This window comes from Balaenoptera borealis (genome assembly GCF_965194805.1).
Source record: "Balaenoptera borealis genome assembly, chromosome: 18".
Taxonomy (NCBI): Eukaryota; Metazoa; Chordata; class Mammalia; order Artiodactyla; family Balaenopteridae; genus Balaenoptera; species Balaenoptera borealis.
The window spans coordinates 11,160,546-11,448,903 of NC_138877.1; the positions used below are offsets into that span (position 1 = coordinate 11,160,546).

General features: G+C 38.2%; 1 protein-coding gene across 6 annotated transcripts; it reads left to right on the forward strand.

The window, feature by feature from the left end:
- The first annotated feature begins 55,920 nt into the window (after positions 1 to 55,920).
- RFC3 (replication factor C subunit 3) lies at positions 55,921 to 217,497 on the forward strand. 6 transcript variants are annotated; one of them, XR_014236946.1, is made up of 13 exons: positions 55,921 to 56,124; positions 58,709 to 58,846; positions 61,599 to 61,666; positions 63,897 to 63,994; positions 66,045 to 66,226; positions 67,267 to 67,403; positions 67,494 to 67,592; positions 69,655 to 69,724; positions 70,917 to 71,181; positions 77,769 to 78,516; positions 87,591 to 87,767; positions 89,664 to 89,746; positions 168,194 to 168,304. XR_014236946.1 is itself a non-coding variant. In XM_082365622.1 (9 exons), the coding sequence occupies exons 1-9, from the start codon at positions 56,038 to 56,040 to the stop codon at positions 71,106 to 71,108; spliced, it is 1,071 nt and encodes a 356-aa protein (XP_082221748.1). In that variant the 5' UTR covers positions 55,921 to 56,037; the 3' UTR covers positions 71,109 to 71,205. The 6 variants fall into 6 exon arrangements, 1 of the variants encoding a protein (XP_082221748.1); XR_014236945.1 differs by lacking the exons at positions 77,769 to 78,516; positions 168,194 to 168,304 and adding an exon at positions 217,307 to 217,497; XR_014236948.1 differs by lacking the exons at positions 87,591 to 87,767; positions 89,664 to 89,746 and having other exon boundaries at positions 77,769 to 77,906; positions 78,466 to 78,516.
- Positions 217,498 to 288,358: the final 70,861 nt, after the last annotated feature.

Consider the following 288,358-nt stretch of genomic DNA (forward strand, 5'->3'; position numbering starts at 1 on the left):
CCTTTGCACGTTTGTCTCCACCCATGATGTTCCATGTCTCTGTTCTTGTGTACATATTGTTCTAGCTGCACAGGGTGATACCTTCCTTCTCCTTCTCCACTGTTCACTCATTAATCACCTACTACTCTCCCTTGAAACCTCAGCTAAGATGTCACCTCTCTCAGGAAGCCTTTTGGACTTATCTGAGCAGACTTGATCCACCCTCCTCTATGTTAAGTATGTATTTTATACATACATCATTACTCTTGTCATACTATAATTAGTTATATGCATGTCTAAAGTTTGAGGATAGAAATGGTGTCTAATTCATCATGTTTTCTTAGTGAAAAGCATGGGAACTTGAACAGAGTCAGAACTCAACAAAGTTAATTAAGTTGAATTAATGTTAATAAAGAGTTTGGAATTCCTTAAAAATAAGTACAAATATACTTGGCTTAAAAAAAGAAGAAAAAGTCTACCCAACAGGAAGACTCTCAGATCAAAATTTTACAAGATAATTTTAAGTACATCTGATATATGTACTATCAAGGAATTTGTGAAGTTAATTGAGCCCCTATTTTGCTTTTGTAGAAACCCAAGTTATTAACTGAAAGAATATTTATTGAGTTCATTTTATGTTCTATGACACTGTTGCCGTCCTCAGGGAGCTCAGTGAGACACACAGACAGGTCCAAAAGCAGTTACAATTATAGAATGATGAAATGCTATGACAGAGGTACGTACAGACTTACCTCCAGGGTCAATTAACCTTGTCTCCGGGACATTCCCAGTATAATGGCTGAAAATTTACCTCTTTCTGTCCCACTCAAGAAAGCAATAGTCAAATGCAAATTAATAAAAGGATAGTATTATAGGGACAATCTTGCATACACTCAAGACTTTGAGTTTTGATACACTCAAAAACAAGAGGGTTTTTTTTTTAAGTAAATGATTCACAAACGTTGATACTTTAGCTACTATAGTAACAAATTCCTTGTGACATATCCTAGAACTAATTGCAACATACAAGCCTATCATACTACATATCCTAGAACTAATTGCAACATACAAGCCTATCAATACTACCTATTTGGGGGGTGGGGGGGAACCATTTCCTTAGTGTATTTTAATGTGTTTAGTTTTGTACAAATTTAAATTTAAATATATAGTCTTTTAGGAATATATCCATGCATACTGTAACCAAGAGAAAATTTGGTCCTTTAGGGAACTGGCAAGAACTCAGATTTAACTGGTATCACCAATGTAAGATGACTGAATAGGTACAATTTTACTTCTTTGATGCCAATTCTATCTCCTCCCTTCCGTTCTTTTGGTCAGTCTGACTTTCCGAGACAGAAATCTATCTACCATTAAATTTATAAGACCCCTAATTTCAGACTAATTTCCTTTATCAACTTTGAACCTTAACACATTTCCTTTTATTTCCCTAAAATAGCATTAGTGATTGATGGGCTAAGATGTGGTGATAATATATATACTAAAATATAAACGAAAGTAACTACATTACTCAGAACACAGCAGATAGGAATAAGCTAATAAGGTCATTGCATGGAGGTGATTTCACTTAATCTGTAAGGTACATCTGTTGTGTCCTTAGTACCATTTATCTCAGAGGGAAGATTGGATGTACATTCAGCTTAGCAAACACTTTTTACAAGTCCTAGATCCTAGCTCTATCTAAAAAGTCATCACATTATAAAGATAAAAAACTAGTTTTTAAAAAAAAGAAATAATATGCATACTATTGAGATGGCATAATAATCTCAGAACTCAAATGTAAGATGTGAGACTCATAGAATGCTAGAACCTCAGTTAACATATTGTGATATTTGTGAACTCTCATTTTTGTGTTTATTCACAAGAGAACATGCTGAAGAAGAGTGTAAGTGTTACAAGGATCTAATCTTTTAGAAATCATCATATAACAGGGCTCAGTGTAGAATATGGTCCTGCCTTGATTACTGAACTAGATTTCTTTTCTGAAATCCCTAAGACTATACAGCTCATATTTTCTGGAGCCCATTTGAAACTGTTTTGGATGTTAGTCATCAGATCTGGCTACCAAAGAGTTTAAAGCAAATTTCTATCCACTAGATGATGACTACCAGACTATCACTGTAATATTTAAATCAAGCGAAACTTATAAAAAACTATTGCTGTCAGATGTTTAACTGCCCTCTTAATTCAATCTGACCCTATTGTAAGTATTTCATTAGGCTGAAGGCAGTAACTCTACTTCATATTCTGTAACCCTCTGTAGCCCTAAAAAACACACTATGGTACACCACTAATTCTTTCTGCAACATTGAATGTTAAAAAGAACATATATATTTATATATATATATATATTTTTTTCCCATGCCTCTCTTGACCCACCTATAAAAGCAGATTAAATTGTTCTCTTAACCAAAACGATTCTGAAATAAAATGTTATTTTTATAAGGTAAAAAACCAGTTTTCTTTTTTTCAGTAACAAATGTAACATGTTCCTCATGGAAATAGAAAATAATCTCCTTGAGAAAAAGGACCATTTCTTTTATTCCTCAACCCCATGTGTTATCTTTTTAAACATATTTGGTGACTTTTTGGCAACATAGATAAGAATAGCAAAGGCCCAACATTATTGTTGTGAATCTAAAGGATAAGACTATGATTAGAATTCTGTAGGATATAATCTTGAGACAGATATTTTGTTGAAGTTTATTTTTTGAGATTCTCCGTTACTTTTTATGGTTTTTTGTGCCTCATTTTCTCATTTTCCTTCCTTCAGTGGTTTGAGCCCTGATTTGCACATATGTTGGGTGCCAACCTGAAAGCAGTGTTCTACATGAACCATCTTGGTATCAGACCTATAAAGCAGTATTTAACTACCTTTTGGGGGAAAATGGATATGTCAACTTACTTCACACCACCAATATAAAATTGAATTTTAATACTTTAAACCCAATTCAAAATCTACTTTTTGAGGAGAATTAAGTCATTGCCCCTGATATAAACCTTAAACCGGGTTCTGGGAGAGAAAAAAAAAGTGAGCTATTACTTTCCCATTTCTGACCAAATGAATTTTGTCCCTTTTCTGGCACTCTAGTCTCAGTTTTTCTCCCTGAGAACCCTGATCTTCCTCTCACAGCCATTTTTAAATAGCATGCAGGATGGACAGTGAATGAGTCCAAAGATCTTTTACCACAGGCCATATACATCTCTGTTCAGCGCAGATTTAGCTCTGGGGATCATTCATTGCTTGATTTCCCCCTTTCCTCACTTATATAGCTCTTGCATTGTACCAGGCCTGTGCTGAGTGTGGGCATGTAATGTTAGGCAAAAGCAGACAGGGCCCCTGCTTTCAGGAAGCTTATAGTCAGGTAGGAAAAAGAGACGTTAATCAAGCAATCAGACATATAAATGTAATGCACTGTGATATGCACTAAGAAAGTGGGTACTTGGTTCGATGAGAACATTGCAGTAAAATTTGACCTCATTAAGGAGGACAGCTGAGGCTTCTTAAAGAAGTGAGGATGGTACCAAGATCTGGATACCAGGGTCCCTAACCACAAGGTCAGACAGAAAGCAGAAATAGAAACCTAGGCAATTGAGGCCAGACCTCCTTCATTATCTCCACTCAGAAATTTTACTTTTTATTATCAAGGTATTTGAAACAAAAATTCTGAAGGATCATTATTAAGTTGAAAACTTTCCTCAATATTTAGAGCCTGAGCAATTCTTTACCTACAAAAAGCAGCAAGACTATGAAAATATAACAGATGACATTCAGTCATATGATGCAGAGGTCACCTTAGTTATCGCATTTTTGTGTTTGCTCTTTAGATGAGGTCCAACCTGCCCAGTTTGTTTTAGGGCAATTTCTGTTCTAGTCCATGAACACACAAATGCCACTGATGCCACTGGGAGCCAGTGGGCTCTTTAGGACCCAAGTGCGCTTCTGCTCAGCTGAAATAATCCTTAGTTCACTGACCTCCAGTCACATGTGACCTTTTAAATCACCTTCTACCCCAAAGTGACCTGACAATACTCCACTGTGGCATTGTGGAGTGATGCCATAGCCAGTTCTGTGTTTTGCTGTTTTGTTGATTTTTCATTAATATTCAGGTTAGGTTTGCTTAAGGAAACACTGTGTCCATGGTTGAGTCCACACAAACAGGGGAGAAGCAAATAGACTTTTAGAACCTGAGTACACAGAGGGCTAATGTTACCAGTGTGTTTTCCTTTCTTTTGTACCTCTGGGGCAGGCAGCAGAGGCCAGCAGTAACCAACCTTTTCAAAGCACACCTGAAAGAGTTGAGCAGAGCCTATTGCATCAACAAGCCAAAAATAATAAAAGACATAGAACCAGAGCTTCTAGAAGAGGGAACATTGCAGGTTTAGATGTATCACTAGATGGCAGTGTTTCTGAAGTTCATTCTGAAGAGGCCATATTTGGTATTATAATTGCCATTTTGTTGAAAAGTCAGAGTAATAAATAATAGCTAGTATTTATCAAGGTCTTATGTACCAAGTAATGCGGTAAATGTTATTTTCACATGAATGTGGTAAGATAGGCAAAATAATTATCTCTTTTTACAAATGAGAGAATGGAGATTTAAAATAGCTAAATAATAACAGCACAAACCAGGAACCTAGCTAAGTATTTTTCAGATGATACATAGTATAGCTCCCAGCTGCCCTATACTGTAGGTGTTCATGTAGCTCTTAGTTTGAAGATGAGGAAACTGAGGGGAAAAGGTGTTAGGTTTCTTGCTCAAGGTTGCACAGCTAGGAAGCTGAGGAACCAGGATCTGAACCAGGTCAGTCTAACTCCAGAACTTATACTCTTAAGCACTCCCTCCTTCCTTTTGGCTGCAATAGAAAAGGTTTAAATTTACACATTATTTTGCCTGCCCTGCCTGGGCATTAGATACTCCTAGAGTATGAATAACTTGTGAATCTCAAGTTATTTTTGTGATGGTAGTGGAAAGGGGGGAAAATCATCAAAAGAAGAATGCTCTTATCCAAAAATTAACCTGTAATATTTCTTGAGTATTCAAGTCAATTTCCCCAGAATTTGAAAATAAAACCCTTCATACTTTAATAGAATGGATTTTTAAAACTCATCTCCTCTATGAAAGATGAAAGTACTGATCTCCCTTTCATTTCAAACATGAAATTGATAAGAAATCTATGCCCTCTGTTCTTGTGCAAGTTTGTAGCCCAAATCGAATTTCCCAGAATTGGACAATGAAGAACTGCTGCTGCGTCTTGATGACGCCTTAAAGACATCTGATCCTCTTATAACACATTGTTGGCCAGTGTTTAAAATTATTCATCATAATTGAATAATGTTGAAGCCACAGACCCCATGGATTTTGTTTTTATTTTTGTGTTTTGAGTTTACTGATGCAAGGTAGTTCGCTGACGTTTTGTTCAGTCATGGTGAACACGTACAATGTGTACAATGTGTGCAATGCATTTATGGTAAGACAAATTGTCCCAAGAATACAGTGGTAAAAATGTAATTTATTGTTTAAGATCTTGGAGAAAGGATTGGGAAGGATGGTAAGGCAATAAAAGAAATTCACTCACTTTGACCCAGTAAGTGTTGACTTTAATAGAAATACTCATACTCATATTCCAAATTTTACTCTTCTCAGATATTTCTTATTTAATTAAGGTTTTTTCTGGAACTTTGCTTCTTCGCAGCGCTTGGCTGCAGTCACCACTCTGTTCTAGAGGACTGTTAAAAGAAGCAAAGAAACTAAAGTCCAAGAAATTACTTTAAAAGCTAGCCTCTACCAGTACCTAATCGAAGATATCTAGCGACTTCCAGATTATATAACAAATTAGCTCTCACCACCTGCCAGGTAAGAATGATGATCAACATATCTAGTCAACCAGATGACGAAGGGGAGGAGTGACACAGAATTTCTTGCCATTTCTTTAAAATGTCACTTCCTAACTGAGCCTTCTGCCAGTCTTTGAACCAAAGAAGAATGGTTTAGTAAAGATTCAAGGTCATTAGAATTTCTTACTTCTTGGATTCCTTATGTGTGACACTGTCTCATTAAAACAATTCTGTAAATCTAATTCATTAATTTTCATCCAGTGTAAAAATAAACTTAGAAGGGATGCTTCATTTAAAAGAATTTTTATTTCTTACCAGCTGAAATGATGGAGGTGAGGTATTGGAAATTCTGAGAGGAAGGAGAACACTTTCCTTTCACTAACGATAGTTTCTTGAAGAACTCACTGGTTGCCTCTGAATACCTATTAGAAATAGCAGAGGAGCTGATAACTCTACTTATGTTTTTCTCTTCTACCAGGATAGGCCCTGTATTTTTTTTCTTTTTAACATAAGTTTAAAGTTTTTTTAAACTTTATTTATATCACTTAATAAGATTGTCACAGCAAAGAAGGGAGCTCCAGTCAAGGGCAAGATAATACATTTCCAAAGTATGCTTAATATATGTGTAATTTTGTGTTCAATGGCAGTCGCAATGTAGTTTCCTTCTCAGTTACTTTGGACATTGAGGCTCTGGGTCATTACTTCTAATATGGATAACCATAAAAAATACATAACAGAAAGTGTTCCTATGTGTGTGATTCCTGTAAATTAAGCTACTGACAGAATAGCTTTGTGTGGGCAGGCAACAGATGTTTGTTGCAGGCAAAGATTTTTCTTACTGCAGAGGGACAACTTACAGGGTATACATGTGTATATATGTGTATTTTATGGGCCATAACACCTTAGAAAAAAGAATGATTTTTTTTTTTGGTCATCAGAAGGCCATGGCAAATAAATAATGTTGGAGAGCCAGAATACTTTTTTTTTTTTTAAGTATCTCATTTGTTGAATTTGGCTTCTAGTTCTCTTCAAGAATGTTTGACAAGTGAGCCTGTGGCTTAAATCTTTACTTTCTTTTCATCTTCAAGATCCTTCACCAACTAGTTCTGGCCTAACCGGCTGCTCTGTTACCTGCTCTTCCTTCCTATTGTCCCTTCCAACTAACTCCCCCAAATGCAAATGCAGATTTTCTCTGTCCCCTTCTCCAAACATATGCTCCCTAACTGCAAGTCCTACCTGTTTACATCCCTGGAATACACCATGGAGAAGCCTCACACTCAAGGCCAGCCCCCACCTTTCTTTCCACTTACCGCCTCTTAAAACTACACCCAATCTGCTAGGTGTAAGTGTACATTTGCATGTTTGAAAAAGCTTAGTGAGTCATCTTGTCTTGGCAATATGTAATTTTAATTTTTACAAAATAATTTTATGAAATTATTTTTCATAATGAAAAAATTTCAACACTATAGATGACTATAACTTGGAGAAGTACAAATTGACAAGTAATACTTTTAAACTGAAGTTGACAATTTTAGTTTGTAGCATTTCTGGTGAATACCTCTATATTACCAATTATATGCAAACACCTTTAATTCTTGTTTAAAAAATTATCAGCAGCATCTCTTGTCTCACTGATATGAAAGAAGAAGAATTCATTTTACAGTACTACCCCATCTCCTGTATTTACCCAGGTTTCAATGGTTACCAATAGCTTTGATTCTTCTGGTGTTTACCTTTCTAAGGAATACATGTAAACCTCTCTTCCTTGATTGTATAACTTTCTTTACTTGCTGATTTAAGGTGGGGATGTTTTTGATCCTTGTACTTTCCTCCACCTTCTCATTACTTCTCTCCCACTCCAGTTTCTTAAAGCTATATTGTTATTTTCTGTGTTAAGACAGGCCAGATCAGATAGCTAGTCCCTCAGATTATCTACCTTTTTTCTCTTGCTCTAGATTTTGGGAGATTTCTGCAAGGGCATCTCTCAGTGCTTCTACTGAATTTTTCATTTTGGAAATCATATTCTTTAATTATCAAAAAATATCTTTTTCTATGATTGCTCCTTTCTCATGGCAACCTATGGTTTGTTTTATGGTTTCAATATCTTCTCATATTTCTCTGAGGACATGAACAAGGCATTTTAAAACCCTCTTCTATCCTTGAATTATAAGTTTTCTCTGAAGTTAGTTGTTGTAATTATTCATCTTGGTGCTTTTCATTTGTGCAAATTTATTCTCTCAAATTTATCTGCTGATTCTTTTTTTTCCTGAGCTTATTTGTGAATGAAGGTCAGGATGGCTGATAACAGCAGTGGTTGATAATACTCAGTGTTGGGAAGAGCAGTGAGGCAGAGTTCTCACACATTATTATGGACTTTCTGAGGGAAATTGAACAATATGTATCAAGATTCAAAGTTGTTCATATCCACAGCAAATAGCCCTAGTTTGTAGAAATCCACGTTCGGGAAATGACCAGATTAGGCACAAAGGTATATATGTAAATGTGAATGAATTGGGGACTACTTAAATACATTTGGTGGAATATTATACAGTGTTAAAGTTGTTGCTTAAGATTAATTTTTTAATAATATGGGAATGTTATATATACATATATATGTACCTATATATGTGCATTGTTTGTTTTCTTGTTTATCTTTTCAAAATTGTCTACATGCAAATAATACAACAATTTAAACTATACAAGTCACTTAAAAACAAGTAAGACCAGATGGACAAGAGCAGGTGAAGCAGGTCAACTAGCCATTTATTTTTCTCTTCTCTGAGTCTAGCTCCTGACTTCTGCATGAGCTGCCCTGGTTTCTGCCTTTGGTTTTATTCTGGGAGGATTGGCTAACTAAGATGGATGTGGGTTCATTCTCAATGTCCAGTCCAGTGACTCTCAGTTTTGTCATTGTGTGTGTGTGTGTGTGTGTGTGTGTAACTCTGTCTCCTCCTGATTTGGCTTAATTTTTACCCCAAATGTGTCTCACTGGCTTTGTTCTGGGGACCTCAAATCTTGGCTGTAGTCCTATGGCATCTTTCTTGAGGGTGTGGCTCTCCCTTTTCTCCAGGTCCTTCCCTCTGCCACCTCTGTGCCATCACCCTGCTTGGTGGAAGTCTGGCAGCTGGCAAAACCTAGACGAGGGGAAATAGCTGATAAAGTTCAAAGAGAGGAGGACCATGTAAGTCAGGCCCCACCTCCTGTAGACAGGGAAAATTCACTGAAGCTTTGCACATGGGATTAATGTGGCACTTTTAGGAAAGTTGATTGGATGGCAGTATATAAAACGACTAAGTAGGAAGAGGGGAAAAATAATAAAGGCACTGTTCTGGAAATCCAGGTGTGAAGCAATAAAGTCTGAACAAAATGGAAAGAAATGCCAATTAAAAAGAAAGAGATGGAAGAAAGATTAAGAAAAGCTATGAGGATTTGGTAACATATGAGTCAAAGATAATCCCAAGGTTTTTTGAAAACCATATCCTGACACACTCCTGTTCATTGCAGCATTATTCACAAGAGCCGAGAGGTGGACGCATCCACTGGTAGATGAATGTGTAGAGAAAATGTGGTTTATACATATAATGGAATATTAGCCTTAAAAAAGAAGGAAATACTATCATATGCTACACATGGATAAAACTTGAGGTCATTATGCTAAGTGAAATAAGTCAGTCACAAAAAGACAAATACTGCATGATTCTTCTTATAAGAGGTATCTAAAATAGTCAAACACTTGGAAACAGAAAATAGAATCATGATTGCCAGGAGCTGGGGAAGGAAAAAGGGGAGTTGTTCATTGGATATAGAGTTTCAGCTTTGCAGGATTGAAAAGTTCTAGATATCTGTTGCCCAACAAGGTTTGTATAGTAAACACTACTGTACTATACACTTTAAAATGTTTGGGATAAGACCATATAAATCTTTTGCCTTTTATTAAAAAATGGTTAAAATGGTAAATTTTATGTTATGTTAATCACAATTAAAAAACTATATTTTGAGGTATTTTAGACTTACAAAAAAAGCATCAAAGTAATATTGCAAACATCAGGTACTCATCATATGTAAAAGTAAATGGCACCAATACAGTTCAAGTCTTTGAGTAATTCCCCAAAGTTTTAAAAATTTCTTTTATTCAAGAATTATTTTTTGAGCGCCTAATATTTGCAGAGCCCTGTGCTAGGCATTGGAGATGCAGCAGTACCTCTGACCTCCCCTTAAGGAGACTTGGATGGCATGGAGAAGGATCACTATCTTGACAGACATAGAGAATTGAATGGGAAAATTGTTTTGGAAGGTGATGATGCATTTTGCAATTCACGTTCTTGGACTGGAGGTGACAACTGAATTGTCCTTATTTAGCTGCCCCTCTAGAAATAATTTCAGGAAATCTATAAAATATAGAACTTCTATTAATAATTCCACGTAAAAAGTTTATTTAGTAATTACTATGTGTAAGTCACTTTGCTAGTAACAAATATTTAATGAGCTTCTTCTACATGCCATACAGTGTGGGGAATGTTCTCTAATGGGTGGGGTGGACAAGAGGTGAGACAATTACATAGTTTGACAAAGCTTATGATGAGCCTGGTGCTAGTGCTGCAGTAACACCCCTCATTGTACCAACACTTACCCTGTACTACAGGAAGGTTTCCTGAAGAAAGTAACATGTAACCTGAGATGGGATAAAATATATACAAAATAGTAAGATTCAGTTCTTGCCCTTGGGGATCTTCTGTTATTCTAGGGAAATGCACATAAACAAAACCCATCTGTAGGTGCAATAATGTTTTCATGTATAAAGTACAAATGAGATGAATATGGAAAATCAATTAATTAGACTTGATAGAGCGGAAATCAGTGAAATAAGCCTTTCATAAATTATAAATAGAAAAGGTCATTTTAGACAGAAAAGCAAGGTACACCAGTTAAAATCTACGATTGCTGAGGAATCCCGTGACTTTCACTTTATGCCAAGGTGTACTTAACTTAATTCTACCCATTGTATCCTGTAATTTCTTATTAGGAAACAAGTTTTGATATCACTTCAAACATAGGGTAGTTATCAAATAATATATGTAACTATTATAATAATATAAACATGTAATTATATTGATATATGAAATAATATATGTAAAATTACTTTTAAGTGACCCAGTGCTCAAGTAGTTCTTTGTAGTCGTTGCTCAAGTACTCACTGCTGTAAAAATGATAGTGACACAATTATTTAAATGGTCTTTGGCATCAAATTTTGTCAGAAGTTTTCTGAAATCCTGAGTAACTCCTTTGATATCTTTTTGTCTGCTTTTTGTCCTTCAAGACATGGGTTCTTTTTTCAAACATTGGTTGTCTCTGCTCTCATGCTGTGCTTGTCTAAATATCCATTGATCTGACACTGATTTGTTAGTATGTTCTGGAAGTAATACTAGTATTCACACTGGTACTATGGATAAAAGTTCTAGAGAGGTCTATTTTGGCTCCATGTGTGGGAGAACTTCTTAATTTGCCCACAACAGACTGAGAAAAACATGTTTATGTAAACTTTGTTTACATAGTTTTACATAAAACTAAATTCATTTGATTTATGTTAGTGCTTTAGTCTGAGATCATGTCCTTTGTTTTTCCTTGGTACTAGAATCTCCTTCCTTTTATGAATTATGACGTTGGTGAGTAACAGTCATTTGTTAAATGTCCTTACTTGGCAAAATAAAGGCAGGAAACACATTATTTGAAGTTTTATAGGCTTAGACGTCCATATAACCTGGAACTCCAGTTTCCCTAACTTCTAAACTCTGTTCCAACTGTCAAATTATGTCAGATTTTCAAGTTGTTTATCTTGTTAAAAGATAAGAAGGAAAAGTTCATTTGAATTAAATCAAATAATTATTTACATGTGTAGATTTTAACTTTCTGCCTTATTTTGGGTATTTTATCTTTTGTAAGAGGACACTGAGGGAATGAACTGACATGATAGAATAAATTAGGAGACCTAGAATCAAATTCCCAGCTGTGCAACTAACTAGAGGCATTTGCTTATTCTGGTTCTTAATTTTTATAGTCTGAAAAACAGGTAATGAACAAATTGTAAGACTCATTTCAGTAATAAAATTCAATTTAAAAATACATATACTATGTATAACTGAATCACTTTGCTGTACACCCAAAACTAATACAATATTGTAAATCAACTATATTTCAATTAAAAAAAACAGGAAAAAATATTTTAAAAAATACATATAGATGGATAGATAGATAGAGTGTATGTACATGTACATACAGATGTGTGTGTATATATGTGTACACACATACATGGAAGATTTAAAAATCCAGGAATGAGTTTTTTTTGGGAAAAGCCCCAAAACCTTGGAAATTGAATGAACGTACAAAAATATTGCCAATATTTGAAAGGTGAAAAGAAATTGAACTACAAGCTATGATTGGAAATTTTTTATGAGCACCAATTTGCTGATGGGCTAATAAGCATTTACTTTGCTGATCTTGTAGTTAGCTGCCTAATTACTCAATCTGTGCATGCAAATGCAATCATTTGTGTATAAATGCATGCAGGTGCAAATCTGCATTACTATTAGGGCCTCACTTGAAACTTGTTCATGATTCTTCATTTCTCTATACTTGAAAAATCAAGATCCCAGTTTTCAAAAACAGTTCCTGAAACAAAAAGTAAAATCCATATGGGCAAGATCCTGTTTTTAATGTGATTGTCCTCCCTAGGTGTCTGTATCCAGATCTTCTAAAGCTATTGTCTTGCAACAAGGTTCCTAACTAATTAATAATAGTTTAAAAAACTGATGTGCTACGTTTTATTGTCAACGTGAATTCTTAAGACTTTTTGGGTTCTTAGAGACCCAAAATCAAAGACATAAGAATATGACTAAATGCAGTGAGGAATGCAATTTGGTAATGCAGTTATACACAATTATATGCATATAATATAATTATATGCAAATTGGATTTCTTAGATACTTGCTGTTGTTGTGGTATGCTATATTGTTAAGCTACATATTACAACTCAGTAGGCACTGTTTTAGAAAAACTTAAAGGGGAAAGTCAAGTGTATGCTTTAGGATTCAGTAGTTTTAATAATATCTAACGGTTGTATGGGGCTTTGAAACTTACAGAACACTTTCCCACATATATTATCTTGCTTGATCCTACAACACTCCCACAGGCTAACACCCATTTTAGAATTAAGAAAACTGAGGCTAACAAAATAAACTTAATGTCATGATTTCACAAGTACTAATTTACATAGCAAGATTTTAAACCTAAAATACTCTTTTAAATTCTGGGCTATTTCCAACATCATACTCAATAATGAAAAGCTGAAAGCATTTCCTCTAAGACCAGGAATAAGACAAGGATGCCCACCCTCACCACTTTTATTTAATATAATCCTGGGAGTTCTAACCATAGCGGTCAGACAAGAAAAAGAAAAAAAGTCTAAATTGGAAAGGAAGAAGTAAAACTGCAGTGTTTGCAGATGACATGATACTATATATAGAAAATTCTTAAGACACCACCAAAAAAAAAAAAAAATAGAACTAATAAATGAATTCAGTAAAGTGGCAGTATATAATATTAATATACAGAAATCTGTTACATTTCTATATACTAACAAAGAACTATCAGAAAGAGAAATTAAGAAAACAATTCCATTTACAATTGCATCAAAAAGAACAAAATACCTAGGAATAAATCTAACCAAGGAGGTAAAAGACCTGTACTCTGAAAACTATAAGACATTGAAAGAAATTGAAGACAACATAAACAAATGGAAAGACATACTGTGCTCATGGATTGGTAAATTTAATATTGTTAAAATGACCATTCTTCCTAAGGCAATCAACTGAGTCAGTGCAACCCCTGTCAAAACACCAATGGCACTTTTCTTTCTTATTTTTTTTTAAATTTATTTATTTAATTTATTTATTCTTGGCTGTGTTGGGTCTTCGTTGCTGCCCGCGGGCTTTCTCTAGCTGCAGCAAGCGGGGGCTACTCTTTGTTGCGGTGCACGGGCTTCTCATGTGGTGTCTTCTCTTGTTGCAGAGCACGGGCTCTAGGCACGCGGGCTTCAGTAGTTGTGGCTCACAGGCTCTAGAGTGCAGTCTCAGTAGCTATGATGCATGGGCTTAGTTGCTCTGCGGCACGTGGGATCTTCCTGGACCAGGTCTCGAACCCGTATCCCCTGCATTGGCAGGTGGATTCTTAACCACTGCACAACCAGGGGAGCCCCACCAATGGCACTTTTCATGGAACTAGAATAAATAATTCTAAAATTTGTATGGAAACAGAAAAGACCCCATATAGCCAAAACAATCTTGAAAAAGAAGAACAAAGTTGGAAATATCACACTCCCTGGTTTCAAATTATACTACAGAGTTACAGCAATCAAAATAGTATGGTACTGGCACAAAAACAGGCACATAGATCAATGGAACTGAATAGAGAGCCCACAAATAAACCCACACACTTATGGTCAACTAATCTATAACAAAGGAGGCAAAAATATACAGTGGGGAAAAGACAGCCTCTTCTATAAATGGTGTTGAGAAAACGGGACAGCTACATGCAAAAGAACTAAACTGGACTACTTTCTTACACCACATACAAAAGTAAACTCAAAATAAATGAATGACTTAAATGGGAAACTTGAAACCACGTAACTACTAGAAGAAGACATAGGCAGAACGCTCTTTGACATCAGTCTTAGCAGTATTTTTCTAGATATGTCTCCTCAAGAAGGGAAACAAAGGCAAAAATAAACAAATGGGACCACATCAAATTAAAAAGCTTTTGCACAGAGAAGGAAACTATCAGAAAAATGAAAAGGCAGCCTACTGAATGGGAGAAAATGTTTGCAAACAATATATCCGATAAAGGGTTAATATCCCAAAATACAAAGAACTCATACAACTCAACATCAAAAAAAAAAAAAAGTACCTGATTATAAAATGGACAGAAGACTGAATAGATTTTTCCAAAGAAGGCATACGGATGGCCAACAGACACAAAAAAGATGCTCAGCATCACTAATCATCAGGGATAGTAATTCTTTTTTTTTTTTTTTTACATCTTTATTGAAGTATAATTGCTTTACAATGTTTTGTTAGTTTCTGCTGTATAACAAAGTGAACCAGCTATATGTACACATATATCCCCATATCCCCTTCCTTCTGAGCCTCCTTCCCACCCTCCCTATCCTACCCTTCTAGGTAGTCACAAAGCACCGAGCTGATCTCTCTGTGCTATGCAGCAGCTTCCCACTAGCTATCTATTTTACATTTGTTAGTGTATATATGTCCATGCCACTCTCTCACTTCATCCCAGCTTACCCTTCCCCCACTGTGTCCTAAAGTCCGTTCTCTATGTCTGCATCTTTATTCCTGCCCTGCCATTAGGTTCATCAGTACCATTTTTCTAGATTCCATATATATGGGTTAGCATATAGTATTGGTTTTTCTCTTTCTGACTTACTTCACTCTGTATGACAGACTCTAGGTCCATCCACCTCACTACAAATAACTCAATTTCATTTCTTTTTATGGCTGAGTAATATTCCATTGTATATATGTACCACATCTTCTTTATCCATTCCTCTGTCGATGGACATTTAGGTTGCTTCCATGTCCTGGCTATTGTAAATAGTGCAACACCCCAACGAGTTACCACCTCACACCTGTCAGAAAGGCTACTATCAAAAAGACAACAAATAACAAGTGTTAGTGAGGATGTGGAGAAAAGAGAACGCTTGTGCACTGTTGGTGGGAATATAAATTGGTGCAGCCACTATGAAAAATAGTATGCAATTTCCTAAAAAAATTAAAGATAGAATGATCAAGCAATTCCACTTCTGGGTATTTTTCGGAAGAAAACAGAAACACTAATTTGAAACGATATATGCACCCCTATGTTCATTGCAGCATTATTCACAATAGCCAAGGTATAGAAGGAACCTAAGTGTTCATCAGTAGATAAGTGGATAAAGAAGTTGCAATGTATATACAATGGAAGATTACTCAGCCATAAAAAAGAAGGAAATCTTGTCATTTACAACAACATGGATGGACCTAGATGGTATTATGCTAAGTGAAATAAGTCAGACAGAGAAAGACAAATATCATATGGTTTCACTTATATGTGGAATCTAAAAATCAAAACCAATGAATGAACATAAAACAGAAACAGACTCATAGATATAGAGAACAAAATGGTGGTTGCCAGAGGGGGATGGGGTAAGGAATGAATGAAATAGGTGAGGAAGGTTAAGAGGTACAAAATTCCAGTTATATAATAAATGTCATGGGGATGTAATGTACAGCATAGGGAATATAGTCAATATTTTAATAACTTTGTATGTTGGCAGATTGTTACTAGATGTATTGTGGTGATCATTTTGTAATGTATAAAAATATCTAATCACTATGTTGTTAATCACTTAATATTGTAAGTCAATTATACTTCAATGATAAATAAGAAATAAATGAATAAATAAGTTAATTAATTAATTCCAGGCTCCTTCAGTAACTTTACATTGCTTTGATTCTGTTGTTTGCTCTTGGTTTTGCACGTTCATTTCTGCAACCCCCTCCCTCCCTTAACGTTACAAAATTCTTAATCTCGAAAAGCATAATTTACTCTTCAGCATTCTGCACAGTACTTAGCACAGTTTTGTACCTAAAACTAGATGCCCCCAGAATACTTGTTGCTTGCTTATGGCTGGGGAGTTAGGGAGCTGGTGGCCAAGCAACGACGTTTAATTCATAAATTGACCTTAGTGAAGTTTGGTGTTGGAGCTCCACTTTTACCAGCGGCCTCATGCGCCCAGCCTTTGCATGGGAAGACAGTGTGAAAACCCTGCCCCAGAATGTGGTGAGGAAGAGCTGGCAGTGATGGCACAAGATAAGCATTTTGGCATTGCAGAATATACTCAAGACATAAGTCACTTTCATTTCTGTGACACATATCCAGATACTCTCTAGTTAATAAGAGTGGCATGTTTTTCAAAGTAGAAATTATGGAAGTTATTACAGCAAAAACTCCAGAATAATCTCACATATAACAGATTCTCATTCACAAATGAACATACGATTCTATTGGAGCAGGGGCCTGAGGCAGTTTCATTTCTCTACTCTAAAGAAATTCTTCATTCTTTGGAGATCAGCTCTGATATTCCCATTGGGGCACTCTTACCTCAACATCTAATTTTCTTCTAAGATGCAAGATAGAATAAATAGCTCGGGTTGTTTAAGAAACTATTTTTGGAAGGAATAAACATTCTTAGATCTTGCTAATAAAGCTATTTTCATTGTACTCTGTGGATTTAACACTTAAGGCTTTACCAAATGCATCTGCAGAGGGCAGTATGAGGGAGCAGCCTAACAACTCTGGCCCAGAATTCTCAATGCAAGCATGCCTCTGGGATGGGGGAGACCGCAATTTCCATATACACACAACCAGGATTTTATGAGAACACCTGTCTTACCTCTGGGCTGCTTCACTTAATCATTTGGGGATCTGAGAGAGCTCCCACTGAAGGCAGGTGACAGGGTACATTGAGAGTAGGGTCCTATCTTCAGGAGCCTTGTGCTTTCTCTCCTTAGTACATCTCAAGGCTTCCAGGGGTGCTCCTTGCTCCTCGATATCCAATCCACTTGCCATAGAGCTTAGTTGGAAGGATTTATAATGAGGCAGTTTATTTATCCAATTGACTCTAAAGCAATATTATGCTTAGGGGACTGTCAATAAAAAAGTAATAATAGCTGCAGTTATTGTGTTCTCACACTTACTACACTCCAGACACTGTAGTAAGTTCTTGTTATTTAATTCTCATAGCAACCATAATACAGGCAGGAAAACAGAAACTTAAAGGTTTAAGTAACTTGGAACTCTTTAAGAACTCTTGTTAATGAATGTGGTAGAACTGACTTGAAAACTCGTCTATATTAGAGCCATGAGCTACTTCAATAGCAGTTCAAGATGAATGAGGTTAGTATCTTGAAAGCAGTGCATTGTGCTTTTTTTGTCTTCAGCTGTAAGTGTATTAAGGATGAAAGATGTGTGTGTACTACTGCAAATGTTTCTGGAAGTAGCCCAGAAAAGAGGAATGAGACATCTAGCCCACAGCTCACCATTACAGAGGCCTTTGGGTTGGGAACTGTTTCTAAGAAAAACAGCAGTGTCAGACTGATGCAGAAATCACCCGTTTCCTTCTGTGTTGTCATTAAAAATTGTGGGTGTGTGGCTTTTTATTTTTTATGTATTTAACTTTTTTTTTGCAACAGGCAAAGGATTTAATGCTACAAAATGATGTATGGTTTGTAGTTGGTTCAGCTGGGTAAGCGTTTGCCTCAACCACTGTGAAATTATTTGTTCATCAGTCATTTTAACACTGTGCTACAAACCAGAAAATAGGAGGTTTAAAAAGAATAATATCTTGACAGAATCTGCTCAGAGACCTCTGATGTTTGTAAACCTCTGACTGCTTAGTTGGTATATTGTCTTAAAGAGAAAGTGCACAGAATTTGATCATTTAATTTAAGACAAGGGCTAGATATTTCTAAATCTGAGGAAATTCTCACGTATAATTGAGAAATTTTTACCTATAATCTTTCTCTAATAGCCCTTATCCTTGCAACCCTTTCTCCTAGGAGAGGCAAGAGGAACCACAGGAAACCAGTTTGCATTTACAAATATAGAGAAAACAGTGAACTTGACCAGCAAGTCTAGGTAGAGTTTGGGCACTTTACCTCTCTCAGTGACTTTGGGCAATTACCGTCACCTCTTGGAACCTCTGTCCACAGCTGTAATTTTGGGATAATATGTGTCCTGATTATATCTCAAAGAAAAATGAGTTTCTGAAGATTGTGACTTTGAGGCCCTTGAGATTGCAAACTTAACTTTTGACACTTCAAATCTGAGACCTCTGCTGTCAGGCCATTTGGAATGAATCAGAAGAACCTGGGGACAGTGTCTGTCTCCTGCTGAGTGGAAGTGGAGAGGTGTGTGGAAAGCCACTTGCAATTGACACATATTTAAAAAGCATGGTACTGAAACCCGTGGCAGAGTGATTACAGAAAAAAAGCCTGATTCAAAACTATCCCCAAGTTAAATGGTTTTCTTTGGCTCAGTATTTCTGGCGTGGCAAGTCCTTGATTACCCCTATTACTGGACATCTCGAAATCAAAGGCTGACAGAGGCCACAGATGTAGGTCATGTGTGTTGAGGTGTGTAGCTATCAGTTTACATTTGCCCAGATAGGACCCATGACTTGGGTACAACATTCATCACTGCAGACAATAGCAGGTCAGTATCCTGGGCTGACTCTTTGACCCTTATGTTATTGGGGTCTATTTCCCTGCTGACCCACACGCTGCACAGGTTGTTGGTCAGTTACCTGCGCAGCCAGATCATGTTCAGTGCTATAGAAACTGCCTTTTGAGATGGTTTTCGGATATCTCTTTCTCCTGCCCTCTGCTCCATTCATTTATGGACAGCATCTCTCCCGACTTTCTTCCAAATCTTTAGAGGATGAAAAAGGAAGAAAGAAAACCAAAAGTGATGAGGATAAGCTAGGTATGAAAGTAACACTAGAATCATATACTGTGATCATATTTCCTAAAACAAGAATTGTAATTTGTGATCCGACAATAGACTAAGATATTTAAAATCCAAAGTTGCTTAGAAGACTAGGACACATGGTTTTCTTGTTGACCACAATTACAGTAAGATGTCGATATATTTTCTAAGATAGTAAAAACTAGGATGGTTTAAAGAGTTGGATAACTCATTGTCAGAGAGGATTAATGGAATAGGTAGAAAGTTGGTCTTGTTGACCTGTAGTTTTGTTCTAACAAATTAATTTATTCCTTCATGTACTCCTTCATACATACACTCATTCAACAAACAGTTATTGAGTATCTACCACATGCCAGGGACTGATGGAAAGAGGGTTAAAATTAAGGTGAATTGTAGAAAACAAAAGGTTACATCTTTTGCACCCTGATTTTATGGACTGGGTTGTATATTTATTACCTTCTATGTCTGGTAAGAACCACTTATATTCTGCTTCTAAAGAAGATTGTGTCCAGTTTGGTTTCCAAATTTTAAATCAGATATTTTGGAAATGATAACAAATATTTTTAGACTAGGACAAGAATGATAATTGAAGGTAAGTAGGATCCTTGAGGTTCCGGGACGACATCGGAAATGCCTTACCAAGGCATTAGCGATAGAAGTAATGGTGAAAGGAACTTCTGCTTACCAAGCGCCTCCTATATGCCTCTCACATACTAGGCACATGGATATGATGTCTAGCTCCTATTTCAATGGCCTCCAGAGAGGGCAAGACAAACACAATATTAACCATGCCACGCTTCCTTAAAACCTCTCAAAGGCCTATAGCAAGTCATGAGAAAGGAATCTTTCTGATTTGTTAAAGCTATGTACCTACAATCAGTAGATCCAGCTGAAAACTGGTAGTTCGACAAGTAGAATGCTATAGGAAGTCCCGTGCCTGTCTAGTGTACTATGCACACACCACCTGTGCATCAGAGTAGACACTGGAGACGAAACTTATTTGTCTCCTAGTTCTGTATCAACAAACTGCTTTTCCAAACTTGACTTTCCACATCTCCTCATCACTGACCCTAAGATTTAGCAAAGCTGAATTACCAGCTACTCAAAGTCTATAATTTCACGCCTCTCTGACTTACTTGCTCATCTTACTCCCCCGGCTATGAATTCCTTTGATGACCTAGTTCAGTGTTATCTCCTTGAGTTGTCTCCTTGGCTTCTTCAACTATATGAAGTCGCTTTCCTTGGAGTTCCATAGCATTTTACTTGTCCTTCTCTTATGACAGGGACCTCATTCCCCTTTGAATTTTAATTATGTTGTACCTGGCTTCTCCTCCATTCTCAGGACAATTGTTAGCCACCATTAAGCAATTAAATTCCTTCTTTGTACACCAAGGAGTCCAAATGGGAAGCAGCTCTGTCACAAACCAATATCTGCAATTTGGAATGTCTGCCCTGATGACTTATACTTTGAGACTCATATTTGAAATCCCTTTGTGTAGGTGATTTTGGTATTTCTCTTCCCTTTAGCAGCCATGTGGGCCTCTAGCTGCCCTTGGGAGATGTCTGTGGTATCAGTTAGGGTTCTTTGGTTGAAAGCAGCAGAAATGGATATTGGATAAATGTTTTTTGTTTTTTTTTTAAATAATGTGAGGTTTTTTGTTTTGTTTTTTTTTAAATTTATTTTTGGCTGTGTTGGGTCTTCGTTTCTGTGTGAGGGCTTTCTCCAGTTGCGGCAAGCGGGGGCCACTCTTCATCCCGGTGCGCGGGCCTCTCACTATCGTGGCCTCTCTTGTTGCGGAGCACAGGCTCCAGATGCGCAGGCTCAGTAGTTGTGGCTCATGGGCCTAGTTGCTCCACGGCATGTGGGATCTTCCCAGACCAGGGCTCGAACCCGTGTCCCCTGCATTGGCAGGCAGATTCTCAACCACTGCGCCACCAGGGAAGCCCTGGATAAATGTTTTTTAAAAGTCTTTATTAAAAGACTATACAGAAGCTTACAGAATCCCAAAGAAGGCAGAAGAACCAGGCATAAAGCAGAGACCAGGGACCTACTGCAGGTATTACTGCCAGGAGAGGAAGGGCATCGTCACTCAGAATCTACTCCTGGGAGGAGCCAAGTCTAGTCATTTATTATTATTATTTTTGGATTGTTCTGATTAAGATTCAAATTCCTGGGAGAGAGAGGCTGATTAGGCAAGCTTGGTTTACTTGCCTGCCTCTGGATGTTCTCAGAGGTTGGGGGGGTTGTACTCAGAGGAGGCCCTTCAGCATCTGTTGTGAGAGGGCTGGATCCCTTGATTTACCATCTTGCTGAGACTGCACACAAAGGAGGAGAGGTAATGTCTCTCCAGTTCTGACACCAATTCCAGTGTGTGTGTGTGTGTGTTTTGTTCACACCACCAAGAAATTAACTCAATTCTAACACTATCTACCTGGAGATAGCATAAGATCCTAGAGGTTAAGGCTCAGTTCCACAAGATTGCCCCCACTTCAGGTGCCAGTCCAAAGTCCAGGTTGTTACCTTCAGTTAGCTTCTAACTGACAGGCTATAAATTGGAGGTTCCAAAGATCTCCTCCTTGGGTTCAATTAATTTGCTAGAGGAGCTCACAGAACTCAGAGAAACATTTTACTTACTAGATTACTGGTTTATTATAAAAGTATATAACTTAGGAACAGCCAGGTGGAAGAGATGGGAAGGGCAAGGTATGGGGAAAGGGATGCAAAGCTTTCATGCCCTCTTTGGGTGCACGACCCTCCCAGCACCTCCATGTGTTCACCAACTCAGAAGCTCTCTGAGCCCTGTCCTTTAGGGTTTTTATGGGGGCTCATTACATGGGTACGATTGATTAAATCATTGGCCATTGGCAATCAATTCCACCTCCAGTCCCTCTCCCCTCCCCAGAGGTCAGCAAGGGTGAGACTGAAAGTTCCAGACCTCCAATCATATAGTGAGTTCCCCTAGCAAACAGCCCCCACCCTTAGGTGCTTTCCAGTAGTTACCTCATTAACATAAACCCAGGTGTGGTTGAAAAGGGTTTGTTAGGAATACCAAGATACCTCTGTCGCTCTTATAACTTAGGAAATTCCAAGGGTTTTAAGAGCTCTGTACCAGAAACAGGGAAGAAGGCCAAATATGTATTTCTTAATATAAATCACAATATCACATCCTTCTCCAAAAGACAAGGTACTGTTAGATGCCAGGTGGCCCCAAATAACTGATATCTGTAAAGACAGCCTATCTGATTGAGGGATTCTCCAAGGTTCTCTTAACTGAATTTCCAGTATGCCCACATAACCTGTATTTTAAGTCTATACATCCCAAATATGCCTTCCAAATTTGGTGAAAACTGTCCAAAAAAGTTAATATTAATTATTTAGATATACAGGCTTACCTCCCTTTTTATACTGAAAACTTTTTAAAAGAGGTGTTTTTTAATGTCTGATTCATCTTTGAATCTCTCTCCATCTTTGCACAGAATCAAGGCTCAACAAATATTTGTTGAATAAGTGAAATGTAGACATGATACACTTAAGTTTCAGAGTTGAACATACCTAGAGGCATGATTATTATATGAATAAATAAAATATGTTCACATGTGTTAAATATTTATGTATACAATCATGCAAATAGAATTTGGTTTATAATCACCAGAACCCCTGTCAACCATAATAGGGGAAAGATTACATCATTAGCTGTTGTTTATTTCCAGGCTTTTATTATATCATGAAAGAAGTAATGGAAAGATTTTGTCCATCTCTCAAGCTTACCCTCTAAGCACTTTAGCCTTTAGTTCTCAGAGAATATTTTGCTGATGTTTTCCTTTCCTCTATTCTTTGTTGAAGGGATCATGTCTTATTCATTTTGAATAAGGCCTAACAGGTACTCAGTAAATGTCTCATGAATAAATTATAGCAATTTAATATTTGCCCTGATAATAAGGGCTGAAACCCCTTGTCAAGATGTTGGGCCAGAGCAATTATATATTCGTGAGAACCCAGTTGTGGATCATGGGGAGCGGGGCAGCCTGGGCATGTTTTGCGGTGGGTCCCAAAACAAGCCCTTCATCTGGATTGTTCTTGTTAACCGATGAGAAGGCAGGAGATGGAATGTAGAGCAAGAGGATCAGGCGGGATCCAAGACAGGCAGAGAAGGACCTGGCCTCCATAAAAGACAAGCGATCGTTCCCAGCCTACTTAGTGGGAAGTTTGACTAGTGGGTAGGTGACTAAACAGTTGGCAAGTTCTGCTCTTACGGATGATGTTTCAAAGAACTGAATGATTATGCAGGTAACCAATATATATTAGCAATGTTACACTTGAGAAGCAATATATTAGCAATGTTACACCTGACAAGCAGTGAGCAGCAGAAGTAGGAAATATGTGCAGAAGAGTGCCAAAGGATATTTCTCCACTTTTATTAAAATCTTTACTTACCAACAGCTTGCTATCTGGCTGGCTCTGGTTTATTCCAGGTTGTGATTGCTCCTTTGCATGACTGTTGCATGGCATTTTCTTGACAAACATAACTATGCTAGCATTATTGTGCTCTGCGCATCTGGAGGACAAAGGATGTGCTTTATTTATCTCTGCATCTTCAAGCTCTAGGACAGCTACCTGGGACGATAAACTCTCAATAAATATTTATTGTTTAATATACAGAAAAAAGATAGAAGAGGAAAAAAGACAAAGGAACATTAACATTGTGATAGCCCCATGAGAGTACTCCTATTGACGCCTTCCAAGGAGCCTGCCCTTCTACTGAGGGCTGCTGCTATATTTAATACTTGTGAGAGTCCTGAAAACAAGTCAGTCTCCTTGTCGTTCACCTGAGATACAAATCCCTTGAAACACCCTCACTCAAGCAACGTTAACTCTTTCCATAGTGGTCTATGCCTTTTTAAGCCTGGGCCTGCTAGGACAAGTTGTTTCGACAACCTTGAGATTGAAAAATCCCACCAGGCCTCACATTTCCATCCAAGGTGTTAGAAGCCCCATTGAGCATCCCCCCTTTCCTGTAATCTCACACCACGGGCTGCTGTGTACGTATTTCACCCGGGTTAAACTTACATTGCTCATTGCCCTTCCCTTCTGTTCCCTCCTCTTCTCTTCCATTTCCTCCCCCTCCTTTCCCCTCACAAGCTTTCCTGTTGGGCTTTAGAACATTTAATATAATAAACGAGGTTTTGGCATCCTTAACTTCTTTATTGGAAACCACATGCACCTCTTTCCTTAACTGAAACCTGACCTTCCCTTGAAGACATGCCTTGGCCCTTTTAAGTACGTTTGGCCTGTTCTTCCAATCCCATGTAGATCTGGGCTAAGATAGTCTCAGCAGCTTTTTGCTACTGCATGACACTTTTGGACCGTTAGTCCTTCAGCCTCATGTAAAAACTATGGCTTCTTAAAGCCTATACCTCTTCGGGGAGCTGTAAACTCTTGACAGCCATCTACACTTGGTGGTCCTTATTTTACTTGTGATTTTTAAATAGCACTTCACACTGTTGACCACTCCCTCCTTTTTCCTCTGGCTTCCAACACTTTCCAACACAGCAGGAGCTGTTTATTGTTTTAGTGCTTTTCTACCCGACCTTTCAAACTTCTGATTTTAGACTTCTCTTTATCTGCTCACCCCGTACATGTCTGCATTTCTCAGTGTGGTGGACATGGAAACCTGCTGCTCAGATCCCCCAGGGGAGGGACCTGCTGTCATAGCTGCTGGGAGGACAGACAAGAGAGCTTTCAGCTCAGCCTGGTGTGGCTTCAGCTGCAAAGAGAGCTCTCAGAGCTCTCAGTAGGGTCCATACCCTTCCGGGACGCATATCCAATGACTGACTGACTAAGGCAGGATATAAAGGCCTGGTTATTTTGACCGCATATAGGACAGCTCTGATAGGTCATTCCACCTGGAGAGACCTTCTTGGAGCGGCACTGCAGCTCAGCTTCTCCCTTTGCCTAACCCCGCCTCCTCCACACCCCTTTTGCAGGTGTGGATTCCAAGTGCACTCCTCAATGAACATCTTGAGCACAAAACTCTGTTTCAGAGGCTGCTCCCTGGAAAACTCAAACTCCAGCATGTGGGCTTTATTCTTTGCCTCTTCTCTTTTCACACTGCATAGTTTTCCTTGGTCATCTCATCCACTGTGGCAACATCAGTTACCTTTGTTATACTGAAGCCTGTATCTCCTGTCTAGATCTTTGTGAATGCTGGATGTGCATATTCAAGCTCTTCCTTTACATTTCCACTTGGATGGCCCATAAACATCTTCGGCTCAAGGCAACCAAGACCAAACTCATTTTAAATGACCCCAGTGCACACTTCAAGCCTGCTAGGTACTGATTCCTACTGTTACTGAGAGAGTCTATCCAGTAAATTCATTCTCACTTGGGCTGTAGGGAATTGTTTGAGCACAACAAGCAGGGGAGCAATATTTATTAACAAGGAATTGTACTTTCTTATTGTGCCTGCCTGGTCTTCCTTACAATTACCACGGAGTATTTGACCTACGAGTAACATTTATCCTATGCTGGTGCTAAAGTAAATAGATTTTCTATCTACTATTATTAGCATGAAACCAGGGAGCTATTAATTATCCTTCTTGTGTTCATGAAATGTAAGTATCACATTTTTGACTTATTATAGATAGACTCCCAGTAACAAACAAAAAGAATAAGACACGGGGGGCTTCCCTGGTGGTGCAGTGGTTGAGAGTCTGCCTGCCAATGCAGGGGACACGGGTTCGAGCCCTGGTCTGGGAAGATCCCCCATGCCGCGGAGCAGCTGGGCCCGTGAGCCACAACTACTGAGCCTGCGCATCTGGAGGCTGTGCTCCGCAACAAGAGAGGATGTGATAGTGAGAGGCCAGCACACTGCGATGAAGAGTGGCCCCCGCTTGCCACAACTAGAGAAAGACCTCGCACAGAAACGAAGACCCAACACAGCCATAAATAAATAAATAAATAAACAAATACTTAAAAAAAAAAAAAAAAGGATAAGACAGGCACCTAATGTGGAATAATGTATTCTTTCTTTGAATCTTCATGTTACTTTTTCTCTGATTCCTTGGGCAAATATTGCTCTCTGTGGATGACGGGACTTTGGATCACTCAGGTGGTAGCATGATGCTTCACAGGGAGGTTGGCAGAGCATGCTCTTTGGTGATGTTGTAGTCTCCTCATTGGCTAATCCCAAGGAATTGCTTTCTCATCCACCAAATAACAATTATAGCAATTTAGGTAAAGTCTTCTGTGCTTTGATTCCATGTAAACAAGCTTAAACTCATTACAACACTTTTTCCTTTTCTAAATACAATTTTTAAATGTTGCTTGCCCCTATTACAGCATTTTTGGAGAAATGTATAACCACCATAGTTTGGTAAAATGTTTAGTCACTATGCCATTGATCTGGATGTCACTGTCATCTCTGGCCAAAGATGCATGTTTTGGGAAGGTTCTGTCTTTATACAAGATTCACCCACAGTTTTCAACTCTTCTCCCTTATGACGTTTGTACCTGGCAGGACTTGTGTTATGAAAGAGAATACAAATAAACACATGCACAACAAACTAGAATCTGTTAGCAAGACCTCAACAACCGCAGGTAGTGGTACTTCATTGAAAAAAACAGCAGTAGCAGCCCTCTGTGATGCTGGTAAAATCATGAGTTGCTCCAGAACCTGGTATTGAGAACAATTTCCTGAACAACTGTGAAGAGGAGTGGGAATATAAGACTTAGCTGAGAGAACTGCCCAAATCTGTAGCTATATGGGTTCTTTTTCTCCTGGAACCCTCCTATGTAGCAGGTCCTCCAAAATGACCATAAGTGTCCTTTCCCAGCCCAGCCTTTGAAGAGAGCGCCTGTTTATCTCATGGCTTTCCTCTGTCATCCACACAGTATAAATCCTGTCAAATTCTTCCCTTTGGTAAGTGTCCAATTCTGAAAAGTTTTACATTTTGGTGGCCCTTAAAGCTGTTCTATGGGCATAAATAATTATAATTCTTAACTCTTAGTAGCTAAAGAAATATTGATAGACAAATGCCCTTTATTTTAATCTCACTACTCTCAGACACTTGCTATCTTGAAGTGTCTTGAAGACACTTGCAGTCTTGAAAACTCTAATTAAACTTTCATCATCTTTTGTACTTAAAGGAAAAGTCCTGTTTCTAATGTAGGCGGTTTGCCTTTATAAGTTTGACCAGCTGCTTGGTACCAGACAGCCAAAAGTGATAAACAGTCTCAGCAGATTTGATTGAAGAAAACAACCTACAAAAATGTATGCTTCTGTATAATCTATGTGATTAAATGTTACTTGTTTCAAAGCTAATGTTTCTGACACTTTCAATTACAGCTTTTGGAAGTTTTATTCCACATCATTTAATCTATTTTAAATAACTCTCCCTTTTAGGCTCCACACATAGTGATGCATGTTTAGCATGAATCTCCAATGCAAATTTGGAAATAATCTCTGTCCAGTCTGCAACAAGACTCATTTTATAGGGAGATAACAAGCTTTAAAAGCTAAACCTGCAATTCTTTTTCTTATACTGAATCTCAGTATAACCACTATTGTCTTTTTTAAAATTGTGGTAAGATACATAACGTAGAATTCACTCTCCTAACCACTTTTAAGTGTACTGCTCATTGGTGTTAACTATAGTCACATTGTTGTGCAACACATTTCTAGAAATTTTTCATTTTGCAAAACTGAAATTCTATATCCCTGAACAACGGCCCCCATTCCCCCCTCCCTCCAGCCCCTGGTAACAACCATTCCACTTTCTGTTTCTGTGAATTTGACCACTTTAGATACCTCATATACATGAACTCCTACACAGTGTTTGTCTTTTTGTGACTGAATTATTTCACTTTGCATGGTATATTCAAAATTCATGAAGCAGGATCTGTAGCATGAGACAGGATTTTTGCCTTTTTAAAGGCTGAGTGGTATTCTGTTGTGTGTATATGCCTGCCATTCTCTTTATCAGTTCATCTGTCTATGGACCTTTGCGTTGCTTCTGTCTCTTGGCTATTGTGAATAATGCTGCACTGAACATGGGTGTGCAAATGTCTCTTCAAGATCCTGCTTTCAATCCTTTTGGATATATACCCAGAAGTGGGATTGCTGAACCATATGGTAATTCTATTTTTACTTTTTGGAGGAAACTCCATACTGTTTTCTATAGAGGCTGCAGCATTTTACATTCCCTCAAAGCTATTGTCCTTTTTATTACAGATTACATTAACTAAATATTGAATGATGTTAGTAATTATTAAATAATAATGAAATCCCAATAAGACAAGATTATTTACTGTCATATAACTGAGCTTTCAGTACTTTGTATTAATTTGAAACAGTAAATTTAGTAGTATGCCGTTTTGCCATGCCTAAGTTTTGTTTTGTTTTTATTCATGGATTTGGAGTGTCAGAGCACTGCTCTACCATAAACTGATCTAAATGAGATTTCCATGTGATTCAAAGAAAATTAGAAGCCAAGGAAAAGAAAGAAAATTGCCATTTCCAATGGTTCCTTCAGTCTGAGGAAAATTCGATGTGAGCTACTAGAGTAGAAACCTCTGATAAAGCCCAATCAAGTGAGCAGTGCCACCTTTTGGCCAACGTTATCTTGACATCCTACCTGGGATATGGCGTTGATCCCTATATAGCACTTTACATCCTACTCCATTTCCCATTTGAACCAGTGTTCTGGGTCACTTCTGTTGCAAAAAAGGGTCCTATAGTCGTCACTGCTTCACTTGGTGGACATACTTGCCCAAATCTCATTGGAATTTGTGTGTGTGTGTGTGTGTGTGTGTGTGTGTGTGTGTGTGTATGTGTTGTCACTGTGAAAACTTTACCATGGTTTTCCAGAAGGTAAAATGATTTCATATATATAAAAACACTTTAACTCCAAATTGATTACACTTAGTGCAATTCCTATCGAAATACAGCAAGGTTTTTTTATAGACACAGATAAGCTTATTCTAAAATTTATATGAAAAGTCATAAAATCTAGAATAGATAAAATAGTTTTGAAAAAGAAGAATAAAGTTGGAGACATCGCTACCTCATTTTAACTCTTACTACATAGAGTCAAGATAATTAGCAGAGGGATAAACACATAGATCAATGGAACAAAACAAAGAACCCAGAAATGAACCCACACAATATGCCCAACTGATTATCAAAAGCACTCTAATAAAGAAAAGCCCCATATTATCACAAAATCCTATTTTTATTCATTTCAGCCTCTCTGCCTCTGGATTTTTATTTGTATCATCTGCTCCGATTTACAGTGCCATCTCCCCAAATTGCATGCTTCTGCCGCCTTCAGAGAAACCTTCCCTGACCATTCCAGCCTGAAATAGTATTTTCTACTTCTAACTTTAGGAAGAATCATTTAGAATTTTTGGTCAGGGGTCTAAGATGGGCAATTAAAAGATTTTAGTGTTAAAGATTAAAACAAAAGGCTAAAGTAGAGTAAAACTAAACTGCAGAGATTCCTGTGGCCTGATTTTCTCTGTTGCGCTTCAAAACTTTTCTGAGAAGGGCCAGTAAAATAGGCTGTAAACTTGGTGAGGGCAAGAGCTATTTCTATCTTATTCACTGCTGAATGTATTCCTTTATTTGGCACATGAATTTGACCACTGTCCCTACCAGGCACCGAGGTAGGCACTGAGCCCAAAAAGGCAGGCAAAAACCAAACACAATCCTGGAACTTCTGTGCTTCTGTGTCTTCACCACACCATGTAGTTCTCAAATCAATACCCTAAGGAAGTATTTCTTGACAGATTGAATGTCTAAATTGAGGTTATAAAATGAGGGAAGCAATAGGAACCCCACAGAGATTGGAAGAGGTCGCATAATAGAGTATTTTCTACCTAACGTTTGTCTAGCCTCGACTCCCAGAAACATAGCATGCATGTTTCAGCCGAAGCTTCTATTTGAAATAAAGACAGGTCTCTGGCTACTAAGTAGTCCCAGCCTGAAGGCTCAGGTCTCCAATATAATGGCGATAAGAATAAAGCAGAGCAATCTCTTTTCTTTGTGGTTTCCATGTGGCTTGCTAGTCCCCGGAACAGCTTCCCCACTGAGTGGGGTCACGCAGTGCATATGGCAAGTAGACAGTGTACCGTAGTTAATTTTAAAATGCACAAGTGCCTAGAAGAATGCAAAAGGTGGAAGTGTACTGCTTCAGGACACATCGGATGGCATCATAAACATTCAGACATCCCAGAGCCGTGCCAAACCCTACCTCCTCTGGTAGCTGCACTTGAATCTGAAAAGGATGTGGGGATTAGTTTCCTTAGAGAGTCTTGTTTTTAGAATTCCTTGGTTGTCTTAATAGTGATTTACAAGGGAAAAATTGTAAAACATAAGTCCTTGGTCAGCCATCTTATAAAACATACTTTGGGTTACCACTAAGAGATTATAAATATGTGTAAATCCATCAACAATACTAAAAAGAAAACTAGTTTTAATTTTTTTAAAATTATTTATTTATTTATTTATGGCTGTGTTGGGTCTTCGTTTCTGTGCGAGGGCCCTCCCTAATTGCGGCAAGCGGGGGCCACTTCTCACCGCGGTGCGCGGGCCTCTCTCACTATCGCGGCCTCTCTTGTTGCGGAGCACAGGCTCCAGACGCGCAGGCTCAGTAATTGTGGCCCACGGGCCCAGCCGTTCCGCAGCATGTGGGATCCTCCCAAACCAGGGCCCGAACCCGTGTCCCCCTCACTGGCAGGCAGACCCTCAACCACTGCGCCACCAGGGAAGCCCAGAAAACTAGTTTTAAAAGTCCATGTTTTGGTAGGGTGATCAGATAAAATACAGGATCCTTGGTTAAAAATAAATTTCAGATAAACAGTGAAAAATGTTTTGGTATAAGTATGTCTCATTCAATAGATGGGACATACTTGTACTAAAATATTATTTATTGTTTTTCTGTTTTGGGGGCTGGAGGAAGGAACAAGGTATGATGGTAAATGGGCAGAGGGAATCATTTTGGGGTGATGAAAATGTTCTAAAAATGGATGGTGGTGGTTCCTTAACAGTAAATTTACTAAAAACTGTTGCATTTTATACTTAAAAAGGGTGAATTACATGGTATGCAAATTATACCTAAAAAAATAGAAAATGGCCATGTTTTATTTTAGATGACTCGAGGCTAACATTTTTATTTGCTGGTTGAGCTCCATCTTTCTGTGGCATTACTGTGATTAGCAAGTGGGGTGATAAAAAATGGATTTTTTAAATGCTAGAGCACTTTACACACACAGGCAGCATCCTAATATTTCTCTTGTCACTTGCAGTGTGTATATGTCATTATTTTATATTGTTATTAAAATTACTTCATCTGTAATAAACCCTTGCTAGATATTATTCTCTGCACTTCAGATTTTGGCTAGTTCAAGGTCACACCCTGACACAGATAGGGTCATCCCACCAGAAGTCATCTGACTTCTAGCACAGTGTTGTTCCAAAACACCAATGGAGAAAATAGTTATACTTATCCTTTCTTACCTATACTTTTATTTTGGACTATAATAAAAAAATGTACAGATGTAAAAACATCAGGATAAGATTGTGTCAAAATGACTGTGAAAATATCTTTTATGAGAGCCACTATGCTTTTCCTTCAACAATTCAGTAGTTATTTATTGTATGCTGACTGCATTTCGAGCACTGTGCTGATGATGCAGTCGTGATGAACATGGAAAGCACTGCCCCTGATTTTATAGAACTCTCAATGAGAGGCTGATTTCTAGAAATTTCTTTTTTTCCAGTTTTACCTATATTATTTATTCTTGCTTCTGTACAGCTATTCATTGGCTTAAGGGGTAAGTTAGAATAGTTTTTTTTTTTTTTAATTACTGTAATAACTCACCCATTATGTCCCACAAATCCCATTAACCGACAAAGATTTAATTCTCAATTACATACGAATTGTCAGTTATTGTTGAATGGGAAATCACAATATTCAGACTTCTCCAATCTTTTAAATTCACATATGCAGTTTCCTAGTGCATTATTGTTGTAAGAATTAATATCTTTTCAATGTATCTAATTAAAAATAACCCCAAAGCATTGTGGGATTGGAGGAGTGCTGTGTCAAGGGAATACTGAATTTTATTCACACTCAGTGGAATGAATTAGAAAGCAGTAGCTTCCTTCAGGGTCCCAGTTATTTAGCACTATCTGAGTGGCAGTTAGACTTGGGATCTCTGAACTGATGTGATATGAAGTTAAAAGATCTCCAGTACCAACTGACAAAACAATTATTATAATTTGCCTCCATGAGACAAAGGAGAAATCAAACTCCTAAAAGAGCTGAAAATTTCCCCTGAAGTAGGCGTTTTTTATAATTATTATATTTATTGCTGCTCTTGGTATTTCTAATAATTAATGTTGTTTCTATGGAGTTTAAAACCAACTGGTGGCACTGACTGGCATGAAGATGAATGTTCTTAGTAAAGAACACACATTGAAAGAACGCTTTTCTTGGAGAGATCTGACTGGGGCAGAAGTTACTGCTTTTATGTTTTGATGCATTTTAAGTATTATGTTTTCCAATTGTCCTATAAGTTCAAAAACTTCCTAAGTAATAAATATATTCTTCTACAATACTCTTACTTTTCCTACGTTCATTTTTTTTAGACTTGAAATTAGTATTAATGAATGATATTTAGTGTTGGTATCTCCCATGTATTGTTCAGGGTGGGCTCCTGTAGGATCCCAGCGTTATTTGATGGAAATAATTTAGAAAACTATCTCACAAATTCCCCTGATATCTCTTTCTTGGTATGATTTGAACAGAGTCCCACCATCCATGTTTACTGCCATTTAGGGCTTAGCTTTAGTTACAGGACCCCCTAAGCATTTATGGATTTACCATTTACCATTATGGTTTTAACTTCAAAGGTTGAGGACATGTAGAAATTTGCATACATTTATATCCCACAGCTGAGGCTGTGTATGGGGATGGGTCCCTGTCTCTCAAGTGTACCTTGCCATCACATCCACACCTCTGGTTTCTTGTTCTTCACTCTTGTGAAATGACAAGCCTTTCTTCTTTTGTGAAAAAAGAGACCCTAAACGAAAGCCAATTTCTAGTCCTGGAAATACAAGTAAAAAGAAAGTGGAGAAGTTTCACTGAGAATTTATGTTTTGCATGAAGTAAAGAGTGGAATGTTGAGTTCATCGTTGGCTCAGTTCTATCACAAACACTAGAGTCCACTAGTCATACTGTGTGTATAAAAGAAAACAAGAAATAAGAATAATATTTATTTTGGGGGGGCAGGAATTTATTTATTTATTTATAAAAATTTATTTATTTATTTATTTTTGGCCGCATTGTGTCTTCATTGCCGCGCACGGGCCTTCTCTAGTTGCGGTGGGCGGGGTCTACTCTTCATTGCAGTGTGAGGGCTTCTCATTGTGGTGGCTTCTCTTGTTGCGGAGCACGGGCTCTAGGAGCATGGGCTTCAGTAGTTGTGGCTCATGGTCTCTAGAGTGCAGGCTCAGTAGTTGTGGCGCACAGGCTTAGTTGCTCCGTGGCATGTGGGATCTTCCCAGACCAGGGCTCGAACCCATGTCCCCTGCATCGGCAGGCAGATTCTTAACCACTGCGCCACGAGGGAAGTCCCAAGGGGGCAGGAATTTTTTAAATACTCTGTAAATAACTTCAGTGCCATCTGATTGTTCACTTCAATATTTCAGTTATATTTGCCTCTATTTTCACATATTTGGGTCTTTAAACATATTTTGCTTGAACGTCATGACTGTACTATATATAATTTTGTAATTTGTTTAATTCTTGTTTTATTTTTCTTGCAAAAAAAAACTTAAAAATTCCTCAGAGGGCAGGTGTTGGGATGTAGATCACCAAAGAAATGAGGTAAATTAGTGACATTTATTGAGGATATAAGGAAGTAATAAGCCAGTTCTACTGCAATATGTTCTGCGTTTGATATAACACTATCAAGTTAAAATTTGGATACTTCAACAAATTTCTCAAAAGAAGCATCAATTATAGCTCCGTAACCTCGCACATTTTTTTGCACTCCCTTCTCCCAGTCTCCTAGTTGTTCTTGTATAGAGAATAGGAACCACTCAGAAGTGGTTGTCTCTATGCATATATCTTGGTGGGTAGGAGGGAATCCACAATGAAACCAAGTTTGTTAAAGGAGCCTTGTATTAGTTTCCTGGAGCTGCTGTAACAAAGTACCCAAAACTGGGTAGCTTAAAATAACATAAATTTATTGTCTCACAGTGCTGGAGGCTAGAAGTCTGAAATCAAACTGTCAGCAAGTAAATAATGCTCTCTGTGATGATACCAGAGGAAAATCCTTCCTTGCCTCTTCTAGCTTCTGGTGTTTGCCAGCAATCCTGCCATTCCTTGGCATCACTCTAGTCACATGACCATCTTCTCCTTGTGTGTCTTCACACTGTCTTCCCTCTGTGTCCAAATTTCCCATTTTTATAAGGACACCAGCTATACTGGATTAGGGCTCACCATGATGATCTCATCTTAACTTGGTTGAATCCTCAAAGACCAGGGAGTGACATCAGAAAGATGGTGGAATAGGAAGCTCTAGACCCTCAAATTGTCAGAAGTCACAAAGAGAATTTTTAAAGTAGCAAGAGAAAAGTGACTCATCACACACAAAGGAACCCCCACAAGACTGTGAGTGGATTTCTCACCAAAAGCCCTGTAAGCCAGAAGAGAGTGAAATGATGTATTCAAAGTGTTAAAAGAAAAAAAAAACTGCCAGCCAAGAATACTATGACTACTACATCTGGAAAAATTGTCTTTCAAGTGAAGGAGAGATAAAGACTTTCCTATATAAACAATTGCTGAAGAAGTTCATCACCATTAGACCCACCTTAAAATAAATACTAAAGGAAGTCCTTCAAGATGAAACAAAAAAATGCTAACAGCAACATGAAAGTATATGAAAGTATAAAGTATACTAATAAAGGTAAATATATAGACAAATACAGAACATTGTAACACTGTAACAGTCGTGCATAAATATCTTTAGGTCAAAAGACTAAAGTATACAAATAATCATAAAATATGTTAATGGATACACAATACAAAAAGCAACAATAGACAAATGGAACTACGTCAAACTGAAAAGCTGCACAGCAAAGCAAACAATCAACAAAATCAAAAGGCAACATATGGAATAGGAGAAAATATTTGCAAACCATATATCTAATAAGGGATTAATATCAAAAATATGTAAGAAACTCCTACAACTCAATAGCAAAAGAGTGAATTATCTGAATAAAAAAAAGGACAAAGAACTTGAACAAGTATTTCTCCAAAGAATAAATACAAATGACCAACAGGTATATGAAAAGATACTTGACATGATTAATTATCAGAAAAATGCAAATCAAAATTGCAGTATCACCTCCCACCTGTTAAGATGGCCATTAAAAAAAAAAAAGAAAGAAAAAAGAAAAACCTAGAAAATAAGTGTTAATGAGAATGTAGAGAAATTGGAACCCTTGTGTACTGTTGGTGGGAAACTAAAATGGTGCAACCACTATGGAAAACAATATGGGTTTTCCCAATAAATTAAGAATAGAAATACCATATCCAGGAATTCCACTTCTGAGTATTTATTCAAAAGAATTGAAATCAGGACCTTGAACACACACTAGCACTCCCATGTTTAATGTCACATGATTCACGATAGCCAAAATGTAGAAACAACCTAAATGTCCTTTGATAATGTGGTATATATGTACAGTGAAATAGTATTCAGCCATTAAAAAGAGGGAAAGCCTGTTGTATTAGTCAGGGTTCTCCAGAGAACCAGAACCAAAGAGACTTACTATGAGGAATAGGCTCATGTGATTAAGGAGGCTGAGAAGTCCCAAGATCTGCATTCAGCAAGCTGGAGACCCAGGAGAGACGATGATACAGGTCTAGTCTAAATTTGAGGATCTGAGAACCAGGAGAGCTGATGGAATAAATTCCAGTCTGAAGCCAACAGGTTCAAGACCCACGAAGAGCCAATTCTTCAGTTCGAGTAAAGGCAGGAAAAGACCAATGTTCCAGATCAAGAAGCCAGGCAGGAGGAGCTCCCTCTTACTCAGCTGTTTTGTTCCATTTAGGTCTTCAGCAGATTGCATGAGACTTACCATATTAGGGAGGACAACCTTCTTTACTCAGTCTACTGATTCAAATTTTAATCTCATCCACAAACACCCTTACAGACACACCCAGTCAAGCTGACACATAAAATGAGCCATTTCATGTGTCTCTCATATGCTGCGGTGTGGATGAATCTTGATAATGATAGGTTAAGTGGAATAAGCCAGTCACAGAAGGACAAATACTCCATGATTCCACTTATATGCGGTATCTAAAGTAGCCAGAAGTCATTGAAGAGAGAGTAGATTGGCGGTTGTCAGGGGCTGAGGGGGTAGGAAAATGAGAGGCTGTTGATCAATGGGTATAAAGTTTGAGTCATGTAAGATGAAAAAGTTCCAGAGATCTGCTGTACAACATTATAACTATAGTTGACAATACTGTGTTGTGCACTTAAAAATTTGTTAAGAGGGTAGATCTCATGCTGTGTATCTTTTACCATAATTTTTTAAAAAATAAGTCATGAATGAATTTTGTATTAACTACTCTTGTAGGTTTTTTTTTTTTTTTTTTTTAAGAGAGGGGGTGGTTGACATAATGGATTTTGCTTCGAGAGAAGGCTGCTTTGGTGTTTCATTCTTTTTTTTTTTTAAAGGGAACGCTATTTATTTATTTATTTATTTAGGCTGTGTTGGATCTTCGTTTCTGTGCAAGGGCTTTCTCTAGTTGCGGCGAGCGGGGGCCACTCTTCATCGCGGTGCGCGGGCCTCTCACTGTTGCGGCCTCTCTTGTTGCGGAGCACAAGCTCCAGACGCGCAGGCTCAGTAGCTGTGCCTCACGGGCCTAGTTGCTCCGCGGCATGTGGGATCTTCCCAGACCAGGGCTCGAACCCGTGTCCCCTGCATTGGCAGGCAGATTCTCAACCACTGAGCCACCAGGGAAGCCCTCTTGTAGATTATTAACGGCCTATTATATTAAATCATTCAAGTAAAGCCCATGAATGACCTTTCAAAAATCTTATTTCCGAATAAGATCACATTCTGAGGTAGTGGGGGTGAGGATTTCAACATATCTTTTTTGGAGAGACACAATTCAACCAATACCAAATTCAATGTCATTTCTATATGCCAAAAATGTTATTATAGCAACTGTTACAGAATGAAATGTGTCTCTCCAGAATTCGTACGCTGAAGACCTAACCCCCAGTGTGACCATATTTGGATATAACGCTTTTAAGGAGGTAACAAAGATTAACTAAAGTCATATGTTACAGCCTTAGGCCAATAGGACTGGCATCCTTATAAGAAGAGGAAAAGACAGGAGAGACGTCTCTCTCTTCATACATTCGCGGAGGAATGGCCACGTGAAGGCACAGGGAGAAAGTGGCCATAAACAAGCCAGGAAGAGAGGACTCACCAGAAGCAGTCCTGGCAGTACCTTGGTCTTGGACTTCCAGCTTCCAGAGTGTGAGGAAATAAATTTCTGTCATTTAAACCACCCAGTTTGTGGTGTTTTGTTATGGAAGCCCTAGCAGACTAATACAGCAACTTAACAATGAAAACACTATGTTTGTTTTCTGGTGAAGGGGGACAAAGCAAGGAAAGAGGGTAAAAGAAGAAGAACAATTTGCAGTATTTTAATAGTGTGTTATAGTCATCATTTCTTTTTTAAATTCTGCTAGTATTAGCAATTTCTCAAAAAAATTTAGATTCACTATTGATTTGTAGGTGCAAATTATTAATTCATTTTTAGGGTGTGCATCAAATCAATTGCTAATCAAAGAGGAAAAAAGCAAAATTAAAAAAAAAATAAAGGTTTCCTTTTTTCACACTCAGTGTGATAGTGATTAAAGAAACATAAAAAGTGACAGTTTGAATAAAATGCCTATGCAGAATGTCTGTAAATTTTACCTTACTCACTAGTTTTAATTTATAAGCTAATATTTAACATTAAAATGATTATATCAAATTAAAATATCCTCTAAGAATTCCACTCCAACCTATTGCTATTGCTGAATCTAATTTTAACCCTCTCCCACACCCCCGTCACATAAACATATAATATAGATATTAGTTAGGCAGTGTGTTAGGCAGAATTCTAAAGACATTCCCTTAAGATTCCCATTCCCTCATTACCCAATGAACACTAATCTAGGTACTTCTGTAAAGGAACTTTTGTAGATATAATTAAGATTAATAATCAGGTGAGCTAAAACAGGGAGGTGTTGGAGGAAGTAATTGAAAGGATGTAACCACCAGTTGACTGAGAGCTGGACCTGGGCAATCAGAGGCTCCTCACCCCCTCCTCCGTTTTGGAATGTACTTTCTGCCCACTGTTCTCACAGTGGGAGCTGTTCCAGGGACATAGCCTTGGGAAAGTAAGATGCTGCTGAGACCATCTGGACAGTATATGTGACAAAACCCAATTAAGGTCTCTTTATAAACTTTTAAGATTCTGGTGAGTGGGTGTGGAGATCTGCTCATCTTGCAGCTGTCCAAGGCAAGCCTCGTGTGTAAGTTCCCTTGCTATTAAACCTGCTAGCCTACCAATCTGAGTGTTCTGCCTCTTTCTTCGGTCTCTTATCTCATGTGTTTTGGGAGCAGGTTTAGATTTCCCCCAGGAAGCTCCCAAGATTGCAAATCAATAGAAGATTATTCTGGATTATCTCAGTGGTGCCCATCCAATCATGTGAACCCTTAATAAGTATCAATAGAAGAGGAAGGCACAAGAGTTAGTCAAAGAGATACAGCAGAAGAGGAAGGCAGGAGAAATGAGGCAGAAGGACGTGGAGACCTTGACAAGAACTCAGCTGCCATTGCTGGCTTTGAAGTGTGTCATGTGCCAGGGAAAGTGAGCAACCTTGAGAACAATCCCCAGCTGACAGTCAACAAGGAACCGGGGACCTGAGTCATACAACTGCAAGGAACTAGATTATGCCAACAACCTGAATGAACCTGAAAGTGGATTCATCTCTAGAACTTCCAAAAAGGAATCCACCCAGCAAACACCTTGATCTTGGCCTTATGAAACCAGGAGCAGAGAACTACCTGAACTATGCTGTGACCAGACTTCTGATCTATAGAACTATAACATAATAAACAGGTGTTGTCTTAAGCTGCACCATTTGTGTTAGCTATGGAAAACTAATACAGGCAGTTATAATTGTAGAACATTCTTTCAATGCCATAGTACAATTTTTTACCCATTTAATATTTAGCAATATATATTACAAATTATAATCTTAGTTTCTCAACATTCATAAATTAAGGATATGACAAGAGGAAAAAATACACAAAAAATCAGCAACATAATAGGAAAAAGAAAGAAAACAATTTTGCTTTTTGATAATTACCATAAATAAAATGAAAAGGTAAGCCACATATTGGGAGACAATATGCACAATATATACCTAACAAAAGACTATATCCACCATATATAAAGAATTCTAACAATTCAATAAAATAAAACAGCCCAATTAAAAATGGGCAAAAGATTTGAATGGACCACAAGTGAAGATATCTGAATGGTCAACGAGCACATGAAAAAATGCTTAATATCATTTGTCATCAGGCAAATAAAAATTAAAACCACAATGAAATACCACTCATTCAAATATACACCCAATCAAATGAGTAAAAACAAACAAACAAATAAATAAACGAATAAGATGCCAGATGTTGGCAAAGATGGGAGCACTCATACATTGCTGGTGGAAATGTAAAATGGTACAACCACTTTAGAAAACTATTTGGCTATTTCTTATAATGTTAAATATACCCTTAACTGTATAACCCGGCAATTCCACTCAGATATTTACTCAAGAAAAGTGAGAACATATATCCACAAAAGGCCTATACCTGAATGTTAATAACATCTTTATTCATATTAGTAAAAATTGGAAACCCAAATGTCCATCAAGAGGTGAATGAATAAATTGTGGTATATCTATACAATGGAATATTTCTCAGCTATTAAAAGTAATAAACTACTGAAACATGGAGCAACACAGGTAAATCTCCAAGTTTTATGCTAAATGGAAAAAGCCAGACACAAAAGGTCACATGCTCTCTGATTCCATTTATATGAACCTCTAGGAAAGACAAATTATAGTGATTGAAAGTAGATCAGTGTTCTTAGGACTGAGGGTGTGGAATAAGAATAGAATGAGAAGGATCACAAGAGAACACTTGGCAGTACTTTGTATCTTCATTGTGTGATGTTTACACAGATATTTACATTTGTCAACATGAATTAACCTGTAAACATTTTATGGTATATAAATTATGCCTCAATATAATTGATTTTTTAAAAGAAAAAGAATGGGAACCAAAAAAATAATAATAATAATGACCACTGATTTGGTCTTGAATAGAATCCAAAGCTTGACCTCCAATGCAAATTAAAAATCTGACCATAACTTCAAGATAGGTATTCTGCTGGGTTCTATCCAGGTGCAGCACTGAGAGACTGAGGTAATACACTGGAAAGCCTTTCTCTGCTTCTCTACCAAAAATTAGGCTCTGTTTTGAGTCCTCATCCTCCCTTTAAGCTTTTTCAGGTCAACCCCTCCAAGCCCTAGGGACCATGGGGATTTGGTCATATGGAACTAAGTGCTGACTGTGGATGAGGAAAAGGCAGAGTGGAGAAAGCGTTCCCCAGGATTTCAGTTCAACTCCTTACTTACTGCTGTTTGCTGCTAAGGTCCTGCTGCTGACATGCCCAGAATCTATCGAATAAAAATGCATCTGGGCACAAGGACCACAGGGCTGGGTCTGGAATGCTTCCCAGCTGGTTTCGGGCCATGCATATAAGGTGTTTTCTGGCCATACACACTAGATCTATAATGAGCCATCAACTTGGAAATACATGTTCTGTTTCAAATCTTGTCTTGAAGCATTTGGCATCATTTCTTTTTCCTTTGGACTTCTTGTGCTCAGTGTGAGAGTGAATGAATTTGGCCTTGCTAATAACAGGGTTAGCCATTTCAGCAGTATTAAAAGTACCTTTTCATCCTTCAATGTCAATTCTAACATCATCTCCTTAGGGAGGGCTTCCCTGATTACTTTAGTTACAGCAGATATCTGTCACCTCACACTCTTGTGTCACGCTCAGTCACATTGCCCTCCATGATTGTCTTCACTGTGTTCGTCAATACCTGAAATTATCCTGGTGCTTATTTATTGTCTGTCTCCTCCTGCTAGAATGACATCCCATGAAAAAGGGGACGTAGTTTGCCTGTTCACTGTTTCCTGAAAACAGTGCTCAGCTCAGAGCAAGTACTTGATGAATAGTTTGGAATGAATTCAACTATGCAATATAGGAAGAAATTAAAAAAAAAAAGTTATGTGGAATCTACATTTGAATTCTTTCAAACATCTCTATTTATACTTTTCATCAGTAAATATTGTTGAAAATATAAAATTAGGTTCCAAGTTATTTGTCACCTACTGATGAGAGATCTATAAACAAAGGTTGCCAAAACGCAAATTGCTTTTTTAAAAAAGACTTTAATTCCCTTAAAAAGATCTTTTAAATTCTTAAAGTAAAACTAAAGTTTGGTCTCAGTGGACATATTTAACATTATTTAGCTATTAAGCAGATATACATATTTGCTTCATGTAGGCATCAAAGAACTTCAGTTGATTTTTTGCCCTTTTCATGGTTCAGAGGTTCCTATTTCAAAACTGTAAATAAAAGTTAACTGAAAATATGGAAATGTTCAGCATAAATTCACCTAGTGAATAAAATTGCAATAAAGAGAGGAAAAGGTGTGCAAGCAAAGTAGGCAACGTTCTGTTTTTCTTTGATTTATTGCTGAAGGAAAAGAAAAAAGTAATGATGATTCAGCACTTCCCAAAACCTTTATCATTCTAAACTATTTAAAGAAAAAAAAATTATAGTAGAAAAATGCAGCCTGTAGAAAAATATAAAAACAGGACTATCCATCAGCTGAAAAAAAGAAGTCTGAATAGAGAGTACCCTGGGAGCATTTATTTTGAATAGAGTTTTGTTTCTCCTCTTAGGTCCATGGGTTTGATAAATTAACTTAAATTTGGGTTTCATTGTCTTTGGCCCCTTTGACATCACAAAAACTCATTTTTCTACTTGGATTGGTTGTGTAGTGGGTTGAATTGCATCTCCCCAAAATACCTGTGCATGTGACCTTATTTGGAAATAGGGTATTTATCTATTTATTGAATAAAAGTTTCTTTAAGTTCCATAGTGCTTTACAATTTTCAGAAGTTTCACACATTTGATTTATATAATCCCATATTAACCCTTTTTCCCTCCTACCCCTATATTGCCCCTCTTACCTTCCCTCTCCCCACTGGTAATCACTAGTTTGTTCTCCATATCTGTGAGTCTGCTTCTTTTTTGTTTTATTCACTAGTTTGTTGTATTTTTAAGATTCCACACATACATGATATCATACAGTGTTTGTCTTTCTATGTGTGACCTATTTCACTTAGCCTAATGCCCTCCAGGTCCATCTATGTTGCTACAAGTGGCAAAGGAAATAGGGTCTATACAGATAAACTTAAGTTAAAAATCTCCAGATGAGATGATCCTGGATTTTGGGTGAGCCCTAAGTCCAGTGATTAGTGTTCTTATGAGAAAAAGAAGAGGGAGTTTGTAGACATACAGACAGAGGAGAAAAAAACAGAGGGAAAGACAGAGGCAGAGATTAGAATGATGCATCTAAAACCTAGGAATGCTAACGATTGCCAGCAACTAGAAGAAGAGAAGCTAGGGAGAGGCATGTGGTAAATTCTCCCTCTGAGCCTCCAGAAAGAACCAACCCTGCCGACAACTTGATTTCAGACTTCTGGGCTCCAGAACTGTGAATGCATATATTTCTGTTGTTTTAGGCCACCAAGTTGTGGTAATTTGTTATGGCAGCCCCAGGAAACAAACACAATTGTATATGGAATACCTCGTTTTATTGCACTTTGCAGCAACTGCGTTTTTTACAAATTGAAGGTTCGTGGCAACACTACCTCGAGCACGTCTGTCCGTGCCATTTTTCCAACAGCATTTGCTCACTTCATGTCTCTGTGTTACATTTTGGTAATTCTCATAATATTTCAAATCCTCCACCAACAAAAAGATTATGACTCGCTGAAGGCTCAGATGCTGGCTAGCATTTTTTTAGCAATAAATTATTTTTAAATTAAAGTATGTACATTATTTTTTTTTTTTTTAGACATAATGCTATTGTACACTTTTCAGACTACAGTATAGTGTAAACATAACTTTTTATTTTGGAAAACCCTAAAATTCGTGACTCACTTTATTGCTATATTGGCTTTATTTCAGTGAAACCCCACCTGCAAGATCTCCAAGGTATGTCTGTTATGTTTTAAACAAACTTTCTTTTGCTGTGTCTAAAAGTTTGCAGAGCAAGGCATCTGGTTACTTTGCAGACCACTGTGGGGCACTATAATCTGTATCTCTGGGAAGTAGCCTTTGAATGGTCTTTAATGAAAGCTTCTGTAGGCTCTGCTACATTCGAGAATTTACTTTGGGGAACAACAGTGACAACTTCAAGACTCAGGAAAAAGAATCTCAGCAACCTGGGGGCCAATTGAAAACTCTACTTTCTCATTTAATAACACTTAACATTCTTGGGGGACAAAAATCATTTAGTAACTACTTCCCTAGGAGGTAAAAGCAAATTTTCTTTGAAATGCTTACTTGGCATAGCTGTTCTTTATTCAGTGGTTCTATAATATTTTGATTTTAATGTGTCATATGAAAAATGTACTTCAAATTACTAATAAAATAAGTAAAAGTAGAGGAGGGGCGAGGATGAAAGTCTGCGTTCTTCAGTGTTTACAACATTCACTAAGGGCTTGGGCTATAATATTAAATTTACGATAGACAAGATAAAAATTTAGGAGCAATTCTATTTATTTAAAATGCACTTGAGAAACTTCCCTGGTGGCGCAGTGGATAAGACTACGTGATCCCAATGCAGGGGGCCCGGGTTCAATCCCTGTCCAGGGAACTAGATCCCACACTCATGCCGCAACTAAGACTTCGCATGCCACAACTAAGAGTTCGCATGCCGCAACTAAGGAGCAGGCGAGCTGCAACTAAGGAGCCTTCGAGCCTCAAGTAAGGAGCCTGCCTGCTGCAACTAAAGTAGCCCATGTGCCACAACTAAGGAGCCCACTGGCCACAACTAAGGAGCACATGTGCTGCAGCTGAGGAGCCTGCCTGACACAACTAAGACCCAGCACAACCAAATAAATAAACAATAAATAAATAAATATTAAAAAAATAAATAAACAAAATGCACTTGAACTTTCAGAGCTCAGTAAATAACTTTACTATTACTCAGTCATTTAAACAAGAAATTTTAGAAATATTTTTGACAACTCTTCTCTGTACCCCCAAATCCCATCTAAGTATCTTCTAAATACCAGTCCTTAGTTGCACTGTCTTAGAAAAGGCTCATGTCATCCCATGACTAGACGTTCACAGTATGTTTCTAACAGTTCTCCCAGCTTCATTGTCTATTCCAATCCACCATCCACACTGTTTCTAGGCTTATATTTTTTTCTAGAACAAGTCACATGTTGTGAATTCAAATTCCTCAGCATGATACAAAAGAACTTTTCTTATCTGGCACTGGTCTATGACTGTACACAGAAGTATTAATTCTATGTAGCTAGAAGAATAATTCATAAAACTCTCTTAATTGAGATATAGGCTAGTGTTTCTCAAACTTTAATGTGTATAAAAATCATCTAGGGATCTTATTAAAGTGCAGACCAGGATGATGAGTGGGGCCTGAGAGTCGTGTTTCTCATAAAGCTCTTAGGTGTTGCAGATATTTCTAATTCAGGTACCACCCTTTGAGTGGCAAGGATAGAGTGAAGCCTTAAGCTAAGTGTCTAAGGTAAACACTTCTCTCTTTGAATATAAGTGTGGGTCCTCTTCCATTTCCTTTTTGGTTCTCTGTCAGCTTCTTCTATGAAAGCCCATGTAAGAGAGTAAAGTCCTTGAAGACAAGGACCACGACGCCTTCCTCCTTGGGTCTCTCCTCTAGGGTCTAGCGCAGCGTGTGACACTTAGCAGTCATTCCACAGGCTGTCTACAACTGTAACAACAGTTAATAGGTTAATTTATCACAAGAGCTTCGTAGACATAGTGCTAAGGGGCCGCAGCAGGAGCTCGCAAAAGAGGAACTGTTTTTTCCAGCTTCCATTCGAGTTAGGTGTGTGTACGCCACTGAGTCTAGCAAATGGGATGTGCCATATGCTGCTTCCGGTCCTGGCCCACACGAACTTTCCACATGTGGTCCTGCACATTCTTTTCCTCTCTGTGGGCTTGATGAAGACAAGTATGGAGGCTGTGGAAGCCAGCTGGTGAAGGTAGCAGAGACAAAAGAGAGAAGGAGCCTGTGACCCTGTATTACTGACTGGAAGAGAGCCACTTGCTGTTCAGGATCACTCATTTTTGATCTTTCATAAGTGAAAAATAAAAGTCCATCTTTCTTGCGCCATTATAGATTTTGGGGTCTGTTTTTACAGTAGATTGCATATCCTGCTTAAAGCAGCTGGAATTTTGTAACTTGGCAGAATGATACCATGATATTAGTGTAAGATCAATGTTGTTTTTGAACTGGTTATGGTTTTCAATTTTGGATGGAGGGATGTTTGTAAATATAAATACCTGTTAAATTAGCTTTCTTTTTATTTATATACCCATGTTCAAAGGTGGCTGAACCAGGCTAATTGTATACCACAAAAACCATGTTCTGATTTGAATACTTGCTGTTTTATTTAGAATTTTTAAATACTCACTTTATTTGGAATGTATCTAGTTTTACCAGTGAAATGCAACGTAGAAATTGCAGGTCTAATGTTTTTCTTACAATAATTAGTAGCAAAATTATGAGTAAGTTTGAAATACTGATGGCTCCTAGGGAAATATCTAAAATACAGATGTTTTCAAACCCATAACCCATGAATAAAAAGAACTGCTTTTTGAAACTATATTTCTAATGACTAATATTCAAAAGCACCATATGAAAGGACATGATAATTCAAAATTACCTCTATGGGTAAATAGTTCCTATAAAATGTAATCATTCCTCCAACTTAAGAGGTAGGAAGGATGAGGAATTTAGCAGAGTATTTGAATAAAAAATATCAGAGACATAAAAAAGTATAAGGAATATAAGGAAAATCAATAGGGTTCTGTTAGAAGTTATTACTAATCCTTGCACTTTTACTTATATAATCACATTATTTATAATAAAACCCTTTTATAATTATTGGCTGTAATATATATCATCCAACTCACAGAATAAATGAAACTGAAGGGATTTCTGAGCCTTTTCATTCAGAAATGAAAAAGAGAATTGATTTCCATATTACAGATCATTGTGGAAATAAATTACTAAATGGTCAGATGTGCTTTGCTTTACATCTCTGAGTATCATTTGTGGACACGTTATTATTTATAGAAAACGTGATTAGTCTTCAAATGTGAAAAATATAGATAAATGTGTTATATTACACATTTTTGTAAACCAAGCAGGCAAAACTCCATTAACCTGTTAAACCAGAGGGATAGCCTTTCAGATAATAGTTAGCAGCTGCCGGGATCCCTGACGCTAGGAGGCAGAGGATGTTTGCATCAGTGACCATCAAACGAGCTCCTCGTTTCTCTTAGTCAATTGTTTCCGTTTCTGTCTGCACCAGAGTTTTCCCTCCAGGATCGAGCAGGGGAGAATAAACCAGATACTGCATGATTTGAATTTTGAGTTTGTTGCTTCTCTTTCTGAGGTTTGAATGTTACAAGGTCTAAGCAGAGTTTGCAAGCCAAGGAGGCAGGCTGAATCTGGCCTGCAGATAAGTTCTGTTGGCCCTGACAGTGTCCTTGTTTTTCTCAGGAGATTGATTGTACAAAAAAAGTCTGGACTGTGGCTTCTTTCAAAACACATGAAATTCTGTGACCAGTGGTCCAGGATCCTGCTTGTGGGTGATCAAGTGAAGCTGAGGGGCTGCCACCCCTTTTTGGTGGGAAGAAACTTACTGCATTCTCTTCCTGTTTTATTCTCCCAAGCTGAGATCATGCATTTGCCTGTCCAGCCCATGCTGGCATTTCTGTTTGTAACTCCTGTGAAGAGGAATGCAGAAAATATATGGAAATGAGAAAAAATAATTAAACACTATGGGTTAATGAGCTGCTGTGATTATAGAAAAAGCATAATAATGTTGCTGAAAATATTATCTAGTTTATAAAAATATAATAATTTCTGAGAGAAAAAAGCAAACTATATTTTCAAAAACAATGTTTCAATGAACTGATCTAAAGCTGTCATGATAGACTGCCACCCATCCTAGACCATTGTCTCTGTGTCCCATTTGCTAAAACCAGCATTCACTGGTGTTGCCATTCCACTTTGTAGAAACATGTCAAAAATTGAGAAGTTGAGGAACTGATAAAAATCATGGCAAAAAGGAGTTTCACACAAAAATGTGAATGAAGACTGGGAATTCTTCCTTTGGGTAAAAGTACAGAGACGAGTGCAAAAGTGAAAAGAGTGTTAGGGCTTGCAGGGCCCTTAGGAGTTATGTAGCCCAGGCTTTCATTTTTGTGGTTGAGTCCATTCAGGCCTAGAGAAAGTGACTTAATCGAAGTCAAAAAAGAAGCCAGGATGAAGCCCGGCCAGGGTGGAGCTATGCCCTGACACTCAGCAGAGAGCTTTCCATCACCGAGGAAATCCCTGGGGAAACTGCTCGGGGTTTTAGAATCGTAGGATGTTGGAGTTGGGAAGAACCAGCTTAATCCTGTTACATTACCTTTGAGGAGGTAACTGGAGGAAACAGGATATAGACCAAAAAATCCTTATTAAAACCCAGGAGGACCGTTCAGTGCAGTTTCTTCACTGGCCTGTCCAGCCTCTTCTCATGCTTTTGTCCTCTGTGTTTACCCCTCTCAGGCCCAACAAGTGTTTCAGTATGAGCCCAGAAGCTTCCCTATTCAGGGCCTATGCAAGTTTTAGTCCTTTATTCTAAAATACACTCTTCTGCTCCCTTTCTGGCTGATTCCACTGCTCAAGCTTCGTCCTAAGTATTACTTTTCCAAAGAAACTTTCCCGACCTACCTGATTAGGTGGGTGTCCCTAGAAGTCCTGTTTAAAGCTATTAGCAAAATGAATAACATTAATTTGTGTGGCACTAGAGGCCAGTATACTCTTTGGGTTCACTTTGTATTAATCATTGTACTGTTTACTTAAATTTTACTTTTATCAGATTACATAGTGAAAAATGTTAAAGGTTCCACAGTGCTTGTTGTGAAAAATAGCATCCCTGTTCCTGGTCTCTGCCTTACCACTTTATTTCTGCTTCCCAGAAAAGACACTTTTAACTGTGTGTGTGTGTGTGTGTGTGTGTGTGTGTGTGTGTGTTGGCGTTAACTCCATATTTCTTAATAACATAATACTGCTATTTCTTGATTTTGAAAATTTAGCTATTGATTGCCTACTATGGAAAATGAGGTCATATGTCTTTTATATCACTCCCTTCTCACACCTAGACACACTTCCCCTCCCGTCATCTTCCCAGTGCATTTATATCATAATTTCTAGTTAGATAAGTATGTGGTGTTTGTATTATTTTGAATATGTGTTATGCACAGTTGAGCCACATGATAAAACGTTATAACGTTTCCTTTCTTAGATACTACATATTCCTTTTATATAATTTTTATGCTCACTGCTCTTGCTAATTGTTTTTTCATTGGTTAGTTTTTAATGTATTAATACATCCTGCTAATTTCCCCATATCCTCTTGCATATGTGTAAATCTCATCTCAGGATGTGTGAGCACATTAGATACTAATTTCGTCTTCTGGAGGTAGGTGTCCTCCTGCTCCAGCCTGAATAGGTCGTTTGCCAAGCTCGCTCTATCACTGTTGCCTGGGACTTTCCTGCACTGTTGCCTGCAATGCCCTCTTGCTCTCTTCCACTGTGGGATCTCCTCATTACTAGATCCCTCTCTCAGAGGCCACAGATTAGTCATTTTTAAAACATCAAGATGAAGTAATATCAGTGACAAGTGCCTCAGAACCTCAAAGTAATAAAGGCATTCTTCTTTTTACACTGGATATTTAATCACATTTTGTGTTTTTAAAGTTGTAATTGGTTTTTTATGCCATTTTATGTAAAATAAATCCTCCCTTTCAACATCTGTTAGTGACTATTTTTAGTTTTAATATATTACCTTTCAAGACGGTAGCAAGGGCAACTGAAGACATGTTAAATATATATCACAGTTAAGTCATGCAGAAAAAAGTGCTTTTCCCCTTTTGAAATTACAGCTTCATATGTAAAGGGTTGAGTAAAATGGGTGACAGATTTGTAATGTGCTCAAGTGGAACAATTTATATTTTATGATTTCTAAGACCAAAGAGATGAAATCCACAATATTCAATTATGGGTTTAAATACTTGTAACTAGCAATCCCAAACAGAATCTTAGCCAAGACTTTTGCAAAACTGACAAGCTGATTCTAACATGTATATGAAAATGCAGAGCACAAAGACTGGCAAAGGGAGCCTGGAATAAGAAGAAAAAAAGTCAAACTACCAGAAATCAAGACCTGTCATAAAGCTACAGTAATCAGGATATTGTGGTATCTGTGCCTGTATAGACAAATAGACCAATGGAACAGAATAGGGAGTTCAGAAACAAATCCACGCATATATGTCACCTGGCTTATGACAGTGTAATGGAGAAAGTTCTTTTCAATAAATAGTGTTGGCATAATTGGATATTCACATGGGGAAAAAAAGGACCTTGACTCTTATGTCGTAGATCACAGAAAAAAATCAATTCCAGTGGATTTAAAATCTAAATATGAGAATAAAGCAATAAAGTTTTAAAAAGCCCACAGGATAACATCTTCATGACTTTGGAGTAGGCAAACATCTTTTAAAAACAATATGCACTAAACTACAATGAAATTAAAAACTTCTGTTCATCAGAAGAAACCTTTAAGAGAGTTCAAAACCAAGTCACGCATAGAAAACAAGATATTTACAATATATTCATTTGAAAAGAAACAAGTCAATAAGAAAGAGACAATCTGGTAAAAAAATAGCAAAAAAACTTGAATACCACTTTACAAAAGAATATTCTGATATCCAATAGGCACGTGATAAAATGCTCAATACCATGAATTATTCCTCTATAAACCCACCAGAATGGCTAAAATGAAAAAGGCTTGCTGGTTGATGAGGATGCGGAGGCACTGTAACCTTTGTGCATTGCTGGTGGGAACATAAAATGGTGCAACTGCCATGAAAAATAGTACTACAGCAATTCCACTTCTGAGCATATGCCCTAAAGAATAGGAATCAGAAGCTTGAACAGATACTTGCATGCTAATGTTCATAGCAGCATTATTCACAGAAGCCAAAAGATGAAAAGAACCCAAATGTCTATTGACGGATAAGTGCATAAACAAATTATGGTATATATACCTACAATGGAATATTATTCAGCCTTGAAAGAAATGAAATTCTGATACATGTTACATCACTGATGAAATTTAAAGGCATTAGAGTAAGTAAAAGAAACCAGACATAAAAAGATAAATATTATATGGTTCCACTTATAAAGGTACCTAGACTTGTCAAATTTATAGAAAACAGAATGCTGGTTGCCAGAGCCTGGGGATTACCAGCACTGGGAGTTACTTTTAATAGGTGCAGAGTTCCAGTTTGGGATGATGAAAAAGTTCTGGAGACGGATGGTGGTGACGGTTGTACAACAATGTGAATGAATGTACTTAATGCTACTGAACTGTACACTTAAAAATAGCTCAAATGGTAAATTTTATGTTACAGATATTTTACCACGATAAAGAAAGAGGCTTTTGTCAGGAAGGATATGAAATATGTAACTTTCATTCATTGCTTACGGGTGTGTAAATTGGTCCAAATATTTTTGAAAACTCTTGTTAGTATCTATTGCAGCTGAACATATGCCTACCCTTATCACTCAGGAATTTCATTCCTAGATGCATGTGTCCAATAGAAATTAGTACATATCTCAAATATATGCACAAGAATGTTCAGCTATATTATTTTTACTAACCAAAACATGGAAACAACCCAAATGTCCATCAATAGTACAATGAATAAATAAATTAAGATATATTGATCAGGGCTGGCTACATAATTTACAGGGCCCAGCACAAAATATTTAAAAATTCAAGTGCTTTGTTAAGAGATTATTAAGAATTTCAAGATGGCAACAGCAGAGCATTACACCAAGCAAAAGGCTATGTGACATTGCACAGGTGACATCCCAGGAAGCCTGCCTGATATTAATACAGTGCAGTACTACATGGCAATAAAAATAGGTACAACCTATTGCTACATACAAGCGGATGAATTTCACGATATATTGTGAATAAAAGAAGTCAGACACAAAAGAGAATATACTACGCGATTTCATTTCTATGAAGATTAAGAACAGGGAAAATAGTATACAATGGTAGAATTTAGAATAGTGGCTACTCCAGAGGGATGTATTGAATGGGAAGGGGCATGAGAGAGCCTTCTAGAGTGGTGAAAATGTTCTATATCTTGATCTGGATTATCGTTACACAGATACATACATGTATAAAAACATAAATGACAGTACTTGTCTGATTGAATATGAAAGCACTCGTGGTGTCTGCTGTTCCTACCCTCCAATCCCTGTCATCCAGGCACAGATCTCAATATTGTGCTCTGGCTCCTGTTTGGATGGGTGGTGTTGCATGGACGTGTGGCTCAGAGAGCCGTGGAGGAAGACCCTCCATGCTGACGTGCTCTCTGATTCACGGCACCCACATTCCCATTGTCCACTATCAACCTCTGCTGTCCTGAGATACTCCTCAGAGCCAGGGACACCAGCCATGCCAATTCACACCCAACACACTCAGAAGTCTATCTAGGATACTTAGGTTATGGGCAGAAGTGCCTCACATGACCTAAAAAAAACCCTACATTGTAGCACACCACAGCTGTACTTTGCCTTCATTTTCATGAGACATTATTTCAGAGACCCTCCTCTTTTCATTGCAATGTAATCAACAGATTTAACATAAGAAAAAAAAATACACATTTAGAAAGAAAACAATTTTCATATTAAAAACAAAATAAAAATAGAACATTAGAAGGAAATTTACTCTAGTAATAGAGGTCATTCAGTTAGCACATACCCTTGACTGGTGACAATTGGCTGAAGCAGCCCTTGACATAGAGTGGACCATAGGGTTTGAATTCTTGGATTTCCTTTTTGAAGCAATGAATGGTGTCATCCACACAGGGGCAAAGAGACACTAGCCAAAGAACTGTCTGCCTTCCCACTCAGTTTGAGAATCCCTGGCATTTTAAGGACATGCCAGTTTTCCTTTTACGAGAAAAATACTTCTCTGCTATGCATCAACCTCTCTGATAAATCATGGCTATTATTTCTATTATAATTATCTTTATAAAAATTCAGTCTTGGGACTTCCCTGGCGGTCCAGTGGTTAAGACTCTTTGCTTCCACTGCAGGGGGCGTGGGTTCGATCCCTGGTCAGGGGAACTTAGATCCTGCATGCCGTGAAGTGCAGCCAAAAAAAAAAAAAAAAAAAAAAAAATTCCATCTTTAATATCCTGGGATATTTTAACACTGTGTGTAAATTTAATATGGAAAGCACAAACCCGTTATTACCTGTTTTCTTGGAGCATAAGAGAATAAATGGATAAGAAAACAGAGAATGGATAAGAAAAAATGGTAGGATTGTTGTCCTTTGACAGCATGGGCACAGGCAGGGTCCTGCCCAGCACAGAGGCCCAGTACGGAACTGTGTGTGTGTTGGGAATTACCATCCTCAAGGGAGAAACCCTCAACCAATAGAGTATGGGAGCTGGTGGATGAATGCTTCTTCCCATCTTTCCTCAATAGATGATTCAAAGAAATACTCTATTCATTCCTCAGAAAGTCCCCAGAGGGATCAAGCCCCAGTTGCCCATGGAAGTGACCTTGATAACACACCTTTGGCTTTACTTCCTCCCCTGTTTCGCTTTCCTCAGTCTCTCACTGCTGATCCATTTGATCATCTCCCCAATAAATTACCCGCTTTGTTTTTGGGGAGAGGGTGGATCACCCTGGGCTAAGATGCAGGGACCCAGTTTCCTTCTAGCAAGGGCCTCAACTGTCCCCTAGAGCTTCAAAGCCCTCCTCTGGATTTTCTGCATCTAACTGGCCAATGAACAGAGAAAGTGTGGGCATATGAAAAAAGAAGAAGACTCACAAGCATAGGGGCTAAGCCAAAGTTATATATATATTTTATACCCTTAACTAGTCTCTCAGCCTCTTGAGACCCTGAAATTTCTTCCTCATTACTTCTCTTTAAAGAACCAAAATTAGATCCAGCCTGGAGAAGAACCTTACTCCTGATTCTGGCAAGAACCAATTACAGGTTTGCCCCAGAGAGGTGCACTGGGATGAACTGTCAAGGGTTAGGAGCAGAAGAGCCCAGGTAACACAATCCTTCATCTTGAGGGTCTTTGGAAGGTTTGGTTGGTTCTTTTTAGTCCTTGGTTATAGGTACAAGATGGCAGACATCACTGTGAATATATCTTTTCTCAATAAAATGTAACCATTAATTATTGCATGCCTTCTGTGTGACAGGTGTTTACATTACCTCCCTTAATCTTCAAATGATCCATAAAGCAAGTTTCATTAACCCCATTTTGAGCTGAGGAACCTGAGTCATTAAGTGATTGGAGCTGTAGTTTGCTGGCTACTGCTGTGTACTCATACCTTCTTCTCTGAATACTTCTTTCATGTTCTGGCTCTCTTCTGAGCAGCCATCTCTCACATCCCATATATTCAAGGGTCTGGAGTGAGATTGCCAGATAAAATACAGAACACCAATTAGGTTTTAATTTTAGATAAACAATGAATTTTTTTTTGTATAAGTATGCCCATGCAATATTACTGCAAATATTGCATGGTCATAGTTATACTAAAAAGTTATCTGAAATTCAAATTTAACTGGGCCTCCTGTATTTTTATTTGTGAAATCTGGCAAGTTAAGGTGAGCTAAGTGTCTTTCTTATGCATTGTTGTCCCCTCCACACCATTTCTGCTTCCTTAGAACTCGCAACTTTGAAACACAGGCCTTCAGACTCCACTTTCTACATGAACCCCTCCTTGTTGAAGTTGTCTGCCATGCTTGTTGTCACTCACGTCAATTCATTGATTGTTTTAGCACCTGATTCACTTTCTTTCTCATGGTAATAATTATTTTTTATGATTCCAATATCCACATAAATGACACTTCAATACCCTTGCTTTTGATTTCTTTTACCTTCTAATTTCAAACATTCCAGTTCAACAGGGGAGGAGCATAGGGATTGTGGAGAGTTTTGCAGTATTAAATAGGATGGTCAGGGAGGCCTCACTGAGGAGATGACTCCGAGCAAACACCCTGAAGAGGGACCCAGCTCCGTTGACACTTGGACAGAAGTGGTTCAGAAAGAGGAAATCATAAGCTCAGAGGCCTTGAGGCAGAAGTCTCCCAGGGTGTTTAAAAAGTTTTTTGAGAACAGAGATTTTTTTTGTCTTATACTTGGTGGTGTTATTAATTGTGCCCAATAATTTCTTGCCTACGGAATAATTCAGTAAATATGATGATTCAAAGAATACAATAAATTCCTGTGTCATAAGTGAATGAGAGGGGGCACCTTGATAGAAGGTTATTAAACATATTTGGAAATCAATTCCTGTCCTGTGGCAGTATTTAGGATTTTGAACAATATGTAAAATAAAAGCATAAGTTAAATAAGTAATTAAAATTACATACACCTAGAGAAGTGCATTTAAGAGGTGCAGTTTGAGTGGCCACATTTCTGTAGCTTTTCACAACCTTTAGATTCCTTTGCTTTAAATTCAGTAAGAATCTTGAGGAATGGAGGTAAGGAAAGGTAGTGAAGATTAGATATTAGTTTTAGCGGTTTATTCAATAAAGCTTCTTTTGGTGCCTGCCAAGTGAGAAAAGCCGGATATATTCTGGTGCCAAGAACAGAGCTCCACACAGTAAATATTTTGTAAGTTTCTGTAGAACGAATGAGTGAATGAATGAACGAATGAAATGAATTTGGGGGGGGGGGTGGTCTCTCTTAAGTTCCCGGATTTGACGCCTAGAGTATCAGAGCCAAATTTCCAATTTTGCTTAATAATTCCTGTACTATGATAGAGGGTGATAACAAAGAAAATCCTTAAATAAAACAATGAGCCTTAACGAGTAGGTGGTAACCAACGTTGCGCCGAATTCTGTCCGTACTAGGCTTCCGTAGTCTTTCCGCCCCTAACTCGTTTACGCCACCGCGCCGGTAGTGATGTCGCGAGATTTGGAGCTCGCGGGAAAACTTGTTTGCGCGTCCGGAGCGGAGGGCGAGCGCGCGGGAAGTTCGAGTGTCGGACCCCGGGAACTCGGGCTGGCATGAGCCTCTGGGTGGACAAATACCGGCCCTGCTCCTTGGGACAGCTGGACTATCACAAGGAGCAGGCGGCCCAGCTGCGCAACCTGGTGAGTCGGCGGGACGGGGCGGGGAGAGCCGGAGGAGGGGAGGCCTTCGCCCTCCCGCTTCAGAAGGTGATGAATGCTGTGGAGAAAAGTAAAACTGGGACGAGGACACGGTGTGGGGGCGGGGACTGTGCTTGTAAACAAAGAAAGTCTCCCTGAGGACTGTCATCAGAGCCAAAGCTTGAAGGAAGTGGGAGAGCCCACAGTAGGGAGCTCTGGGGGAGGAGTGGAGCGGGTAGAGGGCACAGCAGGTGCAGAATATCTGAGGCAGGAGTGTGCACAGCCCGTCGCTCGGGAGGCCAGTGTGGCTGGCTAACCGTGGGCCAGTGGGAAGAGGAGTAGGAAATGGGGAAGTTTGGGGGTGGGAGGAAGTGCCGATACCGTAAATTTTAATAGAGTGAGATGGGAAGGCTTTGGAACGTTTTGAACAGAGAAGTGACATCATCTGACTTTTTAATAGGCTTACGTACAATTTCTTGGTGTCATTGCCCGCATTTACAAAAAGGAAGATATTGGGTTTATTAATTTCTAAGGTCATTTTTAATTCTAAAATATGTGGTATTAGGTTGTCCTTGAGTTTAATTTCTTAACGGAAGATTTTTCTTTTCCCTGTCGCGATGCCTATTTTTATGTTGTAGTTGATAAAAGTATCTAATGGCAGTGCTTTGTGAAAAGCAAACTGAAGTTTGTAGAGAGTGGAGATGGAAGAAGGGTCTTGAGTAGAAAAGCCACTTATCTACTATTTTTAAGGGCCTAAAGTACCACTTCCTGATGGAAGTGTTTTTGCTCAGCGCTCTGGTCTTCCAGTACCCATCTTTTTCAGAATTACAGGTACTATTTGTAAAGTTTTTTTTTTTTTAGTGAGAAATTGTAATAAAAGAACTCCATCCTTATATATGAAAGGCATTAGAAAAGTTGGTGGTGGTGTGAGAGTGAAGTGTTTTTTTTAAACTCTCTTTTAAAATTATTGGTATTCCAATACTAATACTATACTAATTTTAAGTAAATCTATTAATTTACTACTTTATTTATTTTTAGTATTTAAAATACTATTTAAATAAATCTAAATAAATATATCCCATGGTTAAGAAAATAAGAGTCAAAGCTATTCTAAGAAAATGCAATTTATAAATGAATACAGCTTCATTTATAGACAAATTGCATTTTCTTATAGTAGCTTCGACTTTGATTTTCTTAACCATGGGCTATATTTTATATTCTATTGCCAGTTTTCTATTATATAGAATTTGGAATAAATATTTGCACAAAAATTTAGTATATTAGTCTTGTGTTAATAGATTTGGCTTTTCAAAAGTATTCACCTGTTTACCTTTGAATCTACAACCTAATAAAAGTGTGAAACATTTGCAGCATAACTTATTTTTGGTGAGATAGAAGTTTAAAAAAATGAAGGCTATATTTGTGGAGTACCTACTATTTTCCATGCATTGTCTTAGGTAAATAGTTCCTTTCCTTGACACTTTTTTCTTTCAGTGCCAGAGACAGATGAGTTTACAAAGTATTAACATTCACTGTAACAAGCACTTCTGTTAAGATACTTATTTTCATTTTTTCTAAAACGGTTATTTATAAAACTTGCTCCACAAGATTTTATGCACCTGAAGCTAAGGTCTGTGTTCTTGTCATCTTTATAGCCTTCATAACACTGATCCCCAGACCTGACTGAGCATCAGAATCACCTGGGAACGTTTTTAAAAAACAATCTTGTTTTGAAATGTAGCACTGTCAGCGTCCCACTCCATTCCTTTGCTCTTAATTTATAAAATTACACAGACCGACTTGCGACTCCCTGCATCTGCATTTTCTGAAGGCTTTCTCTTGCTGACACCTCTAAGCAGACTTGAAATGTCAGGGAATTAATGCCCTCTCTTTCTCTCCATTCACTTTCCCAAGCCAGCAAAAGATTGATGAGAGGTAGTGTATCATACTCCAGCTTCTCCACCCTTGGGTGGTTTAATAGTGTGGTGTATTTTTCACTGGCTTCAAGAGTATCCACAGCAGGATCACGCCCCAGGTGCCCAGAGTGGTATTTAAGTTAACAACACTGTTGTTGGCTGCCTTCCTTCCTTGCTTTCCTGCTTCCTTACAAAGTTTTCCTTTACCTTCCAAATAAAACCAGATGCACTCGTTTCTTATCAAAGGGACTATTTGTAGAAGCCCAAACTACAACAGGCATCAGTCTCAGTTACTGAATCATAATCTTGTGGATGGGGTCCAGTAATTAATTAGTCTTTTTATTAAAAGTTCTCTGGAAGATTCTGACAGTCAGCCAGGTTTGGGATTTCTTGCTTTCTAGCATATAGTGTTGTATCTTACATGTACTGTGCTAGATATATAAGTTATATAACATTAATCCCAGGGGGATAATCAGCATTTCAGAGTTAAAGATCTGTCTCTCTCTATATATTCACACACACACACACACACACACACACACACACACACACACACACACATTTTTGAAGTTTCATAGGTAGAGACACAAAATATTTGATACTTGAAAAGTAGTTTACTTCCACACGTTGGGCAGTAGTTTGGGGAAAATGCCTTGTTCTTTTTTTTCCAGGTGCAGTGTGGTGACTTTCCTCATCTGTTAGTCTATGGACCATCAGGTGCTGGAAAAAAGACAAGAATTATGTGTATTCTACGTGAACTTTATGGTGTGGGAGTGGAAAAATTGAGAATTGAACATCAGACCATCACAGTAAGCATTTCACTTTGAGGCCCTCCAAATATTTAGAGCAGGGATTTTCAGTCCTCATCATATAGGACCCTTTGCTGCCCAATGTATGATTTAAGTAAGAATTTCACAGGTAATCCTGGTGTACAGGTTTGAGAGTTGCTGATTTATAGACCTAACTATTATAACCAGACAAAAGTTACAGTACGTTAGAGAAGAAATATGAGCAACAGGAGACTTTGGGTAAGATGTAGGTGGTGGGATTCATTTCAGATTCGAATTAGTGTCAGCTGGAACTAGAACTCAAGTTTCTAAAGTTCATTGTTCTGAGAGCAGTAGTGGGTATGGAAAGGGAATGATTTGGAGAAAAATTTTAAACGTGGAATCCGGTGACTTGGTAAAGATTGGGCATCTGACTGACTGGGAGAGGAGGCCTGAGGCTCTGGGATGTTCAGAGTTCCCGTGATCTTGCCCTGGCTGTGTTTTGTAGCCTCATGCTCTGCAATGCATTTTCATACTCTTTCCTTACTGACAGTGTTTAAGATCTAGCTGAAATGTATCCTCTTGGAAGTGCCCCCCCAACCCCGTTATAATTAATGTTTCCTCCTACAACCCATAGTTTATACTTTTTAGAGCATTTACTTTGTTTTGCCTTGATCATAGTTATTTATACATCTTTACTCTGACAAGATTGTATTTGTTTTGAAGTTATATAGGGTAAATTTTATATTTTTGTAAGTTATACTTGACATGTGGCATTATATTAGTTTCAGGTATACTGCATAGTGATTCGATATTTTTATGCATTATGAAATAATCACCACAATCAGTCCAGTTGCCATCATTTTCACATTCTTCATAGCCTCTGGTATAGTGTCTTGCACATATTAGGCACTGAAAAAATGTAAACTGAGTGACTGGACAGTAGGTTGTGCTATTAATAGAATCTTTAGGAGGATAAATGGACTGTAGGCTAATGTGGATTAGCTCGTGTTTAGACACATTGAATTTGAGGTGTTGGTAGTACATCCTGGTGGAAATTCTTTAAAATATGCAGGGACAAATTTAATAAGAAAGGTAATAAGAAAACCTTATACGTAATTTTATAAAAGCACAAAAAACAAGAGCTGATCAAATGGATAGATTGTTCTCAGTAGTATTTTAAAGTATCTGTTCTCCCCATGTTCAATATAAATTTTAGTGAAATTCCAATTAAAATGCAATTTATTTTTTTAATTGTATGAAGTGATCTTAAAGTACGTTTCTGAGACTAGCTAAAATAATTGTGAAAAAGAAGATTTGTGAAGTGGGACATGTGTTTATTAAACCATACTGTAAGGCTACTATAATCAAAACAATATTGTTATGGCATGGGGATAGAGATTTACATCAGTGGAACTGAATAGAGAGCCCAGAAATATGACAGCCCAAGATCTGTTTCACATCAGTAGGAAAAGGATTGGTCAGCAAAATGTGCTAGCATAACTAGTTACCAACCCAGAAGAAAATAAAGTTGAATCCCTGTGACACATAATTTATAAATCCAGATCAGTTAAAGACTGAAATGGTAAAATGAAACAATTTCTTAGAATAGAATTTCTTAGACTGTATGAACAGTGTATGAGTCAGGAACACCTTTTAAAAAAAACATGGGAGCTGTAGAAGAAAGTATATACTTGGGTATATATGAATTTTAAAAGTTTGTATGACAGAAGATAGTATACATAAGCTCAATAGAAAAATGAAGGATTATAAAAAATATTTGAAAGGAATGTGTTAGATAAAAGATTTTACAAAGTGACAATGGAAAAACAACCTGGTAGAAAACTGAATAAAATATGGTCACAGGAGAGAAAGATAAACAGTCAATAAACCTATGTGAAGATGTTTGACCTTTGTGGTAGTTGAGGAAAAGCAGTGAGAGTCTATTACACAGTCATCAAATAGGCAAAAATTGAAGACATGATGAAACCTACTGCAGATGAGGAATAACGAGGAGTATTTGTTGCCAGTGGAAAAGTGAATTGTTAGATTTTTTTGGAAAGTGGCTGGTTATACATAAACACATATATACATATAAAAGTTTAGAAAACATCATCTTCGATCCATCAGATCTTTTATTGGGAATCTGTTACATAGAAGTGAAAGCAGTGCATGAGACATATGCACAAGGATGTTAATTACGGAATTGTTTGAGATTGTAAAAAGCAAGAAACAAAATGCCCATCTGTATGACTGGCTTTGGGACATCCATGTTACAGTTGATATGCAACTATAACAGCCTATACCACTTGTCTGAGAAGGTTGTCTAGATGTGTTAAGGAAAAGCAAAACACAGAGAAATATATACGATTGCCTCTTTTTAAAACAATTTTTGCAAGTACGCTGACACACTCTATGTAGTAATGTATTAGTATGTGTTTATTTTTGTGTGTTATCGTGGAAAAGGCTGTGAAAGGACATAGGCAAATTATTTACAGCGATGATCTGATAACTGGGAATGGTTTGGAGATTTCTGGAGGTAAAGGAGAAAAGTGATCACACTAAAAACAGACTGTGTGATATGACCCAATGTACATAAAAACGTATATGTTTACATGCACCTTAAGAAAGGAATGGGGTTAATGAAGTTGAAGCATTAGTGGTGGTCATCTAAAGTTTTCTTTCTTTAGTAAACATAAATTGTTTACATAATTAAAAAGAATGAAATACAGAAAAGAGGAGAAATAGTCATGTATAAACATTAAAAAAAAAAAACTATTTTCTTTGTCCACAGACTCCATCTAAAAAGAAAATTGAAATTAGCACTATTGCAAGCAATTACCACCTTGAAGTTAATCCCAGGTAAGTTGCTACTACATAGAAATAAGCAATTTTAGAATAGCGATGTTCAGACTTTTTTTTTAAAGAGAATGTTTTTTTGAAATAAAATTATGTATGGAAACAATATATACAATAGATAAAAGTGAAGCTGCCCTGTGTGAGACGGTGAGCCTAGAACCTTCCTACTTTCCCTTCTCTTTGATACCCCTGAAGTCAAATAATTTTCATTAAGTTTTCTTGCTCTACAGAGCTCTGTGCTTTACACAAAGTATTTTGCATAGTCAGTAAGTTTTTGTTGAATTATACTGACTCATTCAGAACTGGTGAGCCAAGTGTGTCTAAAAAGTTTGTAAATGCCTGAAAAAATATTTCAGAAAGTGAATTTGGGTTCCATTTTCTTTGTTTCAGTTTTTTGATTAGAGGGTATTATAGCCCATCAGCCACTGTCTGTATTCTCTATCATGAGATAATGACTAGGATCTTGTCGGGAGGCACATTGAAAACATGCCACAGCAGTTACTTTCTGCTTAAGTAAATGATGTAGAAATGATTGTATTGGACGTAAAGTTGGCTAAGCCTTCAGGGTTCTACGGGGTCTGATATGTTCTTGAAGGAGAACAGAATCAAGGACATCTTCAGGCAAAGGCAACTTTACGGGCAGTGGCACAGCAATGAGATCGAGCATCCCTTTCTAGGCTGAATGGAATAAGAGGAAGAGAGTTTTAAGCTAATGTGTATTCAGTAGCAGGCACTATGTGGGAAGCTTTACATGGATTATTTAGTCCTCAGAACCCTAACAGACTGATATTATTTTTCCTAGGTATGTCAAAGAAAAAATTAAGGTTGGTGGGAAAGGGTCTGATCGTAAAAGTAGAGAGTGGTAATTCCATAGACAAAAGCAAAATATTTCAGATTCTGGACAAGGAAATGATTATAAAAGAAACACTATGTATATTGATCTAATAATATTGAATTGAGACAGACAATGGCTGTTTGGGAAAATAAACTAAAGCTGACTTCTTTGCCCTCTTTTTCTCTTTGAGAGTTTCTCTGTAGCAAGAATAGTCAGTTGGAGGGTAAGCTGTTTGTTTTTCAGGTGTTTTAAATTGAAGTCAGTTGGGGAGGGGGAGTGGGCGGTAAGCTGTTTGTTTTTCAGGTGTTTTAAATTGAAGTCAGTTGGAGGGTAAGCTGTTTGTTTTTCAGGTGTTTTAAATTGACATTCAGCCTGAATTAACCAGGTGACTTATGTTGGTTTGTGAGGTGCAGGACTTGAGTGCTAAAGCAACGATATTGGTATAAATGACAGGTAATGCCTGTAAATCAGCAGCTTACAGAGTTCTGATTTGTGTCCTAAACTTAATTTGCTTATCCCATCCCCTTGCTAAGACCCTGAATCAACTCTGCTGGTGCTGAGAGGGACTTGTCTAGGCTTGTTCTCTCTCAAACCTTTACTATTTCGGGGGTGGGGAAGAGGAACAGAGATTAAATTTCTGTTCCAAGGAGTTATTTTTATATTTTAAATTAGCTCTGACTAGGTATTAATTATAGTGGGTACAGAAGTGTCAAAGTATTTGACAAGCTGTTAATAGCTATTGCTCTTTTTTTTTTTTTGAGTCTTTTCCCTTTTTTTCTTGATGAGTCTGGCTAATGGTTTATCAATTTTGTTTATCTTCTCAGTAAACTTAATATAAGAACATGCTTGGTGTTTTCAGTGATATTAACCAAATTGTAGTTGGAATATTTTTAGTATTTAATGACCCTAAAACACTTCACTTTTAAAGTTTTGTGAATGTAATAGGTGTTACTCAGTTTGATTAAAATTTTTTTTTTTTAAACATCTTTATTGAAGTATAATTGCCTTACAATGGTGTGTTAGCTTCTGCTTTATAACAAAGTGAATCAGTTATACATATACAATATGTTCCCATTTCTCTTCCCTCTTGCATCTCCCTCCCTCCCACCCTCCCCATCCCACCCCTCTAGGTGGTCACAAAGCACCGAGCTGATCTCCCTGTGCTATGCAGCTGCTTCCCACTAGCTATCTATTTTACATTTGGAAGTGTATATATGTCCATGACACTCTCTCACCCTGTCACATCTCACCCCACCCCCTCCCCATATCCTCAAGTCCATTAAAATTTTGATCACTTAAGATCTTCAACATTTTTCTTACAATAACAGATTAAGAATAAGGGCATAATACTTTCTAAATATTTACACACATATATACCACTATTTTTGTTTTGTATAGTGATGCTGGAAATAGTGACCGGGTAGTAATTCAGGAGATGTTGAAAACAGTGGCACAATCACAGCAACTTGAAACAAACTCTCAAAAAGATTTTAAAGGTATGTGATAAAAAAATTTCTTTTTATGAGTCAGACACTTAAATTACAAGCAGTGGGTATAAGAGAAAAATGTAGTGGGGAATGTAAATTCCATCCATTTAGCAAATATTTATTAACCTCTTGTTCTGTGCCGAGCACTATGCTACCTTTTTTTTTTTTTTTTTTCTTTAAATATGTAAAAGTGAACGAGAGACATGATCTCTGCTCCTGGGAGTTTATAGTCTAATGGAATTGAATTTTGGCAGAAAGAACTATTTGTGCCACCCATTTGTTACTTTAGAACTAGATAAGTAATGAAAAAATACTTAATTTAAAATAAGAAATTGCATGATTTAAAAATAATGGTTCTTAGAACCAAAGTGACATGTTCATTATCGAATATTTAGCTAAAAAAAGAAAATCCATATCGGCTATAATCCCTGTAACAGTTACTGTTAACATTTGCAGTATTATTTATGTGCATATATATGCATATATTTTTACAGGAGATTTTTTGATAAATATGCCAATATTTAATGCTTTTGATATATTTTGCCAAATTCTTTATCTGAAAGAGGGTATAGCTCCGTGCTACCACCAGCAGTGTTTAGGAATGCCCATTTCTCTCTAACATTTATCAACACTGGATAATTATTTTTAATCCTTGTCAGTTTGAGTGGAAAAAATAAATTGTTTGTACTTTTGTTTTTTTTTTTTTTAGTGAATGTGATGATTTTATCTTTTGTTCATTGCTTATTTTACTGTTTTGTAAATCGCCTGTGCATATTCCAGTGTATTTCTTTCCTCCTCAGTGTATACTTCAAAATAAATTAAACAATTTTTTTTTCAAATGCTCTTCTGTATCCATTAATGTAGTTTGATGATTTTTCTTCTTAGTGTTTAGTATTATATTACTGGATCTTTTAGTGAAACTGCTTTGCATTTCTGGAGTAAATGTCACTTGGTTGGGATGTGTTAATTTTTAAAATATGCTGCTGTTTTCTCACCTAGCAATGATTTATTTTTTTATCATTTTATTTGGTGCTATCCTTGTCAGATACTGGGATCAATCTCCTTGTCTTTATTTTTCCTGTTCTGTTCAGTTTCGGTTCTATTTCCAGAACTTCTCCATATTGTGAAGTGTTGTCTTGGAAGGAATATTCATTTTATTATTTTCAGTCCAATGTTCTGTCAAACCTTATTGCATCAAGGTTCCTAGCTCTTATCCATGAATTGAGCCCTGTGGGTGCTGTTCTTAAATTGGCCCATGATATTTCCAGTGTGCTTTTGTGGGTGATTTGGGGTTCTCCTGTCCTAAAGGCTGTCAAAAACCTGGTGGATCCCAGCCACTTCCTCCCACGCATAGTTTCTTATTCTCACTTGCTCATATTTAGGGTTCTTAGGGACAACTTGTCACCTAGTTTTGATATAAATGTTGTCTTGGGTCTTGGAATCTTTACTTGTTCTGTCTGTTTTTATGGGAAAGATTCAAATCCTGCAAATGCTACCACTGTCATCTTCTAGAAATAATTTAATACAATGAAAAATACAACAGTTGGATTCAGTCCCTACATACTATTCCTGAAGCACTTTAAGGCCAATCCTTGATTATGACCAGATGGTATCTTATTATACAAGTAACCAGATATCTTTATGCCTTATTTGCTACATCTCTTGTGCCAGTGTTTTCCAAAGTATATTCCTTAATGCTAAGGTGTTCTACAGAAATGTGCTCCTGAGATAAATTATTTTGGGTAAATGCAGCACAGTATATCCTTGTTGTGGTGATTTCTACTGTGTATAAATATAATAAAGGGTGCAGTAAATTCTACAACAAAATAACATCTTTAACTTTGTTTAGCCTAGTGGTTTTTAGACTTGTTTGATCTGAGAATGTTTTAAAATAAAAATAAAAGAAATTATTCTCACCATACCTATAAGTTTTGCATGTCTTCTCCAAAGGGGAAAGTAGTATATTAGGCTTATTGTTTAGGATTTCACTCTGAATAATGAGGAGGAAGAGGAAGAGAAATACTTAAGTTAAAGTTTGTTTTGTTTTTCCTTGACTCAGTCGTGTTATTGACAGAAGTTGACAAACTCACTAAAGATGCTCAGCATGCCTTGCGCAGAACCATGGAAAAGTATATGTCCACCTGCAGGTTGATCTTGTGTTGCAATTCTACCTCAAAAGTGATACCACCTATTCGTAGTAGGTGCCTTGCAGTTCGTGTGCCTGCTCCCAGCATTGAAGATGTAAGTCAAGTTAAACTTTTCAGAAAAAAATTTCACTTCAGATTCCATGCGCACTGTGTGTACATCCCTGTCATGTTTGTTTTTGTGAAAACATAGTGAGCTATATCAGTAATTTAGGAATAGCTATGGCCTGGATGCTAACTATTAGTATATGTATAAACCTATATATATATATATATATATATGTAGTAAATACCAGATACCAATATATAGAAAATGTTCTTTCCATTAAATCATCTTTTACTTTAAACAAGTAATTATTGTGGATTTTACTAAAGTAGGTAAGGACTAGTTATTTAATGGCTTTTACCTTAACCTGATTTAATTGGCTTATGGAGGAGACGTGAGTATTCAGGAAATAGATTTTGCAAGAAGATGATTTGGGAATACCTAGTCCCCTGTTAGGGGACCAAAGTTAGTCTGAAACATAATACATTTTTTTGTTTTCTTTATCATTCTTAATAGCCATCAGTAGAAATACCAGTTTCTCACAAGCAGTTTTCTGCTGTTTAATAGATTTGGGACAATTTTATGCAAAGTGGGGATAATATGTGACATTGTATTAGTTTCAAAGTAGTTAAAGTAACTTTATTATAAGTTTCACTTGTAAAAATTTTGGGGGTGATAGAGTTAAAAGTGTCTGTAAAGCAGCAGCACTGCCAGGTTACACCACTCCCATGGGCACCATTCAGGTCTTAGTGCCTGAGTCGTGTGCACTTCAGCTTGTACGGCTCTACTTGGCAGCCTTGTGGGCAGTATCTTTGCCCCCAGCCTGAGACCCTTTGTCTCCAACTCCCTACTGCCTTGAGGAGGCTGTCAGGCTTAGAGCTGGGACCAGATCTTCCTCCAGTTGCCCATCTAGCTGCTGCTTCTTCCTGACAACTAGGCTAGACCCCTGGCTTCCTGCTGAAGGAGCAGTGGGTTAGGGTAGGGTAGTGACCAGAAAAAAGGTTGGGGAGGGTCTATAAAGATATTAACAGAAATTGTCTCAGTATGCTGTTTGACAGATTGCCCATTTTTGTTAATTATTTTGTTTGTAGATTTGCCATGTGTTATCTACTGTGTGCAAGAAGGAAGGTCTAAATCTTCCTTCACAACTGGCTCATAGACTTGCAGAGAAGTCCTGCAGAAATCTCAGAAAAGCCCTGCTTATGTGTGAAGCCTGCAGAGTGCAACAGTGAGTGAAAGGGGGAAGTTACCATGGGAAACATTTTGGGACATAAGCCCACTTTCATTTAATTTATTTTGTTCTCTTTTTGTCATGTAGATATCCTTTCACTGCAGATCAAGAAATCCCTGAAACAGATTGGGAGGTGTATCTGAGGGAGACTGCCAATGCTATTGTCAGTCAGCAGACTCCACAGAGGTAACTGATGTAAAAGATCACCATGAAAGTTTGGTCATTGAGGTAGTACAGATATTCTAAGTTTTAGGTTAGCTGTTTTATGCTAATACCATGCCATTTAGAATTATAATTAAATCTATAATACTACACTTATAAAGAAAAGGTAGGATTTAATTTTAGAAATTTAGTGGTTCAGAATAGTTAGCGTATGATATCATGGCTATTGGCATGTAAATGTGGAGCTTCTACATAAATTAAAACAAAGTTTGGAAGTTTTAGGTTTTTTCCCAGAATCTTGGATGATTTAATATTAATACATAGCATGATGTGTCTAGCTTTCTAATATTGAAAATAACAATATATAACTTTGTACTGATGTGTCATAGAAAGACCCTAGACTGTGGGTCAGACTTCTAGTTCTACTGATTTTTAGCTAAGTATCCTTGAGCAGGTAACTTCATCTTAGAGCTTCAGCTTTTTCATTTGTATAATGAAGATGCTGTTATTTTTACTCTGCCAAGGATACTTGTACCTTTGTTATAAGAGCAGAAGAGATTGTGTGATAATGGATTGAGAACTAGAAGACTGTGTGCTCATGTGTGATGATAGGCTTTGTTAAGAATAATGTTGTGTGTATGCCATCAGTATTTAGGAAGTGTTCTGTACATATTTGCTGTACAGTTGTTTCTGTTTACTTCCTAGGTCTCTTATTCAGTAGTAGACCATACTGAAAGTACTTCAGCCACTGCTTGTTTGATTTATCATGACAACTTTGATTGAGAAGGGCAGTCTGCTCTTCTCCAAATCAAGAGTGACAGTCTTAAGGCCCACTCACTACCTTTGGGACGTCTGGTGAAGGTCCCTTAGGCTCACTGAGACACAGTTTGTTACTTTTTTTTTGCCTGTCAGAACTAAGAAACCATCTTTGGACTTTAGAGAGGGTTGATTCTTTTAGGAAACAGACTAGACTGAATGCAACCACTGAAATGTAAGCTTCCCTGGTTTACATGAAAATAATAATGAGAGGAATATGCCATGTTTCTCTTCTTGTATGGTATATCTGATGAATTCTTATTTTTATAAGAAATTCTTCAAAGGAAATTATAATATGTACTCTTGGGCTACCATATAGATTAGAGGAGGTGAATAGTCATAGATAATGGGTACGTGGTATTTGTTTTGAATTCCTATTAATTCATTTACTTTAGTTGAAGAAATTAATAGTTTTCGAAAAGTGCCAAACGTTTTAAGTAGATTTTTCAGAAAAGAAACCTTGACTTTAGGAAAAAATGTGCATTCCGTTCTGTAAAACATTGTCAAGCAGTGAAGAAATTTCAGGCTTTAAAGAAATAAAATTCAAAGTGTGTCTTGGGAGCCTTTTACTTTCATAAAATATTTCCACGCTAAAGGTGACTTTCTTGTTTTTGTTCTGATTTTAATGAAGAAAAATTGGTGGTAGTAGTTGAACTTTCCTGCTCTTAAGAGATTTAGGTACAGATGTTGCAGTATTTGACTATTTGACTATTATTAGATGTATTTTTAAGATTTTAGTTGATTATTACTTTACTTAATTATTCTAGCTGCTGCGGCCCTTTTCTCCAATTTCCAAACAGGTTTTGACAGCTCATAAATGAACTTGTTCGAGTGCTGCTGTTGCCTGTTTAGACGAACAGTTTTGGGAGTTGATGCCATTATGCTGTATAAAAAGAAATTTCTTTTAATTTCAGAAAACCTTGGAGCTGTGCAGAAATACTGGGATGGCTGGTGTCATTCTGAACATTGGTCCACACAGTACCAAATGACTCCTTCTGATTTTTGACCCCTTAGTCTTGATTCTTGTTCGACATATCTTAGAAAATTCGTAATTTTCTAATTTGAATAGCAGCTAATATTTAGTGAGCAATTATTATATCATTTTAGAAAGATGAACTGAAATTAGGATAAGCGTCCATAGATGTATCTTAAGTATGATAAGCCATTTAAGAAAATGTCTGTATTGGGATGTTTAATTTGTAAAGTAAGACAGTACAGAGGAAAAATTACCTCCTATTTTTATCACAAAATATTGTTTTGTTTTGTATAGGCTCCTTGAAGTTCGTGGGAGACTCTATGAGCTTCTAACTCATTGTATTCCTCCTGAAATAATAATGAAGGTATCCTGATTTCAAATCTTGAACTGTTTATAAGCATAAATGTTGGACTTTGTGTGATCTCAGGGCTTTTGCTTCACGAAGATACATTGTCACCTCTTTCTGTCCAGCTCATTAGTTCAACAGATATTTATTGAGCTTCTGGTGCGCCAGGCACCATTAGGGGTGTGTTGAAGGGGAGGGGTGGGCCTGCCTTCAGAGAAGTTACATTTTTGTGGGGTGAAACGGGAAAGGAAGCAAGAGGATTTCAGAATGTTCCAAGTGCCACAAAGGAAGTAACCAGGTGAAATGGTAACAGTGGAGGGCAGGGTTGTGGAAGGTCAATGATGGCTTCTGTGAGGAAGGTATGTTTAAACTGAGACTTGAAGGATTAAAAGAAGGGAACCATATAAGTAGCTGGGGAACAAGTATTCCAGACAGCAAGGCCCAGTGCACTTGAGGAATGAGGTTAAAGAAAAAGGCAGAGGGATATTGTAAGACATAGTTTTAGGGCTGGTCTAAACCTAATCAACTGCCCAGCTGGATAGATAGGCTGACTGTTAGATTTTGGGGAACACACTGTTTTTTTGTTTGTTTGTATTTATTAAAATTACCTGGTAATACTTACATGAAAAAATTCAAATGATACCAAATATACAAAGAAAAAAGTGAAGCTCCACACTCTGTTTCCATAAGACCTCTTTTCTAGTCACATAGAAATAAGCCCATATATGTGTGTTTCACGAAACTTCAGTGTCCTGCACTGTTTTGTTTTTTTCCCTTCTTTTTTAAAATTCAGCAGTGTAGTATGGTTGCTGTGTTATGACAGTACAGATTTACCTTATTCTTTTTAGTGGATGGGTGGGATTTCATTGTATGACTATACCACAGTTTTTTGGATATGACCCCTGTTGGTGGAACTTTAGGTTGTCTACAGATTATTATAATTAATAATGCTGCGGTAAGCATCTTTGTACTTATATCTTTGCACCCTTGTACATTTAAATATTCAGAGTTGGAATATGAAAGATAACTCACATTTTTACATTATAGAATGGTATGTACTTTTGGATGAAGTCCGCTGGTCCATCAGAAATAAAAAAAGAACATATTTAACTTAAGTTTTACTTCCTTTTTGAATGAGAGAAATAAAGCATGTTCAGCTAATATTTTTTAAAAATGATTACTTTTTTAATTACTAGTTATCTTTCTTTAGGGCCTTCTATCAGAACTTTTACATAATTGTGATGGACAACTGAAAGGGGAAGTGGCCCAGATGGCAGCTTACTATGAACATCGTCTACAGCTGGGTAGCAAAGCCATTTATCACTTGGAAGCATTTGTGGCCAAATTTATGGCACTTTATAAGAAGTTCATGGAGGATGGATTGGAAGGCATGATATTCTGACATCTATCAGTAATTCTTCCTAATATTTCTCAGTATCAGCATTTACATTCAATTTATATTGGAAGAGCTACAGGTAAAATAAACTAACTTTACTTAATTATGTCTTATTTGTGGTTTTTGTAATAATTCCTCTGAATTATTAAGCATTATTCTCTAGGTTAAATAATTGCTCCTGTACTGTTGAAGTGTATTGAAAGGATAACAACTAGAAACTTTAGAGTCTAGGAACATGATTATAATTTACTTTAAAAATTTGTTTTCCAAATATGCAGTATTGATCCTCCCATTTCTATGTACTCTCTCACCTGCTGGAGGAAATTTACACATAAAAAAGCAGGGATTGTTTTCTATCCTTCAGATGACCATTTTTGGCCACAGGTACATAAATTTTTGCTTGGCAAGTCATTATGTTTAATCATTTTTTCCCTCCACCAAGAATTATATTTTTGCAGGAAATATAGGAATTAATTTTGAAACGTAATAGCATGGGTGTGGAGAAAATTGCACATACCATTTCTATTGAAACTGTAGAAATCCAGCTTTTATTTTCAGTGATTCAGATAAGCATGTTTTCATTAAGTACTTGAAGACTCCTGAAGAATATGCATCATGTAGTTCTGAAGCAAAGGTATATTACTGTTGAAATTACTCTTTGAACAAGTATACTGTTGTATTATTGGTCCTGTCCTTTGGAGCATTTTTTAATTCAGAAATTTGGTTCATGGAACAAAGGGTTTGCTTGACAGAAGTTTATGACAGGCTCTGTATAAGAATATTAGGAAGACCTGCTCTTATAGCAGTTGGTGATAAACAATCAGGAAGTGTTTGATTGACAAAGACACAACTACATAGACACTGAAAAACCTAAACCTGGAAAACTGTTCAGGTTAAGATAAATGATTGTTGCCTTTTTTATGGGGTGGCGCCGGGCGGTGGTACTAGTCAGGTCCCAACTGGAAGTCTCAGTCCTGGGGGCTACATGTTAGGAGGGATATTGACATTCTAACAGAGAACTTGGAAAGTGAGGTTTGGAAGAGCTAAGACTGCTTTAATTTGGAAAAAAGGGAAGTTAAAAAATATGTTAACTCTTTTCCAGTGCTTAAAATGATGCACTTGGAAGTATGAGTGGTCTTATAATTTATGTTTCTCTAAAGCAGTGCTTCTCAGAGTGGAATCCCTGGCATCACCAGCATCACCTGGGAACTCAGAAATGCAGACTCTCAGGTCTCATTCCAGGTCTACTGAATCAAACGATTGGGATAAGCCTCAGCCGTCTTTGTGTTGTACCACCCCTCCAAGTGATTCTGATGCATGCCTCAGTTTGAGAACCACTGCTCTAGAGAGGAGGGTAGACTTGGGATCAATGGATGTAGGTTAGAGAGAGGCATTTTAGTTCCCTATGAAGAAGAATTTTTTAACTGCAGCTATCTTAATAATGGTATGGGAATCTTGAAAGCTCCTTAGAAACAGCAGGTGTTCAGGTGGAGAACTGATGAATAACGAAGTGCTTACTACATGGTAGGCATTGCACTGGGTATGTGTACTATTTCATTATAACCTTACCACTCTGTGAAGTGAGTATTATCTCTGAGCTATAAATAAGAAACTTGAGATGTAGAGAAACGAAGTATAATTTATACAATAAAACATATCCATTTTAAGTCTGCAGTTTGATTTTTGACAAAGGTATTCAGTGTAACCATCATCCCAATCAAGATACAGATTCCATCACCCTGAAAAGTTTCTTCCATATCCCTTTTGCAGTCAGCCCACCCCTACCCCAACTCAAGTGGCCATTGATCTGCTTCCTGTCTTTATAGATTAGTTTTGCCTGTTCAAGAATTTAGAGTCAAATACTGTATGGTCTTTGGTTAAGGCTTCATTCTCTCAGAATTATAACTGAGATTCATCTATATTGTTGCATATTTCACTAATTTCTTTAATGTTCATTGATCAGTGTATGCTTATATACACTTTTACAACCCATTGACTTGTTTATGGACCTTTGGGTTTCCAGGATTTGTTTAGTATGAATAAAGTTCTGAATATTTCTGTAAGTCATTTTGTGGACATATGTTTTCACTTCTCTTGAGTAAATACATAGGAATGGAATAATTAGACCTAAGATAGGTGTCAGTTTAACTTTTAAGAAGTCACCAGATTCTCAAAGTGATTGTACCATTTTATATTTCTACCAGCATTGTATGGGCATTCTAGATGTCTCTATAAAATTGGTTTAATTGATTTTCTATATTGTCTGTTTTATATTTCATTGATTACCTTTTCTATCTTTGTTAATCCCATCCTTCTTCTTTTGATGTAGTTTGCTCTTATTTTTCCAGAGTCTTAAAATGGAAATTTAGGTAATTGATTTTAGACCATTCTCTTCTATCATTTAAAATTACAAATTTTACCCTGAATACTGATCTAACTTCCTCTTACAGATTTTGATATCTTGTGTTTTCATTTCCATTTAGTTCAAACTATTTTTCAGTTTCACTTGAGATGTTTTTCTTTGACCAAATGATTACTTGGAAGTGTGTTGTTTAATTTCCAAATGATTGAAAATTTTCAGATATATTTTAAAGACTTCTCTACCCTTGTTAATTTTCTGTCATTTACTAAGAGGAATATTGAAATCGCTAACCGTATTTATGGATTTGTCTAATTTGGTTCTTTTGGGTTTTCATGCATTTAGAAGCTCATTAGGTGCATAAAATTTTAGGATTGTTATGTCTTCCTGATGAATTGACCCCTTTATGAATGCTCCTTCTAATTTCTGGTAATATTCCTTACTCTGAATCTATTTTATCTTATATTAATATTACCACTCCAGCTTTCTTTTGATTAGAGTTTGTATGGTAGACATATTTCTTATAGCTAAGGTCTGCTGGCATTCTCTCAGTTTCGATTATCTGGAATGTTCCTATTTTGTCTTCACTTACAGAATTCTAGGTTCATTTAAAAATTTTATTATTTTTCCCCTAGCACTTTGAATATTTCATTCTGCTACCTTCTGATCTCTTATTTCTGATGAGAAGTTAGCCAGTAACATATGATTGTTCCCTTTTACATGATACATTACTTTCTTGATGTTTTCAGTATTTTTTTTCTTTGGCTTTTAGCAAGGTGACTATGGTGTAACTAGTTGTAGTTCTTTGTGTTTATCTTACTTGGGCTTTGTTTAGTTTCTTGGATCAGATTATTATGAGTAGTATTAGTATTATAGTATCAACTTAGGGAGTTTTTTTGCCATTATTTATTCAAACCTTTTTTCTGAGCTTTTTTTCTCATGTTCTTTGAGACTCCTGTTACTTATATCCTGGAATACTTGACATTGGTCCACAGGTGGCTGATTCTCTGTTCATTTTTCTTTAGTTTTTTTTCTCTGAGTTCTTTGGCTTGGATAATTTTATTGATAAATCTTCAAACTTGCTGAATGAATCCTTCTGCCATTTCATACCTGGTATCTCATCTAATTTATTTTTCACTTTAGTGTTGGTACATTTTAACTCTAGAATTTCCGTTTTGTTCTATATAGTTTCAATGTTTCTATTATGATTTCCTATTTTCTGTCTCCTTGTTAGCATGTTTTCCTTTAATTCTTTGAACATGTTTGTAATAGTTGCTTTGAAGTCTTTCCTGAACCCAGCATCTGGTCCCACTCAGTTTCTATTGACTGCTTTTTCCCTTGTGTATCATTATACTGCTTCCCCCTCCCCCTACACCAATGTCTGGTAATTTTGTGGCTGAAAACTTTACTTTTAGATAATATATTTTAGTAACTTTGGATTCTCTTTTGGTTTTCTGATTTTTTTTTGATGTTTTTTGTTTGTTTCCTAGCTTACCTATGCTTAAACTCTGTAATTTATCTTCCTTGCATTGTGCTGCCACTGATGTTTCTGCTCAGTTGTTTTTATTTTAGCCTGGCTTCATCTTTCTGTCTGCATAGCTTAGTGGTCAACCCAATGATTTGGGTGGAGTGTGAGCTCAGACATCTTAAAGTTGAGACTTTAAGTCTGCTGAGCTGTATGTGGGTTGAGGAACACATTCAAGATTGCAACCAGTTCTCAGTATCCCTTGGTTTTCATTTTTCCACTTAAGCAGTCAGTCAGCTATGTGTGAATTAAGAGCTTGTCTTAGCCACTGTGTGGCACTTTCACTTCCAGGATCTCTCAGTTCACTATCTGATTGATTTCTCAGTGGCCATGAACTGGACTTGCAACTTAGCAAAGCTATGGGTTTTCCTTGTTCCCAACTGTTAATTCAGTCTAATACTCTGGCTGCAACTAGCCTTGAACTTATAAAGGTACAGTTTTTACTGAAGAAGTGGTAGGTACGAGGTAATAATACCAAGTATAGAAAGTCATGTAGTTGCTACCATTTTTGTCCAAATCTAGTTTTTCAACAATAAACATTTTTCAAATTTGTTGTCTGGTTTTGATCAATTTTCAGTGTCATGATTGGTTATTTTTTGACAATTTTGTCTGTTTTTATACTTCTGCAGAGGGAAATTACTCAATCTCCTCCTGTTTCAATTAGTAGAAGCAGCCCTCCACTGACTCATTTCTTCATTGCTTTTTTTGTAGATGCTAATTTCAATCTGATGTAATTTTCCTTTACTCTGAAACAGGTTTCGCTTTTCTTGTGGGGCAGATCTGCTGGTGAATTCTCCCAGGTTTTTGTTTTTGTTTTTTGGGGGAGGGGGGTTTGGCCTAAAATGTCTTTATTTTGCATTCTTTTTTGAAAAGCATTTTTAATGGGTATAAAATTGTAGTTTGACAGTTCTTCTTTCTGTATCTTAAAAATACAGTTTTGTTTTTCAGTTTGCATTGTTTCTGAGGAGAGATCTGCATTCTAATTTTTTTCCTACGCACTTTTTGTTTTATTTTACTTCCTATGGCTCCTTGTAAGATTTACAACTTCTCTTTATGACCAGTTCCAGCAGTTTAAGATGTGTCTTGGCGTGATTTTTCTTTGTGTTCATACTGCTTTATACTGGCTTTACATTTGCTTCAGTTCTTGGATTTGTGGATTTGTGTTTTTTATCAAATTTAGGAAAATTTAGCCATTTTCTTCAATTATTTTTCTGCCCTCTCCTCTGAGACTCTAGTTATGTCTCTGACTTCATGATAGTACCCATAAATCACAGGGTTTCTATCTTTTTTCCAGACTTTTTCTCACCGTCCTTCAGTTTGAATAGTTTCTGTTGCCTTTAAGTTCACTAATCTTTTGCACAGTCTAACTTGCTTTAAAGACCATCCAGTGAAACCCTCTTTCTTTAAACAGCGTTGAACTTTGTTTTCACAGGCAGTTATTTGATTAGCAGCTTGATCCTTTTCATGCTTGTTTTTAACCTTTTTTAGGGTGTGCCTAGAGTAGTCTTTATCCCTAGTTGAGCTTTACAACTGTGGTTTGATCTTTCTAGTGTTGATCTAATGCCCCAGAGATCATTGAGGAGCTACATCCTGGGTCACCAGAAATCACTGTCTTCCAGCCCTGTGTGACCTCTGGTAATTATTCAGCTTAGTTTCTAGCAGGTCTTTCCCCAGTAGTTTTTTGTTGTTGTTTGTTTGTTTGTTTTCTCTCTGCCTGGCTTTGTGGAGTCATACTCAATGTATATGCAGCTTAGTAATCAGCCAAGGATGCAAGGCAACCCTTATGCAGATGTCTGTTGCACTTTTTCTGTATAATTCTCTTTCCAGATCTCTGCATGCATGTTCAGCCACTGCAGTCTCTGAATTTTGCTCTTTTCTCCTCAACTCATTGTTGTCACAGTTATCTGCCTGGGTTTGCCCTTCCTACCCTGTAGGCTGGAAAGTGCCTCTAGGCAGAAATCAGGGGTGATTTTAGAGTTTACTTCCTTGGTTTCTTTTCTTTAACGTATCACAGCATTGCACTGCCTGCTCCAGTGTCTGGTGTAGCATTCCTTTTATGTTTTGTCTAGTTTTCTAGCTGTTTACAATGGAGGGCAAGTCCAGTATCAGTTACTCTTTTTTAACTGGTAGTAAAAGTCTTGATGTCAGGATTTTAACTGAAGGCCCTGATTCCTGGGTGTGAATCACTGTCTTACATAGTTCTTTAAAAATGTATGATTTACATTTTTCCCCCCAGCTTTATTGAGATATAATTGATACATAACATTGTGTAAGTTTAAGGTGTACAATGTGTTGATAGATACACTTACATATTGCAAAATGATTACCACCATAGCATTAGCAATACCTCCCATCACATCACATCATTACAATTTTATTTTTGTGGTGAGAGCACTTAAGATCTACTCTCGTAACTACTTTCTGGTATGTAATACAGTAGTATTAATTATAATCACCATGCTGTACATTAGATCCCCAGAACTTATTCATACTAAAATTGGTAGCTTGTACTCTTTGACCAGTGTATCCCCATTTCCCCATTGACCAGCACCTGTTAACCACCATTATCTGTTTCTATGAGTTCAGCTTTTTTAGATTCCACATATAGGTGATATCATGCAGTATGTTTCTTTCTCTGTGTTAATTATTTCACTTAGCATAATGCCCTCAAGGTCCATCCATGTTGTCACAGATGGCACTGTTTTCTTCTTTTTCATGGCTGAATAATAATATGTGTGTGTGTTTGTGTATGTATGTATATCACATCTTTATTTGTCCATAGATGAACACTTAGGTTGTTTCCATATCTTGACTGTTGTGAATAATGCTGCAATGAACATGGAAGTACAGATACAGCCTTCATATCTTGTTTTCATTTACTTTGGATAAATACCCAGAAGTGGTGTTACTGGATCATATGGTAATTCTATTTTTAATTATTTGAAGAATCTCCATTTACATTTAGAGTAATTATTGACAGGTAAGGACTTATTAATGATATCTTATTAATGGTTTTTTGGCTGTTTTGTAAGTCCCTTGATTTTTTCTTCTGCTGCTGCTGCTTTGTGAATTGATGGTTTTCTGTAGGGGTATGTTTTGATTCCCTTTTCTTTATCTTTTGTGAGTCTACTATAGATTTTTGCTTTGTGATTACCATGAGGCTTACATAAAACATTTTATAGATGTAACAGTCTATTTTATTAACAACTTAATTTCAGTTGCACACAGTAGCTCTATCCTTTTACTCCCCCTTCCTCTTATGTTTTTGATGTCACAATTTACCTCTTTTTATACTGTTTATTCATTAACAAATCATTGTAGCTATAGTAATTCTTATACTCTTGTCCTTTAACCTTTGTACAAAAGTTAAGTGGTTAACACTAAACCGTATTACAGCATTAGGGTATTCTGAATTTGACTGTGTACTTACTTTTACCAGTGTTTAGTACATTTTCATATATTTTCATTTTACTACTTAGTGTCTCTTCATTTCAACTTGAAGAACTCCTTTCAGCGTTTCTTATAATCAGGTTAGTGGTGATGAATTCCCTCAGCTTTGTCTGGAATAGTCTATCTCACCTTCATTTCTGAAAGACAGCTTTGCCGCATAAAATATTTTTGGTTGGCAGTTTTTTTCCTTCAGTGTTTTGAATATATTATCCCACTCTGTCTTGACCTCTAAGGTTTCTTCTTAGAAAATTGATGATAGCATTATGGGGGTTGCCTTGTAAATACAAGCTTTTTTCTGTTAATGCTTTTAAGATTCTTTCTTTGTCTTTGATATTTGACAGTTTTATTATAATGTGCCTTGGAGAGAATCTCTTAGTTTGGTGACCTATGAACTTCACGAACTTGGATTTCCAAATGTCTCCATGGACTTGGGAAGTTCTTAGTAATTACTTCTTTAAATAAGCTATCTGCCCCCTTCTCCCTCTTTTCTAAATCTGCAACTTCAGTAATTTACAAACTGGTCCTTTAGATGATATGTCATAGATTATGTAACTTTCTTTACTCTTTTACATCTTTTTTCTTCGTTCTTCTCTGATTGCATAATTTCTGAGTTCTTTCTTCAGTCTCACAGATTTTTTTCTTCTGCTTGATTCATTCTGCCATTGATGTTCTCTATTTCATTTTTCATTTCATTCATTGTATCCTTCAGCCCCAGAATTTCCATTTGGTTCCTTTTTATGACTTCTGTCTCTCTGCTAAACTTTTCTTCTTCTTCTTCTTCTTTTTTTTTTTTTAATTGAAGCATAGTTGATTTACAGTATTCTGTTAGTTTTAAGTGTACAGCAAAGTGATTCAGTTACATATGTATTTTTTTAGATTATTTTCCATTATAGGTTATTACAAGTTATTGAATATAGTTCCCTGTGTTATACAGTAAATCCTTGTTCCTTATCTATTTTATGTGTAGTAGTTTGTATTTGTTAATCCCAAACTCCTGATTTATCCCTCTCCCCTCCCTTTCCCCTTTGGTAACCATAAGTTTGTTTTCTGTGTCTGTGAGTCTGTTTTGTATATAGATTTGTCTGTATTATTTTTTAGATTCCACATACAAGTGACATCATATATTTGTCTTTGTCTGACTTACTTCACTTAGTATGATATTCTCTAGGTCTATCCATGTTGCTGCAAATGGCAATATTTCATTCTTTTTTATGGCTGAATAATATTCCACTATATATATATATATATATATATGCCACATCTTCTTAAGCCAGTCATCTGTTGATGGGTATTTGGGTTGTTTCTGTGTCTTGGCTGTTGTAAATAGTGCTGCTATGAGCATTTGCTAAACTTCTTATTTTGTTCATTTATTGTTTTCCTGATTTGGTTCAGTTGTCTTTCTGTGTTTTCTTGTACCTCATCAAGCTTCCTTAAAACTTGAATTCTTTATTGGGTAAATCACAGATCTCCATGTCTTTGGGTTTGGTTACCAGAAGATTACTGTGATCCTTTGGTGGTGTCGTGTTATCTTGATTTTTCAGGTTCTTTGAACTTTTGCATTATTTCTTTACTTGTGAAGTAGCAGTCACCCCCTCCAGGCTTCACTAACTGCTTCTGGGAGAGAGATACCTCCCATCAGCCTTATTAGAGATTCTGAGGCTATCTTAGACCCTTTTTGGAGTATACCTCCTCCAGGCTTCTTTTTTTAAAAATTTTTATTTATTTATTTTTTGATTTATGGCTCTGTTGGGTTTTCGTTTCTGTGCGAGGGCTTTCTCTAGTTGCGGCAAGCGGGGGCCACTCTTCATCGCGGTGCGCGGACCTCTCATTATCGCGGCCTCTCCTGTTGTGGAGCACAGGCTCCAGACGCGCAGGCTCAGTAATTGTGGCTCACGGGCCTAGTTGCTCCGCAGCATGTGGGATCTTCCCAGACCAGGGCTCGAACCCGTGTCCCCTGCACTGGCAGGCAGATTCTCAACCACTGCGCCACCAGGGAAGCCCTCCTCCAGGCTTCTTGCTCCCTCTTGTGGCAGAATTCTTAGGCTTTATGCCTTCTCTGGATCCTTCAGTGCACCAGGCTGAGTGAGTGCTGACAGCCTCTCTTTTGTTTCCCACAGGTGGTGCTTAGGGTCAAGTTTGTGATCTCTCCCTGGCCTGCAGATTTGGCCAGCTTATGTGCATGCTCACTAACTATCTTCCAAAGCTTATTCTTGCTGCCACCATTGGGAGCACATGCAGGGAGCTGGCCACAAGATGGGGAGTTTGTAGGTGAGGCACACAGAGCGCTTGAGGTTCCCGTGAGCCAGTTGTGATCCACTGGTAATGCATTCCCAGCAGCTGTTGGTCAGGTTCTTGGTGGAATTCACGACACAGTTAAGATCTGTGCCCCTTACTGTCCTTCAATAGTTGTATCTGCCACTCTCCCCACTTCTTCCTGCCCCCAGTCATGTAGCTCATGATTCTATACTCTGGATGGAGCAAGAGAGAAGGGAGCCCCTTTGGCAGTGTCGTGTACAGCTGGGGCAGCTGGGTGTTCACTCATGTGCTCTCCCTTTCTTCTGTGGGATAAATCACTGCGAGGAAGATCTCTCTTGGCCCTGAGCTGTGCCATCCCTGGGTGGAGGGGTGATGTGGGTAAAGTCAAACTGTCCCTCTTACCTCCTCCAATACATCCAAACTTTTTTTTTTCTCCAGCGGAATTTTGGGACTTCTCTGGAAACCTGAACTTTTGCAAAGTCTGTCTTGTCCTTGAGTGAATGTCTAAGTTGGTGTTCTCAGGGGCTCCTAGATGGTGGTTGAGAGAGGCTGGGGCCAGTTTATAGGCCATGACAGGGTCCACATCTGGGACTGAGGTCTGTCTCCCTATTACCTGATGGATGGCTGGACGAGACTCCTCCCGGGTCCCTTGGCTTATGGTGCTGGATTCCACAGCTTCCTGAAAGAGATGACTGTCCATGGGTGGATGCCAAATTTTATTGTTGGTGGGGAGACAAAGATGAGGTACATCTTAAGCTGCCATGATACTGACGTCACTCCCCTTTGATTTTATGTTTTTATAATATAAATTAAGTTTTGTTCCTAAGATTTGAAGTTGTGTAATATGCGTCACACACACACACACAAAACCTCTTGCTGTGATTTTTCCTTAAGTACTGTGTTATACTTTGAGTTATAGAACTGAGTAATAGGAATTTAAATGTTATTTCCAAATTATAGCCCTCCAAATCATGAAACACATTTCTTAAAAATTACAAAATCAACCCTTAGCAGCCATTTTCTTTCTACCTAGTTCTCAAGAAAGACATAATCATTTCATATTTTTCAAATTGATGAGCTAAATTGTATTAGCTATTTGCCCCTTGGTTTCTTTCCTGTTCACAATTCCTGTGGAAATTTGGAATGTTATCATGAGATGCTCTTTATCAGTTTGATTGTGGTATGCAAGACTTATAATAAATTACTTTCCTCTCAGTAAAGGAAAGTGGTCCCTACAAACCTTAACTCTCATTTAAATTACAACCTAATGCTGGTTACAAACACTGCATGGTACCTTTGTGGCTTGGTACTTTCTGTGCCTGTTTCAGCTCTTTTGATGGGCTGATTGCCTACTGAAATTACCTTCTCTGTAGATAGCAGCATGAGAAACTTTAGCAACTTCCTGAAGTGTGGCTGTACAAAATAATCACTAGCAGTAGGCATGGAAAAAACTTCTTGGTCTTTATGTGGGACACTGTGTTAGATTCTTTACAGGTATTCTCTCACGTAATTCTCTTAATGATCTTGAAGTTGGCCATTATTATCCTGTTTCGCAGGTGAAGAAACTGGATCCAGGCAGTTGAGCACAGACTGCCCTCAACTACATTCATAGCCACCAACCAAGAAATAGGCCCTCAGTACTACCCAGCAAACTCATATTTCTCAGATCAAGTCTCCACAATACCTTTTCTAGAACTTCATTTAGAGCAGATAACCTTATCTCCTTACCAGCCAGCTACCAAAACCAAATATGTATGCATCCTATATTACTATATGTTCATTTGTATGTATCCGATTTACTCTGTGTGCATTCATATTTTCTCTTGATGAGACAGAGATGCTGCTCATCTGTTTTTAATCCTGTGCCTTGGATTTCACCAATATTAGCCTGTCTCTCAAAACCTATGATGTCCATTGTCCTTGTCTCTTTCCGCCTCAGTCCCTCTCTCAAAATTGGATTGTTGCTTTGGTTTTTATTGTCCTAATGTCATCTTATTAAAGTTTCCAACATACAGAAAACTGAAAAAAAAGTGACAATGAACATTCATACTGGTATTTTACAGTGAACATTTAACTGTATTTGCTTTATCACATATCTATCCATCACTCTATTCTTTAGTCATCTTATGTTTTTGCTGCATTTCAAAGTAAGTTCGTTTTCTCCCAGCTTGTTAACATGTATATCATTAACTAGCCAGTTTAATAAGGCAAGAAAAATGCATAACAGGCATAAGGAAACAAAAGGATGGAGGAAAATTGTTTTTTTAGCAGGTGAAATTATTGTTTACCTGAAAGATCCTAAACAATTCTTTTAACAAATTAGTGAATTTAGCAGGCTCGCAAGATATAAAGTTAATATACACAAATTAATTGTATTTTTATATAAACAAGTAAATTATTGGAAAATAAAGTTTAAATAATTTACAAATACATCAAAAATGCTAAAATAATTAGTAATAAGTTTAAAAAACAATGCTTAAGACCTGTACATTGAAAATAAATCATTGTTAAAAGAAGGTAAAGAACGTGTATAAATGTAATGATATATCTTGGATAAGTTGAGTGCATAAAATAATACAGGTGTAGGCTGTCTTTACACAAAGGTTAGATGAAAATGATTTTTGAATTGTTGAAAGAAGTCAACTTTGCTCATGTCATCTAAGGGAAAATCTATTCTTAATTTTTCCCCACCCTCTATCTCCTGTTTTGCAAAGATTGGATTCTTTAGTTGACAATACAGTGCATCTAAATGGTGAATATTTTTGTGTAAGGTCATTCTTAAGCCATTACACATATGCTCCTACTGAAGTCTTTGGGAAATTAGTTGTCAGTGAATCATCTGGCCTATAATCTTATGGGAAATCAATTTCCAGACATTAAATAACAGACATAACTATGAATACATTCCCCAAATTGTGAAGTTGAAGACTAAATTCTAAAATTGACTTTCTGATAACAAATTTTATGAAAATAATATCAATATTGTGAAACATTGATACTCCACGAATGGGATTTATTAAATTGCAGCGCATTGTGGTACTGAAAACTAAATATGAGAATGTTATCCTATCAGAATTGCACAAATATATTGAGAAAAGTTGTTCTCAGTATAAAAACCAGTAAGCAAAGAATTTAACCTTGTTTGCAAGCATTGTTAGCTGGGAATAATTCCCATTTCTGATGTTTCCTTCCTGTAAAGTGAGATCTCTTAATGTCATTGTAGGTCTCTCTCCATCCTTTATTCATCCAGCTCCTAGAGAGATCGAGTCTTTTTTGATTGTCAGCTTTGGGAAGAATAAATGAACCTGCTTGACTTAGCTCCAACTTTCTTCCTGTTTGGAATGAGCCTGTGTGTTCTAAGTTATAAATCTTAACTAGTCAGACTTCCTACCTACAGGGAGGCCTATCCACCTCTAGCACTGCACCCCCGCCCCTGCCCACCAACAAACCATATCCTGCAGCCTGCCCTCTATCAGTAACAGGCATTATTTTGACCTCCTACTTTTCTGTTTTGTTGTACTTCTCAATTTGTTTATAAGCCGAGTGTGTATTAAAGGTGCTATTTATTGGGGAGGGGCTCTCAGAGATTCCCAAGTTTTGTTTATTCACCAGCAACATTGAGAAAGAAAAGTAAACGAAAAATTCGAGGGGGATAATTTGGGCAGAAGCTTTTTGTGCATCCGGGGCCTACATCGTGGGTCTTAGACTTTAGTTTGGGGGAGAAACCTTGCTGGTTTATAGAGGCTTATTTTAGGCCAAATGTGTTTTTACACTTTTGTACTTGACTTTGAACTTCCGTCGCCTGAGAAAGAAATTTAAGCTGTCATGAGGTATTTTGAGCTTAGCAGGTGACTGTAACTTATGACTTAACGCAATTTTTGTGAGAAAATAAGACACAACCCTCTGGCTGTGTTGGGGGCTTCAGGTAGATTGCTTTAGTTTACTGCACAGGCCTTGCTTTTCCTTGTTGAGACAAAGATTCCATTGCAGAGAAGAGTTTTACTCTTCTCTGCAATGTGTAACTGTTTTACACATTGGTTGTCAGAAGAATATTTGCCACTTTTCAACTGCAAGGCAGCTGAATTCTGCATGTGAACAGAGCACTAGAGATGCTCTATCTTTATATGGTTAGTACCAAGCATAGTTAATCTAGGTCATCTAGATTGGAAATACTACGTTCTATTCCTCTTTCAGGATGAAGGAGGGCACTCTGGAGGGACTGACTAACCTTGATTTCATGTGGCATTTCCTCTGACTTTCAAGACTCACTGTCCTATCATAGAATCTCAGATCGGCTCTATGTTAATATCATAAGTTATAACTCTGGCTTGATATCTGACACCCAAATTGTGGCTTCACCCTTGTTCTTATGTTAGACTTAATGAACAAGTAAGAGATGTGAGCCCTTATTAAATAATGCCATCCCCTTAAGATAGAAATTCAACTAAATGACATTATTACAAACCCAAAGGTAGAAGGAAACAAAAATGCTCAGTGCCTGGAACTGTTTGCCTCTAGTAATAAATTCATTTGCTTAGGAAAACAAGAAGAAACTGTAGTGGTTTGGAAGGTGTACTTCAGTTTTACTGTCAAACTCAGAAGCAGTGAAAGATTAAAAAAATAAAGGAACACAGGCCAATTAAGCTGGAGGAAGAGATTTTAAAAATTTATTCATTTGTGTTAAGGAAGAGTAAAGAAGAAAAGGGCATCTTAAAGATGACGTTTGACCAACATAAAAGGGGGGAAAAAGCAGTACCCAGATTCCAACTGCTCTAAAAGAAGGAAAGACATTTTTGTTATTAGATCAGAAATGATGACTGGGATCCAAACAAATCTAGCAGATAGCAGATCTGATTCCTTCAAGAAAGGCCAAGTCACCGAGGGATGATGACTTCTGAAAGCCATAGGTCCCCACTCAGAGCAGTTGGAGAACCACTCCTTAAAGAGTGGGACAGCTGTACCAAGTGGTTATAAAAAATTGGGGCAGAATTGAGGAAGGAAATCCATGTGAAATATTCAAAGCATTTTTCAGCTGAGTTTCCATGTGACACATCATTGCAGTTGAACCAGGCATTACCTTTGCCCTGAGGGAACTTACTGACCTTTGTCAATACATTTATGAAATGAGGATCCTAAAAGAAAGTTGAGAGAAGATGTGATGAAATCTAGATGTGAGAATCAGAGAACAAGTCCAGGCTTTGATTAAATGTCTGATGGAAGAATATCTCTAGGTGGGGATTATTCATCTCATCAAGAGTAAGGTAGACAAAATTTGAACAATGAATCCAGAACTTCTTGATTTCTTCTCTATGATGATGATGATGATGAAGAATCCAGAGAAGTTATAAAAACTGAACCAGAAAGCAAAGATGAAATAAATGGAAGGGAGGCGCTAAGTTTCAACCAGTAGCATTAGCTCCCACACAGATTAGAGAAGGAAAGTGGCCACTTTAAGAAGTAGATTAAATTGTTAAGCTCAAATAGCTTTCCTGAAAGGAGTGCTGAAATAACAGAGGGAAATTCAGTACCAGTGGTATGTTTCAGTACTTCAGAAAAAAGATGTAGTTGAACAAAAAAGCTACTCAGACGCTGGGACATTTAAAACTGTTTTCCCCAGGGACACAAGCTGCAGAAACATCAAAATCACTTAGTGCAGGAATCTGTTCAGGGTGGATCTTCAGCCAAAACAAATTGGGAATGAAGGGGAACTCTTCTCTAGGGGGTGAGTTGCACTGCCCAAGCAATCCCAGAGCCAGAGGCAGTGAGGCAGCCACTGCGGCACAGGACCGAAAAAGCCTCTTTCTGAGAGGTGGTGCACTTATGTCACTACACAGTATTAGGGGCCCAAGGTTTAATAGGAAAATGGAATTAAGAGGTCCTGGATGTGCTGGATGGGGAAGAAAGGTACTTGAGTTCCTGTGATTGGAGCTGACCCCATTACAGTTATCTAAATGTGCAAGGAGGCAGAAATGCCTCAAATGACACTGTGAGGATGCAGGAAGCATAGATAGATTTTTTTTTTCTCACAAAAATGTAAATGTAGAGAAATGTAAATGAAAGTGCTAAATGCAAGTGTAGTCTCAAAATAACTTCTCGTTCGGAGAATTTTCCTCGTTTGGCTTAAGTAAGCAATCCAGACAATTGGTCTTGAATGACAGGCTTCCTACTAGGTTGAATCCAAGAATATTTTCCTTTTTTCCCAGACATCATCAGATTTCTCTTAGGGTCTTGGTAGCCCTGGTTCTGGGAGTGTAATTTTGTAATTGATCTAAGGGCAGGAGAATGGCTTTCTAAACTAGATGGATCTGGAAAAACCCTGTGATAATTCTCTGTGTCCTGTTAACTCTTAGGGTTCTTTAGAAGTGAGGCTCCTGAGGGACTAGGTATTGAATTACTATGACTTCTGGGGCTTCGGAAACTCCAAATCCATTCCAGAGAGGAACTGTTGTAGTTGCTGAATACCGAGGCATAAAAATCCCTTTTGCTTAGCCTCGGTGGAATAACAAATCAGTGAATGGTTTTTGTTTTGTAATTGAACTTTGCGCTTTGAACTTTAACACACAAGAATTTGATTTCAGACTTTAGTTCCCTTGGATTTCAATGTTTTTGAATTTCAACTTGTAAAAGAATTTAGTCTTTGGACTTTAATTTCTTTCTTGGAATTTAATAATAGAGAGGAAATCGTGTTCAAAGTTGAAGCATCTCTTTATAGGTGTTTTATTATCGAAATATCTTCAAGATAGCGTTTAATCTCTGCAGAACCTTTGTCATGCTGTATTGGATAGCATATGTGGACATAATTCGGGGCAGAAAATAAAATAGGGGATACATTTTCAGCTTTTGGTATGGAGTGGATCCAAAGTTGATATATTGAATGTATTCGTCTGACGCATTGCAGATTCTTGTGGGGACGACTTTTAAGCTGCCTGCCACTAGACCCAGGAGGAAACTCAAAAGAGCAGAGACGTGTAGCTTGTGATCTTATGAAGGTGGCCTCATGAAAGGTCTCCCAAGGCAGACAGCTACAACTCTTGCTGACCATAGGCTTTGATGGAAGAAATTTTCACATACTGAGGTATGGGGAAGTCATTCTGGGCTTATAACGTGATTTGGCTTGAATTTTATGCTAAGACAGGCTGTCTTACGGCCTGTCAAACATACATTGTACATCTGCTTTAACCATTAAAGAAAAGAGTGTCACTCATCATCCAGTTATACAAAGAGTTAAATCACAACCCACTGCAGTTGCCCCACTGACAGTGTGCCCTAAGGGGAATTCAGGATGCAAAAAAACAAAACAGGATGAAGCATTCTGTCATTCAGATATATCGGGGGTCCTAGATAGTTAAGGTGCATATCTAAGGAAGAATTTCAGTGACCCCAGATTCTTGCATCTTCCTACACATAGAAAAACACTAAAATCACTAACTTGAGATATCTGTTTTTTGTGATTAGCAGTAATTTTTTACCAAGATATATGCTAGACTACATGTATTTCCCAGCCAAAAAATTCATATATATACTGGCTCTTCCCCTACCTCTTCAGAGCAGTCCCTTGAGAGGTTGTTTCCTGGGCTATAGTCCTCAGTATGGCTTGAATAAAGCTCTCTTCTATTCTTGTTATAGATTTTTTAATTGATTATTTGCATCCACAGCTTCATGCTTAAGCCCAATGAGTTAAGAGAATCAAAATCTGGGGAATGGTCCTCTTTCCCACTTCTGATGCTTTGGTCATGTGAAAGGAGCTCAATTAGTTGTAGGTCTGGGCTTCCCTCTGCCCCATCAATCACCCTGCCTCTGAGGAGATTCTTAGTCTATGAGTCGATTTTGGAGGAATAACAGGGCATGCTCAGCTCAGCTCAGCTCAGCTCCCGTCTTTCTCCTCTTGGAAGTGACCATGAATTCTCCTCCATTATTCCACATGGGGAGTCCTGCCCTGGTCCAGTGCTTCTGTGCCTAGTTGGGTAAGTCTGCCCAATTCTGGACTTCATTATTAGTGAGTCCCAAGATATCAATATAAGCCAGGTCTTCCAACTTGACCTCTATCAGATATAAAAATGATATTTTGGCTTCATCTTTTCTCTTTTGACTCCTGATGTAAACTTTGGTGCTCTGTTAATACCTAGGTTGATTACTTTTTCAGAGTCCTTAATTTCCTAATCTGAAATGCAAGTCAATTCAACAAATATTCAGCACCTACTATATATTACTGTGCCGGGCACCAGGAATACAGAAATAATATCACATTAGATGGTGACTACTTATTTACACACCTAAGTATAATATTAGAAAAAATATGTATATTGTAAAATCACACAAAGGAAGAAGCAATCAGTCTGTCTGGTGGTTTGGAGGTAGGCATCTTTCATGGAGAAGTACATTTTTGAGCAAAATGGCCAAGCAGGGGAAGTATATTTTTAACAGCAAGAACAGGACATAATAAACATGGGCTTATGAAGTACATGTTGTATCAAGATACTAAAAATAGTTGATAATTCCTGAACATAATTTCTTTGATAGGAAATCAGGATGGAGAGGTAGACAGGACTGGATCATGACCATTCAAGAAGCTTAAACTTTGACATTATCTTGTCAATGAGGAGGAGCGTTTGAACAGCCGCACCCCAGAGAGTGATATGGTCAAGTTTACAAAACAGACCAAATGACCTCTAGATTTCTTTTTAGCTTTACAGTTATCTGATTTGTGTCTTGGGCCTTGCTGTAGATGTAGAACATTTACTTCTCAGCTATCCTAAATCAACTCCTTACAACATTGTATTAGGATTAGGTTTGGCTGCATATAACAGAAAAGAAAATAACAGTGGGTTAAACTTGACAGTTTATTTCTCTCATGTAAAAGCAATTTGGTGGGCTAGTCTTGTGGCTTTACAAAATTATTGGTAATCAGGATATACTTCCCACTCTTCATTCTACAAGCCCTAGAGTATGAACTTTGTCCTTATATTTCAAGATGGCAGCTGGAGATGCAGACATCACGGTCATATTCTAGGATGGCAGCAGGACAAAGGAAACTTTAAAGAAGATTTCCTAGAGGTACCTCCTACACTTTTACTTCTCAATGTCTGGGATTTATTTCTGTTGGTCACCTCTGAAGTTGGAGAAAAGCTAGGCATATGATGGCACTGAGTAAAATCCTTTTTTTTTAAAAATCAGAGAAAAAGTGGAAAATGAATATTGGGGTAAGCCATTAGCTGTCTCTGTTTCATTCATAGAAAACTGAGGTATCTCTTTACCTATTTAAGTGGAAATAGAAATGGTAAGCTATCAAATATTGAGAAAGTATTGCTCACAGAATTTATTTTTCTGATTCTAGTTCTTAGTCCTACCTTTTTCTTTAAACTATGGCATCATAACCCCCTGAATTTGAAACTCCATTTATAACACACACCATATGTATCTTCAAGTGCTGAATGCATGCTCAGCAATGGGTGACCATGTCATCCTTCTCTATGTGACTCCTGGCACTTTGGGTAGGCTGTTTTCTTTCTCTGGGATACTTTTCCCTTCCTTACGTCTGCTAATTCTGTGGGGGTTCTGTGTCACTGTTGTTTTGCCTAGAAGGGTAGGTTAGGACTCCTCCCTTGTCATAATGGCTATAGTAATTTGTTGTAATAACTTCTTCATTGTCAGTCTTTCTAGTTGGAAGTCAGTGAAGACAGTGAGCAGCTGCATCTGTTTTGTTCTCTGCTCTAGCTGTCTAGTACAATGCCTAGAAAATATAGGTGCTTAATATATTTGTTGAAGGGATAAATGGGCAAAAATTAAGTGACTGAACCCAGTTGAAAGGGTATTATCATTGAAAGTTATCATTGCTATGAAACTATGTAGTATGGTATTAATTATGCAGTGGTGACAAATTTGGGTGTGCAAAAAAGTAATCATTTTTCTCCAACTCAGACTAACATTGACGTTGAGCTCCTCATTCCCCTTGGAGATTTAATCTCAGCCAATTCATGGTAGACTCAGTCAAATTATGGCTTTCTTAGTCAATTCAGAGGCTTATTTTTCCCCCCAGTCAGTTCAGGATTCCTCCTCTGAGATTGCCTCTCAATTGTGGGGAAGTTCCATTACCTCAAGGCATGGAGAAGAGACTACACTTGGGACGTTCTCTGCCTAGGCTGGCACCTGGCAAATGTATCATTCTACCTGTTTCCTGGGGTCTGTGACTGTGTGGTGTCTGCTGAGGCATTGGGGTTCCCATTGGTCTCCAGTTACTGTGCTCCCTTCAGCCACTGGGATGTGATGAGTGTGCAAGCTCTTTTTTAGTGACCACCCCCCTTTGTCTCTCAGGGAGGCACAGGCAGAATTGTGCTCTGTGGAGCTTTCTCAGGTGCCTTGGTATAGACTCCTCATGCCACCATCTCTACCCACTGTCACCTTGCCACAGTGATACAGGGACCCCTTTAAGGCTTACCTCTTGCATAGTCTCTAGTAGAAGTGGGGCCTTCTCCCCCACTGGTCTCCTCTATGCTCAGATCCCCAAATCTATCTGGGATTCTTTGCCCCTCACCCCCTCCCAAGAGTTTTGGCCCTGATGATGATGGTTAGAGGGCAGACTCTCTTTTCAGAGACCTACACCATCTAACTCTATGGCTTTCTCTCATATCCTACACTTCTCTCTTCCTTATAAATTGTAATCCCTTCTAAACTACTTTGGCTAATTTCACATGCTTTCAAGTTTATTGTTCATGACATAAATGAAATGCCACAAATACATCATGATTTTGATACTCAGAAGTCAGACTTTTGAGACTCAAAAATAAATAAAATAACTTTTTGCATTGTCTTTGCTGCAAGTTTCAAAAGTCTGCTTTAAAACTCGGAAGCTGAGGATGAACTATTTCCATCTGCCCTCTCATCCTTTCCCTGAGACAAAGCCTACACGCCTAAAAGAGAGGGTCATGGAGCAAAATAAGAATTTTGAGGAAAAAAAATAGATGGGTTAATAACAAATTAACCCAATATATAATAAGGACAATTGATAATCACTCTAATGCTGCAAAATAATAGAATAGTAAAATAATGTTATAATGGAAAACTATAAAATCATTGAATATTTAGAAGTATTTTTAATAATACAAAAATCTTTATGTTTTAACGAGTGAAGAGACGGATATATAAAAGTATGTACAAAGATCACAACATTATAAAACTACTCGGAGCGCATAGTCGTGAGGAAAAGAAGCATAATTTTAGCATAATTTTGGGTAGTAGGACTATGCATAATTCCTGTTTTTTACATTTTCTAATATTTCCCTCTAAGGAATGTGAATTATGTTTATAATCACATTATATATTATATATATATATGCATATACATGTATGTATTTACAGTTTGACATAAATAATAAAATTTCCTATAGACAGTCCAGGCAAACAGCATCCCTTATATAATGATGGCTAAATAAGACTATATCTATCTTTAGATATATTTTTGTACTCTATCTGTACATATATTTTTTGGATGAGGGAAAAGAGCCAGGGGGGAAAGCTGAAGTAGCCAGGTTCCCCACAAGAAAATCAAGGGAACAACAATGTGGAGGAGGAGGATAGAAGTCCATGACTGCTTGCAGTTGGGGTGGGGGCTGCCATCAGACACTTGCTCAGATGCAGACAGATTTTGCTGTCTGCTACCACACAAACACATTTTAAGATGTATTCTACATTATAGACCTCTAAATATTTGAATTAGCTATTGTATTTCTCCTTAACTGTCCCCCTCTCCAAACTAGACATTTCCAGGTGCTGCAAATTTTCATCCTGTGACTTGGTCTTCAGAGTCCTTTTTCTGTTGGTTGCTTGTCTCTGGATGGGCGTCTCCTTATCCCTCAGCTTCTTAAAGTGACACTTGACTCCATATGTGGTCCAGGCAGCTCTGAGGATAGAGAAACTCCTTGTTCTTTCCCTCTAGGCTAAAGCAAGGAGAGAAGAAAGAAAAATGAGATGTGTTATGTTTCTGTCTCTGGCATGATTCCCAGTCAAGATTTTCCTAAAATCAGGGGGAGGTTACTTCGGCAACAACAATTTTTTAAATTAATTAATTAATTAATTAATTAATTAATTAATTAATTTTCGGCTGGGTTGGATCTTTGTTGCTGCCCGCGGGCTTTCTCTAGTTGTGGCGAGCGGGGCCTACTCTTCGTTGCGGTGCGTGGGCTTCTCATTGCAGTGGCTTCTCTTGTTGCGGAGCACGGGCTCTAGGCTTGCGGGCTTCAGTAGTTGTGGCTCGTGGGCTCAGTAGTTGTGGCTCGCAGGCTCTACAGTGCAGGCTCAGTAGTTGTGGCGCACGGGCTTAGTTGCTCCGTGGCATGTGGGATCTTCCCAGACCAGGGCTTGAACCCGTGTCCCCTGCATTGTCAGGCGGATTCTTAACCACTGTGCCACCAGGGAAGCCCTGGCAACAACAATTTAATGGGCCTTTAAATAACCTCCTCCTGGGAGATCCCTGGTGGTGCAGTGGTTAAGAATCTGCCTGCCAATGCAGGGGATACAGGCTCGAGCCCTGGTCTGGGAAGATCCCATGTGCCATGGAACAGCTAAGCTTGTATGCCACAACTACTGAGCCTGCACACTATAGCCCACAAGGCACAACTACTGAGCCCATGTGCCTAGAGCCTGTGCTCCGCAAGAAGAGAAGCCACCACAATGAGAAGCGCGTGCACCACAATGAGGAGTAGCCCCCACTCGCCGTAACTAGGGAAAGACTGCGGGCAGCAACGAAGACCCAGTGCAGCCAGAAATAAATTAATTAATTAATTAAAAAAATGAAAATTAAAAAAAAAAAAAAAACCTCCTCCTGCTTAGTGATACTTCATTTTCATAAAATAAGCAAGCCCTGCAGTGACTTCTTAAAGTAGCCATAAACCTTTTCTTTTCTCTCTCATTATTTAAGAAACATATTCAAACAAATCATATAATATTTAAAAACATGTTGCCGAGATTGGTTCAAGATGGCGGAGTAGAAGGACTGTGCGCTCAGTCGCTCTTGCGAGAGCATCGGAATCACAACTAACTGCTGAACAATCATTGAAAGGGAGACACTGGAACTCACCAAAAAAGATACCCCACATCCAAAGACAAAGGAGAAGCTGCAATGAGACGTTAGGAGGGGTGCAATCACAATAAAATCAAATCCCATAACAGCTGGGTGGGTGACTCACAAACTGGAGAACAATTATACCACAGAAGTCCAGCCACTGGAGTGAAGGTTCTGAGCCCCACGTCAGGCTTCCCAACCTGGGGGTCCAGCAATGGGAGGAGGAATTCCCAGAGAATCAGACTTTGAAAGCTAGCAGGATTTGATTGCAGGACCTCGACAGGACGGGGGGAAACAGAGACTCCAGTCTTGGAGGGCACACACAAAGTAGTGTGCACATCAGGACCCAGGGGGAAGGAGCATTGACCCCATAGGAGACTGAACCAGACCTACCTGCTAGTGATGGAGGGTCTCCTGCAGAGGCGGGGTGTGGCTGTGGCTCACCACAGGGACAGGGACACTGGCAGCAGAAGTTCTGGGCAGTACTCCTTGGCGTGAGCCCTCCCAGAGTCTGCCATTAGCCCCACCAAAGAGCCTGGGTAGGCTCCAGTGTTGGGTCGCCTCAGGCCAAACAACCAACACGGAGGGAACTCAGCCCCACCCATCAGGAGACAAGCAGATTAGTTTTACTGAGCTCTGCCCACCAGAGCAACGGCCGGCTCTACCCACCACCAGTCCCTCCCATCAGGAAGCTTACACAAGCCCCTTAGATAGCCTCATCTACCACAGGGCAGACAGCAGAAGCAAGAAGAACTGCAATTTTGCAGCCTGTGGAATGAAAACCACATTCACAGAAAGACAGACAAAATGAAAAGGCAGAGGACTATGTACCAGATGAAGGAACAAGATAAAACCCCAGAAAAACAGCTAAATGAAGTGGAGATAGGCAATCTTCCAGAAAAGGAATTCAGAATAATGATAACGAAGATGATCCAGGATCTCAGAAAGAGAATGGAGGCAAAGATGAGAAGATGGAAGAAATGTTTAACAAAGACCTAGAAGAATTAAAAAACAAACAGAGATGAACAATACAATAACTGAGATGAAAAATACACTAGAAGGAATCAATAGCAGAATAACTGAGGCAGAAGAACAGATAAGTGACCTGGAAGACAGAATGGTGGAAATCACTGCTGCAGAACAGAATAAAGAAAAAAGAATGAAAAAAAATGAGGACAGCCTAAGAGACCTCTGGGACAACATTAAATGCACCAACATTCGCATTATAGGGGTCCCAGAAGGAAAAGAGAGAGAAAGGACCTGAGAAAATATTTGAAGAGATTATAGTCGAAAACTTCCCTAACATGGGAAAGGAAACAGCCACCAAAGTCCAGGAAGCACAGAGAGTCCCAGGCAGGATAAACCCAAGGAAAAACACTCTGAGATACATAGTAATCAAATTGACAAAAATTAAAGACAAAGAAAAATTATTAAAAGCAACAAGGGAAAAAAGACAAATAATATATAAGGGAACTCCCATAAGGTTAACAGCAGATTTCTCAGCAGAAACTCTACAAGCCAGAAGGGACTGGCACCATATATGTAAAGTGATGAAAGGGAAGAACCTACAACCAAGATTACTCTACCTGGCAAGGATCTCATTCAGATTTGCCAGAGAAATCAAAAGAATTACAGACAAGCAAAAGCTAAAAGAATTCAGCCGCATAAAACCAGCTCTACAACAAATGTTAAAGGAACATCTTTAAGTGGGAAACACAGGAGAAGAAAAGGACCTACAAAAACAAACCCAAAACGATTAAGAAAATGGTAATAGGAGCATACATATTGATAATTACCTTAGATGTGAATGGATTAAATGCTGCAACCAAAAGACACAGGCTGGCTGAATGGATACAAAAACAATACCCACATATATGTTGTCTACAAAAGACCCATTTCAGACCTAGGGACACATACAGACTGATAGTGAGGGGATGGAAAAATATATTCCATGCAAATGGAAATCAAAAGAAACCTGTAGTAGCAATACTCATATCAGATAAAATAGACTTTAAAATAAAGAATGTTAGAAGAGACAAGGAAGGATACTACATAATGATCAAGGGTCAAGGGGTCAATCCAAGAAGAAGATATAACAATTATAAATATATATGCACCCACCATAGGAGCACCTGTATACTAAGGCAAATGCTAACAGCAATAAAAGAGGAAATCGACAGTAACACAATAATAGTGGGGGACTTTAACACCTCACTTACACTAATGGACAGATCATCCAGACAGAAAATTAATAAGGAAACAAGTTTTAAATGACACAATAGACCAGATAGATTTAATTGATATTTATAGGACATTCCATCCTAAAACAGCAGATTACACTTTCTTCTCAAGTGCACACAGAACATTCTCCAGGATAGATCACATCTTGGGTCACAAATCAAGCCTCAGTAGATTTAAGAAAATTGAAATCATATCAAGCATCTTTTCTGACCACAATGCTATGAGATTAGAAATTAATTACAGGGAAAAAAACACAAACACATGGAGGCTAAACAATACTTTACTAAGTAACCAAGAGATCACTGAAGAAATAAAAGAGGAAAGGAAAAGATACCTAGAGACAAATGACAATGAAAACACGACGATCTGAAACCTATGGGATGCAGCAAAAGCAGTTCTAAGAGGGAAGTTTATAGCAATACAATCCTACCTCAAGAAACAAGAAAAACTCCTCAACCTCTTCCAGAAAGTTGCAGAGGAAGGAACACTGCCAAACTTATTCTTTGAGGCCACCATCACCCTAATACCAAAACCAGACAGAGGTACTACAAAAAAAAGAAAATTACAGATCAATATCACTGATGAATAGAGATGCAAGAATCCTCAACAAAATACTAGCAAACAGAATCCAACAACACATTAAAAGGATCATACACCATGATCAAGTGGGACTTATCCCAGGGATGCAAGGATTCTTCAATACATGCAAATCAATCAATGTGATACACCATATTAACAAACTGAAGAATAAAAACCATATGATCATCTCAGTAGATGCAGGGAAAGCTTTTGACAAAATTCAACACCTATTTATGATAAAAACTCTCCAGAAAGTGGGCACAGAGGGAACCTACCTCAACATAATAAAGGCCATATATGAAAACTCACAGCAAACATCATTCTCAGTGGTGAAAAACTGAAAGCATTTCCTCTAAGATCAGGAGCAAGACAAGGATGTCCACTCTCGCCGCTATTATTCAACATAGTTTTGGAAGTCCTAGCCATGGCAATCAGAGAAAAAAAAGAAATACAAGGAATACTAATTGGAAAAGAAGTAAAACTGTCAGTGTTTGCAGATCACATGACACTGTACGTAGAGAATCCTAAAGATGCCACCAGAAAACTGCTAGATCTAATCAGTGAATTAGGTAAAGTTGCAGGATACATAATTATTGCACAGAAATCTCTTGCATTCGTATACACTAACAATGAGAGATCAGAAAGAGAAATAAGGAAACAATCCCATTCACCACTGCAACAAAAAGAATAAAATATCTAGGAATAAACCTACCTAAGGAGGTAAAAGACCTGTACTCAGAAATCTATAAGACACTGATGAAAGAAATCAAAGATGACACAAACAGATGGAGAGATATACCATGTTCTGGGATTGGAAGAATCAACATTGTGAAAATGACTATATTACCCAAAGCAATCTACAGATTCAATGCAATCCCTATCAAATTACCAATGGCATTTCTTATAGAACTAGAACAAAAAATCTTAAAATTTGTATGGAGACACAGAAGATCCCAAATAGCCAAAGCAATATTGAGGGGAAAAAACAGAGCTGGAGGAATCAGACTCCCTGACTTCAGACTATCTACAAAGCTACAGTAATCAAGACAATATGGTACTGGCACAGAAACAGAAATATAGATCAATGGAGCAGGATAGAAAGCCCAGAGATAAACCCACACACCTATGGTCAACTAATCTATGACAAAGGAGGCAAGGATATACAATGGAGAAAAGACAGTCTCTTCAATAAGTGGTGCTGGGAAAACTTGACAGCTGCATGTAAAAGAATGAAATTAAAGCACTCCCTAACACCATAAACAAAAATAAACTCCAATTTGATTAAAGACCTAGATGAAAGATCGGACACTATAAAACTCTTAGAGGAAAACATAAGAAGAACACTCTTTGACATAAATCACAGCAAGATCTTTTTTGACCCACCTCCTAGAGAAATGGAAATAAAAACAAAAATAAACAAATGGGACCTAATGAAACTTCAAAGCTTTTGCACATCAAAGGAAACCATAAACAACATGAAAAGACAACCCTCAGAATGGGAGAAAATATTTGCAAACGAATCAACTGACAAAGGCTTAATCTCCAAAATATATAAACAGCTCATGTAGCTCAATACCAAAAAAAACAAACAACCCAATCCAAAAATGGGCAGAAGACCTAAATAGACATTTCTCCAAAGAAGACATATAGATGGCCAAGAGGCACATGAAAAACTGCTCAACATCACTAATTATTAGAGAAATGCAAATCAAAACTACAGTGAGGTATCATCTCACAAAGGTTACAATGGGCATCATCAGAAAATATACAAACAACTAATGCTGGAGAGGGTGTGGAGAAAAGGGAACCCTTTTGCACTGTTGGTGGGAATGTAAATTGATACAGCCACTATGGAAAACAGTATGGAGGTTCCTTAAAAAACTAAAAGTAGAATTACCATATGATGCAGCAATCCCACTACTGCGCATATACCCAGAGAAAACCATAATTCAAAAAAGACACATGCACCTGAATGTTCACTGCGGCACTATTTGCAATAACCAGGTCATGGAAGCAACCTAAATGCCCATTGACAGATGAATGGATAAAGAAGATGTGGTACATATATACAATGGAATATTACTCAGCCATACAAAGGAACAAAATTGGGTCATTTGTAGAGATGTGGATGGACCTAGCGACTGTCATACAGAGTGAAATAAGTCAGAAAGAGAAAAACAAATATCATATATTAATGCATGTATGTGGAATCTAGAAAAATGGTACAGATGAACCAGTATGCAGGGCAGAAATAGAGACAGATGTAGAGAACAAACGTATGGACACCAAGGGGGGAAAAGTGGGTGGTTGGAGGGGGTGGTGGTGGGATGAATTGGGAGATTGGGATTGACATATATACACTAATATGTATGAAATAGATAACTAATAAGAACCTGCTGTATAAAAAATAAATAAATATTTAGAGAAAATGACATGTTGCCTCATAAGTGAAATATAGCAGTTAAAGGCTGTCTGTTAATTTCAAGATTTGTTTGAGTAGTGATAATAAGCTTGATTTTAATGTGGCATTGAATTAATAATATCAGTAAAGTGGTCTCTTTTTTAACCAGCAAACTAATTGTTGCTGATTGCAGGATGGCTTTGCAAAGGGAAGAATTATGACATTTCATGTTTGAAATAACATGTAGAATCACTGCAGTTCTTTGCTATGGAGGCAATTCATTTTGTAAGGACAAACACAACTCCCCTTCGAAGCTCCAAAAATGATTTTTCACTTAGCAGTCTCTTCCCAGCTCCAACTGTGCCACACAAAAGTACTGTAACCAGTTACAGTTGGTGATCTTTACAGTAAAAGTAACCCTGAAAAGGTAAGAAATTGTTTTTATGAGTAGTAGAGATGCCTATTCTGGAGGCTCTATAAAACATTAACTTTTACTTTAGGTGTAGAAAAGTGCCTGCAAGAATATGCTTCTTGCTATTTTATATGTTATCATATGAAAAGGTACTCCACAGGGTTACTGGAAAAGTGCTGTCAAACAGTGTTATTGATTTATTTAGTTCTACACATCTAACCTTTGGACATTTTAAGATGAAGTGCTTGTCCTTTCAATTAATCAAAAATGTTGTTCCCTTCCAGTTAGCTAGGTCACTCAGGTCTCTATTCAGTCAGCATTTTCCCCCAGTTCTTTGGCTGATTTCCATTACTGAAGAATTAGGTCTGGTAATTAAATCCAATCTCAATCTCAGCAAAGTTTTTTCAGGCAGTTTATTTAGGTTCTATGCAAAATGGAATCCCTTAGGGACAGAGAATTAATATGTTGCGAAGTATAATTGCCGTGAAATATATTGAACAGTTATTTTTGGACCTTCAATGTCTTTATGCAAAGTTTTGCATTTGTAGCTCCCATCCTTTATAATTAGACATGTTCATGTATTTTCTACTGACTTTCTACATCAATAAGCTGCTTTTGTCAATGATTTTGTATAAATCAGTATGTTTCCCACTGATTCATATATACACATACACATATCAAAATATTTAAAAAATGAGACACAAGTATGAAAAGGTTAAAAATGAACATATAAATATATAATACTTATAGCTATGCATTATATATTTATATATTTTTAACATTCTATATTTTGATATATATCTATTTTTGTTTTTGTTTTTCGCAAGCTTTTTTTTTTAACATCTTTATTGGAGTATAATTGCTTTACAATGCTGTGTTACTTTCAGCTTTATAACAAAGTGAATCAGTTATACATAAACATATGTCCTCATATCTCTTCCCTCTTGCGTCTCCCTCCCTCCCACCCTCCCTATCCCACCCCTCTAGGTGGTCACAAAGCACCGAGCTGATCTCCCTGTGCTATGCGGCTGCTTCCCACTAGCTATCTATTTTATGTTTGGTAGTGTATATATGTCCATGCCACTCTCTCACTTTGTCCCAGCTTACCCTTCCCCCTCCCCGTATCCTCAAGTCCATTCTCTAGTAGGTCTCTGTCTTTATTCCCATCTTGCCACTAGGTTCTTCATGACCTTCTTTTTTTTTTTTTAAGATTCCATATATATGTGTTAGCATACTGTATTTTTCTCTTTCTGACTTCATGCTGTATGACAGACTCTAGGTCCATCCACCTCACTACAAATAACTCAATTTCGTTTCCTTTTATGGCTGAGTAATATTCCATTCTATATATGTGCCACATCTTCTTTATCCATTCATCTGTTGATGGACACTTAGGTTGCTTCCATGTCCTGGCTATTGTAAACAGAGCTGCAATGAACATTGTGCTACATGACTCTTTTTGAATTATGGTTTTCTCAGGGTATATGTCCAGTAGTGGGATTGCTGGGTCATATGGTAATTCTATTTTTAGTTTTTTAGGGAACCTCCATACTGTTCTCCATAGTGGCTGTATCAATTTACATTCCCACCAACAGTGCAAGAGGGTTCCCTTTTCTCCACACCCTCTCCAGCATTTATTGTTTGTAGATTTTTTGATGATGGCCATTCTGAGGTGTGAGGTAATACTTCATTGTAGTTTTGATTTGCATTTCTCTAATGATTAGTGACGTTGAGCATCCTTTCATGTGTTTGTTGGAAATCTGTATATCTTCTTTGGAGAAATGTCTATTTAAGTCTTCTTCCCATTTTTGGATTGGGTTGTTTGTTTTTTTGATATGGAGCTGCATTAGCTACTTGTATATTTTGGAGATTAATCCTTTGTCAGTTGCTTCATTTGCAAATATTTTCTCCCATTCTGAAGGTTGTCTTTTCGTCTTGTTTATGGTTTCCTTTGCTGTGCAAAAGCTTTTAAGTTTCATTAGGTCCCATTTGTTTATTTTCGTTTTTATTTCCATTTCTCTAGGAGGTAGGTCACAAAGGATCTTGCTGTGATTTATGTCATAGGGTGTTCTGCCTATGTTTTCCTCTAAGAGCTTTATAGTGTCTGGCCTTACATTTAGGTCTTTACTCCATTTTGAGTTTATTTTTGTGTATGGTGTTAGGGAGTGTTCTAATTTCATTCTTTTACATGTAGCTGTCCAGTTTTCCCAGCACCACTTATTGAAGAGGCTGTCTTTTCTCCATTGTATATTCTTGCCTCCTTTATCAAAGATAAGGTGACCATATGTGCGTGTGTTTATCTCTGGGCTTTCTATCCTGTTCCATTGATGTATATTTCTGTGCCAGTATATTTGTGCCAGTACCATACTGTCTTGATTACTGTAGCTTTGTAGTATAGTCTGAAGTCAGGGAGCCTGATTCTTCCAGCTCCATTTTTCTTTCTCAAGATTGCTTTGGCTATTCAGAGTCTTTTGTGTTTCCATACAAAGTGTGAAATTCTTTGTTGTAGTTCTGTGAAAAATGCCATTGATAGTTTGATAGGGATTGCATTGAATTTGTAGATTGCTTTGGGTAGTATAGTCATTTTCACAATGTTGATTCTTCCAGTGCAAGAACATGGTCTATCTCTCCATCTGTTTGTACCCTCTTTAATTTCTTTCATCAGTGTCTTATAGTTTTCTGCATACAGGTCTTTTGTCTCCTTAGGTAGGTTTATTCCTAGGTATTTTATTATTTTTGTTGCAGTGGTAAATGGGAGTGTTTCCTTCATTTCTCTTTCAGATTTTTCATCACTAGTGTATAGGAATGCAAGAGATTTCTGTGCATTAATTTTGTATCCTGCTACTTTAGCAAATTCATTGATTAGCTCTAGTAGTTTTCTGGTAGCATCCTTAGGATTCTCTATGTATAGTATCATGTCATCTGCAAATAGTGACAGTTTTACTGAGAGTGGGCAACCTTGTCTTTTTCCTGATCTTAGAGGAAACGGTTTCTGTTTTTCACCATTGAGAACGATGTTGGCTGTATGTTTGTCATATGGCCTTTATTATGTTGAGGTAATGCCTACTTTCTATGCCTATTTTCTGGAAGGTTTTTATCATAAATGGGTGTTGAATTTTGTCAAAAGCTTTTTCTGCATCTATTGAGATGATCATATGGTTTTTATCCTTCAGTTTGTTAATATGGTATATCACGTTGATTGATTTATGTATATTGAAGAATCCTTGCATTCCTGGGATAAACCCCACTTGATCATGGTGTATGATCCTTTTAATGTGCTGTTGGATTCTGTTTGCTAGTATTTTCTTGAGGATTTTTGCATCTGTGTTCATCAGTGATATTGGCCTGTAGTTTTCTTTCTTTGTGACATCTTTGTCTGGTTTTGGTATCAGGGTGATGATGGCCTCATAGAATGAGTTTGGGAGTGTTCCTACGTCTGCTATATTTTGGAAGAGTTTGAGAAGGATAGGTGTTAGCTCTTCTCTAAATGTTTGATAGAATTCGCCTGTGAAGCCATCTGGTCCTGGTTTCAATTTCAGTTTCAATTTCAGTGTTTGTGATTGGTCTGTGTATATTTTCTTTTTCTTCCTGCTTCAGTCTTAGAAGGTTGTGCATTTCTAAGAATTTGTCCATTTCTTCCAGGTTGTCCACTTTATTGGCATATAGTTGCTTTTAGTAATCTCTCATGATCCTTTGTATTTCTGCAGTGTCAGCTGTTACTTCTCCTTTTTCATTTCTAATTCTATTGATTTGAGTCTTCTCCCTTTTTTTCGTGATGAGTCTCGTTAATGGTTTATCAATTTTGTTTATTTTCTCAAAGAATCAGCTTTTAGTTTTATTGATCTTTGCTATCGTTTCCTTCATTTCTTTTTCATTTATTGCTGATCTGATCTTTATGATTTCTTTCCTTCTGCTAACTTTGGGGGATTTTTTGTTCTTTCTCTAATTGCTTTAGGTGTAAGGTTAGATTGTTTATTTGAGATGTTTCTTGTTTCTTAAGGTAGGATTGTATTGCTATAAACTTCCGTTTTAGAACTGCTTTTGCTGCATCCCATAGGTATTGGGTCATCATGTTTTCATTGTCATCTGTTTCTAGGTATTTTTTGATTTCCTCTTTTATTTCTTCAGTGATCTCTTGGTTATTAAGTAGTGTATTGTTTAGCCTCCATGTGTTTGTATCTTTTACAGATTTTTTCCTGTAATTGATATCTAGTCTTATAGCATTGTGTTCGGAAAAGATACTTGATATGATTTTAATTTTCTTAAATTTACCAAGGCTTGCTATGTGACGCAAGATATGATCCATCCTGGAGAATGTTCCATGAGCACTTGAGAAGAATGTGTAACTGTTGTTTTTGGATGGAATGTCCTATAAATATCAATTAAGTCCATCTTGTTTAATGTATCATTTAAAGCTGTGTTTCCTTATTTATTTTCATTTTGGATGATCTGTCCATTGGTGAAAGTGGAATGTTAAAGTCTCCTACTATGATTGTGTTACTGTCGATTTCCCCTTTTATGGCTGTTAGTATTTGCCTTATGTATTGAGGTGCTCCTATGTTGGATGCATAAATATTTACAATTGTTATATCTTCTTCTTGGATTGGTCCCTTGATCATTATGTAGTGTACTTCTGTGTCTCTTGTAATATTCTTTATTTTAAAGTCTGTTTTGTCTGATGTGAGAATTGCTACTCCAGCTTTCTTTTGATTTCCATTTGCATGGAATATCTTTTTCCATCCCCTCACTTTCAGTCTGTATGTGTCCGTAGGTCTGAGGTGGGTCTCTTGTAGACAGCATATATATGGGTCTTGTTTTTGTATCCATTCTATCCAGTCTATGTCTTTTGGTTGGAGCATTCAATCCATTTACATTTAAGGTAATTATCGATTTGTATGTTCCTATTACCATTTTCTTAGCTGTTTTGGGTTTGTTATTGTAGGTCTTTACCTTCTCTTGTGTTTCCTGCCTAGAGAAGTTCCTTTAGCATTTTTTGTAAAGCTGGTTTGTTGGTGCTGAATTCTCTTAGCTTTTGCTTGTCTGTAAAGGTTTTAATTTCTCCATCAAATCTGAATGAGATCCTTGCTGGGTAGAGTAATCTTGATTGTAGTTTTTTCTCCTTCATCACTTTAAATATGTCCTGCTACTCCCTTCTGGGTTGCAGAGTTTCTGCTGAAAGATCAGCTGTTAACCTTATGGGGATTCCCTTGCGTGTTATTTGTTGTTTTTCCCTTTCTCCTTTTAATATTTTTTCTTTGTAGTTAATTTTTGATAGTTTGATTAATATGTGTCTTGGCATGTTTCTTGTTGGATTTATCCTGTATGGGACTCTTTGTGCTTCCAGGACTTGATTAACTGTTTCCTTTCCCATATTAGGGAAAATTTCAACTATAATCTCTTCAAATATTTTCTCAGTCCCTTTCTTTTTCTCTTGTCTTTCTGGGACCCCTATAATTCGAATGTTGGTGCGTTTAATGTTGTCCCAGAGGTCTCTGAGACTGTCCTCATTTCTTTTCGTTCTTTTTTCCTTATTCTGCTCTGTGGTAGTTATTTCCCCTATTTTATCTTCCAGGTCACTTATCCGTTCTTCTGCCTCTGTTATTCTGCTATTGATCCCTTCTAGAGAATTTTTAATTTCATTTATTGTGTTGTTCATCACTGTTTGTTTGCTCTTTAGTTCTTCTAGTTCCTTGTTAAACGTTTCTTGTATTTTCTGCATTCTGTTTCCAAGATTTTGGATCATCTTTACTATCATTATTCTGAATTCTTTTTCAGGTAGACTGCCTATTTCGTCTTCATTTGTTAGGTCTGGTGGGTTTTTGCCTTGCTTCTTCATCTGCTGTGTGTTTCTCTGTCTTCTAATTTTGCTTAACTTACTGTGTTTGGGGTCTCCTTTTCGCAGGCTGCAGGTTCGTAGTTCCCGTTGTTTTTGGTGTCTGTCCCCAGTGGCTAAGGTTGGTTCAGTGGGTTATGTAGGCTTCCTAGTGGAGGGGACTAGTGCCTGTGTTCTGGTGGATGAGGCTGGATCTTGTCTTTCTGGTGAGCAGGTCCATGTCTGGTGGTGTCTTTTGGCATGTCTGTGGCCTTATTATGATTTTAGGCAGCCTCTCTGCTAATGGATGGGGTTGTGTTCCTGTCTTGCTAGTTGTTTGGCATAGGGTGTCCAGCACTATAGCTTGCTGGTCGTTGAGTAGGGCTGGGTCTTGGCGTTGAGATGGAGATCTCTGGGAGATTTTTGCCGTTTGATATTACATGGAGCTGGGAGGTCTGCTGTGGACCAGTGTCCTGAACTTGGCTCTCCCACCTCAGACGCACAGCCCTGACACCTGGCTGGAGCACCAAGAGCCTGTCATCCACATGGCTCAGAGTAAAAGGGAGAGAAAAGAGAAAGAAAGAAGGAAGAAAATAAAATAAAATAAAGTTGTTAAAATAAAAAATAATTATTAAAATTTTTTTTAAGTAATAAAAAAAAAAAAAACAGAAAGAAGAGAGCAACCAAACCAAAAAACAAATCCACCAATGATAAGAAGTGCAAAAACTATACTAAAAAAACCAAAAACAAAAATGGACAGACAGAACCCTAGGACCAATGGTAAAAGCAAAGTTATAAAGACAAAACCACACACAGTAGCATACACATACACACTCATAAAAAGAGAAAAAGGTAAATATATATATATATATATATCGTCGCTCCCGAAGTCCACCTCCTCAATTTGGGATGATTTGTTGTCTATTCGGGTATTCCACAGATGCAGGGTACATCAAGTTGATTGTGGAGATTTAATCCTCTGCTCCTGAGGCTGCTGGGAGAGATTTCCCTTTCTCTTCTTTGTTCGCACAGCTCCCGGGGTTCAGCTTTGGATTTGGCCCCGCCTCTGTGTGTAGGTCGCCTGAGGGCTTCTGTTCTTCACTTAGACAGGACTGGGTTAAAGGAACAGCTGATTCGGGGGCTCTGACTCACTCAGGCCGGGGGGAGGGAGGGAGGGGTACTGATGTGGGGCGAGCCTGCAGCGGCAGAGGCTGGCGTGACGTTGCACCAGCTTGAGGTGCACCGTGCGTTCTCCCGGGGAAGTTGTCCCTGGATCACGGGACCCTGGCAGTGGCGGTCTGCACAGGCTCCCGGGAGGGGAGGTGTGGATAGCGACCTGGGCTTGCACGCAGTCTTTTTGGTGGCTGCAGCAGCAGCCTTAGTGTCTCATACACGTCTCTGGTGGCTCGCGCCCGTCTCTGGAGCTCCTTTAAGCGGTGCTCTGAATACCCTCTCCTTGCACATGCACCAGGAAACAGAGGCAAGAAAAACTCTCTTGCCTCTTCGGCAGCTCCAGACTTTTTCTTGGACTCCCTCCCAGCTAGCTGTGGTGCGCTAGCCCCCTTCAGGCTGTGTCCATGCAGCCAACCCCAGTCCTCTCCCTGGGATCTGACCTCCAAAGCCCGAGCCTCAGCTCCCAGCCCCCGCCCATCCCAGCAGGTGATCCGACAAGCCTCTCGGGCTGGTGAGTGCTGGTTGGCACCGATCCTCCGTGCGGGAATCTCTCCGCTTTGCCCTCCGCACCCCTGTGGCTGCACTCTCCTCCGTGGCTCCGAAGCTTCCCCCTTCCGCCACCCGCAGTCTCCGCCCACGAAGGGGCTTCCTAGTGTGTGGAAACCTTTCCTTCTTCACAGCTCCCTCCCACTGGTGCAGGTCCCATCCTTATTCTTTTGTCTCTGTTTTTTCTTTTTTCTTTTGCCCTACCCAAGTACGTGGGGAGTTTCTTACCTTTTGGGAGGTCTGAGGTCTTCTGCCAGCGTTCAGTAGGTGTTCTGTAGGAGTTGTTCCACATGTAGATGTATTTCTGATGTATTTGTGGGAGGAAGGTGATCTCCACGTCCTACTCTTCTGCCATCTTGAAGCTCCGCCTGATGTATGTCTATCTTGATGTACATATTTTGATACATATCTTCTGTAGTTGTGTCTTAAATTTCTGAGTAGTTTGATCAAATCTCTTCTTGTGACTGGCAATTTAATGTCCTGAAATTAGATAGGGAGTAGGAAAATCAGGGTCCAAAAATATAATGAGGGTTGCTGTTTTGAAGTCACCTCTAAGGTCATCTTATTTAGTTCATTCCTCAGGCTTCCAGCTCTACAATTTCATCATAGAATGGAATTTACAAATTGCTTCCCAATGCTGTGCGATTCTATTATTTGTAATAAATTCTTACATGAATTTTTCAGGAAAGCTTGTAAAAATGACTTCCTAGAGGTCCTTAAGGATAGTGTTTCCCGCAGAGAACTTTGGTTTGTTTTTTCAGTTAGTTGGTTTTGATTTTGTATCTAGGAATATTTAGAATGACGTTCCTTCCAATCACAAACTCCTTTTTACTGATAGATTATTTTTTGTCATAGTATGTATAACCACATTGCTATGGGCTGAATGTTTGTGTCCCCCCCCCCCCCCAAATTCATATGTTGAAATCTAATCCCCCATGTGATAGTATTTTGGAGGTGCGTCCTTTGGAAGGCGATTAGATCATGAGGGTAGAGCACTGAGGAATGGGATTAGTGTCCTTTTAAAAGAGACCTCAGAGAGCTCCCTTGCCCCTTCTTGAATGTGAAGACACAGCGAGAAGACGGTCATCTGTGAACGAGGAAGCGAGTACATCATCAGATATTGAGTCTGTTGGTGCCTTGAACTGGGACTTCCCAGCCTTCAGAATGTGGGAAATAAATTTCTGTTCTTCACAAGCCACATAAGCTATGGTATTTTGTTATACTATCCAAAAGGACTAAGACATACATTGAGGTTCTATGACTGAAAAAATTTTATGTATACATATACACATAACACACATATGCAGATCTGAATCTTAAACAAAAAAATCAGGTGGTTAAAAATAACTATATTTTTTTGTAACTGAGTTTAGTTTCTGTTCAGAGTTCCTACTCTGCTAGGTAGTAGGTGTTATATCTTCCATCAATTTAGCACCCATTTCCTCCCCAACCCAGGCTGCGTTTGTGGGAAGAGGGAGGGGGTTGGGAGAAGGCAGAGAGGCTTTGTGATATTCAGGCACTGAGAAGGGCTGTATGCTGTGTGAACCACTCTAGCATCAGCTGAGACACTCTCATTCCTGTTGGTCTTGGGTCGTTTCACCCAGGCAGTTGCTCTGTCTTCCTTGTTCCAACCATGAGAGCTTTCTCAGTCACGGAGGAGCTGTCAGTGCTGAGTCCCCTCTTCCATGCTGTTTGCTGCTTTGGTGCAATGAAATAATTCTTTTGTTTGACACTGAATGTGCACCCAGGCCCTCTGTGAGACCAGCTAAGGCTCTTGTTTTAGATTTCCCACTCCACTGCTATGTCTACTGTGTTCTCCCATGTATGCTGAGGTTGGGAACACTGGGATCTTGCCAATTTTCAGGGCTCTACTGGGCACAGGGCACAGATTTCCTTTGTTCTATGTTTTCCAAACATATATGTCAAGGTTTTTGTAGTTTTCTCCCCTCCTCATCCCTGTAGCTGTCTAAGCCCTGGTTACCCTCTCCAGGACCTCATAAGCATCTGATTATTGAGTTCTCTCCCTCTGGGTTTTTTTTTTTTTTTCGTTAATATATCCTTTAGTTCTTGGGTTCTTTACTTAGTCCAGCTGAAAGGGAAGGATTGGTAGTTACAAGGTGGAGGGAATAACATGACCAGAGATGATGAAGTGAATTTGAGAAGGGTGAATATGAGAAATAGCAGGCACTTGAGATTACCCTTGAGAGTGTGGGTAGGGGTCAAGGGGTCAACTAGAGATCTGCTTAGAGAGTGATGGAGCTGCGAAAAGACAGTGGATCACTGATAGCCTGAAGTTTAAAACTTCATTTTTTTTCTCAAGGCAATGGGAAGCCTTTGAGAAGCAGAAAATGATTTAATCAAAGAAATGGGATAGATTCTAGAGAATTTATAGAGAGATGTGGAAGGAACTAGCATAGACGGGATATGTGAATGTGGGAGAACAACTCAGGTATGATTCCAAGAACCCAGCCTAGGTGATGTGCGTTTTTTTTGTAGGAAGAAATGGGAGTTCAGTCTTTGAGCTATTCTTTTTCACTGGCAACTTTGAGATGTCTGGCATGTAGTTGGAAATGTGGGATTGGAGTTCAGAAGAGAGATAAAACCTAGGCATGTGGCTATAGATGGAAACAAAAACATCAAAAATTGATTAGAGTTGAAACTGTGGAAAGAGAAGAGAGAAAGAGATAGAGAAGATAAAAGGTCATCTTGGAATGGTAAACAATGATCAGAAACTGAGGAAGAGAAGCAAAATTAGGAGAATGAAATGACATAGAAACATAGAAGGAGGAGGATTTCCAAAAAAGAGAGTGATTAGTGGCATCAAATGTTACAGGAGAATTTTCCAGGAATATGGTGGTTTTACTGTCCAGAGTAATCCTCTCAATTCAGAACACCTGAAAATTCTGTAAAACTATGCAAAACTATTTCTGTAGGCATCGCTAGCTTCAGGAAGTAATGGAAACTTATTTCATAGTACCTTTCCTCGAGGGAGTTGCCTTTAGGAAGCAGTTCTTCCCTTTGCGCTCACCCACTCTTGGGATGTCTCTAGACCTAGAACCAGAGTGTGTGCTGTGAGTATGGATGGTGGAGGAGAGGGGACTTGGGAAATTACAAAGGCAAACCTAGGAGGAGAAGGTGATGTAAGAAAAGAATTACAAGTCTTTGCTAGTTCATATCAGCAAAATCTGCAGGGAAATAAATTCTGAGGAAGCTCTATCAAGGACGGGAGAGCATAATTACAGATCAGACTGAATTTATCAATGCAAGCCCACACTTCAGAGATTCTGTATCCTGTGTGCTGGACCAAATGGCTGGAAATAGTTCTAAATGTTAACTTGGCTGGTTGAATGAAAATGGTTTCACAGAGGTCTAGAGTAGATGAACTTGATCTATGAGAAAATACTCGATCTAATGTAGCCTACGTCTACCAAAGACAGAAGTGTTTGAGTGGATTAAATAAGTGTGACTCCCGTAACGCTGCCCTCCAAGAGGTCTCAGAAGAAACTGTCTTCACCGAGGCCTTGAGTAATAAATACATCGACAAGGTGAGTACCTTTGAGAAGTGGTTCAGGGGTTGTTTTCTGTAGGCTGAGATGACAATGGGAGGTTCTACAGGGGTTATGGTCTCATAAACTCAGTGGGGTTGGGAAGCACCTAGATGCCCAAGCCAAGTAATGGCATTTAACCAGCAGAAGCAAAGTGATGTCATTACCTTCATGGGCAGCTGGGATAATAGTCAGTTGGAAGAGTGTGACCCATACAGATTTTGGAGATGAATAATTGATCATGGGATTCCTAATTGGAAGCTCTCTATGGTCCTTCTTTATGTATTTAAATAAAAAACAAAAATATCTCTAGGTATGGTGAAGGGGGCCTGACTTGAGCTTTTACCGTTGAGAGCTGTAGCTCCTCACCCAATTCCCAGCCCTGAGCCACATCACAGACCTGGATGGAGCCCCTTGCATGAAGGCAGGTCTGGGGCCCCTCAGGAAGAACATGCCAAAGAGTTACAAGTGTGTGCTCTTTACATCCAGTACTTTACATACTAGTTGTCCTTTAAGGGTTTATAGCTATTTACCATGGTAAACGGGCCCAGATATTCCAGGGAAGATTTCACAATGGTTCTAACTCAGGTGACCCAAGTTCTACTGAGGTGTACCAGGAATAATGGGGATTTTTAAAAGCCAGATAATATTTAGAGTTTTGACCCAGGTCTACCTCACAGTAGGTACAGTAGGTTTCTGAACATGGTTATTTACCTAGTTCCTGTAAGTTTAGATGTATATATATATGTATATAAATGTATGTAAAGATAAATACATGTATTATATACAGTTAGAATAGGTATCCTGAGTAACTGGCAGGATAACTAATCTTCATTAGTTTCCTGACTCGTGAACTGAAGTAAGGACAATTATGGTAGGAAAGGCCAACTGGAAGTTAAGCTACAGTAAAAGAAACAAAACAATGGTTGGTACCCATGGAATTAACTGGATTTATATCTTTATCATTAGAAGCGGTTAGCTTTATGGAATGGTGCAGTGGACTATGCAATACTCAATTTTACTGCCAATACCTTGTGAAGTTGGATACTGTCTTACAAAATTCAGAATGCACTCTGAACTGTTAACTGAAATACGGTGTTCTTTCTCTTATAGCCAGAATGTGCATGTCGAGGGATAATGAACTGGAGGTGGGGTGGATTCTGTACCTGGTATAGCTAATAACCCACTTATAAAACTTGCTTTCTGTCCCTGTGACTCTGGATTCTGTTTGTTTAGTTATGTTAGTGCCCCAGGGACAAATGCTTCTTCCAGAGGGCATACAATAGTTGAATTGGAAGCTAAGCTTGACCATTTTAGACGACTCATACTTCTGGAAGAACAGGGGAAAAGGAGGGTTATGGTGGTAACTGGGATGATGGATTCTAACTATCCAGAAGAAATGAGGTTTCATTTACTCAAAAGAGGGATGAGTTTTGATAATTCCTTGGGCAGCACCTGTTATCACTGCATTGAGCAGTAAGTTAATATAAAAGTGCAGCAGACCCTTCTGGGCTAACTCACAAGGGCTGAGATCCCCCAGGTGGGAAAGAAGGTTTGTGTTGTCCATGTGGCTAAAGACCCCATACTAGTTATAATGCTGGCTGAAGAAGAAGGGAGAACAAACTGTGCAACAGAGGGGAGAACAAGTAACTATCAACTACATCCCATGACTAGTATTTCCTTCCTTGCCATGTCATATATAAATTTGTATATTCTAACTAATTTTCTTTTTCTTTCTTTTTAACCAAACCATTTTAAAATAAGTTTTGTTGCTTAATTTTACATTTCAGATCATATGACTACAGAACATTAAGCAGGCATTGAACAGAAATGGAGGAAAAAAAGAACATGACTCAGAGATCTTAGATTTGGAACTAAAGGCAGTAATTGGCAAGGGTGAGGGTTGCCTTCCTTTGCTGGGAGGGGCTGAAGATGTCTTGATTATTTGAGGAACACTGCATTAGTATATGAGGCAGGAGTATTTTCCAGTGAAGAGTATATGCAGATATCAGATAGGAAGAGTACTGGGTTGTGCTAGACATCTGCTGTTGTTTGGCTACCCAGTGTCCAAACACGCTTCCATTTGTGGGAAATCCTCCAGAGTGTGAACCTTGGTGGAAGTAAGGCCTCACCTGTTATAGAATCTGAAATGGCCAGGCATTCCTCCCTGGCCCTTGGTGCTGGGGTATGACTTCATCACCTGGGCTTGAGCATTCTGGTGTTCCTGGGAGAATGACAAAAATTACAGAGCCAAGGAAAAACACTCCTTGGTGCTAGTTTGGTAATGATGGGGAGCTCAGCAAGGGCAGTGGTTAGTGTCAGAATTCTAGGGGCAACGACATGAAGTGTTTGGTGGTGGCAACACTGAGTTGTTATAGGTGGTGGTAAGCAGTGGTGGCCTCCTGGCGCCGTGCAGTTCATTCTACTCTGATCCTGTCCATTTTCTCAGCCTGGCCTCTCTAGCCTTTCTGTTGATTGAGTTAGCAACACAATATCCCTTCAATAAATGCCTTTCTGCTTCATGAAGTTAGTGATCTTTGGTCTCTCTTGCTTGCAACCAAAAGCCTTGACCTTTACAAGACTGATTCATGCATAACATTTGATTTCTATCTAGGGACAGTGAGCACAAAATATTAAGGGTTACATGAAAAACACTGCAGATCTTAAATTTTTTATATGATTGTTTTCTTTACTCACCTACTTTTTCACATAACAAAGTAAAAAGTAGAAAAAATGTAGAATAACTTCCACTAATGGAAAATTAAACCCTTTTCAGGGAGATAAATTCTTATCTATAAAGAAGAATATTGTTGAATTTCACTTGTGTTTAGGGCCAGCACATTCTGCCTTTGTGCCTCCAGTGTGGGTTAGTTGCCCTTTTCTTCATCTAGTTCCACTGCTGGATGGAGCTGACCTGCAGGTGCAGGAGAAGGTGAAGTGAGTGCCTCGATCCTGCAGGTAAAGTGGGGAGAGAGAAAAGGACTTCCTTATTGTCTGGCCTTCAGGAGGAGTATTGCACAGATCAGACCTTTCCACACTGTGAAGGTTCATTGTCTCCTAGCGTATCTCTTATATCTTAATATGCTAAAATAATTGCTGTCACCTTTTTAATGTCGCATTTTAGAAGGCTTCCATTTTATTATTCACACTTTCAGAGTCTCCAGATTTCTCAAAATGGTCATTATAAAAATCCCACCCTTTATAAGTCTGAGAGAAAAGAGTATACCTCTTTTTTATTCTTATGTTTGCTAGCTTCACAAAGGGAAGGAGTAATCCTTTGTCAAGTTGACAAAATACAGTGAACACTCTCATGTCTCAATTGCTAAGTACCTGGAATCTGGTTCTTAAATGTATACTCAGAATATTTTGGCTTCTATTTTGATTTTGGTGAAAATGTCCTCACAGAATCTGGCAGGCTGAAAGCAATTAACAGCTCAATTTCAGACAAAAATTCCTTTTCCCAGGGCTAGTGAAGGTTAAAGCATTGCCTGGCTGTTCTCCTCAGTCCACTTCAAGCACCAGGTGCCTGGGTGGGCTTATGTATTCTGAAGAAGATGAAACACATATAAAACAGGGAGATTCATTTAATCCATTTGGTCTTTTGTGTATTGAGAACGGGGAGTGGTGCAAAGAGTGATCTATTTTGTTGGAAAATCCAAGTCACACAACATCTCAAAGATGGCAAAATAAGAAAGACATCATGTTTCTAAATTTAAAATGTTGTGCAACAGCTACCTGGAGCAAAAGCAGAAAGGTTTTGAAGGCCAGATAATGACTTTCAGTTGCTGGAAGGCATCCATGTTCAACAGTCTGTCAGGAAGAGACAGGTGGGGCTGGCTCACTACCTGGGGTGAGGGCTGGTACAGGGCTTTTATTAAGATTACTGCACAGGAGCAGAGATGGTAAACACTCAGTGGGTGTAGTAGAACCACCAGGCCATATGTTTGACCAGAACTAAAAGTCTCCTTCTCCAAAATAAACCTACCTAAGGCAGACACCATCTTTTAAAAAAAATCTTGGGTACCAGGCAAATACATTCCGCGATTTAGAAATACAATTTATATGCTGCTGTGTCTTCAGTGCCAATGTCTGGGCTTTATGATCTGGCTATACAGTCACTTGAGGTATGTTATGGCAGGGAGAATGTAAACTGAATTTTAGATATCATCTGAGGACGAGGAGGATGTTAGTTTAAGTGGCTCTGCTTGCTTAGCATCATGTCCATCATAGACTCTCAGGGCTAGATAGTTCTGAAGAGTTAACCAGAGTGAAGTCCTGAGAAGTAGTGTGACTTGTTTAAGGTCCCACAGCTGCAAGTGGCAAACTTAAAACCACAACCAAAGTCTTCTGACCCTCAGTCCTTTGCTCTCTTTAGTAGAGAACATAGCTTTCCATTGTATTAGTTTCACATGGCTGCTATAACAAATTACCGCAAACTTAATGGCTTAAAACAACGCACATTTATTATCTTGCTGATATGAAGGTCAGAAGTCCAAAATCAGTCTCACTGGGCTAAAGTCAAGGTGTCAGCAAAGTGCTTCTGGAGGCTCTGAGGGAAAATCGATTTCTGTGCCTTTCTAGCTTCTAGAGACCTCCTGCATTCCTTGACTTGTGGCCCCTTCCTCGCATCACTCCAACTTTTTGCTTTTATTATCCCATCATCTATTGCTGACTCTGATTTTCTTGCCCCCTCTTATAAGGACACTTGTGATTACATCAATCCCAGCCAGATAATCCAGGATAATCTCTCATCTCCAGATACTTAATCACATCTGCAAAATCCATTTTACCATATACGGTACCATGTTCACAGGTTTCAGACATTAGGATGTGGACATCTTTGGGGAGCATTATTTTGCCTACCACTCCACTCTACCTTTGGTTATCTGCTCTTCAGTCCTCTGAAACCAAACAACATAGAAGGCAGAAGAGATTTCCAGGGCCAAAACTGTGTGGTAAAGCTCATGGAGCCCTGGGGGTGGTTCTGTTCACTTGACACAGCACTTTTGCCTCCGTGTCAGTTTCCCTGACCCCTGGATGAGTGGAAGGGGCAATATCACTATTTTGCACGTTGGTAAAAGAGGGGACAGTTGAGAGCTTTTTTCAATTAGAGATTGGTTCTTAAGGCATACTTGCTTGTACCAAATAATATTTAACAGCACTCAGTGCTTACAGCAGTATTCAGAGTTCTTAGGTTTCTAACTTTTTGTTAACACTCAAAGCAGGTGGCTTCATTTGTTCCTTTAGTCATGCTTTTTTTCTTTTTATCAGTGCAGCAAGAGATAGGAGAACATTTGCCTAATATCTGTGCGACTTCATGTCCTTGGGCAGAGTGTGTGGTAAAGAACACATATTCATAATCCTAAATATATATAAATGGCTGAATCCAAACAGAGAGGTGCCTGTTACCAAAAGCAATGGAGTGAGGGAGACGTGGAAGAGGATGAGGTCTCATTAGGGAGGGAAAGTGGTCACCTTGGAGAGTTCAGTCATTTCTGCGCTATTCGCAGAAGGATTAAAGTTGTCACTCTGAATTTCTTTCCTGGGGAATGATAGGAAAGAGAGTAAAAATATTTACAATTTATATGAACCACACAATCTCCAAATAGTCTGAACACTTGGTATTATGTTTTATTAAGACAAATATAGTAGGCGCTCAATGAATGTTTGTGGTGTGTTGAATGAGTGAATCTTATCATTGGGTGATTGCATTTGCTTGAAAAATAAATGAAGGATGTTTTCATTTGGGCTTGTTTGCTTCCTCTACATTCAGTGATGACTTAAAAGAGTCCTTTGACTTTTAAATTTGGGCTAAACAAACATAGGCCTGTGGTCAGAAAAGTGCCAGATTTGGTTTGCTTAGGAAACAAAATTGAGGGAAAATATTTTGCTGGACTCGGTGCGACCTTCAACAGTGTTCAAAAATAGTCGCAAAGAAGTTCCTTCTATCCACCCATTGTCTCTCCTTACATACAGGTTTCTTACATGGGAGGGGCCATCGACAATTTCAGAGGGTACTGTGGACCCCAAGGACAGTTGTGGAGTCAGAGCCAACAAATGTGTGAGCACCCACATTGAAATATATTGTTTCATTAAACTCTCTCAACAACTTTGTGCAGTAGGTGTTGCTCCCATTTTACAGATTAGGAAAACCTTGAAAGAGGTTAAGTGACCTGATAGGATGGAAGATCCAAGTATTCCAAAGCCCTTTTGTTTCAACTCCAACTCCAGTGCTGTTTTGACTTCACTCAGGCTTATTCTACCAGAAATTTCTATTAGGGAAAAGACTGAGGAAACAATGATAGAATGTCTGCAAAGAAGTGAGGTCATAAATCTAACACATCTTCAAAAGGAGGTTGAAGGGTGACAAATGACAGAAAGCAAGGTTTGAACTTTTGGTTTTGCAAAGGGCTGCAAACGCAGTAGCTCTAGACTCAGGCGTTTTGAATCTCATGTCCATCCATTTGTTTACCGTGGGACTTTGAACAAGACCCTTAGCCCTCCTTTGCTCCATCTCCTCATCTGTAAGTTGAAGTGAGGGACAACACCTACTTACAGGGTGACGGTGGTTGTCAGGGTAAATAGAAGAATTCTTGCATATCCAGTTTATGGTGCCCTGGAGGCACTTCAACAGTGCTAACGCTAATTATTTGCGGGAAGTCAAAGACATGTTCAATTTTTTATTCATTTTAATCGGCGCTAGTCTTCCTTTAAGCCTCATTCCTCTTTGGTGCAAGATTCTGAAGTTTTAGATTATTATTTTCAGGATGAATACCCTTGTCTGTCAAAATTTAATGCTTTTGTATATAAAATTTTCCACTTTAATTCTAATTTCTCTATAGAACTTTAACGTTATTACTCTTTTTCTGCAACACTTTCAAAGGATCCCATTTGGGGTATTGCTTTAATTTATGTGCCACCACCCTCTCCTGGACAATTCATAGAAAAGTTATATACTAATTATGATGAATTGATAATAAAATAAAAAGGCATCATCACTCATCCCACAGTACACTAATCATTGTTTAATTATTAACAAATACAACTGAGGTTTAGCAAAGGCAGTGTGACCCTGGACCAGCAGCCAGCTGGTTTGGGTTCTAGCCTGGCAGTGCCACTTGCTAGCTGGGTGCTTTTCCTCTGAAATATCTGCTCTCTCCTTCCATCTAAGGTGCAACTGTTCTAAGAAGGTTGTGAATCTAACTGAGGATGACTCTTTCTATGAGAAAATATGTGCTTGGAAAATGTCCTTCCAGATGGTAAACCTGAATAAAATCCTTTGCTTCAGAAATGAAAGTAGACAAGGCAACTGGTTTGTTTGGTTTGAGTGTTCTTTCACTTTTATTTACAACTGTACTCTCAGGATTATTCCCTTCCCAATTATTTCTTCTGCTTTGTGTCAACTAAAGGTAGTAAACATTGACCTGGCAGGTGGGATCTCACTTTTACTTCCGTTTCTTCCAGTGCTGGAACAAGGATTATGAGTGCCCACCTGTCCTTTTGGTATTGAAAACACAGCAGGGTATTATGACTTTACCGGAGTCTTCTAAAAGGCCACAAGATGGGGATGTTACTCCACAAACTTAGATCTTTTCATTCATTCTGCAAATAATTATTGAGTACCTACTAAGTGCTTGGCATTGTGCCAGGCTCTGGGATTACTGTGATGAATAAAAACAGACCTTGCTCAATGGAGTTTACAGTCTCCTGAGAGTAAATGTTTGAATGTGAATTTCACAGTCCACTTAGTGCTGTGGTGACAGAAATGCAGAGAGCTGTAGGCATGCATGGTAGGGACCCTAAATACAATTCGAGAAGATCTGGATGGTGCTCTTTGGAGGCTCCCTGGAGAAAACAGTGTCCAAGCTGAAACCTGCAGAATGACTAAGCATTACCTAGAAGCAAAGTTCTAATCTAGGCAGAAGAATGGTGTGCCCAGAGACCCAGCAGGGAAAGTGAACATGGTTCTTTGACAATTGAAAAACGTCAAATTATAGTTGAAGCATTGGAGTGGAGAGTGGTGAGAGATGGGCCTGGATCATATCATGAAGGGACTTGGCCATGTACAATTTTTAGGGCAATGGGAAAGCAGGTCCTCTTATACTGATTTATCCACCTGCAAGGTCTTTCTTATCCTTCTCTGACACAATCCCTGGCTAAGTGTACATATTGTGTTCTCTAGGAAATGGTCCCTGACCCACCAAGACTGGGTTAGGATCCTCACCTGTGGGCCATGTTGCACATTATGTGCTTTCCATCCATCGCTTATGCAGCGGTGTCATTGTTAACAGACGCGGCTTGGACTTAGCTGACTGGGATTTGAGTCCTACCTCCCCTGCTTTCTAGTAAGCTCCTGGCCTCAGATTTCTCATTCAGAAAATGAGGCCAATAATGGCAGCCATCACATAGGGTTTTGTGAAACAGTCTGGAAGTGCTTGGCAGATTGCCTGGCACATACTATGTGTTGAATAAATATTAGCTATAAATAAATTATAATAAATTATTGATATTAATTATCCTAAACATTAGCTGTTGATGTCCATTATCCTGGACTGTAGTTTCTTAATCACTTGTCTGCTTCTTCTTTTATCTCCTAAGATTCTTATGGACAAGAACCATATCTTATTTCACTGTTACAGCTCTAGCTACTACCACCATTCCTGGAAAAGGAGGTGCTCAATCAGTAGTTATCCAAAGAATGAGAATAGTCATTGTGTTATTCAAGATAAGCCTGTGTCACAGTTAAAACTATTAACTCCAAGGTGATACAGTTGAAGAGTGTGTGTAGTGAGCTCCTCTGTGATCTGTTCCATTAGGAAATGGCATTTCCCTGAGGGCAGAAAACATGCCTGATTCAGGGTTTTAAAATCCTTATTTTATTTTTCCAAGTTTTGTTGACAATCCTTCCTTTAGTCAATGTCCATTGCTTTCTGAATTTAATGACCATTTTTTATAAAACTCATTTAACCTTAAAAACTTTAATTCAACAAGAGTACTCATGTAAAGAGTAGTCAACTCTTTTTAAGCAATATAGACATATATTCAATAGCATATAAATTTGATTTTACTTGAATTTTAAACTTAGCTATAGATAGTTTACTTACTATAGTCAGTTAAACACTTGGGAATAATATGACTAGTGATTTATTTTAGAATTTCTAACATATGAAATGGTGCTTAACTGACTTCTAAAAAGGTGTTCATTTCTTGGTAGTTGAAAGAGCATCAGATTATAAAATAGAGATCTAAATTCTACTCTTGGATCTGCCTTAAACAAGCTTTGCAACCTTGGGAAGTCAATTTTCCTTTTATGAACCTCTGTTTCATCTCTAAACATGGCCAGATTGAGCTGGATTTCAGCTAAGGTTCTCTCTGCATTCCCAAATCCTATGATTTGATATCTTTCTATTCAGATGATAAACCAATTGAGCTTCTGGCAAAATAGACTGGTGTGGATTAAAAGCAGGCTTTGATTTCTTTTTTTACTATGAAACTTTTACTGCAACTCTGCTTTTCTGGAGAAAAGCTAAATGCCGAAAGTTAGTATTTATTGAGTCCCAGCTAAATTATGCTAAGTACTTTACATGCATTGTCCAATTAGATTCCTTGTAACTCCAAGTGAGTATTATATTATTAGACACATTTTACACGCAAGGGGGTGAGGTTCAGAGAGGTTGAGTAATTTAGCCAAAGTCACATGTCTAGTAAGTAGTAGTGATGGGCTGATTTCAGAGCCAATTCTCTTAGCCATTTTGCTGTAAGAAGCCATTGACTGCTTCTTATAGAGGGTCTACTATTTCTCAGGCACTGTGGTGGGCAATAAACAGGCATTCCTTCATTAAATGCTCACAACCCCTTTGTGGAGTAATTCTTATTAACTTTGTATATTTTCTTTGTAAGAGGTGCTAGAAATTATAGGACAAAAGCATATTAAGGAGAAAGAAAGTCCACAAGCATAAATAGGAAGAACCTGAGGCCTTAATATAGAAGATGTTTAAGGAATATAAATACCATTTTAAGGTCTAAAGTTTTTCTCTGACTTAGACTGTTTATCACTGCCTATAGAACTAGCTGCTATTTGGTCTGAAATTCTTTTATTCTGGAATTAATAGAAAGTAAAAAGTTGAATTACAGATTCTGCTCTCAAGAATCTTAGGTTTATACTGCACTTAGGACTGCAAGATCTTGGCAAGTTAGTAATATCTCAGCCTTAGTTTTTTCATCTATAAAATAAGCATAATTCCTACCTTGTAGAGCTGTTATAATTATTAGGGACAATATATGCAATAATCTGGAACAATGTCTAGAATATAGAAGATGCTCAATAAATGATAACTGCAGTTATTTTTATTGTTATATATCATTATATTACATATAATTATATTGTTATATTACATACTATTATTTCCTTTCCCACTCAGTTTTAAACTCCTTGACACCAAGGGCAATGTCTTTCCACGGTGATTTTCAGATTACAAGTATGCAAAAATATTTTTAAATAAAAGAATTAAGGTGATGCTCTGCAGTTATAAGTCCTTTTCATTGACTGGATTGATTTGGAGAAACGGATTTGAGCTTAGATGAGAACCAACAAGATTAATGGAGGCTCTAGAAATGGATATGGAAGGAACGTGTTCACCAGAGAGATAGAGAAGAAGAAGAATTGTAAGAATTTGGTCAGGAGCTGGGAATGATGGGGATGGAAGGTAGGCAGTCTCTGGATAACTGAGCTTTCAAGCTTGAATGGGTTAGGAAAAATGTGAGAAGCAAGCTTAGGGTGGAGAAGAATTTAAATAGTTTAGTTTGAGACATGTTAAGTTTGAGGTGTGTGGTAGGTATCTAGATACATGAGTCTAAATAGATGGCATGTAGAGGGTCTCAGAGGCTCTGAGAGTGAACACAGGAAGTTCAGAGCTCTTGGCAAGTACATTAGGAATGGAAAGCTTTGAAGTAGTTTCTTAGGCCTCATTAAATCATAGTTTTTTGATGGGTTGTATGAGAACTCTAGGCTGTATTTTAGCATAAATCCCAACGAATTTCCTCCCACCTCGAATGCACTAGACCTACTTTTCTATTTTGATACCAACATGCAATGTTTTATTGGCCTTTTGTCTTGAGATGCACATTGAATCTTTTAAAAATGACAAAATGGAAAATAAAATCTCACCTGATAACATTTAATCCCAGTAATTTAACACAATAGAACAATTATCTTATTGCTATTATAAATAGAATTGTACATATTTTTCTAATGTTCTTAAAGATTATATCATTTCCTTGCCCTTTTCATGAAGCAAAATAGATTACCTAATTTTATCCTCTGTGTTGAGAACTTCAGTGTCATTTTCAGGCAGACAACCACTCTGCATTAGCAACTCTCTGTGAGGGGGCTTAGCTCAAAAGTCTGCTCTCTTCCTCTGCCCACACTTGCACTCCCTCCTACAGAGTTCTGGGTCAAGTGGCCAATTAGGAAGCCTCAGTGTCTTAGGAAAAAAAAAAAAACTTCTTAGAGCTGAAGAACCACTGATTCTTTTAAAATCTGCTTTCCCACACTACCAAAAAAGAAATAGAAATAAAATTAAATAATTAACTAAAATTATATCAATTATATTGAGTTTTAGGGAACTTCTATACGAGGCTCCTAATGTTGCTGTAACAAATTACAACAAATTTAGTGGCTAAAAACAACACAAATTTATCATCCTATAACTCTGGAAGTTAAAAGTCCAAAGTAACTATGAGCAGGTTAAAATCAAAGTGTTGGCAGGGCTGCATTTCTTTTCAGAGGGTCTATGGGGATATTTGTTTGCTTGACTTTTCCAACTTCTGGAGGTTGCATTCCTTGGCTTGTGGCCTGCTTCCATCTTCAGGGCCAGCAATAGCCAATCAAATCTTTCTCCCTCTGCATAGCTCTGACACTGACTCTTTTTATCTCTCCTTCTATTTCTAAGGATTCTGGTAAGGACCTGGATAATCCAGAATAATCTCTTCCTCTCAAGGTCAGCTGATTAGTGAACTTTATCTGCTTCTTTAATTCCTCTTTTTCATGTAACATAATATTCACAGGTTCTGGAGATTAATGTGTGGGCATTTTAGGGGAGGCGCTGTTATTCTGCCTACAGTAAGTCCCCTACATATGAACTTTCAAGTTGCGAACTTTCAAAGATGTGAACGTGCGTTCGAATGTCCAATCATAAGTTAGTTCACGTGTCTGGTGTACATTGTCACGTGCGTGCATCCTCTACAAGTGGTTGTGCTTTTGTGTACTTTACTGTACAGTACTGCATAGAGTAGAGTAGTACAGTACAGTAGTACAGTACAATCTTTATTTTAAGCCCAGGTTGTCCAGAAGCAAGTGTAAAAGCAGCGGTGCTGTAGCTGGTACTGCTAAGAAGTGCCAAGTGATAACCATGGAAACAAAAGTGAAAATAATTGAGATGGTGGAGTGAGGTGAAAAGATGGTAGAGGTCACTCATTCGGTAACTGAAGAACTGAAGAGATTCACGATGCAGGAAATGGCAAGGGGATTTTCTTTATTTGAGGAGGCACTGTTAGTTTTTGAGGCACAGGACCCGAACGTAGAACAGTACACAAAGGTTGCAGCAGCCATTCAGAATGCAATCCAGTGCTACTGTGTCATCTATGATGAGAAAAAAAGAACTACCCAGACATCACTGGATGGTTTTTTCAAAAGGATAGATAGAATTGAATCCAGCAAGGGACCAGAACCTGTGCCAACAATGTCAGGCATGAGTGAAATTGCAGCTTGCCCTCCATCTCCTATTGCTGACAATCCTTCAGCTCTACCATCTCCCACCTCTTCTCCCTCCTCTAGTCAGTAACTCTTCTTGCCTATTCACTCAATACCAGCCTCTGTATGCCAGCTGTTGTACTGTACTACTGTACTTTTTAAGGTACTGTACTGTAAGATTAAAAATGCTTATTTTTTGTGTTTGTCTTTTATGTATTATTTGTGTGAAAAGTATTATAAACCTATTAAAGTACAGTACTATGTAGCCAATTGTGTTAGTTGGTACCTAGGCTAACTTTGTTGGGCTTATGAACAAATTGGACTTATGAACATGCTCTTGGAATGGAACTTGTTCAAATGTAGGAGATTTACTGTACTGTACTTCTTAACCATATTAAACACGTACCATGGTATATTAATAGCATAATCATAAAATTTGATATGTTTATATCAAAGACATCAGGGTTCTAATATAGTTGAATTCCACATGATTGTGCTGAAAATAACCTAATTGATGCTGCTCTCTTCATTTTGATGTCAGGGGCCCATCTGAGACATGGGATGCTGAACCTTTTAAGATGACATGATTCATTGTGTAAGAGAGACAGGGAAGACAAAGTAGTGAGTCATCGTGTGTTGCTTTGGGCAACACTGTACATTAGAACTTTCTGAGATGATGGAAATGCCCTCTATCTGCACTGTCTCATACACTAGCCATTAGCCACACTTAGCTACTGAGCCCCTGAAATGTGGCTAGAGCAACTGGGAACTGAATTTTAAATTTTATTTAAATTAAATTTAAGTATCAATAGTCATGTGAGGCTAGTGGTTACCATATTGGACAACACAACTCTAGAATCAAGACCATGGCAGACCAACTCTGAGTACCTCCTTACAGTTTTAATTCTCTGAATAGAGGGACACCTACGTGTGTGGGTATGTGCATAAAGGTTTGAGTGTATGAGAAGATGATAGAATCAGAACTATGGGGCAATATTTCCTTCATAATATATGACACAAACGAAACTCAACAAAATACTTTATCTTCAGTATGTCAAATGAGAAATTGATGCATTTTTAAAATGGAATTTAATAGTCATTTTGCTGTCATGTTGATCAACCAAAACAACTTCCTCTTGGGAAAATAGGTGCTAAATAAGGTTCATTGACTGTTTCAGGTTCTCAAGGCATAAGAACATTTGTTCATTAATTCAGCAAATATCAATGGAGCTCCAAGTCCAAGGTGTTATTGTAGGCTCTGTGGGAAAAGCAAAGAAAGATAAAGCATAGTCCTTACTTCTAGGAAGCTTATACTAGTAGGAGAGATAAAGCTCTATCTTCCTCTCCGTATCATTGTTCTGGCTCCCTCTAATGTCCTGAAAAGACCACTCAGTTGACTCCCTAGTCTCACAGTTCCTTGATCAGCTTACACTCACTGACCTTTACTTCGAGTAGCATATGGCCACTCACCTCCTTTCCATTTCTAGAGTCTGTCATTGTCAGGAATTATTCTGTCTCTTAATCAGGTGTCTGGTCCACAGTCCACAACCTCCTGGCCTGTCAGCCTGTTCCCTCTATCCCTGTTCTTGGCCCCCCTCAAGGTTCAGTGCTCTTATCTCTCTGCTTTCCCCTGTTCCCCAGCCTTTGGTGGTTTGTACTTCTTTCCCTTGCTCTTGTTTATTTCCTGGCTTTGAACAAGTTGTTCCATCTACCTGGGCAACCTTCACGTATCACCTGGATCTTTACCTTCCCAATAAACACATGGCTAATAGGAGCACTGTGGTATAAAGGACCCTGAATTTAAAGTCAGAAGTCCTGGTGTTCAAATCTCAACTTGGCTTTTTACTAGCTCAAGGACTTTTTTTTTTTTTTTTTTTTTTTAATAAGGTCAAGTTATTTAGCCTGTTTGAATCTTAGTTTACTTCTCTGTAAATGAGGGGACCTAATGTTTTGTTTCCATTTTTTTTTTTTTTGAAATAATTTTAGACTCACAAGAAGTTCTAAAATTAGTGCAGAGAGTTGTGTATCCTTCCCCCAGGTTCCCCCAATGATAGCATCTTACATAATCATAAGACATTATTAGAAGCAGATCATTGACATGAGTATAATTCCGTTAACTAAACTACATACCTAACTCAGATTTCATCTGTTTTTTTACATACAGACTTTTTTTGGGGGGGGGAATGTATAATTTTATAAAATTTTTATCACATGTGTAGATTTGGTTAACTTCCACCACAATCAGGATACATAAGTGTACCATCACCATGAAGAAACTCCATTGTGCTACTCCTTTATAATCATACTTCCTTCCCAATCCTAACTTCTGGTAACACTGATCTATTTTCTATCACTATAATTTTGTTATTTTGAGACTGTTTTATAAATGGGATCATGCAGGATATGTTTTTGATCTGCTTTTTTTCACTCAGTTTGCCCTTGAGATCCATTCAAGTTGTTGTGTGTATCAATGTTCATTCCTTTTTATTGCTGAGTAGTATTCCTTTGCATGGATGTACCACAGTTCACTCACTGAAGGACATTTGGGTTGTTTCTAGCTTTAGGGTCTTACAAAGGAAGCTGCTGTGAATAATCAGATAGAGGTTTTTGGGAGGACATAAATTTTCATTTCTCTAGCATAAATAGCCAGGCACGTAATTGATGGGTCATATGTCTTATAGTGGAAATAACTGATTAACAACTAAATATATATCTTTTTTTAAGAATTAAAATGATCAAATATTTTTAGCTTTATAAAAAGGCCCAATTTTATCTTTGTTTTTGTCATTTGCCAGCAATGCATGAAAACTTAATTTTAGATTGTAATCGAAGTTTTCTTTTCTTTTTTTTTTAAAGTTATACTCCATTTATAGTTATTATAAAATATTTGCTATGTTCCCTGTGTTGTACAATATATCCTTGTAGCTTATTTTATACCTAATAGTTTGTACTTCTTACTCCCCTACCTCTATATTACTTCTCTACCGTTCCCTCTCCCTACTGATAACTACTAGTTTGTTTTCTATATCTGTGAGTCTGCTTCTTTTTAGTTATATTCACTAGTTTATTGAATTTTTTAGATTCCACAGTGGTGTTCCATTATAATGCCACATATAAGTGGTATTATACCGTATTTGTCTTTCTCTGCCTGACTTAGCATAATGCCCTCCAAGTACATCCATGTTGCTGCAAATGGCAAAATTTCATTTTTTTATGGCTGACTAGTATTCAACTGCACATATGTACCACATTTTCTTTATCCATTCATCTGTTGATGGACACTTAGGTTGCTTCCGTATCTTGGCTATTGTGAATGATGCTTCTATGAACACTGGGGTGCATATATCTTTTTGAATTAGTGTTTTTTGTTTTTGTTTTTGTTTTTCCAGTTGTATACCCAGGAGTAGAATTGCTGGGCCATATGGTAGTTCTGTTTTTAGTTTTTTGAGGAAGCTCCATACTGTTTTCCACAGTGGCTTCACCAATTTACTTTCCCACCAGTGGTGTATGAGTGTTCCCTTTCTCCACATCCTCACCAACATTTGTTATTTGTGTTCTTTTTGATGATAGTCATTGTGACAGGTATGAGATGATATCTCAATGCGCTTTTGATTTGCATTTCCCTGATCACTAGTGATTTGAGCATCTTTTCATGTGCCTGTTGCCCATCTGCATTTCCTCTTTGGAAAAATGTCTATTCAGTTCTTCTGCCCATTTTTAATCAGGTTGTTTGTCTTTTGATGTGGAGTTGTATGAGCTGTTTATATATCTTGAATATTAACCCCTTATCGGTTATATCATTTACAAGGTTGTCTTTTCGTTTTGTTGATGGTTTCCTTTGCTGTGCAAAAGCTTCTGAGACACTTTTTTAAAGCAACTACATAATAATCTGCCTGATTAAAGCATACCAAACAACTTACAACTCAGAAACATGACGTTCCACCAGGTCTTCTGGTTCGCTCTTTTGAAAATACATGATGCCATCTTAGAGAAATCCTGTCACTGACCTCTCCTATTCTTTAGATGCGTGCTACAGCGTTCGGCTTGAGTGGATCTGCCTTGACCAAAGTGTGCTTGTTTTAGGGAAATTCTGTTTTAACTTTTTTACTAGCTAATTCTTCATGTTGGAAAATGAGGTCAAGTAAACACTTGGGCACAGTCCTAAATTATAGCTATAGACACTGGGAGCTGTTTAGACCCTAGCCTGATTTAGAAGAGCAGTGTTTGAAAGCCCCAGAATGAAATGACCCAGTTACTGTAGTTTCTACTATATCTTCAAAGGCACCATCTTTTGAATTGTCCCTGACTGTCAGAAGTATGCTGGAGATAAGCCTTGTTGGGGTGCCAAGTCTGTTTTGTTCATAAAAAATTTCTCCCTGCAATCCATCCAGCCGAACCTTGTAATTATAGTCAGAGTCTTGCTCACCATGGCGACCATGGCTGCTGCTATCGAATATTAAATCTATTGATCTTGAGCATAGAGTACATCTCAGAGTTTTCAGATGGCCTGTGCAGTCTCTTCCCCCAGAGATGAAGTATATTTTAGCTTCTCTTGGGTTTCTAAAGGCTCGTCTTATCTCTTGGCATAATGTGTTCTTTTGATTTGCTGGTGATTTTGTTACTCGCCAGGTGCAGATGCAAACCAGAGGACAGAGGAAGAAGGTGGTCCAAGGAATATAGAGTTCTTGCATTTCAAGTCACCTTTCTTATGCTCTGTTGTCCTCACACCCAGGTCATTTCCTGAACTCCTCTAATCTTAAAGTGAAAGCCAATTCTTTTTTTCTCTCAGGCTGTGTTGAGAAGATGGTGGGCTCCTGCAATAGAGAGTGCCCCATTAAACAGAGCCACCTTTAAACCTGTAATGCATAATCCCTACAGGCTGATTTATCTATCTTGTGCAAAACTGGTCAGTTTGAAATATGGCAGAGTTGGACTATTACACTATGTTATAGTACCAAACTGTATTATACTATATGTAATTAAAGTACTATATCATTATATTACCATGTAATATCAGACTATGAAAATATAAACATTTGAGACATCATAGGAAAAAAGTTGATCTAAGAGTTGGGAGACCAGGGACAGTTCTGGTCTTCATTATTTAATTATTTGCTAGCTGTGTTGTTTAACCCTTTCTTGCTCCAATTTTCTACTCTGCAGATATAAATTAACTATAATAATACGTATTTCATAGGTATCTTGATGGAATAATAAAAGATGTTAACCTGAAGCATACTACTTTTGAGGAAGGAAAAAATTAATATTAGAAAAACATAAGTATAGTTTTAGCAGACATAAGAAAAATCATAGTATTTGTCAAAGGTATAGTTCTGGAGACCAAAAGTCTAATTTTTTGTTTTTAACTTTAGAATAGTTTTAAGATATTGTGAGTTCCTACCCAAGAGCTTTTCTTTCTTTCTTTTTTTAATTATTTATTTGTTTATTTATTTTTGGCTGCATTGTTTGGCTGCATCTTCGTTGCTGCACGTGGGCTTTCTCTAGTTGCGGCGAGTGGAGGCTACTCTTCGTTGTGGTGCAGTGGCTTGTCTTTGTTGTGGAGCATGGGTTCTAGGTGCGCAGGTTTCAGTAGTTGTGGCACACAGGCTCAGTAATTGTGGCGCACAGGCTTAGTTGCTCCACAGCATGTAGGATCTTCCAGGACCAGGGCTTGAACCTGTGTCCTCTGCTTTGGCAGGCGGATTCTTAACCACTGTGCCACCAGGGAAGTCCCCAAGAGCTTTTCTTTCCCTTATTTTTTCTCCTAGTGGAGAGTGCACACAATAGAGGTTAAAAATATTATTTCCTTGCTTTCTCAATCTCTCTTGTAGCTAGTAATGGTCATAAGTTCTAGCCACTGAGACATAGGGGTAAATCTTCTGGGTGATGTCTGTGAAGTATTTTCCTCCCTTAAAAAAAATAAATGAGAACTTCACAGAGAGTTTTCTCACCTGCTCTATTTTTTTCCTGTATTTGAATGATTTCCAAGAGCTTTAGAAGCCATCTTATGACCATGGGTGATAAACCCAAGGACAGAAGCCAACATGCTGAGGACAACGAAGTGAAATGATGGGAGATCCTGGCTGACATAGCCATGTGTCTGAACCTCCCTAGGACCACATTCCTTTGGATTTTGAGAAATACAACCTCTTACTATTTAAGGCACTTTCTGTAATATTCTGTTTATTTGTATCTGAAGTCATCCTAATCCATATAAAAAAAAGAGTTTATTCCCCAGGAGCACAAGCTCAGAGGTCACCATTTATATACAATGTGATGGTGCTCCTTGGAGTTGTATAACATGATGACCTTGGTCTTGGTGAACTCTTACTCATCCTTTAAGACTTACCTCAAATATTGCCTCTTCTGGGAAGTTCTCATACACAGAATAATCACTTCTAGTCAAACACAGTGTCTTGTAATTATATATTGTTATAGAGACAGCAATTTTTTATAATATATTGAATTGTGATTAAATGTCAAGGAGTCTACTTCTCAAGTGCAGAGGCCATGTCCTATCATTTTATGTATTCCTAGTGTCTAGCACAGTATCTTCCTAGTATACAATAGGTGCTCACAAACAGTTTCTTGAATAAAACAAACTTCATTCACCTATTGAGTGATAATAGGATTTTCATTGTAGTAAAAGTTACCCAGATCAAGCCGAGAAAATATTGATATTTTTCTCCATATGGATTTTAGAACAAGATATATGACAAAACATTTTTGGGTAATAGGTATTTATTTTAATGAAAATCTTAAATTTATATTTCAGGGCCACACTTCCTTCATCCCAACTCTTACCCATCCTACATCTATACCTGAAAGATGAGACTGGATTTAGCATGATAATCCTGAGGCTGTAATGATCCATCACATCATTGAAAGATGCAATTATGTTCAGTAGACTGTGCTTAGTAAGGCAAGAAATTATATATAGACATTTGGAGAAACGTTAGAAACCGTAAGACTTGAACCAACAGAGGACTGGGCTACTCTTTTACCCTCAACCAGCAAAACTTCAGCTCAGTCACTCTGCAGGCGAATTATTATCCAACAATTTGCCTAATTTAAAATTAATTAATTTATTCATTCAACAAATACTGTTTGATAACCTACTATAAATTAGATTTCTTTAATGAGATCAAAGGTTATATTGGTGGTCAATATATTCAAGGGCCCTGACTTCATGAACTTTAAATATTTGTTCACATGTTGATAATGGTGATAATGGCCATCTTTAGGGTCAGGAGCAACCCTTCAACATCCTGACAAAAAGATCCCAGAGAGTGTTTAGGCTCACTTTTGAAGCTGGGCTGGGTGAATAGGGTCCTAACTTTGATTTGAGTCATTGCTGGTGTAATTCTTAGCAATGTGTCACTCTATATACAACAGGCATGTACCTAATGATGTTAATTTATTGATTATGAATTTGGTTAGAGCCTATACCAATTTTCTATTTGTCTCTATGATCTGAATATTCAATACATGCCTAAAAGTAATCTCGGAGCTCATTTATGTGGTATAGCTACCCTATATGGGTAGTTCTGCCTAATCTGAAAACCAATAACATATGATGTTAACCTGGCTTCAAACTAGACCTGACTATCCCAGAAACCACACAGCAGTGATTCAGATGCCATTGCATTGCCCCAGTGCTGATGAAATGAGCAAAGCAATTGCCCCAAATGGTTCAGCAAATTTTCCATCATAGATCCCATCTCTCCAGAAAGCCTATGAATTTTTGGAACCCTAGTGTTTAGTTATCAGTTACTATGTGTCAGCTGTTGTGCTGAGCTTAACTGTATCATATCCTTTGAGCCCATTACAAATCGATGATATAGGAAATACCCCCCTGACTTACTGATGATGAAACTGAGGCTTCAAGAGCTTAGGTTCCTTGTCCAAGGTCACACAGCTTGTAGGTGGACTAGCTGAGACATAAACCAGGTCTATGGGACTCCTAAATCCATTCCTATTCGTTTTATATCATGCTTTCTTCTAGATATATCAATATGTAAAATTAATTTTTTTAACACCTTTATTGGAGTGTAATTGATTTACAATGTTGTGTTAGTTTCTGCTGTATAACAAAGTGAATCAACTATACGCATACATATATCCTCATATCCCCTCCCTCTTGCGTCTTCCTTCCACGCTCCCTATCCCACCCCTCTAGGTGGTCACAAAGCACCGAGCTGATCTCCCTGTGCTATGCGGCTGCTTCCCACTAGCTATCTATTTTACGTTTGGTAGTGTATATGTGTCCATGCCACCCTCTGACTTCATCCCAGCTTACCCATCCCCCTCGCCGTGTCCTCAAGTCCATTTTCTACGTCTGCGTCTTTATTCCTGTCCTGCACCTAGGTTCTTCAGAACCATTTTTTTTTTTTTAGATTCCATATATATGTGCTAGCATACGGTATTTATTTTTCTCTTTCTGACTTACTTCACTCTGTATGACGGATTCTAGGTCCATCCACCTCACTACAAATAACTCAATTTTGTTTCGTTTTATGACTGAGTAATATTCCATTGTATATATGTGCCACAACTTCTTTATCCATTCATCTGTCGATGGACATTTAGATTGCTTCCATGTCTGGCTATTGTAAATAGCGCTGCAGTGAACATTGTGCTACATGACTCTTTTTGAATTATGGTTTTCTCAGGGAATATGTCCAGTAGTGGGATTGCTGGGTCATATGGTAATTCTATTTTTAGTTTTTTAAGGAACCTCCATACTGTTCTCCATAGTGGCTGTATCAATTTACATTCCCACCAGCAGTGCGAGAGGGTTCCCTTTTCTCCACACCCTCTCCAGCATTTATTGTCTGTAGATTTTTTGATGATGGCCATTCTGACTGGTGTGAGGTAATACCTCATTGTGGTTTTGATTTGCATTTCTCTAATGATTAGTGATGTTGAGCATCCTTTCATGTGTTTGTTGGCAATCTGTATATCTTCTTTGGAGAAATGTCTATTTAGGTCTTCTGCCCGTTTTTGGATTGGGTTGTTTGTTCTTTTGATATTGAGCTGCATGAGCTACTTGTATATTTTAGCAATTAATTCTTTGTCAGTTGCTTCATTTGCAAATATTATCTCCCATTCTGAGGGTTGTCTTTTCGTCTTGTTTATGGTTTCCTTTGCTGTGCAAAAGCTTTTAAATTTCATTAGGTCCCATTTGTTTATTTTTGTTTTTATTTCCGTTTCTCTAGGAGGTGGGTCAAAGGGATCTTGCTGTGATTTATGTCATAGAGTGGTGTGCCTATGTTTTCCTCTAAGAGTTTTATCGTGTCTGGCCTTACATTTAATCCATTTTAAGTTTATTTTTGTATACGGTGTTAGGGAGTGTTCTAATTTCATTCTTTTACATGCAGCTGTCCAGTTTTCCCAGCACCACTTATTGAAGAGGCTGTCTTTTCTCGATTGTATATTCTTGCCTCCTTTATCAAAGATAAGGTGACCATATGTGTGTGGGTTTATCTCTGGGCTTTCTGTCTGGTTCCATTGATCTATATTTCTGTGTTTGTGCCAGTACCATACTGTATTGATTACTGTAACTTTGTAGTATAGTCTGAAGTTAGGGAGCCTGGTTCCTCCAGTTCCGTTTTTCTTTGTCAAGATTGCTTTGGCTATTTGGAGTCTTTTGTGTTTCCATACAAATTGTGAAATTTTTCGTTCTAGTTCTGTGGAAAATGCCACTGGTAGTTTGATAGGGATTGCATTGAATTTGTAGATTGCTTTGGGTAGTATAGTCATTTTCACAGTGTTGATTCTTCCAGTGCAAGAACATGGTCTATCTCTCCATCTGTTTGTACGCTCTTTAATTTCTTTCATCAGTGTCTTATACACTTTTCTGCATACAGGTCTTTTGTCTCCTTAGGTAGGTTTATTCCTAGGTATTTTATTATTTTTGTTACAGTGGTAAATGGGAGTGTTGCCTTCAGTTCTCTTTCAGATTTTTCATCAGTAGTGTATAGAAATGCACAAGATTTCTGTGCATTAATTTTGTATCCTGCTACTTTAGCAAATTCATTGATTAGCTCTAGTAGTTTTCTGGTAGCATCTTTAGGATCCTCTATGTATAGTATCATGTCATCTGCAAACAGTGACAGTTTTACTTCTTCTTTTCTGATTTGGATTCCTTTTATTTCTTTTCCTTCTCTGATTGCTGTGGGTAAAACTTCCAAAACTATGTTGAATAATGGTGATGAGAGTGGGCAACCTTGTCTTGTTCCTGATCTTAGAGGAAATGGTTTCAGTTTTTCACCATTGAGAACGATGCTGGCTGTGGTTTTGTCATATATGGCCTTTATTATGTTGAGGTAGGTTCCCTCTATGCTTCCTTTCTGGAGCGTTTTTATCATAAATGGGTGTTGAATTTTATCGAAAGCTTTTTCTGCATCTATTGAGATTATCATATGGTTTTTCTCCTTCAATTTGTTAATATGGTTTATCACATTGATTGATTTGTGTATATTGAAGAATCCTTGCATTCCTGGGATAAACCCCGCTTGATCATGGTGTATGATCCTTTTAATGTGCTGTTGGATTCTGTTTGCTAGTATTTTGTTGAGGATTTTCACGTCTGTGTTCATCAGTGATATTGGCCTGTAGTTTTCTTTCTTTGTGACATCTTTGTCTGGTTTTGGTATCAGGGTGATGGTAGCCTTGTAGAATGAGTTTGGGAGTGTTCCTTCCTCTGCAATTTTTTGAAGAGTTTGAGAAGGATAGGTGTTAGTTCTTCTCTATATGTTTGATAGAATTTACCTGTAAAGCCATCTGGTCTGGGGCTTTTGTTTTTGGAAGATTTTTCATCACAGTTTCAATTTCAGTGCTTGTGAATGGTCTATTTAAATTTTCTATTTCTTCCTGGTTCAGTCTTGGAAGGTTATGCTTTTCTAAGAATTTGTCCATTTCTTCCAGGTTGTCCATTTTATTGCATATAGTTGCTTGTAGTAATCTCTCATGATCCTTTGTATTTCTGCAGTGTCAGTTGTTAATTCTTTTTCATTTCTAATTCTGTTGATTTTAGTCTTTTCTCTTTTTTTCTTGATGAGTCTGTCTAATGGTTTATCAATTTTGTTTATCTTCTCAAAGAACCAGCTTTTAGTTTCATTGATCTTTGCTATTGTATCCTTCATTTCTTTTTCATTTATTTGTGATCTGATCTTTATGATTTTTTTCCTTCTGTGAACTTTGAGGGTTTTTTGTTCTTTTTTCTCTAATTGCTTTAGGTGTAAGGTTAGGTTGTTTATTTGAGGTTTTTCTTGTTTCTTGAGGTAAGATTGTATTGCTATAAGCTTCCCTTTTAGAACTGCTTTTGCTGCATCCCATAGGTTTTGGGCTATCGTGTTTTCATTGTCATTTGTTTCTAGGTATTTTTTCATTTCCTCTTTTATTTCTTCAGTGATCTCTTGGTTATTTAGTAGTGTATTGTTTAGCCTCTATGTATTTTTATTTTTTACAGTTTTTATCCTGTAATTGATATCTAGTCTCATAGCGTTGTGGTCGGAAAAGATACTTGATACAATTTCAATTTTCTTAAATTTACCAAGGCTTGATTTGTGACCCAAGATATGGTCTATCCCAGAGAATGTTCCATGAGCACTTGAGAAAAAAGTGTATTCTTTTGTTTGTGGTTGGAATGCCTATAAATATCAATTAAGTCCATCTTGTTTAATGTGTCATTTAAAGCTTGTGTTTCCTTATTTATTTTCATTTTGGATGATCTGTCCATTGGTGAAAGTGGGGTCTTAAAGTCCCCTACTATTATTGTGTCACTGTCAATTTTCCCTTTTATGATTGTTAGCTTTTGCCTTATGTATTGATATGCTCCTATGTTGAGTACATAAATATTTACAATTGTTATATCTTCTTCTTGGATTGATCCCTTGATCATTATGTAGTGTCCTTCTCTGTGTCTTGTAATAGTCTTCATTTTAAAGTGTATTTTATCTGTTATGAGAATTGCTACTCCAGCTTTCTTTTGATTTCCATTTGCATGGAATATCTTTTTCCATCCCCTCACTTTCAGTTGTATGTGTCCCTAGGTCTGAAGTGGGTCTCTTGTAGACAGCATATATACGGGTCTTGTTTTTGTATCCATTCAGCCAGTCTGCACCTTTTGGTTGGCACATTTAATCCATTTACATTTAAGGTAATTATCGATATGTATGTTCCTATTACCATTTTCTCAATTGATTTGGGTTTATTTTTGTCAGTCTTTTCCTTCTCTTGTGTTTCCTGCCTAGGGAAGTTCCTTTAGCATTTGTTGTAGAGCTGGTTTGGTGGTGCTGAATTTTCTTAGCTTTTGCTTGTCTGTAAAGGTTTTAATTTCTCTGTCGAATCTGAATGAGATCTTCGCTGCATAGAGTAATCTTGGTTCTAGGTTTTTTCCCTTTCATCACTTGAAATATGTCCTGCTCCTCCCTTCTGGCTTGCAGAGTTTCTGCTGAAAGATCAACTGTTAACCTTCTGGGGATTCCCTTGTATGTTATTTGTTGCTTTTCCCTTGCTGCTTTTAATATTTTTTCTTTGTATTTAATTTTTGAGAGTTTGATTAATATGTCTTGGTATGATTCCTCCTTGGATTTATCCTGTATGGGACTCTCTGAGCTTCCTAGACTTGAATGGCTATTTCCTTTCCCATATTAGGAAAGTTTCAACTATAATCTCTTCAAATATTTTCTCAGTCCCTTTCTTTTTCTCTTCTCCTTCTGGGACCCCTATAACTCGAATATTGGTGCATTTAATGTTGTCCCAGAGGTCTCTGATACTCCCCTCAATTCTTTTCATCCTTTTTTCTTTATTCTGCTCTGCAGCAGTTATTTCCCCTATTTTATCTTCCAGGTCACTTATCCGTTCTTCTGCCTCAGTTATTCTGCTATTGATTCCTTCTAGAGAATTTTAAATTTCATTTATTGTGTTGTTCATCATTGTTTGTTTGATCTTTAGTTCTTCTAGTTCGTTGTTAAACGTTTCTTGTATTTTCTGCATTCTGTTTCCAAGATTTTGGATCATTTTTACTATCATTACTCTGAATTCTTTTTCAGGTAGAGACTGCCTATTTCCTCTTTATTTATTTGGTCTGGTGGGTTTTTACCTTACTCCTTCATCTGCTGCATATTTCTCTGTCTTCTCGTTTTGCTTAACTTACTGTGTTTGGGGTCTCCTTTTCACAGGCTGCAGGTTCGTAGTTCCCATTGTTTTTGGTGTCTATCCCTAGTGGGTGAGGTTTGTTCAGTGGCTTGTGTAGGCTTCCTGGTGGAGGGGACTGGTGCCTGTGTTCTGGTGTGTGGGGCTGGATCTTGTCTGTCTGGTGGGCAGGGCCACGTCCAGTGGTGTGTTTTGGGGTGTCTGTGAACTTAGTATGATTTTAGGCAGCCTCTCTGCTAATGGTTGGGGTTGTGTTCCTGTCTTGCTAGTTGATTGGCATGGGGCATCCACCACTGGAGCTTGCTGACCATTGGGTGTAGCTGGGTCTTAGCGTTGAGATGGAAATCTCTGAGAGAGCTGTTGCTGATTGATATTATGTGGACTGGGAGGTCTCTGGTGATCTAATGTCCTGAACTCAGCTCTCTCACCTCAGAGGCTCAGGCCTGACACCAGGCCAGAGCACCAAGACCCTGTGAGCTACATGGCTCTGGAGAAAAGGGAGAAAAAAGGAAAGAAATATAAACAAATAAAAATTATTATTAAAAAAATATATATATATATAATAATAATAATAATAAAGAAGAGAGCAACCAAAGCAATAAACAAATCCATCAATGAAACCAAGCACTAAAACCTATAGTAAGATAAACATAAAAATCGGAAGCATATCGGTCGCAGTTAGGAAACCCCAAGTCTATAGTTGTTCCCAAATTCCTCTGCCTCAGTTTTGGGGTGAATTGTTGTCTATTCATGTATTCCACAGATTTAGGGTACCTCAGGTTGATTGTGGGGATTTAATCCGCTGCTCCTGAGGCTGCACGGAGAAGTTTCCCTTTCTCTTCTTTGTTCGCACAGCTCCGGGGGTTCAGCTTTGGTTTTGGCCCCTCCTCTGCGTTTAGGTCGCCCTCAGGCATCTGTTCCTGCCCAGACAGGATGGAGTTAAAGCAGTGGCAGATTAGGGGGCTCTGGCTCACTCATGCCAACGGGAGGGCGGGGTACGGTAGTTATAATTGGAATGTAGGGGTGAGCCTGCGGTGGCAGAGACTGGCGTGCCATTGCAACAGCCTGAGGCGTGCTGTGTGTTCTCCCGAGGAACTTGTCCCTGGATCATGGAACCCTGGCAATGGCGTGTTGCACAGGCTCCTGGGGGGATGTGGATAGTGACCTGTGCTTGCACAGCAAGCAGCAGCCTTAGCGTTTCATGACCGTCTCTGGTGTCTGCGCTGATAGCCACGGCTCGCGCCCATCTGTGGAGCTCGTTTAGGCGGTGCTCTGAATCCCCTCTCCTCGCGCACCCCGAAACAATGATCTCTTACCTCTTAGGCAGGTCCAGACTTTTTCCTGGACTCCCTTCCGGCTAGCTGCGGCACACTAGCCCCCTTCAGGCTGTGTCCACGCAGCCAACCCCAGTCCTCTCCCTGGGATCTGACCTCTGAAGCCCGAGCCTCAGCTCCCAGCCCCCACCCACCCCCGCGGGTGAGCAGAGAAGCCTCTCGGGTTGGTGAGTGCTGGTCGGCACTGATCCTCTGTGCGGAATCTCTCCAGTTTGCCCTCTGCACCCCTGTGTCTGTGCTCTCCTCTGTGGCTCCAAAGCTTCCCAACCACCCACCCCTCCATCTCTGCCAGTGAAGGGTCTTCCTAGTGTGTGGAAACTTTTCCTCCTTCACAGCTCCATCCCAGAGGTGCATGTCCCATCCCTATTCTTTTGTCTCTGTTTTTTCTTTTTTCTTTTGCCCTACCCAGGTACATGGGGATTTTTTTCCCTTTTGGGAAGTCTGAGGTCTTCTGCCAGTGTTCAGTAGGTGTTCTGTAGGAGATGTTCCACAAGTAGATGTATTTTTGATGTGTTTGTGGGGAGGAAGGTGATCTCCATGTCTTACTCCTCCACCATCTTGAAAGTCCCCAACTTAATTTTTAAATGCTGACATTTATCCGTAGGAACAACATATTGTTGCATATCAAGCATACAGTTCATGAAATAACATCGACTTTGTGTTACATATAGCTTAATCCATCTATAAAGTGAAAAACCTAAAAAAATATTATAATTTTCAACTTTTTGGTCCTTCTAGGTCATGATCACCTAAACAGAACTGAAGAGTCTATCATGTTCAGTGGTTGTAAAAATTAATAAACTAAGCATCTTTCATAATCTTGCTTGCTAAGCCTGATATTAAATACACAACTAAGAATGGAAATGGTATTTTTAAGCATTCTGTATGCATTTGAAATACTGGCAGAATTTCATATGTAGGAACTCTAACAATAGAAACAACTCCACCAACCTTGGTTTTAATGTGTTCTTTTTATTCATATGCCTGGTTCCCTAAAGGTTTTATCTTGAAGTGTTAACAGGGAAATCTGTCACCAGTAGAGAACTAAATGAAGTCACGAGTCATATAACAAGCAGAACAGACAAGTAACCTTCACCTGGATACTTAAGAAAATACTGGCAGAAACCCTGGTACAATCAATTTGCAAATAACTTGAAGACAAGAAGGTACTTAGTGGATAATGACTAATGTGTCCTACTTAAAACCAAATCCTTTTAAGCTAATCTAATATGGTAGATTAAGGAGAAATGATAGATGTACTGTGTCTTGATTGCAGCAAATCTTCTGATTACACCTGCATGTTACACCTATCAATGAACAAAAAAGAAAAAAAATGTGACCTAAAGCACATAGCTGACTGGATTATAGTCACTACATAATGTCAAACATCTGGATGAAAATACCAGATGCTCTGTTTCTACAATGTCAAATCTATATGTATAATCACAACATATACACACATGTGCGTGCACACACACACACAGAATGTATGTACTTGGAAATATCTGAATTTTTAGCCTTTGTATTACATTGGAAGTTTTGTATCAATATAAACTTGCTTAAAGTCCTATTCATATCAAAGGGTATGAATTGTGAGAAGGTTAACAGGAATGCAAGGAAAATTAGTGAGGCATCAGAAAATACTTTCTAGGCATCGATGTTAATGATATCAGGATAATTCAATCTGTAAAAAATGTAGATAAGAGATAATTTAATAGCATTATTTGACTATGCCTATATGGTACCAAAACAACCAAAGAATATGGTCAGATGACTACCCAAGCAAGTCAAATAAATTTTTTAAAAAATCCAATGATGCCATCAAAATTGTAATTGATAGCCTATACATGTATTGCTTGAACTTTTACTAATGGCTAAGGCATCTAGAATATAGGAATTTGCTGACCCTTGTGGACTATTGCCTTGGGGGGTGGGTAGATAGCTTAAGCAAATCAAAGACAAAATTAGGGGAAGGTTAAAGAAATGGTCAAAGACAGAACATAAAAGCCAGAGCTCCAGAAGCCAGAATAAGGTATATGGACCCTCTGCTTGTTAGTAGAAAGTTCCATCCACCTGAAACCAGAGGGCCTTTAAGACTTAAAGAAAGGCTGCCTCAGCCTGGAAAGCACCTTATATTCTTTCTGCCCCAATTAAAACCATAAAGTTTGCACAGCTGGGTGTTGGTGCCACATTTCTGTTTCCTGACTTTATTCCATCTCCCGTCTTTCTTTGGTGATTCTATCAGTGACTCTTCCTATGGCACCTGCCTCGCCTCATCCAACAATCTAAGACCTCTGACCCAGAGTGGTGCTTTCATGCATCCTCCCGCACTCCCAGCAAAGACCACCAAGATTTCCTGCCACTGCACTTGCCCTCATGAGCAAATTTCCCTCCAGTTTAAAAGCTCAGTATCAGACTCTTTGAACCTTCTAAAATGTAAGTGATAAACTCATTCATTTGAATCCATTTAGTGGGAAAAGTCCTGAGGAAAATACTTCCCTAGAAGAGAGGTGTCCACTCACACCCCAGACCCTGGCCCCTGCCTTGCTATGGGTACATTTAAAAAAATGACTATTCTGACTTTCCAAATGTAAGACAACATAGTTACATGGAATAACACTGATGGTGGGAATATCAGGCCAGGCAAAGAGTGGTGAACATACAGGCAGGAGACAGGGTGAATATGGGTGGAAAAACATAAGGATATATTTGGAGGCTGATGGAAAATGATGATATTCTCAGGTTCTATAAGAATTAGCCTCCTTGCTTGCTCAAACATAAGGCTGACCCTATCTCAAGCCTATGTGATTCTATCAGAATAATATGTGGTAGTTAAATTCCATGAGTGTGTAGTAAGACTGCTTAGGAGCAAACCTTAGCCCTTACTCGTGGTGCAACTTTGGACAAGCTACTTGACCTCCGTGCCTCAGTTTCCTCAGCTGTAAAATGAGAAGGATGTTAACAGTGCCTCCCTGAGGGTTAGTTAAATAAGGGTTAAGTACGTTCATGTAAAGTGCTTAGAATAGTATGTGGCAGATGAGAAGTGCTCAATAAATAATGGCTAATTATTATTTATGCTTATGACTGTTACTACCACTACCACAGTGCTAAGAGTCCACCTGAAGAAAATGTGCTTAGTCATTTTTTTCTTACTTACTGAATAACTACTAAAAGCCTGTGATATACCAAACACTGTTCTTGATATTTGCATGAAATGTTGAATAAGACAGGAACCATTATTGTTGTAGTGGGGAGAAAGGCAATATAAATAGATATATTAAATAACCAAGTAAATAATTATAAATTTTGACTGTTGGTGTGAAGGAAACAAACATGGTGCTAAAATAGAAAAATAATGGAGGAAAATATACTAGTCATTCTTAGATTGGTCAGGAAAAGCCCCTCTCAGGTAATAACATTTAAACTGAGAATTGAAGGTTGAGAAGGAACCAGCAATTTGAAAAGGCAGAGTGAATGTAGGTATGGAAACGTGGGGATCTATTTAGAGACAGATAGATCAGGATAGGACTCAGTTCCCATCAGAATTAGCTCTAAAAGAACATGTGAATAGGCAGTCTCTACACTTCACTTCTTATTAATGAAACAGAAATCAGTAGTAAAAATATTTGCACCTGGCAGTAAAGCCTATTGAAAATTGTACCTTAAGGTTTTATCCAATAACATTTAAAGATTGCCATTTAATTTTATACTCAGTGTTTATCCTTTGTCAGATAGTTGACCTGTGTATAATGCCAAGATTGTTAACTCCACTTCCAGAATTTACCCCATATCCATCCACCTTTCTTCATTACTACTGATCATCTCCCCAGTCCAAGTCACCATTATGTCACCTGAACAAGTACAGTAGCTCCTCTAGGTCCAGTCCATAGACCACCAGAGGGAACTTAACTAAATGTAAATCAGGTGATGTCTTTCCCCTGATTTGAACCTTTGTATCCTCCCTTTTCCACTACAAATAAAATCCGAACTCCATTCTATGATCTGAAAGCCACCACACAATCCAACCCCTGCCCAACTCCTGACCAGATTCCAGGTTACTCTCTGCCTCTCTCACTCTAGCTAAGTACACTTTCTCAATCTCTTTATTACATCTAGATAGTGAACAAAGGAGGGAACCAAACCTGCTATGTAGCATTTGCCAATTTCTGTAGTGTAAATACTCCCACCTTGACCAATTCCAAGCTATGAATACAATGTCACTGGACATGGAGCTGGGCAGAGGTGCACAGTTGTCCCCCTTTGTAGTGTTTCCACTGTACAGATAACAGGAGGTGTAAAAACTGCAAGAGCACAGATAATGGTGAAATTTATAATATAATTAGGCAGTAATAAATTTTGAGTATTTATTGCCTTTGTTTTCAATAAAATTTAATTGTAAGGTTATATAATTCATTTTTTGAAATGCGTATTTTTAAAAACTGGCTTGCAGAATTTCTGAAAATTTAACAATAGGTCCTCATGAGGGGGTGCATGCTGACTCCAGGACATCACTGTATGTACCCCAGAAGTTCTTAAACACTGCTGCTTAGATTTGAATATTTATACAAAACCAAGAAAATCCTCTGTGTTTTGGTGATGTTTTTACACAGCTTATGTTTGTTGGGGAAAGTCTTTATCTCTCCTTCATTTCTGAAGGATAAATTTTCTGGATAGAGTATTCTTGGATAGCATTTTTTTCTCTCAGCACTTTGACTGTATCATCCTATTCTCTCCTGGTCTATAAGATTTCTACTGGGAAATCTACTGATAGCCTTATAGGGGTTCCCTTGTACGTTGCAAGCTTCTTTTCTCTTGGAGCTTTTAAAGATTCTCTCTGTCTTTGATTTTTTACAGTTTTATTATTATGTATCTTAGAGAGGATCTCTTTGAGTTTATTTGGTGAACTATGAGCTTCATGAACTTGGATATCCAAATCTCTCATCAGATTTGGGATATTCTCAGCCATTATTTCATTAAATAAGCTTTCTGCCTCCTTCGCCTTCTCTTTCTGGAACTCCAGTAATTCACAATTGGATCTTTGTTGGTATCCCAATAGATAATGCAGACTTTCTTTACTCTTTTCCAATCCTTTTTCTTTGCTCTCCCTGACTAGACTATTTCAAAGTTCCTGTCTTCAAACTCACAGGCTCTTCTTCTGTTTGATCCATTCTGATGTTGATGCTCTGTGTAGCATTTTTTTTCATTCAATTCTTTGTATCCTTCAGCCCCAGGATTTCTGTTTGATTCTTTTTATAATTTTTATCTCTCTGTTAAACTTCTCATTTTGTTTATATATTGTGTTGCTGATTTCATTGAATTGTCTTTCTTGTTTTCTTGTGGCCCATTGGGTTCCCTTAAAACAGCTATTTTGTATTCTTTATCGAGTAAATCATAGATCTTCATGTCTTTGTTAATGGTTACTGGATGATGATTGTGATCCTCTAGTGGTGCCATGTTTTCCTAAAAATTTTTTTTCATTGCTATCTTTGCATTTGAAATAGCTGTCACTTCCTCCAGTTACATACTGCCCTCTCCAATGTGTCCAAACTCATGTATTTTTGCCCCAACAGTGTGCTGGAACTTCTCCACTGGAAACCTGCGCTTCCTCAGAGGCTTTTTTGCCCATGGGTGATTGTCTAAGGCAATGTTTTCTGTAGCCTCTGGACCCTAGCTTAGAGGGGGCTGGAGCTGGTTCATGGGTCATTGCAGGGTCCACAGCCAGGACCAAGTCTGTGTGCCTAACACCTGATGCCTGGATGGGTCAGGCTCCTCCTGGGTCTCTTGGCATATGGTGCTGGATCTCACAGCTCCCACAAAGGGACTCTGTCTGTGAGTGAATACCAAATTGTTGTTGAGGAAGATACAAACGAGGGACATCTTAGTCAGCCATGATTATTAACACTTGAAAATTATTGAATGACTGGATGACTGTATCTTGTTCTATGGCCAAACTAAACAATATTTTTTCTAAAAAGTTAATTCTTTCTGACTTTTTTTTTTCTAAAGTCACCACTTATATTTTTGTCACCTGTGCTCAAATCCTCTGAGTTGTCTGTTAAGCATCCATCTCCTCACCCCTGTTCTTCACCAATATTGGTAAATGTAGCTGAAGTGTCCTTCCTTTACCCGTTTATATCTTTTCTAACTGCTGTCTGTGGCCTAGCTCATACCCTTATCACCTTTCATTAGGCACTGTTAATTGTCTTCAAATTAGTTTTCCTACCTCCAGTCTCTCACCACATTCATCCATCTTCCTGCTGCCAGAGGAACCCTCCTGAAGCACAGGTCAGATCATGCCATGTCCTTTAAAACAGACCAGATGGCTCTGACCTCATCAGGATAAAATCCAAATTCCCTCATGTGCCATTCAGGCCCTTCCACAATCTGGCCTCAATCTGCCTACCCACCATTTCCTCTCAGCAAATCCTTCTACATTTGACATGCCGATGTTTCCCAGGTGAATTCCTCAGAACACTACTTCTTCAGAAATTAATAGATGCTACATTGAACACATTCCCCATGGCCAAATAAGTGGGGATGGCAGTGCTGGCCTAAGCAGAGCTTGGTAGAACTTCTCAGAGCCAAACTGTGTTGAAAAATATGACCCAACAATATATATATTTTGGGTATATATTTGGTAAAACTAGAGAAAAACAAGGGAATGATGAATACAAAATTCAGGGTAGTAGTTATCTTGTGTGGAAAGGAGGGAGGTATATATAAGGGACTTTAATGGTGTTGAGAATTGTTCTGTATCTTAAGCAAGGTAGTATGTACACGAGTGCCTGTTATTTGTTGTTGTTTGTATATTGTTTTTCACATTTTAACATCTCTGAAATCAGGATGGTCTTACAATTGCTGAGAGTCAAGTGACAACTGTGATGTAGTTGTCTTTACCTTAGAAATATCTTAACCAATTTCTTTAACTTATGTCCTCCTTTTTTTTGTATGCATAAGAGTGACAATTGACAAAAATCTAAGTGTGAAAGACCTCTTTTATTATGTACAAAATAAATTTCTAAATGGCAAGAAAAAATTATCCATAAGTTTGTAACAATATTTACATTTAAGTTTAAAGGTAACTCAGGTATCTTTGGCTGAAGCAGATTCCCTTGACTTGTTATGCTGTATTAACTCTTGAGAGCAAAATCTGTCCTATTTATCTGTGCACCTCATTATGGTAAAAAGTAGGTGGTAAAGATGGCTGTTAAAATAGCAAGCTCAGTGTCTCACACCTAGTAGGTGCACACTAAATGTTGTTGATTGGATTTCCAGTGACTGTTAATATTCAACTCAAATGACCCACTAACATTTTCAGCAAATCTGACCTTTTAAAAAAAAAATAGGGACAATGATTGGAAAGCTCACTTTGACTAATACCTGGCCTGATAAGACAATCTGCATTTATGTGCCAATGGGAAAAAGCTACTAGGAATTTTAAACTCAAGTTGGTCTTGCCCTTCTCCTAACTGCTGCTTTGCTTAGTTGTGTATGATGCTAATTACTTCTGTTCTCAATATCAAAACCATGATGTCCTTAAGGGACTGTGGCTTATGTTTTGTTATCATATATAATGATATGTACATAGTGTTACTTAATCTGTTGTTTGATTAATGGTTCTGTTTGTAAAACGACACATTGATCACATCCTCAAAATATAGTGTTTTGGTTGTGACTCACCTCTCTTTATATTGCCACAGGACCTTAAAATTCTACCCGTGACTCTAAGTTGGAAACCATTCTGTGATATGTGAGTCTTATTTATTTGGCTCATGGTCAGTAAATCAAGAGAGATTGAAAGATGGATAAACCGATTTACAGGGAAATCTCCATTTTCTGTGTTTACTGACCTTCAAGTGTTTGACTAGTAGTAGGTCCAATAGCAGACATACATTGGAACTAAAACCCCAGGAGACACCCAGATTCTACATACGACCCAACTTGAACTTCTCAGATTCATGTAGACACTACATGTCCTGATCATCACTTTCTGTGGAAATGTAGTCTTAAATTATATAGTCAGTCTTTCTTACTGTTGACAGTCATTTTTATTTGCATACTTTTCCTTTTCTGAAAGGGCTACTCCTTAGTTCACTTGTGATCTCTATTTTTCTGTTGTTCACAGTACCAACGTATTATAGTACGAAGCTCTTATTAACTACTTATTGAATTCTTATCTTAATTATTTGTGAGGTAAAGACTTTGGGTAGTATATTCTATCCCTAAACTTTTTGGCATAATGAAAATGGAAGATTATTTAGAAATGGAAACTCTATGTTCTACTTAGTTCTAATATCTTTATTATCCCTAAACCTGGACCAGAAATCTTGAGATTGTTACATTTGCTATTTGTTATTAAGAAATGATAAATCCTGGGACATATTTCACTGTCCCAAGTTATTACATATCAAAAATTAAATCTTCCCAAGACAAATAAAATTGATGAAAAATTAATTGTGAATACAGCTCATTTCAAAAATTACACTTAAATCTGCAGCCGAAAATACTTTTCTTAGTGAAGGAGACATCATTTAATTGTTACGCAAAATTTTAGAATGATAAAGTTCTTATAGATTTAATTCATTCTAATTTAATAAGAATAGAATTAATTGCTTCTTTGGTTAATTTAAATATTAGCAATAATCATCCCAATAGAGATTATTTAGAACAAAAAGACAATGTAGAACAAGCTTTAATAGAATTTGGCTGTCTCTAAAGACCACAGTTAAAAGCATCAGCTATTTAATTTTATTTTTTTGTGAAATAATTTTCAATATGAATATTTTAAATCAGTGGTCCAATTTAAATCTTGTTAATAAAAAGCAAGAAAAGCATGTAATCAGAAATAATTCTTCTGCCAAATCTTATATTAAGGTCAAAGCCTTTTACATACTTTTGAAAAGCATTTGGAAATCAGGCCATCGTAATTTTTTAAAAAATTCTTTTTCTTTCTCATAGCATGTACATGTTCAGTGTGTTCTGTGTCACTTTCTCCCTGACAGTCTCTATAAGAGAAAGTCTTCAACGTACTTGGAATAAAAAATTCTAGATAATAAAATTTATTCTCTGGCTGGACATGCTGAAAGTCAGAAAGGGTAAAATTATCAAGTATTAACCTACTTGGAGAACTCTCCAAAATATTTCCATTAAGATTAATGATTTGCACTGCATTTATCTGAAAAAAAACAATGTTAAATTGACCAGTTCGGCACTTGTTTTATAAGAAAGATGAGAGTCTGCTGAAAAGTCTATTAAAAGTGAGAGACACACTGCAAACTAGGAGGGAAGAGTTTTGGAAACTGCTTCACGGCATTAAGGAGCCAGAGAAGGCTTTCGTGGCTTGGAGACCTGGAGTTTCAGGAAGTGCTCACTTGAGACCCAGAAGAGCTATGATTGTGATTTCTGAGGTGGCTCACTGGGTGCTCCATGATCTAGAAAGCTTGTTGTGACTTGAATCTTAGTTCTTGTGGAGATTGTTAGCTCCACAAAATTAGCTGGGAAAAGTCTTATGGTTCCAGTGAAAGAGGGAAATTATCAGGCCTTGCTGACCTCTCTTCTGTAATGATCTGTGTTTAGTCAGGGTTCTCCAGAAACAGAACTAATAGAACTTTATCTATCTATCTATCTATTGAGAGAGAGAGAGAAATTGTATAAGGAATTGACTCAGGCGGTTATGGAGGCTGAGAAGTCCCAAAATCTGCAGTAAGCAAGCTGGGGGCCCAGGAGAGCCAATGATATAGTTCCAATGCAAGTCCAAAGAGTTGAGAAGCAGGAGAGCTGATAACATAAGATCCAGTCCAAAAGCCAGTGTGCTTGAAACCCAAGAAAAGCCTATGTTTCAGTTTGAGTCCAAAGGCAGGAAAAGACTAATGTCTCAGCTCAAGAGTCAGGCAGGAGGAGTTCCCTTTCACTGGGGAAGATCTGCCCCTTTTTTTCTATTCAGGCCTTCAACTGACTGATGAGGGCCACCTGCACTAGGGAGAGCAATCTGCTTTATTCAGTCTACTGATACAAATGATAATATTATCAAGAAACACCATTGTAACCTGATAATACTGATAGCTTTTTCTCATATTGCCTGAAAGACATCAAAAGTATAATGTCCATTCTTCGGGCATGATTTAAAATAATTGAAAGCAGGGTTTTCTGTAGAATCATTAATATTGTAGATCTGGAAGAAATTGTAGAAAGTCTTAGTCTAAGTCTCTGATTTTATCTTTACAAAGACACCACTCGTGGGGTCCCTGAGGCAATAAGAGGCCAAGCTGGTCCCTGTCCTCCTGCTCTCAGGCTAGGGCTTCTCCCACAGTCCATGGCACTTCTAAAGTCAAGAAAGCTGTTCTGTGGGGAGAAGCTTGCCTTCTCTTTCACCTGCATCTGCTCCTTCTTCTCCTCTCCTCTTTCTTATCTTCCTCCAAGTCTTCTTCCTCCTGTTATCTTGCTCTTTCTCCTCCTCTTCTTATTTTTCCTCTTTCTCTCCTTTTCTTCTTTATCCACCTCCTTCTCTTCCTCTCCTTTCTATTCCTCCCCTTATTCCTCTTTCTCCTCTTCCTGCTCTGTCTCCTTTTTTCCTGGAGTTGAAAAACTTAGGGATTGGAAAAAATACAGAACGAAGCATGCTTCCTTAACTTAGGTTTATCTGTCTTCAGCTTGAAGGCAAAGGCTGTGATGGTCATCTCCCTGTGATGGATCCTCTTTTGAGCCAAGATCTTGGAGATGTACCTAGAGCAAGAGTGTCCTTGAGGACTTGGAAATTGCATACGTGGTACCCCTTTGGTTGAGACTTGGCATCTCGCCGGAAAGGCCATTTAGGGCATTTGCTCAGTAAAAGTAAGATTTGATTGGCACATACTATATGTTGGGTCCTATGTTGAGCACTTTAGCTCACTTAGGAGAAGGAGAGAGGTCTTAGAGTTTTCATCATAAAAATGTAGTAAACATTTAGTCACCTTTCAGCAAGTAGATAAGAATTATAGACCAGAAACCATGGCAATGATACCTGTATAAGATTTCTCAAATTTTGTTATCAACATGTTTGATATTATCTTATTATTTATTATTGCTATTATTATTACTATTTTATTATTGATTCTTTGCCATATTCATTAATTCACTTGTTTATTTATTCATCTGCCTACTCAACTGCCTAACACTTAACTCCTACTGTGTGTTGGACATGTATGGGAGGTGCACAGATAAATAGGACAGATTTTGCTCTCAAGAGTTAATACAGCATAACAGTTAAGAATTTGGACTCTGAAATAGGATGGACGATGTTTTAAGCTTAGTTTTTGTCACTTATTTAGAAGTTACTCTCTCTGAACCTTGGTTTGCTTATGTATAAAGTAGGGATTAATAGGACTATAGTGATGATTAAATGCATGGAAAGAGTTTGGCAGAGTACTTGGAACATAGTAAGCATTCATCAATGCTCATCATTATTTTTATTATTGACATTAACCTTGAAGCCAACTCAGAGACTCATGAAGGTAAATCAGTAGTATAGAAGAGCGTGATGACGTTGTCAGTGCTCCATGACAAATGGAGCTGAGGAAACTTGGACTTGATCCCTGATAGAGGGATCAAAGAAGGCTTCCTGGAGGACCTGCACTTGAGTTGAGTCCTTGGGCAGACTAAGAGCTACCTTACAAGGAGTCTAAAAAAGGGTGTTCCAGGTAAAGGAGAATAGCAGTTATAAAAACAATAGGCTGTGAAAGCTCAAGGCACTTACAGAGAAGGGTTTTAAAGAAAGTGACAGAAGCAGACCTCATAGAGTCCAATTTGAGGTAGGATAGTTCAATCACCCATTTTATAGATGAGAAGGTTGAGGCCTAAATGCCTTGGTTGAAATGAATTACCTAAGGTCAAACAACTGATGAGTGAGAGAACTCTTTAATCCCACAGTCCCCCTTGCCAATGCAAAGCTGACATGGGAGAACATCCTGCTGGTAGTTTACACATAGAAGTCAAGAGTTTCTGTATAGAAATTTGCATCAGCAGCTTTCTATATCTATCACTTATAATCTTTTTCTTAACTACCTAGATATTGACAGCTGATAAAGCATGTATTTTTGGGTATACATTGCTAGAATTGATTAATGTTTTTCTTTCCTAGAACCCACCTAACACTTTCTATTACTACCTCTCCTCATTGCCAGATCAAAGAGCTACTTGAAAATTCTTGCTCATATGATCTAGTCAAGATGAAGAAAGGGAACAAAAGAGTTAATGATATGAAACCAAGAAAAAAATGTCCAAGTCCAACTATACTGGTTTTCAGTCCCCAATTTCTTATCATTAGTATTTATTTAGCCGATTAGTCACTCAAGAAAAGGTGTTTCCATCTACGATGTGTCCTAGGTCCTAGAGATACTGCAGTGATGGTGGGAATGTGACAAGAGAATGAATGACTGCAAAACAGTGTAACTAACTCAATGATGGGGAAAGTCAAAGCTGTTATGAGGGCTCCTGGGAAGGACATCTGTTCTGACCTTGGGTATTAAGGAGGGCTTTCTGGAGGAAGTAATTTCAGCATTGAGTTTTGCAATGGGTCAGAGTTAGTGAGCTAGAAAGGGTTAGTGGTTGGTGTTCCTCAGGTTAGGCTTGAGGAACAGCCAGTGCAATGGCCTGGAAGGAGGAGGATATATTCAGGATGCAGAAGTGAATCAGTGTGGCTGGAATGGTGGGAACTCATTCATCTCCAGAGGAGAGCATGGAGAGTGATGCAGAAACCGGGTATGAAGGGCTATGTGAACATGAGAAAAGAATTGGAAGTTCATTCTAAGGACAATGTGGAATTATATACTATTTATTAGGAGACTAAAAATATCAGACTTGTAATTTTAGAAAGATCCAGTTGTAGTGCAGTGACTGAACAGATAGCCTAGGCCAAGAGTGGGTGCAGGAATATCAGTAGGGAAATTTTATAATAACTAAAGCAAGACATATTAGTGGCCTGGGGATGGAAATAAGTGGAAAGACAGGAGTGGTAACTGGCTTGGTAATTGATTGGACATGTGAGCAGATGAGGTAGAGGAGTCATAGATGAATTGCACTCATTAGGTTCTGTTGAGCAAACCCTCATCTGACAGTGCCATTCACAGAAGCAGGGGACACTGGACTAAGGACAGTTTGGGGTTATAGAGAGGGTCAGAAAGAAATAGAATTGAGTTTAGTTTTGGATTTTGAGTCTGAAGTGTTTGTGGGTCACTCAAGTGAAGCTGTCTAGCATAAAGCAGGCAAGTGAAAATGTCAAATTAATGTACAGAAACTTAATGACTAATTATTTTCCCAAGATACTCTCTGGAAAGGGGATAAAACTCCCTGGACAAGGACCTTTGCTATCTATACTAGAATCTGGGAGTTTCCAGAACAGTCCCCACAGGGCTTAAACTGAGCCCAAAGCACTGAGCCACGTACTGGCAGGAGAATAAGGAACATCTGAAGGAGTCTAAAGGAGGAAGCCAGAGGCACTTTTAAATCTCTTCTTCATTATTAATCCATATGAAGCTGTTCTGAACGCACTAAGCTGCTCAAGTAGTAAATGAACTAATTTTGTGATCAACTTGAAGGACACAGCAGTTAAGAACATGGGCTTTTGAGTGGATAATTCTGGTTTAGAATTCCAGTTCTGTCACTTACTCTATGACCTTAGGGAAATTAATCTTTTTAAGCCTCAATTTCTTTATCTATAAATGGGATAAAACTACCCAGTTAAGTATAAAAATACCAAGCTCATCAGATTGTTGTAAGGCTTGAGTGAAATAATGTATGTAAAGTTTTAACAAGTTGCAGTGTCTGGCAAATAGTAAGTCTCTGGTAGTTACTATAGCCACTGCTGTTGTTATTATGAGACATCCAGGGAGGGCAAATATCCTTTTCCCCCTGTTTACTACAGCAACCAGGAGTGAAAGGAGCCCACAGCCACACCCATTCACACAGATGTGCACAGAGAATGTGACTATGTGTTTATTTGTAATAACAGAAGACTTCATTGTTTTCTTGCTTGAAAGCCATAACCATGTTGTTCTATGGAAATATGAAAAAGAAGTGCATCCTGTTGCTAAGTGATATGCTCATGTAATTACTGGGGAAACAATCAATAGTAGACAGGTAATTGCCTTAGAAATGGACTTATTTAAAGATTGGAAATGATGATTAAGTGTATTGTTCTTATGATAGTGGTATATAGGCAGTTCATGGTCAATTATAATAAAAAATCATATTGAAAAGAGCATCTTATTTCTGCTTTCAATCTAATAAGGAGCCAATACTTGCTCTGTTATTGAGCCAAGCTTTGGAAGAAAATGGAACCACTATTTGTGCTAGACAAATGCTTTATTCTAGGCTACTTTTCCTTCCAAGGAAGGAGTTCAGTATTGAAAAAGTCCAATTATCTATTCATTCATTCAACCAACATTTAATGAACACCCCCTATTATTCTTTTATGTACCTCCTACTCTGTACATCCTTCCTCCACTTTGCCCCCCATATACTCCAAACTAACACACAAATTTAGAAATGAGCACCTTAAACACATGTGTCTGTTGGCAAAGTAAATTGACACATTGGCAATTTGTTGGCAAGAGCAAACAAAAATGAAAATAGTATGTTAGGAGAGTGGAACAATTTTTTTCCAATGATAAAATTTTATTTTAAATTTATGTTAATATTATTTTATAATATACTAAAAATAAATACTACAAAGAATTGTTTTGTACGTGGTCAAAATCCAAGATACCATCTTGAAAGTGCCAGATAAAAAGGCTTCACTACTTTTAGAATTCAAATAATATGAGAGAAATAAATAGTTCTGTTTCTCGATGTTTTATCTCGTTTTCTATTGTGAGAGGCATTTACAAGTATATTGAATTTCTCTTGCTTATGAATTCAACTGCTACTGCTTTTCCACAAACAGCCTTAATCCTTTGTTTGGCTGTCATAGTTGCTACTGCAGGAATTATGATGTTGCCAACAGAGAATTCAAGAACTAAAACGAAGAGGTTTTTAAAATGCCAATGCATACTTCCCCCCTTTTCTGGATATTTTATATACATATATACGTGTGTATATACATGTGTGTGTGCGTCTGTGTATACATATATATATATAAAGAATGGCAATCCTACGTTAATTCTATTGTTCAGGGCAGAGACCATAAAGTTTACTTAATCTGAAAACATGCTCTCTATGCTATATTTATTATTCTACAATAAAATAAATATATTCACTAATTAGTATATCAGCTAGCACTGAAGAGAGAAAATGGAAATACTGGCTTTCATGGGAGTAGATTGCCATAGCTTTCCTCATGCCCATGCCAAGGTTTTGCTTTCTTTTTCTTTCAGCTTCCTAGACTCTAATTTTCAATCACTCAGGTTAGCTTCCCAATCATTGTCGGGAGGAGAGACTCAAGTTTTATTGTCTACTTTCACAAATATTATATCCCTATTATTTAGTATGATTAAATAAGGAAAACAATGACTAAAATTATAATGATTGGTTTTAAAATTTAGAGTGAATAACTATCTCTAAATGAGAGAGCTTCATTTAGGCTAAAAAATTGTAAGGAAAATGCTCGCTTGCCAAAGATGCTGAGTTGCAGGTGTCTCCTATTTCCCTGCTGCTGAGGGCACATGTGACCCTCTGGAGCTCCTTCCCAGCCACCTGCTACAAATTTAAAGGCATAATTCCAAAACTTTTTTCTTTAAGATGCAGAATTGAAAGAACAATATTTTAAAATACACTTAAAGATAGGAAGAAAATACAGCAATCAATGGTCTTCCTGCTTGTATATTATTCTACTCAAAACTTATAGACAAAAATCATTCTTGTCCTTTGGTGACAAAAGCAGATGTTTCAAAAAGGCCTGGATCACACAAAGTCAGACTTTGCCTAGCGGGGAAAGCATTCTTCATTGACAACCATCTGGATTTTGACTAGATGAAATGTGATAATGCAGAATATTGCCTCATAGTATCTATGGAGGTTTGGCTGATAATACCAACGATGATTTCAGCAAGGCCATTCACAGGGAGCAACTGCATTTATATGTATATGTATGTGTATGTGTATGTATGTATATATGTGTATGGCATGCATGTATGTATGTGTGTGTGTGCGTGCATGCAAAAGTTTTTAATTCCACTTGCCCAATGCATTTTTTGCTTATATTACTTTCCTCACCTACAAGGTTACTGACATAATTTAACACCAAAAGTCAAAGTTGTTAAATTGAAAGTTTTTCAAAATTAAAGATATAATTCCCAAGTGAGTACAGGGGACTTTGAGACATTAATCTGTAAAATTTCAAGGTCCTAAAAGTTTAAAACTCTGAAAAGAAGGGAAAGAGGACACATGCTCCCGTTTTGAGGTGCTGGCAACGTGAATGCATTTGCAAGACACGTAGAGGTCCACATTTCCCCTGTACAGTCCTTGAGTCATAAGACATGAACACAAGCCAAAGCAGTTTCCCTGTCAGACGCCTCATTTCACAGAACACAGGTGTGGTCCTATGCAGGTAACTCTATGTACAAGGCAGGAGAGGCCAGGCTTCTGTGGGCCTCTTTTTTTTTTTTTTTTTTAACGTCTTTATTGGAGTATAATTGCTTTACAATGTTGTGTTAGTTTCTGCTGTATAACAAAGTGAATCAACTATACGTATACATATATCCTCATATCTCCTCCCTCTTGCATCTCCCTCCTGCCCTCCCTATCCCACCCCGCTAGGTGGTCACAGAGCACAGAGCTGATCTCCCTGTGCTATGCGGCTGCTTCCCACTAGCTATCTATTTTACATTTGGTAGTGTATATATGCCCATGCCACTCTCTGACTTCATCCCAGCTTACCCATCCCCCTCGCTGTGTCCTCAAGTCCATTTTCTACGTCTGCGTCTTTATTCCTGTCCTGCACCTAGGTTCTTCAGAACCATTTTTTTTTTTAGATTCCATATATATGTGTTAGCATACGGTATTTGTTTTTCTCTTTCTGACTTACTTCACTCTGTATGACGGATTCTAGGTCCATCCACCTCACTACAAATAACTCAATTTTGTTTTGTTTTATGGCTGAGTAATATTCCATTGTATATATGTGCCACATCTTCTTTATCCATTCATCTGTCGATGGACACTTAGATTGCTTCCATGTCCTGGCTATTGTACATAGAGCTGCAATGAACATTGTGGTACATGACTCTTTTTGAATTATGGTTTCTTAGGGAATATGTCCAGTAGTGGGATTGCTGCGTCATATGGTAATTCTATTTTTAGTTTTTTAAGGAACCACCATACTGTTCTCCATAGTGGCTGTATCAATTTACATTCCCACCAACAGTGCAAGAGGGTTCCCTTTTCTCCACACCCTCTCCAGCATTTATTGTTTGTAGATTTTTTGATGATGGCCATTCTGAGGTGTGAGGTAATACTTCATTGTAGTTTTGATTTGCATTTCTCTAATGATTAGTGACGTTGAGCATCCTTTCATGTGTTTGTTGGAAATCTGTATATCTTCTTTGGAGAAATGTCTATTTAAGTCTTCTTCCCATTTTTGGATTGGGTTGTTTGTTTTTTTGATATGGAGCTGCATTAGCTACTTGTATATTTTGGAGATTAATCCTTTGTCAGTTGCTTCATTTGCAAATATTTTCTCCCATTCTGAGGGTTGTCTTTTCATCTTGTTTATGGTTTCCTTTGCTGTGCAAAAGCTTTTAAGTTTCATTAGGTCCCATTTGTTTATTTTCGTTTTTATTTCCATTTCTCTAGGAGGTGGGTCACAAAGGATCTTGCTGTGATTTATGTCATGGAGTGTTCTGCCTATGTTTTCCTCTAAGAGCTTTATAGTGTCTGGCCTTACATTTAGGTCTTTACTCCATTTTGAGTTTATTTTTGTGTATGGTGTTAGGGAGTGTTCTAATTTCATTCTTTTACATGTAGCTGTCCAGTTTTCCCAGCACCACTTATTGAAGAGGCTGTCTTTTCTCCATTGTATATTCTTGCCTCCTTTATCAAAGATAAGGTGACCATATGTGCGTGTGTTTATCTCTGGGCTTTCTATCCTGTTCCATTGATGTATATTTCTGTGCCAGTATATTTGTGCCAGTACCATACTGTCTTGATTACTGTAGCTTTGTAGTATAGTCTGAAGTCAGGGAGCCTGATTCTTCCAGCTCCATTTTTCTTTCTCAAGATTGCTTTGGCTATTCAGAGTCTTTTGTGTTTCCATACAAAGTGTGAAATTCTTTGTTGTAGTTCTGTGAAAAATGCCATTGATAGTTTGATAGGGATTGCATTGAATTTGTAGATTGCTTTGGGTAGTATAGTCATTTTCACAATGTTGATTCTTCCAGTGCAAGAACATGGTCTATCTCTCCATCTGTTTGTACCCTCTTTAATTTCTTTCATCAGTGTCTTATAGTTTTCTGCATACAGGTCTTTTGTCTCCTTAGGTAGGTTTATTCCTAGGTATTTTATTATTTTTGTTGCAGTGGTAAATGGGAGTGTTTCCTTCATTTCTCTTTCAGATTTTTCATCACTAGTGTATAGGAATGCAAGAGATTTCTGTGCATTAATTTTGTATCCTGCTACTTTAGCAAATTCATTGATTAGCTCTAGTAGTTTTCTGGTAGCATCCTTAGGATTCTCTATGTATAGTATCATGTCATCTGCAAATAGTGACAGTTTTACTGAGAGTGGGCAACCTTGTCTTTTTCCTGATCTTAGAGGAAACGGTTTCTGTTTTTCACCATTGAGAACGATGTTGGCTGTATGTTTGTCATATATGGCCTTTATTATGTTGAGGTAATGCCTACTTTCTATGCCTATTTTCTGGAAGGTTTTTATCATAAATGGGTGTTGAATTTTGTCAAAAGCTTTTTCTGCATCTATTGAGATGATCATATGGTTTTTATCCTTCAGTTTGTTAATATGGTATATCACATTGATTGATTTATGTATATTGAAGAATCCTTGCATTCCTGGGATAAACCCCACTTGATCATGGTGTATGATCATTTTAATGTGCTGTTGGATTCTGTTTGCTAGTATTTTCTTGAGGATTTTTGCATCTGTGTTCATCAGTGATATTGGCCTGTAGTTTTCTTTCTTTGTGGCATCTTTGTCTGGTTTTGGTATTAGGGTGACGGTGGCCTCGTAGAATGAGTTTGGGAGTGTTCCTACGTCTGCTCTATTTTGGAAGAGTTTGAGATGGTTAGGTGTTAGATCTTCTCTAAATGTTTGATAGAATTCACCTGTGAAGCCATCTGGTCCTGGGCTTTTGTTTGTTGGAAGATTTTTAATCACAGTTTCAATTTCAGTGCTTGTGATTGGTCTGTTTATATTTTCTTTTTCTTCCTGGTTCAGTCTTAGAAGGTTGTGCTTTTCTAAGAACTTGTCCATTTCTTCCAGGTTGTCCATTTTATTGCATATAGTTGCTTGTAGTAATCTCTCATGATCCTTTGTATTTCTGTAGTGTGAGTTGTTACTTCTCCTTTTTCATTTCTAATTCTGTTGCTTTGAGTCCTTTCTCTTTTTTTCTTGATGAGTCTGGCTAGTGGTTTATTAATTTTGTTTAACTTCTCAAAGAACCAGCTTTTAGTTTTATTGATCTTTGCTATTGTGTCCTTCATTTCTTTTTCATTTATTTCTGATCTGATCTTTATGATTTCTTTCCTTCTGTGAACTTTGAGGGTTTTTTGTTCTTTTTTCTCTAACTGCTTTAGGTGTACAGTTAGGTTGTTTATTTGAGATTTTTCTTGTTTCTTGAGGTAGGATTGTATTGCTATAAGCTTCCCTTTTAGAACTGCTTTTGCTGCATCCCATAGGTTTTTGGCCATCGTGTTTTCATTGTCATTTGTTTCTAGGTATTTTTTGATTTCCTCTTTTATATCTTAAGTGATCTCTTGGTTATTTAGCAGTGTATTGTTTAACCTCCATGTGTTTGTATTTTTTACAGTTTTTTTCCTGTAATTGATATCTAATCTCATAACATTGTGGTCGGAAACGATACTTGATACAATTTCAATTTTCTTAAATTTACCAAGGCTTGATTTGTGACCCAAGATATGATCTGTCCTGGAGAATGTTCCATGAGCACTTGAGAAGAAAGTGTATTCTCTTGTTTTTGGATGGATGTCCTATAAATATCAATTAAGTCCATCTTCTTTAATTTGTCATTTAAAGTTGTGTTTCCTTATTTACTTTCATTTTGGATGATCTGTCCATTGATGAAAGTGAGGTGTTAAAGTCCCCTACTGTTATTGTGTTACTGTCAATTTCCCCTTTTATGGCTATTAGGATTTGCCTTATGTATTGAGGTGCTTTTATGCTGGGTACATAAATATTTACAATTGTTCTATCTTTTTCTTGGATTGATCCCTTGATCATTATGTAGTGTCCTTCCTTGTCTCTTCTAACATTCTTTATTTTAAAGTCTGTTTTGTCTGATATGAGAATTGCTACCCCAGCTTTCTTTCAATTTCCATTTGCATGGAATATCTTTTTCCATCCCCTCACTTTCAGTCTGTATGTGTCCCTAGGTCTGAAGTGGGTCTCTTGTAGACAGCATATGTATGGGTCTTGTTTTTGTATCCATTCAGCCAGTCTGTGTCTTTTGGTTGGAGCATTTAATCCATTTACTTTTAAGCTAATTATCGATATGTATGTTCCTATTACCATTTTCTTAATTGTTTTGGGTTTGTTATTGTAGAACTTTTCCTTCTCTTGTGTTTCCTGCCTAGAGAAGTTCCTTTAGCATTTGTTGTAAAGCTGGCTTGGTGGTGCTGAATTCTCTTAGCTTTTGCTTGTTTGTAAAGGTTTTAATTTCTCCATCGAATCTGAATGAGTTCCTTGCTGGGTAGAGTAATCTTGGTTACAGGTTTTTCCCTTTCATAACTTTAATTATATCCTGCCACTCCCTTCTGGCTTGCAGAGTTTCTGCTGAAAGATCAGCTGTTAACCTTATGGGGATTCCCTTGTATATTATTTGTTGCTTTTCCCTGTGGGCCTGTTTATTGTAAACAGATTTTTAAATGAACCAGAACCTTAATTTCCAGAAGGTTAATCACAGGCATGGAAAGGAAGGTTAGACTGAAGTGCAGGAAACAGCCGCAGGTCTAATTTGAGGACTGTGAATCTCAGTAGTGTCCTTTAAATATTTCAGAACACTCTGCTGTTTCCAGGGCCTCTTCAGGATCTATTTGAATATATTAGGATCAAAAGAGCCCTCCTGTTTCCTTAGAATTAAACAAGCGCTGCCAGTGGCCCTGCTTTAGCTCATTTAGTTATGCTCTGTGCACTGTATATGGCCCTTTCTACATCCTCTGCCCTCCAGGCCAAGCACAATCCAGTGGTCATGACTCAGACACTATTTAATTTCCTCCTTGAATCATCCTGTTTCATATAAGTTGACCTTTTCATGACTCTCAAATTTCCTCATTAGAAAATGACAGGCTCTCTGGGATTAGAAACCTTACCTGATAACACTGTGTCTAAAAGTGTCTGGATAAGATTTTCCTCATTTAAAAGTGAAAGGAAAGCCCTTGATTGGCTCCACTAGGAGGATTCAGAGCATGCAGACAATCCACTTGGATTTTGCTAGAAAACCTTTTGTTGTGGAAGCAACTGGTGGAACTGGGGTCAGAGATGGATCTGAAGGAGCTCTGATTTTAAGAAGCTCAAAATAATTATGGACTCCACTCTCAGAGTGCCCCTTACCTGTAAAGCATTTAACGTATGACATTTCCAGTATTCCCCATAGCTCTGCAGCGTGCATATTACAGTTAGGGACACTTGAATTCGGAAAGGCCCAGAAGCTTGCTCAAGTTTATCCAGCAGATGTGTTGCAGGGCTGGGATTTAAACCTGGGTCCCTGGGCTCCATTCTTTCCATTGCATTGTTCTGCCTCTCAGGGCAAATAACTCTTCCAAAAAGAAATGCCAGGTAGACATGCTGCAGACACATTAGTTTGTATGAATACATTCCATTAACAATATCTATTTGGTCTGGAGGATCCTAGCAGTTTTAGACCTCAGCAACTGGAGTAGCATAATTGTTACTGAAGCAGTCCTGGGCCATGCTGTTAGGATTTAAACCCTCACATTTATTTGGGATTTAGCCACTGGCTGGGCTGTGTGATTTGTGGCTGTTACTTTTCTGGGGTTAGGTTTCTTGAGCTATAAAATGAGGATAATAATAATATTTTCTTCATAGGGTTGTTATGACAATTAAATGAGAAAATGCTTGCAAAGTGCTCTTGGGTAATCAATACCAGGTAACTATTGTTATTACCAAAACTTTTAAGTACTTTTGTCTCCCCTGCCCTGTGTATATGGGGAAGAGAAAATTTTTTTTTCCAGAGGAAAATTTTTGAACAAATTAACTTGTGACTTTCTACGAACCTCAAATAACAGTACCAAATAAATAAGGCTGATGTACAAAATTTGCCAGCGGCTGAGGGCATTGCAACAAAGCATTCACTGGTGGCTGGGAAAGGCAGAGGCTGTCATGCCCCATTACTTCATAGCCTAACTCCGTGCTGATTCAGTCAAAGGCAGGCAGTAATCACAGCCAGGTTTATATGCTGGAGAATTGATATGGTCATATTTTCACATCTCAAAAGCAAAGTCAAGAAAAAAGGGTGATCAGAAAGTTTTTATGGCTCTAATCATGAAATGCTGACAGCTCTGGCTTGCTGATTTGCCTTTCATTCACCTCTGTAATTTGGAGTGAGGTGCCCAGCCAAAATTGGAGGTAGAGAAGGGGAATCCCTTCTGTCTTTTGGGCATTTTGGAACGAAGAACGTGTCAGTTCTTATTTACCTTGTAAAGGGTAATTGATTTGGGATGGTGGTAAGTGTTCAGATGGGATTTCTGGAGGGCATCTATCTTAGTCCCCCACAGCCCACACGATCAATATTGTTTATGCTAATGATGTGATCGCCCCACCACATCAGAAATCCTGCAAAGCATGTGCGGGAGCAGTCGCAGTACCATATTCAATTATGTCTTTGTATTTCTAATGGTAGTAATAAATTAGAAGACATTTATTTGACTACTATTCTGAACTGACAAATCCATTGTTTTCTTGTTAAATGGTGCTAATTGTCGTTGTCATGGAAACCCTGAAGGTACTTAGGCTGAATTGTCCAATCTATTTTTTTTCCTTTGTGAGAGATGATTTCTTTGGCTGACATTGAAGTTCCCCCTGTAGAAAGCTATTATACATATACTCACAAGACACTTGCTGTATGTTAAAAATCCTCGATAAATCTGTTATGCCAATTATACCTGTACTGTGGTTATGAGAATCAATATGCTTCAAACCTAAACTGAATACCTGGAATAATTAGTAAAACCAGTTGGCTGGGTTTTTGTTTCTTTGCCAAAAGTACTGATGTAACACCTAGATGATTCTGAAAAAAAAAATCTACTTGCTTTAAAATGCTTGTATCATTTTATTTCCATATGTATGCTTTTAAAATACCATTTTGCAGTAACTTTTTCCAGAAAATAGAAAAATTATATTAAAGAGTTCTATCTGCTTCATATTCATCCCATGGGCAGATTTCACGGAGAACAGATAAATATTCATGGAGTATATGTCTGGAGAGAAGTCTCTGGAGTTTAATGGTCTTAGGAAAAATATTAGACCCACCAGCTGTTAATTGTGGGTACTTTACCTGGGTTTCAGTATCCTCATGTGTAAAATGAAAGTCATGACTTCATTGGGTTGTTGGAAAGTTGAAGCATAACAATACATGTCATGCTCCTGCTTCAGTGCCAGGCAGATAACAGATGCTCAAGAAATGTCACTCCTCTTCCAGTCTAAGTCTCCCTAATCAACCTCCCCTCCTTCACCCCCTCATAGAAACACACCACTAGGATCCTGGAGTGATGTATTTGAATCAAAAGGAGAGAAAGTTTGGCTGGCAGAACCTCAGAGAATTTTTAGTGTCCTCATGCCATCCCATGTTATGGGAGACAAGCAATGTCCCATGACAAACCTGACCTGGAAAGAGAACGTTTCACAAAGATTTGGCAAATTACATAGTGATGACGTCCAAGTAACCCTCAAGAAGTGTAACACCTCCCAACTCAACATCTAATTATGCAGGGGTGGGGTGAGGTGGGGAGAGAACTCATTAGGAGCAGTTGTTTGCCCCTTGCATGTGTGAGTTTTAGTAAATGCACAACTGAAAAATTTTAACATGGTGACATAGCTATTCCCTCAGCTCTCTGCACCTATGCAAAATCTTCATCCTTGGGATGATGAAGTATAGTCACCATATTGGTAGCTTATGATATCTAAAAGGAAATAAACAGTCTTATAAGTCTTTATCTTACTAAATCTTCCCTATCACATATTTGGTTCATATTATAAATCTTAATTATTTATTTTAATAAAAGTGAACGTAGGGAGTAAATCAAGTTTCCCACTGTATCTTATTTGTGCCTCAATTAATAGCATATGCATATACTTACCATATGACACTACCATTGTTTAAATATCTTTATCCCCACAGATTGAACAATTTACAGATAGGGACAGCAGTCTGTAAAACAAAAGAAAACTTAATGAAACAAAAACTTGATATCTCCCGCACCTAGTAAGGTTAGGCTATTCATTCATTCAGTGATGATTTACTGAGTATCTAATATTTTCCCCTGCACTGTGTTAGCTGTGGGAGATTCAGTAGTGAGCGTGGCAGACACGTGACTTTCCTCCTTGGGCATTATGGACGCATCTACAAGAGTGGATGCTAAGCGCCCTGAGCAGTGGAATGTGGGCTCTCGGAGAGCGTGGTGGCTTCCTAACCCACGTGGGAATGGCATACTCACAGAACCAAAGCAGACTTCCCCAGGGCGATGGCTTTGAAGCAGGGAACTGAAGATGTGCAGCTTGCATGAAAAGGTTAGAGAGAATGTTCCAAACAGAAGGAAATGCAGTTTGTAGACAGTTGAAGGTCAGAGGCCAAAAGACGTCTGTTTCTTGAATTCAAAAGTTTCTTGAATTCCTGTGCCTGCAAGATACTAGGGAAGTCTCAAGCTTGTACAAACCCCACGCTGGTGACATTGATCTGCTGTTTTTATTAGGATATTGTGTTTTTTTTTTTTTTAAGTTTTTTCCTTTGTGATGAGAACTCTTTTTTTAAAATTTTTATTTATTTATTTATTTATTTATTTATTTATTTATTTATTTATTTATTTATTTATGGCTGTGTTGGGTCTTTGTTTCTGTGCGAGGGCTTTCTCCAGTTGTGGCAAGCGGGGGCCACTCTTCATCGCGGTGTGCGGGCCTCTCACTATCGCAGGCTCTCTTGTTGCGGAGCACAGGCTCCAGACGTGCAGGCTCAGTAATTGTGGCTCACGGGCCCAGCCGCTCCGCGGCATGTGGGATCTTCCCAGACCAGGGCTCAAACCCGTGTCCCCTGCATTGGCAGGCAGATTCTCAACCACTGTGCCACAAGGGAAGCCCAGGATATTGTGTTTTTAAATAAACTGCAGGATCAACTCTGTACATCTGTGTCTTAGGCTGAGGTTATACCTCTGATAGGCCCTGATTGTGCAACCTTTCAAGATGACTTTGAAGCAACATGCCACTCTCCCAGCATACCCTGAATGGAGCCCTTGGGTGAAGAACAAAGGCAAAAGCCAGTGTTTCTTTGGGATTTCAACTTGCTTATCTGTTACTCTAGACTTCAAACACATTTTCGTTTCTCATGAGGCTGCTCACTCATATGCTAGTTAGGCAAGGATTTGAACTAATTATCCAATATTTTAAATAAGGTGTTACAGGGGTGCCCAGAATTAAGGAAACTGTAGAACATGGCACACTGTTGGAGTCCAGTCAGAGAAATCTGGATTTGCCTCCTGGCTCCTGCTCTTCAGCTCTATGAAACCTCCAGCATATTCTTCCCTTCATCTGTCAGGCAGAGTTAGGAATACCTACCCAGAAGACTGCTGTGAGGATTAAGTGAGATGACCTTTATTACCTGTTTAACATGATGCCTGGTTTTGTCAGCAAATGATAATTAATGATGAGAGTAATATTTTAAAGCCTCAGCAACATTTTCTCTTCTTTTCTCCTGTATTTTCTTTTTTTTCAAAAATAGCTTTATTGGAATATAATTTATATACTATAACATTTATCCATTTTAACTGTACAACTCAGTGAATTTTAGTATATTCAGAATTGCACAATTAGCACCACAGTCGAGTTTTAGGACATTTCCATCACCTCAGCAAAAATACTTTTGGATTTCTTTTGTGCTATGAATTCTTAATTGTGTTCAGGAACTGTTCTATTTAAGGATCCAGGATAATCATTATATTTACTAAATAACCACAGGTTGTCATTTTGCAACATTATGATAATTATCATTTGTAATGTTAATTCTTTAAGTATGTTACAACCTTTGATAACTCATTTGGCTACATACTCTTGCTATAATTCAGACTAACCATTTGTGTTTTACTTATGTGGCTATTTTGGTATTTTTTAGTAATCATTATTTTAAAGGATACATCCTCTGATAACTTCATTCCAATGTCTCTTCAGATAATAAGGGGACATAACATATAATATTTGTTGATATTATTAAGAAATATTGAAATAGTTTTTCGTATTTTGTACAAAGAACATTCCATCATCACTGGGTGGTACTTATTCAAATAAACAAGTTAGAAAAATAACAACAAATTGTCATGAAACCTCTTGGAAAAAATGTGGTTTCTTTTTTAAGTTTTGTTATGAAAATATGTTCATTGAAATCATCTTGAAAGTGTTACTAGAAACTCTGAAAAAAGGCAGACACTTGTAAAAAGGTGGTATGCTCTGGGATTAGGCATGAGGGCTCTGTGTAGCCAGACTCTGGTTCAAACTCACTGCTACCAGTTAGTAGCTGTGGGATGTCAAACCAAGTTCCTTAACTCTCTGGGCCATAGCCTCCTTGCTTATAAAATAGAGATGATAATAGGGTTGTGGGAATTAAGCTATCACATATGTAAAGCAATTAGTATGGTGCCTGGCATATAGTAAGACTTTAATAAATGGCCACTGGAATTTTATTGAGTTGTAGACTACTAGGGTATTGATAAAGGAAACCATTTTATTAAGTTTAAGAATACAGGGGTGACTTCCTATTAGGAAAATTATAAATATGGGGGAAGAGGTTTCTTTTATCTTCAGTAGGGAATCAAAAGTCTCCCCCTCTGATCGGGAAATGACAGTCATCCAAGAACTAAATAAAGATAATGCACATTCTTCATGGCATCGAGAGAGAACTATTGCACTGTAATCTGATGTTGTTGTTTAGTTATGAGGGAGGAAACGAGACTGAGTATTTCCCAAGAAAGACTGAGAAAATCATGCACTTGGTTCAGTAGCAGAAATGGCCACTTGAGAAGCAAGCAGTACTCAAAAATGGGAGATAAATTTATGTATTTACACACTTGAATTCATGACTGTGAATATTAATAACTGCTACAAAAGTTAGTCCCGAATTTTCCATCCAAGTTGTTTGGTGATGACAGGATTGGTCGTCTTTCACGAACCAACAGTCAGGGGCTTAGTGGGGGTTTGCTTGGAGGATATGCCCATGCCCTGAACTCGACATCCACAGGTATAAGTAAGTTGGGCACGTTAAGGTGTGTTAAATATACTGCTTGTTAAATTTAAAGTGTTCACTTTGTCCTATCGTGTTGATCAGCTCACCTGTGCTTCACCCCAGCTCTGCCCAGAAGAGGGGTCTGGAGCTAGGCAGCTTATCTTGTCTTGTAGGCTTTGTAGGATGATGTACCAGGGCTCCCTGGATTACTGATTATCCTTTACCTGCTATCTTACATCTTTACCCACATCCTTAATGCTAAGTCTACCAGCCACTTACCTGTGCTTAAACCTGTACAGGATAGATTAGCTGTATGCCATCCACTCAACTAGGCAGGAACATGTCTGTTTCACATTTGAATGAGACCCCAATGTCTGGGAGGAAACAGAACTCTATCTACAATAGACTGGTTACCCTAAGAAACAGAGTTGTTGTTCTTTGTAGAACATGCCTACCTTTGGCCCTGATTTAGGATTACAATAAAATTTTCTTTTCTAGAGTATTTTGCAGGAAAGTTTTCAAACTCCGTTTGCCCTTGATTATTCTGAAATGGATGAATAGGGTTTATAGTTTTTTTCAGAATCTAAACCTTGAACTAAAAGGCTTTAAAGGAGGACTACCTACTTGTTTATAAAATATGATATTGCATTTATTCTGTTTGATATTGTAAATTCACCAAGGAAGGCAGTAGAAGAGAGAAGTCTGAGGAGTATTCCCAGTCTGGGAGAAATCATTCTAGAGGGTTGGGTAGGTGGTGAGAAAAGCAGAGGGTACTATGATGGATAGGAAAATACTGCTGGAGTGCTGACATACCCCTCTTCTCGAAACACAGCCAGTAAACTTTGGGGCTTGTTTTTTTTTTTTTTTTTTTTCCGAAAAAATTTAATTATATATAACGGAAGAGTTTTGCCATGTAAACAAATCTCTGATTTTATGTTGCAAGGCACTATTTACTGACTTTACAAAGATTTAATTAACACTAAATTTAATGGAATAATTGTGTCATTAAAGCTCATTAAATATTATTGTGATTTTTAGTTTTTAAGAAAGATTACATAGCCCCAAATAGTTCCCAAATCTTCCAAATGTGATTTTCATGTGATACCCTTAATTTTTTTTCTCCTGGTAAATGTCATTCATTATAGAAAATTTGAGAAATGTGGCAAAGTAAAAAAAAAAAAAATTACTCAATCTCCATCCATCCATGAATACTGTTAGCATTTTGGTTTGTGCATATGCTTACTATATTTTATATATTTGAACTCATACTATGCATTCGATTCTCTATCCTACTTTTTCATAAAGAAATTCTAAAACTTTTTCTTCTGTTATTGTAATTTGACAGTTGGATTATTTTCAGTTTGTGTTATCAATAACATTGAAGTAAACATCTTTTGATAGAAATCTTTGTCCACATTCCTGTTCATTTCTTTAGAACTGAGGACTGGAAGGAATTTCTGAGTCAGAAAGAGTCAGTATTTTAAGATTCTTAATGTAGCTTGCCAAATTGCCTTCTAAAATATTTGTGATAATTTAATACTTCTATTAGCATTGAGAGTTTTCTTCTAATACTTGACAGTGTAATAAATAAAAACTGAATTTTATTGTTTTATTTTTCTGTCTTTCATCACTAAAGAGGCTACTTTCACATTCATGAATGAGCTCTTTTGATTTTCTCTCTGTGACTTGTCAGTTCATGATCTTTAGTCACTTTCCTCTTGAGGATTTGAGAATTTTCTTAGGAATCGTAAATATTTTCATGGAGTCTTAGTGGACATAAAATGAACATCTTTGGGGAAAGAGTACACATGGATATCTCAAAGCTGTCTTCCAGCATGATCCCTGCCTTCCTCACCTCCTTTATTTCTTCTGGAAAATGATCACTATTATTTGGCATCATCTGTCATTTCTTCATGTATTTCTAATGCTACCAAGTGATATCTTGCCTTCTCTCTTATTTTTTTTAATCTTCGAGTGTTCTTTAGTGGTCATTTATAATCAGGGTGAATTTAGAGTTGGACTACTTCAGCCTATCCTTAGTTGATATGTAGGATTTAGACACTGTCGATGTTCTCCACATCTTTGGTTTGTGAATTCTGGATCGTGAGCATATTGTACTGTGAAAATTTCCTGGGCACCAACATGATGAGACTGTCCTGATAAAAACAGATTTTTCAAGAGCTGATTGGCTGAATGGCCTGGGACAGGAGAATATGATCACTGGGTAGGAAAATGATACTTGCTGTTCATAATGGTAATGAAAGTAGAGTTGAACTGAGATCTTGTGGATTCAATTGTAATGTGGATGGTGGTTTGTTTCATCTGAGCCAGTGGTTTCCAGACTTTAGCATGCATCAGCATCATCCAGTGCAGGTGCTGGGTCCCACCCCAGAGTTCCTAATTCAGTAGGTCCTGTGTGGGTCAGGTGATGCTGATGTTGCTGGCTAGAAACCACACTTGAAGAACCCCTGGTCTAAGCTGAGAGCGGAGCATAAGCTTTCTATGGTGCTGATCCATAAAAGAGATCTATTAGTTCTCCTAATTCTTTGCCAACTAAACTGGTATCCTCCAGGAGGCCAAAACTACTGGGGGTGTGCGGTGGTCCAGCAGGGATACCACGTAGCTTATTTCCAGGGGATGCCATTCCTATGAAAATGACAGCTTCTGCATTTATATGGGGCATACATATGTGGCCGCACTTAGACTCATGAATACTGACAGTGGAAATAATTTCTCCTTTATGATATCTGACATCACTTTTAAACACTGAAACTCTTCCTCTCCTCCAAGAGCCCCCCCATCCCCAATCCAAAGGTCAAATTTATAGTCAACCTATGTTTTTTTTTCAGTTTTTTTAATGAATTCTCTTTTTTACACTTTAATTATAGACCAAGTCAAGATCTGTTCGTGTGTTCTGTGAGGTGAAGGTGAAAACAGTATATTATTTCCCTAAATGGCAATTTTCTCAACACGTTTTGAATAAAACATTTGTTTTTCACTGATATATGATTCTGTCTTTCTCATATGCTGTATGTGTATTTATATTCCAATACTATTTATATTGCCTTGACTGTGTTAGCTCACTTACTCTACGAATGTTTACTGTGTTCCAGGCACTATGGAGACATGAGAATGAATAAAATAGTCATGAACAAACCACATGTGGGCTCTGCCCACATGCAATTTACCATCTCAATAGTCAGTTCTGTTGTTCATCTATCTATTCTTGCACAGGTACCACACTGGTTTTAATTGTTGTAGGTGCAGAGTTTGTGGTAGAGAAAGTTCCTCCTCATTACCATTATTAAAAAAACCTTAGTGATCCTTGCCTGTCTATACTTCTAAATATATATTAGAATCGTTTTGTAAAGTTTCAAAAAAGGGAAGAAACCTTTGTGACTCTGATTGGAATTGTCTTACAGCATATATTGATTTGGGAAAAACTGATATCTTTTATAATATAGTCTTTGCCTCCAAAAATGGTATTGTTCTCTCCCACTTATTAGGATCTTCTTTCATATTTCCTGTGTTATAACATGCAAGTAATAAAATATGTTAGGCTTATTTTATAAAATGTATTTTATCAGTGACACAGGAGATTCCAAGAAGCTTAAGAACTGGGTCCCCAGGAAGGGATGAGAATGGAGCTTGTCAAATGGAGAAGGAAGTACAGAGAAAGGATTGCCCTAGAGCAAGAACAGTCAGCAAATTCTTATATCATCAAAATAATCATGTAAAATAGTGTGTGATCCATGATATCGAAACAAGTATAAAATATCTACCTATATCTATACTTCTAGATATAAATATAATTTCCCAATATTCATATATATCTCCATATATAAATATCTCTATTTATCTATCTGTCTATCTATAAATGCTTGTTTATTTCTCCTGCAAAGTACATTGAAATATAATTTTTAAACAGTGGGGACACCGGTCCCTGAGCAATATTACTAGGATCATGACAACACAACTGGCTTTTGCTGCACAGATTTGCAAACATTGGTTGAGACTTGTAGACTGACAACTTTAAAGGACAGTATATCCACAATCTGTGTGCCAACTGGCACATGCTGATAATGTCTGACAGGCCTCTCCTGTCAAAACTTTGAACACCAAATAAATACGATTGTACTCTCTTACCCTTTGAAAAATCGGAGATACTCGTTTTCCTCTTTGAGTTACAGGTGGTGATATCGTAAGAGCTTTGAGCCAACTGCTCAGCCTCATTGATGCAAGTGCTATGGCAGACAATAAATTCTTCAAATCTGGGGTTGTTTTTCTTTTTTATTTTCCAATTTGCTAATGCCAAGTTGATAGTAGAGAATATAAACCTCGATAGCAATTTCAGTATTAGAGGTTGGAAAATACATGGAGATCTGGGTGAACAAAAGAAAAATGTACAATAATCGCATTAAACCTGTCCTACGTTGTTTGGAAATGATATCTTATTGTGTTAAAATGAACTGCTGGTCAGTGCCAGGGAAACAACGTATTCTGAGAACTTATTATTGGTTTAGTGATTGCTTTTTATTACCATGGCTTCTATGGCTACTGCTATTATTGGGCTAGATGCTCATCTCCTTTAAATGTGATGTTCAAAGAAACCTAGCCATGTTGAATATAATTGTTACCATTTATAACAGTGGGCCAGGTCAGATTCTCATCTTCTCTATCTGTGGTGTAATAAAGAGATAGTAAATCAATGCGATGGTAGAATTTAATAATATATGAAGAATTTCATTGTTGATGATGCTTTTTTAAATGATGACTTAGGGAATTTGAAAACAAGTAGGGAGAAATTTTTTTTTTTCTTGTTGACCCCCTTTGGGCTTCCCTGGAGGCACAGTGGTTGAGAATCTGCCTGCTAATGCAGGGGACATGGGTTCGAGCCCTGGTCTGGGAGGATCCCACATGCCGCGGAGCAACTAGGCCCGTGAGCCACAACTACTGAGCCTGCGCGTCTGGAGCCTGTGCTCCGCAACAAGAGAGGCCACGATAGTGAGAGGCCCGCGCACCGCGATGAAGAGTGGCCCCTGCTTGCCGCAGCTAGAGAAAGCCCTCGCACAGAAACAAAGACCCAACACAGCCAAAAATAAATAAATAAATATATAAATTAATTTTTTTAAAAAAGAGAGAAAACTTTATTAAAAAAAAAAAAAGAATCACTGACCCTCTTGGGAAAAAAATCTTCCAAGAGTTAGATGCATGAAAAGGGAAATAATTTGTTTGCTTTTATCTTTTTATAAGAGGGAATATAAAATTCTAAATGTCTTTTGTAAGAGTTAACGTTTAGGGTTTTAAAGCTTCATTGAATAGCTACATTAAATTAGGAAAAGTGTGTCATTTAATATGGTAGGTAACAGGAGACTGTAGAGTGGAGGAAACACAGGAAAGGAAAGATACATAACAGAGGAAGGAGAAGAACTGTACAGGAGACAATGAAAAAGGCAGGCAGACCGAGATTGAAGCGAAGGCAGATGGGGGAGAAGAGGAATAATAGGAAGAGAAACAGGACAGAGAAATCAAATATTTAAAAACAGAGCAGAGACACAAAGAAAAGAACATGTAAGAAAATAATGGATAGGAAGAAAGTGAGAAGGAAACATGATGAGGAGGCAGGACGAGGGAGAAGGAAGCAATGGCAGGTGAAGAGGGACAGTGAAGAGGGTACAGTCACTGAGTTCTGAGATGACCGTGCGTTTTGGCCTGGATCCCTCAGTTGTTTTCTTGGACATCAGAATCAATAACCACCAGATCCTCTGACAGCCAGCCCAGCCTCTGAGCCTCTCCTCTTTCTATAGCTGGTGCCACTCGACCCCCAGCTGCTTACTCCTCACAGCCTTGGTCTTTATGATCCAGACTGACCCTAATTAGACTTCTTATCAATCTTCCTACAGGTTTATCCATTTTATTCATATTTAACAATATCTTTCAGTTTTGTTGATTTTATCTATTGAATTAATTGTGTTTTATTCTATTCATTTCTAATAGAATAAAGTTTTTATGTAAGTTCTTGAGTTGAATCCTTAGATCATTGATTTTCAACATTTCTTTCTTTTCTGATATATTAATCACAGGTTATATATTTCTTTGTAAAGATGACTTTAATTGCACTCCACAAGTTTTATTATGTCCTATACTTACTATCATTAAGTTCAAAATATTTTTAAATTTTTCATTGTGATTTCTTCTTGATCCATGAGTTAATTTAGAATTATATTACTTAATTTCCAAACACAAGGGGAATATCTCAGCCAGAGAATATTCTCCATATGGTCTTAATCCTTGGAAAATTTGTTCAGAAATTTTTTATAGCCCAATATATTGACAGTTTGGTTAAATATTGCATGTGCATGTGAAAAGCATGCATATCCTACAATTGATACGGGCAGTATTTTACGTGAAATGTGTCAAGTTTGTTAGTCATGTTGTTCTCATAATTATTTTACTATATTGTCTTTTCGAGTATTAAAATACTTCTGTTTTCATTTTAATTTCAGTTACCTTACCTATTATACCTTCTTTTATTATTATTTAATGCTTACCCTTGATATATTGCAGTCTAATAAAAAATATTACTTTTTCCAATTCTCTGATTATACTAGAACCTTAGAATACCTTAACTCTATTTATTCCTATTTTGCCTTTCACATTATTGTTATTGTATATTTTTGGTATATTTTAAATTCAGCCCATTACTATTATTGTTTTGTATAGTCAACATTCATTTATATTTATCCCCTTATTTACCACTTTCTGCCACCCTTTATTTCTTCTTGAATTTTATGTTTCTGTTTAGGATTGTTTTCTTTTTGCCTGAGAAATTTCCTTTAGTAATTGTTTTAGGAAAGTCTACTGGTGATGAATTTTTCAGTTTTTGTTTGTCTGAAAACATCTCAATTTTACCTTCATTTCTGAAGAATATTTTCATGAACTATATAATTCTAGTTTGGCACTTTGTTTTTGGCACTATAAAGATATCCTTTTATTATCTTCTGGCTGCCATCTTTTCTGTTAAAAATTCAGCCCAGTCTTATTTTTACTTTTTTGAAAATAATGGGGCTGTTTTATCTGGCTATCTTTAAGATTTTTCTATTTCTTTAGCATTTAACAGTTTTACTATGGCATGCCTAAGTGTGAATTTATTATTTTTTTATCTTCTTGATATTTATAACATGTCTTGAATATGTGGGCTGATGTTCTTTATTAGTTTTTTTTTTAACTTTTTATTTTGTATTGGAGTATAGCCAATTAAAAATGTTGTGATAATTTCAGGTGCGCAGCAAAGCGACTCAGCCATACATATACATGTATCCATTCTCCCCCAGACTCCCCTGCCATACAAGCTGATGTTCCTTATTAGTTTTTGAAGATTCTAGGCCTTTAATATTTAATTTAATATTGCTTTAATATTGCTTCTGCCTCATTCTCTGTGTTACTGTTTTAGAACCCTGATTACCCTGAATAAAAATTTTTAATCTCTCCTATATATTTCTTATATTGTTTTCTGAATTTTCTATAAATTTTTCATGCTTTAATCTGCATATTTTCTATCTTTCTGTTCAGTAAAATCATCTTTTCAACTGAGCCCAGTCTACTGATGAACTCATCTCTTGAATTGTTGATTTCAGTTGTATTTGTCAGTTATATTTAGAATTTCTGTTTGAATTTTAAAAATATATTCCACTTTTCTCCCAAAATTCTCTTATCATCGTTTTTTGGACATATTAATCACAGCTATTTTAAAGGCTGTGTCTGATAATTCTCATGTCTAGATCACCTGTTGGTCTATTTCTGTATTCCTTTCTTTTTGTCTTGATAATGTTTCTTGGTATACCCAGTAATTTTTAATTGAATGCTAGGCATTGTGTATGATCATAGTAATATCTTCATAGAGGGAATTAGTTTTAGATTATGATAGGTAGTAAGAGTAGAGGTAGATCTCTTTAATTCATTCAGGGATAGAATGAGCTGCTTCCAGTCTGGACTGCAGTATTTTTAAAGGGCTTGAGTATGTTCAGTTTACTCAGGATGTTGCCCTTCAGAGGTTGCATCTGAAAGTCAGGGTATTCATCTCCTTGACGAGCCCTGAAAGTCAATTTTTGTCTCCAGAACACAATGAGATTGCTTATCACTCTGCTAAGCTTCTCAGTCTTTTAGCTGACACTTTATTGTGGGCTTCTTAGCCTGTATTCTTGCACTGCTCATAAATCAGCAAATACTTCGAAGGGAAAAGCAGAACACATTTTTGGATTTACTTCTCTACCCTTCCCTTCTCTCTGGAATTTTTGACCTTCAGGTTCTGGCTTCTTGGTCTGATGCTTCCAACTGGACTTTTAAAATTTTATACAGTCTTCCTAGTTGTATTTGAAGGAGTGTTGATCTGCTGCAAGTTAGTGTTTGCATAGCCAGAAGTTATGTTCTAAAGTCTTTTTATGATGTTAATCATATTGATGGTATCTGGTAGCATTTTGTGCTTTTCTAACTTCAGTTTGTTTGCTGGCATTATTATTATATGAATGATGTAGCAAATAAATTTAATGTGTGATACTGTTTATATAACTTATTTTATAACGTACAGACATACCTTGTTTTATTGCACTTTTATTACGCTTCACAGATATTGCATTTTTTACAAATTGAAGGTTTGTGGCAATCCTGCAAGGGGCAAGTCTTTTGGCACCGTATTTCCAATACCATTTGCTCACTTCATGTCTCTGTGTCACATTTTGGTAAATCTCACAACATTTCAAACTTCTCATTATATTTGTTATAGCAATCTGTGATCAGTGCTCTTTGATGTTGCTACTATGTGACTCCCTGAAGGCTCAGATGATGGTTAGCATTTTTTAGCAATAAAGTATTTTTAAATTAAGGTGTGTATGGTTTTTTTTTTTTAAAAGATTTATTTATTGATTGATTGATTGATTGCTATGTTGGGTCTTCGTTTCTGTGCGAGGGCTTTCTCTAGTTGCGGCGAGTGGGGGCCACTCTTCATCGCAGTGCGCGGGCCTCTCACTATCGTGGCCTCTCTTGTTGCGGAGCACAGGCTCCAGGCGCGCAGGCTCAGTAGTTGTGGCTCACGGGCCTAGCTGCTCCGCGGCATGTGGGATCTTCCCAGACCAGGGCTCGAACCCGTGTCCCCTGCATTGGCAGGCAGATTCTCAACCACTGCGCCACCAGGGAAGCCCCAAGGTGTGTATGTTTTTTTATGTACATAATGATATTGCACACTTAGTAGACTACAGTGTAGTGTAAACATAACTTTCATGTGCACCAGGAAACCAAAAAAATTGTGTGACTTGCTTTATTGCAATATTCACTTTACTGCAGTTGTCTGGAACTGATCCCACAATATCTCCAAGGTATGCCTATATTTAAAATCTAACTAAGCTTTATACATTAGTAGATATTATTACATGGAATTTCCATAAACTTTTGTTTGTCAAAAATTATTTACTAAGAATATATTTTATCTTGTACATCTTTCCTTAAGAGGATCACAAAATCCAGAATCCTCCATTTTTTTGTTTTCTTTCTTTTATTGAAGTATAGTTGATTTACAGTATTAATTTCAGTTGTACTACAGTGATTTTATATTTTTATAGATTATACTTCATTTAAAGTTATTACAAAATAATAGCTGTATTTTCCTGTGCTGTACAATATATCCTATTGCTTATTTATTTTATACATAGTAGTTTGTATCTCTTAATCCCATACCCCTATCTTGCCCCTCCCACCTTCCCTCTCCCCATTGGTAACCACTAGTTTGTTCTCTATATCTGAGAATCTGTTTCTCTTTTGTTATATTCATTCGTTTGTTTTATTTTTTAGATTTCATATAGAAGTGATTATATAGTGTTTGTCTTTCTCTGTCTGGGTTATTTCACTAAGCTTAATACCTTCTAGATCCACATTATTGCAAGTGGCAGAATTTCATTCTTTTTTATGGCTGAGTAATATATACACACACACACACACACACACACACACACACACACACACACACACACACACACATATATATCATCTTCTTTATCCATTAATATGTTCATGGACACTTAGGTTGCTTCCATATCTTGGCTATTGTAGATAGTGCTGCTGTGAACATTGGGGTGCATGTATCTTTTCGAATTAGTGTTTTTGTTTTCTTCAGATACAAACCCAGGACTGGGATTACAGGATGATATGGTAGTTCTATTTTTAGTTTTTTAAGAAAACTTCAGGGCTTCCCTGGTGGCGCAGTGGTTGAGAATCTGCCTGCCAATGCAGGGGACACGGGTTCGAGCCCTGGTTTGGGAGGATCCCACATGCCGCGGAGCGGCTAGGCCCGTGAGCCACAGCTGCTGAGCCTGCGCGTCTGGAGCCTGTGCTCCGCAACAGGAGAGGCCGCGATAGTGAGAGGCCCGCGCACCGCGATGAAGAGTGGCCCCCGCTTGCCGCAACTGGAGAAAGCCCTCGCACAGAAACGAAGACCCAACACAGCCATAAATTAATTAATTAATTAATTAATTAAAAAAAAAAAAAAGAAAACTTCATACTGTTTTCCATGGTGGCTGTTCATTTATTTTATTTTTGGAAGAGTCTAGTGAATACTGTAAACTGAGATATATCTAAAACCTGTACATTTATTTAACCGTTGAGTGGCAAACTTTTCACAATTTGTAATTAGTTCTAATACATGTTTATTCAGCAAGTTTTCTGTGTGTCCTCTAATAATATTTGCTCACAAATACGTGCATTTTGATTTGATGAATTAATATCTTCTGTGTATTATTTTGACTATTATTACTCTTTCAGGAAGGATAAATACCTCTCGATGGTGTGCACGTTTTAAATTTTAATACTTAGTGGAAAACCTCCAAAGAAGCATCTAAACATTTCCTATTATGTTTAATGGCATTTAGTCAGGTATTCAGTTGACCTAAACATTTGTTTCTTTTTTCTTCAACATGTTATGAATGTTGAAGAAAAAATTTTGGATCTTGCTAATAATAATTCTTCATATAATAATTAGCTATTTTTTAATATATATCATGCACTTAGGAAGAGTTTCAACATTAATGATTGTGGACATGATTCCATATTTGAAATAATCTTTGTAATTATTTCAACAGTTTTTGCCAACTTGTGATATCTGATTAGATTATACAGGTTTTTCTATAATGAGGTTATAAATGATGCAGGAGCAGAATTTGGAATTTAGTAACAAATTTAGGAGCAGAATTTAGAAGCACTCTTGTTTTTAGGGTACATGCTCCTGTTTCAAGGACCCTCCCCCCATTTTTCTGAATGGTAGCTTAATTAACATTTCCAGTTTTCTTCTTCACATGAGCTGTGTACTTTTAGTCAATGAGTGTAGTGACTAGACTAAATTGGAATGACAGTGGTTCCAAATACCCTGTAGAAAATTTTGGGAAATTGGATGACCACCTCTAGAAGTTGACCTGGTCCAATTATTTGAAGCCTTGACTGCTAAGGTAAAGTAAGGCAGAGCTGTTTCTGTGCTACCCACCCTTGCCTTGATGAGTGGAATGAGCCATATCCTCAGAGCTTCTTCCACCAGTAACCATTGGAGGATTTCATGATTTTGATTATCAATCTCAATACTGTGGAGATTTCATTGATTTTAGCAAAAATCTTTAAGAGAAAATATTGTGCAAACTATTTATGTTTAGTACTGACATCTTACAGTTTAATTAAACTTTCATTTTTCATTGAAAGACAAGGATAAGCACTGCCTTAATTCTGCAAGTTTCTGAGGCATCTCACACTGGGGTCTCTAAATATGATACTATCGGTGGGCCTAATTGTTACATAAATTATCAAGTTCACCTGAAAACAGGGGCCATAACAAATTTTTTCTTCTGATCTCCTTTTTGAAGTGGATATAAGAGCTAATATATCTATTGTATAGCTATCTATATTTCTGGGACTATGTTAAGCATTTTATATATTTAATTTCCTTTAACTTCATAACAATAATGTGGCATATATAGTACTTTTATTCCTATTTTACATATGAGGAAATTGAAGCCTGTATTAGTTTTCTATTGCTGCATAACACATTTCCACATTCTGATTGGCTTAAAACATCATATGCATTTACTGTCTCACATTTACATGGTCAGGAATCTGGACCTGGCTTAGTTGGATCATATTCTCAGGGTTTTACAAGGCTGTATTTGATTAACCTAGAGTGAACTGACTAGGAACTTTAATTACATTTATGACATTTCTTGACTGTTGCCATATTCTATTGGTTAGAAGCAAATCCACACATTCTGCAGGTTAAGAGCAAGCACTCAAGGGGAGGGGATTATACAAGGGTGAGACTCATTGAGGATCACTCTAGGGTGTGTCTTCCACAAAGCCTAAAGAAGTTAGTTAAACTGCCCATGCTTAGTCAGTGGTGGAGGCAGGATTTGAATCCAAGGTGTTTGGCTCTAGAGCCTAAGTGCTTTGCTGCTTGCTTTCTGAAGACCATCCATTCTTATGCACTACAGACTAAGAAAGAACTGATATGAATTGGTTGTAGGCATTCTAAAGCATACGTTTTGCATGTTTGTGTTCTCTATTCACTTGGTTGTTATAAGCTTTCTTTAAATAATAAACTACTCCTCTACTTTCTGTGACAAGTGACATTCCTTTTCTTATGGAACGAGAAGTGCTAAATTTAATCAATAACACATCTTTTGGAAACCCCTAAATTTATAATATTGGAACAGAGGGGGCAGGTATACAATTTAAGTAACAATTCTTTCATAAGGCTGCTGATTACATGTGTAAAATTTCAATCTTTGATCAATGAGTGATGATGGTGGACATGCTGTTGATAATGCTACAATGGCATCTAATTTTAGGTGAAGGAATTAATGGGAGGATGTGTGAAAATGTTTAGTCACACTATGTTTAAGCCCTAGAAACTGTTGATTGTGTATGGTTCATTTATCATCACAGCCCTATATTTTGCTTATTTTAAAGATGAGATGAAAATCTTTATGTGCAAGAATCCTGGGAAATAACTCACTCATACTGACCTGTGCAAAATGCCCATATCAGCCAATTTAAACACAGAGTTTGTTCAAGTTCAGGGTGCAGGAATCTTCATTTATGTACCTAACAATAGCATTTGAGAATGGAATTGCATTGCCTGCTGTTTGCTGTTGCCCAGCTTACACACACACACACACACACACACACACACACACACACACACACACACACACGCGCGCGCGCGTGCGTGCGCGCCCTTAAATTCCCACACATCCCTTCTTGTTGCCAGAAGATGAGATGATATTTCCCTGGATCCTCTGGAAACAGTGGGGACAAATGTCACCAGACCAAAAGTCCATGACTGCTGTAAAACAACTCAGAAACTACCACAGCACTTAACTCAGCACCTCAGAAATATCAAGGCACTGTCAATAAGCTATAAGATTCCCTGGGCGTAACATATATATTTTGGTCTTGATATTCTTCTGTCCTGTCACCTTACATTTCTGAGGCATCTTTTCTCCTCATATACTAGCTTAACTCACACAGTTAGCTTTGTTGGTTGCTGCCATGATTAAATTCCTAGTATTTCTCTGTCTTGTTGATTAACATTCTGCTTTCAAATGCCATCTGAAAGTGCTTCTCACCTCCATGCCCTTTGCCTCCTAGTCTTCTCTTCTATACTCCAGTTTTCATTTTAACTGTTCTCTTCTAATCCTGCCCTGTGATAGAGGCAATTGGCAAGAAAGATATGGTATAAAAATAGAGCCATGGAGTGATCATCCTTACCACTTTCCATATTCATACAATACTTAGCACTTCATAAGTGTTAACTAATGAGACGTCAAAATGTCCCTATAAGGAAATTCTTAGATACAGTTTACAAACTAAGAAAGAGAGTTAGAGGGGGAAAATCCACCTGATAGGGTAGAAGTAACTGCTGGGAGCAGAAAGTGGGGTCCTTGGCTTGAGTACACAGCCTCAGGAAATTCCAGTCAGCTGAAAATGTCTGCCGTCGTTCACTTTGCCTTGATGGTGAAACTGTGTACTAACTCTTCACCATAAAGTTGAATCTTTATAATGTTTTCTTTCTCAAGAGATATTGAAAAAATAGATCCACAGACACCCATCTGATCTCTTGGAAGCAGAGACTGAAGAATGTTAAGACTATATCCCTTTAGGCATCTATGGTACCTTAAAATACCCATGTGATTTCAACTCATGGTCATGCTCAGCTGAATCTGACATGCATTTAAAAAGGCGTAGTCTCCTGATGAAATCGTATGTTCTTGGCTTCCAGCCTTAAACACATCTTCTTCCTACCACCTATGAATACACATTTGTATCCCTTTCTAAGGCTAGGAATCTTGGAGTCATCTTTGCCTTTTTTCCTGTATCTCATACCCATCTGACAGAGAGTATTATTATTCTTTCATTTTTTGATATATATTTTGCTTTCTAATTTTATTATTGTAATTTAAGTCCAGATATTTAGTATTCCACGTCTGGAATGCTGCTCCAGCCATGTAGGAAGTGCCTCTGACTCTGGTTCTCTCCACTGAAATAATCTGCATGATGCTTCACAGGGGATATTTCAGAAATGAACAGTATAAATATCACTCTCTGTAGGGTACACATGCTGTGCTTGGCTGTTCAGCTTCACTATCCCCTTATTCTCTCAATAACACTCTGCATTTAAAAGGGAGGCTGTTATCACAGCACTCCCTTCTCCTCCCATATGCTACAAAAGAGGTGTTCCCATGATCCATACTACCCCAGCCATTGTCAAGGCTCATAAATAATATATTTTAAAATGCATAAATATTTTCTAAAACAAAAAATGTGAGAATAATATTGCTTTACATTTTTACAAATCTCTTTACTATTTGGCTTAATAGGCAAACTTGCTTCTGCATTCAATCTGTATAGTATGTCGTTATAATTAAATGTATATGTTATATGAAGAAAATATGGCCTCAGACAGATATGTAGTTGGAAAAGGGATGATTATTATAATAGCCCTTATAAATATTATGAATATTTTTCTTTGATACTATACTAAAACTTGACAAGTGGTAGTTTCTTAAAGGTTAGTTGCAGTGTGGAATCTTAAACCATATAGATGACCTTTTTGTACTCAGCTACACTAAAATGCACTGATCTGTTATGCCCTTTGAATGGATCTTTTACCCATGCATGACTTTGTAATATCATGTGTTGATCATTTGGAAAATATGAGTTCACTGAGATATGCAAATATTGACACATTTCATTATAAGATGCCAAAAAACCACATTCCAGCCAACATCACCAGTGACCTCATCAGAAAAGGCTTTATGTATTTGGACGCTGTCACGCTCACAATGGTACACACATGTGTTCTAAAATTCAAAATGAGGGAATTCCCTGGTGGTCCAGTGGTTAGGACTCTGTACTTTCACTGCTGAGGGCCCGGGTTCAGTCCCTGGTTGGGAACTAAGATCCCGCAAGCTGTGCAGCGTGGCCACAAATAAATAAAATTCAAAATGAGAAAGCTCAGATTTTATCATTTGCTGTAAACGCTGTCCAGAATATGTATACTAAATACCCAAATCCAAATAACCACAGTTTATCTATCAGTTGTCAAGTTAAAATGGTATTCCATGTAAATGTGGCTAGTTCAGCTCACAACTCAAGTATTTGCCAGGGTGCTTTTCCTTACCACTTGACTATACTTCAGTGTGAAGCAAAAGTGTTTTACATACACTTCCTATTTTGTTACACAGAATATTAAAAGCTCATATACTCAAGAGTTGAGATTTAATAAAAGCAATAACTTTTACTGTTTCATCAATGGCATTCTTAAGTAAAAGTGGCTTTAAAATTTTTTTTCTAACTGCAACCATGTGGCAGTAAATAAATGACTTGTTAGTATGATTTGGGGCCTCTCGCTAAGGCACCAGAAGTTTTAGCCAACATTGCATTTGCATCATTAGTGCAAATATCAATACAGTAAAACAGGAAAATAATGCCTTAGTATTATTATGAAAGTAATTTTGACCTTGTGGATTCCTGAAAATGCCATGGGGGGGGCTCCCCGGGAATCTGTAAACCACACTTTAAAAACCACTGGTATATAGAAATGCTCTTTTCACTGAAATTGCTAAGCTTGGAGCCAGATATTTTGGGCTTGCCCCTGGCCATGTTCCCTGGCAACATGGAAGAAGTATTCTAGAGTTCGGAAAGAATGAGGCCATTACAAGGCAAGCTGAGCTCAGAGAAGAGAGCTCTGACAGTATCTTTCGTAGTCCGGGATTTATCCTTGCCGGAAGATCTGAACTTCCTGACTAATAGAGCCAGTATATTCTCTTTTTTGCCTAAGCAAGTTTGAGTTGGAGTTCGTTTCCTTTTAGGCCAAAGGTCACCATAAGTTGGCCCTGTCTTATCCATCCAATTCCTCCAGTAATTTAATATTCACCACGAGCTCATCCAAGGTCCTCACCCACAAGTTTCTTCTTACCTTCACCTCCTACTCCTGTGCTTACTCTTCAGGATACCTCTCATCCATGCCATTCCAATCCTAGGGCTACCAGTGTTCTTGAAGACTTCTGCTGATGGCACGCTTTTCTGAAATCTATCAAGCTACTATCAGTAGCATATTTTTTGGTAATAAATTACTCTCTGATTCTTGTATGAGTATCACTGGATACTGTAAATAATGCTTTTTTTAAATCCAGGGAATTTTTTTTATGTTTCTTAGAAAAATGTCATTCTTAGTCAACTAACTGGAACAATTTCCTTCAGAAAGCTATCTGCAGTCAGCCTTCTGGAATAAAAACAGGTACATAGTGAACCATCTAACAGTAGAACTACTGGCAAAATCTCTTTATAGTTTCAAACTCATTCAGGTGTTGATTATCATAAGAAGCTGACAAATAGAGGATAATAATAGTTACTGTTTACTATGTACCTTCTATGTGATAAGCAATAGCCTCGGTATTTTACATAAATTATCTTTGATCCTCACAATAACCCAGAAAAATAGATATTATGATTAATATCTTACATGTGAGGAATTAGATTCAGAGAGATTGAATAAATTTTCCAAGTAGCACAGCCTATCAATATGGTAGCCAAGATTCACAAAGTCATTGACTTTGTGTAAGTCATATAATTGTTCCACTAACATATGCTGTAAACATTTCCAAGAATAATATTAGATTCAATTAAACATTTATTTGTTGAGTGCCTTTAATAGAAAGCACTATGCTTGGTGCAGCAGGAAATTGCAAAATGAGAAAGGAGCCCCTGGTTTAGCCTTGTGGAGTTCGTTGTTTATGTGTGGAGAGCAGTTTGCCCAGCAAGCAGTTAGACTTGAACACACATAATGCACAATCCTCGTTAAAATATATATATGCGAAATCCCAAGGAGCAGAAGCGAATGGCATATGCCTTGAGGATGCATCTTGTGTTGAAAAATCAGTTGGAAGCAGTTCTCTTTAAATCTCTTTCTAAAATTGGTCTTGAAGACAATTGATTATGAAGTAATTACAGAGAAAGGATAAAGAAGCCGTATTACTTGTGGAAGAAACATGAATTTTGGAATCTGAAGGATTAGAGTTCACTTTATTCCGCCAGGTCTTAGGCCTGAACCCTAGGAGTTCATCAACAAATGGTGCAATACTTGTCTCATGGGAATGCTGGTCTTATTAAATAAGGAAAAGAGCACATTGTCTACACACGGTGTTGGTGTTAAGTAGATGTTCCACTCCCTTCCCCGGTTATCTATTCAAATCACCCTTCTTAGCAACCAGGTATTCGAGAAATGAGTGTCATGGTCATGGTTGAAAGGGAGATTATGGTTCTTTTCTCCAACCTTCTACAAAAATGCAAGAACAACCTGTGGAGCATCCTTGATTAAGCACTCCTTGAAAATCACTAGGGATGGGATTTCACTGTTCCCCAAGGCATCTTCCTCTTCAAATTCTTAAACAATTCTTTTTTTCTAGTAGAATGGGATTTCTATCAGGATATCTTTGTAAGTTCCCAGCCCTTGGTCCTGTTCTCAGATGTTACATATAAAAACTCTTATTCCTCTTATCTATGGGAGACATTCAAATATTTAAAGCCACGAATTGGCTCCTGTAAAAAAACGGTTAATTAAACTGCGCCTCAACTATGTAGAATAAACATGCATACAGTTGTTTTGACATCTTTATTTCAAATTGAAAGTAAGAAAAAAATTGGAAGAAATTAAGAGATATAATTCATTTGGAGAAATTTATCCACAGTTTAAGCTCAAGGTTTACACTTCCTATATGATTGTTTGGAAGGTATCCACTTTAGAATGGTTAAATGTTCTCTTTTGAACTGGAGGGACAGTCTGTGAACATTTCCTAGTTCTGAATTATCAGGATCCCTAACTAACTATGTAGATCCTGAGGTCAGATTTTGAGAAAAATAAAAGAATAAATTGCTCTTAGGATTGTGGCCTTTCTTTTCAAAGTAGATTTGATGAATAAAAGGAAAACCCAGTCATTTCTCCTTGAAGAATATCAATAGTGATTCAGTAGTGACTAGAAAATCCTTGATGATTTTAGACATGTCATAATATAGTCCTCAGGAAACTGTTGGGAAAGGAGCATCTTATTTTCTTTGCTTATATCCTGAGAAACAAGAACGATTGCCATTTTAGCACTATGAAGTTGTAACTTATATGATGACGTAGTTCCTGAAGTAAGGTGGAATCCGCAGGCTCCAAGATGCACTGACACCTCCAAACACTCACAGTACAACCGTTCTATTTCCAGACCTTTCTGGCTTGCCCAGTTCCCTGATATTTCATGATCCTCTTTATTTTTTCTTCTATTCATGCTCCTCTATTCATTTTTTACTTGAAAACTGGATGGGATTTCGACATGACGTTTGGGGATAAATTTTAAAGAAGGGTGAAATTAAAAACATACTTTGAGAATTATGAGTGTGAGATAATATATATAGTGTTGAACAGAGTTTTACCAATTGAAGACTCATACTGATTCCCCTTTACATTTAAAAGATATCTGTTGCATGACTCCCTAAAAACCTGGGATGACAGAAAGACCTCAGGAATATTCTAAAAACAATTCATTTAGAAGAATATAAAACATGGTACTAAGAGATTGGTTTGACATCCTTAATTCTCCTTTGCTTGGTTCCCAATCTAATTGACTAATTCTTAAAAATTGATAGAAACCCTATAAAGGAATGAGAAAAAAATGACCTTTCATTTTCTTTATTTCTCAAGTAAAAGATAATTTTTTTTTTTTTAATTTATTTATTTATGGCTGTGTTGGGTCTTCGTTTCTGTGCGAGGGCTTTCTCTAGTTGCGGCAAGCGGGGGCCACTCTTCATCGCGGTGCGCGGGCCTCTCACTATCGCGGCCTCTCTTGCTGCGGAGCACAAGCTCCAGACGTGCAGGCTCAGTAGTTGTGGCTCACGGGCCCAGCCGCTCCGCGGCATGTGGGATCTTCCCAGACCAGGGCTCGAACCCGTGTCCCCTGCACTGGCAGGCAGACTCTCAACCACTGCGCCACCAGGGAAGCCCCAAGATAATTTTTAGTAGACAAATTTGGGGGTGATAATAGGGATTATCTATATTTATGTGAAATCACTAGAAACCATAATTTTTAGGGAGCATCTCATAAATGTAACAAAGGAATTAGATCACAATTTGCAGATACAAATTTTTGTCATTTCAAAAACATAGAAGAGCTCTGAGTGATGATCATTTCATAAAATGTCTATGAATTTTGTGCACCGTCTCAGGACTGCTGAAGCCGAAACTAATATATTTCCTTAAACTCTGCTGAACCAGCATATTAGATACTCCACAGAAAATTTTCTAACTTAAAAATAAAATACATTATATCATACCAAAAACTATTTCAGATGCCCACACCTTAAATCAATGATTATATAAAGTTAAGGGATTTTGTTTCTTAGAAGAGCTCCTGCATCAAGAACATACAAAAGAAAGTGTGGAGTCATAGAGAATGAACTGGCATCCCAGGAGGCTCTTCCACTCTTAAATGTGTGACCTTGGGCAAAGCACTAAAATGCTGTTGAGTCTGTGTCCTTGCTTGTGAAATGGGAAAGTAACTCCTGCCCTAACTTGACAATCAAGTTGTATGTCTTGACAATCAAATCAGAAAATTCGTAACATGGTAATAAATTGTGAAGTTCTATACTCGTGTTGGTTACTAATATCATATGATCTTGTGCTCCCTCTTTCTTCCTCTCTTTATGTGTATGTATCAATTGTGCAGAGCTATGTAGATTTATCATATATCTCTGTTTCTATGTATCTGTTTATCTATGTATCTATCTCCCCTCCCGCCCTCCCTTCCTTCCTTTTCTTTCTTTCTATAAAATTGTCCTTTATTGTTATGCTTTTATATACAAACAAGTGTATTGGTAACTCTCTTCCAGTGTTGGAAGATGTTGGTAGATTATTTCATTCTTCCTTTTAATATAATGCAGCTTCCCAAGATTTTGTTTGAGAAATTATGGTGAAAAGCTGAAGAGAGTAATTTATTTGCATCAATTTTTCCAGAGCCCCATTGGATGACCACCCCTACATTTCTTCCTTATAAGTCATGAAACTGAAGAGAAAAGCATAATTGGATCATTTAGGGCTTATATTTTATGACGTAACAATTTTATAATAGAACAGGTAGAGTTGTGGCAACAGAAAACAAAACATTGAAAGAAGCCCTTTAGACTCCAGAGCAGCACGGCTGGGTGCATTTCGTCCTGCCTGGTACTGCTTACAATGACTGAATCTACTTCTAATGTGCTCAGCAACTGGCAGCATTTAATTAGAAATAAGCTGAGAGAACAAAGCCTGTTTCTGCTGCTCTGAAGGACAATAGTTCCTCTAAAGTCAAATACGTAAATGTAAGGCAGGGAAACTCTGAACTAACTTGGCCAAACATGTCACACTGTGACTGCTTGACTTTAGCACAGCTGGCCCAAGCCCACTGTGTTTATCAATCTGGAACTCTATGAAGTTGAGCGGGAAGTTCTCCTCCATGCAGTGGAGAGTAGGGGCTGTGCCCATCCCACTAAGAAGGAGGGGAGCCCCTCAACCAGGGAGTCCCTTCGTGGATACCAGTATTCCAGGCTGACTGGGGAGTGGCTGGCCTACCTGCCTGTCTTCCTTCTGAATATCTCCGATTGCCCCACACACTGTTATAGGTATTAGGGCTTTAATGGTGAACTGGGCAGATTCTGTCCCATCTTCATAGACCTCACATTCTAGTAGAGAAGAGGGTGAAAACTAAGTCATACTAACAAGATTATACTATAAGTTATTATAAATGTTAAGAAAAAACTAATAGGGAGCTGAGAGAACAAATAGAAAGGGGTGGTACCTTGGATAGAATAATCAGGGTGGGTCTTTCTAAAGAGGTAAGACTGAAATTAAGACATGAAGGCAGGCATAGCACAGGGAGATCAGCTCGGTGCTCTGTGACCACCTAGAGGGGTAGGATGGGGTAGAATGGGGAGGGTGGGAAGGAGACGCAAGAGGGAGGAGATATGGGGACGTATGTATATGTATAGCTGATTCACTTTGTTATACAGCAGAAACTAACACACCATTGTAAAGCAATTCTACTCCAATAAAGACGTTACAAAAAAAAAAAAGACATAAAGGCAGGTCTCAGATTAAATGTCAGGACATGGAGAGGTTTTGATGGAAGAGGGTGATGGTGGTGGTGGTTGAATACCGCAAGTAAAAGAAATGGCAGAGGCCCCGAGGCAAGAGAGGGGTGGGCCACTGGACTGTAATGGCAAGGATGCTGCTACAGAACACAGGCGCAGCTTTTGGCTTGATAAAGGCCCATGAGTAGTAGGACAGCAAGAGGAAGGAGAGATCTGGAAATATTGGCACTCATTTCTGCTCTCATGATAAAGTAGAACTTTTCAAGCTGGTGTGGATGTTTTTCAATATTTTCACAATTAGATGGTTGTACCGCAGAAAACTGGATGAGTGTAAGCCTTGACAATTGGTGTTTTCCTAAACATACTTTGGAAACAACTCAGAGGGCCTTCTAGGACCTTTCTGGCATCCATTCTGGTTAGTTAGTGTTCATTCATTACTGGTTATTAAAGATTTTGAATGTCACTTCTCTTAGCTCTATAGAGCTATTCTAGGAAAAAATTCTGTGTTCAAATAGGTTTAGACATAAAGAGAGAGATATAAGAGTCAGTGTCTCCAAACATGCTTGGGAGCCTCTTTTCCCCCAAGTAGCAGCTTATGGGCCCAGAGATCCACAGAATTAACTCCAGGACACACTCCTGGTCTGTTTCAGTGATCTTACTTGTCTTCTTGTCTTAAATTCCTCCCCTCTGTAAGCCATCTCCATCCTGCTGCCTTAGCTCCCTTTCTAAAACACAGCTATGATGAAGTTATTTTCCTGCTTACAAATTTGATAACTTCTCATGTCTGCAGAATACAGGCCAAACTCCTTATCAGATCTTCTAAGACTCTTTGCACACTGTCACCTCCCCACCTGCTAACACCTGTCATTCTCAGTCCTTCCCACAAGGCCTTTGTGCGGCCTAGACACACGGACAACCTTGAACACAGCAAAGGTGTCATGGCTCCTCTCTCATCGTTGTCATCAACCCCAATCCTGCAGAGCCCACTGCAAATTGTGTTCTTCCCATGAGGGTATTCTCAGTCTCCTCACTCAAGATGAGTCTCTCCTCCCTCCTCCCAGCTCTCATGGCAATTTGTTTACATTTAGAGCGTTTATCCCAGGCCGCACTGTAGCATTGTTGGCCGGCGGTGTCCATTTCCATCTCCTCCATTGGACAGCAAGCTCTGCTGGAAGCACATGGTGCTCATTCCCTAAAAGCCCACTCTGCCTTCTCCTGGCTCCCTAGTGTCTGACCTCACACCTCGCTCTCAAGTTTGCTACGGTTTCTTTCATCAACCTAGGCTGACCAAGAAAACAAGTCATGTTGTTGAAAGAGCTCTGGATCAAAAGATCTGTGTTCAGGACAGCCTCTAGACCTGAATAGCTGTGGGGCCTGGGCAAACTGTACAAGGTTAGAAGCTTGTTTCTCCAAAGGATTAATGAAGAGTCCAGCCCAAGGCCAGCTTCTCTGCAGTCCCTTGTCTAATCTAGTATGTATAAAAATCCATTGGAATATTTTTAAAATTTGTGCTGTCAGGCTCATCTGACATGCTCAGGAAGAGTTATTCTCCTTTCCTTCTATTGTAAGTGTACTCTCCAGGGAAAAGGTCCTTAGTCTAAGCTTTCACGGCACTTTGGGTCTATATTAAAGGTGATCTAGGAAGCTCTTTCTGTAAAAGAATCATCAGAACTACATAGGAGAAGTCAGTACACAGACAGGGAGTGACACTGCCTTGAGTCGCACGACCTTTCTCCTCACTCAAGGACCTTAACGGCCTGGCCACCTGCCTTCAAGCCTCACATCCAGGCCCAGGAGACCTTTAACGTGTAAATATGATCATTACTGCCCTGCCTTAACTCTGCCAATTGTCAATAATGCTTTTAGGATCGTGTTTAAATGACTAGATGAGTGGCTCTTCATGATTTGATCCCTGCCCCTTCCTTCTGGCCACTTCTTATTGCTGTCCGTAAAATCACTAGCTGTTCCCTATAAAATATGGGACTACAATTTAAATTTGAATTTCAGATAAATAACAAATGTTTTAGTACAAGTATGTTCCCAATATTGAATGGGACATACTTATACTAAAATATTGGTTTTTGTTTACCTGAAATTCAAGTTTAACTGGGCATCTTGCATTTTTATTTGATAAATATGGCAACACTACCTATTATACCGTGTAGTGTCAAGGGCCCCTGCCTTCTCCCTGCTGTCACTTCTGAACACTTTCTCCTCCTGCCTCATATCCACACATCATTCAGGACTCCTTTCATTTCCTCTGAAGAGCCTCCATCACCTCTCATTTTAGTTTAGATACTTCTCTGTGGTACCCTGGGCCTACTTCTAATAGTGTACTTATAAAAATCTATGGTAATTGCTTATTTGTATGTTTGTCTAACTCACTAAACTAGACGTTTCTTTTTTTTTTTTTAGTTTTAAAAAATTTTATTTATTTATTTATTTTTGGCTGCGTTGGGTCTTCGTTGCTGCATGTGGGCTTTCTCTAGTTGAAGCGAGCGGGGGCTACTCTTCGTTGCAGTGAGCAGGCTTCTCATTGCGGTGGCCCCCCTTGTTGCGGAGCACGGGCTCTAGGTGTGTGGGCTTCAGTAGTTGTGGCACATGGGTGCAATAGTTGTGGCTCACAGGCTCTAGAGCATAGGCTCAGTAGTTGTGGCGCATGGGCTTAGTTGCTCCGCAGCATGTGGTATCTTCCCGGACCAGGGCTCGAACCCGTGTCCCCTGCATTGGCAGGCGGATTCTTAACCACTGTGCCACCAGAGAAGTCCTAAACTAGACATTTCTTGAGGGCAGGATCCATGGTCTACTCTATTTATCTCCAGAAACTAAGAGTGGCTGACACATAATAACTGTTTAACAACATTTGTTTGACAAGCCAAATGGTGTCGTTTTACTAGCTTTCTAAAGTACATAGAGAGAAACACATGGCCAGAGGTCTAGGTTTCCAGGTGGAAGGAGAAGAGGGTGCCAGATGGCAAAACTGCTAACTCATTTCCAGATGGTCACACTCACAGGGCATTTCAGGGGACAGTAGTGAGGATGCAGACCACAGACACAACAAGAGGGCCATTCAGGAAGGCACAGTCAGAAAGATCATGGCCAGCTAGCAGAGATTTAGAACATAGAGATGAGACAGGCGGCAAAACAGAGTCAGGAACCTTTCATCTCAGTCCTCACAGAATAAGTTTTAGAATAATGAGAATTTGACAGTGAAGAAAAGATGGATTGCTTAGCTGATAATTAAACATGGGCTTTCCCACGAAACCTTTTCCTCTCTAAGAATTTTAGCAGAAAAGAGGGAATGGGATCATCTGACCACACCTGTCTTAAAACTGTTCTCATAGGCAACGGTCCACAGAACAGGCATGAACGGTGGCTTTGGAGCTCATGGCAAGCCCTCCTGCTGGGTGTACGAGGGGAGTGGAGTGTCTCGTTTGGTGGGAGTGGCAAGTACTTTTGCTGGTGGTGGCAATTTTCTGGTTTCCTTTGTGAATTAGTCAGAGCTGTGAGGAGAGTTATGCAAGTGGAGGCCTGGTGGATCTGCCACCAAAGGAAAGGAGAAACACAGGCTGTCAATGTCTATCAATGTATTAGGATCCCAGCTCACCCTTGGTTTAATTCATTTCTTAATCAGAAGCTTTCCCCTGTTTTTCTGTCATTTTCTCTCCTTTTTCTTCTCATTAATGTATTTCTATCCCTCAGCCCTACTCCCCAAGTGAATGGTTTTTGGTTTAGTAGATCTTTAATAATATATAAGCTACTGTCCTACACTTTCAGAATAAATATTAAGAGCCTGAAAAACATTCATAACTCTCATAGCACTCTTATTCTAGGAATTATCATAAGGAAATAATCAAGGCTTAAAGAACATAAAGATTTATGTTCAGTGATGCTCATTACTATATTATTATAATAGATAAATCTGAGATATTCATGCAATGAAATACTATCCATTCATTAAAATAATATTTTCTAAGAATAGTTAATACCAGAATAGTTTATACCAGATAGTTGTGATTGCTATCATAAATGTCAGAATAAAAGACTGTAAGTTCCAAATAATGTAACATATATATTACATATATACTTGTATATATATATATGCATACATATAACAAATATAGTATAACATACATGATAAATGATTTGAGTGAATGAGAAACAATAAAGCATTGAAGTTAGAAGGATTAGGCTTGGAATCACAGAGATTTAGGCTTACCACTTTTTACTTAAGATCCTGGGAATTTATTGGGCCTCAGGATGTCATTGTAAAATAAGGATAATAGTAACTGTCTTACAGAGTTATTTTGTGGATTTATAAGAGAAATCATTTGTCAAATGCCTGGTATAGCCCTACCACACAGGAATTCAATAAATGATATTTTTATAAAAATACATAAAAATCCAAAATGTTACTCTCTCTCTCTCTCTCTCTCTCTCTATATATATATATATATATGCCAAATCATTAACATGTTATCACTAGGTAATGATATTACACATTTTTCAATTTATTCTCCCTGTATTTTCATTTTTAAAATTACCCATAGTGAATATGTATTTCTTTTATACTAGAATTAAATTATTATATTAAACAAATTAACATAAAGCTTGCAAAACCTAAGGCATTTCTTCAGCAATAAAAAGTGTTTTGTTTCAGTCTTTGTTTTCTTTTATCTTTGGAGACATGACAAAAAACTCCAGGGGTATTGTCAAAAATATGCTATGATCAAATAGGGATTCTGTATAACACAATACTTCCTGGCTGAATATGAAGGTTCAAAATGGGCCTTGCCTATTAAGCAAAATCTTAGCTCAGAAAGCCAGTCTGTAGACATTATGTATGTGTTTGTGTTATACTTGTAAAATTTAATTAAAACTACCTAACAGTGAGACAGTGTGGTTTCTGAGAATCATGCTCTACAACAAGGCCACCAAATTAATTATGCTTGATGAAGGACTGTGTGAGTAGGAGCCATACCTAGTAACACAGGACAGGATAAATCTTTCGCTTGTTACGTGCCTGATTAAAAACCTTGAAAAGCCTTATAGAACAGCCTGATTCATTTAGGGACATTTTCAGTTTGCTTATTGAAGTTTCCTCCATCCTCTGTTGCTATCATGGACTTCTGGGTTTAACAGACTTGTATCTGTTCTTCTGCAGTCATTTGTCTCTGAGGAATGACGGTTATTAATGAGGAAATGAGCGTGTTATCACAAACAGCATTGAGATTGAGGAGGGAATTGACAGCAGCTAAAGCAGCTTAAACCTTACCAACAGGAATATCCCTCCCAAACAAAGGCAATTTTGTTTGTCCAATGTGACAAAGGTTATTACTACTTAATTCATATGAGTTACACACAAGTAGTAAAAACAAACTCTGAAGCATTTTCTGACATGTGCCCTCCTCTAAGCTGTGAAAAGACTTCTCCTTTCTGTCCTCTGCCCTCAACTATCACGCTGGTCTTATCATCATACTCTATTCATTTACAAAATCACTGCAGTCTCTCTAGAATTGTTTGTTCTGCTGCTGGCCTCTCTGTGTTCAAATCAGGTCTTCCTCTGAGGTTCAACTATGTTATATGTTCATTACCTTAGTTACAGTTTATAATTTAGACAATGTGATAACTCAGGAAACATGAACAAGTGGAATGTGTATTAGGAAGGAGGCAATATCATCATTGTTTTCACAGAAGGAGATGATTGTATGCTTAGAGAACTCATGAGAAGTAGAAGAGATACAAAATAATGTTCTAAAATCTAGAACATTTTTTTTTTAGCAATAATCAATTATAAATTATAATGAAAAAGATATGATTTGCAAGAGTTGTTCTTCTATGAGCCAGATGGATGCAGATTCCATTCAGGTGGGGGAATGACACATTCCCCAAACCCTCCCCTCATTTTGAGCCCTGAGCCCCTAAACCATTCAGGTTTTGTTCAGAGTTTCACAGTGTGGATTTTGAAGAAATTCCCACCAGTTTCTGGCCATGGATGAAATTCCCAGGGAAATAAACATCATAGCATCTTCCCCATTCTCCTCATCTCCTCCTGAGAAAAAACATTTTCCCCAAATGTTACCTGAACTGGTTACCTCCAGATAGACAATCTTTTACATTCTCACCCCAAAGCAGTTTTAGCTGCTTTGGCCACATCACTATTTGGAAAGTGTGATGTTTTGTTTAGGAGGATTGTAGTGGGTTGAACGGTAGCCTCCCCAAAAGATATGTTCATGTCCTATTGTCTAGAACATGTGAATGTGACCTTATTTGGACAAACGACCTTTGTAGATGTGATTAAGTTAGTGATCTTGAGATAAGATCATCCTTGATTATACCAGTGGGCCCTAAACCCAATGACAAGTATTCTTGTAAGAGACACACAGAAGAGAGACAGACAAAAGAGGAGGCAGTGTGACCACAAAGACAGAGACAAAAGTGATGTGACCGCAAGCCAACGAATGCCACCAGAGCTGGACGAGGCAAGGAACAGAATCTCCCATAGAGCCTCTGGGTTGAGCACAGCCCTGCCGACACCTGGAGTATGGATTTCTGGCCTCTAGAATTCAGAGGGTAAATTTTGTTCTTTTAAGCCACCTAGTTTGTGGTAATTTGTCACAGCAACCACAGGGAGCTAAAACAAGCAGACTCTAGAGTTAGCAGACCAGGGTTCCAGTCCTTGACCTGCTATGACCTTGGGCAAGTTGATAAACCTCTCTACAATTCTCATCTGTAAAGTGGGGATGATAATACTAGTGTATCCCTCAGAGAGCTATTGAAAAATGTCTATACATTATTATTACTGCATCTATATAATTAAAAGGCCAATGAAGGGGGTTTGCCATTGTTAAAAGATAATCTGAGGCCTATTAAAAATGTTGAGTTTATTTAATCAAAAATTGATTTCAGTCTGGCAGTGCCAAACAGGAAGTGGTTAGGAGCGTTCCTCTGACGGGAGTTCTGGGAAAGACTTATATAGGTAAGGTACGGAAGCAGAGAAAGGAAATTATATGTTTGGCTACAGCTTAAAGCCTAGTTGGCTGTGATGCGTTGTCCTTTGCGTTTCAGTTTCATAACCTTGAGGCATTTACAGGCTTAGATTTTGGTTTGCTTACGAAGGCTGTCATGGCATTAAAGCTTCCTCAGTCTAATGGGCTCCTTATTTAACTAATTTACCAGCCTGTAGGAGGGAAGAGTGTCTCTAAACATGTACTGGAGTCACCACCTCTTACCAGACAGAAACTACCTTCAGCATTTAAAAGTCAGCTTTGCTCAGCTTGTACTCAACCCATTTTCAGATATCCTAGAGTCTGTGTTTTACCTAAGATCCCTGGGCAGAGCTTTGCAGGCGCTGCTCTTGGCCTACGGCCTCAGTTTGACACACCGAGTGGAGTGACCTCATTTCATGATGATCTCTTATCATCTGGATGCTCTTTTGTGGTGTTGAATATTTATTTCTCTTGGCCTCATTTTCTCCATTCATTCATAACAGACTATACATTACACTGAAGTGTATACATTACATTGAAGTGTATACATTACATTGAATTGTATACATTACATTGAAGTGTATCTTTTGTATCTGCTATGGATTTTGGTACATAGTAGGTCTGTGATAAACAATTGGATGAATAATAAATGCCTCTCACAGGCACATAAGGAGGAATCAAGAAGCTGTGAAACACTCTGAGGGCCTCCTCGGAGTGGCCTGTCATTGGCCTGACTTCTCTCTTTTCTCTAGCATGTGAAAGTTTGCATATATTGATACTTTCCATTTTGCTTGGACTATGCTGACTTCTGCTCTTCCTGTAGCTCAGGCTTCAGAGCTGGTCTGAATATCATTTCCTGAAAAAATCCTTCCCTGAATGGTTAAGTCCACCCCCTTATCATATCCACAAAACCCTCTACTTCTCCTTCAAAACACCCATCTCACGGTTTAACTTGTATCTTTCTCAGAAGACAATAAGCTCCATGAATCGGGATCAGAAAAGTTTATCCCCACATGGATCCCTGCATCTAGCTCATCTTCTGGTCCTTAGTTGTCATGTATTCAATAAATAGATATGCTTACCTATGCCACCATGTAATAAAAATAATGTTGTTGCTTTCTCTTCTTTATCTTTGGTCTGCTATTTTTCTCACAAAGATATTTTTTCTACGCACATTAGTCTGTCATGAGTAAAATATCTGACATATTTATTATGCTTTTATTAAAGGCTTAGGGACTTAATGGACTTAATGGAAAATATTACATTCAGAAATGACCACTCTGAGTTCTCAGTCCTTCTTTTGGATAATCTGTAACCCTGCAGTGTTAACATGAATTCCAGTGACAGCAAAGATACAAGGCCTTAGTTTTCTGATAAACCAATATGCAATTAAATTTGTTTTCCAGGAAAATTTTGTAGGAAGAAGACATTAAGAATGAGCTAAAGTTACCAATTTTATTGGCACAGTGGTGAGATAAATTCAAGAGAAGCAAATAAAATTTCATTCCCTTCAAATACATTAGTAGAATTTCCAATCCTGTATGCTGTGGAGTCCCAGTCCTGTGAGATGATCCATGAAAAAGAGCTTACTGAGCAAGTTAGTTTCAGAAACACTACTATTTATAACCCCCTTTGAAAAGTATAATATGCATTAGCATATTAAATGCTCTGCAGTGTCCTAATGTTAAGAAATCAGCTTAGTCTAAGCCAGTGATTCCTAAACTGTTTCAACAAGGAGTTCTCAAACTTATATGACCACAAAGTTTTTAATTTTTTTTTTTCTGACAAGTCATACCTATCGGCATTCTGAGGAAATCAAGTTCTTTGGAACACGCTTTGAGAAACTCTATAGTAGTGTAATAATGATGGGCATAAAAATTTTAAATTATAGGATAAACATATAACAATTGTTACCACACTTGAAGGGTAATTCTGAGTTGGTTATGCCTCCTAACCAATGTGTAGGGTCAGTACCTTACCTCTAAAGTCACATATTTAATCTTTTCAATTGTGGCCAAAGACCTATGCACAAGGTGGTAATTTAACTATCTGACCGCAGAGTAAGTTCACAGAATGAAGAAATGAAGAACAGTCACAGTTTGTCCAAAGCTTAAATTACTTTGTCTTTAGTCATAATTCAAAGTTTTTCTAAGTGCTTTCTATGCATAAATTACTTAATAATCAATAGAAGGATTAATATCCAACACTGTCAAAAAATGTCCCGAAATTCATAAAACTATTGTGAGGACCAAACCAGCAAAATTAAGAGAGGACACTTTGTAAATTGTAAAGCAATTTCTAAGCATTTTGCCACTGTATTTGGTGCAAACCTTTCCACAAGGAGGATTGTCATCAGTTTCCTTAAAATTGCCTCTCATGTTGTCTTGGAAGCTCTGGTTATTAGAGAGAAGAGACACAGAACAAGGCCCTGAAATTTTATCTTGACAAATTGGGCTGCATGCCAGCTTGTTCATAGGAACTGAAATTTCATCTGAATACTAATGCTGGCATTGTGTTGACTTTACCAAGTCAAGCTTGAACATTCAGGCTTGCAGTTCACCCACTGTACAAATTTTCTTCATTACTGTCATGTCCTCACATTCTAAAAGTCTGCCTTGCAAGAAGTTACACGCATTTGAACACTGTCAACAAATGAGATCTGACAAGTAAACATTTGGCAGCAATGGGATTTGAAATCTGGACTTTGATTGCCTTCGACTCCTGATGATATCATATCCAGATTCCTCATGTGTTATATTAAAAGTGTCCTTCCTACTTGAAAGCCATGGGGAATCAATAAGGAGTGAGAATTTTAACAAGCTGCAGCGCCTCAAAGCTGAAGCAATTAGTTCATGAAGCTTGACATGCCACCTTTCTGAAGGTGAACCTTGGAAACTGTGAGAAACAATGTACTGTGAGAAGGTCTGTTTCACCTGCCATTTTCCTACAGAGACTGGGAGGCTCTCCACCCTTGCTAGTGATTCCTGAAGAGTAGTCTAGATAAACATTTTCACCAACTGGCACTCAGGAAAATCCCAGAATCCTCTTTGATGTGCATAGGACAAAGCCCCGTCATAACACCTGAGTGACCATTTCCAGGGAGTTACAATAAAATCACAGTGCACCGTTTGTTACAGACTTGAGCTGTCATAATATAACTTCCATTTACACAGTAGAAATGGAGGTCTGAGAATGATGTTTTCAAATGGTACAGCATCATAAAAAGGTTCAAATTTGCAGTCAGAAGACTTATCTCTAAGCCCAAATTCTTTCTGTTACTAGCTAGGGACTCTGCTTGTTATTGGTGGTGGTGGTAGAAGATTAAACTTCCCTGGGTCTTAGTTTTTCCCCCAGTAAAATAGGAAAAAATGCCCTGTCTAACCTACTTCACAAAGATATAACAACTGTAGAAAATATATGTGAGCTCACTTTGTGAGTATAAATGGTTGTTAGTTTGAATTCTCTTAGAACCAAATCCTGAGACAAGAATTTGGGGTGCAGTAATTTATTTGGAAGATAATTCCAGGAAATACCAGTAGGGGAAAGGGGAAAGAGGCAGTAGTGGGCTTGGCTTCCAATAAATTATCATTGTGCACAACTGACAATCTCACTTGGGGACTCTAGGAAGCAGTGTAAGACACACACCTCAGAGTTGTCTCACCTGAGGGTTGGTGCTACTGTGTGCATACAGACCAACTCCATTCAGCCATTAAGGAAGGCTGTCCTAGGGGATGGGAGATTTCTTGACACTTCAGCCTGTCACATGCATGAGTTGAGTGGTTTCAGAGGAAATCAAGGAAAGCCCTTAGGCAAAGATATTGGTCCTAGTATTTGAAAGTAGTCTACTGTGCACTTAAATAGAGAGGGCCTGAGTATTGATATATATGCATGCATACACAGTAAGTCCCCTACATACGAACCTTCAAGTTGCGAACTTTCAAAGACGTGAACTTGCACTTGCACGCCCAGTCATGTAAGTTAGTTCACTTGTCTGGCGTACATTGTCACATGTGTGCATCCTCTATAAGTGGTTGTGCTTTTGTGTATTTCACTGTACAGTATAGAGTACAGAAGTACAGTATCTATTTCAAACCCAGGATGTCCAGAAGCAAGTGTAAAACCAGTGGTGATGTAGCTGGTACTATTGTACTTTTCAAGGTAATGTACTGTAAGACTAAAAATGTTTTCTTTATTTTTTGTTTGTTTTTCTTATGTATTATTTGTGTGAAAAGTATTATAAACCTATTACAGTACAGTACTATATAGCCGATTGTGTTAGTTGGGTACCTAGGCTAATTTTGTTGGACCTAGGAAAAAATTGGACTTAACGAACGTGCTCTCGGAACAGAACTCATTTGTATGTAGGGGACTTACTAATATATAGATATATGAAAAAATCCTCATGTACAGCTGAACTCATCTTTGTGATCTTATTCCTCAGAATTTGAGCCACCATCATGAAGTTGATGAAAACATTTCACCTTTGAATTTATATAAAATTATTATTCAAAAAGTACCCATAACCAACTTGTAGTACTGTTCTGCTTATTTTACAATTTAATAGGAATGGTACAAATGGTATACATCATTCTGCAGCTATTAATTTTCATTCAACATTACCTTTGAAATCTATTCACGTTGTAACATTTAGTATTTTCAGTTGTTCTATAGCAAGAATCAGCAAACATTTTCTGTAAAGGGCCAGATAATAAATACTTTAGGTGTTGAAAGTCATATAGTCTATCATACAAACATTTTAAGTTTTAAAGGATTTTTTTTTAATACTTCATTTATTTATTTTATTTATTTATTTATGACTGTGTTGGGTCTCTTAGTTTTCGTGTGAGGGCTTTCTCTAGTTGTGGCAAGTGGGGGCCACTCTTCACCGCGGTGCGCAGGCCTTTCACTATCGTGGCCCCTCCCGTTGCGGGGCACAGGCTCCAGACGCGCAGGCTCAGTAGTTGGGGCTCACGGGCCTAGTTGCTCCGCGGCATGTGGGATCTTCCCAGACCAGGGCTCAAACCCGTGTCCCCTGCATTAGCAGGCAGATTCTCAACCACTGCGCCACCAGGGAAGCCCCATTTTAAGTTTTAAAGTAATTAACCATCAATTTGTTTCATGAATTATGTTTTGAGGGTTTTATAATTTATAAGCCTCAAGATGGTGTGAAAAATTTTTCAATGTATTTCCTGATAGGACCAACCCTTCTGGGGCCCATGTTTATGGACAGAGTCCAGTTGCAGCTCCACATGTAGCTCAGAGCCCATAGCCTTTACTTCCAGCCCCGTGAAGGCATTGAAATCTATCTGAAATTCATATCCAGCCCTCAAAGTTAAGAAACACATTTAGCTTCAATGCTAGCTCTCCAAGATTAGAGTAACTTTTTCATTTTTAGCACCTGAAGATCTCCCTTTATTACTATTAAGTTTGGCTATGCATTTTTTGTTATATTTTACTCAGTGTTTTCATCTTTTGTGGATGGGGAGGAAAACTTTCCATTTCTGCTTGGGTCTATCAGATGTTTGCAAAAAATAATCTGTCCGCATTGCTTCTCCAAATGGACACCAGACTCTGTACCTGCAAGATACATGATAAAACTGGTGCCCTGGGAATGTAACTGGCAGTATTAGTTCTACCAAGTGCCATAGTTTGGCCCAGTAAGTCTAAATTGTGAACTTCCTGAGAGCAGGAACCATATGTTATATATAATTTTATCTCTAGCATCTATGACTCAGCAATATAGTATTAGGTACTTGATAAAGGTATACTAAAAGAATAATAAAATAGAAAAATGTTGAAGAGGCTTTATGGGGTCTACATTGCAGAAGGGCACAAGAAATGCAATGATTATTTCTATATTAGATACTAGGAATCAAGTAACTTAACATTATTCATTTAGCACCTATTAGGAGTAAAATCCATCTCAACTTCGAAAGATAATATAGAAAATAGCACAAGTTATTTCTTTTTGTCCTGAAAAGCCCATGAATTCCTTGCTGTCTTATAAAAAAAGTAGGGATAACACAAAAGAAACATTGCAGAATGTGTGTGTGTGTGTGTGTATGTGTGTGTGTGCATACGCATGTCATAGACCATAGTAATGGTTAAACTGCAAGTGATACGAGAATTTAGAAAATTGGAAATCTCTATGGAACTGGGAACCAAGAAAGACATCTTAAAGGAGGAGAGATTTGGTCAGATGCTTCCAGAATGGGCGTCATTTGGATAGCTCACTAGAGAGAACATTCCTGGCAGAGGGAACAGTACATGAATAAAGGTCAGCAGATAAAAACAGCACAGTGTGTCATGGGAATGATGTGGGTTTGCCTTCGTTGAAGCCACTGAATATTGCCTTGACTTCTCTACTTTTCTAACTAAAGCTGAGGAGGAGTGTAGGGGGATAATCAAGTATACCCAGCAAGGAATGAGGCCTGGAAAAGCATTTAGGTAGTTCAGTGAGAGATCCTAAGCTGTGCATCTCCTAGGGCATACCACCCAGTGACTGTAAAAGCCAATTGCTGCCTCTCTCTTTTTAGGCTGCATCCCAGTGGAAGAACTCTGGGTGTCTGTGCAGCAGAGTAATCCTGGAATTTGAGATCTGTATTTAATTCTGCCCCCCACACTGTGTGCTCTGGGGGGGGGCAGAGATACAGGATTGCCAGCAGCAGTGGGTCCCACCTGTACTGGCTAATAAGAGGGCAGAGGCTGAAAACATGTGCAGAGAGGTCTTTGCTCAAGGTCTGCTGAGTTTGCACCCTGGCTGCAGAAATTACCCTGGCAGCAAAGCCAGCTTCAAACTTTGATTCAGGGGAAGCCGTGAAAGTGCCTAGAAAATAAGTGAGCACACAATACTCTTGATTTCCTTTTTAATTTACTTTACTTAAGGCAAAAAGTTGTGTAAGAAAGAATAGTGTTTCCCACTTGCTCTTCTCCAACCTCATTTAGGTCGTGTGTGGACACTGCGCCAGACCTCCCTGTGGCTCACTTCCCATGAGCAGTCACAACTAAGGGGCTCGGGGCTGTTCCCCTGCTGCTAAAAACAACTTTATTCCCTTCTCTGATCTCTATCCCTTCTTCAGGATGAAATGATAGTCACTGAATTGTTATTTTTGTCCCAAATAAATGATTCTTAGCTGACAGTATTTGCTAAACTCACAAAATAAAAAAGTAATGACCAACCCAAATAATTGGGTTGAACAATTGTGAGAACAATTCCCCACATTTTAAGAATGAAGAAAAGCTATGCAGTGTCATTTGGTGGAAAACTATACCAAATACTTGAATTAGAATATGGATTTTAAAGTGAAAAGGGCACAGACCAATTAAAAATGGGAAAAAAGATCTGGACATCACACCAAAGAAGATATACAGGTGCCAAATCAACATAAGAAAAAATGCTCAAATGCATTTGTTATTAGGATATTGCAAATTAAAACAACAATGAGATATCACTACACACCTATTAGAATGGCTAAGATCCAAAAATATGACAATACTGATTGTTGGCAACGATGCAAAACAACAGGAACTCTCATTCATTACTGGTGGGAATGCAAAATGGTACCGGCACTTTCGAACATATTTTGGCAGTTTCTTACAAAGCTAAACATAGTCTTGCCATACAACATAGCAATCATGCTCTTAGGTATTTACTCAACTGATTTAAAAACTTAAATACCTGCATATGAATGTTTATAGCAGCTTTATTCATAATCACTCAGAACTGGAAGTAACCAAGATGTCCTTCAAAGGCAAATGGATAAGCATCCATACAAGAGAAACTATTCAGCAGTACAAAAGAATGAGCTTCCAAGCTACGAAAAACCATGGGTGAATTTTAAACGAATAATTGCTCAGTGAAAGATGCTGGTCTGAAAAGTCTACATGTATGATTCCAATTATATGACCAAAGTAAAATGTCAACTCTATGTCAAAGGACACCGGAACCAACTAAAAGAGCTCCCAATAGTCAATTATAAAGCAATTTGAGCCACAAAATGAAGTAGTATTGGGTTATAACACAAAATAGAAAATAAATACCACAAATCCATAGTGGTATACATAAATAATTGAATAAAATAAATGAGAGAGAAGAGACAAATATCTTACACAGAATAATTCCAAATAATTTATATAGGTATTTTGCCCTTAACAAGATGGAACATAATTCCTGATTCCTTAAGTGTGGGCTGCCCATCAGCTTCCTTCCAAAGAAGACAGTGTGGAAAGGGAGGAAACAGAGTAACTTTATAGTGGAGAAACCTGACCAACACTACCTTGGCCAGGTGGTCAAGGTCAACATCAACAGGGATAAATCATGTTGACTGTATGATGTGATGAGAATGGCACTTTACCTCTGTGGTCTTTCTTCCCCAAACCTGTAATTCTAGTCTAATAATGAGGAAAACATTAGACTAATCCCAACTGAATTACATTCTACAAAATACCTGACCAATACCCCTCAAAACTGTCAAGGTCATCAGAAACAAGGAAAGTCTGAGAAACTGTCACAAGCAAGAGAAGCCTAAGGAGACATGATGATGAAATGTAATGTAGTGTTCTGGGTGGGATCTTGGAACAGAAAAAAGACATTAGGAAAAAACTGAGGAAGTCTGAATAAAGTACAGACTTTAATAATAGTGTATCAATCTTGGTTCATTGATTGCAGTGTATGTACCATACTAATGTAAGATGTTAATAATAGGGGGAATTGTGTGTGGGGCACGTGAGAACCCTGTGTATTAGCCTTCTAATTTGAGTGTAAATCTAAAAACTATTCTATGATAAAAAGTTTATGAAAAAATGAAAAGCATCTCATAAATATTTCTACTTTGAAAGATACTGTTTTATACCAAAGTTTATTAGATGTTGAAATATCAACATATTTTCCACAAAAGATTATGCACTTCAGGGATCTGACAGAAATTTACTATAAATTTTATTTTTTAATATATTTTAATCAGGAATAAAACCAACACGCATTTAAAAATGTATCATATAGAAAATTTTAACACTGGAACCAACCAGTTTGCTATCCTGTGATCCTAAGTTCATTCATTGTTGTGCTGTCCTCAGGATAAACCTCTGGCCACCTCTGTATAACTAGGGTATTGTGATAATGCAAGGTAAGTTGTTTTAAAAGAACAAGTACCTTTATTTTTATGAGTTCTTTTTTTCTTTTAATTTTTATTAGAGTTTAGTTGCTTTACAGTGGTGTGTTAGTTTCTGCTGTACAGCAAAGTGAATCAGCTATATGTATACATATATCCCTCCTTTTTGGATTTCCTTCCCATTTAGGTACCACAGAGCATTGAGTAGAGTTCCTTGTGCTCTGTAGTAGGTTCTCATTAGTTACCTATTTTACACATGGTAGTGTATATACGTCAATCCCAATCTCCCAATTTATCCCACCCCCCTTTCCCCACTTGGTTAAAAAAAAAAAAAAAAAGAACAAGTACCATTTGTTACCACTTATCTGTGTGAATATGGACATTCTCTAAGCTGAATAAGCAAAAGCCACGACAGACATTAGGTGCAGACTCATCTTCAACTTGCTAACACAACCCCAGGTTTGAATGGCTATGTTTATTGAAACAACTTCATTAAGTGACTTTAAAAAAAATACAGTGCAAAAATACATCCTGTAAATTAAACGTTACAAAATACATATTTATTAATAAAATATCACTGTATAGAATATTGGGATACTCTTTTTTTATACTGTGTTGAATCCTACTTGTTATTTAACTTTAAGAGGTTTCTGTTGATTTTTTCTTTTGAAGAACCTTGAAAGCTATTTTACTATAACAAAACTTAGTTTCTAAGGTAGCCTAGAATTGATATACCAGGCAATCCATTTATGACCCTTGTCACAAATTACTATTTTCATTCAAAATTCTCCTAAATTCAGAATTAACATTTGTATCACAAAAGAAAGAGGTATGAAATTTAACAAACAAGATAGCGTAGACTCCCAAACTAACTAATAGTAAACAATTTTTTTTTTTTTTCTGATAGGAAAGGGATAAGGATAGGAAAAAGCACAGTGTAATGTCTTGGGGGGTTATTTTTCATATCTGAGTATCATACAAATCACTGTGAGCCTCAATTGGCACATCTCTAAATAGATATGGTAACACTTGACCTCCCTGAAAGACTAGGGACAGGGACCAAAAAAGCCTCAGAGAGCTCTCATAGTTCTAAGATGAAAAACATTTTAGGCTTTTGCCTGATTTTCCAAGTGATCAAGTATAAACAACTGTGTTGGTTTCATATATTCTCATTTAACATGTTGTTTCTGTTTTTCCAATTTCTAATTTTTCATCCATTGCTTCTCTTCACTATCCTTTACTCTTTTCAGCAACACTGAATGCTGTAAGTTGAGCATTCAAGTAGCATTCATGTAGTCCTCTGGGTCCACATTTTGTTTGAAGGTCAGATATGATTTTTGAACTGTGTATTATTTGAGAATTATTCTTTCCCTCTCTATCTCCATGATATAACTATTTCTTAGATTTCTCTCATGTCTTTGGGGCTACCCTTTCTCTGGATCATGCCTTAACAGTAGAAGCTCCCTAGGGCCACCTAATTTTCTAACCCTCCTACTTTTCACACTCTTTTGGGTGACATAATTAACCCCTGGGGCTTCAACTATTGCATAGTATGAATGCTTCCAGAAACTTATATTTTCAGTCAGGATTTCTCTAGTGGACTCCAAGTCTTATATTCAAGTGTCAACTGAACTCTTTCACTTAGCTGTCTTATAGGTACTCCAAATTCATCGTGTCTAAAGCTGAACACATCACTCCCACCCCAATTCTCAACCTATTATCATATTCCCCACTTTAGCAAATGGAACCATCATTAACTCAGTTGCCCAAACCAGAAACTTAGGAGTATTTTATTTTATTTTTTATTTTTTTGTTTGCATTCGATGTGATATTTTTTCATTGAAGTATAATTGATTTACAATATTATATTAGTTTCAGGTGTACAACATAGTGATTCAATTTTTTATAGATTATACTCCATTTAAAGTTATTACAAAATAATGCCTATATTTCCCTGTGCTGTACAGTATATTCTTGTTTTTCATAGTAGATACAAAGCATAGTAGTTTGTATTGTATCTCTTAATCCCATACCCCTGTCTTGCCCTTCCCCCTCCCCTCTCCCCACTGGTAACCACTAATTTGTTCTCTGTATCTGTGAGTCTGATTCTGTTTAGTTACATACATTCGTTTTATTTTTTTTAGATTCCACATATAAATGATAACACACAGTATTTGTCTTTGACTTATTTCACTAAGCATAATACTCTATAGATCCATCCATGTTGTCTCAAAAGGCAGAATTTCATTCTTTTTATGGCTGAGTAATATTCCATTGCATATACATACCACATCTTCTTTAGTCATCATCTGTTGATGGACATGTAGGTTGCTTCCATGTCTTGGCTGTTGTAAATAATGCTGCTATGAACATCGGGGTGCATGTATGTCTTTGAATTAGTGTTTTTGTTTTCTTCGGATATATACATCCAGGAGTGGAATTGCTGCATCATATGGCAGTTCTGTTTTTTTAGAATTAATTAGCCTAATCCTGTAAACTTCCTATGACATCTCTTTTTCTGTTCCTGCTTCTCCATTTCCCATTAAAGTCACCAGAGCTGTCGTATAAACTCTTACTATTCTTGCCTAGATCTTTTAACTAGCCTCTCTGTTTCCAGTCTAGTCTCCCGTCAATCCATCTTTCTCTGATACGAATGGAATTTTTAAAAATATAAATCATTTTATGCTTAACCTCCTTCAGTAGGAGGTTTTAGAGTAAAGTCATGCTTCTATCTTAGTACATACAATTATCACCACATTTCTACATGCTGCATCTATCAAGACTCCACCACCCCCCTGGGCTTTTGAGACATTCTCTTTCTGTCTGAGATTCTTCTGTTCTTCCATTCTTCCTCACCAAGCCTTTCTTAACCATCCACATCTTATTTATTTATCCCTGCTCTATAATACCATAGCATTTTCTGCATACCTCTATCATAGCTTTTACCAAGGTAAAATAAAATCACCCATGCACTTATTTCAACCTTCATTAGACTTGAGGTCAGGAAGGTATCTTATTTGGCTTTATAGTCTAATTACTTAGCTCAGTGCCTGATATATAGTCAGCATTTAAAAATCTTTGCTGATTGGATGACACAAATGGGCACCTTATTCCTTTAAAACATATCACATGTGATACGTTTTATCACCTCTACTTAGCTACTGCAGCAAGTCTTGATTTTCTTTTTCTATAGGGAATCATTTTCAACGAGAGAGTTTTTATTCAGTCAGCAAACCAATAATAGTGAAAGGAAAAAGAAATAAATTCACACTGCAACCAATAGAGAGGTTGATATTATAGGTGGTCATTAATATAATTTCTTAGCCAATTTCCAGAATTTTAATCAAATTGTATAAGTAGAGGCAAAGGAAAAGGGTGATTTTGCCCTCTGTATTAAAGCTGTACAAGGATAAAGGGCCCAGGTTCAGAACAGGCCAACAAACAGCAGCTGTCTGGGAGTAATGAAAGGTGGAAAGAGGTCAAAATCTGGGAGAAGACACTATCAAACTCTTAGAGGAAAACATAGGCAGAACACTCTATGACATAAATCACAGCAAGATCCTTTTTGACCCAGCTCCTAGAGAAATGGAAATAAAAACAAAAATAAACAAATGGGACCTAATGAAACTTAAAAGCTTTTGCACAGGAAAGGAAACCATAAACAAGACCAAAAGACAACCCTCAGAATGGGAGAAAATATTTGCAAATGAAGCAACTGACAAAGGATTAATCTCCAAGATTTACAAGGAGCTCATGCAGCTCAATAACAAAAAAACAAACAACCCAATCCAAAAATGGGCAGAAGACCTAAATAGACATTCCTCCAAAGAAGATATACAGATTGCCAACAGACACATGAAAGAATGCTCAACATCATTAATCATTAGAGAAATGCAAATCAAAACTACAATGAGGTATCATCTCACACCGGTCAGAATGGCCATCATCAAAAAATCTAGAAACAATAAATGCTGGAGAGGGTGTGGAGAAAAGGGAACACTCTTGCACTGTTGGTGGGAATGTAAATTGATACAGCCACTATGGAGAACAGTATGGAGGTTCCTTAAAAAACTACAAATAGAACTACCATACGACCCAGCAATCCCACTACTGGGCATATACCCTGAGAAAACCATAGTTCAAAAAGAGTCATGTACCAAAATGTTCATTGCAGCTCTATTTACAATAGCCAGGACATGGAAGCAACCTAAATGTCCATCGACAGATGAATGGATAAAGAAGATGTGGCACATATATACAATGGAATATTACTCAGCCATAAAAAGAAATGAAATGGAGGTATTTGTAATGAGGTGGATGGAGTTAGAGTCTGTCATACAGAGTGAAGTAAGTCAGAAAGAGAAAAACAAATACAGTATGCTAACACATATATACGGAATCTAAGGAAAAAAAAAAAAAAGGCCATGAAGAACCTAGTGGCAAGACGGGAATAAAGACACAGACCTACTAGAGAATGGACTTGAGGATATGGGGAGGGGGTGGGGTGAGATGTGACAGGGTAAGAGAGTGTCATGGACATATATACACTGCCAAATGTAAAATAGATAGCTAGTGGGAAGCAGCCGCATAGCACAGGGAGATCAGCTCGGTGCTTTGTGACCACCTAGAGGGGTGGGATGGGGAGGGTGGGAGGGAGGGAGATGCAAGAGGGAAGAGATATGGGAACATATTGTATATGTATAACTGATTCACTTTGTTATAAAGCAGAAGCTAACACACCATTGTAAGGCAATTATACTTCAATAAAGATGTTTAAAAAAAAAAAAAAAAAGCTGGTTCTAAAATTTACATGGAAATGCAAATTACCTAGAAGAATTAAAGCATTCCTGAAAAAGAAGTACAAAGTTGGAAGTCTTATGCTATCAGATTTCAAACTATTATAAAGCTACAGTTACCAGGACAGTATGATAACAGAATACAGAAATAAATCAACACTTTATGGTCAGTTGGATTTTGAGAAGAAAATTCAATGGGGGAAAGAATTCTTTTGAACAAGTTAATCTATACATAGAAAGCAATTCTAGTCAAAACACAAATGGAATTTAATAAGCTGGTTCTAAACAGACAAGGACAAATAGTAAGAATTTTTTCTACCAGATAGCAAGAACATTTTAAAGCATTAATAATTGATATAAGTAGTTTGATTTGTGTAGGAAGAGAAAATCAATTGAAAAGATAGAGAATTTTGACATTAAAATTATATGTTTTTGATCAAATCAGTAAACAAAAGATAGTTTGGGGACAATTATCTCTCCGCTTGGGGGAAAAAATTGATTCCTAACTCATACTACACATAAAAATATATTCAATAAATAGATTAATGTAAATGAAAAACAAGCTAAGAATTAACTCACAAATATATATCTAATAAGCTCTTACAAATACATAAGAAAATGTCCAAAGACTTATCATAAAATGAGCAAATGTTATAACCAGGCAGCTGACGGGAGAAATGACAATAAATGAAATAGGCTCATCCTACTCCCTTTAATTACAGGAATGAAAATTAAAATAGAGGTAAAATATCAATTTTTCATCAAATTTGCAAAAGTTAGACTAAGAAACTGATAATATCTGTTGTTAATGAGAATGTAGGAGAACAATTCACTCACACGTTGCTCTTAAAAGAAAAACTGGTACAGCTTTTTTGGAAAGAAATCTGGGCCTTCTGAATGACATACACTTCTAACCGAATGGTTTTAATTCTGAGCATCTCAGAAAAAACATTTACAAATGTGCAAAAACAAACTATATATGTAAAGGTGTCCATTCAAACCTTGTACAGTTTGTACAGTGGTATGCAAGCATGTTTATCAAAGGAGGATATTGTATTTCATAGTATACATTAATTAGAACTACATTTTATTTACATGAAAAATAATGCTCAAATCATAAGAATTTGAACATTTTCTTAGAATGTTCAACCTGCTGTAAAAAGACTAAACTTTACAACCCTTGTAAATCTAACAGCAGCAGCCAACTGCTTGATCTTTACCTCAGGTGTAGGATTAGCCCTTTAGTAAACTGGATTGGGCTGAAATGAAGAAGGGAACTTGGCTCTGGATGTCCGTATTTGTATAAGTAAAGTAGAGGCAGCCTCCCAGTTCAGTTTCACAAGGGATCTGTGTTGTCAACCAGTATGATTGAATTGTGTCCCCTCAAAAAAGATATGCAGGAGTCCAAACTCCCAGTACCTCAGAAGGTGACCTAATTTTGAGATAGGGTCATTACAGAGTTATCAATTTAAAATGAGGTCACTAAGGTGGGCTCTAATTCAATATGACTGGAGTCCTTATGAAAAGGGAAATTGGGATACAGACAGGCACACATAGAGGAAAGACAATGTAAAGAGACAGGGAGAAGAGGGCCATCTACAAGCCAAACAGAGAGGCCTGGAACACATTTTCCCTCATAGCCCTCAGAAGAAAGCAACTCTGCCAACACCTAGACCTCAGACTCCCAGCCTCCAGAACTGTGAGACATTTTTCTTGTTTAAGCCACCCAGTGTGTGATACTGTTACAGCACCTCTAGTAAACTCATAAATTACCTTTGTCAAGTGTTGTGCTTCTATGACGTCTTATATTTGGTTTGCATTTTTCTTTTGCCTGTATATTTAGTTACTTTGGAAAAATTCACCATTTCACTTATGCCAAGTGATAAGGGAACAAAAAATTGTGCAGGCATAAAGCAGGATAGCCAGGGGGATCAGAGGGAATAGAGCGAGAGAGAGTAAGCAAGACAACATGATCTTTATGGCGCTATTTGTTCTAAAATGTTGTGACTTTGTTATTACACGCCCTGGTTTTATTGATGTTCTGAACTGCCTGGACACTACGTCCCCAAAATATTCCCCACCTTAATTTTAGTTTCCCCCAAAGCAATTCTAAGACAAGGACTTGGTGTGAGTCATTTATTTAGGAAGTGGTCAAAGGAAGCACAGGAAAGGAAATGGAAAACAGAAAGGAAAGAGAAATTGAGAAGGAAGGAGCACCACTAAAAGTTGTTACTTAGTGTGTTACCTCTGTGGGCACCTGAGGCGCTATTCCACTGGGGAACCCTGAGGAATGGGGTAGATACGCCTCAGAGTTGTCCCCCTGATGGATTGGGAAGCTGGGGTATTTATCCACCCAGTCCTGTCTATCATTGTCTGAAAATTGCCCCCGGGGGCATAAAATATATAGCATGTTGCAACCACTTTGGTCCTGGTTTGCGTTCAAACTTCTATAGAGCTGGGAAAGCCCACCGGCAGAGAAACAGAAGGATGTGGGTGCGTGAGCTGGGCAGTTGGTTGTCAGCAGGTGAGATACTGTCCAACCCAACAAAATGAACTTAGAGGTCAGTCAGTACGATGTGGAGGGGAGCATCAAATCAATAGCATCTTCTACATTACCCAGGAAATCTGGATTAATGAAAGATTATGGCAGTAACATGAAAATGGATGTAGGCATATGAGATCTTCAGAGGCAGTTTGAGTGCACATGGCTTCAAGGGATTCTTGCTCAGAATTGAGAATAAGGAACCAAAACCAAAACCAAACACAACAATAACAACAGGTGTTTGAGAGTGGAGTCTAGTCCACATGTAAAACAATATTAAAAGGAAGAACTAATATCCCCAAAAATAAAAAAAATGAAAGATACTATACTCTTAGGTAATAAGTGAACTTGTAAATAAACCAAATTCTTATTTCCAAGTGATTAGAGTGTTTGGAAGGTATATGCAGTGATTCATTTGATGCATTTCAATAATGAGTAATGGTGAAGACCTAGGCTGGATTTTTGGAAAAGAAAGTTGACTAAAACTATGTATACTCAAGAAACTCACAATCTGTGGACCAGGGTGGAGTTGATTATACAAGTAACCATACTATTTATGATGTATGTTGGGTATGGACAGAGGGCTCAGGCAGAAGAGAGAGATTCTTTTCCTGAATGTCAGGACATTAAATAGAATAAATGAAGGAGCTTTCCCTGGCCTCTGAGTTTGGCCCTAAATGCTGATAGGGGTTTCCAAGCTGGACAACAGTGGGGTGGGGTAGGGTTGGCTATTCAAGGAACAGCAGCCAGATAAACAAATGAAAACAAGCATAAAAGGACCTGGTAGTTCAAGGTGGCTACAATTTAGGAATTTTGAGTTTATCCCTAGGCAATGGGGAACTATGAGGTTTTTGACAAGGAGAAGGATATTTTAGATTTGTAATATTGGAAAATCTACTCTGGCAGCAGTGGAACTTGACTTTGAATGAGGAGATGCAAATAGGGATACTATTCATGTGACTATTGCACAAATGCAGGTGTGTTAAGATCCTGAACTACAGTAGTGATCAGTAAGCATCACTGAGTTTGAGGATGAAAAATTTCAATTGATGAAACTCAGTGCCTATAAATATTGATACTTAGAACTGAAGGAGAGAGACATTGAGGATTCCTCCCAGACTTCTGATTAGGTGTGTGAGAGAGCCAACTGCTGAAATAGAGAAATAGGCTGGCTGGGTTGTTGGTGGTGATGATAAGTTCAGGTTTGGGCTTATTGAGTCAGACGTGTAGAAATACAACCCATCACTAAGCATGAAGGCCTTTCACCTCTTATCTATGAAAGCAAAAAAAAAAAAAAGTTGTGATGGATTTGAAGAAAATTATCAACAGTTTTAGTGCTTTAGAGGGAAGTCCTATGACCATTAGAACAGATAAAATATATTCTAGGTTAAACCCTATGAAATTGCTAATATTTGGCTGTTTTTGATCTGCATAAAATGGAAGTTTCATATGGTCCATCAAATAGTTTGCTGGCTTTGGAAAGAACCGTATAGGGGATCTTCCTTAGATTTCACTAAGGAAATAAAGATTATTGTTAAGTGTTGAAAACAATCTTCCAAGGGAAATAAAACTGGTGACAGAAAATTTATCAAGCCAAAATATCTACTTTTTATTACTTAACTTTCATGTCTCATAGGACAGGTCAATGATGCCCAGGTAAGCCAGTAGAGAGCTCTGACCTGGGAGGTGAGTGGTAGTGATGGGGGGTTCTTATTAGGACTCTACTTCCAAGAACTCTGCTGGAGAAACTGGATTGTATCCTCCTCCTTTCTCTCCGGTCCCCACACCAGTGTTCTACAGCATTTCCCACATGGAGCAGCATCTCTTGGAATTTTAAAGAAAGATCTAAGGACTCCTGAAAATATCATTTATCTTTCATGTAAGTTAAACTGAAGAATTCTACTTTGTAAGCCAAAGGGAAGAGTAAAACATTTTTGGACTTTTCAAATACAAGGAAAAACATACATGGAGAAACGATATTTTCCTTGGTGACTGATGCCAGGAACATTTTGTTTTGATAAGTTCAATTCTGCCATCATTATATTGCAGTCAAAATAGAGTTTTTGACTGAATTATACATTTCTCTTCTAAGTTGCTCCTGCCCTCTGGAACTAAGATGCTTCCAGTTCAAAATTATTTCTGCCTTTCAGATTTATACTGACATTAGTATAAACCAAATGAAGAAAAATGAAAATATATTCATGTAGCTGTTTCTGCATATCACCTTTAATCTTCCATGTACTTTAAAATATGTGCTTTTCAGAGAGGAAGAGAGAGAGAGATCTATTTTTGCTTTATGTGAGTATAAAAGTAATTTGTTACCATGGCGATATTTTTTTATCCTGTATTTTCCAAACACAGCCTTTGTTTCAGGTTTTGGGTAAACAGTCGCTCTCTCTGTCCTCCACTTACAGTACCATGCTCCACTGACCACTTCAGGTCAAGCACAAGCTAGTCTACAAGATCAAGTACCACATTTGACAGAGATTTTCATTTTTTGGTGCTTGTATCAATATGAGCTTCCTGACAGAGTCAGGAAGAGGGCATTTCCAATTCTGAGACCCTAAAGTTTAGTCTTTCAATTTCCATGTCTTTTTTTTTTTTTGAAAAAGAACCACTGCCTATTTTAACCCTATTCGATCCAAAATCCAACTCAGTCAACATTCACCTAGCATTACATTCACCAGGCTGCCAACCTGCAGTGGCTGTTTTTCTATTAATTCTATTTGTAAAATGTTAGGAGCTGGCAACTTTTCTGTTGTTTTGTACACAAGCAAACAAAAATCAGAGGCCTAATTATTTTCAACTTAAGGAAAGTGCAGTAGAAGAAATAAGGTAAATAGAACCGGAGGGTCAATCTATAGGCTCAAAGGAATTAAATAAATCAACAATTTAAAAAAATTGCTTTAAAGACCAGGCAGTTTAGGGAAGATAAAGAGAGGTGAGATCAGAGAACCATTTTTAGCCTAAGTTCTGAATATATATTGCCTGTATGGTGGTGGTAGGAGGTGGGAGAGGGGGACTTGAAGGGGAAATAGAAGAGAAGTATGCAAGGAGGAAAGGCAGCAGCAGACATAGGAAGTTGTGCAATAGATGAGCAATTATAGTTCTAATATATGTTAAAACAACAAACCAATATTATTGGTCAAAGTGTAAAATCCCCAAAGTCAAGTGTCACATAAATTTGTCAACATAGCCTGCTTTGGGATGGGACAGAAGGCATGAATACATAAGAATAGATCATTTATATATAAGGTAAATGCTTTTTGAACATCTACCTGAGCAAGGCATCAGGTTAGCCTTGAAGGAGATAAACAGAAGAGTAATATAAAGACTGAATAAACTGAAAGAGGCAATTTTATGTAAACACATAGAAAGTAGCGAATTATACAAAAGCCCCACGAGCTGTATAGATAGATCAGCTTTACTGCAGTTTGGAGGTAGTGGAGTTTCCTTTCACTGTGGGGGGATCACAGAGCAAGATTAGAACTAGCTTTTGAAGAGCAGGCTGAATGTAGAGAGATGCAAAGAAGAGGAAAAGGAACCCCTCTTCTCCTCTGGGTACCGACCAATGGAGCACATACATAAAGGAGATTGCTGATGGAATGGGAGGTTGGATTGGACACCATGTCTCAGAGTCAAGACTGAAAACAGGCTTCATACCCTCTACTCTGAATCTTGACACTAATACCCACAGAGATCGCACTGGGCCTGAAATACAGACTCAAAACCTCCATACCCAACCAGCTAGATAAATGAGAACCTCAAGATTGCTGTAAACATCCATTTGGAGACAGAAAATAAAGTGGAGTAGTTACCTCAAGTGAAGAGGTAGTTTATGTTTGACAAAATGCAGAAACTGAAAAAGGAAACATGGAATCTTCCCTGGCTTTTGGCACCAGCAGCATGATCACCAAAAAAGATAGTTCAATGGATGCCAATTTCTAACAAAATTCACCACTGTCCTTTCTTTTGTGAGGTGTATGGGCATCAGAGATGCTGTGTTTTACCTTAAATGTTCTTCTAGATGGAAAGCAGAGATTTTGGCTATTGTCCTTAACAGGTAGGAGTAGAAACAAAAGAAAAAGAGAGCAGATATTCCTTCCCTACCCTCAAGCCTGCCAAAAGCCAAGCACTATGGCAGGTTCTTTCCATGTACCACATAACTGACTCTCCATAATAACCGAATGATGTAGGTATAGTTGGCTCCATTATACAGATAAATAAACTGAGACTCAGGGATTAATGTAAAGAAACTTGCCCCAAGTCAAATAACAAATAAATGGGCAGACCCAAGATTTGAATCCATATTCATAACTCCAAAGCCCATATTCTAAGCACACATACAAATTACAGTAGTCCAGCTGAAGCTAGGCAACATGTCGGAAACTGTGGGAGGCTAATCTGCAAAGAATCATAGCAAGGGTAAGAACTTAAATTTATTTTCAGGCAATCCAGAGCTTCTGGAACATTTCCTTTGAGCAAGGGAGTTGCACAACATGGCATACTTTAACTGATTTGGGGTAAAATTCAGCCTAGAATGTATATGATAATGTGAAAATAAGCCATTTGGTATTTAAAAATTCAGTTGCTTAAAACAAAGGTCATTTATTACTGCTTACGCATCTGTAGGTTGGCAGGGAGGTGGCTGATCCAGGCTTGGCTTGGCTGGATGGTTCTGCTTCAGACTGAGGCTGCTGGACAGCTCTGCTTCTTACTGTACATCTGTGGGCTGGGGTGGGATGGCTCTGCTCCATGTGTTTCTCATCCTCCTTGAACCAGTGGTTTAGGCAAGAAATGTTCTTCTCATTATGATGTGTGTGGCTCAAGACAGCGAGCAGAAACCCACAGGCCTCTTAAGGTACTGGATCAGATCTGGCTCTCACACTGTCACTTACACTTCAGTCTATTGGACAAAGCCCATCACTCAGCTAAACTCAAAGCCAAGGGGCAGGGAAATACAGTCCACCCTTTTCCTGGGAGAAGATTAACGGTCACATGGTAAAGGGTACGAATTCAAGGAGGGTTGAAGAGCTGGGCTAATAATGAAGTCATCCCCATCCTCATCATCATTATGAATCACCACCGTATAAGCACTGAGTAGGTCCTGAATTTACAGCTTCTATTAGAGAGATTGTTACTTTTAGTTAAACCCAATATTAATAGAACGAGAATAGTAAAATCTAATTCTCTGCACTCGGGCTTTGATTTCATATCCTTTTCTGTAAAACATAAGGTTTGGCAAACTCTGTGGTCCCTTCTAACTCCATGATTCTAGGTTTCTATTATTCTCCCTCATCCTATTGCTTTAAGTTATAAACAAATACATAATCAAATGAAATTTCGGCTCTAATGTATATTCTATAACAAATTAACAGAGAAACACTTAGGAAAATTTTCAATACTGTAAATTTCAAGAATTCCAAAGATATGCTAAAATTCCATTTTGATTAGAAAAACTGAGCTGTACTCTTCACAGAATAATCACAGCTAAGACTTCTGAGTCACCTGTGTCTAATACATATTTAATATCCTCTTTATATAGAGAAAAATATGGATGGAATATCATTATTATAAAGCCCAACAGTTCAAAAGTTCTCTTTTAACAAATGTGGGTAGACCTTTTGAGCTTTACTTCAAACAGCGCAACACTAAGAAAATACATTTGGGCAACCTCAATATGAGTCTTTTTACATCTCTGTACTCCTTCCTTCTCCCAAGCCCTCTTCTTTACAGCAAGGACTATCTCTCTCTTCTGGGGATGTTTCTGATGTGTGGGGATACAGAAGCAATGGGGGGAAGCCACGGGCAGGGCTTGTGAGGGAAGTGATTGACAGGCATTGCTTCACGAGGTTGCAGTGACAGGGAAGGCTGAAAACAACTGTCTACCACCTGCCCCCTCTTCTTGTTCCAGCTCTGCGGTTCCTTAGTGCTGCTCTCCTGTTTTCTTCCATCTTCTCTTAATTTTTACTTACTTGGTTGGTAATATGGCATTTCATTTGGGCTTTCATGAATGGATATTTCGCTTACATATCACCTTCTCATATATTACCTAAGTCCCTTAGCTTCCTGGGGTTATTGTACCCTTTAAGATTGAACTCAAACTGGTTTATATCCATAACATATGTTGGGGGAACCTAGCATCATGTCCATGAACTCCAGGGATTCATGGGGTCTTAATTTCCTCCCAGCCACCCTGGCTTTGAGTCTCCACTGCTGCTGAGTCCTCCATCTCTGTGAGCGCCCCACCTCTAGGATGTGCTTTCCTTTTCACACCGTGTTGACCTGCTGGGCACCCCCCACCCCTCTATTCTCCTCTCCTCCCTGAATTTCCACAGACACAAGGCTGGGGGGTTAAGTAAACTTTGCCAAAATGCTTGGAAGTTGGAGGGAAAGCCCTATAATTAAAAGGCCTTCAGCTGTGCTCTGTGACCAGGTCTTTCTCATGGAGAATATTTCTACTTCATCCCCTGGTTATCTCATGAAGCTCCTCTCTGTGCTGCACCTTGGCTGTCTCTCAAAAGACAACAAAAGGCTCCCAGGGTATTACGTTGAACAATTGTCTATAGCCCCTTCCTAAACCAAATTCCAAGTGACTTTAGGTACACACGGACAATACAGTACTTTACTATATCAGAGGTTTCTCTTCTAGAACTATTTGTGCCTGTTTAAGCAGCACAAAGCCTTGATAAGGCAGTGTTTCCTTAATCTTGATCAGCTCAAGTGCTTTGGTAGGACTGTCTTCTTTGAATATGGACATTGTCAATGCTACCAATAGCCACTCATCTCCGCCACACCAACATTCACAGCAGGAGTGGCTACAGTCATTTTGTTTTCATTGCTGTTTTGAAAAACATTTTTATTTCTCATACAGATAAATATGAAACCTCAGATACAGAAGAATTGGCGAAAAGCATTTCAGGTGGTTAGAATAAGTTGCCATAGTCCAGACATGGAGGCAAGGATGCTGGAATAATTCTGTAGAAGCAATCCAACTTGTGCTTAGGAGCCCATAGCCTGGAGGTGATCGGGGGAGAAGAGTCTGGAAAGGTACACCGGATCACGGTAAGGAGAACCCTGGATAAAAAGCATTTGGACTTTTCTGTGTGAGTGATCCCTATCACTCACAAAACCAATGATCACTCAAGCCAAAGACAGTTTTTCAGTAGAAACTTTTCCATCTTTACCGTTTTGCTTTAGGGAAATATTGCGTGAGTAGGATGGAGTCAACCAGTGTGGCCAAGTGGGGAAAGAGAGATAGAAAAATCCATAAAAAGACTATTGCAGAAATTTCTTTGTATGTATTGTGTGTATAATAAATACAGAATTGAAGCAGTTTATTTTAATACCTCAGTTATGTGCTGGGCACCTCTAAAGGACATGGAGCCTGTTTGGTTTATTGTTTCAGTGAATTGAGGAATATCCTGTGGGTTGAAAAAGTCATTGCTATTATTTTTGGTGGCAATTCTCAAAAAAACTGTTCAGAAATTTAGGAATTAGAAAGATCTTTTCCACTTATATATGGCAATCAAAATACTTTGGTATTTTCTACACGGTATTAAATTTGACTTCAACAGAAATAAGGGGCACATTTGCAAGTGATTGTATGGCAGTTATAGAGTGGCTGTCCAAGCCCCTCAAGGAGGCCACAGCCAATACAAAGATCAGAATTGACTTTCCATTAGAACTATCTTCCGACAAATGTCACAACGCTGAGTGTTGTGAGTGGTGAAATTGTCTTCCAGAAGAATGGAATTCACTCAATTCAATGTCACCTGCTCCATCCAGAAGTCAGCCTCCAAATTCATTGTGCATGTGTAGTCGAGTTTGGGGAGATGGGGAACCACATGGGATTATAGAAAGTGCTCACTTTCTACTTCACACTTTTCTATATTGTTTTCATTTCTTCATGTGCATAGATTCATTTTATAGTAAACATAATATCAAAATAAATAAACAAAACATGTCATCACCGGGCACAACGTTATTCCTACTGCTTAATGGTGACTTGGCTGGGGCATCTAAAATTAAGTTGAGAAACTAAAGTGTAACAGCTGTTTCAGACTTCTGCTTCAATTCTGTTGAACTATTTGGAAGTGGAGTGGAGGTGCATAGGAACTAAGGGAAATTACATCTAATACAGCATTTGGAGCTTCAGTCTATATTATTTGGTCTATTTCATCTCTCTCAAGAGACCACCTGCTAAGATAAATCAACTTTAGTAATTTAATACAATTAGGATGAAGTCAGAGTTAGAGCTGCCTTGTGACAAATTCTCCTTCAGCATCAGAGAGTGTTGAATCTACACATTGGGTTCTGGTCCACACATTGAACCCTAGAAAAGAAGAAACAGAGAGAGGCATAGTCACTAGATATGAGGGAAGGTACCTTTACTACGTACTTGTTTTTAAAGAGTGCCCTATAGCAAGGCCTTTTTTTAAAAATAAATTTATTTATTTTTGGATGTGTTGGGTCTTAGTTTCTGTGCAAGGGCTTTCTCCAGTTGCGGCGAGCGGGGGCCACTCTTCATCGCCGTGCGCGGGCCTCTCACTGTCGCGGCCTCTCCCGTTGCGGAGCACAGGCTCCAGACGCGCAGGCTCAGTAGTTGTGGCTCACGGGCCTAGCCGCTCCGCGGCATGTGGGATCTTCCCAGACTGGGGCACGAACCCGTGTCCCCTGCATTGGCAGGAGGATTCCTAACCACTGCGCCACCAGGGAAGCCCTACGTACTTGTTTTTATCCAAGCCCTGTGATAGGGCTTTACTTATGTTAACAAATTAATACCCACTAATATTCATTGTATAGATGAAGAACCAGGTTCAGAGAGGTTGGGTAACTTACCAAAATTAGGCACTAAGTGATGGAATCATTTCTTAGAATCCTTTTTGTTTCTAAAGTCTTGTTTCCCCCCCATACAATATTTTCCGCCTTGGTTAAGGTATAATCCATTGTGATTTATCTGAAGTAACTGCGTGTGTATAGCCCAGAAAAGGCAGAGCCAAGATGGTGGGCACTGCATCCAGAAGTTCCCTTTCCTGCCAAAGCTCAACTTGGCAAAATTATTCCTAGAGGTTGGACTTCAGGATGATAAAACAGTCACCAAGTGGGGTTTATTTATTTATCTTTAGTGAACTGGTGCAATTGCTCAGACTGAGCAGTAAGTAAACATCCTGCCAGAGAGAGATGCAGATAGGGAGAAGCAGTGAAAACAAGTTCTTAGTTCCTTTAAAATTGTCTGCTGTAATTTTGGTTGGCAGCCCAGTGAGGAAGCTCTTTTCCTGTCGAGTTCTGATTATGATTGCTGTGCAATTGTTTGCCCACCTCTCTGACTCCGAATGCTCACTGCTCTCTGGGTTCAGAAGTAATCACTGTGCTGCATTTAAAGTGAGGAGAATGACTACCAGAAAAATTCCATATGAATTAATATAAGTGAACACCTTCTATCAGCAAAACTGGAGTGTTGAGTTGGTGACTTGCAAATGAAAGGCGAATGAATCGATGTGGTGCACAGAGCAGCCACCCAACTAATGCTCAGTAAGAATGTGCTTTCCTCCCGAGTCCTGCTCACAGCCCTCACTCCACGTTTCCTGGATGACTGACTCAGCCTTGGTTTCACAGTGGCCTGGTCTCCATTGCCAGGGTAGAGATGTGTGCCAATCATTGTACCTCGAGAGAATGGAGATGAAAGTGTTTTTCTCCTAAATTACTTGGAAAATTGCCTAAATTTCCTGTTTCATTTTTGCTACAGCAGGCCTGACCTTTAGCTGAGAGGGTCTAACCCACCTAGGCCGTTACTGGGTGACTTCTGCAGGGCCATTTCTAAAATGCCATTTTGTAGTCATTGTTGCCTAGTTTAGTTGCTGGAATATTATGGCTTTGAACTTTCTTAAGTTTCTTCTCACTGAAAAGCCCAAGCTACTTGTCAGATTTCAAAAGGATTCAATATATGCCAAATGGAAAATGGGGAGCATGATGAAAAAATTAGCTGCCCCATATTTACAAACTTGAATATGCTCAGTTCAGATGTGTTTTTCATGTTATGTTTTCTATAACGAGGATCCTTGATCCCCTTAAATAGAAGGGTCCTCCCTAAGGAGAGCAGGATAAGCTTTCAGGTAAGATCCCATTGAAGCTATTGATATTGATTCAGTTGTTATATATGCAAATTTCTAAAGATCTGACACAGTGACTATAATGTATATTGAGTGCCTACTATGTGCCACATGCTCTACTTATTTCACTGAATTTTGAAAGGAATCTTATGGTCAGGCATTTTCCTCATGTTTTTGTAGATGCCTAACTCTAGACCATATTTCTATTGGTGCAGAGATGGTATCCAATTTATTCACATCTGCATTTCCAGGAGAAAGCACAGGTCTTGCTTATGATAAGTACTTAATGAATGTTTGATGAATTAACTCTGACCCTCTGGATGTTTGTTAACTGTTGAACTGAACTACAGTACTTGAGAAACTGAGGATCAGAAAAGTTAAGTGATACACCCAGACCGCAAAGTCATTAAATAGTGGGACAAAATTCAAACCGATCCTGGTCCCTTATTTAGGAACCATCTATTCAGACCAAAAACGGTCAAGAACCCCTCCCACAGAACATTTCTCTTGCTTCTCTCAGCACCTCTGTGAGGAGGACCATTACTGATGGATTACCAAGCCTGGGTTTGTTCTCTGGGACACATTGCCTCCCAATTCACAAATCTGGTTCTCCCTGGTGCCGAAGAAGGAACCTTTCCCAGTTTGGGGACCCTCATGGGAGGAGTGACTGATTTATTTTGTTTCTTACAGGAGAGAGGCAGGGAAGGGCACTTATATTCTGTGACAAGGGGATAGTTGGCTGTTGTGTTCTCCCTTCCCTGCCTTTGGCAGACAAAATGATGTGACAGCCCTGAGTACTCAGAAAGCTAATCCATGGTGGGATTGAGGCCTTTTCTGGGAGTAGCTAAAATCTTCTCCTCTGAAGGAAACAGAATCCTTAAGTCCAAGTGACACCGAGCTGAGCTGTGCATTTGTTTAGGAATTTGATCAAGAAGATGAGAACAGACTAGCCAGGGGGAAAGGCAGCAAATGACAAAAGGCTACAGGAATTTTGGCTCACAGCAAAATGTGTCAGGAGACACAAATGCTTGAAACAAGCAGATTCCAGGGCAAGAGAAAAATCGAGAATGAGGAGGAATGTGGAAGATTAGGTAGTGACTACAAATGTAAATGTTAGTCGATGGAGTTTTTGAAATAACTTAGATCTTCCTATGATTTTCAAACTTAGGTCCTAAATTATCCAAGTTAATATGTATAACTCTGAAAATATTTAATTCTTCTAATGAATTGATTTTATTTAAAAATATATAATTGAGGAGAAAATAGAGCTAATAGGTTAAGCTTCTTTACTCTAACATTTGGTTTCTGATCACTGGACCAAAAGACCCATGATTTCATACTGAATCTTCCCTTGCTTTATAGAAGGTCCTTTGGTCTCTGAACCTCAGCTCCCACACCTGAGATAGTGGTGTAGCACTGTGGAGGCCATGTCTTTGGGTTCTTAACTTGCCTCTAAGCACTACCTACCTGTCTGACCTTGGGCATATTTCTTAGCTTTTTCTGTGCCTCTGTTTCCCTGTTTCTAAAATTAAAAGGATACTAGTATCTACCTCATTGTTTATCTGTAAGAATGTCATGATCCTCACAACACATAAAGCATGTTGACCAGGGCATGGCACAACAAATGTGTCATAACAGGGAGATGAGGGCTAACGTTGCTCCATCCCTCAGTTGTTGTGAGGATCAATCAACTGAAAGAATGCATTTTGAGAACCTTAAGTGGGTATGTAATGTACATATGTGCTTAGGTAAATGAGAAGCATTCATGTCATTATCAAGTAATTTTGTGTTTTTTGTCTGCTTGCTGATTTTCCTCAAATTGCTTGATGAATGTGCAATTCTCCCTAAAGAAATAGGGCTCTCATGTCAGGATCTCTGTTTAGAATTTCTTTTGTATTCTTTAACATCATTCGACAATGTCTGTAACATTTGGCTGTTTCCAAAGCCCTTTCAGAGACATCTCAGTCGCTCCATGTGGCAACCCTTGTATGATACGTGTTGTAACTCTCCCTTCACAGATGAAGGAACTGGAGCTCAAGGTGACTTTTTCGGCATCCTGAGGAGGGAGGGAGATGTATAAGAGGCAGATCTATGTTATGAACCTAGACCTTTCCATTCCATAGGCCATGTTCTCCCCACCTTCGGGGCTGCCTCTTGTAAGTGATTACCTACCCAGCACTCAAGAGTCCACTCAACGTGGACCACACACGGGGCTGGTCTGCTCCGGAGCACTTTCCTCAGCCAGGCAGGAGTCTAGACCCACCGTGTGACTGAATGGGGGAGCCTCCCTGAGCCCCTCATTCCCTGCCGCCTGTTTTCCTAGTCTAGCTGGGGCTGACCCTGGTGCTCATCTCCCACAGGCGCTGTGCACAGTCACGTGGGACAGCCCAGTAAAGGTCAGGGACTCAGACAGCAGCTTCACCAGCCTCGTTTTAAAAACTCCCACTTTGCTGAATTATTGCAATAATTGCGTCGCCATCTATGCTGTGTGAGGTTGCCCTCTGAGGGCAGAAGGTCAGCAGCTAATCAGCTGTCCTCTGCCCCTCAGAGAGATTTGAGCAACCTGCCGCTGCAGCTCGGAGCCGCCCGCCCTCAGTGCTAGGCCTCCGTCTGCCCATCTGTATTCCTGTCCAGGCGAGCACTGCTCGCCAGAGGCGAGGGTCAGGACGCTCCCGCGCTCTCAAATCACTCCACAGCAATACTCTTTATAGATCCTATTATTGTCAGTAGAAAACCATTTTGAAGCTTGTATGTGATTAGGGCATATGGCCAGCTGGAGGCATTTGAAAAAAATATCTTTTAACATTTCCTTTTATTGAATTTGGAGAATCTGTGGTTTAATGCAGAGTTTCATACTGCAATTGAATACAGCAAAACTTGGAAGAAAGCTTTTTTAAAGCAACAGTTGGATTGTGTAACGCTTTGATTAAATAGTTGTTAGTGAGTCACATTTCCTTACACTCATCAAGGGCTTTTCTCTAACAGCGGTAATTCTCACCTTTGACTTCATTATTTTATGAAGTAAGACAGAAGGCAAAATGAAATACAATTTAACAAGTTTTTTACTCATCCAATATGCAAAAAGAGAAACCTAGAGGATGTACAAAAAATAAGCCGGCATACTGCCAAGCTTTCTAGGCATGAGGTTTTTTAAGATCTAAAGTCACTGGTTATAAAATTAATAAATTGGTTTTCTGATTAAAATATAACCAACCTTCAAAACGATTTCTCCTCTTTATCCCTGAGACACTCAGGCATGCTGTGTGCATAAGGCAATGAACCAGGAACTTCCCAGTGATAGTGTGTTGTTTCTCCTGTTCTTATAATGAAAGGATATTTAACAGTGTATTGTTATATCACTCATTGTGTTTATGATTTTGTCTCCTCTTTTCTGGAAACTCAATTGCACAGTTCTAGAGGGCAGAGATCATGTGTTTGGTGTCTTCCATATTCCCCCTGCTTTGATTGTAACAGGAATGTATCTCACATGTAGGAGATAGGAGAAAGGCAGAGGGATTCTAAGCCAGAAAGGTTCTAATATATAAAATACAAAAATATGTGGCTTATATTGAAACACAGCTATTTGGTACTTCAACATACGGGATGAGTACTATGTAAGGTTTTTGAAACAGGAAATGGAAAAAAAAAAAAAAACTAGAGAAAGAGGGTCTATTTTTTTCTATGGGATCCCCAGAGGCAGTTGATCTAGAAGATATTTCTTCCCATCTGTGGTGAGACTGCTAGCTATTTACAAGAATCTGTTTCCTCTCCTTCCCAGCATTCAGCTAGAACTCATTTTCCAGTTGCCCTTACAGTTTGGTGTGACCAAATTATATTTACAGTGAATGGAATATGAGGAGAAGTGACATTTGTCCTATCTAGGCCTGGCATAAAAATCTACCACACATGCTCTTCCATATTCTTCCCATTTTTGCTGACTTTGAAAGACATCTGTCAGAGGTGACAGTCATTACTAGCCTGGTGCCCTGAATGCCTGTGTGGAACATACTGCCCCCACTGACATGAACCACCCTGAGCCACCTGACCTATCACATAAATGAGAAGTCTCTGTTATTTGGAGGCATTACATGTTGGGCCTGTTTGTTACTGCAGTTTCACATACTCTAATACACTTACAACTGTTGGGTCAGGATAAATGCTTCATCTAGCTGAAAACTGAGAGCTCATTGGAATAGGACTCTCAGCAACATTGGTAGGGCACATTATTCAGAGAGACAGATCAGGCAGTGCTGATGTGATACTAAAGGTTCTGGCCTAGATAACTAATAAGAACCCACTGTATGGCATAGGGAACTCTACTCAATTCTCTGTAATGACCTATATGGGGATAGAATCTAAAAAAGAGTGGATATATGTATAACTGATTCGCTTTGCTGTACAGCAAAAACTAACACAACATTGTAAATCAACTCTACTCCAATAAAAATTAATTAAAAAAAAATAAATGTTCTGCCTTTACTGCAGCATTTCTCAAAGTGCTATTCAACAGACATCTAAAACAGGCTCAGTGGGCCGTAGAATCTGCCAAAGACTCACTGCCAAGTTAATGATGATGGTTGGAAAAAGCAACACTCTAGACTTCAGTGAGAAGAACAAAATGCTCCCGAATGAATATATGAGCTATTTGGGATTCTGCAGGGAATGGGAAATGATTTGGGAAGCTCAGAGCACTAATGACACTTCTGTGTGTATATGTGTCAGTGTGTGAGTTGTGTGTATGTGGATTTTCAAAGCCTTAGACTTCTTTCCCTTATCTTTTATTACCACTGCTTTTGATACCAGCCCTCTGTGATGGCTTTCCCCCAAGTAGGTATGCCTAAGGGAAGCAAGGGTTGCATATTAACTACATCCAGTAAAAGCAGAAGGTAGGACCCAAGGAGATTATGTGCAATTATTTGTTCTTGTTGTTGTTGTTATGGAGGATGTGGAATTTGCATCAACTAAGACTTATTTAGTGCATTTGCTTGTATTTTCCGAAAGTGTCTGAAGTTTTCTGCTTTCTAACTTTGTGCTTTTAAACTAGAGAATTAGTTTTCATCCGAGGCCAAAAATAATGATTTACTGTCATGTCTAGGTTTATTTGGCTAGTTATGAGATCTAGAGACAATTCAAGATTTTCATTTTTATCACTATACATAAAAATCTGATTAGCAAGTACTTTTCAGTGATCTCATTGTCTTTCAGAATCACCTCTGCTTTCTTACATTTGAAATTGTGCTGTAATTTTTAAAGGAGCCTGCCTTGTTTTCGGGCCTCTTTAAAGCTCTCTGCTGGTCTATTGATGGGAAGTTCCCAGGAAAATTTTTTTCTTTTCTTCTGATTGGCTAAAGAAATGAGTGAGGCTTTCTGATGTGCACATGTGTGTGTTAATCCTAAGATTTATTGTCTAATTGAAAAGTCAAAAACAAGGCTGAGAGAGTGTTCGTTTCTTTTTATTTATTTTTGGGTGTGTTGGGTCTTTCGTTTCTGTGCGAGGGCTTTCTCTAGTTGCGATGAGTGGGGGCCACTCTTCATCGCCGTGCGCGGGCCTCTCACTATCGCAACCTCTCTTGTTGCGGAGCACAGGCTCCAGACGCGCAGGCTCCAGACGCGCAGGCTCAGTAGTTGTGGCTCACGGGCCTACTTGCTCCGCGGCATGTGGGATCTTCCCAGACCAGGGCTCGAACCCGTGCCCCCTGCATTGGCAGGCAGACTCTCAACCACTGCGCCACCAGGGATACCCTCGTCTCTTTTTCTATTTGAGCTAGGTATCTAAGAGTAATTAAGTAGCTGGTAGATCTGGCAGCACCATGCTTACTTTTCTGCCTCCAGTAATTGGACCCGAGTAGTAGCTGATCCCTTAGAAGGCTCGTGAGCTTCTCTGCCAGAGGACCTGCAACTTGTTCACTGTACATATAAGCATTTACATAGGTTGCTGCATTTATGTATGATATTTTCCTGGTCTGTGTACAGGTTTGAGTTTGCAGTCCTGGGTTTAATTGTTATACTGTGACTTTGTATTTCTAAATGCATATAATTGAGAAAACAATTAGTATAAACCTGATATCTGAAGGAGATTTTAATTAGTTATTCATATATTTCAGGTGGTTCAACACCAGAAAAGAAAGCTCTATGCCATTCATTTATGAAAGAGAATGTAAAAATTCAACATAAAATATTAACCATGTATTAAAAGACCAAAGAGTGTTTAGTCAAACATTGCAAGAAACAGTAACATGAGAAATATATTCTAATTCGTTATATTAACAGATGAAAAGAGGAAAAATAAATCTAATCATTTTAATAGATGCTAAAAAGGAATTTGACAAAATTTAATACCTATTCATGATTTCAAAAAACAAACAAAAAAATCTTCTCATATTAGTATAGAAGAAAATTTGTTTAATTCCAGAAAAAATATGTGCCAGAAATCCAGGCCTTAATGGTGAAATGGTAGGTGTGTTCCCATTAGGTTCAAAAGTAAGATACGGAAGCTTGCTGCCATTGCCAGTATTCAATGTTATGTGGAAAGTCCTAGCTGGTGCAATAAAGTAAAGAAGTATGTGTATAAATATGGGCAAGAAGGAGAAAAACTCATTGAATGGGATATGCAGTCTACCTAGAAAAGGAATAAAATCAACTAGCAACATCTTAAAACTATGTTTAGCAAGGTGGCCAGATACACCAATGAATAATGAGTTCATCAGCCATGCTTATGTGATGTGTAATGAAACTTTAGTAAAAACCCTTGAACAACTTGAACAATGAGATTAGAGAGTTCCTGGACTGGTGAACAGAGAGGACATGGAAGCTCTGCGTCTCCTTCCTTACCCTGCCCTATGCTTCTCTTCCATTTGCCTATTCCTGAATTATATCCTTTATAATAAAAATATAATCAGAAGTATAGTGCTTTCCTGAATTCTGGGAGTCATTCTAGTAAATTATCAAACCTGGAGGGGGTAGTTGTAGGAACCCCTGAAAATGCAGTCAGCGGGGCAGAAGTGTGGGTAGCCTGGAGACCCCATTTGCAGCTGGTGTCTGAAGTAGGGCCAGTCTTATGGGACTGAGCCCTTGATCTATGGGATGTGTGCTAACTCCAGGTAGTTAGTGTTAGAATTGAAATGAACTGTAGGACACTCAATTGGTGTTCAGAGAATTGGAGAATTGTTTGTTGTTGGAAAGACACAATAATGATTAACAAAAAATCGTCAGTAATTATAGAGGAAAAAATGTTAAATTGGCATGTATAAAAAATTGAGCACGCTTATAGGCATGCAAAAATAAAAAATTGGGAGTTGAGACAGCTCTCATAAAAAAGAGCTCCCTCAGAATGTCACAATCAAACTATCGTGTACTCATTTTTGCAGTCATTATACAGTCTTCATCAAGGTCACTTGTGAGCACAGAGCACAGCATATTTTTTGATTTTTGAGAGGTGTGGTCCCAGAAACTTATTTATTTCATGAAAGAAACCCTATCTCACATACAAGATTACTGCCATATACTTATGAAGAAGTAAATCAGGACTTGTTAGCATATAGGGGCTGAAGAGAAGACATTATAAAGAAGAAAAGGAATCATTATAACTAGAAAAATTTAATTATTAATTAAAATGCTATAATATTATGTAAATATTGTCTGGAATAAACAGAAAGAATATATGCACATGAGCATATCCATCTTCATACATGTGTACATACACATGAGCAAAGAATCACTCTGGAAAGACTCACAGGAGACCCAATGGCAGCTGGAGTTGGGAGGGTGGGAAACAGTGAAAGTAGAAAAGTAGGAGAGACACATCTTTTATGTATCCTTATACAAAGCATAAGGATTTTTTATTTTTTCCCACTTTACCATGTGCAGGTGTTACCTTAAAATTAAATAAAATAGAGAAAAATAAAAGCCTTATTGTTATTCACATTTTACAAATGAGGAAACTGGAGCTCCAAGTAGTTTGGGGCTTAGTTATAAAACCACATTAGATAGATCATCTTCCAGAGCCCCTGCTATACTTTCAGGCATCAAAATCATAAATCATTCATATCAAAGGTCTGGACCATCAAGGAAACATATATATATTGGATAACAAATAGCAACATGAAGTCCTGAGGTCTTTCCTAGGACATTAGGAGAGCTTAGGATTCATGAGACTGTTTTCTCAGCCTGATGAAGAGAAAATGAAATTGCATCATCACACATGCCCATGGAATAATAATTGTTCTTGATAAATAGCCTGGCTTTGGTTCCAGTGGATGGAATCCTGAAGAGAAAGATCTGGTGGTTTTCACACAGCATTTTGCAAGTCTGTCACCTTTGAGGGGGAGGATCTTGTTTGCCTTTTCTATGGACAATAGGTGTACACACTATACTTGAACTTGTCTTTCCTGTTTCCATAAAATGCAGTAGAGTGCCAGGTACCAGGCTAAAAGTATTTGTTTGATATTCTTATTTTTTGATGATAAAGATCGGGTAAAAGTAAAAGTACCTGTATTCATTATGCCGTGCCGCAGGTGAACCAAAAATTCTGTAGTTGGCACATTTCTATCCCTGGGGTATTATATGACAGCTATAAACCTATAAAAGGACTGATTTGCAAAGGAAACACTGACAAGCTTTCAGAATAGCAGTGCAAATGACACCACAAAGATTACAACTCTATGACATGTTTTCCTCATAAGATTTAAAGGTTTCAATTAAAAGAAAAAAACCAAAACAACAACCACTTTCCTTTCTTTGCTTGGAGTGCTGACGAAATTCCCACCAGGGCTTGAAATTCAGAAAATAAGTGGACTGCCACTGTCATAAGTGACTAACGAAGACAACAACAGCGAAGACAAAATCCCTGCCTGCCGTAGTGATCTACTTACGCAGCCAGAAGCGGACACAGTCACTTCAGTCACTGGGCCCAAGCCATTTGCCCACGTCAACATCTCATGTTTTCCGCAGTTGTTTGCCTGGCACTGTAGCCCTTTGTCTCCATAACTGTTCACTCTCCCTCAGCCTACCCCCGAACCCCCTCCCGGCTATGCCTCAGTGCCTTCCCAGATGGACAAGCCCGTGAGGAATTATTTTCCAGGAAAGAAATAACTGCTCCCTTAAGGGCTTTGCAACAAGTGTACCACAAACAGACCAATATTACATCTTAAACCCCAAAGCTTTCTCATTTGACAGCCTTCCTCATCTATTCTTCATCATCAGTGCAATACATACCGAGCACCCACTGCCTGCATCTATTCTGGGGACTTTGCAGAATGAGGACAAGCCTTTTGGTTCTAAAGAAGCAACCAATGGCACTCGGCCAGATAAAATCTACACGTTGCTGTTTTCTATTTTATGGTATTCTTACCTTCTCATTAATATTTGGGGGTGGATGACTGCTAAATGGAAAAGAAAACTAAGAGAGGAGAAGAACTATTTTGGAAAGTGTGAAAAGGGAAAAGCAAGCTTTATTTCTAAAATGAAGAAGCACAGAAACTGGGGTAAAGAGGTGTGAGGAGGGTGCTGAAGAACGTTTTTTTATGTCTCAATTTTCTATTAAATTCTCCTTTTGACAAAAAAGAAGTAAACACAAATTGTTCAGCCTTCTCTGTCCATTCCCGTAATCCCACTGCCCTGCACGGAGCCCATCCTGGAAGTGGGGAGACCTGATGAGCTTCTGCTGACCCCCAGAGGAGGGTGGCCTGAATTAGGGCAGTGAGGGTAGAGCAAAGAGATGGACGAATAGACATTTATGAGGTAGGATGGCCAGGAGTTTCTAATGATCACGTGGGAAGGGAATCTGGAAAGGAGACAAAAGGCAAATATAATGTCTTAATTTCTGGTTTGGGCAGAGACATGTTGGCTTGCTGGTACAATTCCCTGTGATACTGGGTAAGGGACTCAGAGGAAGGAGAAGGCTGAAGCTGAAGACTTGTTCAGCTTAGGAAATAATACATATGTGGTGTATAAGGGTAAATTGATCAAGTTTCAAATGTAAAGGTGAGATGATCACGCTCACTTTGTTTACTAAAGAGGAGGGAAGTGGCTTCCTCCCTTCTCTCCCTTCCTTAGGGTGTCTCCTTGAAAATACAGGCGTTCTCATTCAATGTCTGACCTTGGATTTCACAAGGCAAGGTCATGAGCCTTCTGACCTTGGAACTGTAAACACAACCTCCAAGATGAACTTGGAAGTCCCTCAGAAGGTGTATGTGAGACAATCACCCACCAGAGGTGTGTCCTCTTGTCTCCAATGGAGATGAGAAAAATTGTTACTGTTTTTCTCTTTTACTTTTATAAATGAGGTTATGTGAAATTCTGTCCAGACTTGTAGACATATTCCAGCTACCTTTGCATGTATGTAAATCTGATAACACTCAATTTTAATTGTTTTCTCTCTCACTTCTGTATTGGTATAAAGGGGTCTTGTGTAGGTAGGATCGTTTTATTTCTCCAGTAGGTAGCCATGAAAAATGTAAGTGGAGATACCCAAAAAGCATTTGATTATACAGATGTGGTATTATTAACTTGTAAAGTGTCAGAAATTATCCCTAGAGTGTGAAGAAAAGGAGAGTGGGGTTAGATCCCTGAGGACAGGGACAGACCATGATATTATGCTCACAGAAGAGATGCAGAAGAGTTCACAGAGGAGGGGGAAGGAAGAAGGTCTGGCACCTCTTGTTCACTGTGCTTTCCTGTGCCTAGACACACAATAGTGTTTGTTGAATGAATAAGTGAATATTGTCAGCCATCTCCCCAGCTTGAAGGTGGGAGAAGACACTCATCGGAAGTAGAGGAACATTTTACTAAGGCTTGGTTTGACTTTTTTCGTAGCTCAAGCTGTCACCTTTCCCTGTTAGCCAAGACCTTTCCTCTGTCATTTCTCTGTCAGAGAGACAGAGAGAAGAGACCCCAGTAGGAGGAACTCCACCATCTGATAATCAGCTCTTTCTTCACTGATTGGTGGGGATGCATTCTACCTGCGTTATTCTATCACTCCAATTTATATTCTTCCTATCCACTGTGTATTTTCTAACTCTCTCCTTGAAAAGCATTCTTAGAGTTTTGTCTTTATGTTTTTTAGAAATGTTTTAAGAAATAGAATATTCCCAAACCATAGAGGTTGTTGAATTCTTTTATGTTTTCCTTCCCCTAATATCCTCCTCCCTTTGTTAGAGGGAATCAGTATTAGGAGCTGTGTAATTATAGTTCTTTTAGTTTTCATTGTAGCTTTACTACCTTTACAGTATAACAAATATATGATTAAACTTTATATTAGTGGGTATTTATTAAATGGTATTATTTTGCATGTGACTTCACTTTTTACTCAACATTACAGTTCATGATTTTTTATAGGCAACTAAAAATTCATTCATTTCCACGGCTGTATACTATTTCAGTGTATCACAAATTCATCTATTCTCTGCCCAACCAGATTTGAGTTGTGCCCAGTGTTTTTCTACTATGAACAAGGCTGCTGTGGACATTCTTAAATGTGACTTTTGGTGCACATTTGCCAGAATCACATATAGTTAGGAGTAGAATTTCTGATCACAGGGTTCTCAGGCTTTGGATATGTTCACATTTGCAAGATAAGGCCAAACTATTTTTCAACTTGTTGCACTAATTTAATTTTCCCTCGGTGATATATGAGAGCTTCCATTGTTCCACATTTCCACCAATGTATAGCTCTGGCAGATATTTAAATCTTTTCACATTTATTTATCATTTGGACTAAGTAATGGTTTAAAATTCAAGAGGGACAAAAGAGTATAGAGTGAAAAATCTCCTTCTCATATTTAATTCCTCTTTCCAGTGGCAAAGAATATGACTAATTTGTAGTTTACCCTTTGAGATATAATCTATGCATAGCCAAGGAAATGTGTGTGTATATATATTCACCTTTTTTTTACATAAACAGTAGCATATCATACACACTCTTCTGCACCTTGGTTATTCTATTCAATGATAAATGATGAAGATTGTTTCATATTAGTACATAACAAACTCTTACATTAAAACTATCTTAAATTCAGATTTATAGAAAGTTGCAAGGGTAGTATAAAAAAATTCTTATCATTTTACCAAGATTCACCAATGTTTCATATTTTTTACATTTACTTTATAATTCTCTCAAATATTTTTATTATCATTTTTGAGCCATTTGAGAGTAGGTTGCATATGTCATATCCCTTTACCCCTTAATACTTCAGTATGTGTTTTCTGAGAACAAAGTTATTGTACAGTTACCAAAGTCAGAAAATGTAATTTTGATATATTTTTATCTATTATAGAGTCAGTACTCCAATTTAGTGATTGTCCAGAATAGTACTTAAGAGCAGTATTTTTTTTTGTTTTTTTTTCTTTAGAGGATCCAGTCCAGAATGAAAAGTTACATTTAGCTGATTATATCTTTTATTCTCCTTTATTCTGCAGTAATTCCTCAGACTTTATCTTTGATTATGTAGATACTTTTTAAGAATTAGGCCAGATGTCTTATGAAGTGTCTCTTGATTTGGATTTGTATCATAGTTCATGATTTTCACTGGAATGTGACCTAAGTGACATTTTGTCCGTCCTGGGATATCATATTCAGAGACACAGAATGTCTGTTTGTTCCTTATTGGTGATGTTAATTTTGATCATTTGATTAAGGTATTGTATGGTTGCTCCACTGTACAGTTATTGATTTTCCTTTTGTGATTATTAAGTACTTTGTGGGGAGATATTTGACACTGTATTTTTCCCCTAGATTTAGCATCCATTGAGAATTCCTACCTCAGTCAATTTTAACTATGATGTTTGCAAAGTATTGATATGTTTAAAATTCTATCATTTCTCCAATATGTATTAGTCAGCATTATACTATAAGAAAGAGCTTTCCCTTCTCTCTCTCATTAATTAATTCATTCATTATCAGTACCATCTCATGGGTTCTTATTTTATTCACTGGATTGTAATTTGCCACCATTTCCCAGATTTGGCCAGTGGAGCCCCTTAAATCTTTCTTTTGTTTCTCTTTTTATCAATGAATTCATGTATATGCAATAAAATTCTCCCATTTAATTTATACAGGGTATTCATCACCACAATCAAGATTAGAACAGTTCACTTATCCTAAAACACTTTTGTGCCCATTATAGCTGATTCCTTCCCACCAGCTCCAACTCCTAGCAACCACTGATATGTTGCCTTTTTACAGAAGTTCAAGTAAGTGAAATAAACTTGAATCCAATTTGGTAAAGATTTTTTAAAAATATCCATTGCTAGATTTGCTAACATTTTGTTTAGGATTTTTATATGCAAGTTCATGAGTGAGATTGTATTTAAATTTTCTCATTCTGTCCTTGCCAAGTTTGGGGATCAAGTTACTGTGGCCTCATAAAGGTATTTGGGAAGTATCCCTTTTTATAATTTCCCAAAAGAATGTATAAGATATAGGAATGATTCATTCCTTGAAAGGTACATAGAACTCACCTGTCTGGGCCTGGTGTCTTCCTTGTGAGAATATTTTAGACTACTGATTCAATTTGTTCAATTATTATAAGACTCTTCAGGCTTTTCATTTCTTTTTCAGTCAGAATAGGTCAATTATTTCATTCTAGGCCTCTGACCGTTTAATGGAGCTTCAAGATTTAATGACACAGTTATTCATAGCATTCTCTTTGAATTTTGTAATCTCTGCTTTATCTGTAATTATGTTCTCTTTTTAAAATTCCTAGTATAGCTTATTCATACCAATTTTTCTGATGCAAGTTTGTCAAAGATTTATAATTTTTACAGGGTGTGTGTTTTAAGAGCCAGATATTGAATGTGTTAATCTTCTCTATTATATGTCTGTTTTCCATTTGAAACCATAGTGGAGAGAGCAAAGATTCTTTAAAGGATCCCTTTTCTGGCAGGTGGATTTTTTTTTTTCTGGCCCATTTTTTTTTACAATACTATAGTCATCTTCACACTCCTGACCTAATGTCACATCCCACCTTCAGCTTTGCCACTTTGAGTGGTCCCAGGGCTTTGTTCAATTCCAAGTCATCTCCGAAACTCTCCTTTTGCCCCCAGGACAGACAGATTCTGGGTTAAGAGGTTGTTTCTCAATCATTTGCTTTCAACTCATTTATTTCCTGGTAGGTATTTTACATACTGTCCTGCAAGCTCATCAGTGAATTTTAAAATGTGCTTGTTATAATTTATCCAGAGGATATTATGAGAAGACAGCTTTTAAAAATATCTAGCCTGCATACACTTAGGAGCTGAGGTCCATTTAAAGACAAATTTAAACTGAAAGTAAAATTAGAAAAGAAAAAATGATTCTGTGTAGCAGTGCTGTCCAGTAGAACTACAATGTGAGCCACATATGTAATTTTCAATTTTCTGGTAGCTACGTTAAAAAATGGGAAAGAAACAGGTGAAGTTAATTTTTAAAATAGATCTTATTTGACCTGGTAATATCCAAAAAATTACTATTTCAACGTAATCAATATAAAAATTATTAATGAAATAGTTTACATGTTTTTGCACTAAGTCTTCAAAAGGTGTGTATTCTTTACACTTATGGCACAGTTTAATTTGGACTAGTCACATTTCAAGTGCTCAGTGTCATAGTGGCTATAATACTAGATAGTGTCATATATGGTGTCTTTACCATGTTTTTATTATATCTATCTAGCTTTTCTCTATATATACTTAGTCCCTCAAGTCTTTTCCTGATATCATCTTTGCCTTTAGAAAATAATAATAATTATGAAAATAAATAATAATAATAATTCTCATTTTCTCTATATGTAAGGAGAGAAAATTTTCAGACCTTCTTGGGCTTAACAACTTTAATTCATATAAGACCTTGATATAGTCAAAATATGTTTCATTGTTAAAGGCTACTGCAAACCAGGAATAGAGGTGATGTTTCACTTTTGGAGTTTAAAGCTTTGGAATAAAAAGAAGTGGGCATTTGATATGCTTAGAATTTGTATCCGTTATGGTAAAATGGGGAAGCAAAATACTTCAGAATATTTGTGAGTGCTGTATTTTAGGAGCTGAAAGATGATTCCATTTTTCCATACTAATGGATTTAAGGGATAACTTCATAGTTATTATCACACTGAATATATTTAATCATTTTAAACATCACTGGATGTTTAAAAAGCAAATGACCTATCATATATAATACCTGCCATGTACTAGGCTCTGTTTTAGGGGGATAGAAGTAGGAATAATTCATTCCTGCCATCGTGGAACATCTCACAGTAGACTGTGATTCCACGTATTGCAACAAACATAATTAGTGTTATTATTTATATGTTCATTAATTATGTATGGCACTCTCAGGTAGACACAAAATAGAAGATGTACAATTTTGCCTATGTATATTGAGAAATTGGGGGAAATTTTCATAGGCTGTACTTGATCCAGGTCTTGAATAATGTTCAAAGTCATAAATGTACACTGTTTGTCAGTGACCCCTGAATAAGTTTAACATACGGAGGCTCAGTGGTATTCCTAATGCATTCATTTAATTATAGCTAAATTTTGAAAATATTTACTTGTTTGCTTCAGTTTCTTTTTTAGGTATAGTCATGATCATCCAGAAAACAAAGTAAAACATTTCAGAATGATTAAAAATTTTTGTCTTTCTTGACAGAAAATTGTAATAGTTGCTTTAAAAAAAAAAGCATTTTTTTTTTTCCTAAAGAGGAAAGATATTCATTTTAATAATATGATGACTGAAAATAATTGACTCAAGATTTATGGAATAACAACACTATAAAGTGTCTGTCTTAGTGTATAATGGTTGCTTCCTAGAGCTTAAGAAACTTAATTCTTGCTTTTTAATTCTTTTATTTCTTTTGATTAGTTGGTATAGAATTATCCCAATCTTTTTCAGAATTTATGGACAGTATCCTCTTTTTTTCCTTCCTTTCTTTCTTCTTCTTTTCTTTCTTTCAACTAAAAAACAAATGTGGTCCCTTATTGTGAAGATTGCAACTCCTTGAGTGGAACAGGTGTGTCTCAGTAATAGTACTGTTGAGGGAAGGCAAGTTACAGACATTTTCACCAGCATGGAAAATGCATGATAATAGAGCAAGTTGTTCATCTTTGACCTTCAGTAATTTTTAATAGTCAGGAAGAGTGGTTAGTATTCCAATTAACACCTTCAGAAACTGCCACTGATGAATGAGTAGCACAGTGATGAATGAAGGTAAATCTTGCTCAGCACATCCTGTGCAAAGCAACCTTTTTGTCAGGGAAAATCGAAAGCTATCAAAAAACTCAGAGCAGAGAGAACAGCCAGGAGACTATCACACCAAGTGTATTCTTGGGAACCCTAATCCTACGAGATATTTGGTGAAGAGAAAAACAAAAGGTTTCCATAGTGAAATAAGTGGGAAAAGTTGCATAGCTCTTTTCTTGGAGAAACAAAACAAAGATGAACACGTTCAAGATTTTGAAAAGTTTAAGTAAGCTTAAATAGTTTAAGTATGCTTAAGCCATCATTTCCCCAAATTTACTTGACCAGAAATCATTTTAAGTCTTGACTCTTAATATGCCAATGTTCCTAGGAAGATTCTTTGCAAAATATTGTACTACATTTTCGTTTGTGATCATTCTAAGATATAAATATGACTCTGTTATAATTGAGCTTAAATGTTGCATTGGTTATCTGTTTCCCATAGGGTCAAGTTCGAAACTACCCAGCAGGGATACAAGACTCTTTCCTGGTTACCTCATGAGCTCATTTCCAAACACTCCCTGACATACTTTGCCTGTTTTCAAAGTATGCTCTGCCCTCTAATACCTCCTGTGCTGTGCTCTTTGTCTGGATTCCCCTTCCTTTCATATCCTGAGAGAAAATTCCTATACAGCCTTTAGATCCAGCTCAAGCATGGCCTCTCTGTGGGAGGGTTCCTTGGCCATCACTCACATCTGTCCCATAATCAACAAGCTTTGTGTGCGTGTTCTCCAGGCTTCTGGGACACCCTGTGTATAAGTTTCTACTTGTATAGACAGTTTGTGTTGTGTTGCAGTTGTTTTTTGTGCCTATTTTTTCCACTATGATTCAAACTTCTTCACAGCAGGTGTGTTTGTATTAGTATCTTTTAAAAGTGGATTAAAGTAAGACTTTAGTGAAGTTTGTTAAAAGAACAATTAATATATGTAGAAATTGTCAAATACATAATTGTAATGGTAAGTGGAATTTCCAAAGGAGAGTTAAATTAAATTCTCTTGAATTCTCCTTGGGAAGGAGAATGTAGAAACTATCTTTATTTTTATTTTTTGTGCTCTTGGTTTTATTTCCTGCTTTAGGGCTGTAATTTATATTCTTTTTTTAAAAATTAATTTATTTTATTTATTTATTTTTGGCTACGCTGGGTCTTCATTGCTGTGTGTGGGCTTTCTCTAGTTGCAGTGAGCAGGGGCTACTCTTCGTTGCGGTGTGCGTGCTTCTTTTCATTTTTTTGAATTTTATTTTATTTATTTTTTTATACAGCAGGTTCTTATTAGTTATCTATTTTATACATATTAGTGTATATATGTCAATCCCTATCTCCCAATTCATCCCACCACCACTGCCTCCACCCCGCTTTCCCCACTTGGTGTCCAAACGTTTGTTCTCTACATCTGTGTCTCTGTTTCTGCCTTGCAAACTGGTTCATCTGTACCATTTTTTAGATTCCACATATATGCATTAATATATGATATTTGTTTTTCTCTTTCTGACTTATTTCACTCTGTACAACAGTCTCTAGGTCAGTCCACATCTCTACAAATGACCCAATTTCATTCCTTTGTATGGCTGAGTAATATTCCACTGTATCTATGTACCACATCTTCTTTATCCATTCATCTGTCGATGGGCATTTAGGTTGCTTCCATGACCTGGCTATTGTAAATAGTGCTGCAATGAACATTGGGGTGCATGTGTCTTTTTGAGTTATGGTTTTCTCAGGGTATATGCCCAGTAGTGGGATTGCTGGGTCATATGGTAGTTCTATTTTTAGAACTACCATACGCCTTATGCATTTGCCTTATGTATTCAGGCGCTCCTATGTTGGTGCATATATATTTATAATTGTTATATCTTCTTCTTGGAGTGATTCCTTGATCATTATGTAGTGTCCTTCCTTGTCTCTTCTAACATTCTTAATTTCAAAGTCTATTTTATCTGATATGAGTATTGCTACTCCGGCTTTCTTTTGATTTCCATTTGCTTGGAATATCTTTTTCCATCCCCTCACTTTCAGTCTGTATGTGTCACTAGGTCTGAAATGGGTCTCTTGTAGACAGCATATATACAGCTCTTGTTTTTGTATCCATTCAGTGAGCCTGTGTCTTTTGGTTGGAGTGTTTAATCCATTCACATTTAAGGTAATTATCTATATGTATGCTCCTATGAACATTTTCTTAATTGTTTTGGGTTTGTTTTTGTAGGTCCTTTTCTTCTCTTGTGTTTCCCACGTAGAGAAGTTCCCTTAGCATTTGTTGTAGAGCTGGTGTGGTGGTGCTGAATTCTCTTAACTTTTACTTGTCTGTAAAGCTTTTGATTTCTCTGTCGAATCTAAATGAGATCCTTGCCAGGTAGAGTAATCTTTGTTATAGGTTCTTCCCTTTCATCACTTTAAATATATGGTGCCACTCCCTTCTGGCTTGTAGAGTTTCTGCCAAGAAATCAGCTGTTAACCTTATGGGAGTTCCCTTGTATGTATGTATTTGTTGTTTTTCCCTTGTTGCTTTTAATAATTTTTCTTTGTCCTTAATTTTATTTATTTGTTTATGGCTGCGTTGGGTCTTCATTGCTGCATGTGAGCTTTCTCTAGTTGCGGCGAGCGGGGGCTACTCTTCGTTGTGGTGTGCAGGCTTCTCATTGTGGTGGTTTCTCTTGTTGCAGAGCACGGGCTGTAGGAGCACGGGCTTCAGTAGTTGCAGCACGTGGGCGCAGTAGTTGCGGAGCGTGGGCTTAGTTGCTCCATGGCATGTGGGATCTTCCTGGACCAGGGCTCAAACCTGTGTCCCCTGCATTGGCAGGCGGATTCTTAACCCCTGCGCCACCAGGGAAGTCCCTCTTTGTCTTTAATTTTTGTCAATTTAATTACGATGTGTCTCGGTGTGTTTTTCCTTGGGTTTATCCTGCCTGGGACTCTCTGTGTTTCCTGGACTTGGGTGGCTATTTCCTTTCCCATGTTAGGGAAGTTTTCAACTATAATTTCTTCAACTCTTTTCTCAGGTCCTTTCTCTCTCTCTTCTCATTCTGGGACCCCTATAATGTGAATGTTGGTGTGTTTAATGTTGTCGCAGAGGTTTCTTAGGCTGTCTTCATTTCTTTTCATTCTTTTTTCTTTGTTCTCTTCCATGGCAGTGAATTCCACTGTTCTGTCTTCCAGGTCACTTATTTGTTCTTCTGCCTCAGTTATTTTGCTATTGATTCCTTCTAGTGTATTTTTCATTTCAGTTATTGTATTGTTCATCTCTGTTTGTTTGTTCTTTAATTCTTCTAGGTCTTTGTTAAACATTTCTTGCATCTTCTCATCTTTGCCTCCATTCTTTTTCCAAGGTCCTGGATCATCTTCACTATCATTATTCTGAATTCATTTTCTGGAAGGTTGCCTATCTCCACTTCATTTAGTTGATTTTCTGGGGTTTTATCTTGTTCCTTCATCTGGTACATAGTCCTCTGCCTTTTCATTTTGTCTGTCTTTCTTTGAATGTGGTTTTCATTCCACAGGCTGCAAAATTGCAGTTCTTCTTGCTTCTGCTGTCTGCCCTGTGGTAGATGAGGCTATCTAAGGGGCTTGTGTAAACTTCCTGATGGGAGGGACTGGTGGTGGGTAGAGCTGGCTGTTGCTCTGGTGGGCAGAGCTCAGTAAAACTAATCCGCTTATCTCCTGATGGGTGGGGCTGAATTTCCTCCATGTTGGTTGTTTGGCCTGAGGTGACCCAGCACTGGAGCCTACAGGCTCTTTGGTGGGGCTAATGGCAGACTCTGGGAGGGCTCTCGCCAAGGAGTACTGCCCAGAACTTCTGCTGCCAGTGTCCCTGTCCCTGTGGTGAGCCACAGCCACCCCCCGCCTCTGCAGGAGACCTTCCAACACTAGCAGTTAGTTCTGGTTCAGTCTCCTATGGGGTCACTGCTCCTTCCCCCTGGGTCCTGATGTGCACACCACTTTGTGTGTGCCCTCCAAGAGTGGAGTCTCTGTTTCCCCCAGTCCTGTCGAAGTCCTGCAATCAAATCCCACTAGCTTTCAAAGTCTGATTCTCTGGGAATTCCTCCTCCCGTTGCTGGACCCCCAGGTTGGGAAGCCTGACGTGGGGCTCAGAACCTTCACTCCGGTGGGTGGACTTCTGTGGTATAATTGTTCTCCAGTTTGTGAGTCACCCACCCAGCTGTTATGGGATTTGATTTTATTGTGATTGCACCCCTCCTAATGTCTCATTGCAGCTTCTCCTTTGTCTTTGGATGTGGGGTGTCTTTTTTGGTGAGTCCGAGTGTCTTCCTATTGATGATTGTTCAGCAGTTAGTTGTGATTCCTGTGCTCTTGCAAGAGGGAGTGAGCGCACATCCTTCTACTCTGCCATCTTGATCCAATCTCTGTGCATGCTTCTTATTGTAGTGGCTTCTCTTGTTGTGGAGCACAGGCTCTAGGTGCACAGGCTTCAGTAGTTGTGGCATGCGGGTTCAGTAGTTGTGGTGCACAGGCTTAGTTGCTTCATGGCATGTGGGATCTTCCCAGACCAGGGATTGGACCTGTGTCCCCTGCCTTGGCAGGTGGATTCTTAACTACTCTGCTACCAGGAAAGTCCCTGTAATTTATATTCTTGTAAGCTGATCCTATCTAGACAAATTTGTGAAAATTCTACGTAAGTTGATAAAACCTCACAGATCTCCCAGTCCACTTATTCAGACATATGAATGATTGCAGCAGACTCTGATAAGATCTGTTATAATCTTTGTATTGCGTATTTGTGGAGCCTAGAAGATCACTATATAGCAATTTGTTGTGGAGTGTAGGTGGTGTGGTGTTCAGGACAACATGCAATAGACTGTGATATTAAGCATAACCGCAGGGAAGATTTAATTCACCGTGCTTAGAAAGAAATGCAAATGCTGAAGACAAATTTGAATTTTAGGAGAATGCTGGAATGCAATGTTGGAAGTAAGATCAGTGTTTCCGTTAGTACAGAATCCTCACGTAGAGCCAAAGCCAAAGCTAAAATGGAATGTTGCTGCAGCATAATGGAGTGTCTTTGCTAATACCCTTGTTTATCTTTCTGCATTAAGGTGATAAATGAATTTTTAACTGCCTTTGAGATTTCATAACTCTCAGAAGCAATGCTTTCTCTTTTAAGATAATTTCAAAGGAAAAATCAAATATTCCAAAAACCATGTAGGCAGTGCGTAGAATGTGTGGGCAAACAAATGAATCTCTTTACAATTAACTATAAAAGAAAAAGAAAGCTCACCTTCTATCTGTTCTTCCTCCAATATTTTTTTCTTCATAAAACTGGACATGGTTCAATAAGGATATCACCTTAAAGAAACATTTCTCAGTGATGGCAGTGTTTAATAGGATGTGATTTAAGCCCTCCTGATTGGTGAAATAGGCTGCTTTTAGACTCAAAGATGATGTTACTATATCATGTCACTAGTCAGTCGTGCACTTTGAGTCCCTTCCTAGCCATCTGCCCAGATGCTTTCAGGAAAAGCAAGACTCATTAATTTTTCTCTTCAGCAAGAATGCACTGAACTCTGTTTTGTGTTAGGCATTGCATCAGGGATACAGCGATGAATGAAGATTGTTCTTGACATCATAGTGGGGAAAGAAAAAATAAATAGCTTTTGCAATGCAATGGTATAATTTTATTTCAAGAGTAAGGGTAAGATGCTATGGGAGTACATAGTGGAACACCTAATCCAGCCTTGGGAAGCACTGGAATGGGGAACATTCATCAAGACAACACACATCAGAATACCTCGCTGACTAGCTAGGCTAGATGTCCAGTCTGTGGCTGGGTCACATAGTCTTCTATCAACCTGTTCAGCAACTCCATCTTGCTAGAATGATGCTAAATGGACTCCATTGTGGGATGCTGCTTCTTACTTCGATGGCAATATACAGTTAGAGTTACATCTATTTATGAAACTAGCATTTTTTTCTTTCATGGCCAAAGAAATCTATACTTTAGCACATTTTATGAGAAACAAAGGAGAATAAGGAAACTTGGGAATGATAGATATGTTCATTATCTTAACTATGTGATGGTTTCACAGGTGTGTATATATGTCAAAACTTATCAAATTGTACACTTTAAATGTGTGCACTTTGTGTGTTGAGTATACCTCAGAAATCTGTAAAAAATAATATGCTAGGTATGCCACTGCTAAACAAATATAATAGACCACTGATATTTTAATAAACAATTTCCACTAATCAGGGACTTAAACTCACTGGGTGCCTGTCTCTCAATCCTGTCTTCTGTTTCCAAGTGCATCAAGGGCTGTGCTAGTTTGAATTTCAGAACTCGTGTAGCCAGAGAGAAAGATACTGTTCATTGGGGTTCCTGTGATGGAGGAAGCATTATTTTGGGTGAGGGTGGCAGTTGATAGGTAGTGATTGCAACTAATACCCTGGAAGATTTTTAGACCTGGGAAGCCAATACAAAATAATTTGAAGGCCGTTTTTAGCTGGGGTCAATTCGCAGTAAGATATCAGGGCTCAAGGCCAGGGATGGAAAGATGGGTAGTTTAGAATAATGGAGCTGGAGACCCTAGGAAGGTTCTAGTTCAGCAGGGGCTGAACCCATCTTAGTCATTTATACACATCATTGCAGCACAAGGAAATAAATCAATGTGGGATGAAGGGATGCAGATGGGTACAGGTTAAGACCTCCTCATATCCTTTCCAATCCTCAGAGACCAGTTGGCTCAAAGAGTAGGGGGAAAAATAAGAAAGCAAATAAGTCACCGTGCAAAAGAAGCAGAAGTTCCTGTAGCTTTCCATTCTTGTCACCAGAATTGTTCCTTAGTGCCCAATGGCTCTAGCCTAACAAAGCAGGAAGTTCTGATGCCATTAGGGGATTTTTGTGCACACACTGATGGGGTACTTCATATCAGTGAGGCAGCAAGGGGGGAAGGGCTTCTCTGACACTTTGCACAAATGCTTCTCCTTCCCCCCATTTTCCTACCCAAGTCCAGAAAACACCTATACACCTTGTGGCTGGCATTCCACTCTCCTGTTAGAGGCTATAGATCGACTGGCCTGCTTCAAACCAGGCTGGGGTCAACTCAACCCCTCTGCTCACCCCTCTGAGAGTTCTTCTCACATTGGGTATAAATGCCTATTCTCTTGTCTTCGTTCTCCATGAGGTATGAGCTTGCCCAGAGGAGGGACCAAGTTTACTTTGCACACTGTTGTGTCCTTAGCACAGTGTTACGTATGCAGTAGGTACTCAATAAATATTGCTAAATGGATGGATGGATGGATGGATAAATGGATGGATGGGTGGATAAAATCTTTCTTATATATCCTTTGCTGTATTTCCAAACACGTGGATTGACTTCTCAATGTTTCACCAACATTGCCGTTGGCATTCCATAATGATCAAAAACAATGAACAGAACTAAACAACTCAGTTGGCAAAAATGTTGTCTTCATCCCTTTGAGATTCATAAATGATCTCCAGACCATATCTCAGCAGCTAAAGGGACTCCAAAGCAGGGAGACTAGTAGTCACTCCATACATTCCAAAATTCCTCTCAAGAAGATGTACCACTTCTTCCCCTGGACATTGGAAAGGTTCCTAAACCACCCTTTGTAATTTCATTCAAGGAAATTCAATATCATCTAAACACAATAAGGTTTGAGATTATAGGCTAATTTAAAATTATGAACAGAACACTTCAAAGTTTAAGGGTAACTGGAGTTCTTTCAGAGATATGTCTCTGTTTAAAGATGAGATTCAGGTATATTTCCTAAAATTAATAAAGGGTAAAAAATCATCTTAAAAGTTATACATGAAACACTGGACCAAGTATCTTTAGGGAAATCAGGGTGGTTTGGTGGAGGACACTGCTACACCAGAGATATTCTGCACTCACTTGCCTGATTCTAGGCTTCAAGAATGTCCTCCGGGCCTTTCCAAAACTCTAAAACTGATCTCTTATAACTCAGATTAAGAATCACTTTCTCTAAGAAGGTTTTCCAGACACTGACCCCCCTGCCTTTTACCCAACATGCCCTTGTAATTGAACTCTCTTCTTTCTGCTTCTGCTTTTTCTTGTCTAGATGTCAATCATAGCAGCAGTAACATATAGTGTACATCTCTCTACGAGACCATAAGTCAGACCCTTAAGTGTGGTAATAAAATTTTATTTGATATTGCCAGCATTTTCAAAGACATTCAGCATATTGTAGGTGCTTAATAGTGCATGTGAAATGATTCTCTATAGTCCTCCCTTCCCACCAGTCAGTAATGTACTTTTTTGTCTCTTTAAAATATTTTTTTTACTTTTTTGGTTCCGTAAACTTTATTATTTGTTTTTCTTTAACATCTTTATTGGAGTATAATTGCCCCACAATGTTGTGTTAGTTTCTGCTGTATAACAAAGTGAATCAGCTCTGCGTATACATATATCCTCATATCCCCTCCCTCTTGCATCTCCCTCCCACCCTCCCCATTCCACCCATCTAGATGGTCACAAAGCACCGAGCTGATCTCCCAGTGCCATGCGGCTGCTTCCCACTAGCTATCTATTTTACATTTGGTAGTGTATATACGTCCATGCCACTCTCTCACTTCGTCCCCGTTTACCCTGCCCCCTCCCTGTGTCCTCAAGTCCACTCTCTATGTCCGCATCTTTATTCCTGTCCTGCCCCTAGGTTCCTCAGAACCACTTTTATTTTTAGATTCCATACATATGCGATAGCATACGGTATCTGTTTTTCTCTTTCTGACTTACTTCACTCTGTATGAGACTCTAGGTCCATCCACCTCGCTACAAATAACTCAATTTTGTTTCTTTTTATGGCTGAGTAATATTCTATTGTATATATGTGCCACATCTTCTTTATCCATTCATCTGTCGATGGACACTTAGATTGCTTCCATGTCCTGGCTATTGTAAATAGTGCTGCAATGAACATTGTGGTACATGACTCTTTTTGAATTATGGTTTCTCAGGGAATATGTCCAGTAGTGGGATTGCTGGGTCATATGGTAATTCTATTTTTAGTTTTTTAAGGAACCTCCATACTGTTCTACATAGTGGCTGTATCAATTTACATTCCCAAAAACAGTGCAAGAGTGTTCCCTTTTCTCCACACCCTCTCCAGCATTTATTGTTTGCAGATTTTTTGATGATGGCCATTCTGACCAGTGTGAGGTGATACCTCATTGTAGTTTTGGTTTGCATTTCTGTAATGATTAGTGATGTTGAACATCCTTTCTTGTGCCTGTTGGCAACCTGTATATCTTCTTTGGAGGAATGTCTGTTTAAGTCTTCTGCCCATTTTTGGATTGGGTTTTTTGTTTTTTTGATATTGAGCTGCATGAGCTGCATGTATATTTTGGAGATTAATCCTTTCTCAGTTGATTCATTTGCAAATATTTTCTCCCATTCTGAGAGTTGTCTTTTTGTCTTGTTTATGGTTTCTTTTGCTGTGGAAAAGTTTTTAAGTTTCATTAGGTCCCATTTGTTTATTTTTGTTTTTATTTCCATTTCTCTAGGAGGTGGGTCACAAAGGATCTTGCTGTGATTTATGTCATAGGGTGTTCTGCCTATGTTTTCCTCTAAGTGTTTTATAGTGTCTGGCCTTAGATTTAGGTCTTTAATCCATTTTGAGTTTATTTTTGTATACAGTGTTAGGAAGTGTTCTGATTTCATTCTTTTACATGCAGCTGTCCAGTTTTCCCAGCACCACTTATTGAAGAGTCTGTCTTTTCTCCATTGTATATTCTTGCCTCCTTTATCAAAGCTAAGGTGACCATATGTGTGTGGGTTTATCTCTGGGCTTTCTATCCTTTTCCATTGATCTATATTTCTATATTTGTGTCAGTACCATACTGTCTTGATTACTGTACTTGATTTGTAGTATAGTCTGAAGTCAGGGAGCCTGATTCCTCCAGCTCCGTTTTTCTTTCTCAAGGTTGCTTTGGCTATTCAGGGTCTTTTGTGTTTTTCCATACAAATTGTGAAATTTTTTGTTCTCATTCTGTGAAAAATGCAATTGGTAGTTTGATAGGGATTGCATTGAGTTTGTAGATTGCTTTTGGTAGTATAGTCATTTTCAGAATGCTGATTCTTCCTATCAAAGAAGAAGGTATATCTCTCCATCTGTTTGTATCATCTTTAATTTCTTTCATCAGTGTCTTATAGTTTTCTGCTTACAGGTCTTTTGTCTCCTTAGGTAGGTTTATTCCTAGGTATTTTATTCTTCTTGTTGCAATGGTAAATGGGAGTGTTTCCTTAATTTCTCTTTCAGATTTTTCATCATTAGTGTATAGGAATGCAAGAGATTTCTTTGCATTAATTTTGTATCCTGCTACTTTACCAAATTCATTGATTAGCTCTAGTAGTTTTCTGGTAGCACCTTTAGGATTCTCCATGTATAGTATCATGTCATCTGCAAACAGTGACAGTTTTACTTCTTCTTTTCTGATTTGGATTCCTTTTATTCCTTTTTCTTCTCTGATTGCTGTGGCTAAAACTTCCAAAACTATGTTGAATAATAGTGGTGAGGGTGGACATCCTTGTCTTGTTCCTGATCTTAGAGGAAATGGTTTCAGTTTTTCACCATTGAGAACGATGTTGGCTGTGGCTTTGTCATATATGGCCTTTATTATGTTGAGGTAAGTTCCCTCTATGCCTCCTTTCTGGAGAGTTTTTTATCATAAATGGGTGTTGAATTTTGTTGAAAGCTTTTTCTGCGTCTATTGAGATGATCATATGGTTTTTATCCTTCAATTTGTTAATATGGTGTATCACATTGATTGATTTGCGTATATTGAAGAATCCTTGTGTCCCTGGGATAAACTCCACTTGATCATGGTGTTTAATCCTTTTAATGTGCTGTTGGAGTCTGTTTGCTAGTATTTTGTTGAGGATTTTTGCATCTATGTTCATCAGTGATATTGGCCTGTAGTTTTTGTGTGTGTGTGTGTGTGACATCTTTTGTCTGGTTTTGTTCTCAGGGTGATGGTGGCCTCGTAGAATGAGTTTGGGAGTGTTCCTCTATCTGCTATATTTTGGAAGAGTTTGAGAAGGATAGGTGTTATCTCTTTTCTAAATGTTTGATAGAATTCTCCTCTGAAGCCACCTGGTCCTGGGCTTTTGTTTGTTGGGAGATTTTTAATCACAGTCTCAATTTCAGTGCTTGTGATTGGTCTGTTTATATTTTCTATTTCTTCCTGGTTCCGTGTCAGAAGATTGTGCTTTTCTAAGAATTTGTCCATTTCTTCCAGGTTGTCCATTTTATTGGCATAGAGTTGCTTGTAGTAATCTCTCATGATCCTTTGTATTTCTGAAGTGTCAGTTGTTACTTCTCCTTTTTCATTTCTAATTCTGTTGATTTGTCTTCTCCCTTTTTTTCTAGATGAGTCTGGCTAATGGTTTATCAATTTTGTTTATCTTCTCAAAGAACCAGCTTTTAGTTTTATTGATCTTTGCTATTGTTTCCTCATTTCTTTTTCATTTATTTCTGATCTCATCTTTATGATTTCTTTCCTTCTGCTAACTTTGGGGGGTTTTTTGTTCTTCTTTCTCGAATTGCTTTAGGTGTAAGGTTAGGTTATTTATTTGAGATGTTTCTTGTTTCTTGAAGTAGGATTATATTGCTATAAACTTCCCTCTTAGAACTGCTTTTGCTGCATCCCATAGGTTTTTGGGCCATTGTGTTTTCATTGTCATTTGTTTCTACGTATTTTTTTATTTCCTCTTTGATTTCTTCAGTGATCTCTTGGTTATTTAGTACCATACTGTTTAGCCTCCACGTGTTTGTATTTTTTTTCCTGTAACTGATATTTAGTCTCATAGCATTGTGGTCAGAAATGATACTTGATACGATTTCAATTTTCTTAAATTTACCAAGGCTTGAATTGTGACCCAAGATATGGTCTGTCCTGGAGAATGTTCCAGGAGCAGTTGAGAAGAAAGTGCATTTTGTTGTTTTTGGATGAAATGCCCTCTAAATATCAATTAAGTCCATCTTGTTTTATGTGTCATTTAGAGCTTGTGTTTCCTTATTTACTTTCATTTTGGATGATCTTTCCATTGGTGAAAGTGGGGTGTTAAAGTCCCCTACTGTTATTGTGTTACTGTTGATTTCCCCTTTTATGGCTATTAACATTTGCCTTTTGTATTGAGGTGCTTTTATGCTGGGTGCATAAATATTTACAATTGTTCTATCTTCTTCTTTGATTGATCCCTTGATCATTCTGTAGTGTCCTTCTTCGTCTCTTGTAATAGTCTTTATTTTAAAGTCTGTTTTGTCTGATAGGAGAATTGCTACCCCAGCTTTCTTTTGATTTCCATTTGCATGGAATATCTTTTTCCATCCAACTCACATTCAGTCTGTATGTGTCCCTAGATCTGAAGTGGGTCTCTTGTAGACAGCACATATATGGGTCTTGTTTTTGTATCCATCCAGCCAGTCTATGTCTTTTGGTTGGAGCATTTAATCCATTTACATTTAAGGTAATTATCGATATGTATGCTCCTATGACCATTTTCTTAATTGTTTTGTGTTTGTTATTGTAGGTCTTTTCCTTCTCTATGTTTCCTTCCTAGAGAAGTTCCTTTAGCATTTGTTGTAAAGCTGGCTTGGTGGTGCTGAATTCTCTTAGCTTTTGCTTATCTGTAAAGGTTTTAATTTCTCCATCAAATCTGCATGAGATCATTGCTGGGTAGAATAATCTTGGTTGTAGGTTTTTCCCTTTCATCACTTTAAATATGTCCTGCCACTCCCTTCTGGCTTGCAGAGTTTCTGCTGAAAGATCAGCTGTTAAACTTATGGGGATTCCCTTGTGTGTTATTTGTTGGTTTTCCTTTGCTGCTTTTAATGTTTTTTTCTTTGTATTTAATTTTTGATAGTTTGAATAATATGTGTCTTGGCATGTTTCTCCTTGGATTTATCCTGTATAGGACTCTCTACGCTTCCTGGACTTGACTGACTATTTCCTTTCCCATGTTAGGGAAGTTTTCAACTATAATCTCTTCAGATATTTTCTCAGACCCTTTCTTGTTCTCTTCTTCTTCTGGGACCCCTATGATTCAAATGTTGGTGCATTTAATGTTGTCCCAAACATCTCTGAGACTCTCCTCAATTCTTTTCATCCTTTCTTCTTTCTTCTGCTCTTTGGTAGTTATTTCCACTATTTTATCTTCCAGGTCATTTATCTGTTCTTCTGCCTCAGCTATTCTGCTATTGATTCCTTCTAGAGAATTTTTAATTTCATTTATTGTGTTGTTCATCATTTTTTGTTTGCTCTTTAGTTCTTCTAGGTCCTTGTTAAAACTTTCTGGTATTTTCTCCATTCTATTTCCAAGATTTTGGATCATCTTTACTATCATTACTCTGAATTCTTTTTCAGGTATACTGCCTATTTCCTCTTCATTTGTTTGGTCTGATGGGTTTTTACCTTGCTCCTTCATTTGCTGCGTATTTCTCTGTCTTCTCAGTTTGCGTAACTTACCGTGTTTAGGGTCTCCTTTTCGCCGGCTGCAGGTCCGTAGTTCCCATTGTTTTTGGTGTCTGCCTCCAGTGGGTAAGGTTGGTTCAGTGGGTTGTGTAGGCTTCCTGGTGGAGGGGACTGGTGCCTGTGTTCTGGTGGGTGGGGCTGGATCTTGTCTTTATGGTGGGCAGGACCACGTCTGGTGGTGTGTTTTGGGGTATCTGTGAACTTATTATGATTTTAGGCAGCCTCTCACCTAATGGGTGGGGTTGTGTTCCTGGCTTGCTAGTTGTTTGGCATGGGGTGTCCAGCACTGGAGCTTGCTGGTTGTTGAGTGGAGCTGGGTCTTAGCGTTGAGACAGAGATCTCTGGGAGAGCTCTCGCCGATTGATATTACGTGGGGCCAGGAGGTCTCTGGTGGTCCAATGTCCTGAACTCGGCTCTCCCACCTCAGAGGCTCAGGCCTGACACCCAGCTGGAGCACCAAGACCCTGTCAGCCGTACGGTGCTATCCACAAAGTAGGTCATCCTGTCTTATTAAGAACGTCTTCTGCTGTGGCATTCACATGGACCAAATGTTTTGAGGCTCAGGGCTCTGCCATTCAACCCTTCCCCAAATTTCCTTGCAGAAGCGCTTTGAAATATTTTAAAATTTTAAATACTTTTATTTTGAAATAATTTTAGATTTAATGAAAGTTGCAACACTAATACAGACAGTATCTGTGTTCCATTCATCAAGCTTCTCCTGATGTTCACATCTTCCATAACCATTGTACAATCACCAATATTAAGAAATTAACATTGGCACAATACACTTAACTAGAGTATAGATTTTATTTGCATTACCTATGCAAATTATATTATATGCATCTGTGTCAGATGTTCCTATCACTTAGGAAATTACAAGCGTTTTAGAAGTTCTGCTTCAGGAACCAGGGGCAGAGATCAACATATGTTTTTTTCTATTATTTCATGTCTACTTATGGCAAAAACATAGGGCTATTTCCTTAATGTAGCACAGCCGCCATCCCCTTGCATAAAAGGATGTCTGTCTGTGGGTTGTTAGTCCAAAGGCATCAATGAGGGTATCAGTGACATCACTTACCTTGGGACAGGCAGAATCATGATTTATAAAGAATGAGGAAAAATGTGTGCTTATTTTGTAAAAATGTGTCTATTAACCTCCTACGAAAATAGAGAAGGAAGCCAAAATGGTTGTGTGTTTCTACTTTGAGTGGTTTGGGTCACAGATCTGCCCCCAGAGAGAGTTTCTTACTTCTATTAGTCCACGTAAACTGGATTTGCAGAATGGGGTCTTATCAACCCAGTGCATCTCAGACGACCAGGGGTTGGTCTTGGAGGATGATTCTGAGTCAGGGTTGCTTCTGGGTTCCCTGCTTCCCTGCTGGTTCTTCTCAGGAGGCCCTGATGGCACTAACACCTGACCTCTTTTCACCTTCAATCTATTACTTCAGTCTCCATAGATGTGCCAAAAACAGAGATGTCAAGTTATACCAAGGGGAAAAAGTTTACCCCTCAACTAAATCAAGAGATAGAGAGAGAGGAGAAAAAAACCAAAAACCTGATGAAATCAAAATATAAAGCTGCAGAATCAGAAAAGCTTACTATAAAGCAGTGAATTCAAAGTATTTTGGCCAAAGGCAGAACATGTATGTCTCCAGGAGGAACTCATGCTGCACACCAGCTTGATCTTGGCAGTGGCACATCCACACCTGCTTGAAGCAACAGGGATCCCAAGTTCAGGAGCACAGCCTTCTCTCACTCAGAGCAAAAGGAAGAATATACAATATCTGCCAACTACAATTTGCATCAAAATTCTTTAAAATCAACTAGGAAAGCAAACCAATATTTTCGCATCTGGAAGAACAAAGGGTGTAGTCTTGTAGGGAAATATGTTATTTGCATGAATATACAAACCCTGCAGTAAATTCTTTGTTCAAACTTCTATGGAGAACTACTGAGCAAATAGACAGAAGTAAAATAGGAAATGAAATGCTTCGGTCGCATCCGTTCTTTAAAGAATATGTTAATTCCTTAGATATGGGGCAAAATTTCGGAAGGCTTCTGGAAGAAACAGCATAGTACCCTGGAGGTTGTTTTCCTGGGATCAGAAGCTGGGTGAAGTCATTGATCTTGGTCCACAGGGGCTGGCAGCATTATCCCTACGGGCACTGTCTCTCAGAGTTGGGAGAGGCATCCAGCCACCCACTGGAACGGGTGCTTTCATGGTCTTTTTGAGACTCAAGCATTCTTCACTCATTAGAAGATATTTTTAAAACTCTAGGCAGAGTGTTTCTCAAGGATAATAGCCCAGTCCTATTTGTTTTCTAGAAGTGCCACTTAATAGGTGTGTGCTTTTATACACATCATAATCTGTCTCACAGCCTCAGTTTCCTCAACTATAGAATGCGATAATTATACATGTTGTAAGAGAAAGAATGAGAATACATGCCATCTAGCATATGAAAGAGCCCAGTAGAGAGACTGGAATAAGCAGATTGGAATAAGATGATCCAAAATCAGTTTCCTCAACTATAAAATGTGATAATTATACATGTTGTAAGAGAAAGAATGAGAATCCATGTCATCTAGCATATGAAAGAGCCCAGCAGAGAGATTGGAATAAGCAGATACTTCGTAAATCTTTATTGTGTAAAGGAGTAAGAATGCCTAAATACCTAAAAGGGACTGATTATTTCCCAAGTGAGAAGTAACTGTGATCTACCAGTACAAATATCAGATGGGAGTACTATTTTTAAATGAAATCAATGATACCTTGAAAACAAAATCTAGAACAAAATGCCCCCTAGATAACTAATGCATTTTAATATTTATGAAAAGCAGACACCATATTTTGCTACTTCTTCTTCCAGGATTTAACAGAAATACAAATTATGTAATTAATCTTTCAAGTTCAAGGCCAGTCTAGCCATTCCTTCCTCCCATGATCTCACTTCTGGGATGCCAAAGTCTCTAGGATTCAGACGACCAGGACAGGTAGCTTTTTTGGCAAGATATTTCAATGCCAGCTATGCATTTCATATTTAGTTTTTATTGTTATTTTAAAATCTAATTTAGAGAACAACAAAAAAATTGAACGGAATGCATTTTCAATGAACCTTTGGACTCTTGAGAAACTTTCATAACAAAATTAACAAGTCCTGTTGTTCAGAAAGTTGGCACCAAATGAACTCATAACTGAAAATGTGTTTGTATCTTATTGTTTAGAAAAATAGAGCTGCTAATGTTGACCTCCACTCAACAAAATCAATGTTTCCATTTCCTGTGTTTCATTTAGTGGAATTAAGAGTTGCCATTTGCAGAAAAATCATTGTATGTCAGGCTTTATGTAATTCATCTCATTTGATCCTTACCACAAACTTATGAGTACTTTTTATTATTCCCATTTGACAGATGAAATCATGTCTCATAGCTTGTGGCTCCTAGGATCAGTCCAAGTAGAAAGCTGGAGAGGTAACATAGTAATAAGTAATATAGTATAGTAATAGGTAATATAGTAATAAGGAATTAGGTAGGATAAGCATAAATTTGTTAATATTTGGGCACAAGTTTAGTTTTTTCTTAAGTAAAAAATTATAGATTATTCCCCTGAGAAAAATTTTGATAAAGAATAAATTAAAATAATTAGAGTTTGGGACTTCTGCTCTCATCCATGAAGGATTAACTGCTATGAGCTTTGCTCCTCCACCATAACAACTAAAAAGCCAAGCAAAATATAGAAAATAACTACTTTCACACCTTGAACAACAGGCAATGTGATCCCAACACAAGGGAAGTAAATGAGATGAGTCCTATAATTGCTCCAATTAGGAGGCAGTTTCAAGGTATAACCCAAGGAGGAGGACCCAAACAAAGCCCAGAGTTCTTACTGAGTTGAAGAGACAAAGATCAGAATTCAGGCAGCTAAAATTGGAAGGAAAATAATACCAGAGGAGACTAATTCAGAGACAGAGAGAGAGAGACAGGGACAGAGATACCAAGAGAGAAGGAGAGAGAGTGCTGGAAATTTTCAGCAGATCTTCTGGAATCTTTGCTGAATATCATCCACTGCATGCAAAGGTTGAAGCTCTTTGAGGCTAGGAGGGAAAGCAGTAGACAGAATAACACCTAGAGTTCACATAGGATCCATACTACCTGAAAATCAGGTAGAACATTCAGGCAGATGTTGGCTCAATAATTGGACTAAATTAGCCCTAGACTAAAGGTTGCTCTAGACCTGCCTTAACCAACCTTAAAAACAAGTGTTGAGAGAAACAAAACTGATCTCAAGGAAATTAACTATGTGCCAGACAAGTCCAACAATTTAAAATTTGCAATATCCAACATTCAATAAAAATTACCAGGAAAGTATAAAAGCAGGAAAATATGACCCATAATCAGTCAAAAGAAATAGACCTAGAAATGGCAGAGATGATGGTATTAGCAGACAAGTGCCTTAAAAGAGCTATTAAAAATATGCTCCATACACTCAAGGTGTAGTGGAAAACATGAACATGTTGAGAGGAGAAATGGAAGACAAATTAAACAATTAAACAAACAAAATGAATAGAACTTCTAGATATGAAAAATACAATATCTAAAATGAAAAAAAAAAATCACTGGATGGGATTAAGTAGATTAGATACTGCAGAAGAAAAGATCAATGAATTTGAATACATAGCAATAGAAACTATCCAAAATTAAAGATAAAATGATTGGAAAAAATATTTGACAGAGCATCAGTGATCCTTCGGGACCATATTAGGAAGACTAATGTGAAATTTGAGTTCCAGGAAGGGTGAGGGGTGTATCTGACAAATCAGATACAGAGGGGATTTATTCACCCATAAAACCAGGAGGTGGTTTAAGTGCTCGAAAGATGTCAGGAATATGCCTATTTCTTCTCTTATTTCTGCTTTCTCCTGAATTTTGGCTTCATTCTGTAAGAAGGCTTTCTCCATGAGACAGGAATTGTCCTTTAACAATGCTATATTTACTCCCTTCTAATTTTCCCATCCCAGGAGAAAAGGGCTGCTCTTTCTCTGTGTGTATAAACCAGCAATCCAGGGAAGGACTCTGACTGGTCCAAGGTGAGCCAAGTGCCCACTTGGACCAATTCTTATTGTCAGAGGGTGAAGAATCCTGACTGACACATCCTGGATCAGGTTCCTTACTGTGCAGGACTAGTATTTGACAGCCTGCAGGACCATGGGAACGGCGAAAGGAAATTTCTCCAAAAGTTATAAGGGCACTAAATGAATAAAAACAACAGATGTTCTTAATGCCATCCTTTAGATTCAGCTCATCCAAAAATGACTTTTTATTCACACTGTTTCCCACTGAAATACCACAGCACTGAATTTGGCAATTCATTTCCTAACGCTTTGTGCCATTACGTGTGTCATTGTGTTGAATCTGTTAGTGAGCTCTTTTAAATGTTTCCCTCCCTTTAGATATTAAGTACCTTGAGAGCAGTGACCATATCTCATACATTTTTTTTTTAATTTATTTATTTATTTTTGGCTGCATTGGGTCTTTGTTGCTGGGCGCGGGCTTTCTCTAGTTCCGGTGAGCGGGGGCTACTCTTCGTTGTGGTGCTTGGGCCTCTCATTGCAGTGGTTTCTCTTGTTGAGGTGCATGGGCTCCAGGCACGCGGGCTTCAGTAGTTGTGGCTCACGGGCTTAGTTGCTCCGCGGCATGTGGGATCTTCCCGGACCAGGGCTCGAACCCGTGTTCCCCGCATTGGCAGGCAGATTCTTAACCACTGCGCCACCAGGGAAGTCCCTCTCATACATTTTTAATCTCTCCCCGTGGCTGGCAGAGTGTCTCTCAGATGACAGCAGAATGAATGTTTGTTTTGATGAATTTGTTCTGGGGACTGGTCAAATGCTCCTGTTAAGCTGAGGAGAAATTAGATTGAGTAAATACCCTCAGCCTGTTTCATCATGAAAGAAGAATAAAATGTTCATTAAAAACTAATTGGTAAGCAATTTACAAATGAAAAACTGGTTTCTTTCTTTTTCTCTCTCTCTCTTTTGTTGGGATCACCAAAACTGTAATGAAAATGCTAGGAGCAAAGAGGTAGATTCTTACATTTCCAATTGACAGTTCTTGCTGCCCAGAATCTTTGGACTCAGACAGAGCATGTGGATGCTTATGTGATGGGATTTGATGGATACTAATACACTCTTGCTCTAATATGTTCTTCCAGGTGTCCTGAAGATCCCTCAATTCAAAAGCAATTATTTTGAATTAAAATATTTTGTGTCCTCCAGACCCCTTTAAAAATGCAAACATCCAAGGAAGGGGAATATTATTATCTATTAACGTCTTTGCCTAAATTTGTTTCTCCAGAGTAGCTTTGGTCACCTAACAGAGCCCTGAAGAAATGGGGGAAGGTCAGGGAAGTGCTCTGGGAATGATGAGCAGGAGGGTATGTCGGTGCTGGGCTAGTTTGGGGGGATGGCAGAACCCCAGTGCTCTGGAAAGCAGATTAGACGTCTGAGGGGACATATATTTAAAAGGGACATAAAAGGTAACCGGGAAAGTACCCCTAATTTCCTCTCTTGTGTAGACAAAGACCCTTTTCATATCAGTACAGCTCTGATGGGGAAAACAAAATGAGAACAAAGCAAACACAAAAGCACGGGAACAAATGTGGGCTTAGTTTCCTGATTCTAAGACAATTACCGTCCGGTCACAGGTGACTGCAGGCCCCACTTCCTTGGCCTCCACTTGTCTTGGATATGCAGTCCTGGGTACTCCTCTTCCTTCCTACTCACTTCTGTCAACCTTCATCCCTTGTAGCCTTGGGGGTTGGAGGCAGAGTCTCAGTTTTATTGGCCAAGATAACCTATTTACTCATTACCCCCTCTTTAGAGAAAGGGAATGGGAATTACCCTATCAATGGTAAGACCCATCTCAATTTCAGAGATTTCAAGCTGGAAAAAAGTACATCTTAGAGTTAAGAAAACACAGTAATAAGTAGCAGTAGGAGGAAGTGGATTGGTGGTCCTTACTGGGTAGATAACACAATCTTTTGGAACCAAGAGCTCTCACATATTCACAGATAAGTCAGGCACACAGCAGCTCCCCTATCACCCAAGTGTAACAGACAGGTAACTCACAGAGGCTACTGGAAACAAAGCACCCACTACACTCTGTGCTTCGGTCACACCTGATTTTTGGAACCCAGAGGCTCATGCTTTCTGGGCCCAGTGTAGAGCCTCCAAATCAAAGCTTTCATTAGGAAACTTCAAAGCTGGGACCCGGGAACATTTAAAGACAGGCGATACCTTCCCGACATGGCGATTAGTTTAACCTCCCAAGAGGAGAGGCATCGAGTCACCTCTGGCAGTGTCTCCATTCCTCTGGGCTGGCTCCCTGCCAGACGAGGAATATTCTGTCGGTGTTGCTAAGTGATCCCGTTCCATCTTAATCATCTATTTGGGGACATTGCCTACTGATTTCTACAGTGTCTTTTGCCCCCATTTGTAAATAGCTTTCAGATACCTGAAATGAAATTGCATCTACTTTTCCTCTCCCTCCATCAGACTGAGTCAGCTTCACTTGGAATCAACTATGCCTTCTGGCCCTTTTAAAGAATCATTACTTTCACGGGGGGGAGAAAAATGATCACTGCAGGATGTTGTGGAATGTAAGGGGACTGAGCAACAAGGCAAGAGTGAGGCCACTGCCCCCACCCTCCTCAATGAGCTCATGTCCCCCATTCCATTTAGTTATAAAAATGTGCACCAGCTCGTCCGCCTTAGATTAAAATGCTTGTGTATAATTTCCTCACACACATTTTAATCTGGTTAGTACCGGGCCTAGGGAAGGGCCCATTTCTTTCCCTGCTCTGTAATAGCTTCACTCTTGAAAACATTTCCTCCCTTGTACGTTGGCCTTGCACAATTTCAGCTCAGAACAGAGGGAAGGAAATCACCAAGGTAACACTGGCTGCCCACACTGCAGTTTTGTTTTGTTTTTTAATAGAAATAACAAGCAGATAGCCTGTTTTCTCTTAATGTCTGTAATAGGTTAAAAGTGTCCTAGGTTCTTCTTTTTCTTAAGCTAATAGGAAATTGAATTTGAGCTACAAGGGAGGAGGTACCATTTGGGTGTGAATGACCAAGGAGAAACTGACCCCTCAGCAGCATGACCGGATAGGAGCTTTGTGAAGCCAGCAAAAGGCCTTTGTCTAATGTGGATCTCAGATCTCAGCAGATCACAGGTCCTCTTAAATGTAGTTTAGCCAGTGTTTTTAAGCAGGGGAACATTAGGAATATTTTCAAAATCTCTGTGTTAGATAGCTGACCACAAGGCTTTTGTTTATTGAAATGAAGGTGATCTGGGATATAAAATGCAGCAGTTGCTTCTGCTCTGGTTCCTTGTAGGAACAACGTTGCCCTTTTGCTCTTGTGCCTCCCCAGGTTGTCAGCATCTTTCTGTCTCTACCTGTCCTGGGCCTGGTTTTCTTCAGAACCCACATCCTCACCTTGCCTCTGCCCTCCACATTTCTGTCCAGAGGGACCAACCTGATGGATGTCCCATTCTTTCAGTGCCTTGATTTCTCCTTTTTAAGTAACCAAAGGTAACAACCATACTCATAGGTAACCTCTGAGGATAGATTATATTAGCTCAGAAAGGGAAGTAATTCCATTACAGAACCTGGAACTTGAGGAAACTCCAAAGAATTTATAGGCTGATGTGTGGAAAGAATGCAGAACTAAGGTTCAGAAGAACTAGAATAAAATCCTGATATTGCTAACTGGCTGTGTAAGTCTGAACAAGTGAATTAACTCATTTGAGCCTCAGTTTATTAATCTCCATAAGGGGGTTATTAATTTGTATTTCATAGTGATGCTGTAAAAATTAAATTAGGTGAATTTTGCAAATTGCCTATTTTCAGGACTTGGTATAAAGTTGCTACTTTACGTTAATATTGGAGACATGCTATTTACCTGGCTTCCTAACCTTATACCAGCCACGGTTTCCTAAAAAATTATTTCAAATGCCATTACAGGTTTCAAATGCTTTTAAAATGATAAAATATCATAAAACTTTAAAATAACACAGAATCCTTAGGTTAAAATAAGATTGAATTATTATTATTTCATTAATTATTAAGACAAATACCTAGAAGTCATCTTTGAATCCTTTCCTTATTTCACCCCCAGCATCTCATCCATCAGTGAGTCCCACTGGCTCTAATTCAGAATACATCACCTAGGTATTGACATCTTTTATTTCTACTGATGTCACCCCAGGCTAAGCCACCCTAATGACTCCTATGGGTCTCTCTATGGGTACTCTAGACCAGCACTGCTGTGCAGACACTGTTTGAGGGGGATATTTTTATTCACAGACAGATGCAATTCTCACTGATCCACCTTCTTGAGAACATAGAAGCCATCTGATCTGTCTTGCTGACCGCCAGACTGAGAACACTACCAACCACATGGAGGTCATCAACAAGGATTTTGTGAATGAATTATACTCATTAATGTTTTCTAATAACAACCACACAGGGCAGGCATTATTAATCCATTTTACAAATAAGGAATCTGAGTATCCTTATGTAAGTTTTTAGCCCTTCCACAAGAGACTGGGGATTGGTTGGATCAGTGCATTTTGGAGGGATTTCATGGAAGCGGAGCTGCACTTAAAGAGGACAATAAATCAAACAAACAGGGCTCTACTGCTATTCCCAACTTCTCTTTCTTTTATATTTCACTGAAAATGTCTACTGGATTTTCTCTTAAATATTTTTATCTTACTTTTCCTCTACTAAATTTCTGTGGGTGTTGGATGGAATTTTTATTTTGTATAAATATACAAAATAGTTAATCAAATTGTTTATTTTCAAAATTCTAAAAGACCAGTATATTTCCCACTTTGTTTGCTAGTATTCTGAAGATAAATCCAAATAGGTTATGCTGTTATGTTATTCTAAATGAAGAGTTCTTTTTATTGGCCTTTAACCATGGGTGACATTATATTAGCAATTTTTATTTCCATTGTCAGTGTTCTCACAGCAGCAACTATTTTCATTTGCACCTACTTTGCATTAACATCGTGGGCATTGTATTTATCATATCAGAGTATATATTTAGAAACTAAATAGGCATTAAAGCAGGGTGCTGCTACTGGATAGCAAATCTTGTAACCATTACAAAATCTTAGAAAATCAAATATTTGTGTCTGGGCTCTCCAATTATTATTTTCTCTCTCATCCAAATGATCAGAATAAATGACCATCAGGACACATGAATCAAAATCAATGCAACATTAACTTGGCCAAGGCAGAGTAGGATCAAATTGAGTAGCTGATGTGGTAGATTAATGGGAAATGTGTGAGAAGTCATCCAGATACAATGAGGTTATCCCTACCCTCACCCTCATCCCCCAGATGCTTAAGATGATAGCTCGAGGTTTTCTCTTGTGTGAAAGAGGAACTGGCAACACTAAAACCTGTCAACCCTGAATTGTTGGGCAAATGGGCAATTCAGCTAAGGCTCATTGGGTCAGATTCCAAACAGTAAGATGATCATCAGTGCCCTTGAAGAGAAGGTCACAGTGGGTTGGAGTGAACTCAGTTTCCTAGTAGACAACATTTGCAGGGATGTGGAGAAGTACTGATGTGTGAGAAGGATGCTCATCTTTGAATACACACCACTACTCCCCCCACCACCAGACGGTAGTGGTATGGCTTTGCTAATATCCTCATCTGTAATTTTCTGCTTTAATAGAACATAGATGTTCATACTAAAGACTATGACTGTGAGATCATTAGCTGTTTTATGTTTTTACGTTTACACAATGAGCATGAATTACATTGATAAATGAAAATCAAAACAACATATTCTTTAAAATTTTAAAGAATAGTGTTTGTATTTCTTAGCCATAAATTATCTCAATAAACCAGTTTCCATCAAGAATCCAAGAAGCACAATGATAACAGAAGTAAACATGTTAAACTCCTGATTTTTTATAAGCCAATCATGTATTTTATGAATGTCAGGCTATTCTCTTTTTTATTATTTAAAATTAAAGTATAATTTAGCTACAGTGAAACATGCTGATTTAAGAATGCAATTTTATCCATTTGAAAAATGTACATGCTCATGTACCCTACAAACCTATCAAGATATAGAATATTTCCAACTTCTTAGCATCTTGTGCCCCTTCCCAGAAAATCACAATCACCCCACCAAGCAACCATTAATCTGATTTCTATCTCCATAGATTAGTGTAACCTACCAGGAACTTCATATACATGGAATCACACATAGAGTATGTACCCTTTTGAGTGTGGCTTCTTTCGCTCAGCATGATGTTTTTGAAATTTACTGATATTCTTTTATTTTATTTTTTAACAGGCAGTAAGATTTTTTTAAAAAATTTATTTATTTATGGCTGTGTTGGGTCTTCGCCTCTGTGCGAGGGCTCTCTCCAGTTGCGGCAAGTGGGGGCCACTCTTCATCGCGGTGCACGGGCCTCTCACCATCACGGCCTCGCTTGTTGTGGAGCACAGGCTCCAGACGCGCAGGCTCAGCAATTGTGGCTCACGGGCCCAGTCGCTCCGCGGCACGTGGGATCCTCCCAGACCAGGGCTCGAACCCGTGTCCCCTGCATTGGCAGGCAGACTCCCAACCACCGCGCCACCAGGGAAGCCCTACTGATATTCTTGTGTGTACTAGTAGTTCATTTATTTTTATTTTTATTTATTTATTTATTTATTTTTGGCTCTGTTGGGTCTTCGTTTCTGTGCAAGGGCTTTCTCCAGTTGCAGCAAGCGGGGGCCACTCTTCATCGCAGTGCGCGGGCCTCTCACTATCGTGGCCTCTCTTGTTGTGGAGCACAGGCTCCAGACGCGCAGGCTCAGTAGTTGTGGCTCACGGGCCTAGTTGCTCCGCGGCATGTGGGATCTTCCCACTAGTAGTTCATTTTCATTGCTGAGTAGTATTCCACTGTATGAATGTACCACAAGTTATCCCATTACCTGGTCTCTTAAAGGTAAAGTAGCTAATTTTTTTTCAGCAAAATCTTTAGACTTTTAGCCCTACTCTCAAGTAAGTTGGAATCCTACTTTTAACACAGAATTAAAAGTGTTTTTGAACTTAATGAACCTGATAATTCCTTATAAGTTTCATCTCATTTTGAAAATGTGATTGAAGCCAATCATCGTTGCATTTCAAAGTTGGGAGTCACCTTAGAGATCATACTGATGAACCCTTTGTTTTATAGATGAAAATACTGACACTTAGAAACGTTCACTTAGTGGCAGAAGAAAAATACAAATCAGATTTCTCCCATCTTAATCTCTCTCTTCTATTACCAACTATAAGTTATAGTATTTTAAATTTCCTCAGAGGATAAAACTAACCAACTTATTCCAAAAGTAAATGGAAAAAGTGATTATTTGTTTTATGCATATCAAAGTAGAATTTTGTTGTATAGAAAGCTCATTGAACCAATTTAAAATCTGATACCATTTTTAAATGTATATTTTCACACAATATTCCAGGAATATCCATTTAAAAAAATAAAACTGAAGCATCTACTACAAAATTCAGGAAACGTACTGCTTATGTATTAGGGTTTTTCCTTGATTGATCACAGTGGCTGAGTGTGATATTAGCATAAGCATTTTCAAATTCAGGCTGCTCAAATATCTTCTCCTCTTTCAATAGTTCTTATTAGTATTTGCCCTGAAAAAAGAACTTTTTCTGAAAATCTATGGTACAATGAGATCAGGAGGAGTATGAATCAAATCTGACTTACTCTTCTTGTGCTGGTTTCAGGGGAACTGCAGTTATTTTGTGGAAGTCATCTTTGAGGGAAGTCAGTGATGTGCTAGTAAATGTTTACCAAACTGATCTCTGGAAACAAAAGCTCTGATTTTTAGCCTTTGCTCATTTCCATGATATAAATAATGCCACCATGGCCAATTTCAAGCTACAAAAATGATGTCAAGTGGTTTGTAAAATCCCTGAAAATTTAATAATCAGCTTTCACGAGGCTCTCAGCACAGCACTTGCTGGAGGAAGCAAAGTGGTTAGCTCTTTTCAGCTCTCAACCTCTAGGAGTATAAGTTAAAAAGGAAGGAATGACAGAAGAAGGGAAGACTAAAGGAAAGGAAAAATAGAAGAAAGGAAAGCTTTCATAGAAGCTAGTTAAATTTCCTCAAAGTGTGGCCAAGAAAGCCCTTTTTAGAAACCCATTAAACAAGGAGATGTCCCCCATGACCTCATCTGGGAAGACCCAAAGGGCTGGGGGCTGGGACAACTGGGGATGGAAGATCTACTTCCTAGGTGGCTTTTCACTTGCATATCTGGCCCCTGGGCTAGGATGTCTGAAGATGGGCTTAGCAGGGACTCTGAGACTGTCAACCAGCTACATGTTACTTCTTTATATGGTGTGCGCTTCCCGTGCATGGCAACTGAGATCCCAGAAGAAATATTTTAAGAAAGTTCCTCATGAGAGTGAATGTTCCAAGATGACCAGGCAGAAGTAGCATACTGTAAACCCCATGGGTCACTTCCACATTATTCTGTTGCAATAGAATATTGCAAAGCAATCCCAGGCTCCCTGAGACGCAGAGGGAAGGGACATAGTCTTCACTTCAATGGGAGGAGTTTCAAATCATTTGCAGCCTTTTTTTAACTTCTGTGAATAGTGGACCTATGAATAGTGTGTAAGAGTTAAATGGTCTATCACTTGTTTAGAGAAAGTTTAAGGAAGAAAACAGTTGAGATATATAGTTTTTGCATGATGGAGTGGAATAGCCTAAATGGCAATAATAAGACATTCTGTGCACAGAGAAGGGCCAAAGTGAAGCTTCTGCCTTCAAGAACGGAGGTAGTAAGTGAAGAGAGTCATATTCAGCAGGGGGAGAGAAATGGGGCTGGGTGGTCTCAGGAAGACCACTAAAGAATTATGGACTGGAAACCAGTTTTCTACATTGAATAGCAGCATGATTTGTCCACTTAGGGAAAGTGATTTCCCCATGGTGCTGATCATGGCTGTACCTCTTATTATAGGACTGGACAACAGAGGTAGTGGGAGGACAACTTTCTTTAGGAGGCTGGACAAAATATATGGTTTTCTTCGAGATACAGCTAGCACTGATGTGTTCATCAGGTTTGTGGTAGGCAGAATAATGCTCCTTCCCTCCCCCATGTGTCCACGTCCTAACACCTGGAACCTGTGAATATGTTAGGTTACATGACAGGGGAATTAAAGTTGCACATGGAATTAAGCTTGCTGTCCTGGATTGAATAGTGTTCCCCATTCCCCCAAATTCACGTCCACCTGGAATCTGTGAATGTGACCTTATTTGGTAATAGGATCTTTGTAGATGTAATCATGGTTACATGAAGTCATACTGGATTGGGGGGGGTGGCGCTAAATCCAATCTGACTGGTGTCCTTATGAGAAGAGGGAAATTTGGGCGCGGAGACACACACGAATGGAGAATGCGATGTGAAGATGGAGGCAGAGATTGAAGTGATGCATCTACAAGCAAAGAATGCCAAGGATTGCCCTCAACCACCAAAGCTAGGAAGAGGCAAGGACAGATCCTCCTCTAGAGCCGGCAGAGAGAGCATCGCCCTGCTAACCCTTTGATTTTGGATTTCCAGTCTTCAGAAAAATGATAGAATGCAAAAACCACCCAGTTTGTTTTCATTTGTTATGGCAGCCCTAGAAAACAAATATAGTTTCTAGTCAGTCTAGTGCAATGACAGGGGTCCTTATAAGTGGAAGAGGGAGGCAGAAGAAAGAATCAGAGACGGCAGCATGAGAAGGACTTGACCTGATGTTGCTAGCTTTGGAAATGGAGGAAAGGGTCATGAGCCAGCAAACACATGCACCCTCTAGAAGCTGGAAAATAGAAATAAATTCTCCCCTAGAACCTTCAGAAGGAACATTGCCCTGCTGACTCCTCAATTTTAGCCCAGTGAGATCCATTTCAGACTTCTGACCTCCAGAGCTATAAGATGATGGATGTGCTGGTTTAAGCCACTAAGTTTATGATAATTTGTTATAGCCACAATAGGTAACTAATACAAGGTTCGTTGATACTTTGGCTCTATGAAGATGACCAGGCTGGTTTTGGTGGAAAGAGGCTTGGCAGCGCCAGCCACTAGAGAGCAGGGCCAGGGAAGGATAGAAGGTAGGTAAGCTGGACACCTCTTGGTCAGAATCCAAAATTCATACGTTGAAGTCCTAATCCCCAGTACTTCAGAATATGACTGTATTTAGCATAGGGCCTTTAAAGAGGTAATTAAAATGAGGTCACATGAGTGAGCCCTAACACAATATGACAGATGTCATTGTAAGAAGAGAACACATAGAGAGGAAAGGTGATGTGAAGCCAAAGGGAGAAAGCAGTCATCTACAAACCAAGGTAAGAGACCTCAGAAGAAACCAACCCTTTGATACCTTGATCTTGAACACTTAGCCTCCAGATTTGTGAGAAAATTAATTTCTTTTGTTTAAGGCTCCCAGTCTGTGGTGCTTTGCTATGGCAGCTCTAGTGAACTAACATATGCCCCCAATCCTTCACTCCCCTCATTTTCTAGATTAGGACACTAAGACTCAGGGTTAGAAAAATGAATGACTCACAGAGTTAGTGGCACTGTTAGGGCTGGAATCTGCAGTGTGTGGTGGTGATACAGGGGACTAATGAGCACTCTGGGGCACTCCGCACCATTTTAGGTGAGGTTTTACAGTGTGGCTGCCTGTTTTTAAATCCGTTCACATCTGAACATTCAGAACTCATTGTGTTTATGTTTTCAGTCATTTCTCCCTAAATGAATAAAGTCCAACTTGTTTAAAAAAAAAAAAACAAAAAAAACCCCTGAAAGCTGAAATGATCAAGTGGTCACAAAATTTGAACCTGAAAAAGAAAGTGTTCATTAGACACAAGTCGGATGTGATTTTCTTCAAGATCGCACTTTATGAAAAAAATATACTTCTCACATATATTGCTGATCTGGTTTTAAAAGTGCCTTTTCCTAAGGATCACAGGATGCAGAAGAATGGGCCAATTGATGGTAAACGTGTCTGTATAATATGATAATTCAATGTAACTCAAAGTAATTGCTTTGTGTAGTTAACTTGATAGCAAGGCCATCATTCACAAGAAACCTATACAATGGACGTCGCTGAAAACCACTTTGCTCTGTCCTGTCATCCTGATACACTGCAAGGCATGGATATATTTACATATTTAATCCAGTTGCAAATAGAAATTAATAATAGATATTGCTAAATAAATTACTCCCTTGCAAATTAATGGAGATTGGATTTTTTTCTTCTCAATTTATTCAAATATAATACCCTAAGCCTCAGGTCTTCCATGAAGAGAATAAGGGTTGCTTTCCATCCTGGGTGTAAGAGAGTAATCCTAAGCAGGCTATAAATCATTTAAGTTGGTCACTTTGCTCTAATACATTTTAAGTAGCTCTTTAAATCATTAATGAGGGCATCAGATCCTGCCATCTGGGTGGCAAATTAAAAAAGAAATCTAGAGACAGTGGCATGGACATATATACACTACCAAATGTAAAATAGTTAGCTAGTGGGAAGCAGCAGCATAGCACAGGGAGATCAGCTCGGTACTTTGTGACCACCTACAGGGGCAGGATAGGGAAGGTAGGAGGGAGATGCAAGAGGGAGGAGATATGGGGAAATATGTATATGTATAGCTGATTCACTTTGTTATACAACAGAAACTAACACACCATAGTAAAACAATTATACTCCAATAAAGATGTTAAAAACAAAAAAGAAATCTATGCTGCCTTTAATTACTTTTAAAAGAATATAATCAGACCCTGATCTTACTAAAGTCAGATCATCATAACGTAGAACAAGAAAAAAGATTGAGTTTTATACTATCAAAAGTTCCAGAACTTTAACCCATAATATACCGGCTCATGTAATATCTATGGTGTCCCCTTTGTTCCTGTAACTTTCTACATTATTTCCATTAGTCTTGATAACAGTGTTGGAGATAGATGTTATCCCTCCTTTACAGACGAGGAAACTCATTCAAAGATTTAAGTAACTTGCTCAGCTTTTAAGTCTCTGAACTGAGATTCATTCTTTGGTTTATTTGATGCCAAAGCCCATGCACTTTCCACTATATCATGCTGAATCTTATTTCATGGTTTACCAAGTACTTTCAAAAATATTATTTTATTTGAGGCTCCAAAAGCCCTATGAAGTAATTCCCTATTTTATGGTTGAGAAAGCTGAACGTTCGAGCATCCGACCCCAAATGATACAATTGGAAATGGCCTTTGAGTACTTTCTTCTCTACCCCAAGCCATGTACACGTGTGTACCCACACATTCCCATGCATGTGTAGAGGAGGAAAAAAAATATTCCTTCTATCATTCTAGGTTCTTTACTGAGACCCCAGTTACAAAAGACAGACTAATAAGAAAAAAATAAACAATGTATTAGCTTGTATATTTCATTTATGCATGGAAGAAACTCAGGCACGAGTAAACTCAAAGAGGTGGCTCGAACTTGAGCTTAAATACCATCTTCAGCTAAAACAAAGGCAGATTGGTGCGGGGGAGGCAGGTTATGGAAAGGTGACCAGGAATAGTAGGCTAAACACCTATAAAGTTTGTTATGCAGATTTTATCCACAGCCTTCACCATTGATAAGATTCTCTTGTGATATAGAGTCATCCTTCTCTTCTTGGTACAGAGAGGTAGACATTTTTACAAATGGTGATTTCCTTTATAAAGGCAAATTTCCTTTACAAACATATAACTTATGCTCTGTTTCCAGTGCTTCTCCTGTATCTGCTATTTCTCAAAATGATCAGCTCCAAATAATCCTTACGCTAAAGAGGCACATTTGGGTTGGCATATTCTAGTCTCCTACATGTGCATGTTCTTTAAGCAGCTCCCACCCCCAGCCCTGCCTCCCCCTTAGGACAAGGAGTGAAATAACTGGAAACCTATGGTGAGGAAAGAGATGGGAACAGTCTAGTACTCCAACTCCAAAGCCACTTATTTGCAAATAATTTCATTAGTAATGAAAGATATGGTAGAAATTCTCATTAGTTTCTGTTACTTTGTAGAAAAAGTACATGTGTTTGTACTGAATTGATTTAAATTTCAGAGCTTTCTCTTTACTCATACTCTCCACTGTCCCTGGGGTTAGGGCTGCCAGATAAAATTCAGGACACTCTGTTAAATTTGAATTTCAAGTAAACAATGAATATTTTTTGAAGTATAAGTATATCCTATGTATTGCCTGGGACACACTTATACTTAAAAAATAAATAAATAAGTTGTTTATCTTATTTATAAAGATAAATATTTATAAATAAATATAATTTAAATTTGAATTTAAGAATTCAAATTTTACTGAATATTCTGTATTTTTATTGGCTAAATCTGGCAGCTAATAAAGGAGGAAGGAGGAGTGCTACTGGAGGAGTGAGATTGTGACTAGCGGGTGTAGAAGTCTCTAAGCCACTGATCAAAATGTCGAGAACCTTCTTAACAAGAAGAGCCCCACTTAGCACTTGCCGCTGTTATCTGGAAAATCATATGACTTCCCTAGTGTTTGAATTCTGCTGTAATTCTCATGAAAAGTAGCAACTACAGTTCTATGTAGCTAAAGAAGAAAAGGAGGATAGAAAGTTTTAGGTAGGAAACCAAACAAACAGAAAACCAGACAAACAGAAATAATTCACATTATTGGAGAGATGATGGAATTTATAATACCACAAAAATTAGTCAGCCTTAGTTCTCTAGATCAGCGGCTCTCAAGCCCTAACAAGCATCAGAATCACCTGCACAGCTTGATAAAACATGGATTGCTGGGACTCATTCCTAGCATTTCTGATTCAGTAGGGGTGGGAGAAGGATGAGAATTTGTACTTCAGGCTAGGTCCTACATGACCCTGATGCTGCTGGTCCAGGGACTACAATATGGAAATTAAACTTCTTCCAGTAGTACTCAAATTAGTGATGAGGCCACCTGTAGCTAACTGAATTTGGTATCTGGTTAGGTGTTAAGGCAGGGATTCCTAATACCTAACCCAAACTTCTTTGGAGCACATTTACTGTTAGTAGGCTGCAATGTAACAAATCACAGAAGAAAAGCTAGCTTTGCACCACTCTCCCTTGCCTATTCTTAAATTCTGAGCCAAGGGAAAGATATGCCTGCTGGTGAGCACACATTCATTCATTATCTTTTATTATCACTTGAGGCTATGCTTACCATGCTGCAGAATCACACCCTGAATAACAGCCAGGACACTATCCAGAACATCCTCTTCCTGTAGGTCTAGACTCTTTAAGCAGTTGTGTAAGAAACCCAAGAATATTTCCTAGAATTAATTTTTTCACAAGTATTCCTTCCTGTTTTCACAGTAAATCTCCTGCTGAAGTGGCCAACTCCCAGTTAACATTTTGAAGGTGGCATGTTTTGATGGCAAAGTTGAGGCTCTTGATAATGCTCTTGGCATTTTCCTGTACCTCTTCCTTCCCTCTATCTTCCTCACTTTCCTTCTTTCTTCTGACATTTTAATGCCTTACAAGAAAACATGTGCCAAGAGAACACAGTAAGGGACCATGTCACAGAAGTGTGTTTGCATTGTAGTTCTGAGACAGTCTTAGAGCTAGCAAGTTACAGCACTAACATGAATGGGATATCTTTAAGGAATTCACATATGCAAATTTTCCAGATAAAAGGAGTTTGTGTTTTTTAAGCATGAGCCCCCTCACCCATTTTGAAAATATAGACTTAAAAAAAAATGGTTGTGCACTATTCTTCCCTCTTCAGCTGAATATACTGAATTATGTAATCTCTCATTGATTTAAGGTCACCATGATGTATCTGGTGTTTTGTACTTACTTGACTTTGATAGTTTTGCCTGGAAGGACAGTTAAAGCTTGTGGGTGATGACAGATGGTGGAGGTGGAGGGGACGGTGGGGACTGTTATTCAATGGCTTTTGGAATTCCTGGTATGTATGACTTTCTAGTTCTGCTGTCACCTTATTTTCTGGTCAGCTGTCCCTTCTTACTATTGTTAGTTTCTACCAAGTTTTCAAATTGCTCATCTTAATTTACACAGTTGTATTTAAGTCAGCTTGAAAGTTGGTCAGGTCTCTTTAGGAGTCAAGTACTTGGGCTTTGTGACTTTTTTTGGTTAGCTTCTGAATTTTAAGCTTTTCTCCAAGTGCTAAACATGTCCCCTTTGATAAATCATGTTCAGTGGCATAAGTTCTTTACATGTGAAGTAGATGCTGTCAACCCCCTTCTTGGAAAGCAGGGAATTTGCTTTTCCAGCCACAGGAACGTCTTAACACTGAAGGAGTTACACCTTCTTCTGTGTAAGGGAAAGGGTATGGAATACTGAAAAAATAATGGGCTGAAAAGGTAATACTGTGAAGTAAATAAATGTTTTTCTCTATAGCCCCAGCCTCCTTTTTCCATAAACTTCCCCAACCAGAAGTTACCAGATTAAATATAAGAATCCCAGTCGAATTTGAAATTCAGATAAATGCCTGATATTAAAATATGTATATACATACCACATTTGAATGGTACATACTTATACTAGAAAAAATTTGTTGTTTATCTGAAATTCAAATTTAACAGGGCATCCTGCATTTTTATTTGCTAAATCTACCCCAACCCCAAATCAGATTAACCATTTTCTTTCTCCTCTACCAAGCTTACTCCTAAGGGAAGATTTGAGAAGTTATTCAAACAAAAGCATAAAATGATAGATAGGATTATGATCATCATGGTTACCTTCATTTAATAAAAGTAGAATGTCACAGAGGAGAATTTATCAATGGGGTGGTAGCCAGGGGTCCTGGGGGCACAAATGACTTCTTGCTTTTGAAGTCCTACCATGAGCAGCTTCAGCGTCTCAGCCTTAAACCTAGCTCAGGAATTGCAGGTTAGGAATCTTGGCTTCCTTCTGGCTTGGCTGCTGGGAGACGGTGGGTCTGGAACATGCCACTTAACTTCCTTGCTGCAGTTGTCGATTGCAACCTACAAAACTACCCAAAACCTAATGGCTTACAACAACAACTGTTTTATTATGTCTTACAATTTTATGGGTAGGAAATTCAAGCGTGTCTTTGGTGGGTTATTCTTCTCCACATGGAGTCAGATGGGTCACTGGTATTGGCAGCTGCTCTGGTCTAGAGTTCCCCAGACAGCTTCACTCACAAGCGTGGGGTGAAGCTTGTGAGCTGGCATTGCTCTCTCTACACCTGGCTTGTCCACCTGGTTAGGTTGGACTTCCTCACAGCAGGATAGTCTCAGGACAGTTGGACTTCTAACACAGAGGCTCAGGTGCCAAGAGGGAGTATTTTGTCAAGAAGGAAAAAACTTTTCCTCTACTCTCCTAAGTTCAGTTTCTGCGGACCTGCAAATTAAATGACAAAAGACAGATTAGCAGGACAAAAAGGTTTATATATACAGGAGCCAACAAAAGAAGTAACTGGCTGGTTAAATGATTAAAGTTAGAGGCTTACATACTTAAGGTAGGGAAAAGAAAGGAGAAAAAGGCTGTTATGGGAAGAACAAATAGGTTTCTTTAGGAAAAACAAATGGGTTTTTAGCAAAATAAGTGGAAGATAAGAAAGTTTGTGATAATGTTTGTCCATGCAAGTATGAGTTGGTCTTTCCATCTTTTTCAGGCCATAAAACTCCCTACAGAGAAGGGATTTATGGTAGGTTTACTCTAGGTCTCTCTCCTTGGAGTAAAAGACTCCTCAAAGAGAATTTATGTCAATTCTTATTTCTCAGAAGTTTCTGCATTTAGTCAGATAAGGGAAGTTTGGAGAAGGCTTTTTTTCTTGCATCTGTTGAACCTCAAATGTCTTAGGCTTAAAATAATCTTCATACCAACTCCGGGTTCCAAGAGAAGCCTAACAGTTTCTAAGAGATCAAGACAGAAGCAACAATACTCCTTCCCAGTGAATGTCACAAGACATGCAACCTCATTTCTGTCACATTCTGTTAGTGGAATTGAGTCTCAGGGCCTGCCCAGAATACCAGGAGCTGTAGTTCATGGAGCTCTCTTTGGAGACTAGTACTGCCCTCCCTGAGACTCGGTTTCTGCCTCTGTTAAATGGGCTAAGATTACAACATGTTTGTGAGACTCACATGGAATAGATGTAAAAAATAAAAGGAAAATATTGCATTTCTACTGCAAAGCATTAGGTAGCCTGAGTCTAACTTTTCCACTATCATACCCATTTTCTGAATTTTGTGTGTGGGATTTTATTTACATATAACAAAATTGGAATTATATACTATTTTAATATATTGCAGAATTTTATATATGTAATTACATATACATATATACATACATATGTGTGTATAATACACACACACACACACACACACACACACACACACACACACACCCTAAGGTGTTTATTGTATGTAATGAATGACTTCTTTCTATGCATCTAGAATGGTACTAGCTAAATTCCATCCTTGGGAGAGTTAAGAAAATAGTCACTCAGTTTTTTGTAGGACTTAATTCTGCCGCAGAATCTCATTCTAGAAAGGCTCGTCTAAAAGGTTGAAATCACTTTGTTAAAGCTAATCTAGCTCTTATAATACCATCCCTTTAAGATAGTATAGTGCCTACATACTAAAAAATCAGTGTGTAGAAATGCAGAGAAGATAAATTGAATTTAAAGATGAAGTAACAGAAACATGTTCTCCCTGACTACACACCTTCACCCAGTAGAAGTACACCATCCCCATGCCCACACTTGTGCGCACGCACACACACAGACACAGACACACAAATGAGGGAGGAGAAACGTACTCAAGGATGCATAGAATCAAGTCAAGTGTGCATTGATATACTAGCTTCCACATATCTCCTCCAGTTGTTTGACTCATTCCTTAAGAAGCTCAAGGGCTGAGATTCCATTGCTTCTTAGAATTCTCCTGCAGAATCCTCTTACCTTTGTGAGAAAACTCAGCAGCATGAGATATGTCCTAGCCTGCAACCTTAAGACTTGTCAGTCATATGGAGACTCCCATGAGACCATTTTCTATCACATTCTTTACTTGAGAAGTTGTATAAATTTTACTGCTTAAATATAGCAAAGCAAGATTTCTGTGATACCAGATACTTGATTTGACAGGATTTTTAAATTTACCAGCCAGATATTTTAGATTCCTGGAAGAAGTCTTAAAAAATTAAGCCCTTCAAAATTTTAAGAAGTTAAAATTCTATGTCTCTTTGGTAAGGTGTTTATCTGACACAGTCTATGAACTGTGCTCTGCTAAGATGTTGGTGGCATAAGCATTTTTCACACAAAACACAGATGAGATTCTTAGTGAGTAGTACTAACATCTCTCCTTAATGACACCTGTGAAAGCTAAAATGGCTGGGTGTTACAGTACATATTTGCTACTTTTTACTAAAGAACCAGCTGTCCATGATGTTCAGGGGTTTTCCCATAGCATAGGTTTAAATTTTTTTTTTTCTTAAAGTCTAAAATAATGTTCTATTGTATTATTTCCTTAAGGAATAGTGCATGAGTGGAATTAGTACTATATTTCCATAACTGCAGAGAAATTCAGGAATGATGTAATTATCCTGCACCACTTAGACATAAGCATTTTGTCTGAAATCGTCTAGATGGTTTCAGTGATTCATGATAGTCCTTTAGTTGTGGGAATTTGTTCTGTGGGTGGACATCTGGACAAATGCAAACATTTATCCAAATGCAGACCATCAAAATAAGACTGAAAATCAGTGTGTAGATAATGCAGAGAAGATGAGATTGCTCTACAACCAAATATCCAGAATTCTCAAGGGCTTGATTTTCATTTCACTATGCCAGAAGAAAAAAATACTGTTCCTCTTGCAAGAAATGGTGGCAAGTGAAATTGAAGCAATTAAGAATCATCAGGTATTTGGGTCAAGTTAGTTAATATATTTTCCTCATATCTTAGGTATATATAGGAGGGATAAGAGGCCACAGTTAACCAGTCAAGTTAGAGGAAGCATTACCTGAGGAAAAAGGAATGATTGGTTGCTGTGGAAGTCTCGGTGTTACGAGGAGGTCAGAGGCTATGTTGGTCAAGAAAAATGCAGTTGTTTTAGGTAAAGTTGATTGTTCTCCTGACACTGAAATTGTCAAATTGTGCTCTGCATTATTTGGGGCTACTCTTGGAGATCTGGTGAGAGCCTGGCAGCTGGTGTTAGAAACGCAAAGGCTGTTTCATCAGGAGACTTTATTGACTTTTAGAAGCTTCCTGGGGACAATTCCAGATGGCCCACTTAGCAGGAAAGTCATTTATTTGTAGCTCCAAACACTTGCGAGAATGCCTAATAGCCTCATGAACAGGACCAGAAGCTCATAATTGTTCCCTTGTGGTCAATCTACAAGCCATATTAACTCTTTCAGTCTAAAAGGGTACCTTTAGGAATCAGGTTTCTCATATTGCTTATTATAAATTCATCAGGTTGGATTTTAAATTAATGAAATTAATTCAGTGGGGAAGTTGGTTTAACAAGATGAGAAGCTCTGAGTCAAGGACTTCTTAAGCTGGGTCATGTTCTGCCTGGTGTGGGATCCAGCCCCAGCCAGACCTGCTCTTTCAGACATTCTAGATGTCTAAATAGAAGAGGTTATAATTCCAGGAGGTTAACACATAAAACTGGGTGGAAATTGTTAGGAGACGCGGACTATTCTGAGAGAGGCTGAGGTTCACAGGAAGGGTTAGGGGTTTTGTGGAGAATGAGGAGGGGCTTGAACACTAGAACAAAAGGGAGCATTAAAGACATATGATATAGCAGAAAGAATGCAATATCTGTGACTTAGAGCATATTAACCACTTTTATTTTTAGTCTATTTATTAATTAGTGAGATGCTCAGTTTCACTCAACCATAGGGTGCCTAGGCATCATGTTGTGGGAACAGTGTTGGATAGGGGCTTCAAGAGGTAGCCAGCGTCCAGATCACAAAAGTCCTTGTAGGCTACCTAAAGAGTTTTCCTCTCTTTTCTTTCTCTCTTCCTTCCTCCCTTCCTTTTTATTTTTATTTTTTGGCAGACAATGGGAAGTAAGTAGAAGTCTTTAAAGAGGGCAGTAGAATCAATAGGTTTGCTGTATGTGGAAGCACACACTGATGATGACAGTTGATGGAAGAGGCAGAACCTGTTGCTAAGGAGATGAGAAGCTGATGCAATAGCCCTGATGAAAGACTGTGAGGGATAGACTATGGCAGTAGGAATGGAGATGAGAGGCCAATTTGTTCACTAATTCAACAGATATTTGTGGAGTACCTATTATGAGCTAGGTGATGAATGTTGTATATTAGGAATGCAGAGATGAATAAAACAGAGCAGTTACTTGATCTCAAGGAGTTTATATTTTAGTGAGAAAGACAACAATAATTGCCCAAATTAATGATAATATTCTTTCAGCTAGAGAGAAGTACTTTAAAGAAAATAAAACTGGGTGTCATGGGAGAGTGACTGTGCTAGGGGAACCTCTAAGAAGGAAGTGACATTAGATCTAGGACGTGATTGACAAGAAGAAATGAGTCATGTGATCTAGGGGAAGAGCATTTCGGGCTCAATGTAAAGTGGAACAGCCAATGTAAAGAGACTAAGGATCTAGAAGTGTGGGAGGGAGAGTCAGAGTGGCTGGAACAGGTGATGGAGGAAGAAAGAATGGTAGGTAATGGGGCTGAAAAGGAAGATTTGAAAGCTATTGTGGAATTTAGATTCTAAGCAATGGGAGTGACGTAATCTGGCTTACAGCTTTAAAATGTCACTGATTGCTGTGTGGAAACACAGAAGCCGGTTATGCGGCTATTTCAGTAGCCCAGATGAGAGATACTGGTGGCTTAGATCAAGGTGGTAATCATGAAGATAGAAAGAAGTGTTGAAAGTCAGGATATGAAAGATACTGCAGACCCTCAGCTTTTGAGAGAAAGGTATTCAGAAAATTCTTCACAAATCCTTAAATATGAAAATATCACTATAGCATATGATCAAACAAATGGGAAAATCATGTCAACCTTTTAGTCCCTCAATGAGATTACTTCTTATGCCATATTGAGTAGAGAACAGTAAAACCCCAGTGGAATATGTATGCCCAAGACCAACACAGACGGCTGTACATATATATAACAGAAAACATTATTTACAGCCACAGTTACCTTTGAAGGAAGTGTTTATTAAAAGGAAGAATCTTGTCTGCTTGATGGTTCTGATTGGAAAAGTCTGCACTTAGGATGACTTATCTCATCATAGAGTAATTGAGACCCACCCCTCCCTGTTAATTCCTGGCTGTCTTCCACACGCATGTGTAAAGATACATGATACTTTTTTGGGGAAGAAAAACTTTCCCTCTACCAACTTAATTCCAGTGATTGGGGTAGGGGGTCGGGGGTGCAAATTAACTGGCAGTGGGCATATTACCAGGAGAAAAGTGTATTATGTATGTGAGAACATTCAGATCAAGAGGCTTCCTGAACAACTGGAGATAAGGGTTTATATGCCAACTTAATAGGGGAAAGGGAGTGGGGAGAAAGGACTTCTATGGAAAAACAAATGGGCTTTCAGAAAGACAAATGGGCTTTTAGAACAAATGGAAAGTATGATAATCTGTGATAATGTTTGCTTATGCAGCCTCTCTATCCCAGTGTGAGTGGTCATCTTGTTACTGGAGAGGGGATGTACTTACGGCAACCTCTAAGAAGATTCTGCCCTTAGATAAGAGAAGCTCTGACAAAGCTTCTTTCTGCATCTGCTATATCTCAAACGTCTTCAGTTTAAAATAATCTTCAAACCAACTCTGGGATCCGAGTAGGTTCCCACACTTTTTTGTTGTTGTTGTTGTTTTGTTTTGTTTTTATAAATTTATGTATTTATTTATTTATGTTTGGCTGCTTTGGGTCTTCGTTGCTGTGTGCGGGCTTTCTCTAATTGCGGCACGTGGGGGCTACTCTTCGTTGCGGTGTGCGGGCTTCTCATTGCGGTGGCTTCTCTTGTTGTGGAGCACGGGCTCTAGGCGCGCGGGCTTCAGTAGTTGTGGCTCGCGGGCTCTAGAGCGCAGGCTCAGTAGCTGTGGCCCACGGGCTTAGTTGCTCCGCGGCATGTGAGATCTTCCCGGACCAGGGCTCGAACCCGTGTTCCCTGCATTGGCAGGCAGATTCTTAACCACTGCACCACCAGGGAAGCCCCCCACACTTTATTTTAATGAAGGTCAGTGAAGAAACTCTGTGTCTCCTTTGGATCTATACGTATGAGACCAAGAACAGACATGCAGAAGCAGAGATGAAGAGCAGAAGCAGCCCTGGGAATCTGATCCTTCTAGGAGTGCTTGAAAATCTCAGTGCAGTTTGGACTTCCTCAGGAGGTGGAATTGAAGGCGTGAGCCAACCTTCTAGACAGTAAGGTGCACAGAGAGCCCTTTCTCATTACTGACATTAACACCTCTGCCCTCAACTAATTTACCAAAATTTGCCTAAGTACTTACGTGTAACAAGTGCTACAGGGATGAGTAAAGAAGTATAAGGTGTGGAGTGGTTGTCTTGTGACTCATAACCTGACTCAGCCACTTATATGGGATCTTGAACAAATTATTCCACCTCTCTGAGTCTCAATTTCTTCATCATCTATATAAAATAAGCAACATAATTCTTCTTTTGAGAGTATATGAGATATTAGAGATCTTATATATGTTATTTCATTTGTCCTTTCAGTAATATGTTATTGTGGAGAGCCTGTGACACTTGTTAACACTTAACAAACAAAAAAGCCTTAAGAGATTAAGAAACTTATCTAAGATTGCATAGAAGGAAAGTGACAAAGGCAAAATCAGAATCCAATTCTGTCAGAATCCAAATTCCATCTCTTTACCACTACATTATACCACCTTAATACACAGTAAAGTTGCTATAAATTAGATTAAATTAAATTAAATATAAATAAATGGGCCAATATAGTTTCTGGCACATAGAGGCCACTCAACAAATGGTAGCTATTTTATAATTGTTTAATCATAAAAAATAAAATAATGTCCACAAGGCTTTTTTTGTTCTAGTGCTCTCTGGCTATGACATCTGACCTTTTGGACATTAAATCTCATAACATAAATTACAAACACACACATGATGAATTAAATGAAGATGCTCACATTATGTGGTTATAATGAGCTTCCTTCATGAAGGAGATAGAAACTGAGCTGGGGCGAATTTGCATGGTGCTTAAATGGTTAATAGAATTTCCCTATGTACCTCATTTACAATAGAGATTAGTTTAGACACTTGGGTGAATATGACTCATTTAAATGCTCAAACCATGAATCATTCAGAGTAGCATTGTGGGTAATTTTAATGAAACAACTTTAAGGTCTTCATTCCTTTGTTAACTGCTTCTATTGAATTTAAACAAAAGTCCCATTTCATTCCAAATTTAAATCCAAAAGAGATTTGATCTTTTCTTCCTGCCATTTTGCAACCCATGTAATTTCTAACAAGTGCCTGGAATTAAGATGTGAGTCAGATCAGAAAACTGCATTTGAAACTGAATGGAATACTAAAGCAGAATGGGGATGAAGGGGAGATTTTAGAGTGATGTATCCAGTTGAAACCATTTGATCTGGCCTTCCTCAATTCCTGAGACCTCCTATACCCCCAGTGACTTACAGAACCGCTAATGTTCCACTACACAGTGAAGTTAGAAAAAAAAAATAATTAAAAAAATCAAAGCATCAAAAGTGGCTCCCCCATGAAGACCAGTATGTAAATATTAATATCAGATTTATTCATAAAGCTCCAAACTGGAAACCATCCAAATGTCTATCCACTGGTAAATGAATATACAAATTGTGGTACATCCATACAATGGAATGCGACACAGCAATTAAAGGAAAAAACTGCTGATACCAGTAATAACAAGATTGAGGCCCCAAAGCTTAACACTAAGAAGAAGCCAGGCACAAAAGGCCATTGTATACCGTATGATTCCATTTATATGATATTCTGGCAAAGAAAAAATGGAAGGGCAGAAATCAGTTGTTACCAGGGGTCAGGACTGGGGTGAGAATTGACAGGAAAGAGGGAGAGGGAAATGTGGGGGCTGGAAATTGTATTACAATTGACCCTTGAATTACATAGGTTTGAACTTCGAGGGTCCACTTATCTGTGAATTATTTTCGATATATATATAGTTGGCCCTCTGCATTACTGAATTTCACGTCTGCAGAGTCAGTCAACCGAGGACAAAAATTTCTATCCATGGTTGATTCAATCCATGATGTGAAACCCATGTATATGTATATGGAGGGCTAATTGTCTTCATTGTACCACACCATTTTATATAAGGGACTTGAACATCCACGGGTTCTGGTATATGAGGAGGTTCCTGGGTTTAATCCCCCACAGATACTGAAAGATAGCTGTAGTTTCCGTGGGCTGCCGTAACAAAAGAATCACAAACTGAACAGTTTAAGTAGCAGAAATACACTGTATGGTCTCATAGTTCTGGATTCTAGAAGTCTTAAATGTCTGAAAGCAAAGTGTTGGTGGGATTGGTTCCTTTTGACAGCTGAGAAAGAGAATCTGTTCCAGGCCTCCCTCCTAGTTTCTGGTGGTTTGCTGGCAATCTCTGGTGTTCCTTGCCTTGTAGATGATGCATCACCCTGATCACAGCCTTTATCTTCACACGGTGTTCTCTTTGTCTGTGTTTGGGTCCAAATCTTCCATTTTTATAGACATCAGTCATATTGGTTTAGGGGCCCACCCTACCCCAGTATGACCTCATGTTAACCTCACTTATTGCATCTGCAGTAACCTTATTTCCAAATGAGGTCACATACTGAGATCCTGGGGGTTAGGATTTCAACATATGAATTTTGGGGTGTGAAAGTGTTCAGAGTATGCCACGCCAATATATTCCACTGTGGCATAAGGGTTATTTTGAGATAAAGCAATTGAGAAAAAGCAGACACAGGACACACTCTCTTGCCTTCCCTGTGTGGACCTAAAAGCAGTATATAAATTCTCCTTGTAAAGGTGTTTTCCCTCCACTTCTCATACCAAGGAGGGAATAACAACCTTATTACCAGAGATGAGTTGGCACCGAGGGATCTACATAGCAAACCTTACTAAAAACCCTTATCTTCCATTAGTTTCCCCCATATATTTACCTTTCCACAGTTTTCCACCCTTAGAGCCTAAAACTCTTTTCCTTTGTCTTGTCACTTTTTATTGGTTTTTGTTAAGATGCTGTATGAGCCTGAGTTCTAACCATGCCTTTGAATTACTCATCCCTGAACTCTCTCCTGCATGGTGTGCAAGCACATACTAATGCTGTTTTTCTCCTGTTAATCTGTGTTTCATCAATCTAATTTCCAGGTCCCCCTGGAGAACCTAGAAGAGTTGAGGAGAAGGCTTTTTTTCCTCCCTTAGAGGGGACACAATTCAACCCATAACAGAAATATTCTCCATGCATACTCCATGGTGTATATATCTGTCAAATCTCATAAAACTGAAACCTCTAGGTGGCTTTTCAGGGAGCTCCAAGGAGCTCCAGTTCTTTATGTCTCAGCACAGAAAGAATTCAGCCAGAGGCAAAGTGATAGATAAGAAGTGATTTATTAGAATAGGACCCTTGTGAAGCTTATAAGCGGGTGGGCGAAAGGGTACACGCCCTGAAACTTAGTGGGCTACAATTTTATAATCAAAGGAAAATTGGGGAAGGGGAGAAGACCACCTTCTTCCTCCTTCTCGAGTAGACTTCACACTTCCATCATCAGCTCCTCCTCCACGTCAGGTGGGGCAGTTTTCTTGTCCCTACATGGTCAAGCGAGAACTGTCATGGCACAATGGAAATGAGCAAAAACGCAGTAACTTATGCTAAAAATGGCAAATCATTTCAGGTTTTGGTATAATGTCACCCTTTCCTTATATTTTTGTTTTTAATGTGCCCAGAGGAGCATGTCCTAGGAATCATTAACTTATTGAGCTCACTGGGCAGGATGTGGGTCTCTCGCCATCATTGTTTTATTGTTTTGGGGGCGTGTCTCATGCTTCTGTTGCATTGTTTTGTTGCTAAGCAAGCCTGCTTGGTTTTGTGGTTAAGCAAACCTGCTTTCTTGAGTGATCATTAACTTACAGGAGTCTTCCATACTTTTTTCTGTACTTACAATCCCCTAGTGGGATTAACTATTTAATTACCTACTTTGTCCTTTTACTCTGTCCCTATCAAAACTCTTCAGGTAAAAAGGTAAATCATACCTCAATAAACTTGACTTTTAACTTACACACTGATAGAGCTCACTTTTTAAAAAAGTGTCTCAGGTCCCCATTATTTCTTGCCTAGACAACTTCAGGGGCTGCAAGCTGATCTCTGTCTCCTAAATATTGTCATTCTTGTTCTATATCCAAGTCACTTCTCTGCCTAATACTTCTTTAGCTGCCAATTGTCCTCAGCATAAAGAAGGATGCTTCTGCTTCCTAATTCTCTAATCTTATCTCTTGTTGCTTCCAGAGTTAACACATTCATTCTACTTGCTGCTACCTCTAACACACACACACAGTTTGTTAGGAAGAAAAAGCTTTTTCTTCTTTTCTTTAGGTTCAGTGCCTGGCGCCTGTGAATTAAATTGACAAAAGACAGATTAACAGAAGAAAAGGTTTATTCATATGCACATGAAAGCCAACAAAATAAATAGCTGGCTAGTTAAATGGTTAAAGTTGAAGCTTTACATACCTGACTAAGTAGGAGAAAGGGAGGAGGGGAGAAATAGCTTCCATGGGAAGAAAAAATAGGTTTCTTTAGGAAAGACAAATGGGTGTTTATGTTATTGAACTCAGGTCCTGCTGCTGGCAGCTTGAAAATCTATACCCATTACCGAAGGGGAAACTAGGGAAGAGATCTGGTCATCTGTTAATTACTTATTCTTCATTTCTACTTCTTTAATCTAAGGAAAGAACCAACAGGTTAGGCAAGGCATTGTGTGCATTCAGTGGAGCGTAAGTCAGAAGTTTGGTTAAACTACCTGGTGATCTCATCCCTATAATTAGGTTCTTTTAAGGTCAGAGGGGAACAGAGATAGGCAATGAGGAAAGGGACAAAAGAGCTGCTTTCATTTAGAAGAACAAATGAGAGATAAGAAGTTTGTGATAATGTTTGTCTATGCAGGTATGAGTGGTTTTTCCATCTTCTTTGGGGCCATAAAATTCACCACAGAGAAGGGATTTATGGTAGCTTTACTCTTGGTTTCTCTCCTGGGAGGAGAAGCCTCCTCGAAGAGAGAATTTATGTCAATCCTCATTTCTCAGAAGCTTCTGCTTTTAGTCAGATAAGGGAAGTTTGGAGGCTTTTTCCTGCATCTGTTGAATTTCAAATGTCTTTAGTTTATAGAATCTATACCAACTCTGTAGTTCTGAGCGGGTCTTCACAACACATACAGCTGTTTCTTGCCTCAGTGCTTTTGCTTTTGAATGTCCATCTCTGCTGGAATGTCCTTCTCTCCTCTTTCTCTGACCAAATCCTACTTACTATTTAAATCCTAACTTTCTTGGACATCCCAACCTACTCCCACCCTCAGGCTGACCTAAGTGCTTTCTTTCCCCTGGAATCCCCGACACCCTGGGCAAAGTTTCACTGGTGCATCATTACCACTGTTTGATAACTGTCTACTTATGTGTCTTTAGACTGAGCTGTCCGGTGAGTGTACCCAATGTCTCTGCCCACCTCTGACATCAGCTCCAAGCTTGGACTCTTCTTGAGCTGCTGGCATGCCACCTCTGACTCTATGTTCCTTTCCTTTTTCTGCCCCAGGCTCTTCTGCTGAAACCATCTGAAAGGAATGTCCTGGGGAAACTCTCAACCAATAGGGGAAGGGAGACAGTGAATGAAAGTTTTCTCCCTCCCTCTCACATTCCCTGTTCCCCACATGCCCTCCACTTCTCTTTAGTTGGCCGGTCTGGGTCTGGGAGACATTCTGTATGCAATACTGTTTAAGGAATGGACACATTTCTTCATAAAAATGGATAGAACAGCAAACTACATGGACGCATTTTGGCTTTTGTTCCTTTCCTGTCTCACTCACCTTTCCCTCTCCCCTCAAATCCTGCAATCCTGACATCACATCCCAGATAAGTACTCCACCCACATCATTGTTTCTGGCTGTGTTTTGGGGGAACCCAAACTGAGACAAGAGTATTTATTCATTTGTTTGTTTATTTATTTTTGTGATAGTAATTTCCTTTTTTTCTCTTTTTATTTTGAAATAATTCCAAACTTACACAAAAGTTATACTAAAAGAGTGGTGCAAAATAACTCCCACATTCTCTCTTCCCAGAGAGTCAGTCACATTTCACCTATCTTCTCAATGGTGTTCTTTATTGTAAAATCATCCAATGCAGGATCATGCATCACACCCATGTGATGTCTTTTGAGTCTCTTTCAAACTAGAGCAGTTCCCAATTTCCCTTCACTATCATGGCCTTAGCTTTTTTGGATACACAAGGCCATTTTATAGGCTGCCACTCACTTTGGGTTTGCCTGATGGTTCCTCATATTTAGACTCAGGTTATGCACCTTTGGCTGGAATACCGCAGAAGTGGACCTGTGTTCTTCTCATTGCATCTTATCAGGTGGCACACTGTATCTCATTACCTGTGGTATTCACTTTATTTGGTTAAAATGGTGTCTGCCTTGTTTCTCCAGCATAAAGTTACTTTTCTCCCTTTTCTAATTAATAAAATATTTTGTGAGGAGATACTCTGAAAGGGCGCTGGCAAGGCTGGCTTCATGGCTATACCACCTGTGCAGCTGCACTGGGTTCTGTGTTTAGAAAGTCCCAGGCCTGGTTTCCTTCTTGCATATTTCCCATGAAAAAGGAAGGAAGGGAGGGAGGGAAGGGAAGGGGAGGGAAGGGGAGGGAGATGACAGAGCGGAGTCAAGAGGAATAAATTTAATTTTTCAAATTTTTTTATTGCGGTAACATACATATAAAATTTACTGTCTTAACTATTTTTTTTTAAACATCTTTATTGAAGTATAATTGCCTTACAATGGTGTGTTAGCTTCTGCTTTATAACAAAGTGAATCAGTTATACATATACAATATGTTCCCATTTCTCTTCCCTCTTGCATCTCCCTCCCTCCCACCCTCCCCATCCCACCCCTCTAGCTGGTCACAAAGCACCGAGCTGATCTCCCTGTGCTATGCGGCTGCTTCCCACTAGCTATCTATTTTACATTTGGTAGTGTATATATGTCCATGACACTCTCTTACCCTGTCACATCTCACCCCACCCCCTCCCCATATCCTCAAGTCCATTCTCTAGTAGGTCTGTGTCTTTATTCCCGTCTTGCCACTAGGTTCTTCATGGCCTTTTTTTTTTTTTTTTCCCTTAGATTCCGTATATATGTGTTAGCATACTGTATTTGTTTTTCTCTTTCTGACTTACTTCACTCTGTATGACAGACTCTAACTCCATCCACCTCATTACAAATACCTCCATTTCATTTCTTTTTATGGCTGAGTAATATTCCATTGTATATATGTGCCACATCTTCTTTATCCATTCATCTGTCGATGGACATTTAGGTTGCTTCCATGTCCTGGCTATTGTAAATAGAGCTGCAATGAACATTTTGGTACATGACTGTTTTTGAAGTATGGTTTTCTCAGGGTATATGCCCAGTAGTGGGATTGCTGGGTCGTATGGTAGTTCTATTTGTAGTTTTTTAAGGAACCTCCATACTGTTCTCCATAGTGGCTGTATCAGTTTACATTCCCACCAACAGTGCAAGAGTGTTCCCTTTCCTCCACACCCTCTCCAGCATTTATTGTTTCTAGATTTTTTGATGATGGCCATTCTGACTGGTGTGAGATGATATCTCATTGTAGTTTTGATTTGCATTTCTCTAATGATTAATGATGTTGAGCATTCTTTCATGTGTCTGTAGGCCATCTGTATATCTTCTTTGGAGAAATGTCTATTTAGGTCTTCTGCCCATTTTTGGATTGGGTTGTTCGTTTTTTTGTTATTGAGCTGCATGAGCTGCTTGTAAATCTTGGAGATTAATCCTTTGTCAGTTGCTTCATTTGCAAATATTTTCTCCCATTCTGAGGGTTGTCTTTTGGTCTTGTTTATGGTTTCCTTTGCTGTGCAAAAGCTTTTAAGTTTCATTAGGTCCCATTTGTTTGTGTTCTTCTTTCCATTTCTCTGGGAGCTGGGTCAAAAAGAATCTTGCTGTGATGTATGTCATAGAGTGTTCTGCCTATGTTTTCCTCTAAGAGTTTGATAGTGTCTGGCCTTACACTTAGGTCTTTAATCCATTTTGAGTTTATTTTTGTGCATGGTGTCAGGGAGTGTTCTAATTTCATACTTTTACATGTACCTGTCCAATTTTCCCAGCACCACTTATTGAAGAGGCTGTCTTTTCTCCACTGTATATGCTTGCCTCCTTTATCAAAGATAAGGTGACCATATGTGTGTGGGTTTATCTCTGGGCTTTCTATCCTGTTCCATTGATCTATATTTCTGTTTTTGTGCTAGTACCAAACTGTCTTGATTACTGAAGCTTTGTAATATAGTCTGAAGTCAGGGAGCCTGATTCCCCCAGCTCCATTTTTTGTTCTCAAGATTGCTTTGGCTATTCGGGGTCTTTTGTGTTTCCATACAAATTGTGAAATTTTTTGTTCTAGTTCTGTGAAAAATGCCCGTGGTAGTTTGATAGGGATTGCATTGAATCTGTAGATGGCTTTGGGTAGTAGAGTCATTTTCACAATGTTGATTCTTCCAATCCAGGAACATGGTATATCTCTCCATCTATTTGTATCATCTTTAATTTCTTTCATCAGTGTCTTATAATTTTCTGCATACAGGTCTTTTGTCTCCTTAGGTAGGTTTATTCCTAGATATTTTATTCTTTTTGTTGCAGTGGTAAACGGGAGTGTTTTCTTAATTTCACTTTCAGATTTTTCGTCATTAGTGTATAGAAATGCAAGAGATTTCTGTGCATTAATTTTGTATCCTGCTACTTTACCAAATTCATTGATTAGCTCTAGTAGTTTTCTGGTAGAAGTTTTAGGATTCTCTATGTATAGTATAATGTCATCTGCAAATAGTGACAGCTTTACTTCTTCTTTTCCGATTTGGATTCCTTTTATTTCTTTGTCTTCTCTGATTGCTGTGGCTAACACTTCCAAAACTATGTTGAATAATAGTGGTGAGAGTGGGCAACCTTGTCTTGTTCCTGATCTTAGTGGAAATGGTTTCAGTTTTTCACCATTGAGGACAATGTTGGCTGTGGGTTTGTCATATATGGCCTTTATTATGTTGAGGAAAGTTCCCTCTATGCCTACTTTCTGCAGGGCTTTTATCATAAATGGGTGTTGAATTTTGTCGAAAGCTTTCTCTGCATCTATTGAGATAATCATATGGTTTTTCTCCTTCAATTTTTTAATATGGTGTATCACATTGATTGATTTGCGTATATTGAAGAATCCTTGCATTCCTGGGATAAACCCCACTTGATCATGGTGTATGATCCTTTTAATGTGCTGTTGGATTCTGTTTGCGAGTATTTTGTTGAGGATTTTTGCATCTATGTTGATCAGTGATATTGGCCTGTAGTTTTCTTTCTTTGTGACATCTTTGTCTGGTTTTGGTATCAGGGTGATGGTGGCCTCGTAGAATGAGTTTGGGAGTGTTCCTCCCTCTGCAATATTTTGGAAGAGTTTGAGAAGGATAGGTGTTAGCTCTTCTCTAAATGTTTGATAGAATTCGCCTGTGAAGCCATCTGGTCCTGGGCTTTTGTTTGTTGGAAGGTTTTTAATCACAGTTTCAATTTCAGTGCTTGTGATTGGTCTGTTCATATTTTCTATTTCTTCCTGGTTCAGTCTCGGCAGTTTGTGCATTTCTAAGAATCTGTCCATTTCTTCCAGGTTGTCCATTTTATTGGCATAGAGTTGCTTGTAGTAATCTCTCATGATCTTTTGTATTTCTGCAGTGTCAGTGGTTACTTCTCCTTTTTCATTTCTAATTCTATTGATTTGAGTCTTCTCCCTTTTTCTCTTGATGAGTCTGGCTAATGGTTTGTCAATTTTGTTTATCTTCTCAAAGAACCAGCTTTTAGTTTCATTGATTTTTGCTATTGTTTCCTTCATTTCTTTTTCATTTATTTCTGACCTGATCTTTATGATTTCTTTCCTTCTGCTGGCTTTGGGGTTTTTTTGTTCTTCTTTCTCTAATTGCTTTAGGTGCAAGGTTAGGTTGTTTATTCGAGATGTTTCCTGTTTCTTGAGGTAGGCTTGTATTGCTATAAACTTCCCTCTTAGCACTGCTTTTGCTGCGTCCCATAGGTTTTGGGTCGTCGTATCTCCATTGTCATTTGCTTCTAGGTATTTTTTGATTTCCCCTTTGATTTCTTCAGTGATCACTTCGTTATTAAGTAGTGTATTGTGTAGCCTCCATGTGTTTGTATTTTTTACAGATCTTTTCCTAATTGATATCTAGTCTCATAGCGTTGTGGTCGGAAAAGATACTTGATATGATTTCAGTTTTCTTAAATTTACCAGGGCTTGATTTGTGACCCACGATATGATCTATCCTGGAGAATGTTCCATGAGCACTTGAGAAAAATATGTATTCTGTTGTTTTTGGGTGGAATGTCCTATAAATATCAATTAAGTCCATCTTGTTTAATGTATCATTTAAAGCTTGTGTTTCCGTATTTATTTTCATTTTGGATGATCTGTCCATTGGTGAAAGTGGGGTGTTAAAGTCCCCTACTATGATTGTGTTGCTGTCGATTTCCCCTTTTATGGCTGTTAGTATTTGCCTTATGTATTGAGGTGCTCCTATGTTGGGTGCATAAATATTTACAATTGTTATACCTTCCTCTTGGATCGATCCCTTGATCATTATATAGTGTCCTTCTTTGTCTCTTGTAATAGTCTTTATTTTAAAGTCTATTTTGTCTGATATGAGAATTGCTACTCCAGCTTTCTTTTGGTTTCCATTTGCATGGAATATCTTTTTCCATCCCCTCACTTTCAGTCTGTATGTGTCTCTAGGTCTGAAGTGAGTCCCTTGTAGACAGCATATATATGGGTCTTGTTTTTGTATCCATTCAGCCA

Coding starts and splice junctions, on each gene's coding strand:
- RFC3 (XM_082365622.1), top strand. CDS start 56,038: ATGAGCCTCTGGGTGGACAAATACCGGCCCTGCTCCTTGGGACAGCTG. Junction 67,593..69,654: donor AGTCAGCAGACTCCACAGAG/GTAACTGATGTA, acceptor TGTTTTGTATAG/GCTCCTTGAAGTTCGTGGGA. Junction 69,725..70,916: donor CTCCTGAAATAATAATGAAG/GTATCCTGATTT, acceptor ATCTTTCTTTAG/GGCCTTCTATCAGAACTTTT.